General features: G+C 40.9%; 3 protein-coding genes across 7 annotated transcripts; all 3 read left to right on the forward strand.

Moving 5' to 3' along the window:
* Positions 1-4,422: 4,422 nt before the first annotated feature.
* Positions 4,423-26,157, forward strand: lrig2 (leucine-rich repeats and immunoglobulin-like domains 2). Its single transcript, XM_061041113.1, has 18 exons — positions 4,423-5,095; positions 5,582-5,656; positions 5,925-6,059; positions 6,784-6,927; positions 7,116-7,259; positions 7,863-8,006; positions 9,227-9,370; positions 11,282-11,362; positions 12,192-12,263; positions 12,419-12,487; positions 14,014-14,177; positions 14,793-15,104; positions 16,260-16,541; positions 18,750-19,184; positions 20,313-20,465; positions 21,226-21,357; positions 22,121-22,381; positions 23,072-26,157. The coding sequence occupies exons 1-18, from the start codon at positions 4,908-4,910 to the stop codon at positions 23,302-23,304; spliced, it is 3,168 nt and encodes a 1,055-aa protein (XP_060897096.1). The 5' UTR covers positions 4,423-4,907; the 3' UTR covers positions 23,305-26,157.
* Positions 26,158-29,712: 3,555 nt separating this feature from the next.
* Positions 29,713-206,854, forward strand: LOC132976882 (membrane-associated guanylate kinase, WW and PDZ domain-containing protein 3). 2 transcript variants are annotated; one of them, XM_061041112.1, is made up of 22 exons: positions 29,713-30,760; positions 140,974-141,090; positions 151,402-151,521; positions 161,211-161,417; positions 166,108-166,276; positions 170,249-170,328; positions 173,987-174,044; positions 176,386-176,492; positions 182,181-182,372; positions 184,940-185,581; positions 188,451-188,482; positions 189,633-189,798; positions 190,674-190,768; positions 191,003-191,210; positions 191,762-191,944; positions 193,610-193,795; positions 194,886-194,982; positions 196,920-197,025; positions 197,215-197,352; positions 199,420-199,558; positions 200,782-200,872; positions 202,414-202,552. In XM_061041112.1, the coding sequence occupies exons 1-21, from the start codon at positions 30,454-30,456 to the stop codon at positions 200,829-200,831; spliced, it is 3,399 nt and encodes a 1,132-aa protein (XP_060897095.1). In that variant the 5' UTR covers positions 29,713-30,453; the 3' UTR covers positions 200,832-200,872; positions 202,414-202,552. The 2 variants fall into 2 exon arrangements, with proteins under 2 accessions (XP_060897095.1, XP_060897093.1); XM_061041110.1 differs by lacking the exon at positions 200,782-200,872 and having other exon boundaries at positions 29,719-30,760; positions 202,414-206,854.
* Positions 206,855-213,006: 6,152 nt separating this feature from the next.
* Positions 213,007-225,487, forward strand: im:7151449 (complement factor H). Of its 4 annotated transcripts, XM_061041127.1 has the most exons (13): positions 213,007-213,214; positions 214,887-215,072; positions 215,190-215,289; positions 217,541-217,611; positions 217,922-218,104; positions 219,596-219,661; positions 219,776-219,874; positions 220,684-220,755; positions 222,805-222,843; positions 222,931-222,972; positions 223,063-223,114; positions 224,674-224,749; positions 224,977-225,487. In XM_061041127.1, the coding sequence occupies exons 1-12, from the start codon at positions 213,133-213,135 to the stop codon at positions 224,729-224,731; spliced, it is 1,050 nt and encodes a 349-aa protein (XP_060897110.1). In that variant the 5' UTR covers positions 213,007-213,132; the 3' UTR covers positions 224,732-224,749; positions 224,977-225,487. The 4 variants fall into 4 exon arrangements, with proteins under 4 accessions (XP_060897110.1, XP_060897109.1, XP_060897111.1 ...); XM_061041126.1 differs by lacking the exon at positions 224,674-224,749; XM_061041128.1 differs by lacking the exons at positions 219,596-219,661; positions 224,674-224,749.
* The last annotated feature ends 5,495 nt before the right edge of the window (positions 225,488-230,982 follow it).

Below are 230,982 nucleotides of genomic sequence, written 5' to 3' on the forward strand. Positions count from 1 at the left end.
CGATTACCATATTTAATCATAATTAATTGCTAGATTTACGTATTAAGCGATTAATCACATTTTTAATTGATGTTTGACGTTCCAAATATTTAATTTCAAAACAGTTTTGAATGTTTTTACTGTCTTAAGCTGGACTCGTCAGCTGAGCTGTCAGAGAGTTTTTAAAAGTGAAATGAGACATTCAAAGATCCATCACTAGCAACAGAGAGACACTTAGGATAATTATCTACGGTAGAACTAAAGGGACAATATAGCATGCGATTAATCGTCATTAAAAACAATGAATGCATTAATTTAAGACCATAATTAATCACCGTTAACTAGTTAATGCTGACAGCTTTAAATCTTTCTTTTCTAATATATTTCACTTAAAAAAAATAAAGGTACATATTTAAGGAATATTTATATCAGAAATAGTCAAGATGATACACTTCAACATTAAAAGTGGAGAGGTTGCGTACAGGACCTGGAGAATGTGATATTGCAGCGCAACAGACAGTAGGTGGCGTCAGAGCTACACTTCCTCACCTCCTGCCTAGCAGCCTATATGCAAGATGGCAAATGGCACCCTGAGCTTTCACTGGATTTGTAGCCGGTGATCATTTCATAAAATACATAAAACTTCTCAAACTAATAAGTGTAAAAGAAAATGTGCAACACAAGGGGAGCTTTGTAATGAGCTGAACAACTGAACATAGAGGATCAACTCAACATTGATACAGTTTGCTTGTCCCAACTATTCATCTATTATTCCTATTCTATATAATTAATCTACATATTTTAAGTGCAAGTCAAATGATCATCCGTATATGTTTATGTTGAGCACATCACTGCAATGTCTGTAGATTTACTTGCTATTAAAGCAAAAAGCCCCAAATCGTCCACCATATTCCAGGAAGTGAATATTTGGCCCACATAATGAAAAATACACCCTGACTGTGGCCATACAGCAGCCCATAAACCGATAAACTAACACACACACGCGCGCGCGCGCGCGCGCACACACACACACACACACACACACACACACACACACGCACACACACACACACACTACACTCACCGACTGGAATACTGCCAATAGAAACAATGCACACCCACTGTCCACACATAGGCTGCACACACAGACACACACAAAAACACACGATCCAACACATACACACGACAATATTTCTCAGTATTTCTCAGTAAGAGTAAATGTTACAAGTTTTCTTCAGGTAACAGCTTTGTTGTTGGTTTTCTTATTTTATATATCCAAATATCACTTGATGCTTTGGCCACAACATGTCTGTTAAATTTACTGTATGACATTAAAGCATAGTGAATAGATAGATAGATAATACTTTATTGTCAGACGTAGTCTGAAATTTGCCTTGCGTCACCGCGGCTCCGTTTGCAGCACAACAATTACAGTAAGACAGGAAACAAAGATACAAACACAACACTCAAGATATAAACATTTGAAACAACACTCAAACACAACACAACACTCAAGATATAAACATTTGAAACAACACTCAAACACAACACAACACTCAAGATATAAACATTTGAAACAACACTCAAACACAACACAACACTCAAGATATAAACATTTGAAACAACACTCAAACGCCAAACAAATGCCCAGAGGCCCTAAGCGTGCTTTGGTCGAGGATTCAGCTCCACATTAAATTTTAGGATTGATTGGTGAACAAAAGAGTGTTTCAGTCTGACATTATTAAAACATGGGACCCTGTATCTCCGGTTTGATGGTAACAGTTCATACTCTTGTGTTCATACTCTGTGTTCAGGGCGTCAGAAGAAGAAGGGTCAGAAGCGATGCAGTTAGCCAGTCTTAAAATGCTTTTGTTGTAGTCCGATTCATAGAGTCTTTGCATGGGTTGGCCTACAATCTTAAAGCAGATGTTCAACTGCTGGAGCAGTGTAGACTTCAGAGTGGCGGACAGACACATACAGTGGGTACGGAAAGTATTCAGACCCCTTTACATTTTTCACTCTTTGTTTCATTGCAGCCATTTGCTAAAATCAAAAAAGTTCATTTTATTTCTCATTAATGTAGACTCAGCACCCCATCTTGACAGAAAAAAAACAGAAATGTAGAAATTTTTGCAAATTTATTAAAAAAGAAAAACTGAAATATCACATGGTATACCATGAGGTGTTACAATACTGTAGGACACTTAGAATCACAGAGGTAACGAACAAAATAACCATGAGCATTATTCTGCTGTTATAATTGACCTTATGCATGCATAAGAGGAAAGACGGGGTACCAGTAGGCTAAATAAAGGTAAATATCTAAACAGAGAACTCTTCCCCTCCTCAACATCATATTTAACATAATTTTACCTGTTCAGGGTTGCCTTCAAACAGGTGCCAACGACATGGAGAACAGTCTGGGTAGACTCTGTATCCAGACGAAATGTTTGCTGATATTCTGGGGTCGCTTTCCTTGTCTTGAGTAAGACTCCATTGCTGTGGATAAGTTCTTGAGACATGGCTGGTTTGCAGGTGCTTTGCCCTCGGACTTTTGAAAGACTTTTGGATCAGTGAAGCCAAATATACCAGAACACGTTTGTTATTTGAATAAGGCGTGGCAATCCCTTCAGCATGTAATTGAGTTTATTTGGCAGCAAAATAAACCACGGTAATCTTAGATATTCCCAACCCTCTGTGAAGGGTGCGACAGCAGGTTGATTATTGAACAGGTAAGGCTTCTCTTCTGCATAGGACTAGGAAGGATAACAATAATAATATGAATAACTTTATTTGTATAGCACTTTTAAAAACAAACATTTACAGAGTTGTTGACATGTGCAGAAGCAAACATAACAACAAAGCATAAGCTCACAAATAAAAAACAAAGGAAAACCACAACAAGCAAAACGCAACACGGAAGACACACCCAACCAAGAACAACAACAACAACAACAACAACAACAGTAAAATAATTAATGACTCATAACTCTATATATCAAGAAAATATCAAGAAAAACTACAATGTGAGGTAAAATGAAAAGACAGATTATTTATTTTTCATATACACTTTCTCTTTTCTCTCACTTGATTGCAAGTCGTTTGTAGCTGTGTTTTTCTGTGTCCTTTAAAGGGAAGCATTTCTAATTTTGTTATACAATTAAAGACAATAAATACTTTCTATTTTTCTATTTTGCTTTGTTTACCTGCTTTTATCTTATAATTGTGCTGTTAACGCTTTTTGTTTTGAAAGGTGTTGTACACTTGTAAAATGTAAAAAAAAAAAAATTCACTGACACTTCTTCCCTTAAAGATTTAAAGTCAGTAACGTTGCCATTCAGCACGTACAATGAACTTAATTGAGAAATCTACTCTTCTCCTTAGGGCGCGGTCTCACTGGCCATCCGTACCGTGCTGTACCCAAGCACGATTGCCCCCCCCCCCGCAGCGCCAATCCCCCGCTGGCCGGTCACACTACACAGGACTATCCGTGCCTAAGCACGATTACCTCTTGTACATAACGTCGTAATACAACACATGCACGCTTTATGTTATTATGAAGCGTGCTCAGTTTACAAACAGGCGGACGAGAGAGCGAGAAAGAGACGTGCAGTCGAGTCCGGGTCTGCACATCAGAGAAAAACACAGAACATGACAGCTACTTTTCTGACTTTACAGCTTATTTTAAGCCATTTTAATCAGACACAGCAACAAATAAATTAAAAAATAAAATAGACGCGCGGCCGAGTCCGCAGCCCACATCGCAGAACAACACAGAGCATGACAGCTACTTTACTGACTTTACAGTTTATTTTAAGCCATTTTAATCAGACACAGCAATACATTAATTAATTGTTCAACAACACAGAGCATGACAGCTACTTTGTGTCTTATATTGTGTCATTTTAGTCAGATACAGCGATGAAACTCTGGATTTCTCCATAATGAAGGCTGTCAGCGTTGTGTACCCGCGTGCTTGTGCTCGTGCATGAAGTGTACCGTGCTGAAGCACACCTCTCCGAAGTGTGCCAAAGCCAAGGAAGTGTACCGTGCCTGAGCACGATACGGAGCGGTCACACTGGTCAAACGAACTGGACTTTAGCGTTGAAGCGTGCTTGGGCGCGGTACAGATGGCCAGTGTGACCGTGCCCTTACTCTGTAAAATTAAGTTAGCATCACATATTTTTTTAAACTTTTAAAAGTTTCAAAAGTATACAGACTTAACTAATCTTAAAATCTGTTTGACATTTCTATCATTAACCACAAGGCTTATTTTTATACAAGAGTAGTTCATAAAAAGTTTTCTGTTATGTACACAAGAGGAAAACCCCAAAAACATATTAAACTGATATCCAATCACATCGCTGCAAATATTTGACAGGCGTACGCGCGGACCAATAGAATAACTGTAAGTGTGCTGGAAAGGGGCGGGATGTAAGATATCCTATGTCATCAACTCAAGACGCTTTGTTGTTCTTTCGGGGGGAGAAAACGGATGAAAAATATAGCCAGAAAAGCCGAACTAGGCTAGGATAATTCTTTTTTTGGTTCAATATAGACAAAATCTAACCCTGTGTGGAGTCAAGCCGATGTCGTCTGCTGAAAAGTGCAGTATTTGTAGGACCAAATCAACTCAGCGGTGAGCTAGCATTAGCCTATCCAGGAGGGTGTCCAGACAGGAGCGGAAGGAGTTCCAGGCTACTGGGAAGAAGGGAAGAAATCTCTGCTGGGATGCCTCTCGCAAGTTGGGAGAAAACTGTATTTTACAGTCCCGACTTGAATCACGGCATATTACAACTAAAGTATGCATTCATATGACTTATATCAAACTAAAGGAAAAACCTTAAGTGCTATTTTGTTACTGTTAACGTGAGAGTTTAGCGAGTTAGCCACGTAGCTACGTAGCCTTCAGTAGGAAGTCTTTTAAAATGGCGGAAGGTTGGCCCACTCCTTCGGCCCTTGTCTTCATGCTGCTGAGTTTAAGTGCCTGGGCTGTTGGGTCTTGTCCTTCTCCATGCGCCTGCTACAAAGGACAGGATGAAGTCCATGTTCTGGACTGCAATAGGAAAAGGCTGTCAACGCCCCCCATGGACCCACCTGATGGGATAACACAGGTGTAAGTACACAACTGGATAAAGCGCAAATGAGATTAAGTTTGTCCCACGGTGAATCCTTAGCACTGATTTGTTGCTCCACCAAGGTGTGTAGTGCACCAAAACAAAACAAAGAACCACATGTTAATGCAGATTAGCCACTTGATCTTTAAAAAAAAAAGGACCACGTATGTTTTCTCTTTGATTTGTTTTTTTTATATTCTTTCTTTAATTATTTAAACAAGAGTGGAAAAGTGAGGAGGAAAGGTCCACACATGTCAAAACTTCTTCATGATGGTAAATCACTGCCTGGTTATTAAATGTAAATATCCTGTTTTTTAAGTTGAATGTATCAAACCTGATTAAAGCCGATTTAATTTAACTCCAAATGTGTTGTATATCTGGAAAGTAAAAACCTTATTCTTGACTATTCAATGTTACCAATCCTAATTCCATAGCACATTGTTTTTGTGTGTGTCTTTAATTGTTTTCCTCGTATTTCATTTCAGCACCATGAACCACAATGAGCTGACTGTTGTTCCCTTTCTTGGAGACATTTCCCAAAATATCACCTCGCTGTCATTGTAAGTGTTAAGAATTTAACATGTTCATGCTTGTGATTTATTTTATTATTGGCTTTCAATTATGTCCAATTTACAGTTTTATACAGTATTAGTTAACTCTGGTGCATTTACATTTAATTGTGCACCGCCCCTTTAAAAATAAACAATAAAATAAGTACAACGGTCTTGTTCAGATTCTGTTATAGTTTGTTAATGTTTTATATCAACGGCTATGAGTCTTTCCTGATGGTGATCATAAATTAACACCGTAATGATGTTTTTGATTCAGAGTGCACAATCGAATCTCGGAGCTGTCCATGCATCATCTGCTGCCGTACGTTTCCTTGGAGACACTGGACCTGACATCCAACTCTATATCGGAGCTCAAAGTTGGATCCTTCCCCTTTATGCAGCTAAAATACTTGTAAGAGAAAACTCCTTATTTAAATCCTCTTCATTTGTTTTTTATTCAAGGATGAATATGAAAGAAACGTGTTGAAATGAAACCTTTATGTGATGTAGAATAAAATCAGAGAATACAAAGAGGGTGCACCAAGGCTGTGTAGTGTGTATAAAGACGGGGGAAATATTTTATATTCAGGATATAGATTAAAAACAATGACTCGCTTACTGTTTGATACCTCAGTAAGATGAAAAGAGGTGGTTCAATGCACATCATGTAGGTGCAGGTCAGTTAAAAAAAACAGCAGCAGGTGAGAGAAGATACGCCCACACACTCTGTTGAATCACAGCGTTTCAACCAGAGGTCTTGTTCAGGTGATTATTGTTTTTGTTATTTGTGTGTGTCTCTTATCTGAAGAAGACCTCTGGTTCATGGCGCAATCTGCAAGCTTTTATAAATATCAAAGATGTTTGAAATAAACCGGGGAGTCCCCGACGATTGCAGAGCAGATTGGGGACGTTAAAATTGTTTCTTATAAGCAATCGCAATACAAGATAATCTGGGCAGATAATGTATTCCTAGCAGCCTTGTGAGTGAGACTATACAAAACGATAATCTAAATTGTTGTAAAAAGAACTGTTCTCATCATTACGTGGATAACCACCCACACGCATTGTAACTACAGAGCAAACAATGATTCTTCTTCCTGATTTTGTACTAATGCGTCTCCTGTTTTCTGTCTCAGGAATTTAAGTAATAACAAGATCAGTGTCCTTGAGCCTGGTTGCTTTGAGAACATCTCCAGCTCCCTGCTGGTGCTGAAGCTCAACAGGAACAGATTAGTGATGCTGCCGTCCAAAGTCTTCAAACTTCCACAGCTTCAGTTTCTGTAAGTACGATGTGAAGAATGTCTGATGCAAAGCGGAGATTAGTTAACCGAGAAATCTGAGTTTTTCCTTGTTGACAGACACATTGACTTGACTTTGTAAATATTTGTGGCTCTGTTGTGAGTTTGTTTCTGCTGTCTTTACTTATACAAACCTTCTTGGGTGTAACTGATGTGTACCGTCATTGCAGTGAAATGAAGCGGAACAAGATCAAGATCGTTGACAGCCTGACATTCAAAGGGATGGATTATCTGAAATCGCTGAAGATGCAGAGGAACGGAATCACCAAGCTCATGGACGGAGCCTTTTTCGGACTCAACAACATCGAAGAACTGTGAGCAAACTAAATGGCTTGATAGAAGTTCTAGAAACATCATATTGGGTCATTTTTGCTTCTGTTTTTTCATTTTTAAAATCACAAACAAATTCCTGCACACTGTCTCAGTTTCACAAATACCATGCCGATGTTACAGTACGTGCTCTCTCTCTCTTTTACTGTCTGCGGCTTTTGGTAACAGTGTGTTTTAAAGCTTCAGTACTTTTTGATACTATCGATCATTGAAATAATGGAGATTGTGTTGTTTTAAAGCAGATGGTATCAAAGTACTAACTTAGAGCAAACTGTTACGACATTTATTCAGATATGGTGGACGGGAAAAGCAGAAAAAATCCTCACTTTTAACATCTCATCCTGGTACAACTCCCTCTCCACAAAACCAAACTCTCTTGCATAGTTAATAGACCAGAAATATGACCGGTTCATCCCAACCTACCCTCTCTGAACTGTAAAAACCTCCACATCTTATTTTGTGTTGATATTCCTTTATACTGCTCTTACCTTTGACCGCTTGAGCAGGCTTTAAAAAAGAAGAAACAATTTGTGTAATGGGATTTGTTTGTTCTTGACGCTCTTTTGTCTGTCCCATCTGTGTCTCAGAGAACTGGAGCACAACAACTTAACCGAGGTCGCTAAAGGTTGGCTGTATGGCCTGCGCATGCTGCGAGTGCTGCGGGTCAGCCAGAATGCTGTCGGCATCATCCGACCCGACGCCTGGGAGTTTTGCCAGAAGCTTGAAGAATTGTGAGTAGTTTTTGCTTCATTTTGCTAAAAATCCCAACACAGCTGAGAGTCCCCGCTTTCTTTCATCAGCCCCGGGCTGTGAAATTCAAAGTGTGTGCTCAGAGATGTTTCAATTATCTTGCTACAGTTCTTTTGGCTCTCTGGAGCAGATTCACTGCTGCGTTGCCTCAGGTTAAAGTACATGATGTGTTTTTAACAATTTTCTTACAATTCTCTCCCTTTTTTGAGTTTCATTCTTGAATGCAGAGTTACAGGGACATACTAGATGCTAGGGCGGCACAATACATGGCACTGATATATCGTTACCACAATATGAGAATTTACAATAAACACAGACTGAAAAAATTGCACTGAAACAGAAGAATTCAAATATTTAAAGTAGCAAATAATTCTCACTCAGCTTGTGTAAATTAACCTTTTGGAAGGAGACATGGCTACAATAAAAATACTTTCACTCCATTTTGCTTTAGCCAGATGAAGCTCAAGCTAGCTGTCAGCCCCCTCAGATTAATGCCAATGTAGTTGTAAAAAGAAAAAAAAAAAGAAGGTTTTGGGGTTCGTTTGGCTTAAAGGATGACATGTTGCAAACACAGGACTGTGTAAAAGATTCCCGCAGAGAGGAACAGAAGTAGCAGCTAACATGCTCACTTTAATATTTATATACTGCACTTATTGTACTGTTTTTAAACATTTTATCTAGTTTGATTTCCTGTATTTATTTCAGTTTGCAATATATATATTGCAGAAAGGAAAGATACAGAAATGACAGCCCTACTAGATGGCTCTTCCTGTGATAATTGTTTGAATACATTTTTAATCATTAAGGGCCGACCAAAGATTTCTGTCTGTCCTGAGATCCAGGTCCAAGCATTATGGGGACAGGGCCTTTTTTGATCTGTGCCCCAAAACTTTGGACGTCTCTTCCCCCCTTTCATTCGATTCTCCCCCACTTTTGACATTTTTAAGAGTAATCTCAAAACACACTCCTTAACTTTCAACTGTCCATAACCAAACCAGCACATCTTTCTCTTCTGAAGTCTTTATTATAATCACTATAAGTGTTTTAACCAATATTGAAATACACATTTTCTCTTCTCTTCTATTTCTGTTTGTTTTGTTCTTGTTTTCTTGTTAAGCACTTTGGATCCACTGTGTTGTGTGTAAAGTGCTCCATAAATAAAGTTGATTTGCTTGAAGATGTTTGTGGTTGTGTTTTGCAGAGACTTGTCCTTCAATCATCTTACCAGACTAGAGGAAACAGCGTTTATTGGATTAGGTCTCCTTGAGAACCTGAACCTGGGAGAAAATGCCATCAGCCATTTGGGAGAGGGAGTGTTCGGTGGCCTGGCGAACGTTCGCACACTGTAAGTACTTTCCCAACAAACTAAACAAATCTATCCCATGATATTTCTCAACGGTTTGATATGATAAAGATGTGCGATGAAGCTCAGTGAGAAAAGTAACCAAGTCCTGACTTGTTCTTGGCTCTGTGCATCCTCATGAAGGCTGCTAACGACAGTAGGTCCTTTTCTTTCACTCTTCATGTGTAGCTCTCGTCCTGTCTTAAATATGTTTTCCCAAGTAATCCATAATAGTTTAGATAAATAGAAAGTAGTATTTCAAGTCTGAATCCTCTAATGCAGTCTTTGTCGCTCCTAATCCTGCTCGTCCTTAGTCATCTGTTTAGTCTTAGATCTAACCACCCAAATGTGCCATTTCCCTAAAATCCTTTTCTCTTGGTTTGCATCCACTGAAACGGCCAGACTTTGCAGGAAATGCAACTTTTGGAACGCTTCAAAATCACTGTTGAGGGCACAGTGCTTTTAGTGAAGACACTTTGGCTGCATCAGGTTTCTGTTTGTGAATAAAGGGAGGCTGAAGCATGCAGGGAGACAGGACTGAAGTGCTGCACTGTGTTGGATAATGAGAGACCAGCATGATTCATCTCTTCTTCATTATTTTCATTTTTATACTTTGGTTATCGAACTTCAAATCATTTATTTAGTTGTTGTTGTTGAGTTTAGACTTTGATTAACTGGGTCGTTTTTTCACTGCTTGATGAGTGTAGTATATGAGGACAGGGAGGGAAGATTGGCAGGTCCGGTGAAGGTGAATGGATTTTTCCCATGTTGAGCAGGAAGGATTGGACAAAGAAATCAAAACAGGCATGCCACTGATCTTTGATTGTAAGCAGAAAAAATGTTAAAATAAGAAATTATATTTTGCCTGAGCAATGCACTTTAATCCTGCCTATGATCCACTCTCCCTGCACCACAGTGGCTAGTTCGATTTTTTTTAATTTTTTTTACTGGTTGACAGTAATTCATTACCATCCATATTTTTCTTTTATTAAGTCATTTATTTATTGTTTTGGTAGGCACTTTGAAGTTGAATGTGATGGGGTTTATTCCACCCCTCCAATTGATTTTTTTTTTTTAATCCATTGCTACAAAATAAACGGCAAGCGTGCAGCGCCCGGTGCAGGACAGATGCTTAGTGGCTCGCAAGACACTCATATTTGTAGCTGTGGGTAAAGACTCGACACTCTGACTGTAAGGAAATGATACATTTGCCGACCTCAGAGATTATGTGCAAACACAGCGTGAGTACTGTGTTCTTGCTTTTTAAATAGGATATTTTTCAAAGGCGATTTATCGGTACTGTTAAAGCTAAATCTGTTCACAGACTGTGTGTGCTTGCAGAATACAAGATGACCGTTCTGAACCATATTAATGCCACTACAATAGTTGTGAAAATACTGTGCAGCTGTGCCTTAGGAAATCATCCTCAATGTGTCTGTTTACGGCTCATTATTTGCTGCACTGAGCTCTGCCTGAATCTCCGAGCCGCAGGAAGAAAGGGGTCATGTTTTGGAGCTTGGACATCCTGGGAGTTTTCATGGGACGGGGGGAATCCGAGAGTGCCTGAGCTCTTTCAGAGGTGGCCAGGCATGAGGAAAGAGAAACAAAAGAGCCCATGACCCATCCTGTAAACACAAGGCCCCTGTGGGTTTCCAGCAGACCCATGAACTGTCCCAGTACTAAACAGAGCCAATTAATTTTCCCTCATCAGAGCAGCGGGGGCAGCGAACTGTGACACACTGTGGAAGTACGGCGTCTCAGATAGTTAGTCTCTGAACTGAGAGCCACTGCCACAGCGGAGATAAATGTGTCTTTAGTGAAGTTTGTTTTAAATAAACTTCCACGATGAATCATTACACCTTCAGTCTCTGTGGAGAGTGTCAAATGGCTAAAATGTTTCTCCTTGTTTTTCAGAGATATACGTAATAATGAAATCTCCTGGGCCATTGAGGACTCCATCGGTCTGTTTGATGGGATGAAGAAGCTGAACACACTGTGAGGACACACACACACGCACACACATTTTGTTTTCATAGCCCTGTAAATCAGTATTGCACAATTTCCACATACGCTGTGTGCACTGCGTTCTGTCAGCGATATGGTTTTTCTCCGTTGAACGGCTCGTGCCCCGCTCCACTGGAACAGGAACATTTACTAGAGTGGCAGCGAACAGCGCCGACTTACCACGTAGCGCACGTATTATATGGAAATTGGCACTTAATACAGAAAAGGAAACCTCATCTTAAAATTTGTATTGGAGTTGAAAAGGTTTGGCTGTCTTCTAAGGGTGGGGTACCGGTCCTCAATCACTCAGTGTAAAGAGCATTTTAATTTTATATATTATAATTAGAGACCTTTATTTTCACTTCTATGTCCCTATGTGACAGGACACAGTGATTTAACATATTTCTATGAATATCTGAACTAGGGATGTGCACTGTTAGTCAACTAAACGATTAAACATCATCACCCCCGTTTGAAATCATGATGCAGAAGTTGAAGTTTAATCCTTATTTCTTTCTGGATTTAAAAATAATGCAAGTGTACAAAGTTTCTGGCACTGCCGAATGAAATGACTAACAGTTCACATTCACCCTATGTACTTTTTATTAACAGGACAAATGCCTCTTTTTAATGCATGTATTCTATCCAGTAACAGTTGGTGTGTTTGTACTTTCGCATGTTTTAGTTTATTCTTAGTTGCATTACAGGCTCACCTGGTCTTAATGAAGCCTAAATAAAAGCTGCTCAACAGGGTGAAACAAACTGTTGCCTAGTAGCACGTTTTGTGGCATCACTCCTAACAGATATTTTTATTTTCCAGAATCCTCCAGAGAAACAAAATCAAATCGATCACTAAGAAAGCGTTTGAGGGGCTTGACGAGCTGGAGCACCTGTGAGTACACACAAAGACACACTCATAAGGGATCTGCTGCTGAGCAGAACGATTAAAAGATATCACTGTGAGCTTGTCTTATGCTTGTTAAACTGGATGCCCTTTTCATCAAACCACATTTAAGGGGTGTCTTTCTATTTCTCTCCTCTCTGCAGGGATCTCAGCAATAACGGCATAATGTCGATCCACCCCGAGGCGTTGTCCCACATGAAACTCAAAGTGTTGTGAGTAAACCCAAAAGGCAATCTAACAACTTTCATGAGCACATTGTGTGCTTTTTTTTTTTTTTTCTAGGACTGATTAATCATCACTGCAATCATTGAAAAATAATTATAATGGTAAAGTAAACTCTGCAATTAAAAGATATGATCAGGACTATAAATCATTATAGCAGTGTGAGTTTCCTTTGAGAAAGGTCTGGCTTGTTTTTTTGTGATGCTGCTTAAGAATATTTATTTCTGAGTCATTAGATGATTATTTTTTTTCAAAAGTGTACATTTTTGCCCAAGCAGAGATTCATAATTCTGCTTTTAAGTGATAGGATCAACATCTGCCTTCAGGCAACTTTCTCTACAGCCTGTGAGAAAAAAGTCTCTTGCCTTTTTGTGGTTTTCATCAGCCCTCGTTTTGGAGCCTGTCTCAAGCAGCAGCCCATGAAATACCTCAGCTGCTGTCAAATGTTTAAAATGTGTAACACAGCGGTCATATCCTGTTATTAATTAGTCTGCTGCTGTCATGGAACAGAGCACTAGTGGCACGGCTGACGAATGGATAATGTGGCTTTGCATTCTTACTTAGCAAGAGGGATAAAATGACAACAACCTTATAATTAAGATTTATTTCAGTCCAAAGTCTATTCAAAACATGCCTCTGGAGTCAGCGAATCAATTTTCCTGTCTTGATTAAGATCGTTTAAAGTCTTAATTCAGCGTGCATGCTCAGTTGACTTCTCCTGCTGGTTTGCAAATGCTGTGCAGAACTGAGATGCTAGACATGCTGTAAAGATAATAAATGACCCCCTGTTGATTAATTGAATATTATTACTTACACCATTTAGTTATATGGTGCTTAAGCATGATTGCCCCCCATCCGCTGGGCTGCACTCACACTGCTCCAGGACTAACCGGGCCTGAACAAGGTTACCTCTTAGCAGCCTACATAACGGTGCAGTAATACACATGCATGGCTATACGTGATCATCGATCGTGTTTAGTTTACAACACAGGCGGACTCAACAAAGAGACACGCGGTCACGCCTGCACATCAGAGAAAAACACATATGACAGCTACTTTACTGACCTTGTGGCCTTTTTTGGGTCATTTTAGTCAGATACAGCCATAACACTGCAGGGTTTCTCAATAATGGCAGGCTGTCCATGTTACCTGTGCTAGTGCTCGTGCATTATCTGTACACGGATTGGAGCACTCACATTGGACTTTAGGGCTGAAGCGTGCTTGTTCACGGTACGGATTGCATAGTGTGAGTTCGCCCTTACTCTTGCTAGGAGGCTAACTGTTTCTCAAGCTGCTGGACTTTAGCTACCATTATTCTGTCAAAGTATTTCATAAAAGTAAACAATTTTCTAAAAGAGAAACTTGTAAATCCCTGCCTATTTTTAAACAAACTCTGTGGAAACCAACATAATTTGTCAAGAATATAAATGTCATCCTTTTTCTCTCTGCTCTAGTTTGATGATTTAATGTAACACTGAGTAATCTCACACCTCTTTGATCACCTGTCTGTTCTCAGCGTGCTGAACACGAGCAGCCTGCTGTGTGACTGCCACATGCAGTGGCTGGGGCCTTGGCTCACTGACAGCCCATTCCTGCAGTCTGTCTCCGCTATCTGTGCTCATCCTGCCAGCCTCCTCGATCGCAGCGTCCTGTCCATCAGCCCGGAAGAGTTTGTTTGTGGTCAGTCCAAATCTGTTTTTTCTTTTTGTTTGTTTGTTTTGACTGTTGTAAGTCTGATCCGGTGTGGCTACTGTGCTGTGAGCTCTGGGAAATGTTTGAACAAAGGTATTATTCTATGGGTTAGTAAAAAACAACTTTTGGGATATATTGTTGTTTTGTCCTATTATGTAACACTTCCTAAAAGCATATGTCACTGTGTATAAAGGTCTGCTGTAAATATATAGACCTTTTCTAACTAAAAAAAAGTCACAGAGTATAGATAGGGCGGCAAGCTTTTTGTGCCTTTTAATGGAGAGATAGGACAGTGGATAGAGTTGGAAATCAGGGAGAGAGAGAGTGGGGAATGACATGCGGGAGAGGAGCCACAGGTGGGATTCGAACCTGGGCCGCCCGCTTGGAAGACCACAGCCTCCATACATGGGGTGAGCGCATTAACTACTGCGCCCCCAGTGCCCAAGGGCTGCAAGGTTAAAGGAACTTCCTTTGTCTTCTTTTGAGCATGGACACTGAAAATATCGCTCATTCACTTCACCGCTGATATATCTGTTTGTTTTGCCTGTGCCTTTTAAAACAAACATGTTGACTTTCAAACTATCTTTCTTATCTCCTCTTCAGATGATTTCCCCAAACCCCACATCACGACTCACCCGGAGACGTCCGTGGCGCTGCGAGGGAACAACGTGACTCTGAGCTGCATCGCGTCCAGCAGCAGCGATTCTCCGATGACCACGGCTTGGCGGAAAGACGGGGAGGTTCTGTACGACGCAGAAGTACAAAACTACGCCCAGTACCAGGAGGGCGAGCTGATCTATACCACTGTGCTCCACCTCCTCAACGTCAACTTCACTGACGAAGGGCGGTACCAGTGCGTGGTCTCTAATCACTTCGGCTCCAACTATTCCAACAGAGCCAGGCTGACGGTCAACGGTGAGGTTTGCTTTTTGTCAAAGAATGTTTCTCTTCTAACTCTTACGTCATGAAGCTTATTTTGAAGACATCAGCGATGCAATATTTTTGGTTAATTTATGATTTCAAATTTGGTAATCCTTCATTTGGATCCACATAGGTCTGAATGATTAATTGTTGTGACATTGTGATTGTGATGTGCGCATGTGCAAGAACTTTGCAGGATGTGCGATGCCAATCTGAGACCTGAGGCACTTGCGCTGCAAACGAAAACCGCCAGTTTTCCTGTTTTTTTTCCTGACTAATTTACAATAAAAGTCTGACATCATCTTTAACGATCACAGAACAGAGGGTAATGCATGCAGAGTCTGTGTGTCCCTGCATGTAAGATGTAGACATACACGAGACGCTGCTACCGTCATATTCACCCACATGACACTCGAGGCCAATGCTCAGCCGATTTTTAAATGAGAAAGAATTAAAACGAGCGTATTCCCACACCAGACACCGGCTCGTTAATGCCGTGGTCACATTTACAGACCGTTAATGGTTGTGCCGCTGATATTTGACTTTTAGCGGCCACACCTGCAGTGCACACGGTGAAGTGTTGTGAGTCACAGGCAGGCGGTGAGCTTTCTTTTAATCAGAAGTGACCATAACTGACCTCGTCATGCAAATGATACATGTCTTTGAACAATGTTAGTAATAGTTGATGACATACAAGTAACACACTAACAAGCCACAAGTTTACTTTTAGAGTAATAAGGAAATGAATCGCTCCAGCTGTTCTGTCTCTACCTTTCCTCCTCCTAGTCTGTGTCAGAGGGCTGCACCCATGGTGTGATCAAAGTATGCGGGGGTTTAGATCTGAACTCAGAAGATAACTTTAAGACCCAGATAATAAAAGGAACGATTGTCAGATTGAAGTTTTAAAATCTCTATCCACTGTCCTGTCTCTGAAATAAAGGCGTTAACCCGATGAAAAACAGTTTCATGTACATGTCAAATTATTTTATTGACTTATCGAAACCTGTTTTAAAGTGATACTGTTCCCACGATTTCAATGCCAGTAAATCATTTCAGTCATATAATTAAGCCAAAAGCTGCCTGCTGATAGAGACAATGTATTCTCTACTTTCAGGCCCACCCCTGACGTTCTGTCCTCTTATCTTTCAGAGCTGCCCTCCTTTCTAAAGACTCCCATGGACTTGACAATCCGGGCTGGGACGATGGCCAGGCTGGAGTGTGCTGCTGAGGGTCATCCATCACCCCAGATTGCCTGGCAGAAAGATGGAGGCACTGACTTCCCCGCTGCCCGAGAGCGCAGGATGCACGTAATGCCAGACGACGACATCTTCTTCATCGCCAACGTGAAGACAGAAGACATGGGAGTGTACAGCTGCACAGCTCAGAACACAGCTGGCAGCCTGTCTGCGAACGCTACTCTCACCGTCCTGGGTGAGTCACACACCTGATTAACAGAGTGTTGTACTTATGTTTCACTACTGGTTCATCTCAGCTGACTCACTCTGCTAAAATTGGCTGCTTTTTTATGTGACACACCACTGGTATTATTAACTCAAAGGTTAATGCAAATTCTCTTTCACCATGTACCTAAATATCTAAAGCTGCTGGAAATCCCAATCAACAGTAATGTCTCAATTATGCTATTTATTACATACAGTATGTCCATAATACTTAATAATACATTTATATTTATACTTAACATCTTAAAGTATAAGAAATAAGCGTTAAACGTACAATTTTTAGAATTTTAAGACAATGTTTACATGTTGTTGGTGCATATGCTCCATTTGTGTGGGCTGAGGTCCTCTGGGCGAGCAGCCCGGGTTCAGGTCCGACCTGTGGCTCCTTTCCCGCATTTCGTTCCCAGCTCTCTGTCCCTGGTTTCTGACTCTATCCACTGTCCTGTGTCTACAATGAAGACACAAAAAGCCCAAAAGTTAAAACAAATAAATAAATCTTAATAAAATATTAAGTACCGTAAAATCCGGTGTATAAGACGCACTTTTAATACCTATTTTTTCATCTTAAAAGTTGGCTGCGTCTTACGCCGGTCGCATACACCGGTGCGACCAATACACCAGTATAAAATACTGAAACACGCGCCGTCATTATCGCTGGTGCAGCAGCCACTAACTGCGACCTGACGTCATTAAAAACCCATCTCCATTCATTGTGTATTGAAAGCTGAGTGCACGCTGTGCTGGGAAAGACGGCGACACAGACCAGTCTGGCTATGTGACTTTTTTCACATCTTGTCTCCCTCACGAGGTCATAATCATGCATTTACAGAAACAGTGGTATATTGTTCCGTAAATAAACCTTGTGGAGTTCTCTTTTGATTGAAAGAGTCCTATATTAAAGTTAAAAAGTGACCAGCAAAGTCAGGCAGCGCGACTCGCAAGCTAGGAGTCTGTGCCTCACAACTTTCCCTGCAGGCTGAGAGCTCAACTACCGTACTGTAGCTAGTAGGAGCACAAACTCCCGAAAGTGAAAACAGACGGAACTAAAGAACGACACAGCTGCACAGAAACTGCACGTTGTAGACATCACTGAACACAATATAAATCGTCACGCAGGAAAACAGTTTAAAGTTTTTTTTCTCTCAAAGAGACCTTAAAAACAGGGTGCGTCTTATACACCGGATTTTACGGTAACCCTAATGTAGTAGCAGAGGGAACTCCCATGATTCCCCGCTATCCTCCATGTCATCTTTTGTTTTTTTTAGTGTTGATTGGGAGCCCCCTGGTGGCGGAATCTACATATTGTATCTTTAACCAAAACTCTGAATATTGACTGATAAGTTTATTTAAATTTTTCTCATCTAAGTTTTATCTTGGCAGCCTATGCTTTGATATTTATGAGGAAAATTATGCAATTGATTCAGCAAACTATTGCAGCGATAGGCACATTGGAGCTTCTTGCAAGTTTACTTCCAGAATGCACGGCATCTGATGGCACAATATTGACCAAGGCAGTGGTTGTTGAGTTGTTGTTTTTTTTTGATTGATGATGTCATTTCGGCAGAGACTTTTAAGATTTACCAGAGAGAGTTTTGTTTTAATAAAGCACAAGCTAGCCCTATCATTTAGCACTGCATTCATAGCTTTAATAACAAATTAGCACATCTGAGGTAACTTTCTGTGTAAGCTAGCTGCAAGCTATGATACTGATAGTTAATAATCTAGTAACGCACCATTTAGTGACCAGTTGAACAGGAGGAAGGTGTCAATCAAACGAATCCGCCCACACAGTCTTCAGAGATGGTCTCAACAGCATCGTTTTGATCTTGGTTTTCTTGGTTATTGACAGATTTTAGTTGATTTTTTAACGAGAATCTTTACTTTGGTATCACATGTTTCTACTTCAAGCTGAATACCTAACGGCTTTAAATCTGGATGGATGGAGCGTCTCTCACAGCTGCTGGATCAGATTTCTGAGCAGTTGACATTGTATTTAAGCCACAAGCTTTTATTTAATCAATGATTCATTTAAAGTTTGTGATCAAGGCTTAAACGTTACAAGCAAAGAAGAGGTCATGCTAGAAATAACAAACCTGACCTCTAACATATACTAATAGCTTGGCGCTGATGCAACGGGGATAATCCTGTGAGATTAATCAATCATTACCTCCTCCTCCAGAAACTCCATCCTTCATGAGGCCGCTGGAGGACCGAACAGTGGCCCGGGGTGAGACTGCCGTGCTTCAGTGTATAGCCGGAGGCAGTCCAGCTCCTCGTCTCAACTGGACCAAAGATGATGGGCCTCTGGTGCTCACCGAACGCCACTTCTTCGCTGCAGCCAACCAGCTCCTCATCATAGTCGACGCTGGTCCAGCTGATGCCGGGAAATACACCTGCATCATGTCGAACACTCTGGGAACCGAGCGCGGTCACATCTACCTGAGCGTGTCCCCGCCCTGTGACACCAGCACGGGACTTGACCAGGACGGCTGGGCCCCCGTGGGCATCGTGGTGATCGTGGTGGTGTGTTGTGTGGTGGGAACCTCGCTGGTCTGGGTCATTGTCATATATCACATGCGCAGGAAGAGTGAGGACTACAGTATCAGCAACACAGGTCAGCAGATTACACATATCTGGGATGTAAATAACTGTATTAAAAGCCTTTTCATAAAAAGCTCCAATGAGAAGACCTCTGTCTAAATAAATACAGATAGAACAGCTGATGTAAAAATGTCTTGCGACATGGTGCAAAAGGCGTAGACCAACATTAGATATGTTGTTTTAATAATGTTATTTTAACTTATTATGCCACTCCTTCTGAAATAACACCTGATTGAGAACAGTTTCTTAGTTTTCAGCATGACAACCATCCAAAAGCCACACTTGAATCATATTTGGAAAGAAAAACTAACAGTCATGGACAGGCCTACAAAGCGTCTACAATATTTAAGAGGCAGTATGGGATCACCTAAATTTAGAGAAGAACTTGAGGTGCTAAAAGAAGACTTAAAGTCAGTCACCCCAGAAGAGTTCAGGATGTGCTAAGTGTCACACTTAATACTGACGTTTGCCTGTAGAAGCTTTTTTTTTCTTCTGAATATTGTGTTTTTAATTTGTGTTAATTTGTTTAAATTGCTCCTGATGTCCGAGCCAACTCCAGGTGCCATCCCAAAATCTAGATCTATGATTGGATATTTGCCTAATCAATTAAGTTGAAATGAACTATTCGGGCTGTTTTCAACATGCTGTTGGAAGAACATTTAGTTGTAAAAAAATACTTACTCTGTCTAACTTGCAATGGACTTACCTGCCAATAAATGTAAGTTAGACAGCGTAGAAGAGTTTGCATCCTTTTTTCTAAGTACTTGAAATTGTGATGTTACATAGAAATATAGCTTTGTTTTTGAGTCCCTGAAGAATGAAGCTAGGAAGATTCATATGTTTCCAAATTGTGTTACTTACATAGCATTAGTGGGGATAGAAAAAAAAATGAATTTGAGTTTGTCTGCCCACAAACATCAGGTCCCCCCTCCCCCCCACACATAAGTCAGAGCCCCAGGTGGGCCACCCCTGTTAAAAAAAAGTCTGGACACGCCCCTGCTTAAGACAAACATGATTTATTTCTAATGAAAGTCCTTTAATGAATCTCACCCCAATAGAGATTCTCTTTTTCTCTGTTTATTAAACAAATAATTCAGAGAACATAATACTGTGTAACAAACTCTGTCTCCTTCTGTTACAGATGAGATGAATCTGCCCGCAGACATCCCCAGCTACCTCTCGTCTCAGGGAACTCTGTCGGAGCCTCAGGAAGGCTACAGCAATTCTGAGGCCGGCAGCCACCAGCAGCTCATGCCTCCTCTCTCCAACGGATATGTGCACAAAGGAACAGATGGTGAGTAACCCTGGTGATTCCACCGTATTTACTCTGTTAAACAAACCCTTTTTTTTCTAATTGCCATGGATACTGTTATTTTTTTCAGCTGGTTTCTTTGTGATCAGGGATATTGTTTCTGTAATGTATATGTAGCAGGGTTTGTTTTAGCCCTATGATATGATAAGTGTCATCATACTATAACAGGTTTGGTTTTCTCACATGACATAAGCACACATGAGACTTCCAGTCACTATGACTTCACAGAAAAGATCATGTCCGATGTAATTATTGCACAAACTTTATTTTTTTTATCAGAAGATAAAGACATGTTTAATCTGTTAGATAAGGTTGTAAAGAATAGACAATTGTTATTTGTTATCTTTCCGTTTAGTGCATAAACACTAAGAATATTTTCTTGTCCAATGGTAGAGGGGTTTTCTGAGGTGGTCAATGATTTATTAGTTTGCAATGTTTTGGCTTTAATTAGACAAAGCTCATGGTTCTAAAAGTCTGCTGGTTATAGATGATTCATCCTATGAGTTTGTATCTCATGGTTTAGGTGATGTCAGCTTTGTAAACACACGTTTGTTATGTCAACAAGCCCATAAAGAATAGTTGTTAATGTGGACTACAGGGAATCAAGATTTTTGTGTGAGAACAAGAAATAAAACAAATACTTTACAACATGTTCTGCCATCTTTAAGGGATTGTTTCAAACATCAAATCTGTTTGACAGAGAAATGACGGTAGTTCTTGTTTTTATTTATGTGTTTGTCAGGTGTGTGCTACGGAGACACAGGCAGCGAGGTGGAAACCGAGGGAAACGGCCCGCTGCACTGCCGGGTCGGCTCTCTGTTCACCGGACGAAGCAGCTTCCACCCCGGAGACAACCGAGACGGACTACACACAGGTCGGTGTCATCATCATAGACGTGTTCATGTGCTTTATATTTATCTTTATTGTTTTTTTGTTTTTTTTATTCTTAGTGTTTACTTATTGTCCTGAAACTGTTATGCCTCTCTGCTGGATATTGAAACTGCTATATGTCATAAGAGTGCCACCAGTGGCGGTCAGCTGCGCCTCTGTAGTTTAACCATCTTTTTAATTCTGGTGCCGACTGGCGAGGGTGTTGATGGTTCATGTTCAGTCAGTTTATCCAAACATCCCAAGTAAGCACCAAAACTGTCCCCCACAAAATGAACCTCCAAATTATGTAAAGATGTTTCTTTAAGATCTTTATTGCCACTGGTTCAAAATAACAGGTAATTAACAGTTACCAAGGAAACAGTGTCACCTTGAGGTTGGGCTTCATATGACACAGATGTTGGTATAAAAGAAACAGCCCTGCACAGGAGGGAGAACACACACTTACCAGCTTTACATTAGTACCTCCAGATATTTTAATTCACACACACACACACACATACATATATATATATATATATACATATATATATATATGCTTTAATTCATATTTTCCCTTGTAGATTTAATTATACATACACATATATCTGCAAAAAACATACACACACATACATTGACGTATGCGTACCTACCTGTGTGTGTTCATAAAGGACCTTTTCACAGCCACACTCGCAGATTCTAAAAAAAGCCTTTGGACAAACAAACATGTGGAAAGAATCACTTATCAAATCGTCCTTCTCTCCTTCCAGGTGGAGCAGGACCGCTGGTCATCTGCTCCGACTGCTACGACAACGCCAACATCTACTCTCGCACGCGTGAATACTGCCCCTACGCCTACCTGGGGGAGGACGACCCGCTGGACAAGACTGTGAAGGAGAGCTTCGGCGGGCACACTCAGCACCAGGACACGACCCTCGAGAGCCTCATTAGCAACCAGGACTCCTCCGTCTTCCTCACCTCTCACGAAAAAAGGCTGAGCAGCCACACTCCCCCGGAGCACTACGCTAATGGTGAGACCCGGAGACATGATTTCTAATTTTAGATTTAGAGATGGATGATTACACCATCCTTTGTCTGGGAGCAAGCTGTCATGTCCTACCTGCCCTGTTTTATGGGGCTTAGTCATCTGCAAACATTTAGCTTTTCTTCTTGTTTTTGGATCGAATCGAGCTCCTGCCTTGGTACGCTTACTCACTGTTTGCCTCTGAAGTGTTTACAGTGAGGTCATGTATTCACTCAAGTCAATTTGTAACAGATGAGAGATTTCCCCATTGAACAGTTCATCTAAAACAGCTGCTTATGTTTGAGGTATTGATCCTCAAGTAAACGATATGACTCTGTTGAGATAATATGAGAAACAGCTGTGATTAAACCAGCTCCAATAACTTAATAGAAACAAACTAAATACCTGCATGTAGTGATAAACAATCTAAATGATTCATATCTCACATGAGATGCTTATGATGTTATGCTCTGCCTCACCAAGACGCTATACTGTGTGACTACTAGATGTAATTTAAGGGGGTGCAGAATAAAAAAAAAGCACAGGCCTTTCAAGAATCATGCATGTCTAAAATATGAATGATACAAACATTGTTTTATTTATTGAACATCTTATTATAAGGTGTATGAAAAGTATGCTCACTTTTTTTTGTGATAAAATGCACTGACATATCCTTACTGTTTGAATTGTTTTGCAGATGCTCTCAGCAGGTCCTTCTGGGGAGAAGGTGAAGATCGGTCCTCCAAACTCCACCCAGGAGGCTCCCAGCACCCAGTGACTGTCCACAGGACATCTCCTCTGACCTCCACAGCTGACGGAGCAGAGGAGCAGAGAGAAGCAGAGCTGGACTGTTTACCAAGCCGTCACACACGGGAGCACAGAAGTGCCTCTAATAGGACTAACCCTCAGGAGCATCCAGCGCCCACATAGGTCCTTAACACTTCACCCACGCTCTGCCTCTGACTCCTCTTAGCTGCACCCCCCCTAAAAACCCCCACCCACTACCTCCAAAGAGACTCCTCACACTCTGCCAAAGATGCTGTCTTGTATGTTTACATTCCCCTCTCACTCAAGAGGACATATAAACGGTCTCCACTGTGGAAAGGCTGCTGTGTCTGGCAGGGGAAATGGATCTGTAATTAAAGTGACCTCCTCCTTAACTCCTCCACCTCTGCAGGACGCCTTTTCTCCTCCGCTCCTCTCTGTTCTCTTAGAGGAGGAGGCGATGAATGTATCCTTTTAAAGAGCTGCGTCGGATGCTGCCTTGAGAAAATGCCAAGGCATGATTGAGTCTTTGCAAGCTCCTCATTCCTCGGTGCTGCTGTGGGGATGATATTTTGTCTCTGCGTTCTTGGTACAAACACTCACGTGTCTGGGCTGCCTACAGAACCTAGCTTGTCCTCAAATCAGGAGAAATAGGTTATAAAGGGGACGGTTGTTCCCTGAGGTTACGTGGGAACATTGAAAATGTACGTCCAACATTCCTGCGGCGAGCCCGACTGACTCTGAACTATGCTATCTGCTATCCTGTTATGCAAATCCCAGAGACACTGACACCAAACTGTGGTGTATATTATGAATATATATATATATATATATATATATGAATATATCCTATATCATCTTTATCTGGTCCTTTTTGTCGTATGTGAAGCGCAATAGTTAAAACTTATTTTGTTCTTGTTGTTATGATGAGCAGTTATGGGAGGAAGTGTCCAACTTTTTTTGCACATTTGACAATCTCGGACTATTTTCTATCGGTTGTCCATCTGATGGCCTTTATTCTCAGCAAGCATTCTCAGTAACCTCTGTCTGGTGGTCGTACGGTTGATATATTTACAGGATGCACTGATTTGTTTTCCTTTGATCACATCTTACAGGCACTTAATTGAATGGTGGCAAAACCTTCTTTTATTTAGTCTGCATGCTGTTAAACGCTGTCTCTAAAAGCTCCTGATCCTTTTGTAGATAATGATTAAGCCTTATAGTTTTCACTCGGGACTGTGAAAAAATGAGAATGTAATGTATTGTTTTCTATATGTATGTTTGTGTGTGTACATAATGTGAGGTATCTATGAATTATCATGTCCTTCATGAGTCTTCTTGCAGAAAGGTTCGACACACTCTGCAGTCATTTTACATCTATTCATTTCATGTCTGTGCTCTCTGTTCCAGAGTTATTCACAAGTTTTACCTGTTGATTCAGGTAACAAGATGAACACATTTAGTCTGGAAACGGATGCTTTTATATCTCCAGAAAAAAACAGCTGCTATCTTCAGTTGGTCTGATCAGCTTTGAAGTGACTCGGCGGAATCGAAAAAAGAAGCCTTTCTTGTCGAGAGGTTTAGTGTTTCTTCATTGTATTTGAGGTCACAAGTTGTTTTTTGCTTATTTTATGATTCCAAAAACCTCAACATTTGCTCACTCAATTGCCACTTTATGAGGTGCACCAATTTAAATCTAATGCAGTCTAATACCACAGTCCTTTGATCAATTCTACCTTCAAGAAGTTCATAATTGAGTTTTTGTTTTTGCTGTTTTTTCAGAGTTTGAATCGACTTCATGTTCAGTTTAAGGCGACAAGTTTGGATGCTTCTGAACTGAGTATTTTATGTTCTCTACATAGTCATCTAAATGAGTGTAGGGTTGATTACAGTGCTGTACTTGCATCACTCTGCATTAGTGCTAGTTTGGTATAGCTCTTAATTAAATGGCATGTGAGTGTATCATCCCTTTTTTGTAAAGATGTCAACATTTGTGAGTGTTTTATTTTTTATTATTTTCCTTTGTTATATTTACAGTCAGCACTGCTACATTCTGCTCTTTCTATTTTTGATGATCATTCCTCCATGTGTAGTGAGCGGTACTCTGAGTGTTTAATGGTACTGAGTTCAGACACTACGAATCAATCATGCTGAAAAGTGTTTCTACACTAAGCTTGAAATTGTATGTTTTCTGTAATGACACAAAGTCCATGAAAATTATGTTTCTTCATCAACATTAACGTGTGCAGCGGTTATCAGCACACCTCTTCTCTTTTTATCTGCTCAGTGGTACGTGCACTTCTTTGCATTCTTTAAGTTTTAACTTGTCAATCATTCTTTCCTTTAAATTACCAGATGTGCACATTCCAATCCCACCCCTCTAGCATTACATTGGGGTGCCAGTAGCCTAACAGGTAGCGAGAGCGCTCCATGTACAGAAGCCCAAGTCCTCAAGAGCGTGCAGCCTGGGTTCAAATCCCACCTGTGGCCACCCTCCTGCATTCTCTCTCCCCCATCTCTGACTCTATCCACTGTCATATCTCTGAAATAAAGGCACAAAAAGCTCCAAAATAAATCTTTAAATCTGAATCTAGCATTACTTGTAAAGCTTTATAATGAACCACCAGTGTAGTTTTGCAAGCCAAGACTAAATCACATATGACCTATTTGAGTTCTCCTGTATTCAAAGCATTAATCAGTCATTCTAAAAGGGCTGCATGTCGGCCGCACACATCGATTAAATGTTCAACTTTTTCCTCCATCACAGCAAAACAAAAATGTGCATTAATATTGTGTTATTCTCTGAACGTCCTTTATGACTTTATACCAAAGTTTAGCAGTAACTGCTCTGGCAATATTCCAATGCTGCTTTTTTTCTATTGTTGTATCTTTGCATTTTGTTTTCTTGAGTCTTATGTTGGACCTTGTTTACTGTACATTCTGTAAAGCATGTGTAAAGAGCCTTTTTTTTTGTTACGTAGCAATTATTCAAACATTAAAGATGAATTCTGAAAATGAGATTTGGATTGTGAGTCACTTAAACCTTTTTTTAATGCTGATAAATGATTATTTCACTGTGTTATAGGTAGGCAAATTCTTTTTTGGAGTGTTTGTGAAATGTGTCAATGGATCCTTCTTAACTATAGAGACAGTTTATAAGAAATCTCATCCTAAAACACATTACAAAAGGAGTAGGCCAAGACCTAACATGAAGCCACCGTAAGCAATTTGAAGTTTTTTTTGAAGTGTCTTGCCCAAGGATACATCGGACATGTAGCTGCAGGCACTGGGGATTGAACCATGGATTGAACCCATGACCCTCTGGTTAAGAGACGACCGAGGACTGATCCACAGTCGCCCACTTTAAATGCATACAGATAGATGGAGGTAGGGACAGGAGTTCAGTGTGCCAGGTCCCCCAGCAGTCTAAGCCTATAGCAGCATTACTAGGAGCTACTAGGATTTTACATGATGATTTCAGTGTTTACAGACAGTGAGGAGGACTTAGGAAAAATAAAATAAATGTTCTAGCAGGATTGGACTTCTACTGGATGCATGTACTGTAATTCCAGGCACAGTGTTCTTAACCGCAACAGATTTGTAGGCACACCACAGGGACGATTTAAAAGGCCAAACCATCTGTAATCTGGATTTAGTCATGTCAAGCCAGCACAAATCCAGCTAATATCGGCCTTGAAAATACTGTTAGTCCATCATCAGTCTTGATGTTAAAAAAAGACCTCATTTTTTTAAAGGCCTCTTCAATATAAATCCAATAGAATCACAGAAAACACTGGATACCAACAGAATCTGACTGCTTCTGCTGTTTGTTGCTTTTAGGTTGTTTGGATTCTTACTGTGCTCCCTGCTCCTCATCAAACACATGATAGCGTTGTTAATCTCTCTCTACAAGGCGATAAATTATTCAGCTCCATGTCCAGGGGTGATACTCTGTATTTATACACAGACTTCTACATCTCGCACCCAGAGAAAACACAAACTGCTGCAGCTGCTGCTTCATAAATACTACAGAAGGCGTGTTCCTCACCTCCGGTTATAGAGTTAATCAACTCGACCACATGTTTGCTGACATGTGACTGCTCCTGTGAGTCAACAAGCCCCAAATTGTCAGAATCCATCACGCTGTATCAGAGAGGTTTTGGGGAAAAAAAGCAAAGTGTGCATCATTCATCACATGCTGCACAACACGTCGGCCACTAATCTCCAGAGATGAGGTGACATTTATAGAGTTTAATTAACTTCCAAAGCTTCACTTGAACACCTCTTCAGTCCTGCGATGAATTTTTCATCAAGCGTCAGTGAGAAACCAAGGCCAAGTTGTTCCAAAGTCATCTGATCAGAATACTGGTATAGGCTTGGATCAGATATTGAGAATGGTTGATCAATATTCGAGTAAATCACGTCATCCATTTTTTGTATGTGTTGTTCTTAGTCTTTAAAATCTCTGATACAACTCTGATCAGAGCAGGAAGGTGGATTCAGGCAGGATTAGAGGAATAAAATGTTACAGAACTTTGTATATATTTCAAAAAAAGTGATGTTTTTATCATGTACAGCAGTGGTTCTCAACTGGGACCCAAAGGTGGGTCATGGAGCCATTTTCAGTGGGTCATGAATGTGTGACTGGAAAAAAAGTTGAGTAAACAAACTGCACCAATTTTCAGTAAATAATTTTGATTGGGTTGAAAAATATCAGAAATTTGGGTCACCATTTTTCCCTGAGGAGTTTTTGGGTGGGTCCTGAGGCTAGGTGAGTTGAGAACCACTGATGTAGTGTACCCTGTAGACACTGTTAACACTATTTGAACTTTAATTGCTTTACTGTTACTTTAACATAGTTCATCAATTTCAGCTTAGCAAGGGAGCACTACGGCCATTTCTTCATAACTGAATGTGGCTCACAGTGATCAGGATGTTTGTTTTTAACTGTTTTCTGTCCATGGTGATGATGATGATGATGATGTAACATTCCTGTTTTCTTCCAATCTGGGATCATCTATATGTTTTAACCATGATCAATATCTTATCTGCCTCTCACTTTTGTTATAAATACATTTGCCAAGGCTTTTCCCTTTAGGAAAATCAATCACAACAAACTATAAAAAAGTATCACACACAACTGGCTTAAGTGAAGAGTGGGAGTACATTCAGTAAATTCAGAGGGCAGGCATCAGATCAAAACTCAAACTCCAGTATGTGATTTAATCCAATTGAAGAATTCCTTTTTCTTTCTTTTTTTTTATCCCATTTTTAAGATTGAAATCTCAATTAGACCCGATGACTCTTGTTAACCGATCCCTGCATGAAAAGACAACAGAGCAGCTCATTTGCATAGTAACAATTTAACACAGAGATGTGTATGAAAATGTATGAGCTTATGTAAAAAGCTGTGTGCTCTGAGGCCATGAAGTGTGATGCTTTTGCATGTAGGTGGGAGCACAGTTTCTCCCATTTGGATTAAAGGTCAGATATTCAGCTGCAGACCTACTTGCATGCTTGCTGATTTATGCATGAACACAGCACCGAGGCTACTGCATGTGCATATTCTACATAAACAATGAGAAAACAAAGCTGTGGATAACAGTCAGTCAGTGACAATTAACCATTAAAATCAGCTCAGGCATGGTCTTCGCAGGTCATGCATGGATGGATGCGGTTAGATGCAGTCAGGCGTGATGGTTGCTGTGTAGGTATGCGAGTGCAACTCAAACACCTCAGGGAGGGATGAACTGGAGCAGCAAATTGTTTGATTTTTTCTCACTGTGTCAGCAGGGGGCGCTGTGGAGACACTGCATGTGCTCCCCTAAGAGTACTCACCTCACTGTATGCAAATGAGGAGTCTTAATTAGGTGTAATTTGCTCAGCATGCTTCAAATTAGGATTACATGCTTAGTGTATTTTTAGTTAGTCACTTATTCTGCCTTTTATTCAAGACACAGAAACCCAAATCTGAGTAAGTGCCATTAATTTTTCTGTATTTTTTCCTTTATATATTGTCTTTTCTTATGCTAAATCCAAATTGTGGTAAAACTTCAAATGAAAATGTATTACAGAAAAAGACAAGTCTCACAGTGAGGTTAATTTTGCATTTATATTATGCAATAAAATTATAATGTTTTTGTAAATTCTGGTGTTTGGTTTGAAAATGTAAACTTTTGTTCTTGATTAAAAATAGTTCTTGTTCGCCTACTTGTTGTTGAGCAGAAAGGTGTGGGCGGGGCCTACTTTGTCAGTTGTAAGGCATGTTTCTATTGGCCGGTCTCAAAAACGAAATGACACCATGGCAACGTTTGGGATTTAAAGGACAGGAAAATTATTTGAATTTGACATCAAAACTTTTAGATTCCACTGGAAATTTACTTTAAATTAAACATTTTACTGCAATGTGAGAAGTCTTCTTTGAACGTTTTTTTTTATTTTATTTTATTTGGTTGCGTCATAAAGTAGGATAAAAAGCAACCTCATAGTTACATGTTCATAACAATGTAGGCTATATGCATATTTAGCACTTCAACATTTCAAATAGAGATACAATGACAGTAGCTGATTAAAGTTTTTATTTTATACATTTAGTACCACATAACACCGCAGGATGGAGCCAGCAACACTGCCGCCTGCTGAGCGTAAAAAGGGGCGTTCCGGAGCCTGGCAACATCTCTGTTGGCGGTGCCAGGTGTGCTCAAACCTGTAGCAGACAAACGCTCGCAGATGTCTGTCCGCTCAGTCATCATGGGTTGGATCATAACTGCATAAACCGCCTCCTGGAGATCGCTGCCGCCCGTCTATTTTCAGCCTACTCACAGGTATGAAGGATTTCTCTCTGACGCACCACATTTCAGCGACAGACACTCCACAATCGACCGCCGAGTGACTAAAATACGCTCTGTTTACATTTTGTTTGGACTGCTTGACGTCGGGAGGTTCCTTCAGAGACTAGGAAAAGCGCGGGTAGGACCCCTCAGAGCAGACAACGTGAAGTGTTCGCCTTTTAATCCCACCTCGCCGCTTTCAACTCTCCTGTTTTACGCACAAGGAGCGCTTGGATTTATCGCAGCCAAGGCAACTGGGCGCACACCGGAGGAGCATATGCCCGTGGGATGACAGCTCTCAGCGGCAGATTCGCGCGTGAAAAGCAGCCTCTTACATGTCAGGAAGATGAAATCCTTAGCAGGTCGGGAGAAGAACTCGGGAGGGTTTATTAGGCCGCGTCACTCCGCGTTTATCTAACCACAGCAAAACCAAGGCGACTGTAACCGGTGAGATTGTGTAGCTGTTCAAAAAAAGGGAGTAACCATGTCCAGAACACTGAAGAAGAAGAAACACTGGTCCACTAAAGTGGTGGAGTGCGCGGTGTCATGGGGGAACCTGGGGGATTTTGGCTCGGTGGTGGAGGTCCTAGGGGGAGCAGAGCTGGGTCAGTTCCCCTACCTGGGCCAGATGAAGCTGGACGTGCTGGTGTGTCACGTCGGAAAGCTGCCCTACTACGGGGACGTTTTGCTGGAGGTGAACGGGACCCCCGTGAGTGGACTTACAAACCGAGACACCCTGGCTGTCATTCGCCACTTTCGGGAGCCGATTCGCTTGAAGACGGTGAAACCAGGTGCGTGCCAAGCTGTTCCCACACCACACTGCTGCTGCTGCTGTGACACCTGAGCTCTGTTTGTTTGTGAGATAAGCATTTCGATATGAATTAACCCTCATGATTATACACACAGTCATGTAGGCGTCCACAGAAACATAGGCAACTAGACACACAGCCTGAATTAACATTCAGTGGCATCAATTTATTGATTAAACCTCACAAACTCTCCTCAATACAACCCACAATGGCCCCGTAGTCTCCTTGAGGAATAACCTACAAATGTATGAAAAAGAACACATTTTTACAAGGATTCTTTTGGTAGATTATGTTCAGTGCAAAATGAATTAGTTGTTGTTTGCTTCAAACAATTGAAGATATATCAGCTTTGCAGTTTGTTTACTGACCACAAAAATCAGAAAATCTTGAATTATTGTGATATGTATTCACAAGGGATGACTTTATGTGTTCAGTAAGGAGAAAAGTTGTGTCTTTGTGACATTTTCTAACTTTTGTGTGACTTCAAAATACAACGCTGTGTCATGGATGGATTAGGGTGTGCAGCTCGCAGAAGAAACCCCAGACTTCACATCCAACGGTTCACTTCTCTCCCCACTTTCTCAGGGAGATCAAATAGTGATAATGGTAATGATGGCTTGTAGCCCGGTTAGATCTTTCTAGACTAAGTGCACTTACATGCATAAAAATAAGGCCTAATTACATCCTCCATTATTCAGTCTACTTTGCTGCACATTGACCACAGAAGCTGGAGTGGTTCGCCGTGTTTTATCCGGCTGTTTGTCCCATCATTCTGCATCCAGCTCTCCAAGGGAAGCTGGCTGCACCATCCGAAAGCTTTGATAATGAGGCTTAATGGCTGTGAAGGCTTTGTTGATGCTCTCGGTTAGGGGCCGACTGATTATCGGTCGTGCCGATTATCGGGGCCGATATTCAGCCGACTATCTGAAACTGCATTTTATCTTACCGATCGCAGATTCAATTAATTAATTCAAAAGAGTGCTACTTTGGCTCAGCTACAGGTGTGCTTTACCCTCTCGTTCTGTTTTCACTCTCCACTCTGTCTCACTTAATGTCCCGCCCACAACACTGTCTGATTTGCTAGACGTCCCATGAGTAATAGTCAACGCTGAAGTCTAGGTGGCACAGACTGTGATGAGAGCAGCCTGGAGCAAGAGCAGAGTCTCTGTGTGAGCATTTAAACAAAGTCTTGTGTTTGAGTTTCAAATTCAAAATTTGGACAGAAAGATTTGAATTTTTACTCATGAACGTGTAATAATCGATATCGGTCGACCCCTACTTTCACTGTATGCTGTACTGATTCTGACCCGAGCTGAGGTCCCAAGGTGAAGAGTTTTAGTGGTATGTGTGTGTTTGTGTCTCAGGGATTGTCTTTACTATGCTTGTTGAAAGTTCTTCTGATATGACTGAAAATGTCATTAATGAGTAAAGGTAAAGCAGAGGCCCATGTAGAGGCTATAGTCTTCGTTGCTCCGGTCGCAGGTTCAACTCTCGATCTTGACGTTTGGTGCATGTCATCCTCCACTCTCTTTTCCCACATTTCTTGTCACTCTTCAACTGTCCTGTCAAATAAAGCTAAAAAAAATCATTAAAAAGAGTATAAAATGTCTTTGACGCTACCTAAAATGTTTTATAAGGTACATATGACAACATGACAACCAGTATTTCTGCCCCCCCCCCCCCCCCCAAAAAAACCTTCTTGTTTCTTTAGTCAAGCTAGCTACATGTTAGCTACACACATGCTACAATTGTTTGACTCTCATACTGTAGCTTTACAACTCTTTAGAGTGTAAAATAAAGCATTTAGTTAAAAAAAAAAATCCTGGCTACTCCTACGGTCCTCAAACACAGTACATCATGAGAAGCTGCTAATGTTAGCTTAGCTTTTTCAAGATTGTTTTTAGACCTTGATTCCTTCGCTGACTGACATTGTTCATAAAGTAAAGATGACTGAACAGGTACACAGAACAGTTTTATGGGAAAAACTTCCATCTGTGTTTCTGTACACTTGAATGGACACAGGATGCTGCTAACATCAGCGTAGCTTGTTTCTAGATGCTCTGCTTTTTAAGCAATTTTTAGACGGAGTGTACTGATCCAGGTCATAAAGTAAAGATAATTAAATCCTTTATAAACACTCTATAACATAGAGTCTATGTAAAAAATCAAAAAAAAAATCAAGGTTGCCATCTTTAGTGGATACAGGACGTCAGGAGAGGCTGCGAGGTTAGCTGCTGCTTAGGTTAGCTCACTTTGTTTCTAGGTGCTCGGCTTGTTTTTAGGTCAAGGATTCCCTGCTGGGCCATAAAACAACAATCACATCTTGTCACATAAATTCAGGGTTAGTAGTGTATGACTGTTTTATGTCCTATTGGAGGGCTATAATAGGCCTACTCAAGTTACGGTCTCAGAATTGGTTTCTGGAATAAAATAATGGTAGGCCTATGTGCACTTCTCTTGCTTGAGCTGGATCTGTAATGTCTAAACAGCAACTGAGACTGTACAAAAGGTTACATCAGCATCAGCAGCAGCAGCAGCTGAGTCCCAGGTCCTCAGGCCAGGATCCCTGAAGATCAGCTGTATGCGTGCATTACCTACTAATGGTGTGTGCGCGACCATTTCTAAGGGGTTTCCTCCATTTTTTTGGCAAACAATATTTTATTGATTTTTGGATTTCTTTTGCAAACAAGTGCGCTTTATAAATATATAAATAAATATTTGCCAAGATTTATGAGTTTAGGTGCCCATTAGTGTGCAGGCACATGAAGTTGTATGCAAGTGTGTGTGTGTGTATGTGTGTGAATGCGTGTGTTTCATGGCTCTACACTCCCAAGAGCTCCAAACACCAAGCTCTCTGCCCCACTAACCAAGGATGATTAATAAAGGGCAGAGAGGAACGGGAGACTAAGGGGGAGAGCGAGGGACACAAAGAAACACAGGGGAGAGAGAGAGAGAGAGAGAGAGGGAGGGAGAGAGCCAGGGGAGAGAAAATAAAGAGAGATAGGGGAGAAAATCGGCTCTGCCTTATGCTGCAGGCTTAACTCCCACGCAAGGCTGTTTTTGCTCTTTAAAGCTCACAGGGAAGTAATAGGTGGCAGAGATGGCAAAATTCCTCAGCACCTTTTTCGTCACTGTCATCCTCACCAGTCTGGCCTAGATGTCTCCTTTTTAGTCATGTCGAAGCTTGCAACAAGAGTTGTTCTGAGAAAGATTTCGCTATCAGGAATTGCGCAAAATATCCTTAAATGTGTGATACGATATCCTACAGTACACTGGTCAGTTCACTAATTTTAGACCATCATTTTTAGCGAGCTCCCAACCGAGCCCACAAAAATTAACATAGCTATAGCCTACGCAGCAATAAAAAAAATATATGCCTGCAATTTGCATCTAATGTTTTACAGAAAACACATTGGATTCACACACAGATTGTATTTGAAGATGGACATAGCAATAGCCACCTGGGAGTAAAACCACCTGCTGACTGGCTGCAGTATAGGTCATGAACCCTGCCTCCGGGGGTACAAGCCGGGCTGCTGCCAGTGAATTACTTTAGCTTGTGTCTTCAGAGTAGTGATCCAGGCTAAACAACCATCACATCCATACATGGTTGTTAGCATAGAGCTGTAAGAAATGAGTAATAATGTGTTTTATTTATGCATTGGTTTCAGAGAGATACTCAGTCAATAGCCAGGTCTATATGTACTGGTACATGGAAGGTGAAAAGGCATAAGAACATCACAAGCTGCATGTTGTGTTGGCAAAAAATCCTCACAAAGTCCTTCCAGGCATCAGCATACAGATAGGATTGTGATAATGTATGATTACATATTGTGCATGTGTGCACGTCTGCACAGTGTGTATACATCCCTGTGTGGTAGCCTCATGTATAATTCACACCTCTTGCATAATTGACTTAGCAAGTGAATTTTCTCCACTCTGATGGATGCTGTAGGCCTGGAGGATCAGCTGTTAAGCAGGAAGCTGTGGTGGCATGACGGCGGCCAGCAGCGACGGATGGGCTCTCTGGGTCAACCCCCAGATCGTCTCCCGTGCTTTTTTCCCATGATCCCCTCGTGCTCTGGCTGCCTTTCCCTCTGGAGCTGGTGGGCTTCCTGTGCTGCTGCTCCTTCTGACAGCCTGGGCTGAGAAAGGAGGGAAAACTTAGGCTGCATCCCAATTCCCTCACTTGGCACTTCAACTGAACCCTACCCCTCCGTGCATCGGCTCTAAGAGGATAGGAAATCCTTTTCCTCATGGAGATCCAGGGTTAGTGGTTCTCCAGCCTTCAAAGGGACTCTTTTCAGATGCAGATCACAGAGTGCATATGAAAAAGGGCAAGGTGTCTTGGTTACAAAGGTCGTGGCTTTGTTATATTGCCTTAAATTGGCATGATTTCTGGTGGCCAATAGGGGAGACTCCACTAATTAGAAAGAGTAGTGTCATTGTGTGGAACCAGACGAGAAAATTAGCCTATATCTCAGTACAATTTTTCCCCCTTCCCTAATGAGTTTATGGTCTTAGTCGCTATCGTTTCAAGTCTTCTTCATTATAGCATTATGCTAATTTTTTAATTATGGTATGGTGATATATGCATTAGGATTTGGCGACCATATTGCCAACAGGGAGACCAAGACAGAGACGTGTCCACCCTGTTGTCTAAAGAAGGACTCTTCTGGTTTGAAATGACCGAAATGGTGACGGTCATAAATGCAAAAAGTACAAGCCTCAAACCAATGGTTGACATCATGGTCGCTAAATCCACTTCTATTATACAGTCTGTAGCCCTATTCAGACTGTTCATGGTGTGATATTTACACACCTGGGGCGTCTCACCTTCACTTCGATGAATGTCACCGACATGTAATGGGGGGAAGAAGTGATCCAACATTTGCACCGCCAACAGATAGTAGCAGAGCAGCGTTTCAGGAGCGAGACGGGATCGGAGGAGCAAGTGGGGAAGAAGAGTACTGTGTGTGTGTGTGTGTGTGTGTGTGTGTGTGTGTGTGTGTGTGTGTGTGTGTGTGTGTGTGTGTGTGTGTGTGTGTGTGTGTGTGTGTGTGTGTGTGTGTGTGTGTGTGTGTGTGTGGTGTGTGTGGTGTGTGTGGTGTGTGTGTGTGTGTGTGTGTGTGTGTGTGTGTGTGTGTGTGTGTGTGTGTGGCTCCTGTTGTTTCTCTACACATCGTGCTTTCTCAGCGCCATAACACACGAAGAATTCCCAGACTGGGACACCAATATTGTGCCGAATGATGCTACAGTGCTGATGTGGAATCGCAATCTGAAAGGGGGTTTGTGTCTTAATTTCAATGAATGCTCTGCAAAGAGAGGTACCTGGAAAACAGACATCTGTGTGGAGAGAGAAGCCAATATCTTTGCAAAAACCACTGTAATGTTTAAGTTCAGCGTAGATGCAAAAGAGCGTCTAATCTGTTTGTACTTGGAATTTCAGAAAAGTCGGTCTGCACGCTGTTAACAGAACACTGTGTAAATGATGAGCTGTTTCACATCTATGAAGCTTGCATAAAATAGAGTTAGTAGTGGTATCCCTTTGTCCATGTAAAGATTTCAACCGTATCCCCCCCGTGGCTTCATTTTTAAAGTTAAGGCGACTACTAAGTTCTAAGTGGACTCCAACACTCGGGGTAAGTCCAAGGGGTTTGGAAGAGGATTGGGTCAAAGAGAGTTAAGATGCAAACAGCAGAAATTGGGATTTGAGGCAAAGGGTGAAGCATAGAGACAGAGAGAGAGACAGAATGCAAGATGCAAGTCTCCATGGAGGCTATTATCTATCTCAGCCATTGATCGGGAGAAATGTGAGCTGAAAGAGTCGCGCACAGCACTTCACTTACTTTCCTACCGCTGCTTCTGGTGCATCATATGTTCTCCAGGGACTGCCGAGAGTATTCTCTCACATGCAGACATCCTCACTCACACACTCACACACACACACACACACACACACGCATGCTTTGAAATGAAGTTCACACTGAACCTAAGCCAAGCCTTCACGACACACCGCAAGCTAGCTGTGCTCATTTCTCGGCATCTTTGATTAAGAGGAGATGCCTCTATTAAAAGATGCGTGCTCGGTACACCAATCTATTTCTGCCGGTTACCCCCAGCTAAGTAACGGAAAGGATGCCTGATGAAAAGACTCATGACTGGCATCCCAGAATTCCTCCTTCATCCGCTTGCTGCTCTGTTATTCTCTGCTTTGCCTATGTGTATGTTTGCAACTTCAATCACTCTGCAATCAAAACATACACCCTGTTGCCATTTATATGCAGTTGAATAGATGAAGACTCTGACTCAAAATGAACTCCTCAGTGCGGTACACATCACACCTTCTGCAGAAATCTCTCTTTTGCCTTTTAAATGATTGGTATTGGCTGTGTGAGTCTTTTGATGCACTCTTGCTGCTTTGTGCCTCGCTCAGAAAGATGGGTTTGTTTTTCTATTAAATGTAACAGATCGCTTGTATGTTTGAATTAAATGCTAATTAATCGAGATACACAAACACCTTTGGGGTGTGTGGATTACAACATTTATACTGGCAGATTATTGATTTAAATAGTTGTTAATTGCAGATGTTAGAATGAGAACATGTCAAGTCTGCAGAAAGGCATTTTCACCTGTGTCTGTAAGCTACTCGCTTTCAGGATCTAATTTTCCTCTTAATCACCTTTGAAATTTGAAGCCAAATTGTGTAATTGAGTTTGCATAAACAGACTTCTAAAGCTACTCCAGATTACATTCTGAGTCGCTGGCTCCTGCTCACGCACACATTAGCGTATTTTCCATTACCTGCTGATCGTGCCAATAGAGAAGAATACAGAGTGACATGAGCCCCTAAGCCCCTGTATCAAACGGCAATAGTGAGTGTGGGTTAATCACATTAATGCACCTCTCATATCAGGAAGTGCCTCTCAATGGATTCATCCTCTTGACAGGCGATGCTTTGTCACTGCGAAGAGATTTGCAGTCGGCTGCAAAAATGAAAAAAAAAAAAAAAAAGACGAAAAAAAAAATATGCGGATTGAGAGTGAGAGTGGGAATACAGCAGCCCAGAGAGTCCGGTCAAATAAATAGAGACATCTGTTCTCGCATTCGAGATGTTCCCGACAATCAGCAGAGAGGAGCAGGAGAGCCTTCACGTACACCGCTTCTCTGGCAGAATACTCATAACAAAGTAATTTAAGGACTCTTTCTGGTGTTTTTATGCAGATTCAATAAGGTTTCAGCCATTTTTTTTCCCCCTCTGCTAAAATCTCTTTAGGCCTGGGCACCCATCCAGCTGTTCAGCAATTGGATTATCGACTTCTGGGTGCTCATGTAGCTACTTTGTGATTTTAATTGCGCCGTTGTGTATTTTGCATGCTATCATATGTTGTCTACAATTGTCTTAATTCTGCTTTCTAGGCCAGGAGTCCCTTGGAAAAAAAAAATACAATCTTAATCTCATTTGTGCCAACTGGCTGGGTAAAGGCTGAAAGAACAAATAAACACGAGGATAAAATGATGACTGTACACACAATGAACTGTAGGTGGGACTGAATTCTCGTATGCCTCATTAATAATTTAAGATGTTGGCAACTCAGAAAATAAAAATAAAAATTGGCAGACCTCTAGAGGAAACATAAGCAGAGTGTTGCATCAGACACTTCTCTGCTGCTGTGTTTATGAAACAGCTCTGATGTGCTTCTACAAGAGCGTAAAGTACCACACCAGGGTTTTTCATGTTTCAGCCCATTAACTGCAAATATGTACGCACTGTATTACTGCTGACCGTTTTCTAAAGCATGCTGTAGAGGTTTAGAAAGCACAATGGCTTTTCTGTCCTTTCAGGCTATCATTGTTTGGACTTCATTTCACTACAATACAAAAATCAAGCTGCAGAAATCTTCAATTGGGAAATCTATCACAGTGGACACCATGTCTGCTTTTATTGTGGTCATCATTGTGTAGCACTAAAGCACAGATTTTGGGCTTACTGCTGCACTTCCACCCAGTCAAATGAAACTTTGACAATATTGCAGATGGGTAGTGGAGTTGATGTGACAAAAACATCAAATCAAAAAGTGGCTGCAGGATGAGGCCATGATGTAACAAACATTTCCACCATGTGCTGCTGTGATTTTAAGTCCATGAAAAGTTTTTAGCAAGTGAGCAGAGAAGTTTTTTAGGGTTTGCTCAAGATTGTATACAATTACCAATTGGAGCAGTAGAAGCTTGACATTGGAGCTTTTACATTTAAACTTAACCAAGTCATCTAAAAACATAGTGTGTATAAACATGGACGTAGTTCCAGTGACATCACACACTGGTTTCTGAAGGAACATTTTAAAGCCCATTGTTGCCGGTCATCATATTGGAAATGCTACCTCAATTTAAGTTTCAAACATCTAACTGCCTTTTAGTCAACTCAGCCTGCCCTTAATTATGCATATATATGTAAACATAACTAATAAGCTAATAATTAATATAAAACAATTCACCCCCCATACAGTTTCTGCTGCCAAATAAATGATCAGTCTAGACCAAAACAGGTTTGTATCAGGCTCTAAGCATCATTTATCCATTAAAAATGGGCCTTTTAAAATGGGCCCTAAAGATCGTCCTGGGCTTTTGGAACCAGCCTCAAGTGGACACTTGTTGAACTGCAGTTTTTTGCACTTCCACATTGCCTTCATTCTCGACACTGGACGTTGAGACTTGGAAGAAACAACAGATGTTGATTATTTTATCAATAAATCTTGTATAAAAACAAATTCTAATACTTTTGACTCTGATTCTGCACATAGGCAAAGTGGAAATCTGCACTAAATGCTAATATCAGGATGCTTACATTTGTTCAATTATAGTGCTCACATGCTGACTTGAAAGCAGGCATAATGTCAACTTCTAGCATGCAGTTACCAAAAAAACATCTTCCAGCTGAAGGTGTTTATGTCATTGGGTCATAAAGCACTATGCCATTAGAAAAAACAAATGTTGAAATATTTGAAGTCCAAATTTTGACATGTTGGTGGTGAAGAATTAGAAGTGAGAAAACGATGGCTTCAGAAATTGACATGATAGAAAAATTGGTCGGACTATACTGCCAATAAAAACTCTAGAGCTAAACTTTAACCAGCAAAAATTTAAATGACATTCCCTATTCTGTAATGATGAATACGAGATAACATTGACTTATGTGCATGAAACACTTTGAAGTCAAACCTCAATCTTGGATTCAATAAAGGTGCACAGAGCTTATCTTATGGAGCTCTGGAGGTGCATCAAACAGAAAAGTAATGAGAGCCAACACTTTAAAGCTCATTCCAAGCAGGTGCTGATGATGTGACGGTAGTGATACTTAACCCCCACCTGTGTTTGAGATGAGAGGCACAGCAAACTCTTAACCACCAGGCCATCGACGTGTCGACACACTTATTACCCAGCCTGGGTTTGTGCATGCTGAACAGGGACAGTTGAGCGAGAAGTCAGTGTGTTTAATGCACGATGGGTACCAAAGCATCAGAACATGACGATTAGCGGGAGTGATATATTCTTCACCTTCTGACCTCACCTCATTAACAGCAAACTAACTTTCATTGCTGTCTTTTTCCACGCTCCCTCTCCATTGAATTCTAAATCACAAAAATATAATGTGACAAGGGTAATTTATGTTTGCATTAAATGGTTGTCAATTCCATGACTATGATTCCTTTTGACAACCTTTCCATTATTCCAAGGATTTTCTATTTTTGTCTTCTACTTCCTCTTTCTTTCAATTTATTTCTCCGTGAGCACTCCATGCCTTTATTCTTATCTCTTTGGCCTTCCACTATATCATCCTGCAAAGCATTTTGTTGATATGCAGCATGTTTGTCCTCTGTGACTCTCATCAAGCATCTCCCATATGTGCCGGAGGCAGCTGTCAGACTTGTAGTGAAGTGCTTTACGCCCCCCATCCCCATCCCCACACCACACACACACACACACACACACAAACACAAACACAGTCAGGCATACACACATAAAGGAAGAACCGACTCTGATGTATGGATTCCCAGGAAATTTGGGGACAAAAAAATAGATACCACCAGTGTTGTCACGATATTAGAATCTTAAACTTCGATGAGTTGGTAAAAATCAGAAGACATTGATTTCTATTTGTAAACCACAGCAAGAAAAACAGAAGTCCTATAGGCACCTTATTGTGTGTAAAGTCTTGTTTTTAATTAGCTAAGATTGCAAGCAAGCTCCTGCACACTGCACTGTTTGAATTGCACAGAAACATTGGCAACGCTTCTGCAATTATGGCAGTTTCTTCAGTTGTCCCCACTAATAGGGTATGGAACCATTTTAAAATATTACATCTATGTTATCACTGAAAATTGATTAGAAATCACCTGTGAATTTTAATGGACCATATCTGCTCTTTCTCTTCCAGTCCCGGCAACATTGGGTTAAAAAAATGACTGAAGATTTGTACCATTGATCTTTTAATTAATGGAGATAATGTCGTTTTAAAACGTGTGATATCAAAAAGCTTCAAAGTATTAATCATTTTGACAATCTTAGTTTCCAGCATTAACAATGTTGAAGGAGCATGTTGATCTGCATTAGGGGCCAGTGCATCTCTTACTTTTTTCCCCCCGGAAAAGTAAGATATCAACAGACTGTGCAAGAATTACATATTTGTTGTAAGGTGTATTTCTGCCATGCAACATTGCACCAGTTTCCCTATAAAGCAACACAAAAGTGAAGCTGCCATCATACCATAGTATCCTAGTTGGGAGCCCCCTCCCTCAGGCCTTGCAGTGTGTGTTTGCGGGTGCAGACGAGGGAGAGGGAGAGAGTCAGTGGGAGGGGGGGGGGGGGGGGAGTCAGTGGGAGGAGGCATAACTACAACTACAAAACAAACAAGCGTAAAGTTGCTCCCAACCCTACTCCAGGTCCTCAATAATTCATCCACACACGAGCCGGCTACTCCTCTGATGTGTGTGTGTGTGCCTGATAACTGGTGATATTAGAGTGAAGCGGTCGGCTACAGTCAAAAAGCATAGCATGACTCCCAGTCCCCAGCATGCTCTCATTATTCCTACTTTAATCAAATTGGTGCTGCTCTTCTCTCACACTCCAGGAGCACCTGTAGTGATTACAACCTAAACAGCGTGTTTGATGAGGTGGTTTGGAGCCGGATCTGTACATTTAAAATTGATGATGAGTGCTATCACGATGATTGGCTTGTAGTATGAAATGTATAGACAGTTTCTTCCGCCTTGGAGGTTCTGTTAGGTTCACATCCAGTCACTTAGAGTTTGGTAGACAAGCTGGAAAATCCTGATTTCTAGTTCTTTTTACCACTTTCAAAAAAACACCACAAAAATCAGTTTTTAGTATTTTTTCAGTTCTATCGTACATGGAGATAACAGGGATAGTAAGGATTGAGGTATCATAATAAGTATCCACCCTCTTATCTACATTTTGTGGTTCAAAAAAAATGGTGGCGTTAAAATGCTGAACTTGACGCTTCAAAATGGGGGGGGGGGGGGGGGGGCACACACCACACACCACACACCACACACCACTGCCAGTCTCACAGGCTCCATCCACTTATACTTTATGGGGAAGATAAAAAGGTTGTGTTTTCCAATGTTAATGCATTTATCCACCACTTTCTCATTTATTTTTGCTCAACTTGAAGGAAATACTTCATGCCATCAGTCTGAAGGTCATGGAACTAGAAGTGCTTTTAGCGTAATAAAAAAGGAAAAAGGAAATCATGGCTCTTTAACAGCACGGTGACTGACTGGAGGCTGAATTGTAGACCTCGATTTTTTTTGTCCTCACATCATAAATTATTTTATCAAGTGAAGGCGTCGGGTCAAGACCAGGGGCAAATTACTGTGTGAGCACGTATCAAGGGATCTGAGGGTGGTGGGCAGAGGTCATGGTGGCTGTGTGTGATGAGTAATGGCTGTATGTTTAGGGGATCGAGGGTCATACCAGAAAAAGCAAACACCACGATCTCACCGACGCAAATCTATGCTACATTTGGAAAAAGCCTCTCTATAATAGATTTAACCTTCTAATTGCATTGTCAACAGTGGCTTACATATCAGTGGTCTCAAGCTGCAGAGCCTTCAGACAGTATTTGGCCGTTAACAGTATGATGAATCTCCTCTGGTACTTTTATTATCAATGGGGGAGATTCTGAGGGATTTCAGTTCCTCAATGCCTTCAGTCCTTGTTCCAATTAAAGACCACTTTGTCGTCTTAAATGGCTGTTAGCGCTCATACTGTGCTATAATGACTAGTTCTAATCCTAGCCCAGTATATTTATATTTATTAGGGCTTTGAAAATCATTTGTTACAATTGACTTGTATAGGGCTGCAACAGTGGAAGCCAATTTGCAGTTAAGAGACGGCTTCACTGCTGACTGAACAGATGAGGAGTAATGGGTATGAGAGTGGTTATTTTTGTTTTGATCTGCATCCTGTTTGCCCTCATTACCCAGTGTTCATTCTGCCTGCTTTGTGGAGAGCTCTGCTTTTCTCTGCTCCCATCTGCCCCTCGCTGCAGCTGGGAGATCTCAGCTGTATATTCTCTTAAGCCTTGCTCAGACTACATGGGCCAATTGCACCAACTGGTCTTAACTAAAGACTGGTCTTAACTTAAGAAAGGATTCTCAGTCAGTTGCACAAACAGAACTTAAGCCTGTAGGCCTAACTTAGTCTTAGCGATGTGCGTTCATGTGAACGGCCACTTATGGCCATCGACTAGCAGCGTGCGTCGCTTGAATCGTCAAACATGTTTGAGATAAATCGGGCCCCAATGCTCTCCGAGCAGATCGGGGAGGTTAAGATTGGAAACTTGTAGTCTGAGTCAGGCTTTAAAGTGACAAACACTTTGAATTCATCTCTCTTTTCCTAAACATACTTCATATTTAGTAGACTCGGAGGTATAGTATGCCAATCAATGAGCCAATCCAATACCATAACTCAAAAGCCCCTCAAAAAACAATGTTGTTGAGGTAGTGGTGATGTTCTCTTGTGGCCAAAATATATCAACAAACACTTTGAAACATTACCATAAATGACAAAGCCTAAGGACAAAACAAGCGCAACATAGCATCAGTAATTATTGAATCTTGATTATCTTATTGTTATGATTGTGAGAAGCTAAAATCGTAATTGAAACTCGATTAATTGCCCAAGCCTAACACCACTGTAAGTGTTTGTTTAAAAAAATATATATTTTGTTTGGCAGTGCATCCACCTGATACTTCAGAAACCCCTAAATATTTAATCGTCAAAATAGTATCTGAACAGGATTCCAGAAATCTCTGAAAGATGTTTCTGTGTGATACAGCTCTGAAACACTGTTCATCACCCAGTGTGAGTCTTATTTGCTTTATTTGTTGTCTTGCGCCTCAGAGTGCAAAAGTTCCTGTATATGTGGATCTAAACTGGGGAGGGCATCACCACTGTCAGCATCTGGGAGCAGATTGGAGGGGACGCCTGGTGAGGAGTTTCTCCTCAGTCAGAACGCCGTGTTTGTTTTACCAGAGGCACGACAGACATACGGCAGCTGACTGACCCCGCGCTGTCATGAAGGACGTTATCTTTATGCAACACTGATTGCTACACAGCATCATCCCTCCGCCCCCCTTTCAGCTGCGTTCAGTGATTGCACACTTCAATTGACTGGCATATCACAAGCCACTTTCCTATTATCCAGATGTGCATTATCCTCCAACTGGTGTTTATCACTGGGAGATAGGGGCTCAGGTCACCTCTAGACAGCTCACAGGTAATGGGCCCTGACATCTGAATTAGTCGGCTCTTTCAAAGGGTGATTAGCAAGCAGCTTAGGATTCTGTGGGGATGATGATAGGCACACATAAACAGGCAGGGGCGATGGGCCGCTGGGGCTCTGCCTCTCTGTGGTTCATGATGGGAGGCTTGCCAGTAATACGGCTCATCATGAAGCGGTCACGCTGTGGTTTTGCAGATGACAGAGGGTGGGATGGAGGGGGTGTCTGGGGCCGGTGCAATTATGTGTTTGCACTGATGATTGAGCCACTTTAAGAAACTCTTATTTTCATGAGCTCACACCACAGTGTGAACAGCCGACCAAGCTGCTGCCGTCATAAACTTAACGAATAGAAGAAGCTTTTACATTTTACACCAAAATCTTTTCCCCATCTCTGTTTCTTGGCTGTGCGAGTGGCGGCTCCAGCTGTTAGCCTCATCCTTTCTCCGGCTCCTTTATTATTCCTTAGCTGTGCGATTCGCTGTGTGCTTGTGGCGGCAGGGGAACGGCTGGCTTTGTAGAATCCTAATAGCGGCGGGCGAGCGCCAAGCTTCTCCCTTTGCCGCTTGCAGCAGGCGTGTGACTGAATGCCAATGAGAAATTAGGGTTGAGGCAGGGTGGATCAGGCCAGGCGGTGGCAGGCGGGATCTGAGGGTCTGTAGAGCCCTTTACCGGGTGAGGAGCGCACATGTCTGCTCGTAGAGGAGCTGCACAGCAAGAGGTGCTCTGCGGCTCATGGTTATCTCAGCACACCTAATCAGCGGGATGCGCCCTCTCCTGTGCATCCCTGTCAAGAGGGAGATAATCTAAGAGCATCCTGTTCGACTTTGACATTCGCACTGCTTCCTCTGTAACATACTGCCCCAGAAAGTGAGGCTGCGAGATTAGACCTGCTTCAAATCTGCTTCAAGGAGGACACAATGACAAATGACACTGGAGGTGAAAAAAAAGGACACAGTGTAAAGGACTCTGGACTTTTTCAATGGAGGTATGGTCACATACTTCCCTCTACAGCCCGACCGATATGTCATTTGGCCGATATTATTGAGCCGATGTTGAACTATCTCACAAATCAATATCGTGTTTTATATCTTCTGATATGTGCAGATATACATTTTATGGAATTTTGCAAACAAAATATTTAGATTACTTAGATAAGGTGTCATCATGTGGTTTGGCAAGAAGAGAGTTAAATCAGTAAAAACTTTTGTGTTAAATATTCATAAAGTTATTTGTGGCTGAGTATGGTGGTTAGTCATGTTGTTTTTATACCGGAGCATGTTCGCCATAGATCAGGTCTATTTTCACTTCAGCTGAAAACTGAATCAGCCGCTAATCTTACCATCTCAAATCTCTGCCATTTTGGTCTTGCAACACATTTCAGTCGGGGCTCTTCCTCCCTCCTCTTCTCTCTTTCCTCTCCGTGATTATGTAATCTGCACTCTTCCCTCAGGGTCATACTGGGTGAAAGAATATGATGATGTTTTTCTTAATTTCCAGTGTATAGCAGCATCTGATGCTTCTTCTCTTTTCTCCCCCCCCCCCTTTTCTGTTGCAAATGCATAAATGTGATGTCTTATTCAAGCCTCCATTGTAATGATTTATTTATGCAGCGACTACTGCAGCTTTTATTTCAAATCGGATCCTCTCTCAGTCATGACAACAAAACATCAGTGAAGACGATATAAAAACCCAATTAACAATGAAGCCGAGGTTCAGGCTACAACAGAGAAGGCATGTGTAATAAAAATCAATTCAAAGAGGAGGGGCAAATGAAGAGAACATGGCTCAAACAAGCAAAATGTAATATTTTAAGTAATGGTTCATGAATTTAAAACAAGACCTGTAAAATACTTAATATTACAATTAAAAAGATCGTTTTTCATTTTGTCTTTGCTGCTTGGTTTTCTGCTGCAGTACATATACGCTGTATCACGTGCATCAGGTAAAAAAAGACAGAAGTGTATCTGTTTGTGTGTGTGCATGTGTGTTATGTCACATCGTTAACATGGAGTCTCTTTAATTCTGAAGGTGACATCGACAACACGGGCTGTTAACACCAACACAGGACCTGCTAGTGTGATATAAATGCAGAGCTGTGATACTCACAGCCTCTTGTGCAAAGCAAACACTTACACTTACAGACATGCACACACAGACAACAGCACGTTAATCTGTCTCTTTCGCAGCATGCACATGGTTCTCCACATGACGCAGATGTTGCTAACAGTGGGATGGAGTGATGGGTGGATGCAGTAAACCCCAGTCGCCCAGTATCTGCCTAATCTGATTACAGACGGCTTCACACGGTCATCCCGGCTGCTAGAGAGAGAGAGAGAGAGAGAGAGAGAGAGAGAGAGAGAGAGACTGGACAGATGGACGAGCCACGGCTGTCAACAGCTGTGGTTAACTCTGTTGTGTAATATGTAGATGTGGCGTTCAGGAAGAGAAAGGCATGTGATGGCGTTCGACTGCATTATATATATAAGATTATCCATTTCAATATGATTCATGACAAACCACACCAGTTGTATGATATAGATTAGAGTTCCTAAAGCACAAGTGGAAGTGGCCTGGTTTATATTTAAAGCTAAAACTGATAACTGAGTAACTGTTTCCAGCGTACAGACAAAGATTGTAACACCTTATTCATAGTTTCAACTTAAAGTCCCTTGTATTTTCTCTTTTTACTTGGCTGGGAAGAGACCTTGGCAGCACTTACAGCTTCAGCACCAACACAGAAGAGATGTTTGTTGCCAGATTTTGCATGAGAAGCGAAATCTATGATGCCAGATCTCGCAAGAGTGAGTTCCTGAATAAGAGACGGAGAAAAACAGTTAATTTGTTTTAATGTGTCTATTAAAAAAAAAAGAAGAGGCAGTTATAAGGTCAGAACTGAAAGATATGTGGGATGAAAAATAAAAAAGGTCAACCTTTTTTAAGACCATGGATAGAATATTTGGTTTTAATCTGTGTTTAAATTTCTGTCTCTCCCATTTTCATAAATTGTGTCAACTGTCAGTATGACGTATATTTGGTTTGATGCCTCAGGCGTAGATGTGGTTGCCATCTTGTTCTTTTGGACATAGAAGCGACTATTTTTGGATGACAGGCTGGCGTTGTAGCGCCTCAAAACATATCCTACTTCATCATCTATTTCACTTTAAACTGGACTTCTGAAATATTTACAAAATGGTTATCATGTAATGAAGAAGATGTGATTGAGACCGTAAAATGTTTACAGAGGTAATGAATAAACGTATCATACACTGGAATCTCCCCCTGCTGGCCATAAAAAACGATTTCACATTCACTTCATAAACACAGTCTTTGGTTTGGACAATAGACTGTAAATATTGTTGTTGGAAGCCAGAGTGATGTCACCCATCTGTTACTGCAGGGGGCTCCATGCTGGAAATCCTGTCTCAACTTAACTTTCAGTCAACCTAACGACAGGCTGAGAGCTGGAGCTGAGGCGGGTTTTAAGCCTCTTGACAAATCGTTACACCGCACTCGCCTGTCAATCAGGTCAGCTATGCACTGTATTGTGAACAACCCTTATCCTTCATGACATCTAAACGGTAAAGTTATCAAAAAATTCATCCCCTCTGTATAGTGTGTGCCGATCGAGACATTAGCTAATCAGACCAATTTGTTCTTTTGAATCAGGCTTATGATTTTATTTTCTGCTGTAAAAACTTGCTTTTTTGAATGGGTGTGTATGTGACCTTTGGGGCTTCTGCAGCCAGCCTCAAGCGTACACTCGACGTACTGGAGAATCTTGTAATAATGCATTAGCTTTATTTATTTAGGTTCAAGCTTGGTTAGGACATCCTTTTTCCAACTCTTTTTTTCTGAACTCGCTCACCTGGTCAGCAAAGCTGTAGCCTGTAGTGTAGCAGCTTTTAAAGACTTACGACAAACAAATCATGTAAAAGTTTATTATTGTTGACATCGTCCCTCAAACTGTGAGAGTGAAGTAGAAAGTGGAGGTTTTTTTATTTCAGATTGCATATAGCACATTTCACCACTGATGACTCAAACTAAACAAAATCAAGACGCTGAGTGGCCCTGATGATTAAATCACACTCATTATGTTCTTTTTCTTAGCATCCCCAGCCTCCCCCCACCCAAAATTAGATCAAAATTACACTTCACAGCAGTTTGTGAGCGTAGCAACCGGAGCTGAGTGCTGGCAGCTGGTGCTGGAGGAGCTCAGGGGACCAACGTACAGAAAAATGTGCTCTTAGGTGTAAGTGTAAAGTAGATATTCAGGAAATTATAAAGTAATTACCGCAGCACACTGATTGAGATTTCTAATCAACTAATAAACACATTTTAACCCTGTCAAAATTGATTGTGGGAAGCTAAATGTTGTTGTAATGTTTCTGTACTGCTGGTTTTCAAATCTTAAAATGGAAATTATCTGACATTATTTTCATTTAACCACTTCATGTTTTATCCACAAATGTTAACATTGAACCGTATTAAAAGGAACAACATCACATTTAATAACTCTTTAGCGATCCACAGCTTAGTCCTCAGCTAATGTTGGTAGTCAATGAAATCCTAGCTTACATAGCTGTTAACTATAGCTGTTAACTAAGAGCTAACATAGCCATTACTGCCCTTGTGCCCCTTAATTGCGCATTTTTGCCATGGGGTGCAAGACCATAGGGTGTCCCTATTCTCTAGTGTTGTTCTCCAGGCGTGTTCTCTTGCACCCTTAATGCACCCTATATAAGTGGTCAGAAGTGACGCGATAAGGGATGTGTACAGAGCTGTCTTAATTCTGCTCTTAACAGCTTCAGCCCCTTGCTCACTTACTGCGCTTTCATCAAACGCGCACTTTGAGTAAGTCCTTTTAGGCCTGCTTGCTAGCTAGGTAGTTCTTGAATGCTAAAACTAGCTGCTTATAACATAACAAGTTTCCAAATATGTTGACCTGGAACATGGCTTCTTTGTTTTTGCCTGTCATTTATGTTTTCAGATGTTGATTAATCAAAAAACTGTGAAAAGATCAAGAGATTCTCTCACATAACTAGCAATCTGAAACAGAGCAGAATGACATTTTCCTTTTGACAACATTGTAGCGTTCCACCCTGAGCCTTCATGGAGGAAAATATCCACCTCGTAAATTTGTTGAAAAGCCAATTTGAATCTTTAATTTTATGCTTATCGTACCGCAAAATATACCCAATGGCTCTCATTTTTTTTTTGCAATCTATTTCAAAGCTAATCATGTTTTGCAGACTGTGATCTGCTCACTTGCTGATGTAATATTACAGCACCTGCAGATGCTCCTGTTTCATGAGCGACTCACCCACCAACAGTTTGATCGTATCTTCAGGATTTTCTTTTTTTGGGGTAAATAAACATGTTTAGACCTAAAACTAATCAGTGTGCAGGTTTTTTTTCTTCAGTCCTGCTGTTGGCAGCTCGGCACCGCTGCGTCTCTCCCAGAGGCCTCATTCTCCTGAGGGTGCAGATGCCGAGAATTACAGCTACACTTCATCAAATTAAAAAGATATGCTACGTGCGCTAATATGCATAATGTGAGTGGATGTCTTGGCTTTGTTCAGGCAGTGTTTGTGCGCTTGGCAGTATCAGTCAGTTAATGTAACAAGGTTGATATGAGGATGTTTTATTCCTCTCTCTCAGATGATTTGGACCATGTCATTGCTGTCTGTTAATTTCCGGTCTTACGCTGCAGTTAGCGATGTGCAATTAATTTGCATCAATATTAATTCTGATTTAATTTCTTGTAGTGGATTATCTTATTTGTCTGTTGTTATGTAATGTGCATTATCATGCTTTCGTGCCGTTAAATTAGGTCGGTGATGAAATAGAAATGAGTGAGTGTTACGAGTGTTAAGGAGCTGAACTGATTTCAAGACATATTTTTACATGGATGTTTTTCTTGTTTTGAGATTTTGAGCTTTTGTCGGATTGAGAAAACCACCAGTATTACCCTCGTAAAAGAGTGAACTTATACAACCCTGCTGGGATGAAACAGAGTTCCTCCTCTCTGACGGCAGCTTTTAAGGTTGAGGTCAAATCCCTGCAGTCTATTTAAAATGCAATGTTAAACTGCGAATTCATTTCTTATGTATAAAGCATTCATTCTTTATTAGTTCATTAAGATGACGAGCTTTATTTAAGCAGAGTTTTTGCCCAGTTTGGTGATATAAAAGAAATAGGACTTATTAGCTGGTGGCAGCATATAAAAATGTTGAACAAGTTGCAACATATAGAAAGTAATGAGTGCATTTAATGGTCAGAGAGAGAGTTACAGATGTGATATAAGTGCTTTAATAGCAAACAACCCACTCAGTCAGTTCCTCCAGTTGGGGATCATAAAAGCTTTCTTACCATGTTTAAGGTTTAAAGACAGTCTGCAACAATAAAATCTGAGTCTCTGGCTATCTTCAGCTCCACATTTCTTACTAATTCAGACTCATAAATATGAGGGAAGCTCTCCCAAAGTGGCCTGTATAAATAATGATATTGCAGTGACTAAGCCTCCGCATGTCGAGAGAAGCAGGACCAGCCATAGCATGTGAGGTACGACGATGAGTCAGGTATTTGTCGTTTTTTAAAATTGTCTCTCAAAGCACCAAAATCAACAAAGGCTCACATCGTCTACGCTGCTGCAAACCAATTCCCATAATGAAGGAAAGCAGGGTTGTTTTTTTTTTTTTAAAGCCGCGGTATTTATTTGTTCCTCGACTCTACCTTAAAGTAAAGAAACACAAAAGTTTGTCTCTGGAGGTAAAAAACCTCACAATAAGCCTTTTGAAAAAGTTTTCGTAGTGTGGATTAAAAGAGAGGCAGTCTTCAGTTAAAATCCAGTCTGACAGCAGGCTGCAGCCGCTTCCCTTTTGTGTGCTCACAATCTGTGAGCGCTTTGAAGATTTGTTTCTCACACTGGATACAACTTCTGATTCATCTGCATTTTTAAGCCAACATCAGAAAGGTGCAATAGCTCTAAATATAAAAATGTTGCATGTATGCATTGGGTGTAGGCGGAGACACATCAGCATCACCAGCCTCTGAATGAAAACATGTCTGTGTGCTCATAAAGGTCTGTGTTGCTGACAGGCTTTCATCCTGTCTGAGCTGCAAAGTGGCCAGTTAAATTTAACAATCCAGCGCTCTCGTCTGCCGACCATTTCTCCCATTGTTCAAGGACTTGCTGCTCTCTGCTTTGCATGCACTTTGGTCGGTGTCTGCAATTTCCTCCATGACTCCAGTGATGCGTTCACAAATGGTGGTTTTACCTCTGAAATTTTGATACAGATGTTTTTCTTCTGTCTGAGTTTCTGTGCTTCATTTCTTCTGTCTGACTTCATGTCTGCTGTGCAAGCCGAGGAGTTAAATGAATGAAGTGAGGACTTAAAATGCTGTGCATAGCTTGTATGTTTAGTTGGATATTATTTGGCATATTTTTAAGACTATACAAAGACTCTTATGATATAAATTGTATGCCAGTGTATGACAGAGCGTCAGGATCCTGAAAGTAAGGCTTTTCAGGGCTGCAGCAGCCAACTGTTAGAGAAGCTGCAGCTTTTTGCGCTTTAGCATTGGCTTCATTTATCAACACCGGAGGTTGCAGCTTGATTTATACCCATACAGTCAGCTTAATAACCTCAATTGTTGTGTTGATTTTTAGTTTAGTTTATTTGCTTATGGTTTCATGGACAGTCCCCTTTAGTTAACCGTTCAGTAAAATTAGCAGCTTTAGCCTTTGCGGCTAATTTCCAGCTGTAGTCCCTGGCCAATTGTCAGAAGGAGGCAACCTAAAATGCATTAGTTAAAATGTTGGCGCCCCCTCTGGACAAAAGCAGAACGCTGTATGATGTTAAGATCCTAAACGGTCTGGCACACGGGTGTGTTTTGGATGCGAGATGCGAAAAAGAGATAAAATATCTTTCCCGTAAATAAAGAAATTTTTGGAAGGTGACGTGGTTATGCAGCTGTTTAAAGATTAGTACTTGTAATTCGACTACAGTAAACTTTATTAGTAGCTGTACTGTTCAAACATCCTGTAGTGCACTGATAAATGATTTGGCTGCTCTAACTTTGTTAAAGCTGAAGTTAATATTCCTAAATGTTTTCTATCTCCGTCATGTCTGCCTTGCTTTAAGACGTTTCTGCAGTAATATCCACCGTGACCTATATATTACTGTACACAGGCATGTGTCAGAGTGTTAAAATAGAAATATTACTCACCTGTCTGAGAGGAAGAGGGATGAAACAGAAATCCAGAGTATCAGAGCATCCATTTCTTTCATCAGTTCTCATCTTTTGATCTTCTTGCTGATCCTTCCCTGTATGTGAGGAGGCTGAATTCTCGAAGAAAAAAAAAAAAACTCCTCCTGTTTCCTTATCACTTCCTAACGAGTCACTCACTGTGAAACTTTTCCACAAGAATCTCAATGAAGGCTCTCTGTCAGGATCAAGCCTGATGACGGCAGCAAAATTTTAAAAAGACTTCATATAAATAGTCAGTCTTTGGATGATGGGTCTGGTTTTCTTTTTCAGGTCACACAGAGGCTTCATATTAAATTAAAACTCTCTCATAACCAGAACTCCTCCTACGCTTCACAGCAAGTTAAAGTTTTTGCTCAAATTCTTTTACAAGGTACCAAATCTCAACACACATTTATGTTGTGTCCGGTGAACGCTGTAATTTCTGAAACCTGGAACACAGTTATCTAGCATCTCCACAGATTTGTTAGTTGTCATGCCAGGTGTTGGAGGCCTCTGCTCCGGCGCTTCAGGCCAGATGATGCAGTGTGGCATCATGATCCCTCTCCTCTGATTCATTACAGCCAGTTTGTATTTTGACGAGGCTGACTCTGACCCCTGAAGCCCCCGCCTGTCTGCATGGCTGTTTTTATACCTGGCCGAGCAGCTCTGCCATTGGCATTCAACCCACACATGAGCATGCCTCCAAACAAATCCAAAAAGACTCACAAATAAGAGCACACAGATGCACGCACATGGAGCTGCCGGGGCTGGACCAGGTGAAGGTGGAAGTCAGAAGAAGGCTTGTCCGTCACGCTGAGGTTTATTTGTGTGGGATGATGAGATGAAATACGCATCAAAATCTGACATTAGCAGTATTAATTTTACGCGACTGTAGCGCGCTGCAGGTTTGACATTTGAACAGTTAATAAAACAGAAACGGCTTTCAATGCGTGGATCAACACGGAGGCCGGCTTCTGAAAGTTAATTTGAAACTATGCAATGAAGAGAGGATGGAAATGCCATTTTTAACTCCGTCTGCATATTCACCACCACATTTTCCTATGTTTAGTCCTGTCACTTTCAATAATGCATGGAATCACTTATGAGGACACATTTTTGCACATAATTAAATTAAGGGGGAATTGCATCTTGCATGCCAGCAAATTAAAAACTCTCCTCCTTATTGTGTTTTACACTTCACATGATATCCAATTAACAAAAAGAAAGAGCGAGTTGGAACGCCTGTATTGTTTCACAGCAGCAGGCTTACTTGAGGAATCCCGCTGTCTGTTGTCTCACTGCGATGTTCTTATGAACGTACTTAAAATTACATCATTGTCGGCTGCGACTCTGCAGACAAAATTAATTATAAAAAACCTCAAACTCACTCAAAACACAATCTCTCTGTTGGAAGTGTCAGCCGTGCGAATATCTCCTCAGAATGAGATTATTTCTCAAGCACATTTTTCATTTATTTTTCATTTTTTTAAACCCACTCCACAAAACAAAACATTTTACTTGCAGAGATTTGTGAGGTTGGAGGGAGTGGGGGGGAATCCAATTTTGTATTGATAAAAATCCCATTTGTGGTCCGGCTCTACAGATATATAACTCTGTGTGTTTGTGAGTCAGATGCCCTTGAAAGACCTCAGCAGTTTGATTTTTTTGGGTTTGTATTAAAGGTAAAAAGGATGCCAAAATTGAAAGGACAATGCATCTGCAGAACAGTCAGTCTGTAAACTCTTTCAGACAATATCCCAGACTCAAAGCTACAAACCAAACCAATTTTGTTTCTCTGCACAGAGAAACATAAAAATTGATCTGTGTAAATATGCTGGATTCTGTTGCACTGGAGGGGAATACAGACAAATATATCCACTTGCCCATCCAGCCATCCATCCAGGCAGACATGGGTTTCCCTGACAGGGATGTTTCTCTCTGTGGCAGGCTTATTGACAGGCCGGAGAGGAGCGCAGGATTATGGGACTTGAGGACAACATGAGTGGTTGTCAGGCTAAGGCTTACAGTCCGTCAATAGGCTGCTCACACCTCTGTGGCATTCATGGAATCCATGCGGCTGCTCCTCGACACACACTTTCTTAAACCAGTCGGACCAGTGGTGTATTTGGACATGCACAGTCTCTAGTATTTATCAGTCTCGCTCGGGACAGGAGTAGATGTATGTGCGGTGGTTTAATTGCGTTGCTGACCTTTCAAAAGGGGAAAGAGAAAAAAAAACACGATTTCATTAATTCATTTCATGGTTGAGCTGGTAAGCCAGTGAGGAAATAAAACTGTACAGGAAGCGCCTGTTGTAATTTAAACTACAAAGTGTTTCAGGTACAGCTCTGCTTTAAATAGCACAAAAAGTGTTGAGTTCTCCATTGAGGTTGTAGTTTTTAATACTCAGTGGGAGAAATCTACTTTTTTATCGTTCTGCCTGGAGGAGTGGGCATGAAAACCATTTAATATGGGATTTGGTCTTAATCTTTTATAGTCTTGCTCTCAATGCAGGGCTTTGTGTTGACGCCATGTCAGGAGGTGCTCTTGAATACAACATGCAGCAGGGGTGTGCTTTTTCTCCCCACCCATGTAAATTGGAATGATTTTGAGATGTACCTCGCCTGTCACTCAAGGTTTTGTAAATTCCTTTTAAAGTCTGTCGGATTTGACAAACATACCCTCTTATGCATTCAGACGTTTTCTGCATGATGTTGACCAGGACATGGATGAGTGATCACATTACCTTTCATCTCCCCTGCAGGGCCCGGATCCAACCTGACACTATGTATGACTTGCAACATTGTGGACATGATCCCGGGGTTGTTTGTCAATTCTAATGTTGTATTTGCGAGAGGACACTTCTGCATATATGTAGGTTGCAGCTAACACAAATAACTGTCGCCTACACTGTCAGTGTTTTCACTGGATTTACACCTTAATTCATGTCTCTAATTGGTGTCATTCTTGAGTAAGCACGTTGTTAAACGGGCTATATGGAGACGCAGGTGTGTATCAACAGACTGGATTTGTTTTCTGTCCGTTTATCCTGAAAGTCGAATTCCTCGACATGCCTGAACCACAGGTGTGGCGAGGAACGCTCTGCAGCTACAAAGCTCCGCCTGCCTTTGTCGACAGAATGAGTTGAATCATACTGTTTTGTAAAGCCTGTGATTAAGCCATTGGTATTCAGATCCACCCAGACACATCAATGATGTTCCCAAGCTTCATATTTGAACTGCGCCCGCCTCATACAACAGATTTAAATCCCTGCAGAATCATCCTCCTCGCAAACATGTTAAAAGCCCCCCAAACAATATAGCATCCAAAAAGAACATCATTTTAATACATTTGGGGGCCATTCAGCAGGAGGTGAATTTGTAAAGCTAATACCAAAGTCATATTGTGCTGGTGGATTTCACACTGTGAGGCTTCCAGTTTATGTCTGTGAAGCAATTGTAGCGCGATAGAGCTGGATTTCATTTTCCAGCGGCAGCCGTTGCCCCTCTTATCGCTCCTTTCACTTTGACGCCTGTTATAATAGCTTTACACAGACACGGGAAGAATCCTAGCAGCCTGTTACCCCTACCTGCAGTCGACTTACGTCAGCTCATCCCAGCATTCTCCACTGGCACGATCTCTTTTTTCTATATTTAAGCATTAAAAAGGGGAAAGAGGGGAAAATCCAACAAATCAGGCAGAGGGGTCAAAACACATGTGAATAATTCCTTTATGGACTCTATCAGGACACACTGTAATGAATTATAAATTGTGCACATGACATTTTTTTTTAGGAACGAAAATGAAACATTTTGATATCAAAAGTGAAAGTATACTACTTTAAAGTATAAAGTATGATGCAATAGGAAGAATAAAAAGCCTTGCTGCTTGCAGTACTTTTGCATTTTGACATTTTTCAGGGACACCATAACTGTTTAATCCATTGGTTAAAATGTCAGTTCTCTAAACGTATTCTTCTTTTTTCTTTTTGCTGGAGATGACGAGAGGCTGACCAAACCTTATTGCTTAAACATCCTCTTCAGAGTGAACACTTAAAACACTATAAAGCAAAAATATTATCAGATATTTATTACAGTATATAAAAGTAGAGCTCGACCGATTAATCAATACAAGAAATGCGTACATTTATATCTGTCTATCTCAACAGTATCGGCCCAAAAATCATATCGGTCGTGCCTCATGTACGTATAAGACTACTGTATTTACTGTGGATACTTAGTTTACTAATGTCATGCTGAAAGATGTGCAGCAATGTGATGATAAAGACGTTGTAGAAGAAGACTTGTGAACAAGGTGCACATGTTTAAAAGTCGGCTAAGCAAATGTTTTATGAGGGAGGAAGCATGTTTGCTTGACCTTAAGGATACCCACAATGCACTTTGGTTCAGTAACACTGACTGACTGACTTTACATAAAAGTTTAGTTTATTTACAACCCGACTCCACAGGGCAACGTTTAACAGCAGAGCTATCTACTGCACAACAGATTAAAAAAACATTAACAATTTAAATGTGATAATCAGGCTTTCTGCCTAATTATACACGCTGCAGCTGCATTATGTAGGACTTTATTTTTCAGTCTGCACTCTGCACTGTAGTCAGAGATGGATGTTTATATCAAACTTATAGAAAGTGTTTTAGGGGGGTAAACTTTGTTTGTACAGCCTGGGAAATAAATCAGAGTTCTCTGTTTGCCTGACACACATGTAATCACTGCAGCATTCTAGTGTCTGGAGTGAAAAGTGCAGGATGGGCAGGATGTTGTGTATTCATGACAAAGGCCAAATACAAATATTTGTAATGTGAAGTAGTATTGGACTGCACATGTAACAACACCTTGTGCTACAATAAAAAACAAGCAGCAGTACAAGTCAATGAAAAGAAAAATCCATCCTTGTATTTGTTTGTAACCAGCAGAGACCAGCCGAGGTGAAGATTTTAAGGTTCGAGAATGCGCCTTGGTTCAAAGCAAGGTTGAAGAAGAAAGATGAGCAGCGAGACAAAAACAGTGTGCAAATATTGTCAGAGACTGATGAGCTCCACAGATAACCCAACCAACATGATGCAGCGTGTAAGACGGACGGCTACATCGAGAAGCTCGAGATACCATAAACATGTTAATAACACCAGTCCCTTTATACGTACGGATCGTGAGCAGGATAAGATAGAGTCAGTACATGATACATGATATTGTGAGATACTCGGCATGACATGACGTGTTTTGTAGTCCTCAGGCTGTTTGGCTGTAGAGGGGTCATTTGGGGCGCCAGTTTAGGTCAGCCATTAGAGCAGAAGCCTCACATACTGAGGCTACAGTCCTCAACATATCGGCCACGGGTTCGACTCCCATCCTCGACCCTTTGTAGCACTTGTACCCCACTCCTCCCCATGTTCCTTGTCTCTTTTCAGCTCTCCTGTCAATATTGGCAAAACGGCCCAAATTAGTCATTTAAAAGAGGTTTTAACTTATGTGACTCCAGACCCTGTTGACCCCCACGTTCTTAAAATGACAATATCTCTAAACATCGGTCAATTATAACAAAAGGTTTTCCTGTCATTTTTGACAATAAAAACACGCAGCATGGTCTCGAGTCTCCTCTCGAAGTTCTTGGAACATCAAGAGTCATCTTGCTAATGTGGCCTTGTCAACATCTCTCACGTCAGATGTCTTCATCTTGGACAACACTTTGTTTACCACCCTCGGCAGACGCACAAGCGACACTTTTATAGAAACAAAGCAGAAAAGAAAGAAAAAGAAACCAGGTAAATAAGTAAAATTAGCTCTTGTTAATAATGAGTCTGGACTCAAGGTAGAGGTTTCCATGGTAACAGCAGCACCGAGGCGTGCTCGGTGAAACCAAAGAGTGAGATGAATCAAACTTCACACGGGTTTCTACTCAGCGCTCCGTGCTTTTGCGTCAGTCCGCCGAGACGGTTAGCTCCCCGTCGAGACAGCTGACCCCTGGCTAAACCTCCTCGCCATACTTACGCATCAGCTGGCACAGGAGCCCCCCCCCCCCCCTTTCATCCGGACGTTTATGCCCAAGCATTTCTATTATTGGGCTCTCCTGCTTTCATCTGTCAGCGGATGCTCTGTGATATGAGGTGGCAGGCTGCAGAGGCACTGAAGCTTTTCCGCTCCAAGTGCCCTCTCTCCCCATTTCCCCTCTTCTTCTTCTTCTTCTTCTTCTTCTTCTTCTTCTTTGTCTTCTCTTCTCCTGCCTTTCCTGTTCTGCTTTGTTTTTGTTCTCTTTTTCCCCATCTGCCCCCTCCTGCATACAGGCACACGTACTGCACACACATGTATCTAACTATTTGTCTAACACACACACACACACACACACACACACACACACACACACACACACACACACACACACACACACACACACACACACACACACACACTTTTATTTCCATGGGGAGCTCTGTTAAGGTTTCTTTCTGTGTAGAACCACTTGCCCTGCAGTCAAGAAGCGGATCACTCAAGCATTGCCCGTAAAGAGGAAAACACTATTTCCTTTTTTACTCTCAGCTCTTAATGCATGCTTACATTGTGCTTACAAAGATGGAATCAAGAGCTGCGTGGGTGCGTGTACGTGTGTGTGTGTGTGTGTGTGTGTGTCTGTCTGTATTTGTGTGTGTAGGTGGGTGAATGAACATGCCCACGTGTCCCGGGAGCTGACAGGAAGAGAGGGTTAGAGATAAATAGTCCATTGTCTGTGGCCGAGCTGGACCGGAGTGCCCTGCTCTTGTTGAAGGAGCAGAAAGCAGAGGTGGATAACTGCATAAGCCTGACATGCTGTTGATTTAAAGGGAGGCTGAAGGAGACACCTCGGGCTACTTTCTGCTCCTCCTTGAGTCCGGTATTTCCAGATTCAAGGCGTGCCGTTAACAGTTCATGTGAGCAACCATGTGTGTTCTTGTATTGGTGTACTTGCGAGATCAGATACTTTGATCAAAGAGAAGATGTTTGTGTTCCCCTCAGTGTAAAGTGCTTGGTTTTGATGATTCAGAATCTGAAGTATGTAAAGATATAGATCATTGTCGATAAAAAAATAACATTACATATTAGCAGACTCAGATCAAAGTTTTCAAGTTTTAAATGTTGATGACAATATGATAATCCCTACAGATCCAAGATAGATGTGACAAAGATATCGGCCATCTATCGGCATCACATTTGATCTGTCCCTACTATCGATCAGTATCAGCCCTTAACAGTCCCATATCTGTTGGGCCCTAGTTTTTATATAGAGTATGTTCTGTGCAGTTTATTTTATTTGTACTCTGGAGTTTAAGACATTTTTAAGAATCTTAAAAGTGCATTGTGTAGTTTTGGTAGAGAAATGTGAAAGTTGGAGAAGTGTACAGATTATATGGTATATGTTCATAAATCTATACACAAACTGTCCTCAGAGGAAAATTTGGTCCCTGGAACACTGTTTGAAGATAAAATGCAAGACGAGCCATTATGGTGGGGGGCCCGCAACAGTGAAAGCGTAACTCTCCTGGTAGATTTTAAGCTCTAAACAGTGTTCCAGGAACCCATTTGAATTGTTTCAATTCTCCAAATCAAATTTCCCCACCCAATATACAAAGTGCACCTTATTAAGCCTAATTAAGCTTAGTCATTTTTAACTCCACTCTTTTAACCTCTCACTACAATTATTCATGACCTATGTATTTTTGTGTTTTTATATGTCTCATGCTCTTTTACACAATTGAAGTTCCTAACGGATAAATAAAGTTATTTGAAGTTGAAATACAGTGAAATATGATATTTTTGTGCATTATAGCACAATGTAAAAAAGAAAGAAGTATTTAATAAATGTGGAAATTCCTCGATGACTTCCAGTCAGGTGTTATGACAGATATATATCAGAACGAGGACGCTCTCTTGTGGTCTGCTTTTCTTCCAGCTGTGTGTTGCTTTCAGGTTTGAGGTCAAAAATAGAATCGGGTTACAAACAGTGTTAATCTTCACACCATTTTCTAATTTAGTCATAGTCATAGTCTCCTGACGAAAATGTCCTTTAAATTTAGTCAGATATTAGTCATTTGTTATTGATTTAATTTAGTCAATTAGTCACTGACTAAAATTGCACATCATTTTGTCATTTATTTCGTTGACAAGATTAACACTGGTTACAGTGAGGGTTCTTGAGTGAACATACTGAATATAGTGAGTTATATAATGCTGTGTGTGTGTGTGTGTATGTGTGTGTATATATACATTAGAGACGTGTGTGTTGCTGCCGCTGGCAGGTTGAGATCTGAAAGCTTTATGTTGATGTTTGACAGAGATGGATGTGAATCCTTGGCGTTCATGTTCAGGTCAACCGTCCAGAGTATTACTGTGTAGCTACTCTGAGCTTTACATAAAAAAAATCAAACACAGCTCAGGTTACGTAACATCGAGGGATGTGTGTGTTTTGTCGGTTAAACAGTTTAACATCATCATCTTCAGTAGTCGGCACCAGAATTACTAGCCCGTTAAACAAAAGATATATCTTTATATATGTTGGCTCGTAAAATGTTATGCTCAAACTGCAATGCAGCCACCAGCCACTAGCCGCTCTGGTTAATGGTCCTGCTCTCCCTGCTGCTCTACTGCTCAGATGTAAACAAGCACATTGAACGGTTAGCATCTTGTAGGAGTGGTGCGTCTGGAAATATGTTGATTACAAAAATGGAGATTTAATGTATGTTAGCTGTCAGTTTAAACTGGTATATTGACCAGAGCAATGACCAAGAAGGATTGGCAAAACCCACCTTGTATGTCAAAAAGTTGGGTTACATTTTATGCAGATGACTCACTGTTAAATGTTCAATTTAGGGATCTGCTTGACTAGACAGCAACTAGTCCATTTCACCATCTAATAATGTAGTTGTTAAGGCATTTCGTATACATATCTACTCTACTTTTATTTTTTAAATAAAGTAAAGAACTTCTGGTAGATTTGAAGGTTACAATTTTAACTCATGCACGGAAAAGGGAACTTGTTACGGATCACAGACTAAATTAAAGCAGCCCAAAGGAACGGTAAAAAAGTGAAATGTTTGTCATAAGGTGGGTATTACTTTGAACTCGTCAGCTGAGCTGTTCAAAGAGTTTGTTAAAGTGAAGTGAGACATTAAGAAGATGCAGATGTGTTGTTATTTTCCATCACTGTGACTACAGGGAGACACTACAGAGGCTTATCTACGGTGCTCTTAAGGGACATTGCATCAGTTTCAGACCTTAATTAATCACGATTAACTAGTTAATGCTGACAGCCCTTGAAGAAATAAAACATTTTATAGATAATTTTGTTAACTTCAAAGTGGATCTTAAATTGAACCCATCATTTCATCCTCATCCTGAAGTCTCGTTACCTTGCAGGAATTCACAGAGGCTGTTGGCTTGATGCCTCTTTTAAAATGAAAGTTGTTGTATTTTAAGGTAATAGCATCCCTCCTGTAGGCTACTCCAGAGAAATCAGCTTAGAAACGTGAACTATACAACGTTATCAAATGCAACCTCATATGGCAGCCTCGGCAGAGTTTCTTCTCAGTTAGATCTCCCTCACAAAGTTGGAGTGTTATCAGATATATCCCTCAATGATGAAAAATCTCATTTCCATCTGCTCCGTCAGGCTGCTAAGATCCCGCTGCAGATTCCCCGTCACGTACAATCAGCACGCTTTGAGCCACCGGCTCACATTCACTCTTTGAAGTCGTCTGCTTCTCACTCTTCCCTGGTCCTGTCTCCCATGCCAATACTCCACCTCCCCCAAAGCTGCCTTCCCATCAGCCCCTTGCTCAGAACTGGGCCACGGCTGCAATTGTTGTGCAGCATTTTCCTACAGAGGAGCGCTGAGTTTCCTTATAAATGCATACATCAGGGTTTCCTCTGCACGCAGTCTATGCTCTTTATGGTGTTTACAGTGTCTGTGTAGACATGCAGATCACTCAAACACACCGTTTACTGCTGCGGATACGTGAAATGTCGATTTGAATAACTTTGCTCTGTGTGAGACAGACTCTCAGGGAACATGTGAGATGGATCCTGGTTTTTGGTTTGGCCCTTCAGAGGGGTTTCTCTCTGTGAAGTGCTAAAGCGAAGAATTGATCTGTTTACTTGGCCCTCCAACATAGAACGGGTTCAATCGGAGCTGGAGCTGACGGCTGATCCAGGTGTCAATCGCAACCGAACTGAAAATCACTAACCTGTTACGTCTCACTCTCCTCGAGTGATTTCCTTCGACAACTTTTAATATCACATAATTTAGCCACCAGATTACTTAGAATGATATCTCATTTATTTGTGATATTTTAAAAGCAGGAGAGCTCCTGCATGAAACAAATCAAATCAAACAGTTTTATCAATCCCACCAGGGACTCGTTGGGTTTCAGCAGCTTGGATTTTAAAAAAAAGAAATCCAAAACACTTCATTGTACCAACAACAAATAAATGATACAAAAGAGAATAAACATGGAAAAATGGTAAATGAGCTTGAGCTTGTATCGTGCTTTTCTAGTCTTCTGACTACTCAAAGTGCTTTTTTTACACCTACACATTCACACACTGACGATACAGGTTGTTTTGTAGTGTGACCATAAGAAGTGACTTAATCCCATTCATATGAACTCATACGCCACTGACAAAGCAGCGGGAGAAATTTGGGGTTAAGTGTCTTGCCCAAGGACACATCGTACCTGTGTACCATATGGCTGCAGGAGCTGGGGAATCAAACTCTTGACCTTCCGGTGGAGAGACTATGACACTACAAACTGAACCACAGCCAAAAATATGTTCAAAAACACTGTAAAAGTGGATTTTTCATAATATAAAGGTACACTTAGTGTCTATATCAGCAACAAACAGAGAGAGAGAGAGAGAACATGTTACATGCTGATGAACCAAAAAGCCTTCATTCTATTGATCAGGTCAGCCATGGGTCTAAATTCATTTTGAAATAATGATATCGACTCAGCTCGGTCACACACAGGAGTCCAGCTTTAATCAGAGCAGATTTAACAATTTCCCGCTGTGCTTTAAATCACAGCCGGCCTGTTAGCGCCGCTCATCAGTCCTGCTGGACTCTCGGCTTATTGACTCGTGAGGCTCGGAACATGACTGGCATTGCATACGTGTCTAATAGATTTGCAGGGGATCATTTCCGGCTCCGGCTGAAATAATTAAGTTGACATTCTCTCCCCAATGCAATTAACAATGAGCGCTGTCCAATCTGTGACCTGCTGGATGTTTGATTTCATGGACTGCGTGAGAAACATTACAGACCGGGGTGGCGGTGCGCTCGCTGACAGGAAGCAGCATGTGAGAGTCATCGGGGGGGGGAAACGTGGCGTTGAGAGGACGCTGCCTGTGAGGCCAGACTGCTTCACTGAGTACATTTTCTCGAGGTGTTGTGAGCGGTGTTTGCTTGTGTACAAATGAACGTCAGGTTGTTGTGTGGCTGGCGTAAATTAGCAGGATTGTGCGTTTGACTTGGCGCATGAACTGTTTTTATTCATGCCTGTAATTTACTGAAAATGTACGAGTGTGCTCTCTTTGTTGCTTTGATTTAATGCATCTGTGATTATTCCGTGTGCGCGTGTGTATGATTTACCTTGATGTACAGTAGATCAAGCAGCCCATCACATCACATGGAGCGGCAGAGAGCAGGATGCTGTGAAATTCAGATGCACCATGTGCTGGAAGTGAGGCAGCCTCTGATGTATTTTTAGACGGGCTAAATAATGAATGCCTGAAAAGACTGTGAGGACCCCAGCTGCCAAACCTCCACCCCCCCCCCCCCCCCCCCCCCCCCCACCTCCTCAGAGCTCACCTGTACTTCTTGTGCGCGACTTGAGAAGAAGAAGGAGGGCGTCTCCACCTCCACCACCGAAGTAACCTGCTGCCTCTGTCGGCGGCTGTAACAAAAAAGAAAAAGATCACTTACACGTCTCATCTGGATTCAGTGGCAGATTTTTTAAGTCCCACCACAGCCAGGCTTTCTAACTGGATGTCGTTTAATGTTCTTTCTGAAACACTGATTACCATGGCAACCAGATTTCTGATTCTATAGCATGAAGTCAGTGTAACGTTAATTAAGGTTGATGATAAATAATGGAACTAAAAGACTACTTATTATTTGTCTTTATTTAGGACAGGAGTCTATAAGAGACGGGCTTTTAGTTATTTTTGTGTTCAAATAAACTCACATAGCAAAGATCGGAAAACAAGGGTTAGCTTTCATATAACTTAACAGTGACAAATCTTTAATTGTATCTCGACCTGCTGCACTGAGATAGAATGAGAGAGAGACCACTGTCACTGGTAGGGATCCTGACCCAGTGCTGTGCAGACATTTGGCTGATGGAGCTTTCTAAACATATCAATGTGTTTTAAGCAAGTGGAAACCTCGGGTGTTGAAAAATGAGTTAATGTGGAGGTGCAAAATCCTGCAGTTTGTCAAGTGTCTGCTTGAGGCTGGCTACAGAAGCACCAGAAGTCACACACATGCCCCATTAAAAAAGTCAGTTATTACACCAGAATTTAACATGTTAACAGCCTGGTTCAAAAATCCAAATAGGTCTGATTAGCTCATTACTCGATGGGCACACACTATACGGGGGATAAATTCTTTGTTAACTCTCAAATAACCTTGTTCCCTACTGGAGTGTCCTAACACCCAACGAGCGATGGATCTCAAGGCAGCTTGATGCAGCGTGCCCTTTTTACTCTGACGCCTCTTTTCTGTTTTCTCTTCTGTCGCTCGAGGAGACACGGAGGAGGAATGAGAGAGCTGGACAAGGCGCTGGGAGTGTCCCAAAAGAACATTTACACGAATTCCTCGTCTTTTCTCACTCAACAGAGTCAAGTCATATTTATTGATAAAGCACATTGCTGTACAATTCACTAAAGAAACAAGATACAGGAGTTCAAAACACCCACAGAGCTCGTTAGCTTGTTTTGTAAAGTTGAGACGGCGGTGCATTAATAATATCCACATCCCTGACTGAAATGTTGTGCTTTTGACTCGTGTCATCATTGAGGCAAAACTTAATTCGGCTCATTTCAGTCAAAGGCGTGCGAGTTGAAGACACACACTTGTCTGTTTCTCCACCTTCAAAATAAAAGCACCAGATGTTAAAGTGTTTGCAAGGAGAAACTGAAAGTCACAGAGCAGAGAAGTAAATATTTAACAGATGCAGTGTGGACGGCGAGCGTCTGATGTGAAGTGATATCTAACGCTCGCTTTCTGTTAGGCTGTGGTGTAAGTTGCAAATGTGTTTCCCTTATGCATTGTGAAATGCTCAATAAACACTATTACAGATGTTTTCTGCCACCCTCCACTTCCCTCACACACCAACAGCCCCGGGAGAGAGAAAACGATTATTTACAGACTAAATTAGATGTGTGTTTTTTTTTCCCCTACCTGGAAGGATATCAGCATTTTGTCTTTATCAACAGAGCTATTTTTAAATAAAAAAAGGTGTCAAGTAATTCCAATCAATCAAACCTAAACGGCCGGCTCGCCCTCAGAGCAGCCAGAGTGATGGAGGATCAGATTGTAAAGATGCTGTACGCCTGTGGGCTCAGAGAGGGAAGATCCAGGAAGAGAGATGATTAAGGAACAATGGTTTGGAAGAATGAGAGATACAGTAGAGTCTATGAGTGTGTGTGTGTGTGTGTGTGTGTGTGTGTGTGTGTGTGTGAGTGAATGTGTGTGTGTGTCGGCTTGGAAAAACGGTGCCCACAGAGGAGGAGCCCGCTGAGCTTCTTCACAATCTAAATGTCTTAAATTCCTCTCTATTAAAGCTGTAGTGCAGATTAAAGTGACGATAACACAGGCAGCAGAGCTCTCATTAAAATACTCCACAGATAACAATAGCACTGTCACTATCTATGTCACAAATGCTGGATCTCCCCCTCCATTTACAGAAATAGTAAGTGTGAACATGTTGGCTTGCTAAACGTATTCTTCATACATTAAACTTTTTCTGATGACATCACTAGAAAATGTACGTTCTCTTCTTCCTCTTCTTCTTCTTCCTTCTTCCCTTTTTGGCTTCCTCAGGATGTAAAATTTGGATCTGATCTCTCGAGCTGAGATTGGGTAAATCTCTCATCATGAGCTTGTTAGTCAGAGCTGGAAAAGACGGTCAGAGATGGTACCGGTTCTCAGGGAACACGAGTTGTGTGTGTGTTTTTGGGTGGATGGTGCTCCGGTATCAACAACTTTTCCTGTGGTATGTTCTTGGTTATGATTTTGTCTCCAGCTTCCTTTCAAAGTGTACGTTTTGGGGTTTAATGGATTTGTCACATTCGGCACAAGTGACCTAATGAGGTCAGTGAGGCAGGTTGAACACCTTCATCCTCTACCTGGACTGTTTGCTGCACCTGACAAACTTATTCCATACAAATGACTTCCTAGAAGTTGCTTTTTCAAGTTGTTTTTAATGCAGCGCTAGAATTTGCTAGAATTGTCATCAGCTATCGATTAGTATTACTTTGCACCTGAGGGATAGTCGCTTTTATAAATATGTCCTTTTCCAGTCTTTTTCTTTGCTAAATTCCCCGTCAACACTCGCTTGTATTTCTACTACATTACTTTGAAAACGCCATTATAGGAATGTTACAGTAGAAGATACTCGAGTACACAGATGGCCGAGCAAGCCTCACACTTCCTCTCTGAATCAATAAGTGAAGCCATGATCTTGTTTTCCCTCGTCAGCTCTTCTAGCAAAAGAAATAATCAGCTGCTGTTTCCTCGTTTCACTTTTATCAACATGACTCTTTTGATCTTTGTTGTTTTTTTTGTTTTTTTTTGGAAGCGTATCCCCGAGGTCAGCGTTTCTTCCTTATTATCTCTGTGTCAGCACTTCTCTGGATGTATTCAAGGAGGCCGTGTTCGTGTGCGTGTCCTGAGGGCTCTGTCCAACTTTGGAGCCTCACTAGTCGGAGCTAAACACCTGTCACTTCCACACTCCACTTCCGCCTCCGTGTCACCCACAGCACACGGGGCTCTCTGATGGGCCTTGTCCCAGCTGCTTAAGATCAAAGCATATGAAGCAGAAAATACTCTTCCTCTTCCTGTTCCCTTTCATGAGAGAACACACAATAAAGAGAGCGATCTGGGATTTTTTTTTTCTAACTGTGTGGAGGACCAAGGACCCTCTAGAACGAATGCACACCTGTGTTAGCAGGCTAATGTTAGCAAACTTCAGTTAACTCCTAGCTTCACATTGCACATAAATTGACACACAATGGCCGTGATCTAAAGACACCTGACATCCAAATAAGCTGTAAGTATGTTCTTCTTCTTTTCTCTAGTGTTTGACTAAAACAGCTTTATATTCAAGGCCGTCCCGTCCATGTAAACATGATGTAAACTGTCATTGTAGACAGTCATGACTCTGACATTTACAGAGGATATACTTGATTACTGCTATTTCTGTGTAAAATGTTGCACATTCTTCCTTTAAACACATAAACATATCCACAAAAAAAAAGAAGATTTATTTTTGGGCTTTTTATGCCTTTTAATGGATAGATAGGACAGAGTCGGAAATCAGGGAGAGAGAGAGTGGGGAATGACATGCGGGAAGGAGGCCACAGGTGGGAGGTGAACCCGGGCCGCCCGCTTGAGACGACAGCCTCCATACATGGGGCGCGCGCACTAACCACTGCGCCACCAGCGCCCCCACAAAAAAAACAGAAACATCTCATAATTGTTACTAAAGTGAGCAGGAATAATTCCTGAACACCTGTGCTGCAGTGAGTTGTGTGAAGCCTCCAACAGCTGTGAGAAATGACATCATGGAAATAAACCACCTTGTGCACTGCATGCTTTAATGCACACTAGGATATTTGGGGCTTTAATCTGCTTATCCCATGATAACATCCCATAGTAGCTGGCTGCTAAGTTAACTTCTTAATACCATAAGAGGCGATTTGCTTGGCTTGGTTACAGCCACCAGCTTTGAGCTCCAAAACCTCTTTACTCTGGCTGCGGTATCTAAGGAGCGAGGAGGGAACACATTTTTTGTTTGTGCTAAATATTCCAGCGTGTGTCCCGAGTATTTGACCTGCTGCCAAAATATTTTACTTTGAGTGAAAACCAAACAACAGAAGCATGAAATTGGAAATCATGCGAGACAGAATAATTAATATCCAACAGCAAGCGCATGTTTTGTAAACAAACAACAGAATGCACTCAAGAATGAAGAAAGAGTGTCAGAATTTTATGTCATGATAACACATGTCATCACACCGCGGGAATGAGGGACAGGCATGTGCAATTGTCTCTTATTATTCAGGGCTCAAATTGTGTCATTAAATTGAGCCAATAAAAGCTGTCTCCTTGTCCTTGCTGCAGTTGCCATAGTTACCAAACGTGCCCTAAAGGACGGAGAAGTTACAAGCTGATATGTTGAGACAGCAGACTGGTTCCACAGAACATTAACCAAAGCAGTGTTGAAGGATGGAGAGGCTCTTGAACATGCCTCACATCACATTTCATTGATTTGATAAAATAAATCCAGAGCAGCAAAAAACTAAGCAAGTCTTCAATTCTGATGTTATGAGGCAATAATAAGACAGAGCGGCAACTTCTGGTGTCAAAAAGTTCAGTCAATGCGGAAGTGCAAAAAACTTCAGTTCCACTTGAGGCTGGCTCCAAAAGACCCATTCCTACTAAAGAATCAGATACACATATGAGTGCTGAAACAGTGTTATATTTTGTTACTGCAGGCTGGGCTAGTGTTTGTTTTCTAGCAGGTCGTCCCCTTTTGAGTTGTGTCCACAAAAGAGCGACAGAGAAGTGATAAACCCAGGTTTTTAAGCTTTAAAACAGCTTAATTTGTACCCTTTTCTTTTCTTAATTATAAATAAAAAATAACAGTGTGTTAAAATGTGTAATGGAAAACTCTGATAGCTACATCTTTCTACCTTTGCCTAATGTTACACACTTATCCAGAAGAGCAGCAATAGAAGAGTGTCTGAGAAGATTATTTACCATTACACAGTTTCATTTTTCAGTTTTAAGTTCTTTATTTAAAAAAAACTATAAAATAAAATAGAAATCTGCCTTAAAGTTTGTGCTAGAAGAACCCTGATAGCTGACTCACTGCTAGCGCTGCCTAATGTTACACCCTTAGCTAGCAGCGCATGACGGTAGCTAGCCTGCGTGACATGACAAGTTACATAAGCAGTTCTTTGCTACTGTAAAACAGTAGTTGCTAGTTCTAGCAACAGTGTGCATCATTGCTGCATGTGCTAATGTTTTGATGAAGTACAATTTTGCGTGGGTAAATAATGATAAAATCGACGACTTGACTGCAGACTCACTGCAAGCTCTGATTGCATTTAAGGCTGTACATGAGGCATTTCAGATACTGCTAGTAAAAACAGCACTATTTTACCCTCTGAGTCTCTGAGTGGGAAGGCGGGAGACAATGTTTGATTGACAGCTGAGCTTGTACGCTTATCAGGACCCAAAACAAAGTCACTGCTAATATTTACAGCTCACAATCTGAGATAAGAAAGAGTTCTGTCTGGCACTAAAGAAACTAATTGACAGTTCTTAATCAAAACCTAAATATGGTGATTACATATGCAAGTGTCTGTTTTTTAGGTATTGCAAACAAAATAGGTACAAATTGAACAAACATATGTTTGTCTCTCAGGTTAGGAACGTCCTCTTTGTATTCTCACTCCGGCTCCTCTGCTGCTGTTTGCAGCGTTTACCTCATTAGTTAAATGAGATCCTACAACAAACATTTGTTATTTACAGTTTGAGATGTTGTGTTTGAGCATGCATGATTAGGTAAAGGAAAGAAAAGGCAGCGTTTTAACTTGTGAACAAACACATTGTGATGTTTGCTAATTTTTAAGCTGTTTAAAGTGCCGACATTTTCATATGCTATCTGGCCTGCTAGTGTACACCTTTAATCACAGATGATTCCCTGGTGGATGATTGTGTTGTAGCTCATCAGCTGTGGTGCAGGATGGGACATGATTCTTTATAGGAAGGGGACCGGGAGAGAGTGTCTGTAAATGTCAGTGTTACCCTAAAAACACGTCACTGTAAACTGTGTGAACTATGTTCAGGTAAATACCTGTGTCAGCTAATCCTAAAACACTAAAGATGTTTAATAGACATAACGAATAATTAGGAATCAAATTGAAAGTGGTTAATTCATTAATTTTCACTAAAACGGCTTTTAACCCACCATTTTTGTAGAGAAAATTAATCCCGTTGATATCTCTCATAGTTTTCTATCACTACAAACATCCGAATGTAGGGGCGCTGGTGGCGCAGTGGTTAGTGTGGGAGCCACAAGTATGAAGGCTATGGTCCTCCAAGCGGGCGGCCCAGGTTCAAATCCCACCTATGGCTCCTTTCTTGCATGTCATTCCCTACTCTCTCTCCCTGATTTCCGACTCTATCCATTGTTCTTTCTCTCCATTAAAGGCACAAAAAGCCCAAAAATAAATCTTTAAAACAAACATCCGAACGTAAATAAGTCATGATGGGATACGTAGTGTAGGAGGAAATGTGTTCTACAAATGTAATTTGTTAAAGACATTTACCCTAACTGCCTTCTAAAACCTCAGTAAAACTGAATGATCTGACAGGTAAAGAAATGAAATTAGAAGACATCAGACATGTAGACGCAGTGTTGTGTATTAAAACAAAACTTGAGTGGTATACAGAGAACTTTATTTGTCATTATATATGTCAGTCTCACTTTCTGTCAGTCTGGGATATATTCAGCAGACGATGACTTTATTCATAACTCCAGCCGCTCTCTCCTGGTGGACGTCACAGGGGCAGCAGCAGTAGCAGCGACGGCGTTGTTGTGTCAGGCTATCTGTCTCTTCCAGACGGACTAGCCATGCATGTGGCTCAGAATAGAGCAGCTGGGCAGCCGGCTCTTAGACTGAGGCGGTGAGTGCTGTCTGTGGTCAAAGAAGAGCAGGCAGAGATATGGCCTGTTAAGCTGAAGGCAGACACGGCCCTGCTGAGAGCCCGTATCAGCTATTCAGCCAAGCCAGCTCCTGTGAGCAGAGGAGAGGCAGCGGAGGAATACGAGACGGATAGAGACAGCTACCAGATAGACAAACTGGATGAAGGAAAGAACTGACACCCATATATGGATGCATCCTGGTAGTTTTGATTCTCTTATAGGGTTTTCACACTTGCAGAACAAACTCATAAAAATCTCCAGGAGGAGCTGTAAGTGTGAACGCCAACAGCCAAATATTTTCACTCTGACTATACCCGGAGTTTCTCCTGCCAGCTCCCTAGTATTTGTTTCGCATTAAGTCGGAGTGAGCTGATGTGAGAACGCAGCAGGATATCATCCGGAGAATAACCTCGAGCCGGTTGGAGGGGGTGGGTGGTTTATATCCTGTGACTGGAGTCAGTGCGAAGACTGTATGCAGAATAGGGCCCGACTGATATGGGACTTTTGGGGCCGATACTGATATTGGGAAGACAAAAAATCTGATGTTGGTCGATACCTTTCTTTGATATTCTATCTGTAGAGATAGATATAGATGGACAGATTTATTGAATTGATCCCTCAAATGCAGCTTTCAAACACTTAAGCATGAAAAAGATATATAATGAAGAAAAGATGGTCACTCAACTGGAAAGCAACTCTGCTGTCTACAGCCAGAAAGACAACTGCTAGTGTAATACACTGAAACTCAAATGAAATGTTTTTTCACTGGTGAATAAATCCAGTAATATCTGCGATAAAATTAGCCGATACCGATAGTCACTGGATATGCTAATATCGGCCGATATTATCGGCTTGTGAATTGAATCGGTAGTGTGTGTGATCTTACACGTACATATGAGTTGTGTGGAGTTAAACTCTGAAATATTAAAAGTATTCAAAGTTTCATATCGAACAGCCAGTTATGATTCAGCTGAGTCGGGTGCAGCTCTAATAAACATTCTCACCACATACTTGGAAGCATCAAAAATACATGTTCTCTTCAGCCAACACACTCATTCAGCACCCCATGTGCCTCTGAGATTCAGCATCCACGCAGACTTTCTTTCAGGAGCCACAGGTTTGAGTTTGAATCTCTGCTGGAGCCTGGACAAGCTTTGAGCACCGAGTGCCGGGCCACAGGTGTCCTCACAACCACACAGGCTGATCGATCAATTAGGAGAATAAATAATCCTCCGCATGTTCTGTTCAACATGTTCACTCTGTGATTGATTCTCCACATGCTACCAATACCTCCAAGCTGCTTATTTGTAAGTAAAGGAGAAACAAACTTGTGTTCAACAAATCTTCTCAAAGCCAGCTCCTTATCTAAAATAACACAGAGGAGAACTGGGGTTATTGATCACTCGGCTGTAATTCAGTTTAACAGAGTTAATAAAGGCTAGTTGAGTTATGATTGAGCTGCCTATAAACGCAGGAGTCGGCCACCAATAATGTGTTTCAGCCCGGCTCTCAGATCTGGAGGTCTCCTTCTCTTCTCTCCTTCACACACACACACACACACACACACACACACACTGTCACATCTGTCTCTGTTTTATAGTGAACCCCAACATACTTGGAATTCAAAAGGCTTTGAGATATTTCTCTAAAAACATTTAAGCTTATCTCTGTAAAAAGAGCCCCGAGAATCCGTCTTCATCCCAGAGAAGGAGACAGAGGACTTTGAAAACTTTTTCAATTACAGAATTGATTTGTGCCACTTATTGGATTCAAAAGCTCAATGATTCGCTAATTGCCTCCAAACTGATTTGGCTTTGTTTGTCCAATCTTTATGTATGAGGCACTGTTCTGGACAAAAGTCGAGCCAAATTATTCAGGAGAGAGATGTGAAGAGGGGGGGCAGCATTCGTTGCGATGAAATGCGTATTGAAATAGCTTCTGAAAACAAATTAAGGAATCTATTTTGTGCCGCATCTGTGCAAAGTTGTGCACGCGTGAGTCGATGTTTTTTTGGTACTGGTTGATAGGGACAATGTGAGGCTGTATTACTATTAAACCATTAAAGTCTACCTGTACAGTTGAATCCAAACTCCAAAACTAAATACATTTCTATAATCCTTCAGTGCATCATCCAGCAACTACAAAAATGGTCAATGCTGCAGGAAAGATTGTATCTGTCTGACCCAAGAAACAAGACAGAATGGTTATTGGTGTGTGTTGTCAAAAACAATTCCCGGCCCATATTTTCCAAACTTTCTGGGTGTCTTTTGAAATGTATATGATTTTACTAGCTGTGATGATGATACCTCTCCAATGGAAGGACTATTGACCCACTTCCAGAAGCAAGGACAAGATGCCGTTTGCGTAGCTCTGCAGAAAGGTTTATAGCATGGGGATGCAGTAAGCCCGGCTTTGCCAATGGTTAAATGGCAAAGCCAAATGTCAATAGTACCTCTACCCATGAATCAATTGTCTAGTTGCACGTGTCTGTTGCCAGGTTGCACTGGAAGGAGGCTAAGCCAAGTTAGTCTAGATGTCCCAGGAAAGTTATCCAGCTCCTCCTGAGGAGTATCTTGAGGAATTCCCAGCCCAAATCAGATATGCCATCGCTCCTGCTTGTTTTTAATCTACCCTGTGGGAAGTGCGGTGCTAGGATTCCAATTTTGGATGGACCCAGGTAATTTTGGCTGGGCCTGTTAATATCAGGAGTTCAAACAATGCCCCCTTCTTACAGCCTACTATTTTCTAAACTTTTAAAGTACTTGTTCGTGATGTTTCTCTGAAACATTTATGATACAGGGACAGTGCCTTTTGTTCACCTACTTGTATGTCAATTAGACACGGGTAAAACATGCCGGCCTTATTTCCCAATGCTAAAATAACTATCAATCAAAGTAAGAGCCTTATCCTGTTACTTTCTGCTATGTGACCAATACATGCACAAGCCTGCCCTGGGGTCTTCTAACGAATGCTTGAACAGCTTGGAAAACCTATATCACAAAAGATATACCTTCTTTAGCATCCATTAAGTCCATCCATTAACATAGCCCTGATGTTAATTTGTAAATCAGTTATAAGCTTGTCAAAATTTCCGATACTTCAATACTTTCCGATGCCCAATGTTTTAAAGCATCACGTTCTCCATTATTATTTTAATGATTGATAGTATTGAAAAGTAGGGAAGCTTTAAAAAATCTGTAGATTTTAAAATACATTTTTAAAACAAAGCTGCCGCGAGCCAAAGACGGTGATCACTGTCCAAATTTTACAAATACATTGGCAACTCACCGAAATGTTACCTACAGACCAAAGAAAGTCTGCCACTGTCGATTCCTCCTGAGAGGAGTCATTGTATAAAACCTTTCATTACATCAACAGAAACTGCACCCCGCTCTCTCCGGTAACCTTGACCACACTGACCAATCAAATCACAAACAAGCTCTCTGTCCTTTTCCTCAGCATGTTTGTTATTACTTGAGAGGCCGACACACTCGAGTAATAACATCAGAGCTATGGTGATTGTCTCTCTTTGGGGCAGACAGCGGACTAATTGGTCCCATCTCCACTTGAGTAGATGTTCCAGGAGCTGGGCGTAATCTCATTACAGGCAGAGGCGAGCTGCCACCACTGGGCTGTGTTGGGAGTAAAAGGAAGTCCCATCGTCCGTGTTGAGCTGGCTCGAGGCAAAAAAAAAAAAAAAAAAGTCTTCCTATGGAAACTGTGTCAGCGAGGACTTGTCAGGCTGACAGCTCCTTGTGTGTGAATGTAAAACCAGAGCCAGGATGTTATTTCTTTCTTGGCAAATGATTCTCCTTATGAATAGCACAGGTACAGCTCGGGTCCGCTGTTGTGACAGTGGCCAGTATTGCTATCAGCTAAAAGTGTTTCCCTATTCAGTAAAAGTGCAGGTGCCAAGAGGCTGAGTAATGTCTGAGAAATTATTTGTGAATAAGCCATCTAAAGGTTAGGCTCACAGCTTGGCTACATTTCTCTTTCCCATAATTGTACTTGAAAAACAACCTGCTAAAAGGCCTGTTCACTTGGCAATATTTTTAGCTGGATCATTACGTTAGAATTTAAAAGTAGGAGTCGATTTTGGTCAGCAGGTTTAATTAAGGGGAATAGTTTTTCAGAGGGGGATGTTAAAGCAAAAAGTTGAACTTCTGGTCAAAGGAAAATAGATTTGTTTTGGCACTTAGCGCAAACTTCTGAATTAAGTATAAGGCTTTGAAAAATAAGCCACAATATGAATTAAGAAAGATCACAGTCTGTGCTGACAAGCAACAGCAACTTCGGTTGACACAGCTCATTTCTAGTGCATGTTTAACTCATCCTGCAAATCAACAGCAAGTTGAACTTGCATACATTCAGATTTTCTGACTATTTATTCAATGTTTCTATAGTTATCATGTTAGGGTTGATTGTTGTGTATTTTTTTTTTTGTTTTAGACATTGTTTTAGACATTACAGAACTGAATAAACATCATTGGTGGTGCAATACAGCCCATATGTTGTCTGTAGTTGAATTTCAGTTCAGGGTTACAATCTCAATAGTCCAGAGTATAAAGAGAGGCTAGGGATAAAAAAAAGTAAGTCGACCAAGTTATGTATGAAAGTTGGAACTGACTACAAAACTAACAAAGGAGCTAACATCCCAAATACGTCAACCTTTGGTTTTCCATGGGCATCAAACATCAGTCCCTTTCAGTCAAGTGGTTTTATCCATTTGACACTGTTGACCACCACCATCACTCAAGTGTGGACTCTTAATACTACAAATTTGAATAGTACATCAAGTATGTTTGATTGCACACCTAAAGAATAAACAAGAGGATATTGTCTACCGTACATATGATGGTAGAGAGGTACAGCAGCCTCATATTGTGACTTGTTAGACCACTTCCCAAGCTGTAGTATTTGATGTTTGGAATAAGAACTTGCTACCTGTAGTAGCAAATACGATGCACTCGGAAAGAGACGATACTTACATGACTGAATACAGACATTTACAGTGTTGGAGACAGGGAAGCAACTGTTCAGGAACTGCTTTGCACAAATATCTTTCCTTAGTACTATATTTTCCTCTAAAATGCATGATGTCACTGTTGGTTCTACCTCTGTAAACACGCTTTTGGTTTTTCCATCAATTATTAATAAATGTGTTTTGCAGAGAGCATACTCCTCAATTTTCAGCCCCGAGCCCTGTCGCCTCCGATCACTTAGAGATATGGTGTGATTCCCTGTTCTTATTTCCAATATAGCTCCTCTGCATTCCCTACCCTAACAGCGAGAGTTATTGCCATGTCAAGCAGCAAACCATCATCATCACTAATCATTCTCTCGGCCAGCAGGTCTGACTAAGTACTCAGTTGAAGCTATTAAGGTACTTGTCAACAGCACTTTGCAGAGTGTGCTGCCTTTGGCTTTCAATCTAATCAGCCTGGATAAGAGTCTGCCGACAACACGCAGGATGTATCCTCTTCACCTCCAGCTCATCATACGACAACTTTAAACTGTCTGTTTATCCTCACCTATACCTGCGAAATGAGCCATGAATTCAGTGTTCTTCTTCGAGTATTTTTAAAAATTGATTGGGCTCTTAAAGGAGGACGAGAAGGCGTTAATTACCTCGTACCTGTGTCGCTCAGGCGCTGAAGAGCTCCAGATCTTTGGCATCATTATGACAAGTGAAGGACTCCACTAGTAAGATATCTCCCTCATTAGACTTCAGCCCATCTGAGAAAATAAAAAAGATGGACTGCTCTGCTCCATTTTCCAGCTGAGATGAAAAGGCAGCTCGTATCAGATTACAAACACGATTTCCTGCAGTCCTTCTCTTCTGGCCTTCCCTCAGAACTCCTGCCAAAGCGGTGGCACCTTGATGCCTTTTATCAATCTTATAGCAAACGATAGTCAGGTTCACACTCGGGTTACTCTAATGTTACCTCTTTTTACCTCCCTGGATCCTTGAGTCCTTGGCTTTCTTTCAAAGCCTCTAGAGATTTGGTGTGAAATAGTAAAAATGAATTATGATATTAGAGTTGAGTGGCTCAAAAATCTGCAAAAACATTCATTACTTTCAGTAAACCCCAGATGAAAACTGCTCATTTAGCTGTTTACACTGTCAGATGAAGCTTTGCTCGACAGCTGCACGGCTCCGCACACTCAAACATTACATGTGACAATAAGCACCAGGCAACTTTTTACATCATGTGCATCAGCTGCTGACTGAGAATCAGAGAGGAAGCAGAAGCTCCACCATCTGATCATATTTTAATTTCCATTAGTCACTAAATGGATACAAATATGGAAATATTATTGGCGCAGGATTGTTTGCAAATGCGAAAAAATATCAGCAGATTCATGCACAGATGCTCAAAAGTGTGAAAAGATGAGCAAAAGCGTAGACATGTCTGCAAACATGTTGACAGAAATCTTTAGAGCTCCCCCTGCTGCCCGGCTGCTGTATAGGTCGTAAACCCCGCCTCCTCAATCATTTCAGATGGGACATCAAAAGTAAAATGTGTGTGTCACTTTATTTAGAAAACTTGCATCAATCAACAGCTGCAGGGAAAATATTTATCATGTACAGCCTGCACCAAATTCTTCATCCAAAAAAACAAAAAACTAAGGTGAAAAAAAATCACCTGAATGACACTAATGCTAGATGTAAGAGAAGAAATAACTTCCATGTGACGGTTTGGAAATTCATTTTGTAATCTTTGAAATCTTCACCATGCCAGATTTTACACCCAAAACCAATAAAATTCGGAAACTCAAATGACAATAATTGGACCCTGGATGTAAAATGACTGTAATTAAAGATACTTTTTCGACGCAAACTATCAACAGAAGACCCTTAATTACACAGTTCGAAAGCTATCAGGGTTGGGTTTCCAGTGATTTAATCCTTCCAAACATGGCGTCATAAAGACGTTCAAGCAGCTTTAAAGATTCAAGTAAATATAAATCCCTCGGTGAAGACTTTGGAGTTCCCCTCATCCTTGTGTTAATTTAGAGAAGGAGAAGTAAGATCGTTTATTTCAGTCCTATCGGTTGCTCTCTGTTATTTTCACTGCCAGAAATTCACGTCAGAGCCAATTTGTGAAATATAAATTTTTGTTGACTTAATCTGGCAATTGGTATGGTTGGACATGGATGGATGGGTGCCATTATGTTGAAAAAAAAAGAAAAAGAAAAAGGAAAAAAATCACTTTTTGAGAATATTCATTTAACAGAGCACAGCATAAGACTGTGTTGCCCATGGTTACAGGCACCACTCAGCCTATTAGGACAGCATATTAATATGTCAAAACTTCTTGTTACAGTCCAGAGCTTCGAACAATACATGGACCCCTGCATGCGCCAATGTTCTTGTATTGTATTTTTTATTTTTAAATACACCTTTGACTTATACCAGTGGTACCCAGCCTTTTTCCAACAGGCCCCTTTCACTATGCACATCGACACAAACATATATCGATTTACACTATATACGTTGTCAGTCACGTCTTTTACAAATACATTTCTGTATTTTTAGAATTTATTAACCTTGTCTGCAAAAAGTCCAGAATAGCAACTCAAACGGTGTGTGGTGACAAACTGGGAAAATGAGGAAATAATCAAAAGTGAAACTGCACCAAATGTTTACGATGTAACTGCAGACTTGCTTTTTTAAAAAAAAAAACCTGATCCTCTGAAAGTTAACAACGCCTTGAAAATGAAAAATTCATTGGACTTCCACTTGTAAGGTTTACTCTTCCAGTACTGCGTTAATTGTAATGATGAAATCAACAGGCTGCTTTGCGTCGTATGTGATGTCTCCAAGTGGCTTCCTAACGTGTTCTGCTTCATGCTGTCATACGCTGACACTCTGAGTCCAGACAAACACTGTGGTCTCTCTTCATTATCCGCCGTTGTACAGGTTTAACCAAGGGCGAGATACTCGTCATATTTTCTTGTCTTTGTTTAAGTAGTTGTGACGCCTCGTGTAGATTGATTGTCAGCCTTACCTTCACCTGGAAGTCCTCTCACAAGATTTCTCTTGCTTCACTAGCAGAGTAGAACTGTGTGCATTGTTTTTATTTAGCCTTGTCACCCACTTCAAACCTAATTAATGAAAACAAGTTCAAAAGTTCGGGGCGGCAGTAGCTCAGTCTGTAGGGACTTGGGTTGGGAATCGGAGGCTCGCCGGTTCAAGTCTCGGCACGGACCAAGTCCGGAAATTGGTGTGGTAACTGGAGAGGTGCCAGTCCACCTCTTGAGCACTGCCGAGTTGCCCTTGAGCAAGGCACCGAACCCCAAAGCTGCTCTGGAGCGCTCGCTGTGGGCAACCCCCTCACTCTGAGACTTCTCCATTAATATGCATGTCCATAGGATCATGTTTGTTCATGTTTGTGTATTTCAGCCTATGTTTGTGTAGCATGTTCATTAGACAGAGTGTGAAACTGATTAATAAAGGATAAATTATTATTATTATTATTATTAAAATGAAAAAAAAGCGACTCCTTTCAATCATTTCTGGATTGCACATTACATTTCATGGATAATAAGTGTGTTTGCAATAAATTTACAAGCACATGCATTAACATTTAAAATTAGACTTGATTCAAAACATGACACAAAAGACAGACAGAAAAAAATCCATGTTTCAAATCAAGGTTTTCTAACAGTTGTGGTTACCCTGTCATCTTTTCATATCCCACGTTATCAACACTCATCATCAACACATCCGCTCTGTGAATCCTCTTTATATTTAAGCTGCTCTCCTTGAACCACAGGAGGCATCTCTCATACAGTGCCACGTTCCTCTCTCTCCTTCCTTTTCCACATCCACGAGAGGTGTGTTGTTGCCATGGTAACCGCAGCCTTATCACACTTACATGGGCATAATTTAGGCTGTGATGGTTTATTAGAAAAAAAAGAAGAAGAAGCAGAGTTCGGAGGATTAAGTGTAAGTCAAAGGGAACTTTGTACATTTCTCTACTGTTAATTACATGTCTGCATGACTCAGTCTGATTGGTAATGAGCAGGAATCAATTATGTGTGGCATGCATGATGTCATTTGAACGGTAAAGACGGTAATATTATGAAATGAATTTAAGGCATTTTCAGTTATATGAAATAATTGGAATATTATGTAATTATGGGAATTTCAATTTGCACTGCAGAGATGAAAATGTTATTGGAAAGGAATAATGCTGAGCCTCAAGATTTATGCAAAATGAGGCAATATGCAACATGAACAGATCTGCAGAGGCATGTAGTGTACATACATTGTGTGTAGGCTGAAAGATCCTACACACATTTTAAATAGATTAAAAACCATGTCAGGAATTAGCATTTTTGACATAATCAAATATTAAGTGATAACATACTGAGTGTAGAGAGTATTAACAGAGTGTGTTTAGTCTAACAGATCGTCATTATCAGAACATATGCGCTCTGTAAAAAGGTTTAACTGATGGTGAGACATGTTGATACCATCGTCAAAGAGTGGAAGATTATTAAAGATGACACAGATTCCATAAGGCTGCACAATCCTGCTAAATCTGGGACAGATAAAGTGAAATACTGAGCAGTCTGACAATACTGGTTTAAATAATGCAGTAAAGGTTTGCCTGCATAAGTTATAACACCGTTTTTCTTTTTTTTTTCCAAGGGTTTGCGTGGCACTAAAAAAAACCTTGAAAGCAACTTCTTTGCAGTGGTTGTAAAAACGTCCTTCGATGTTTTATGTGCATGCTTTTGGAGAATTCTGCGATTCAAATGCTCACAGTATTTGAAAGGGAAATCATGAATAATTATAACACATAACTCAACTATGAAATGATTCATCCTGCGAGGTGATTCCTCTGAGACCTTGTATAATAATCAAAATTGTCTCTTCGTGCTGCCGAGCCGAGAGGGATTAATTGTTATGATTTCCTGTCATTGTTAGGATTAATAATCCTAATTATCTTGAGCAAGAACAGGTCTCTTCAAGTTTGGCGATTTAATTTCCTTTGCACGAGTAAACAGTTCAGTTTTGCTGCCTGTGTTTACACCCAATACACGAGACACACTGCAGGACGCTCACTGGGGAATAGCAGAGCTTAACTACACCTGCTAAATCAATAGAAGGCAGAGGTTATGGATTTGAGAGTTAATATGAACTGTTGACAGATTGGCTGAACCCCACCTGGGCAGTGTTGTGTCCAATCACCCAACAATGACTGGAGGATTAATTGCCAATTTAGGCTACAAGTTACTGAAAGCTTTAGTGGCAGAAAAGTTATTGGCAGAAATGGTTTGATGCTTGCACCCAGGAGAGCTTTGTGGTTGGAGTTTGATTTGCAGCCAGAGTGTATAGGGGCCCTAGGCAAAAAAGAAATCACAAGGGGAGCCCCTCCAACCAGTGTTGATCCAAATTATAAGTATCCTAACACAGTGGATGATACTGTTAAAATAGCATGGATAACGACCATGTTTATTTCAGTTACTCCCAGAGAGATTGCTCCTCTTCGGTTTTCTTCAGCAGCTTTCACAGACAAACTAAGGGCCCCCCTTAGGGAGTTTTCCTACTGTCATTGCAAACTTTTCACATTTTGAGCCTCTGCAGTGGTTTAAAGTATTTCAGCCCTTGGGGGCCCCCTACTGGCTTTGTTCACCAAGCAGTTACCGGCCTTGCCTGTTGATAAGCAGCGCCTCTTTTAGCAGCTGGTGATGGCAGCCTTGGTCTTGACAGATTTGTTTGGTAGAGAGATCCTGGCGAGGGCGAGCCAGCTCTTGTGAGTGGAGTCAACTTTTTTTTCCCTTTCTCAACTGAGGACTTTTTGGAAATGACTGGGCCTTGAGTGCTTCAGGTGAGCGTTGCATTTAATCATGTGGACGGAGATGTTCTTAATGGCTGAGTCATCCCCACACCATGTTTGGTTTTTACATCTCATGAAAGGTGGCAGAAATACACACATCCTTTATTCAAGGACGAGAACAGATCGTTGTGTAAAATATAGTGGGTAAAGTAGAAGAAATGAGTCAGCCGTTTTATCGTCATTACAGTTGCTAACGTTAATATTAGACTGACAATTCTATCATCCCAGTTAGCTGTTACTGCTAATATTACACATAACGTTTACCATTATTACTGACATTGTAGCTATACATCTATCTCATTCATTGTTGTTGATGCTCTGTTTGTCTCTACCCTACTTCTTCCTGCATCTCCCTCTATCCCACTTTTCAAGCCCAGCACAGTTTCGGCAGATGGATGTTCATCATGAGTCTGGTTCTGCTCGAGGTTTCTGCCTCTTAAAGGAAGTTTTTTCTTGCCAATGTAACTCCACTAAATGTTGCATAGTGCTCGTGATCGATTAATGTTTGGACTTTGTAGATAATATAACAAAGATTAGATCTTCTACCTGCTCTTTTGTAAAGTTTCTTGAGATAAAATGTGTTATGAATTGGTGCGATACAAATAAAGATTGAGTGATCTTTGCTAGAGTTGGTGGCATGTTTTATTTTATTTGTCCTGAACTATCTATGTATCAAGATATGGGTTTTTTATATTGGGAAAGCAGTGAAATTATGTTAGATTAAAAACAATAACATCAACACTGTGCATAAAATCTAAAGTTAGTACTTTACTTAAGATAAAAGGAGCATAATGTATTTGTGTTATAATATAGGGGTAAGATACCAAATTTGTCAGAATTAAATACACTTAACTTAATACACATAAAGTATTTATACTATGTTATTACCACTCTACATTTGGGAGCACATGTCCTACTTCTCGAGGGACAACATTTAAAACACAGAATGTTTAATTAGCATCACTGAAGTCTCTCAGTAATTCTGAGCAGTTTTTGTGTTTGGGGCCAAACTGCAGCTGATCTCATTGTATTGAACTGTTGTTGCTTGCTCACTGAGGCATCACTCTGTTCTGTAGTTTAAGTCTGGATGCTGTTTTTTTCCTGACTAATTGTTGAGATGCTGCTTTCCTCGCGGCCCGGGCTCTGACTAGCTCATGCCCACGCTCTTGATGCTTGTTAGTGTGATGATCCACGTCAGCTCTGGCCCGCTGTTTGCATTCCACTGAAACACAATTAAAATGATGTTTGAAATTTGGCAACCAGCTGCTTTGTGTGCTCAGCTTGTTGTGAGGTGGTGGGGAAAGCAAATGTGGAGCTGCAGGGGCTACAGGAGCCTGATCAGGTCAAAAAGAAAGAAGGTGAATTGAGTTGTTTGGAGTACTAGCTGATCACAGGCGGAGGTTTGTGCATCAAAAATGGATCCACTCAGTCTGACTGCTGACAGCAGATCAATAGATTGATCAATAATGAACTTAACTGCCAGTTGCAGCAGCAGTTGTGTCTTGTTACTTGTTGTGTTGCTAACTAGATGAGTAGCCTTGGTATTTGATTTATACATTTTAAGAGTAAAAATATATATTTTATTGGCTTAAATTCTCATTATACAATGACAAAAAAACAATGATCAAATGCTTGGACGAAATGAAAGGAAATAATCATGTTATTTGATTTTTTGCAGGCTAGCAATGAGCCGTTTTGGACGCCCCTTGGTTAGAAGAAGAATTAGAAGAAGAATTTAGAAGAATTTATACTTTATTGATCCCGCGAGGGGAAATTCGTTTTTTTTTTTTTTTTTTTTTTTTAGCCAGGCAAACGGCAAACCAACAGGTGTTGCAGAGAAGGAAGCGAGTCAGGCCAACTAGTTCAGATAGAACTGATTGTACCCGACCTAAAAATCCTCTGCATGTTTCTAATAAGCTCCACAACTAGAAACATGTTAAACTAAGATAAATATTGGAGATGCTTTTGATAAATGGAGAGAGGTTAGAACGCAGAAAGGTTTCAAGCATGATGCAGAGCTGGCTAAACACTGAAGCTTCATTGTCCACCACATGGCAACCTGTGTGCACAAGGACTCTAGGGAGGAAGGGGCGGGGGGAGACAGCTCTCTCCAATGTTTTGAATTTGGACTGCAGTACCCATTTTAAACGCTAGGTGTAAGAGTTACATATTGTTCCTTTAAGTTAACTAAGCCAATCCCTCATCACCGTATTCTTTCAGTTCTAAATTTATCTCGCTTTTCTGCATAGCTCCAGCTTTATCTGCGGCTTCCTAAAAATCTATTTTTGGAGTGGACATCTCAGAGTCTGTTCCTTTATGTGCTATCTCTCTTTATATTATCATCAAGATCCTCTGGTCCCCCCTGTTGGGCAGTACGAGCCTCGTCAGGCTTCTGTTTTAGCTGCTTGTTGGACCAATTTGTGGCCGGCATTAGGCTTTCATTACGGGTCTCCCCGTGCACGCACACCTTGTAAGATGGGACTTAATTAAGTTTATGCTTTCCCTGGCAGACCCGGGGGCTGGCTGCCTGTTTCTGCTGCCGATTGTTGATTTATGTCGAGTCCTCAAGGACAATCTGCTCCCTCTTCCACAGAGCAGGGCCTGAAAACAAATTCTAGTTCATTGCCAGCTGTTTGGGGACGGTATCTCCCAAATAAGATCTTTAAATTTCATTCCTCATCTTGTCTTGTTCCTCTTTTGCCCCCGTTTCAAGAGAATTTACAGCATTGATTTAACACTTTGTTCCAGGGACAATGTCTAGCCTTCTTTGCCTTTTTTCTGTCTTTCTTCTGTTTGCTAGTTACTGATGCTAATTCTGTATTCCAGCTAGTTGGTAGTGTGCAAGTGCAATTCAAACATCTAAGTTGATGTTATTGTGAGTTTTGTTACGTGAACCATTCTTACATAAATTGTTTTCAGTTTGTTTTAAAAGCTTGGAGGCCATCAAACTTTGGAGACAAAAAACCCCCCCTGATCTCAGCCTGAGTTTATTTTTCAGAGTATTTCTTTGTTGTCAATATCTGGCAAATATGAAAGCAACGCTCTGAGAAGGTATTTTGATTGACAGGAAGACAACATCAAGTAGTCAAGGTGCAGAAGGTTCGGTTTCTGTGCAGCAGTTTGTTCCTTTTTTTCAACATTTCTTCGAATATTAATTAGTAAAATTGCTTTTAATGAGAGTTTGTTGTTGTCAATGTGCTGCCCTATGACTTTAGAGCTTCCACAAGTGTATCTGCTTCTGGCTCATTATAAAGAAAATAAATTTGTCTGTGCCAGGTTCAGCTTTGATGTGCTCTTCCCACTCTTGTCAGCCACGATAAATGAGATTCATCTGAGAAGCCGAGCTAGACAAATAAATCCAATAAGGTTTTGTCACTCACCGTGTGTCCTTTAGTGACACCGCTTCTCCCGTTCTCCTTCTGCGCTTTTTCTCTCTCTCTTTGTGTCTCAATCTTTCTCCTTCTCATTTTGCTTTATTTCTGGTTCTTTTTCAATAAACTCTTTGCTACTCCCAAGTGAAGCGTATTGTTTACCGTTTCAGATGGAAAACAGGTGCTCAGCTAAATAAATGTAGCCCTCCACCACCCGAGGAGTCCTAAAGAGAGTCTTACTTCTTTGCATTTTTGTCTGTGATGTGATGGTGTTAATGCTTGTGCAGCACAGAGCCCCCCCCGCCCACAAAAAAAAAAAGATTGACAGGGTAGCAGGATAAGGTCTGCCAGATGCCACACGGCTGAAACAACAGCTCATCCATCAGCTGCCTCTCTGACACGTCTGCTGTGCCGAGGTTCCTGCTCTGAAGCCTGGCAGACTCCACGCAGGTTGTTGATGTTGCCTCATGGTGCCGGGCGCGGGGACAAAAAGAAAAAAAAGATTCTGGCTTTAAACGTGTACCTGCATCCGATTTAACTGTGACATTCCTGGGTTCAAACACAACCTTGGCACAGGCTCCAAAGAACAGGACCAAACCTGTAGATTCACCAGGGACAAACAGCAATAAGGAGGAGAGAGTTGGGTCCATGCCCAGAAGAGTCTTTGTTTCAGTCACAGGGTCACTTGAGCAACATGTTCTTACACGCAAAAAAGGAACTGAGAGGGTGGAGGGTGACGAGCAAAAGCAAAAGTTTGCAAACTTTGATCTAACGTTTTGAAGCTGTTGTATTTAATGGGGCTACCCTGACCTGTTAGCTTAAGCCAAGTTGTAAGTTTATACGTTTATTTAATAACCTAACTATATAGAGACTATATCTATTTTTTATTAAATTAAATTTTACATTTTTTATTAATCCCAGAGTGGAAATTCTGGTTTAAACTCTGTTATTGAGAGAGATGCTTCTCACACACATAGGCTTGAATTGCACACATGCACAAAAATGACCTGTGGACATTCATTAATTGAGGGATGTCAGAGTGGTGCCGCTACACAGGGAGCGCATCAGAGCTGTTGGGGGTTCGGTGCCTTGCTCAATGGCACCTCGGTAGTACTCGGTAGGTGCCCTGGCAACTCTCCAGATTCCATATTTTGTTCAACACAAGGACTTGAACCAGCGACCCTCCGATTCCCAACCCAAGTCCCTATAGACTGAGCCGCTGCTGCCAAATATATATATTTAGAGGATTGGAAATACTGGAACCATCTTCAACACCCACACATGTGTTACATGTAAGGGGAAATTATAAGAACAAGATTTCAAATGTAAATTAAACGCGCACATACAGAGCAGCCGCTGTAAAAGCTGAAGCATTAATTACTCTAAATGTGTAGATTGACAAGCGAGTGGTTTGAATATTATGTAAACACCGTTTTAAAATCATCTCTTCAAAGAAATTGAGAAGAAAATAGATTAGTATCCTGATCCATTTGGCTTTTGCCTATAGCTCGTAGCTGCTAGCTAGCAAAAAAAGGTAAAGAAACCTACTGATAAAACGGCATCAAACATACTTTATTTACTCAGTTTAACAAAAATGAATACACAGCCCTATTTTTTACAACATATTTTAACCTGCGCTTATCTGGAAACATTATACTGGCTACTGTATCTTTCCTCATGGAAAACATTCTTGTTTTTTTTTTAGTACGAATCAACAAAAGAGAATTACTACCCTTTACAAATTAAGCCAAGCAAATGAAAATTTGGACAACTAAGACTCTTTTACACAGCTTGTGTTTGGTCGACTATCAGGGGCCAGCAGCTATTATCCACACCATTTGGACTCGCAGATGATAGCACAGCTTTAACTAGACTTGAAGTGGGGGAGCTCATGAGAGGTGAACCCAGAGGAGCCCGTTGAGTCTCACAGTGTATCATCAAACATATCTGTAGGAGTCTGGCTGGCCTTTGTGCTCTCCCAGAAAAATACATTTTAATCGTATTAATTGTCTTTGATGCTCATGCCGAGTGTATGTCTCGGTGTAAGTGCTGCTGTCTGGTTTTAACTTGTTTGTTGTCGTTGTGGCTGGAAGTGGGCCAGAATACAAAGACATTTCACACATTATTGTTCAGAAAAATGCTTGTTTTTCTGGCTCACTCTTCTGCGACTAACTGGTCTCATTTGTGAGTTGGTAATCACAAAGGAAGTATTGCAACATCGGCACATAGTTGCTGCTGAAGTGCTCGATGCTGAAGACCGGTTTGATGGGGTGTAATTAAACATATCACAAATTCTTCCTCACTTTTCACAGTGTGATAGCCAGGCTGTTAAACATCATTTCGCAGCGTTTAAGCCTAAATCATTTTCACACCATTTCTGCACCAGCCGCTAAGTCAACTTGCCAAAAATGTTTTCCACAAAAAATCACGGGCAATACTCCAAACTACTCAAAAAGAAATATTGTGTGTGAGGCATTTAAATGGATAAAAGTGTTGTGTGATCGCTGGGAGCTTAGTAACTTAGTGTAATGAGCCTGAGAAGTTTTTCTTTGAGGTGAAATCACTGCGGGCTGTAATGATATTAGAATAATAAACAATCTCAAGTGGATTTGCAGAAAGTTCTTGAAGCGTGCATGCACAGAAAAACTACATTGATTTTGTGATTAGCTGCGAGTGGAAAATGTGGAATATGCTTCCCTCCGCCTGCTCGTTGGACGGACCAGATGCACATCCCTGCGTATCAGTACACCAGTGGAATCTCTGAACATAACAAGAGACAAGACACCCACAGAATCTGGTTCCATTAATCAGACTGAATGAATATGCAGCAGGGGCGGCTGGTATGCAACCTGCTGTCTGTCTGGCTAACAAGGCTGGCATCCTGCAGCTTCCCTCTGAGAGGAACATGTATCTTTTTCAATGGACTGAGCTCTGAGCAGCAGGCGTGTGTGCTGCCACTCTCTTTTAGCTGTCTTACTCACTTCCTTCTGCCTGCTTCTCTCATTCCTCCTCTTTTATTCAAAGCTGCTGCTCGCTAACTCTCGCTCTCTCATTCGCCGACTCTTTTCCAATGACTGTCAATATAGAACCGTTCTTCGGTGTTAAAAGACAGGGATTATGTTGGTGTTGACATATTGTTTACTGTGGTGGATGAGCACAATGAAAACCCTTGTGTTCGATGAAAAGAGAAAATCACCATACCAGTGGTTTAGCCTGCACACTAGAAATCTAAAACAGTGTACATCCAAGGAACCCATCCAGTTAGTTCAATATTGTGTGAAAGGATTTACTGTTTTTCTGTTTATTTATAGATTGAAAATGTAATCTTACAGCTGGTCAGAAAGAATAAACAGTGTGAAGGCGTCATCTCAGCAAACATTTTTTAGAGTAAACTGAGTGGAATTGACAGATAAATCAGAGATGAAACCTTCCCTGTGTGCTTTTAGCTGCTTGTGTTTGAATGCGCTTAACTGTGGCGGGAAGAAATCATAGCAGTAATAAGATGCTAGCTTGTTTGACAAGTTGTAAACGAAAGGTTTTGACATGTGTGCCTGTTTTAGTTTCTCATTTAAGCTAGAGACTGACATTTCTTAGCAAGTATTTTAGTTCTCTTAGAAGTTGTGCATTATCAGGAAATAAAAGACAACCTAAAGCCAATCAGAAGCAAGTATTCAGGGGCGCTGGTGGCGCAGTGGCGCAGTGGTTAGTGCGCTCGCCCCATGTATGGAGGCTATCGTCCTCCAAGCGGGCGGCCAAGGTTCGAATACCACCTGTGGCTCATTTCCCTCATGTCATTCCCTACTCTCTCTCTCCCTGATTTCCAACTCTATCCACTGTCCTATCTCTCCAATAAAGGCACAAAAAGCCCAAAAATAAATCTTAAAAAAAAAAAAAAGAATCAAATATTCATCACATCATGGTATATCAGGATTAAAGAACACCCTAAATCCAATCAGAATAAATTATTCACCCGTACCATGATATAACAGGAATTAACAGCCTCCCTGTAGCCAATCAGAGGTGAGCATTCACCCACACCATTGTGTACAAATATTTACCGGAAACCCTGTGGCCAATCAGAATCAAGTATTCACCCACACAGGGAGAAAAGTCTTTGTAACACTCTCTCTTCAAGTGAAAAGATGTGACCCACTTCATATGCACTACATCTAACCTCAGCTGGATCAAACAGATCGAAAAGAGCCTCGGTGCAGGAATAGTCAGGCTTCATATACCAGGCTCTGTTGCAGCCCTCCCTTCGGGGTACGTGAGTGCCGATGATGCCTCTGCAGATGTTGATGACCTCTCTGCCCTTAATGTGCGAGATGTCCAGACGGATAACAGTCATTCTACATCAGTTACATCTGTCGTATCACAGAGGGGACATGGGGGGAGGTCCCTGCTGTGTAATAATAAATGTTAGATATGGCTTTAATTGCAGACATCAGTCAAGGCAGTATTAACCTGGTTAGAGGGAACAGTCATAAAACGGATTGTGGGGCTTTTTCCATACACCCGCCAATAAGGACTTGGTCCCCCCGGGGTCGCTCTGAAGAATGCTCTTTTTTCAGCCGCAGGGCTTTTCCGCGTTAAGGACTCCAAAACCCCTGTTATTGAAAAACGCTATCATCCTCCCTCTGCCTCTGGAGCCGGAGTCACATGAAAACACATAAGCCTGGCTTTCCATGTAAATCACTAAGGATTACATCCAAAGTGACACAGAGGGATCATCAATATGCCTCTGTTGCTCTCCTCCCAACTATCTCACAACATGGCTCCTGTAACTTCATCACTTCACATTCGTCAGAAAATAAACTGACCTACTTAAAGTATTCTCCCGCTCGCTCTGTGAGGAGGAAGGGGAGCACTCCTCTCACATGCAGTTGTGTTTCATGTGCAGTCTCACATTTTTAAGTGGCACACTTTTTTTGTGTGTCTGTGCTAGTTCCAGGATGTGTGCATGCCTCCAAATGAGATGAATCATGATTTAACCAGCTGGTACTTTTTATCGCCATATTTCGCCTTCTTACTTTTAGTAAATATCTGCTTATTTACTTCACACAGTCTTTAGATGCAGGTTTAAGATGTTGTCGATTAGCCCTTTCCTACATCCAAGTCCTCATATATGGCAGCTTGATACATGGCCAAACATCTTTAAAATATGATTCACAAGGTAGCCATTTTTTTACAACATCTTCTTCTTCTTCTTGTATTGTCAAATTGAAGTCAGGTTACATTCAATTAAGAATGTGAAAGTCGACTTGAGGTGGTAATCAGGGTTGATGGATGGCTTACACAATCAAGAGAAATTCACTTACAGCGGATGGCTGGGATTTGTTTCCCATACTAATACTCTTGACTTTTTTATTTATTTTTTAATCGACCTCTTTTCACGCTATGTAGCAAACGTGAGTTACGACATTCTGTAACTGAGTTATGTAATATTTTTAGTAGGGCTGGGCACGTTAACGCGTTATTTTTTTTTATGTTTTTATTATTCATTTTCTTATTGTAAAAGTCTGTTGCTCACTGGCTTTTATTTAGTAAAATTCAATCGCGAGCGAGGCCTAGTATGTTGCTTACTGCTGCGGCGCTCACAGGAAAGAGGAAACAGTTAAAAAAGAATTGGCGGATAATCAAGCATGGAGAAGTGTACGGAACTTTTACATGGCCATTTTTATTTTAAAGTTCTTCCAGACGGCGCAGTCGACAGAGCCAAATTTATCTGTAACCACTGCGAAGTTTAATTTTCTTATCACCGGAGTACTTGATAAGTACTCCAAAATATGTTGCAGCCAGAAACTCAGGCGGACGCTGAAAGGTCGTTTCACTTGTCTTCACTTTATTTAAGCGTTTAAGAAAGACCCAGTACCTTCATTCACTCTGCCTACGAGTCTCTTCAGCTGCTGAATAATAACTACAGCTTTCTTGCTAACTCCGGAGCATCGCAACAACAACACTCTTCTTCTCTGAACTCCTGCATGTCACTGTTTCTCACTCACAGATTCCACCTTGTGGTGTAGATTATGCAGCGCATTTAATTAATAACATGTCAACATCACCTGCTTGAATAATGTTGCAGTTCAGAAAAATACATTAACATTAGCAACTTTGAAGATGAATTCAAAAAGATTATAAACTAAAGAATTTCAAAATGACAAGTACAACAAAAATTTGTTTGTGGGGTCCTCGATAACCAAACAATAAACATCAATGTTCTCAATTGACCTGTCACACTCTCCCCCACTTTAAAAATGGCGTCCCGACATTTTCATTATACCTCTTAGCCTAAAACCTTTCTGGGCAGTTTTTTTTTTAATATAACAAACAGGATGACATTATGCCCTTGCAGTGGCAATAAGCTTTAGTTTTGTATTTATTTGCTTTGATGACATTGTTTAAGTTGAGAAGTACATTTACAATAAAAGTGCGCTATACACTACTTTAGAATTCATTATTGGATTTTGCGTATAACAATGCGATTAATTGTGATTAATCACAGGAAATCATGCGATTAACGCAATTAAAACTTTTAATCGTTGCCCAGCCCTAATTTTTAGTTATGTAACTTGCATAGTAACATTAGTTCAATCCAAGCTTCCACATCTGTTGTTGAAAAATGAAGCCAGTGTGGAAGTGTACCAAGCAGCAGTTCATCGATTGCCCACTTGAGGCTGGCTGTAGAGGCTCGCAAGTCACATACACACCCATTCAAAAATGCCTGTTTTGAAAGCAGAAATGAACATGTTTACAGACTGGTTCAAAGCACAAATTTGGTCTGAATAGCTCCGGTCTATAATGGCGCAGACTGTACAGGAGGTGAATTTTGTGATAACTTATTTGTTTTGATTTTATAAAAGATGGGAGTATTAAATAATATGGCATGTAGCTAACCATGAATGACAGTTGGGCGAGGTGTAGCTGTTTGTCAGGAGGCTTAAGGCCGCTTCAGGTCCAGCTCTTTACCTGGCATTTGCTTGACTATTGAGATAGCATTCCCAATATGGCAACCGCCATAGACGGGGGCTTAAGCTGCCTTCAGCAACCAATGGGACATCACTCCGGCTTCATCCATATTTATTTACAGGCCATGATTCAACCCTGAACAATGATCTTTCCCTAAATCATACAAAGTTGTTTTGGTGGCCTAACCTAACCAACATTTTGAGAAAAGTATTATAAAATGTTTGTTTGCAGGCTTTATTTGAAACTGTAATTGAATGTTTAGTTTGTTTGCATTATGTGCCTGCTTTATTTAGAAGGCCTCACTAGATTTTTCAAATGTATTAATGCTAACTTGACTGCAAGGCCTTGCCTACACCAACCTGATGCTATAGAGTAGGTCTAAATGGTTTATTTTGTAGTCCATAGGGGCAGTCTAGTCTAGGGTTTCTGAAAAGTTGGGAGAGAATATCTGTTCCATCCATTATGGTGCTTAAGGTAATTGTACGGAAACAGATTACACTTAAACATTATATAATAAAGATCATAAGGTGGAGTACACATTCAATCCATCAAGTTGTTTAAGATCAAATAGACTGTGATGAAACCTGAACTGTATGCACTGTGTGAAATCCAATCGTCCTCTGGCTGTGATGAATCAGACGATGAAGAATGTGTTCGTCACTTCAGACACAACAGGTTTTAACCCTGCCCGGCATCATAACCACCACAGGGACACTGAGCCATCCATCTGCATTAGATTAGAAACACAGCACATAAATGCCTAAAGCTGCAGGTCCTCTGATGATTGGCTCCAAGAAAAATGACTGCTGTTGTATGCCAGAGTTAACGTCACAGATCTTGGTATTCTTTCTTTGAGGATAATAGCGATTTTAATGTTTAACTTCTAAAAACATGATTTGCCTGTTCATTTTCCTATTTAATTATCAAAATATTAAGAGTTGGTTTAGTATATAAGATGCGTTTTAAAAGCATTTTTGCTTGACTGTTACAGACCCCTAAAGTGTTGCTTCCGCACCCTTCATCTCTAAAATAACGACAGCTTCCACTGGTCCGATTCGACCCACCAGACCTCATATCAGGTTCGGACAGCCTCACAGCCAGGAGACAACATCATTCCACTGCCGTGAAGGTCGAGTCTGGAGCTCATCCCGGGCCTAGTCAACAGGAATGACCTCTTGCCAGATGTCAGCTGACCGTAACTTCTTTCTGCAGCCATATTTTCTCCCTGCGGTGCCGCTGCCAGAACATCAAAAGTGCACAAAGGCCTGCAAGTGTTTGGCTGCAAATTTGTGGATTTGCAGGGTTCATTGCTTGTTAGTTATGAGGTGAGCACAAGAGGTTCTGTTTCAGTTAAGTCAGCCATGACAGTTCTCCTTCCCCCCCCACTTTTCTTTTTTGGCTTAGTGCAAATAGACACCATACATTTGGTTCTTGTCATTTCTCTATTTGAAGGAGACATTCAGCTAAAAAGTAATGGAGTCCCTGTGGAGACAGGCAGCCGATATGGCTCTCCTGTGGGGAGAGTTGTACTGGATGGATAATGTCATGGGCCGCTGCTTGGAGAGAGGAAGGAGGAGGGGGGGCTCTGTGGAGGTGGTGGAGTGAAAGAAAGATAGAGATAGAAGGAAATGAGAGGGTGCAGGAGTGTGGGACTGCAGGTAGCAATCACAAAAAAAAAAAGAAGAGTGCCACATACACACAAGCTCTACATCCATACACACCTCTTCTTTCTCTTTTACCTGTCAAGAGTATCAGGGCTGGAGCAAGAATTAAATTAAGCAGAAATGTCAGAGTCATATGCGGCCACACACACACAGAGTGAGCTTATTAACCTTAATCGCCTCTCAAAATAATTTTCTGTCCAAATCAGTGAGAGGCTGTTTTGCCCACAGACTGAAAAATGTTCTATTAGATTATCGTCGACCCCAAATAAAAGAGCAGCTTCATGGTTGATTCAACAAAGTCCCAAGTCGCCAAATAAAGACTGCTTCGGCTGTTTCTGTACTGGTCAAAACATGAAGATCAAGGCAGCACTTTCGAGCCAATGCAATGTCCTCTTAGAAATGAAACACAGAGCTGTGAAGTTAGCGGTTTTAAGTGTGCAATGTCTGGTTAGACTTTGAACTTTTTCTGGGTTGAATTTCCTGGTTCTCCCCATGGGTGGGTTCTCTACGTGTTCCTCCTGTCTCCTCGTGTGATTAAATTGTGACCAGTCCAGAGAGTACCCCCTCTCTCTCCAAATGACAGCTGGAATTGGCTCCTGCCCCCACCCCCCCCCCCCCCCCCCCATACAGTGCGTGATAAGCAGTAATGGATGTGTCGCACAAATTAACATGGGGTTAGCGTTCCAAATATATCGATTTTTGTTGCATTCATACACCAAAAAGACTGTTGTATTCAGGCATCAAAACCAAGCTTTAAGGTAATATTAGGAAAAAAGGCCATTGTTTGGGTTTAGATCAGAACTGGCATATGTGACTTAACTAGCATACATACATTACATAACTAATAGAAGTTGCATAACTGATGTAATTAACGCTCTGCGCCTACATTAGGAAACTCAAGCACATCCCTTAAAGCCATTATAAGGTATGTGTCCACTTCCACAGCTCCTGGGGACAATCCATCAGTTTAACGGTCTAACGTTTCACTAACAGTGAAACTTCGCTGAGGAAAATATTAACTGAGAATTATTTTTTTTGAGGGGGGTAACTTTGTCAGTATCCAAGCTGAGTAGAGCTAAGACTGACAAGTTCGGTTTAAAGCTCCTGTTTGACTCTCTCAGTCATATAGAGGCAGCTGTGGCTCAGTCGGTAGAGTCGGTCGTCTCTCAGCGGGAAGGTTGGGGGTTCGATCGATCGATTCGTTGGTGTTTATTGACTCATCACCATTGACCTCCTTCAGGCAGACTTAACTCTCTTCATGATAAGATTCCTGACTTCACTGGCACATCAAAACAAAGAGCTACTGAACACCATCCCAAGATGACACAGTAGAGGTAACTACAATATTACGTAACACATTACTAATTTCACATTTCATCATATTTTTACTCATGCACTACATACACACTGCTCTATCGTGTTATCTCTCTGAAATCTGAAGTAAAATACTTCTTTCACTCTGGATTTGAATTATTATTTTCTTCTCAACTCTTCTCTTTATTCTGTTCTCTGTCAGTCACATTGAAGCCCTGACATCATCATAAAGATTGTTAGTGAGTGAAGAAAAACGAGGATGACAGGCAAGCAAGGAAGCTTTGATGACAATATTCTTTGCTCCTTCTTGAACCTTCACGTGTGTGTGTGTGTGTGTGTTGTGGGGGTGTGTCGTTATGTATGTGTGCATGTGTATTAGTCCCAGGAGAGGTCTTATAGCAGCTGCACACCTCCCAGGGAGCTCAGAGAAACGGGGGCGACATGCATGTACTTGTTCTCCCTTTTCACAGATGGGAAAACATCACTCCACAGGTGACGCACACACAACAGCAACGCCGCGCCTTACTGCAAGTTAGGAGTGTAATGCTCTCCGTGTTTGTGTGTGTGTGAGTGTGAAGAAGTAGGTCATGCATCCCAGAGTGAGGAAATAATAGATTTGCATTTTAACTGAAGTCACAGAGAATGAGTCGGGATTCTTTCCCCATTACGAGAAATGTTTTTCAATCACAACATCGAGCGAGCGGCGCGGCTCACTCGACGGGGGCTTCTTTGAGGGCGGATGCTTGCCGCTGTTTGTGTGTCTATATCCATGTAAATGCGGTGATATTGTTTCGGCAAACGAGTCTATCTGCAGACCAGTGGTCAGCTTGTTTTCTGGATTTTCAGGCACAGATTCTCCAGGCGGGGGAGCGAGGGAGGGAGGGAGGGAGGGAGGAGAGGGGATGCAGCTCTGATTTGACAGGCTCCATTTTCACATAAAATGAGACGCTGGAAATCACAGACATGCAGGCCTGAGTAGAGGAGACATCATCGAGCAGGTTTTTACCTTTTACTGCACAGCGGTGATGATGAGGTTCAAAGCATACTGCGATGTCTTCGTGTGTGTTTTTGTGTGTGTGTGTGTGCAAAAGAGAAATAATGCGACAAACAGAAGAAGACAGAAGTATAGAAATAAAACCACATAGATCAATCAGCTTCTATTAATAGATGCAGGTTCAGACTAATAATTGATTTTGCAGCCTGCTATGATCTGGTCTCCTGTAATGTGTTCTATTGATATGCTGGCTCTTCATCCCTGAGTGTTCTCTTGTTATATCATAAGCCAGAAAAGACTCTTTCTTTAAGGACTCTGATCTGCTCTGTGTTCTGTGGCCATGAAGCTCATTTCTGTGTTAATACTATTTGACATTTGTACTCAGTCTGAGAAACTTTAGCGATTTGTTTCATCTCAGTTTCCTCTCATACTTTAAAAACGGCAAAGCTCTCCATAATGCAGTAAATGTCAGCGTCTGTGACAGTTTTTACATTTTTATTTCAACACATTTAATGCAAGAGCCAAAGCTTGAGACAGCTAAAGAAGTTATTTTTGATATAATGGAGTTCAGCTAGCTAGCTAATGGTCACAGTATGTTGCTTACGCTTTGCTGACATGTTGTGGCTAACGTAGCAAATGTGTGTATCCCTGAAAAGAGCTTACTGTTTTTTAAGTTTAACCTAGAATCATTTCATTTGAAGTAGGAGCTGAAGCGATGATGAGAGTTTAATACGCAAGCTGCAGTTAAATAAGGGAGCTTGGCCGGCTAGTGTTTAAAGTTGTTTGGCTAACATGGACACAAGGAAGAAGGAGTAATTGTCCAATAAGGGATTTACATATCAAAATCAACTAGTATCGTAAAGTTCTGAATATAAGTCGCAACTACCTGTTTTGAGAGGGTCAACCAGAGGGGAAAAAAAGTTTAAACCGTCGTCCTGTGTGATGATTTCCTTGGAGTCACATTGGGAACAGTTTTGAGGCTAAGCAATAATCATCCTAAAGTGACGTACAGGTGCCAAATAGATTTGATAAATAAAATACAGGTCTGTTCATTTATAAGTAGGAGTGATTTTGTGACTGTGTGACGATTTAAACTGTGTTTAGCAAAGTCCTCAACATGCAGTTTCTAGCTGTGTAGCTCTTTCTAGCACCATCAGTTTTCACCATGTGGAGTTTGCGATCCTGCTACTGATGTGGTAGTTGAGCTTTGCAGTGAGACTACGATAAAGCTAATCGTTGTGAAGTACGAACCCACACCCTGTGACCAATCAGCCTATAGTCGCTCTGCTCTCCTCCACTGATCGCTTGTTGTCTTTAATGTAGGAGTCTTTTCAATCAGTCCAACTCTTTCTATAAGGTTGATTTACTTAACATTTTACCACAGTTTTTCTTGAAATGCACTAATATGACCTCATGAGTGTTCCACTTATATCCAGCTCACACCATGCTTTACTCAGCCAAGTGGCTGCTTGCAATTTACATGAAGGGGGGGGGGGGGGGGGGGGGGTAAATTTTCAATCACGTCAGGCCGTGTTAGCAGTGTGTAATGGTGGCTGCTGCACTTGGGTTCAGGACAGGGCATGTCTCAGTCTGTCATACTGGTTGCACCGATAAGTCGCAGCCCACTTTCTAGATGGATAAACAACATTATTAAAAGAGCATCTCCAGCTGTCCAAATGTTATGAAAAAAAAACTTTCTTGAGCGCTCATCGATTTTCATCCTTTTGTAATAGTGGACACCTAAACGTCTGCGCACACTGGGCTGAAGTCTCTCTTTCTACCTCACAACACCGGCTATTCACCATACATCTCAGAGTCTGGAGTTTCTCTATAAGAGCAATTTGATCCGTACTGCCCACACTGATCCTCCACAGCACCGTCAAGCTGCTTTAAGAGAGAGAGATATAGACTCCTAAGAGTCTGAAGCTGTGGAGGAGTCTGACAGACCTGATGTTCAGTGATGGGAAGGACGAGCCATCATCTTACTACGAGGCTTAAAATATTGTAAAACTGACAAGAAACAAGTGTGAAAGAACAGGAATCACTGGACTGAGGTCTTCACTTTAGTTTGATGTCCATGGTAAAGATTTTTAAGCTCCCAAGTAGAGAGAAAGCTGTCCCCGCGTCATGCAAGAATAGAGTTTAAAAAGAAGAAATGTCCCCTGTTAAAGGAAGTCAGCTCTAAAAAAAATAGTTATATCTCACCTGGTGACAATCCACGCTTAAATTACTTTTCTCTGTCGTGTATCTGTATGGGATTGTTATTTTCTAACAATTGTAGGCTGCTGAGCATATTCAGTAAAATTGTCTTCAGTTATTTGTTCACCCAGCAGCCATTTCACCGAAAAAAGACCCCGTAATCATTGACACCACTTCTGTTGTAGCAACGTGTCCTCACCTTTTATGAAAATGCAAGAGATGTTACGAGGCTTATTTTTTTTCCAGCAATGGAGAGGGTTTCAATTAAAATGCATGTCATCATTGCATAGCATTAGAGGCAAATCAAAGGACAGAAAAAGAAAGTGTGTGGGAGAGTGTTAAAACATCTCCTATAGTAGGATTCGAAAGCTAGGCTCCCTCAGCGATGCTCCAGGATTGTTAAAAAATAAAAACATTGCAGGAGGGTAAAGTTGAACAGTGGCATTAATAATCCCTCTGCCGCTGCAACTGCTGGCTTATGTTTAGAACATTTTTCTCATATTTTGTCTTTAGAGGAGGTTTTAGGTGCTTTAAAGCAGTTTTTTAAGCTGCAGATTGCATTGCATATTCCAATATTATATCAAAAGCATAAAGTTATTTCTAGCCTGGAGAATGTATAAATCTTTCAAATGAAATTCTGATCATTTGTGAAATTTTGTTATCTCCAAATTATTGACCACATTAGGTTGGATATTTGAGCTGCAACCAAAGATTCTTTCATATTGTATTGCACGATTAAACCAAGAGCCCAAAGCAGGAGAGAAAATGTGTGCTCAAACAGGCCGTTTGGAGATTTTCCCTTTATGACATCACAAAGGGCAGTAACCCCTCCCCCAGGTGGGTGACACTCCCGCAGCTAGGTGTTTGTTCTGCCCTCTGAGTCTGCCTTCCTCACAATTGGAAACTGTTTGAAAAGGAGGATAATATGTGACCTTTAAGACAATACAACCATTATGTAAAACATGATTCTATTGTCTTATGGATGTTGTGACATCACCTTTTTCATATATATCTTTGAAGCCATTGGATGGTGCATGGTCATTGTTCATGTTATCTCAGGCTACCTTTTGATCCACCAAGCAACAGGTGGTGGTGGAGCTAACCTCGTTTTTCTTCACTCACTAACACTAACACTCTTAGCCTAGAATACATTAAAACTGATGAGTAATTTAAAAAAAAAGTCATACCTCATAGTGTATACACATACAGAATGAGCTGCTCAGACCAATACTATTTTTTGCACCATGCAGGTTATAAACATGTTTATATCTGCTGTAGAAATTAGACATTTTAATATTGAACCTCATGAGGTTTCCTTGGCTTTTGCAGCCAGCCTCAAGTGGACACTCAAGGAACTGCAGTTTCTTGCACTTCAGTGCCAGTGGTTTTGTTTTTCAACACCAGTGGTTGCAGCATGGCTAGAACCAGCAAATATCCAATTTTCCAAATAAGTGATTTATATTCCTTTGATTGAATAATAGATTAATTGCTACATTATTGCAGCCTCATTTGTTCTGTAGCTTAGTAAGGATACAACTTAAGTTAGTACAAATGTTTCTGTCTCCATTCTGCAACTTTTTATTGGCTCTATCCTCTGAAAGAAGTTTACTGTCTTCAGGGAGATCAGGGCTGTTATTGAGGATACATCACCAGCATCGCTTTATGTCTCCCGGTGCGCATTTAATTAGACGGAAAATCACAGTGTTATTGCCTCCTTTTGTTAAAGTTTGATTCTCCAGTTATGATAAATGTTGTTTTTAGCGAGTCGATGCCTCTGCTGCGAGGCAGATTGGCTTGTTCTGCTGGAGATGTGTTGTTTTTTTTTTGTTTTTTTTTAGGGTGGGGAGGAAAGATTTTCTCTCGGCTTTTATCTTTTACCGCTCTCAGTGTTCTTCGGCAGACAGGTGGAATTGATCGAGAGCTCTGGGTGCTCGACGGAAACTGCACGTACAGTACTCTGGAGACTTTAAAAGTTTTAGTCACTTCACGCTAACCTGATAAATTGTCTAGACAGACCAGTGTCGTCTTCTACTTCTTAAGCACCATAACATCACACCCGTTCAAAACACTTGTTTTGGCAGATTACCAAAAAAAAACCACACAGATAACTTTCTTTGTCCTGGTTTGAACAACTTCAATTTCATCCAGTTGGACCCACACTATTGAATCCGGTTGACACCTTTGTTGGACTTAAAGGTCACCTCCCTAACAAATCTCCTCATACATATTCATCCCTGCTCCTCTTTGCTGAGCGAGAGCTTAAGCATTTATTTTATCCCTTCTTTCCTTCCTCTTAACTGGAGGAAACCAGCCTGTAGTTCACATGCTCCGTCTACAGCCCCCTCCTGCTCTCGCTCCTCAGCCAGCAGACTCCTCTGAGCGAGGCTGAGTTAGCACCCTTGGATAGTAAAATGTCTATTTGGCCTTCAGGAAGAGTGCAGTGAGGAAGAGCGGGGCTGGAAGTGCGCTGCTGAGCTAGCTGGCAAGACCCTTAAGTCGTCTCTCTCTGCCCTCAACATTTCTTTAGCACCATGAAAACCAGCCCCTAATTAGCAAGTAATCTATTATGGATGAACATCTAATGCATCTGTAGAAATAACTACAGAGCTGTCCGTGCCTCTGTGAGTGTTTGTGTGCATATTCTCCATCATGCTGTATCAACCATGCATGCTTTGCTCACATCCAATGTCCGTGTGTGTTATCATGTTAGCGCGCATGTGGTTACAAGCTTGCTGGAAATCGCTGCCAGTGTTGGTATCTGTTGCTGCCCGGCTCATTAAAAGCACCCTGCACTCAAACTACAGGCGAGAAAACAGAACAGTAGTGAATAATCTCATGAAAAATGTAGGGAAGCAGCAGCCGTATCTCTCGGGCCCTGCGCTGGGCTGGTTTGTGTGCAGCTCCAGCCCTTTGATGTAGTCCATTGATCTCCCCTCGCTGACATGTTCTCCCAGGCCCGTGGCTGCAGCAGCCGGAGGGGTGATTAGCCTTATTAGTGTAATGGAGGGGAGTAAAGGGCTTTAGAGGTGGAAAGGATGGAGAGGAGTGAAGGAGGAGGGGGCGGAGGAAAAGAGAGAAGGAGGGATGTTTGGCTGTTGTAGAAGATGACGATCAGGCTTTAGATCATAACTTTCTCTGCCTGTGATTTCTGTAACCCTGATAAATAAGGATAAATAATCAGCGGAGTGATAAGGTGATGTTTTCCAGCAACAACTGTAATCATATATGATTTAACAAACATCAAGTATCACACATCAATACATGTACAGGAATGTAAAAAGCATTGTCAAAATGATCCATACTTTGACACTTTTCAATATCACATGTTTGAAAACTCTGATTATTTAATGAAGGACAGTATTGAAAAGTACTATCCATCATTGAATTGAGTTCATCACCGACTTTTTTTTTCACGATTACAGACCATGGATTAAGTTTGATTGCGAGGCAGGGAGAGGGAGGTCGGCTGCAGCAGCGCAAGCGTGTTAGCCGTGTCGGGTTAAAGTGCAGCACTGCAGTCTTTTGTTGTGCTGCATGCTTCTCCCCGCCGTGATTTATCGTCCGTCTCAGAGGATGAGCGCTACTGTAGAATGCAAAATTGGTTTTGACTTTCAATGAGGGGTCGAAAGGATTTGGCTACAATTATGCTGAAATGTATGATAAACACTGGAGCACTGTAGGCTTTTTTGGCTTAGCTGCCAGATGCTGCTGCTGTCGCCGGCCGTTGCCGCTGAGGGTAGCGTGCTACAGCAGACATCATTTAATATGAGAAGATAGGTCAGCAGCAGGAAACCATGATGAGTGACAGCGAAACACCATGGGGGTTTGCTGGTGGACTCGTGGTGACGTCAGGGTTGCGTGGGCGAGCTGAGGTCTGTTGAGGATTTTGGAGAGGAGTAAATGTCAGAGTACTCTTTACACCAGACCTGTCTGACCTTTTTAATTGCTGCAAAAAAAAAAATTAAAATAAAAAAACAGAAAAAAACATGGATTCTAATTAGAGACATACCTCCTCCCCTCATGTGTATGATAGAGCGAATATTAGTTTATTGATAAGTACTCGGGGATGGTAATTCTAGCGTAACTCATGATATACGTTAAAATACAATAATGTTAAATGACAATATGATACGATACAATATGACACATATGACGATACTAATATGTGGCTCGAGATAAAAATCATATATCAGCATACAGTGATTCTGTGATAATGGTCTTAATATAACAATTATAATATCAAATCTTCTGATTGACTTATGAATCAAAAATGCTCAGAGAAAGTTTTTGGTGTTTTTCTTTTATCCTGAGGTCACCTTCTTTTTTGGCCAATTAACCTCCACTAACCTCATTAAGACCCTAAGTGCCACCGTGAGGGGTCAAGAAGTAGTTGCAGGAAAGTGTTTTATTAAAAAATGATATGTGGTATAATTGTATCACACCAGTCACAACAGACAACAGTATCTATATTTTGTCACACCGCGTGAGTGCGTTGTTAATTATAAGTACAAATATCGATCAATGATACCATACGTCTCTGAATAAATGTATATTACCAATTAGTGCTTTCAATTCATGAATAATACAACTGTATTTGTATTAAGGCTGTTCAGCCCGATTATTAGTATTTATTTTATTAAAGGTGTAATATGTAGATTAATTCAAAATGGACTTAACCTATGTTACGTATATTTTCTTTGTTGAGTACTTACATTACGTCTAATATTTACAACAGATGTCAAAGCCAGAGACACGACATGTTTATCGTTGCCATGGAAACACCGCAGATGTTATGTCAAAGACCGCTACATAAGAAAGCGGAAACTGCTACTGAAAGCTGCTGTACTGTTGCTGTATGTGCTGCTGTGATGATCTCATCGGTAAACACATAACACACACAACACTGTGCGTTTAAGCGATCACATTTTTTATTGATAGACATTTATTTCCTATTTTATTTAAAAGCTTCACCTCAGGCTGTCGGGATAAAGGAGAGTCAAACTGTATGAAAAAGACGTTTTGGGCAATTTTGTTTATTACAACAACAACAACAACAACAACAACCTTTTCTCTTTATTTGGAACTTCTAAACTAAATGTGATTTTTTTTTTTGCCCCTCAGCACTTTTTAAAAATCAAATCTGGCCCTTCTATAAAAGATACGGAATAGTCCTATTTCACACTGTTGCATGGCACTTGGTAACAGCGTTTCATATTTCAGAGATGAGCGATAAACTGCCAATTTAAGAAGATGATTTCCGATAAAAGACAGTGACTGTGTCCTTTCCTCTCTCCAGTAAGGGCTCAGTTTGAACCTGATCATTTTCCTCCGGGCCATGACAGGCTGACCACTCCTTCCCTATGACTTTCCCATCATTTACTGCACAAGTACACCGGCAGTGAATGTGATTTACTGCCATGCATTACACCGGCAATCCAGCCAGAGTAGCTGGGCTTATAGAGAATTCCATTAAAAGCGCTTTGGTTACAGCGAGGAAGCCGGGCGGTTCAATATCTCCGCTTTCAGGAAGATGCTCTATCACATGGAGACGCAGTGAAAGTTTACATCTGCAGAGCTGTGGAGGAGGAGGCGGCTTTAGAGACAAGGTCACGGTGGAGGGGCGGAGCCGAAGCTTTAAGGGAAGGAGGGGAGGAGGCTGTTTGTGTGTTTGTGGTTGTTGTGAGAGTAAACAGCCTGGAGAAGGAGAGGATGAGGAAGTTTGACTGCATGGCTTTAGAAATAAGGTTCAGTTACAGACCACGGCTATTTGTTCTGCGTTAAAGCGAGTTGACAAAGTTGAATGTTAACACAGGGTCAGATATCATGAGCTCACCCCTATATGCCACCCAATCTATAATCCAGACCCCCCAGTGTCCCCCTGTGTGTTTCCTTGTATTATAACAAAATAATATCTGCAACAATTTTTCACATTTTCTATTCCTGGTCTGCTACCGTTTCATGATTGTACATTTTCTGCTCCATCTTATACAAATATACAGTAGATATACAATAGAGGTGGGGTAAAAAAAAAAATCGAGATTCTTATCTTCTGAGATTTAAAATCGATTCAAAACTTCCAAAAATCTTTGTTTTTTCTTGGGAGGGGGGGGCTAAACTGTCACTTCCATTTTCAATGGAAAATAGATTCTGAATCGTGACCCCAAGAGTCAAAATCGAATCGAATTCTGAGACACCCAAAGATTCCCAGCTCTCATTGGATTCTATAAGGTGATTTCAAAACAGCTTTTTATAATTGATTTAAAACTCTGTCCCCAAACAGCAGTATTGTGATAATGTTTCTCTCACAACACGTATTCAAAGCTGCCTCCAGGTGTTGATGTTAGCAGTAGTGAAAGCTTTATTCACACTGGTGCATTGATTCAAATGTTTGGACAGAGGTGCCAGGTTTGTGCCGGGCAGGACGGTCAGGTCGATGGAGCCTGAGGGTGAGGTTGGTGAGGAAGCTGAAGGTGTGAGCGACAGGAAGCTTCACTCTTACAGACATGAGCCCCACCAACTCCCCCTCCCCATCCCCCTCGTTTTCTGCTCTGTGGCTCCATCATGTATGTTCACTGGACATGGTACAAACAAGAGCCTCTAGCCCCAAGCTGTTATCAAAAAAACATGGCGTGAAATAAGGGGAGCCACGACAAAAATAAGTCAAATATGGACGGTACGAGTCGGGCCAATCTAAGTAACAACTTCAAGCAAAGACAGGTGAGAGCCTGGGATGCTCAGAAGTTCAAACAAATGGTTATGAAGATGCTCTTTAGTGGGGAACACAAATTCCCCATTTTGGGGAATAGCCTACCAAATAAAGGATTTTTACTTTTTCTTTTCCACAGAGGAGTGTTTTGGTTGTTCTTTCTTTTTGAGTTTAAGTAGCGGCCAGCCAATGATATCGGCCGATATATCCAGTGACTATCGGTATCGGCTAATTTTATCTCAGATATGTGCTGATATTTGTAGATTTATTCACCAGTCAAACAGCATTTCAATTAAGTATCATTGTATGACACTAGCAGTTCTCTTTCACCAGCAGAGAGCGCAATATGGATTACAACAAGCATTTTCACTCTGCAGTGTCAAGCGGTAAAGCTTGTTCATGTTACTTTTCAGTTGAAGGACCATCTTGTCTGCGTTATTCTGTATATCGTTTCCACAAGTGTTTGATAACTGCATTTGATGCAATAAATGTGTACATTTATCTTTCTATCTCTACAGAGTTCATAGATCTAAGAAAGATATCAGCCGATATATCAGGTTTTTTTTCTCCTTCATATTGATATCGGTATCTGCCCCAAAGTCTCATATCGGTTGGGCCGTTTGACCGCCTTCAATAGAAAGGCACTAGCCTATATATGGGCCTACACCTCTGGCAACCTGTGTAAAACAGTAGTAGGCATACTGTTTGCAAGGGGAAACTGAAATTCACAGAGCAAAGAATTATATATTTAATGATAGCCAACATGCTATCCAACGCTCGCGTGCTGTTAAAGCAAAAATCTGTATTTCAGGTATTTCAAGTTAAACTACAAACAATTACACCATTATTACTTTTTAAATCATGGTCATCTAGTGCTTATTGCGTAAATAAAGTAAACATGGTCAACTTTCTGACACTTCTCTAAAACTTTCCCACATCAAAGAAAATCAGATTTGGGTTGTTATCGAGCTGTTTGGCTATTTTTAATCCTTTACAAGGTGGGCTAAGGTCCCAGGGATGATTTGGTTTAATTAGAGGACGTGGGGATCTTGGTTCTCAACAGAGAATTTCAGAATTTACTCTGGCATCTCAACTCATTTTACGGCCATTAAAAAACGACTCCCAGGCTCAATTAATCTGTGAAACAAGAGAGAGAGCTGTAAGAGAACATCTGCTGTCGTTTGGTCATTAACTGCAATATGATCACCAGCTTCTCCAAACCAAATGTCTCTTAAAAAAACACTTATTTAGTTGAAAACACTTCTCGTCAACCCCTTCATGATTAAAGTCTCTTTTTTGTGCTGTCAGCCTCTTTCACGCAGCCACACATTCCCAGATGACGCCACAGTGTGAGAATAAACAAGTCTTCCACTCTCGGCTGTTTTTCGCTCGTCTCCTCTGCCCCGTCATGCCCCTCACACACGCTACACAGTCACAAAATCACACACTCATCCTGCTGCCCATGTTGCTTCATCACCAATAGACCGTGAAGAGAGACCTTTTTTTTTTTTTTTTTTAATGAACACAGTAAACACTAACGGGACGTCAATCTGTCTCGGCTGGGGACCTTTTCTTTCTCCAGCAGGCTGTCTGCCCTCTCGTCGTATCACACTTCAGTAATCTCAGGTCAATTGCTTTGACCAAAGCACCTGCTAGCTGCAGGATTGTCTGCTATCATTTTAATGGATCGCCATGCTAGATACACTTTAATTATGCCTCAGTCTTGACATATTGTCCGGAATGTCAGTCATTCTAAATGCTGAAGGTGAAAGTTAAAGGAGGGAAAAGGGCCTCTTTCTTCTTGCTCGTCTTTTTAATGTGCGTCTGACCGATAGCGCGGGAAGCACATATTTAGCAAGCCATGACATCTTGTTTCTCCTCCCGCAGCTGTTTTCTCAGAGCGGCCGGCCTCTTGCTGTGACAAGATGACAAGCTATGTCACGGCCCTGTAGCGGGACATGATTTACACACACAGTCATGAGGACGTGCAAAGGCCACATGATCAAAAGCCATACACAGACACACACACAGACATACTCTACAGGAAAACACAGTTGCGATAATAGAAAGAAAATGCAGACTGAAACATACACATGAGTACTGACCCAAATCTCCCCCAAGCTGCAGACCAGCAGCCTTACCAGCTTCCAATACCAAACACTCACAAGTGTGGGTTGACACACGTCGGGCACCGTGGTAACCTACTCTTGTCTGCCAGCATCAGCACCACAGTGAGCGAAACGCTGGTGGTCTTGAGATCTGAGGTCTCATCTTACCCCCCTGTTGTCCCCGCTGCAGGAGACGCTTCAGTCCAACAGAGACGACACTGTCTCCTCTCGGGAGCACTGACTCATTTGGTTCCTTGTAGGGATGTAAACATATGATATGCATGTATGTATATTCATCATGTTAGTTTCAGGTTTTCTTATTTTTTTATGAAGAAATGACTATAAATAGGATGTTTCTTTTATTCCTAGCGATGCAGCCTGGTGCAGAAGATAATGTGTTTACAATAAACAGTAGAACAATAATGATATATGTCCAATGTTTACATGAAAAATACACAAAAGGTACGGAAAAAAACATCAGATTTTTCAAATTCAGACAATGCATTATCTCAGGTGACACCCAGCAGGCAGCCAGCCGGAGTGAGCCACATCTCACTTAAAGCAGCTCCACAGCTGATTAGATGTAACTCTTACTTTTGATGTTATACAACAGGTGACCAGAACCTTTATGATCTAGCAGGGTGTCGATGTGTTTTTTTTATCTGCTGTAGAATTAGACTCTTTATCATGGGCCTCTAAAGGGATTGGTTTGCTCTCGGAGACAACCTCAAGTGGCCACAGGTTGAACTGCAGTTTTTGTCACATCAGTGTCGTCTTCATTTCTCAGCCCTGGAAGATGCTGTTTGGATTAAGTGCCAATAATCTGTTTTTATATGTGACCCCAACAGACACAGAGAGGGTCTTTTAAATGGGCTTCTGTTGTGCTCAATATTTACGGCCACTTTCTCTTTTTATTTTACGTTTATAAGCAGGTTTACTGGATGTTTTTAAAAGCTGCACCATCAATGCTAAGTCAACTGTAAAAAAAAAAAAAAAAAAAAAGACAGAGGTCGGGTTTATGAGACGTGTTGTCTAATGAATCCTGAAGCCATTAACATGCTGTCAGGTGGCAGAGAAGAAGAGCTGCCGAGGGTCTCAGAGGAAATTTACTGGTATAACACGGAGGACAAACACTGGAGGAGCAGGAGGACTTGATAAGAGCAGATCATCACTTCACACTCAGCCCAGCCGCAGACTTATGTCCATGTATGTTGGAATAAAGACTGAATCACGCTGAATGCTCCTTGTGCAGAGAGGAATGGGGGACATTTGAAGAATCTGCGTTGTGGTGATTTGCTCTCATGACGTATTCTGCCTCTGTCATCCGAGACAGATCAGGACGACTAATTCAAAAGGCTTAACAGCATTCTGCTTGGTTTTAGCAGTTTATTTACACACAGAGCATAAAACTCCTATTTTTAGACGGCCTTCAGATTTTAACTGAGAGATGTTTTTAACTCAAGAGTAAATGTTTTCCTTGTGTTTTTTAGATTGCTTTCATAACTTTTAAAGGAGATCTATAATACTCACTTTTATCATTATTACTGTCAGTATGGGGCATGTATTGACTTGTATTGCGAGGTGTGTAGCTCAAAAAACCCTCTTTATTTATCTTATACTAGCGTCAGTAAAAACCTTTGTCTTATCCTCTGCCTGAAACGGTTCATTTCAGCTACTGTCTCTTTAAGGCGCCTCCCCACAAGCCCAATTTCCTCCTATTGGCCAGCTCTGTTTGCCGATGCAAGGATATTTGAGTGAGCTTCCGGGTGGTCGTATCCTTGAAAGAGCTGCCGGGGTAGGCATGTGCTACAACTCTGCTCCATGCTTTGCTCCAATACGTCGGCAGAACATGACGTCAGGTTCTCGCAAAGTCTCACAAAAGTTCACTTAACCTCCCGAGCCTACTTGCGAGGATTACGCCAACAACTGTGTATCTTGTGTTTCAAAAAACTTTGCGTGAGGTTTAGCATGTACATCTAACAACGTAAAATCATAATGTATGTAATGTATGTATTTAAATATATATCAACATAATAGATCTTCTTAAACAAAATATTAGATTGAGAAAGGGTTCTTAGATTTTAAAGACTTTTCCGTCTCACTTGATGAACCTCAGAAGTGCAGTTTCTGTTCTGTATCCTTGTTCCCTCTTCCTATTTCTGTGTAAATCTGTCTCTGAATATCTGAGCATGTTAACGTGCAATAGAAACATTCTGACATGCTGCAAGTTGCATTTTTTTGCAGTATATATGCATACACATATTGATAATTGACCAGTAATAAAGACAGTAGAGTCTCTCTGATGCCATTTATTTCTGACACTGAGGCACGTTTCCCACAGTCAGTCTCAGACAAAATAAAAGAAATACAAAATAAAAGCACAGCCAAAACTGTTTCAAAATGCAAAATGATTGAATTTCAAACATGATTAAAAATGGGGTGAATTGCAACTAACTATAATTGAAATAAAGCGTTTAATCACGATTGAAAAAATGTATAATTTGATAACCCTTTTGTATTTATTCCCAGTCTTAACAACAAGCAGTGAAGTAGAAAAGTCACCTAATTGTAGTTATTTGTTGTGTTATTTATTATTCCTTTAGAGAACGGGAGGATGCAGCCCAAGCAGTAAACTTCTTCCCTCCTGTCATTTGATTTATGCCGATGTGTTTCAGGAAAGCACTCATGGATGAAATTGCAGAGAGCAGTTTGAATCCTGCAAGAATGTAAACTTTGTGAAGAAAGTGCCCGTCAGTGACACGTACATTTTGTGTTTCTTTACATAGATGATGACATCTCAACCACCCCCCCCCCCCCCCCCCCCATCAACATTATTGTTCCCTGCAGAATATTGTCGATAGCAGCTATAGAAGTGCACCAAAGCTGTAGAGTTGAACATTATTGCAAACTCAAGCAAATGAAGAGCATACTGAGCAGCATTTTACCTTTTTTTGGCTTTTTTTTTTAACACAACATGCAGCCTCCTCACAATCTCAACGAGATGCAAATCACACACTCCTCCAACCTCTGGGTGCCAGATCTGTGTGCGCAGCGCTCCATAAGTTTAAAGAAATCAGCAGAAAAGAATAGTGTTCTGCTTTACTTTTTAACTCCAGCCTATACTTCGGTATTCAGCAGAGGCTACAAGCAAACCTGGAGATGACTTTAGCGGTGGAGTGAGCCCTGACTGCGTGGAGTTCTGCCTAGCGTTGCCGTCCTCCCTCGTCTGCACTCTGATAAGTGTTCACATAAATTAACCAGCTAAATTTAACAGCAGATATTAAAGTTTGATTAGTCATATCAGTAGTGGAAAATGTTGTTTTCCTGCAGCCCACACACCAAAAAAACACCAACATGAAGGCTGAATTTGACACACACATGAGAACTCTTCTTCCTGACTCTGTAACCTTGAATATTTTTAGCCATCCCAGTGTGTTTGATTAATCCTGAAGGTGTGAATTGGACTTTTAAAGAGACGCTACACCAGGGAGTGCTTAATGGACGTGTATGACATGCAACACCCAGGGACGATCACATTTTTAATTGCAGAGAGAAAAGTTGTGTAAAAACTAGAGCTTTGTTGATTTCCCAAATTGAAGGAAGTGATCATGTTACACAGATCTTTATCTATGTGTATCAGACTTAACTACAAAAAGCTTTATGTTTAGTAGCCCCCCACATCTGATTAGCCACACCTGGTGAGCCCCCAAAGTCCTCAACTATGAAACTCTTCACCAGTTAAGAGGCGGATTTATGTAAAAGGAACTATTTTGGCTGTGTTTCTAACAGGCTGCCTGCGGCTTTCTTTACAGTGAAGTGTGATACATTTCCTTTTGATTGTACTTAAAATTTGACCTGGACATACATCTTGTTTTTTAATCCTTAAAGAATTAAGGAGAGAAGATATGGGGACACGGAAGAGTAACAGAAAATGTTGGGAGAAGAGCGTGGGGGATGACATGCAGCAAATATAACTGCGAGGATTGTAGCCTCTGTATGTGCTGTAGGGCGCTGACACAAAGCACAGTTCAGTTTAAAATGTTAATCTTAGGGCGTTTTCACACCTGTAGTTGAATCATGGATCATTTTACCTTGTAGCACATTTACCTCATGTTTGGTCTGTGATCACACAGGGACATTTACAGGCAGACCAACTTGTGTGATGCACGAGGAAAACGACCTCTAAAAGAGGAGTTGACCCCTGCCTTGCCGTGGCTGCGCCAAAGACACTTTCTAATTTCAAAATGGACAGAAACCTTTTGAAAATGAGGGCACTGTGGCTCGAAAATAATATATTGATGAACTGGAGTCACCAAATGTATTGAATAGATATTATTTATCTCTCTATAGATCCTGTTGTAAGACTTAAATATGTATAAATTACATGTTTTCTTTCTGCAGTGAAAATGTATTATTATTTGTTTAGGGTCAAAGGACCTACATACCGGAGTTCTTAAATACCAGAGTTTGCTCCATGCCACATTTAAAAAGTTTGCCACAAGTCCCACTATCCCGTATCTCCGAAAACTGTTAAAATCAAAAGTAGAAAAAGAGTTAATTAAATTAAAACCTGCCCCATGCATTACTGTCCTTGCTTCAGGTGGCTCGATAACTCAAATAAAAATCTAAAATCCTGGGCGTAATCTCCTCCTAAGCTGTATTCACTCCTCTGCGACCCTTGTTGACTTTCTAATTCTTTGCACAGCGATGTCCTCCACTTGTCATTTCCCTTGAAAAGAAGCTGTGCTGGCGCTCTGCAGGATGGAGAGACGGAGAGCTGCTACAAGGGGAGGGGTTGTGGCCGGAGAGCGAGCGCTCGGGCATAGCAGGACGAAGATTTGGCATCATCGTCGTTGAGCCGCATCCCTCTGATCCCCTCTCTCTAATTCTGTCCTCCCTCGTCAGAAAGCGCCCAGCCCCTCTCTCCCATCCATTATGCATGGATGAGCTTTATTGCATTATGTTTTTTTAGGCTAACACACTTAGCAAGCTTGTAGCATGCACAACCCCTCTCTACCAACGCTGTGAATAATTCAAGGCCGGGGCATTAGGCTCTGAATAGAGGAGCTTAATCAAAGGCTACAGCTTTCAGCGCGGCTCAGCGACGCCCCATTGGCAGCTGTAACCTCCAGCTCGGCACTGCATAGACTTTAAACAGGGAGTCGTATTTTCAGGGCCAGAGGCGGCCTTCTGAGAGCTGTGTGAGATCTGAGGGACTCTTGAGATCGCTGTGCGATTCAGAAGTCTTGCATTCAGCCTTCATGGTGAACAGTAAGGACACCTCATGCCTCACGAGTGGCTGCTGGAGCCGTTGCAGAAACTTCTTAGCTTAGCTCCAACCTCTTTCTTTCAACTCTCATCCACTAATTTATTCTGCATGTTCTGTAGGTTTTCTTTTTGTGAGGATCATTTTGCCTATGAGCAGTCTCTGGGAATATTTGCCGACTTTGTAGATTTCTAAATGTTATTTAATAATATGGCTTCATTTAATCTCTTCTCGCACAGCTTCTGGGCCTTGCAACATAATGTTGCTGAGAAATGAAGAACACAAGTTTTCAAAATGTCAGCTGTTCAGGAATTTTAAAAAGAACTGCTTCGAACAAAGAATGCTGAACTTCTTTTTTAAATTCAGTAAGCATTTTTTTAAAAATAGTTTGAACAAGCTGTACAAGCTGGGGACATAAAAATGGACACATTGAGAACTTACAGATCAAGATATATTAACACTTAAACCTGCAGTCAGACAGCGGCCTTATAAGCCCTTCCTGTCTGCTGTGTGTCTGACCCTGTTTGACCCACCAGCTGACCTTTTCCTGCACAGAGAATCTCAGTTGGTCCAGAGAAGGCTGAAGTTACATTTAGGAGGAAATAGTGGAACTTTTCCACCAAACAGTAATGACCTCAATCTGACACCAAAACTTTTAAAGTCAATAGAAAGCAAAATCCACAACAGCCTCCCAACGTTGTCAATTTTAGCCACAAAAGTAGGAATCGACAAAATAATGTCATTTACATTTCTTAAAAATATTACTGATATCCAATGTGGGGGTGTTTTTATGCTCGGGTGTCTTTTGATAAAATTACAGTATTTTACCGTGAAACAATTCTTGGGAAAATTACACAGCAGCAATGAAGTTATGGCTGCGGCGGTCAAGTGGCAACTGCAGCTGTTAACGTGTGACTTATCGTATCATATCATACGATCGTATCCTATAATATCTTAACGTACTGCATTGAATTGTATTGTTACGTATCGTATTGAGCGTATCCTATTGTATTGTATTGTATATTGTGAGTTACCCTGTGATTCCAACCTCTAATGTTAGCTTCTCATACGTATAGCATTAGAGGAGCATGTTTTCACTCACCATTTTCTGACAAGTGACATAAATAATTCTACATACTGTATGGTAATGGTCCTGTTTCCTCTTCTGGGTGGATTGTGACATCCATTGTTTGTGTATTCAGAGATAATAATAAAAACAAAGACATGACAATCAAGTTTTGTCTACCAGCAACTATATATTATCTACACAGCACGGTTAGTGTTTTTGAACAAGGTTTACTAGTTATTTTTTACACTCACTACATATTTTAGTAAATGCTTAATGAGACTCAACTTTGATATCATGTCTACTTTCTTACAATTTCAAATCTAATTTGTAGATGCTTCAGTGCCTATAAGGAATTCTTGTTTTCTGTCAGTGTCCATCCATCCCTCCTCCTCTCCCCCTTTCATCTCCTTCACTTAAACTCTCCTCTGATCTTTTATAAGATTGATATTTATATGTTTTGATTTATTCTCCAACCACGTCTTTCTCTCCCCCTCTCTCTCTGTCTCTTATCTCTCACCCTCTCCCTCTCTTCTGGCCCCGTCTTCTTCTTATTCATCTCTTTATCTTGCAGTCTTTTATCTGTCTCTTCTGTCTGCTTTATTTCCCCTGTTTATATCTCTTGCTCTCTCTCTCTCTCTCTCTCTCTCTCTCTCCCCCTCTCTCTCTCCCACTCTCTCCTCTCTCCCTCTTTCTCTCCCCTGGAAAACACATCCAGGCTTCCCTCGGGGGCTAATCCTGTTGGAAACGTTTCAGGGAAAAGCGGATTATCTGTCGGAGCGGCATGATTTTTGGAGAAAGTTCACTCACACTTGATTAAATTAATCATTGTCCTCCAAAACCTCCTTATGGTCTTTCCTTGTGGATATTGGTAGAGATAAATAGCCGCGTTTAAACAGAGACATTCAGCTGTAATTGATTACGGGTGGTGTGCATCTTTAGGCTGCAGGAGTGGTGATTCTGGAGCACATGGAGTGGGTGGCAGAGCTGTCTGGAGACTTAATGTTAGAGCTTTTGTAGGCTCTGAGACCGTTTTAAATCTGGCAGGTTGCGGGTCGATGCAGAAATCTTTGACAGCTTGATTTATCCTCGCTTTTTAATTCACCATTGGACGGCTTGAAGGTGGCCCCAGCGTGCTTTTGTTAGCGCGAGACAGAGAGTAATGCCTGATTTGGACTCTGCTTTCATAATTTATATCGAGGTGTCAGCATGCGTCACGCTGCCACCGCGGAGATTTGCAGGAGAACACATTACAGAGACGAATTAGTGTGTGAATACAGGTGTGTGTGTGTGTGTGTCAGCAGGTGATTGTTAGCGTGTTGTTTATAGCCCATGAAGAGCAGTGTGGTCAATGAAGCTTCACAGGTGGATGGGATACAACACAACCTTGAAATGGCGATAAACTTTCCACTTCTTTGCCTGCAGCCTTCTCCTCCCACCCTCCCCTGTAATCTCCCTCCCTCCCTCCCTCCCACTCTCTCTTTCACTCTCTCTTTCAAACCAGTAGCACCCTCTCAAAGGAAAGCCCGCCGAGGCTCCATTTAACAAGAATATCCCCTCATTACACAACGGCACAACCTTAAAAGTTACCATCCGCTAAGTGGTTTAATTTAAGGCAATGAAAAATTCCCTTTCAAAGGAAATAATTACAGCTGGTTCTTCAGGGGGGCATGTAGCAACAGTGTTTATGCAGGATAATTACTATGCAGAGCAATTACTCGGCCGCAACAATTGGTAGCTTTACCCCACATGAGCACGAGGATTAGAGCTGTGATCATCCCGGGTGTCAAGCTCTCGTCTGGGTTTGATTATTGGAGAGGTCCAAGGTCTGCAGCGAGGTTACTCTGTCTGCCCTGTGTGTACCACAGCCATGAGGAAGGTGTGTGTTTGTGCCTGTGTGTGTGTGGGGCACATTGTGTGATGGATGGAGCTGTAAATCAACTATTGACTTCTCTAAGCTTGCAAATGTAATAGAATTTCTCAATTATCTTTTATAATCAATATTTGTCTAGTCAAAGTTGTTGAAAATTATTGGATATCAAATTCAAATTTTTTGTTCTATTGGATTTAGTCTGAAGTATTTTTAGATTGATACTTTTTTGCATGTCAAATACTACTACATTTAGGTTTGCAGCAATCCACTTCAGAAAGAAGAGCATACGTGCATATTGGCACACTCATTATATAATCACATAAAAGAAAAAACTAAAATATTTTCTGAAATGCTAAAATGCTAACAGCTCAAAATGTGAAACTTGAAATTGAATGTTATAAAAATGTAATTCATTTCAAACCATTAATTACTCTTGAAAGAACATTATAAGGACGTATTTAATAGTTATAAATAGGATACATATCTGCGATCAAATTAACTGATAGTCAAGGGATAAGCTAATATCGGCCGATACTATCGGCTGGAAGATAAATCGTTCAGGCTCTAGTAATAAGCAATAAATAATGATAAAAGTAGTCGTGCTAATGTATGTGCTGTCAAACATGTTCTTAACCCCACCTAAATGTTTCATCTTGGTCAGTGGCTCTAGTATACGGAATTTGACATCATAGGTTCCTCTCTACAACAACTACAAAGCACCTGCTGAGCTCTGTGGTCAGCTGGTTGCAGTAAACATGCAAAGTCCTGTTAGACCGCTAAAATACAGTCGACAGGTTTGTACAGAGAAAGAAACATTGTGGTTAGATTCTGTAAATAAAGCTTTCCAACAAACAGTTACTTTAGCAGTAATTAACACATTAACCATTAAAAAACGGCAGCAGTTAGATTAAAAAGTACTTTGTAAAGAGTAGCAAAATGTTTTTTTCTTGAAAGAAGTATTGTTTGTTGTGCTGTCACTACTTTTGTTAACTTGCTGCCATGGATGGCGTAAAGCACCCATAACATAGGCTACAAATGTTAAGTAACTTAAAGCTCCTGTGAGGTGTTTTTAGCAGGTTATGAAACAGACTGAAATTTATACTGATGCCTCTATATGACCTACAAGATCATCAGAGCCAGGATGAATAATTTCTATAATATTATTATGACTGCCCTTAAACGCTGCCGCAGGGTAGGTGCCAGACAAAATGATTAACAGCATGCTGCAGAAACAGCCTGAAGAAATATCTTTTACAGCAAAGAGTCTCATTGAGTGATACAGTGGGAGAAAGATTTTTTTCAGAAAGCAAAACTTGCCCGCCTGCAGGACAAATTTAGCAAAGAGATAAAAGGTGTCGGTTTGTCCACAGGGAGGCGCAAAACTTAACATGAACCACAAGTGCCTCAATTATGAGCTTTAAAAAAAGGAGTAAATTCAAAAAATGTAAAATCATTAACTGTGTCATATGGAAATCTATCTCAGGTCTCTAGGCTGACAGTTCTGTTTTTTACCCATCTATGGCCACTGATCGCCACCCAAGGTGCGTACTTTTTGACATTAATCTCATGACTTCAACACCATGTCAAAACAACAAACTAAAAGACAGCATCCACAAATAACTCCAGAGTCAACTTTAGTGTCATATTTAGATGAGTTGGGTCAAAGCAAACTTCTGCATTGAGTCAATTTGGACTTTAAACCGGCTGCTGTCCTATGAAATAATGTGTATGGATCAAGAAATTATATAGCATCTCTTTTAATATTTATCCATGCTGAGAGATTGTTGCCAAGGTAACAACTTGGAATGCAAAGAAACAACAACAACAACAAAAAATTAGTGCAAAAACTGAAGAATACAATTCATGAGAGAAACCCATCCGGGTACTTTGCCCAAACGATGCCGGCCACGCCCCTTTCCGCGTGAAATCATTCCATCTGAATGAATGGCGGTTAATGGTTGGGGTCTTTACCGATTTAAAGTCTGAAAAAATGAAAACCGTACTTTAAAACTGCAAGTATGAGCCTAAATCTGATGACCAGTGATGAAAACATTTAAAATATGACATTTCTGAACAGAGATCGGCATCATAACGGTATAAAATTAACCGTGTACGTGAGTGTCTGTTCAATCTCTCTCCGTCAAACTGCTCAAACGAGTCATCAGAGGAAACTGACTTTAAACACCTGATGAGTAATTATTAACCGTGTTACCCGAGAAGGATCTTTATTTTTAAATAATATTTATTTGTAATAGTTTCTAACAGTGTTCATAGCTGTAATGGAGTGGTTACAGACGTTTATTTTAGAGAAAAGGGGAAATAAACTCTGAGTTATCAGCTGATTTAAAAAAGAATAACATATGTAAAGTCACCTGGATGATATTAAAAAAAAACATTTTCATACATGAGTGTAAATAATGATGAGTGGGGCGAGACGAGGTGTTATATCGAGCTAGCAAACTTTTTATTTTGACATTTATTTTTCAGTAAGAGGATTTGGTGTACTGTTCCTTCGTTTAGAGACATTTTCACCAACATATTTATGTGACGTGACATTTGAAACGTTGTTAATACATTAGTGAATGAATGTGTGAAGGGTTAGGGTTAACAGACTTCTCTTCTGTCATGGAGCGATCGCTGCCTTCAAGCTAGCAGGAACATGACAGCGGTCCCACAATTTACCACTTTAATCCTCTCTAGTTTCAGTCCAAACACACCCTCCTTTGTCCTTTGTAAATGAAAACCTGATACTAAATTGTGTTTTTAAAATAGTTTGAAGTACAAAAAGCTACGCAATCGCGTTTAATCGCACGGCTACCAGTGTTTTCTAATCTAGAAAACACTCTAATCTCTGGGGACTGCCGGAAGTGACGTTCGACTGCTCTTATGAATAGTCAAGAGATGTGAAAAATATTTGTTAATACATTGTTGTGTTATGCACTTCTGCCTGGATTCAACCTACAATGCAAATGAGTGATGACCAACATGGGTTTAGAAAAACATCTTTACTCTGCGTCTCCCTGGAGATTCATCACATTACATCATGATTCACTTGTTCAGCAGACATCCTGTCTGAAACGCCTTTCAGGTTTGACTCCTCGGGACTGAAAACCATCGTCTGTCTGTTGCACAATTTGTCTGCAGGAAAAAAAAATGTGGTCTCTCTTTTTTTCTTTTTTTTTTTTTTCCCTGCCCGCATACCTGCCTGTCTTCCAGAATCAATGTGTCTGTTGCAGATTTCTCTCCGGAGAAAGAATTCAAACTGCAGAGGATTTGCATGCTGTTTGAACTGAGCCATGTGCAAACGGGGAGAAAAAATAGATCCCGGTGTCTTGTTTGCACGGCGGCTGGTTTAGAGAGGTTATGAAAACACATAATTTCTACTTCTCGGAGCGCTGCTGCAAACTGCTTATCTGTATTGCATGGGGAGTTTGACTAAATATGTATGGGCAGATGTTGAAATATGTATATACTGTACCAAAACAGATCATCAGGAGGGAAAGTAATACAGTTTAAAGGACTAGTTGATCATCAGAAAATAATAAAAATGTATCTAGTCAAATGAAACCGACCAACTTTATATGTTGACTGACATTCATACAAACTGGCTGCTTAAAATTATCCACATTTCAAAAGAGGTAAGATGGAAAAATTAATTCTAAGTTATATTTTTGGGCGATTTGCCTTCATTATTGTATTCTATCTCCGTCATTTCATCACAAGTCTTTGTTTTCTTGAGATCGCATGACTAAAATGCAAAGCAGTTAGTTTGTGGTGCATCCGAGTTTACATTTTTGTAACAGTCAAACATCATTCCAAACTTGTCTCGACATGTTTGCTTCATTACTCGTTTGTTTGCATCGGAGCTGTCTCGGCTCATGTAACGCCTCTTTCTCCCTTTACTGTCAACAACCTGTGCGACATTACTGTCAGGTCAGGGCACACACCTGAGCCAGGTTGTCATAGAGACTGTCAACATGCCCGTCCACCTCCAACAGCTCCTCCTCTCTCGCCCCTTCCTCTCTCACGTGTTACCTCCTCTTCCATTCAACTCGGGGCCGTGCTGACTCATCCTCCCCTCTGTCCTGACAGCGTGTGTGTGTGTGTGATGTGTGTGTGTGTGAGAAAGAGAGAGAGCGAGCTAACTTCCCCCTAAGCCTCAAACATGTCAGAGCTTACCCTCCATGCTTGTCTCCATTGACTTCTCGCCCAGTAAGTGTCGACATAACAGGCAGAAATCTCCGGGCCCCTGCTGCAGACTCTCTCCTTCTTTGGCCACTCCAGAGCCTCCGTCCTTCTCCCCTCTTCTCACGTCTCATCCCCTTCCCCAAAGCACGTGACAGATTTCTGCGCTCCTCGCCAGAAACACAAGTTCCTTCCCGGTCTACTGGTTTGGAGTCAGCTGAAGAACCTTTACTGCAGGGAGCATGAGAGGCACATGTTTGTATGCTGCAGGTGAACTGACTTTCTGAGAACTTCAATCTTCTTTTTGTCTTTCTGGTTCTTCTCCTGCTTAGCTTTGCTTATATTGTAATATATGTTCAGGGTATAGTTGAATAAAACAAGTCCTCATTCCATGGACTGTATATAAGTGTGAAGGTTACATTGGTTTTTCAAACTGAAGGCAATGCCTAAACCCTGCATTTAATTCTGACTAGTCAGCTGCACTTGTAACAAATGGAATCCACTTGAATGAAAAATGAGTCGATTCTTAGTTTATTAATAACCTTATACATTCTTCTAACAATTTTCTAGTCTCAGTGAATAGTTTGAGGTACGTACATTGTAATGTTAATTTGGTAAACTCTAGTTCATTTTTGAGTCACTAGCCCTATTCAGACTGTCGTTTAAACCAACGATATTTACGCTTCTGTGACTTTTCGGCTTCAGTCTGAAAGTTGCGGAGGCGTAATGGAGCGGTGACGTGATCCCCCCTCTGTACCGTCTTCAGAGGTAGTAACAGAGGTGTTACAAAGGTGAGACCGTTTCAGCTGAGCCAGTGGGGGAGCGCAGCGCTGTGTGTGTGCATGTCTGACCGTGTGTGTATGTGGAGCTCCCACTCTGCCTAGCTTCAGTAATCACGTAAAAAATGCTATGTGAATTCACAGAGTGGATACCAATATTACGCTTTCATGGATTCAGTATAAATGATAAAAGATGTGATGACGGCTGAGCTGAGTTACGGCACTTTTGTGAAAAAAAGCAGCGTGAAAAGGGCTACCAAAAAGAGCAGGACATACTTAAGGGCGTGGCCGTCAGCGAGAGACAAGTTGACACCATGATAGAGACGTGACAATGCATATTCCATCCTGACGTCCATATACGGTCATTTCTGGTTTCATAAAACAGTGCAGGTCGGAGCTGGCAGTGAAGGCGAGACTGGAAATCTTACAGCTTAAATAGACAGCTAATTGGAAGAAGGTGTTGTCAGGTGATTGTTGAGAATGACGCATGTAAAGTGTGAAATCGGTGCAGCTCGAGTTGACTGCTTGAAGTAGCTCGTCTCATTAATTCACAATAATCAGCTAGTATACTTTTTACACTTTCTACACCTTGGGAAATATAAAGAATTTAGTTGAATAAAATCGTTTTTCATCGAACGTTCTCAAAGTTGAACACAAGCAGTCGTACCAGAACTTTAAGAGCAGTAATGGAGACCAGTTTGAGCAGATACAAGAAGCATCTTGTGGTACCTTCCAGTTGTATAACGTCAGATCTGTAAACACATTTTGATCAGTACTAACAAAATACGGAGTTTTGATGTGTAACCTTGCCTTCACCTTTCTAAGATCCGTCTTGAACAAAGACTGAACTGATGCAAAGACTGCAAACAAAAGGGAATGCAAATAAACTGTGTTCCTGGCTGAATGCATCCATAAATACATAAATTATATAAAAGCAACTTCACTGGCTGTCCCAGCTGTGCTTCTGAGTTTTACACAAACTGTTTTTCAGAGAGCCTCACACAAAGCTTCTCTCCCTCAGCACCAATCCCTCACACTCGCTCAGCCTTTTGCCAATTAAGAGCGCCGCACATTGGGTTTTCCCGACCGTTTCCCTGCAGACTTCCTGTGCTGTAAACGGTAGTTATAGCCAATATGGCCTCATGATTGAGGTGAGCAGAGCAGGTAATCCACTTCTGCAGATTACTGAACACAACTCCACAGAATAACAGCCCCTCATTTCACTTTGCTTTCCAAAAAAAAAAAGATGCTTTCCACCTTATTCTCACATTGCAAATGTATCTTTGTGGATGGAACGAACGACTTTGACATAAAGTTTTTCCTGAGTATTTAATACTAATTTATCTGGGGGGCGCTGGTGGCCTAGTGGTTATAGTAATGGTAAATGGACTTGAGCTTGTCTAGCGCATTTCTAGTCTTCTGACTACTCAAAGCGCTTTAGCACCGCAGGTCACACCTACACATTCATACACTGATGGTAGAGGCTGCTATGTTAAGTGTCTTGCCCAAGTACACATGGGACATGTGGCTGCAGGAGCCCCCGACCTGTTGGTTGAGAGACGACCGACTCTACCAACTGAGACACAGCTGCCCTATTTATGTCACACGCCCCATGTGCAGAGGCTATGGTACTCATCAAAGCGGCCATGGGTTCAAATCCGACCTCTGCCCTTTGCTGCATGTCATCCCCCACTCTCTCCTCCCAACATTTCCTGTCTCTCTTCAGCTGTCCTATCTAATAAAGGCAAAATTGTATTTGGGAAATACTTTCTTTTAGTCTTAAGATGTTTGATACATTTCTTTTTTTCAGATTTTAAAGTGAGACAGCAGTCTGAGATTGGCTTTAGTCAACAGTTAGTTTATCTAAATAAAATATATTGCTCACTATTCTGATCATTCATTGTTTCAGTCATTCTTGAAGCAGACATGTACATGTCTTGTATTTTGTGGTTGCTGGCTTTCATATCAGGATTTGTAGCTGTTCTTTGTTCAAATTTGAGTCTTTCGATTTCTCAAAAGAAGCAATTTTAAGGATGTCACTTTGAACAGTCAGATCTTTTTTGAGCTTCTTTTAGTTTTCCTTTTGTTTGTGGACATTTTATAGACGAACAGATGGATACAGTAAAGGTGAATATAGCGTGCAGGTTAATTTATTATGAAATGATCGGTAGTTGCTGCCTTTGTCGCGGTGCACATAAATAATAGAGAAAGGGGGAATTAATTCAGAGACTCAAAGGTGACTTCAAACATAAAGCATCATAACTTGGCACATAGCAGATTTGCATTTGCGTTATTCTTCCCGTGTCGGTGCTGATGTAATCCAAGACTCCTGTCATGAACAGCGTTTGGATGTATTCTGTGCTGTCCTCTTTATTACTTGCATTGTTATAAACGGCTCTGTGGGTCCTCTCAGTCAGCAGGATTAGAGCTCAGGATTAAGATTCTGCACGGTGGACGAGTGGGTGTGCAGCGAGCCGGGCCAGTTATTGGAATTGCCATCATTATCCTTTGGATATCTCATCATGAACTACTCACCTCAGTGCTCCTTAAGCTGCACTATTCACCGCTTCTGCTGAATGCAGACATCTGCACGGCATTAAATGTACAGATGTTCCAGGAGATCCACTTTTCACTGCATGTTCCCTGAAGTGTTGCAAAACTTTTTTCTTTTTTTTTTCTTTTTTGCTAACGCCTCCTCTTCTGTTGATCTACAGTATAATGTTTATTCAAGTAAACTCTTACTTATCAGTATAGCAACATCTTATATGGAAGGTTCTCTGCCGCGGGACCAAACAAATCATTAAGACAATATTTAGCTGTTCTGGCAGATGCATCTTCTCACCCACCTAGTCACACAGATTTCCATCTGACCCAATCAGGCCAGTTGGAACCCTTAATTCTATAAAGCCAAGCTGCTGCCTGTGATGTGAAAAGTTTGAATCCTCACTAAAGGGCTGACCAAGGTCCAGATCTGGACCCAGATGCCACCTGTGATAAAATTTGCTGAGCATTTCTATTTTAAACATCAAAGCTTCCAATGCCTTTAAGGTAGTCTTATTTAAACTGTGCAGCTTCTCTCGACTTTACAGAAACAATTAAAGTGGACCCTGAACGTCCATTACATTTGTCCAAAATGGTCACATGTGATGGGACAGCCAATCAAATCTCTTATTCAGATCATATGAGTGAATGTGTGAGAATACAGTGAGATACTTAAAGAGGACATACTATCCCCCTTCTCCACCTTTTCAAACAGTCCCCTGTGGTCTAAATGAAACATCTGTGCTGAGCTTTGTTCAAAATATAACATGAATCAAGCACCAGAGGAGGTTTGTGACCCTGTATAAACCAGCTCTCTCAGAACGCTCCGTTTTGGTGTGTGTGTCTCTTTAAATGCAATGAGCCACCCCTGAGTTTTCCCGGTAGACATCACTCCTTCGCTAGCGAGAATATAAAAGGCGGACCTGCTCTAGGCTGGGGGTGGAGTCCATGGGTGGAGATACCATTTCACATTTTGTGGGTCGGTAGACACTCAGGTTACCCAAATATATGTTCAAAAACACTGTAAAATTTGATTTTTCATAATATGTCCCCTTTAAGAGTTAGCTGACCAACCGCCATACTTGGGTGAAAAAAGAAGCCACTGCAGGAGTGCAAAACTGTGTGTTATCATACCATTAATAAAATGTTGCTTATTTTAAAAGAGATGAAAGGCCAAAGAGCCGATTTCATATTTGTACAGCAAATGTCTGAGTGTGTGTTCTAACGGAAATCATCCCTGTTGGGTAACTGGAGCTTGTACTTGGATGTGAGTGTGTGTGTAGTTTGGTGTGAGTGTGTGTGTGCGTAAGTTGCTGAAACGTATGCGTGCATGGCGCTCTCTTAGCACAAAGCACTCTTATGAGATGTCCTATTGCCCTCAGGATGCTCTCTGCTCACTCAACAATAAAACGCATGGTATTGGATGCAATGGACTGCCAATTCATGCGGAAGGAAAATGACAACCTTCGCCTTCCACGAGAAGCCTCGCTGATAAAAAGAGAAAGTGGAAGAGGAGTGTTTAGCCTGCAGAGTAGGATTAGGCGCCGGGCTGCACCTTTTGTTCCCCGCTGACTCTGTGTGACGACAAACACGCCCCACAACCACTTGTCCTTCTGACCAGACCTTGGGAAGTTACTTTTAATGATGGTGGACTGTAATGATCCACATAATAGAGGAGTAGAGAGTGCTGCTGAGTGAAACACACATATTCTCCCTCAATCACACACACACACACACACACACACACACACACACACACACACCGCACATCGTCTTGCTCTCTCTATTCCTCTGCAAAACCTGGCAAGGCTGCTGCTGTCTGAAAACAACAAGGCTCGCACATCTCATCACCACAGCAACAATTACTCTTCCATTTCAAGCTTATCTTTGCTTAGGTGTGTGTGTGTGTGTGTGTGTGTGTGTGTGGTGTGTGTGTTTTGTTGAATTAATATGATCCTGCTTTGTCAATCTCAGTCACTAAAACGCCTCACACACAGAGAGAGATGGAGAAACTGATAGTGAAAGATTCCCCTCATTCTCGTCCTCTGGCCCTGCCTTAACAAGCACTTTGTAGTTTGACTCCTATCTGCCGCCATTAAGGACGATGACTGCGATAGCCCCAATTTCTCTCATCCTTCCCTCATGTCTGGCAGGATTAATGGCAAAGCTGTACCCTACGTCACTTGGGTAAGCCATGAATCAGCCCTTTTTTCTTCCCGCCCGTTGTAGACTCATTAAACATGAAAAGGAATGCTAAATGAGCTCAGGAGTGGAAATAATGTGCAGAATTTGTTACACGGTAAACAGCATTTAAAGAGGTCCTCTGTGGAGCCTCGTTTCATGTCTCGCTGCTGCATTTTCAAACTTAACAGTGTATTTCCCTGCGCTCACTGTGAGATGCTTGTGTTTACAGTGCCTTGGTGTGACATTTTAAAAAGGAAAACAGAGTGTACCATTAAGTCTAAGGTAGATGTAAGTGGTGGTGGAGGATCAGAAACAAGGCTTTGGTCCTGTGTTCCCGACAGCCTGAACAACGTTCGCTTTCTTCCCCCTCATTTTGGTGGCTAATACGTTCTCTTACTGTTTTCTCCAGCTCTCAATAATTGAATACATCTGGCCGACTTCTTGCTGCACAGAAAAAAAGAAAAAAAAAACATGACTTCACTTTTATGGGGACATGATTTGACAACAAGCTTGGGATTAGACGGACCCTCCCACTAATGGAGAACTACACAGCTCAGTTGAGTCACACTTGTGTTTTTAGATATTACTGCAGGATTGGTTCATTCTCTCAGCTGAAACAATGTTTGCCTGCATTTGTCCCAGGCATGGTTTTGCATGTGAAACAGGTGAGAGTGAAAAGAGGGGGCGAATAAGAAATGCACGTCAGTTTTATCAGAAGTTTGCAGAGAGGAAAGCAGGGAGGCTCTGCATGGCGTTTGATTTTTGATTTTTTTTCGTTTTTGTTTTTAGCAGTAACCTACATTAAATAGTACAATATAAAAAACATGTTTTTTTCCTTTACCCTCCCCATCTCATGTACTCAGAGGCAGAACAAATTAAGGAAGGAGTATTTTTGTTGGTATTTTGAATTGGAACTTCAGACATATATCTTCTTATTGGCTAAAATGATTTATTGTTGCCCCTCTGCTGTGTAACTTTATGAATCCAAAAATGAAACCATGTCATATTTTAGATAATTCACAATACGAGACGTCAGCATGTCGGGCTTTGCTTACATGCTGTAAAACAGGAAGGGACTTTCCGCGACTTTCAGAGAAAATCACGGTTTTACTCTCCATGATTTGTGTCTAACAAAGTTCAGTGTTTTCAACACAATCTCAACACATTGTAATGCACAGCCTGTCTGACGCCGTTCATCATATAACCTTGAGAACTATTTGAAAAGGAGTGCTGTCTGACTGTAACGTGCAGCACACTGAATGCTCAATAAATCAGTGGATTCATTCTGATGAGAGTGCTGGGTCTACGAGGGGTCAACGAGGGGTGGGCTCGAGGTAAATTGACATGCTGCCAACCCAATACCAAGCTGTTAAACCACACCGGCATTCTGGAAACATATTTCTCATGAGCTGAAGAGGACAGTGAAATACACAGAAGATTTTTATGATCTGCTGAAATAAAGTACACATAACATAAATTAAATAAATCAATTATTTGTTTTTGTTGCATTGGGGTGGCAGCCCACCACCCCAAATGAATGGTAGTGGAAACACTGTGTACCTATCAATTTTTATACGAGCCATTGGTTTCTGTACTACTCTTACAAAGCCTTGGGTTTGGTTTTTTTGGAGCAGAGTGACAACATTTGCACACACATTTTGAGACCCATTGCTGCGTCTTAATTTCATGTTGCAGTGTTAGCAACTTGTAAAAAAAGAAAATCAGGAGCATTATTTAATCTGCCTTCATACAACCAGACTTTTATTTTTGTAACATGTGGAGTTACCCCCTGCATGCCATTGTAAGGATTGCAAGTGTACCGTATTTGCATTGGCTTCACTTTTTAACCAAGGGGTTTCATACTGTTTTTGGAAACAGGTTTTGATTTTAAGCAGATGATATCTGCCTTCTCCTTTAGTTCAACGATCAGGTCAACAATTACCTTTGTCACCAAATTCTGGCTGAATTGATGACAATCCCATTAGCCACAATCTAGCTTTGCTAGCACACACATCTATTGTGATTTTAAAAATCTGCTAATAGACATATATACTAGATATTTTTCTTCTTCTCTTGTTTAGTTCTATTAGTGTGTACTGTTTATTTCACACACAAACACAGTGAGCTAGAGCAAAGTTTATATTTTTACTATCAATGTGGTGCACATTCTGATTGGACAGATACATGCTTTCTAAATATGACTTTATGCTGATATGTTGTCTGAGCCAGATGCTAAGTGGGAACCCACAGGAGATGTAAAATGTGCGTGTGTGTGTGCGCGCGCGTCTTTGTCTGCAGCTGTCCCATTCTGCACAGACCACATTAATGATAGAACAGAGGCTTGGGCCAAAGACTGCTCATTATAGAGAGAAGAAGAAGGAAAGTGAAATGAAGAAGAGTCAGACGTTGGAGGGGGAATGAGATGGCATAAAAAGAGAGAACTGGAGATTTGAGAGGCAAAAAATAAAAGTGAAGGTGCTAAAAACCAGCATAAAATAGAGCAACATCATGACTCAGCACCTGCAGGGCAACACGCCTCCTTCCTCTCCAACACCTCTTCTTGCCCTTTCCCCCCCCCCCCCCTCCCCCTCTTCCTTGTCTCGCTCCGTCTCCCTGGGATGGGGACGTCTTCTTTCCCTCTAACATTATCGCAACAGCTTTGGCACTCCTGCTGTTGACGCTGCTACTAATTCGCACAACCCCGACTCACCCCGACCGCCCCTGCATTTCCGCTGAGTTGGGCTGATGTTGCTTTACCTTCCAGGAGGAAGGTCATCCCTCCATCTCGTGGGCAGTGACAGACAGAGAGTAGGGGGCGGAGGAAAGAAGGAAGAGAACAGGAGGTGGAGAGCCTATGGTTAGTTAACTTTAATGCAGAGGCAGATGTCTTTCATGTACTTATGAGATCAGTGGGCTGGAAACATGTCATGCTATGATCATATGAGGGAAAATGTGTAGGGTTTATTGTAAGGGGGTTGGTGTTCTGACCTGTGCACATGTGGCCTACGGTGTTGGTGGAAAGGCATGTTTGCTTCCTTTGCAGGATGAAAAGCTGTTTTAAATGTTTTAAAATATTTATACAGTATATATGGCAGGGGGAGTAAATCTGTGTAGATTTACTACAGTTTTCTTTACTGTCTTTTGACGATGTTTTTATAGAATTGGATGTAAATGCATTTTACTTCAAATGTAAAGTTGTAAGGCAAAAAACAGAGAGGTTGTCTTAGGAAAGAAACAGGATTTTTTGGTATTTTTAAATAGAAATACACTTTCAGACCAATACAGATCCAAGACCATTTAGCAACTGAATAATCCTTTTAAACCTATAAAAACCAAGTGGCAACCTTTGTGGTGAGAAATATAAAGCCAATGCAGACGGTCCAAAAACTGCAGTTCCTGGTGTGTCCACTGGAGGCTGGCTGTTAAAGCCAAGGAAGGCTCTTGTTTATAATTTCCCACTTTTACAGCATCAACAAAAATGTTGACTGCCTGGTTCAAAATAAATGTACTGTAGAATAACGTGCTCATTTCTTTATCCAAAGTTGTTTGATTTTATATAGCCTTACAGCAGCTCTCGGCTCCGCCTATTTGCTTGTTGCTAGATTGTTTGAAAGTTAGTTAGATAAAGCATTTTCTAAATTGTGACCACCATCATTGGCCATGGGTTACATTATGAGATAGCATTTCCTTGTTTATACTGTCTCTGATAAAAACCCATGTTATTTGTTTTAAATATAACAATCATTGTTTTATGATTATTCTTTTTTTTAGTGGTTCACTGTTTTTATTTATGGAACAGAAACAGTGTAAAATATTACAGTGGATTTCTGTAAAGAGTATTTATTTCTTACAGTGTAATTTTGCATTTTATTATGATAAAAGAGAATAATGACTACTTGCATACCGGTAGTATAAATTATAGAGAAGATGCACAATGCAATTCATTTCAGGTTCTTTTCACTCCAACATGTTGGAGGATTGCAAAAGCAATTTGCAGTCTGGAGTAATACTGTAATTAAAGCTGCAACAGTAAAACACACAATCTCTACACACACAATAATTGAAATAACTGCCCTGGAATACTTTAATTTGCCAAAACGTTGCAAACATCAAAACCACAATTAAATCAATATTTTGTCTTGTTGTGCTTTTCAGCATCCTTTTTTTAGCTTTTCCATTTAAGCTGCTTATGTCAGACCTCTGGCTAAAATAAGGTGAAGAGGTTCTGGCGTGTGAGCTCAGTGCCTGTTTAACTTTAGCATTACTCTGCAGCCAGCCAGCCAAGCAGACAGACTGGAAAACACATCTACACAGAGGCCAATAAGGCGAGCAGCTCTGCTTCTCTAATGCAGCATCCTCCAGCTGTATAGTAACACTCCACATGCTAGTTATATAAATTAATAGAATTCATGTGACGCTACTGCATGAGGTGTGAGATTACAAACCAGGCTCACACTCCTGGCTTCCATCAGCAGAGTTGGTGAGATGCCCATTCCATCATATTTACGGCTGTAACTTTTCTTTTTTACAGGTTCAAAAGCTGTTATAATGTCATACTCCTGTATTCCAGGTTTGCAGATCGTAGGGATCCAACGATCTCACATCATCTCACTGTGTCTTAATCAATCATCAACTAAAAAGACGACCAAAATTTGGGCTGTAATTCAACTTAAAAGAACTATTTGATCACTAAGCTACTGGAAGCTAAGTCGCAACTATTTGTAACACTAAACACCTAAAATGCTTACTAGATAACAAAACAATTAGTTAGGACTTTATGCCTCTCCATTTGTATCTTGTTGCATTATCAACAATAATGTAAGATAGCAAGTTGTTTAATATTTAGCTGTTGTTGTACCTTGAGAATATGCCCAAATTGTACTGCTCATCTTCTCAGGTTGCTTACTGTAGCCTACATACAGAGAACCAAAGATCCATGTTTCAAGATAAAACAACATATTTCATAAAACACATGATATGATATGACTATAGTCAACCAATTCCCTTGCCTACCACTAGCTATAGCTGGCTCACTTGCATGACCCCTATCATACATTAACTTGAAAAAGCTTGTGTTCTTATAGTGTTTAAAGCTAAAGAATGGAAATGTTGGCTTAAGTGGTTGAGTGCTAACATTAGCTGTTGTCTAATAGTAGCTCACATCAAGCACCGAGAATTCCTTGCTAACATTAGCATTAATTAGCTAGCTAACATTACCTTTATATATTTTACATCATAAACTAGCAGCCAGTGTTAGCTTGAGATAGCTTTTGCTATTCTGTTGTGTAGTCTAAAGGTAAAAAATGCTGATGTTAGTTTGGAAGGGGTTGAATGCTAACATTAGCTGTTGTCCTAGCCTACAAGAGAGAGTTGTCAAATATGTTGTTAAAACCTGCCTGATGTCCGTATGCATTTCAGGGTCTATAATAATTTTCCAATTTAATCTGTTAATATCATTTTCAAAACTGGAATAGAAGCAGATTTTTTAAAAACGATACCAGCTTTTCATCTTCTCATCCTAAGCCTTGAGTCAGTAGAAAAGACCGCAATGCATGCAAATATAGTGAATAATGCATGCTCTAGTACGGCTGTGTGAAGAATTTAGTCAAGGCAGTGCTGTAAACTTGAAAATCACAGGTGCCCCAAGGCAGTTTTGTCCCCTTAAATGGCCACACGAAGCTGCAAGGTTAAGGCAGGATGGAGGAGGTTTTAGGAAGGGTGTGATGATGCTGTCAGGCCAGGGGAGTGATGAGAGGAGCGAAACCTGAGGTCTTGCAGGTGTTGGTGCCTCAGTGGGCTCCGTTTGACTGAGTGCCACAGGGGACGAGGAGAGGCTGATGAAGAGGATGTTGGTGACCTGTCACACACCACATGATGGATGGAGATAGGGGGCAGAGATTGGAGGGTTACAGTAGCATCTGTCTGCTGGCGAGGACAGATGAAGCCGAGCAATAGAGAGAAGGATTTAAGACCAGAAACACCTCAGGGGAAAAAATCTCAAAATACAGAAAATGTAGAAAACCAGAAACTTAGAGAGATGAAACAGTGCTCAGTTTACATTTCAAGGGTTATTACTTATATATAGCAGAGTTTTCTTTATCTTGTATTTTAGATATAAACATTGTTTACAATGAATAGTATTGCTTTAATTATATTAGCTCCTGGCAATTCCTTCCCTTGGCTTCCTCTCTATATTTTTTTATTTAGTTTGTTTTAAGTTATTTTCTCTACTTGTATGTTTTCATGAGCTGTCTCGTCTCCTGGCCTGCCGTAAGCTTGGTTTTGAAACATAAGGGATATACATTTACACATATTCAACCTTTGATGACTGTGCAGGAAATATCATAGACTGTATGAAACATGGACATAGTCTCAGTGACATCATCCATTGGTTTCTGAAGAGGCATTTTGTAACTGGGTGATGGTGGTCACCATATTGGAAATGCTCACTCTTCCTAACTTTTGGTCAATCTAACAGAAATAAAAAATATTATTTCGCCTATAGGAAAAAGTGACAATACGCCCAACTGTCAGTTAAATCAGGCACGCCCAAATTAGGCACATTAATACAAAACTCTTTGAGGATGAGGTATAAAAATAAATTCCCTACCCATGTTCACAGTAACGTTACCAAAAATGTTTTTTTTTGTTATAACGTGTTGATTTTGTTCTTGAAACATTGTAACTGTAGTATGTGTCACGTTAGAAAACACATGTTTTTTTAATGGCAGATAGATTTGATTTTCACTTCATTTAAGGGCTTGTTTACTTGGTTTAAAATAAGTATATGGTGGCATAAAGCTCAACAACAAGTATTAGGTCAGTGAGCTTTGTGGCTTCAGAAGCAGTGATTTAAAAACAAAAAGGCAACTTTACATCTTATTCCTTCTTATCAATTAAACTCTGACAGATCGTTCCCTGTTCTTCTTAAAAAAGACTCACTTGTTACACAGTGAACATCTTTTGATTAAAGCATATTGTGTTTTGTATTCCAGCTAGTGTCTGACAGTCCCGTGTGTATTCATTAGAGAGAGAAAAGAGAAGAGGCTGTCCAGTTTAATAAATGTGTGATATGCAGGCGTTCATGTGAACCCTGTGTCTTTTCAAGTGTCTTTAGGTAAATATGGGATATTTCTGCATTTGTCTTTTTTTTATATTTTTGAGATGATAACCCCGAGCTCTGAGGAAGGTGCCGGGGAACAGCTGCAGCCCTGATGACATATTCTAAGTTCAGACGACTGTTAATTAAGTGACAGTCAGACAACAGAGATAATGACCTCCCAGCGGACGTCTCACATGCCCTATAGGGAGAATGCTGTCGAATGAAATGTCGTCATGGACACCAGGCATTTGTTTGCTTACCTTTCTCTGTTTTTTGAGAGAGAAGAAAATACGCATTAAGAACAAAGAAACATTTTCCAAGCACATCCGTTATGCTCCTCAAAAAAATCCTTTACCATTTTGGGAATGGTGCTTGTTTACTTTGTTTAAGGGTTAGCTAAGAAGCTACCGCACATTTCTATACGGTACAAATAAGTTAGCTTGCATACAGCTAGTTAAGCATAAAAGGACAGTGAGGAGAAGAAGAAAGTCATAGCTCAAGTTCAAGAAATAATCAGGAAGAAGCCATCACCGAACCACAAAATGCATCCATTACACTTTAATATTTGAATGGATTAAATAAGCAAGATGTATTGTGTTTATAGGGGTTTGTTTGAACTTTACAGATGAAGATTGCATTTGATATCTTCTCCTCTGGAGTCATTTCCAAATTGTTGAACTATTAAGTTAGCCTCGTGTTTCTTGATGGTACACACACAAGAATCAAGCTGTGAGTAAGCAATTATTTTATCTTCAGGAAACGTCTCAATTGGAACCCACTGATTGCCTCTGGATTACATAAGTGGTTGAAATGTTCACTTTTGATGTATAAATTTGGATTGATTTGAGCTTTAAATCAAAAGTAATGATAGTATGTTTTAAATTAGTACCACCTGGTTCAAACAGCCTTTTTTTTTTACAAGTTATGGATGAACAGATGGCAGGTTTATTTTTTCCTTTCTTGTATTGCTTACAGTGATCTTAGCACTTCAGTTTAACAGGGACATGATGTGTTATCAGTCACAGATATTACATAATCATTTTCACAGAGGAAATGGGTGCATTTTCTTTTTTTTTATTATTTAATTTTACTTGTTGAATTCTGCAAAATCCCAGATTGATTCTCAGACGCCTAACATGTGCTTGTGTGTTAGAGAGTTATGTATCGAGCTCTGGGTGTTAATCTAATTCTCTGGCTCGTGAGTGAGGTGTTGGTCTAAGTGGCGATGTTAACAGTCTGTCGCTCCACTGGAGGTGCCAGGCGAGGCTTCTGTCACGATGTCTCTCTCAGACTCCAGTTATTTTTTTTTTTTTAGTGGAGTGCTGCTGATGCCGTGGGTGACCTTGGTCTTACCCTGACACATGCTCTGCCTTCAATTCATGCAGAAATGACTGAGAAGCAGAGGAGAGCCAGAGACTAATCTAAAGGGATCCGTCCGTTTGATTAGTCTATTCTTTTCAGGGAGCCCAGGATTGAAGCTCATGATATAACTAACAGGATAAATTAGAAAATTAGAGACAATTTCCTGCCACCACATTGACAGTAGGAGAGAGAGAGCTGAAATGACTGATGAAAATTGTAAAGGTTGAGAGAAAAATCATAGAGTGTATGAAAGAGGTGGACTTATCCATTGTCACAGTGTCTATTTGTTTGTTGACTACTGTTTGGAAGCATCACATTTGCCACTTTGCTGTCGCCATCTCGTTCTTTTTGGAGCCACAAATGTCAGAAGATTCAATGAAATGTATCATCATTTCAAAACATGTTATTTTGCTGATTTTGTGCTTGTATAAAGGAATAAAAAGGAATAAACTATTGATAGATAAATCAACAACAGAAAGAAAATTTAGACTATGAGTCGTGAAACTATAACCTGTGTAAAAGAATGTAGTTTAAATTTTGTATAAAATGGTTGACATTTTTCTTTCTATTTGAATCAATTGTGATTTCAACGGGAAAATACTTAACAAGAGAACATCACGCTCTGTTGAAGACTTTAAACAAGCAATTCAGAGCTTGAATTAATATTGAAGGTAATAAATCAGTTAGAAGTAGGGTCAATATAAGATAGACTTCAATAGAAGCTAGAAGCTACATTCACTTCTGATATAAAATCTATGGGTTCAAGCGGCAACCTACGGTGTTGACATTCAGTCCCTTGAATGTCCACTTGAGGCTGGCTCCAAAAGACCTGGAAGTCCCACACACAACCCATATTAAAGTGTCTGTTTTGATAGCAGAAATGAACACGTTTACAGCCTGTAAATAAAAATAAAAATAAAAAAAAGATTTTGTTTGTATTAGTTAATGTCTTTATTACAGTCGCCTCATGCACAAAACTACAATGAAAACATTTTAAAGGCACTTAATGTTGGCTTTCCTGAAAGCCTAACCAGAGACCAGTTCTTACTCTTATATGAAGTCTATGGAAAAATTGGAACAAGATGATTTGGAAGGAAAGTAATTTAAAAGAAATAAGAAAAAATTGTACTCTTGATCTTTTTAAACCATAGTTATTGTACACTATATTCATCTCCCCAGTGAGCAGTAGAAAAATAACCTACAATCGAGTGGATGGTTGATTGGGCACAATGGAGGCCATTGAATCCCCTTCGCAGAAAAATGAGGTCTGCTACAAAAGCTGTGTTATCTGCAGGGTGGAGGAACGGGGAACTCTGATGTGACAGCCTCACTAACAATCCCTGACAGGACCCAGGATGCCACAAAGAGCGCTCTGTAGCACTGTACTTGTACCGCAATGAACAGATCAGAGCAGTTTGTGTGTGTCTGAGTGTGTGCGTGCGTGCGTGTGTTTTTTTCAGTTATTTATCCACTGGAGTGTGACTGAGTGTGCTTGCTATATTGCCATGCAGTCAGACAAATCAAGACCTGTTAGATCTGCTGTACAGCCGCAAACATATTGCATGCAAAGGACTGTGGGATACTGATTGTAGAGGCGGTATGGGGCCATGAATGTGAGTTACAAAACACACTTGTTTCCATTTGTCTTCATCAAAGTGATAGTTTCATCATAGCAAATGAAATGTTTTTTAGCCATCATTAGGGTTCAATCTAAAGAGCTTCATTTGATGCGATTGGCTCAGGGAGATTTGGAGAAGTAAAGAAAAAGGACAGAAACTTCTCAAGCCAAGTTTATTTGTAAAGCCGATAGTACATTCACAATCTCGATGGGCTTTTCAGGCACACAACATCAATGATTCCTGACCCTGCCAAAGCTCTCAGAGAAGGAAAACAGCTTAAAAGAAAATCTTCGAACTTGAGGGAGAAAAACAAAAAAAAAGAAGACACCTCAGGGAGCAAATTCAAAGAGAAAGATCTAAGACCATGGAGAGGAAAAAGACATTTTGAAAAAATGAAATAATCAAGCCATTCAAAGGACATATAGTTTAAAAACATAATCAGCTAGAGTTGTACTCTTTCTCCCTTCACTTTGTCAAGGCTTAAGATTAGATATTCTCTGAATTTTTCACCACCATGGTAGAGATCTGGAGACGAAAGAGCCGGCCGGTATTCATAAGTCATATCTACAATATGCTGAGGTCTTGTGCTAGCATTGACTAATGTTGCCATAGTCCTATTCACTGTAAATACTTCACCTGAATTCTTTGTGGACATCACTGAAAGTGAACACTACCATCACAAAACCCTCCGATACAGCCTAAAAGGTGGTATCAAGTATCAAATGTTTGACCAGTTAATGCACAGATGCAACACAAACACAATAAGTTATTAGCCCACTAAAAAATTAACTTAGTCTCAAACAGAAACAATGACAGCCCAGAAACACTATTTCAAAGTAAAGGTCTCACAAACAGAAGGTATGTGATGTCAGATTTTGACTCCTCTGATCATGGACTCGTTTGTCCAGTTTGATGGAGAGAGACTGAAGAGGCACTCATGTACACCTTTAAATGTCTTTATTTTATAATGTTAAGATTAGGGCCAGACTGATATGGGATTTTGGGGGCCGATACCGATATCTATATTAGGGAGAAGAAAATCTGATACTGATATATTGGCCGATATCTTTCTTAGATCTATTTTAATCTTTAGAGATAGACAGATAGATATAGATAGACACATGTATTGTGTTGATCCCTCAATTGAAGTTATCAATCACTTGTGGAAAAGATTCGATAATGAAGACAAGATGGTCACTTAACTGGAAGGTAACTGCTCACGTACTCTGGATGGTGATAAAGCTTGGTGTAATCCATATAGCGCCCTCTGCTGGTGACAGCCAGAAAGAGAACTGCTAGTGTAATACAATGAAATGCTATTTGACTTGTGAATAAATCCAGTAATATCTGCACCTATCTGCAATAAAATTAGTCCCCTGATATTATCGGCAGGCCGATTAATCGGTCGGGCTGCAGTTATGATACATATCCCTGTTCAAAACAGTCATCATTTACATGTTTACCTCACTGCTCATTGGATTTGGGCTCCTACTGGCTGTTTTTATTGTGAGACTTAAAATCAGTAAATACCCTGTCTTTTCCATTTACCTCCATTCATTGAGATGGAATGGTTTTCACCTCAAAAGAAGTTTACATAACCAATAGCAGACTGGTTGTGTTAACTAAACTGGTTTATTGTGGGTTTGGTTGCAAAAAGTTAGCATTTTTGTAACTCAATAAAAGCTAACAGTGGAATTGTCTTTTGGATTCTACGTCATTCACCTTTTGAAAGCATATAGCACATATAGTTATTTGCAACTGCTGTGTTATCCTATAACCAGTCCCTTTGATAGCAAATGTTTTTGTTTAGGGTGGTGTTTTCCAATCAGTCTGTTGTGGCTTTGGGACAAGGCTATTTTAGGCTCCTAATTCGAGGCTAACTGTGTTGAATCCTCCATTGGATGCTACGTCATTAGCTTTCAGAAAGCATATGGAGCACATGTAGTTTGTTGGAACGGCCTTGTTTTCCTATTAGGTCCCCCGAGTGTGAGCTGAACTCGAACAAAAAGAATATTCTGGGACAGTTTTGGAGATGAAGGTGCCAGATCGGGCCTTGGTTCCCCACTCAGTCTGTTTGTCTGTTAGACCAGCTGTGATGCAGCCCTCTTTGGAGAGACAGACGGAGAACATGCAACCTTTATTCCAAAAAGCCAGGCCCGCCGGGATGAAGCTTCCTAAAAACAGGCGTCAGATGGCAGCGAGGACTGTGGACATGAGGAGCATTTTGATGCGAGTCAACAACAGCCTCCAACACTCGGAGCAGGAGCGAGTTTAGGATGCAAATACTGGAAGCGCTGTGGCGTCATAATAACTGCCCGTATTGTTTTCTGTCAAAAGCTGAGCAGGAAAGGAGGATTTGAGAGAAAACTTGCTGAATTATTCCCAGAGCTCATCATTATTCTATCAGCCCTCTGTAGTCAAGTACATCTCCCCTCTCTATTAGCGCTTACAGTACGTCTACAGTACATCTCGTCTTTAGTCCTGCTGATTGTTATTCATAGCAATGCGGAGGAATGTCGTGCTGAGAGCAGTTTGGTTGTGCATGAAAGAGAGACGGCGATAGAATAAGAGAGCGAAAAGGGTAAAAAAGTGATTACTTGTCTGTAGTCAAACTGTTTCAAAGCCTGCGTTCCCCTCTCTGTCAGGAGATGAGGCTCACGCTGAAGCTGAGACCAGGCAGACACCGAAGATCTCTTCCTGCGTTCCGAGCTCCTCCTCATGTTCTTTCAGAGAAAAACTTTTTGCGGCTTGTGTATGAAGAGTCTGAAGTCTTCTGCCGCCTCAAACTTTGCATGAACTTCTTTTGTTTCTACAAAGGCTTCTGGGAGTTGAGAGCAAAGGCGAATTTTTTTTTCTGATTCTCTTGTGAACATCTCGGGCGCCGCACTTTTGAGGCTGTGGCATCTTTTGGGGAAAAGGCTCGTGTGAGGTCCTAAAGAGATTTGCGGGTGAATGCAGCGTCTATTATGTGTCACTTAGCAGTTTGGAATTCAGATTTGTTCTCTTCAGATGAAAGAAAACAGAGATGACAATGATTCCAGTTCAGTCCGGTCTGTTCTCAGTATCTCTAACAAGCTGTCTTCAGTCGGCGATCACATTAATCAGAAAAGCAATCTAGTGCAGCTTTGTGCTCTCTTTTCCACACCACACTTCAGAGTATTTCTAGGCCAGGTCCTTGTCTAACCTCTCTTGCACCCTAAATCTCCCTTTACCGCATGATTGAATAAGATTTAACAGAAAAGATCAGAGTTTAGAAATCTGTTTAACCTTCAACCTCTCGGCATCAATCTCCGCTCTGTTATCAAACTGGAATTAAACGGTGAATCAACAAGGATTTAAGCTCTCAGCGAGGCAGAACAGATGGCCAGTTATTCATACAGTCAAATAATATGTGTTTGCCGCTATTTTTAATGATGCTGCCATTTTAAACAGTGTACAACATAATCTAACAACTTTACATTTTGGGATTATCCATGAGAGTCAGAGCCCACCTCCACATTATATGACCCATGACGGGAAAATAGGCAACAGAGTATGCAGCCTAGTCTCTAAAATGCAAACTAAGTTTCTCAAACTAGCTAAAACATATGATATGAGCATGTCAGAGGATTATTTATCTCGCCTGAAGTTTACCGTCTGACTCAATATCGTCGACCTTCGACAGCGCCCCTTCCACTTAGTTTGTTCATTCTTGGAGAAAGGACGTAATGGCTGTAGGTTGAAAACATTGACATTTTCAGTATCCGATTTATCATTTAGTTTGATTTAATCAGAAAAGAAGAAATCATAAAAGTTTAAAGCGAGTGCTGCACTGGGTCAAAAAATATAGAGGGATCAGGTGCTGTTCAGGGATAGGGGACGGAGGTCAAATATCTAATAAATAAATGACTGTCCGGATTTCAGGCAAAGTTCATTGTGAAGAAAAGGCAGTCTTGACTGAAAGTCTGAGGCACTCTGATGCAGTATAAAAATCCTCTGTAAACAGTGATTTGTCTCTGCAAAACATGTGTTTGTTTAAAGATGAAATCAGGGTCTTGTTTGGTTTAGCTTTTGCCACAACAGTTTGTAGGCAGATTACTCGTCAGGATCCCACAGTTTCCTGCTGTTTCATTATTTCCTGTATCCTTCCTTGGCCTTTTAAAGGCTTAAAAACTGAAACATTTGTTATTTCTTCTTCACCTTATTTGTAGTGCATTGCACCACACGTCAAGCTTTGGGGCATTTTCCTTGTGTTTTGCAAGCACACAAAAGAGAACTGAGGGCATCAGAGTACAGGAAGGAGTTGTTTTCCTCTCTCTCTGGTGTGGGCGATATTTCATTCTTTTCTGTTTGATCTCATCCAATCAGGAAGTTGTTTTTTTTTACAATCTGTGTTAGAATCTGAGTTTACAATCTGGGAAAATGGATTTGTATTCAGAGAATTGGAGTTTTGATGGGACAGGTGATGGTTTTAAGGCTATCATTCATTGCCTGACCTCTACTGTAATACAACAAAAACCAAACAATTTCCTCCTACGCACCTGTCTACATGAAATTGAAGGTTTGCATGAGCCTTTAAACTCATCAAAAAAAATATCAGGTGACTTATCATTATTTTTTTCATGTGTCTGTAGTTGTCTAGCTCTATTCAGTATTTTTATGCATAGATTGATCTTTACACTGCCTTTAAAATGCCCTCATATGGGATAGAAAGTTGTACTGCACTGAATTGAACAGAACATCTTTGTTCTTTACCTTACATTGAGTTGAAATCCTCACACAGGGATCTATAATACGAAACCAAGTACTCAATATGTGTGGAAAATACCAGAAAATGAAACGTTCTGGCTATAAAAGGGCAAGTGTTTCTTGAAGTAGAAAACAGTTGGATGTAGTTGTGTGGTATTGATCACTTTCTTAGGGTACACATCGCTCGGATAGATTTCCTCCTCGACTGAAACCCTTCAGAGAGCTCACCACTATGTTTTTATTGACCCTCCATCCTTCTGCCTGTGTTTCTGCAGGTAAAGTATTGAACACGGACCTGCGCCACTACCTCAGTCTGCAGTTTCAGAAGGGCTCGCTGGACCACAAGCTTCAGCAGATCATACGGGACAACCTCTACCTACGTACCATCCCCTGTAAGTACACACAATGCAGGACTGCAAACAGAGGAGGCTGAAGTTCACATATTCTTTATCAAGTAAAAGTACTGAACCTTCTTTTTCACTGAAGCAAAAAGTGAATAAGTACAGGCTCTGCAATGTAAAATGAAAAAGAAGCGCTAACTCAATCTTATTTCATTTTTGGAGACAATGAAACTGAAGCTGTCTTCCATTAAATGTATATAAAATATATACTGTAAATGAGAAACGTTAACTTTGCCTCGAAGTTGTTATCAGTCCAGTAGTGAATTTCTTGTTGTTCTGACCCTGCTCTGACATCAACAACAACTTTTAGTTATAAAGGTTCCCCCTTGTCGACCACAGAAAGTAGCATTAGTTTCTACAGAAGAAAACAACTTGCACCCTATGCTTGGAAAGAAACAAGATATGTTGTCTAAGATGGACTTTCCTCTAAGAACCTGTGGTATTCATATAATGAGACTGCTTAAATCATGTCATTGTTTAAAGCAAGGATCTAATAAACACCATTAACTTTCCTCTCTGTCCTTGAATTACATTTTTTTTTTACAAAAGATTCTCTTGAAAACGTCAAAAGCAGCTTATATTTAGGGTATTAAAGAAGCAGAAGTATATATTAATGTTTCATCAGCATCAAAAAGAAAGTTTGTATCAGTAAGATTGATACATCAATTATTTTTTCTATATTTAAAATGTGATTGGACCCAGTATAAGCCCTTGTGGGACACCTTTTTCTATATCTCAAATAGCTGAAGATAAGACATCAACATTATATGATCTACAATTTGAGACATTTTCAAACCATTTAACATGACAACCTCATGTTAGCCAACCCCTGTCACATTATAGTAAAGAACAATTTCAAAAGGCCTTTAAGACTTACAAGACAACTTCTAAATTAAGCTGTAATCGCTTCAAATGCATGCTAAAGTGGCGAGGCAGTGTTGAAAATCTAAGTTATAGAAAGTTGTCCGAAAAATAACTTCTTAGGTAAAGACATCAGAAAAACGGCACTTGTGTTTCCCGCCTCTGCTGCAAGACGTAACTCGCATTCACTACAAGGCTGAAGAAGCAGCTACCAGGACAAAGCACTCCAGGAATGTACAATATGACCCACTTTTAGTGCATATGTGCTTTTGCCCTTCATATGTGCTTTTATCTGAGGCACTTTATGGGAAGAATGAGGATGTTGCATGTGTGTCACATAGCTGGAAATCAAACCTACAAGTGGTGTTAATGTGTTCCCTTTTCAGGGAGCTAGACAAGGCCGAGCACACTCAAACATATATATATTTACTGCACTAGCACATTGTCACCCTTCCGCAGCTCTCTGTCACACTCTTTGTAAAACGCACACACTTCAATGTCACCATGGCAACCCTGGCCAAGGACATCTCTCTAACCCCCATGTAACTTATTTACTGCTGTAGCATATCATCGCGGTGATCAAAGTCATATTCTTTCCATAAATAACGCCACGTTTTCCCTTGGCTGCTCTGCTTTCCCTCGCTGACATTCTGCTCAGTGGGGCCGTCACCAACTATTATTCTTTGCTGAAATCAGTAATGGAGTGGTAAATAAAGAGGCTGGTACTGTGCTGACTGCCAAGAACCACTGCAAAGAACTGAAGCAGGATACATTTTTCAGGGTAGCAGTAATTCATACTCAATGGAAATGTCTATTGATTGCAGTATTTATGTAATCGATATGAATATTGCAAAACAGCTGTTGATTTAAGGCTCTCTAGAACTGATGCATTAAATTGTTCTTTTTATAATTGCAAAGTGGGGAAATGTTTTAAGATGGCACAAGTACTTGGAGTGGATCAGCACTTTACAGTTTTCATTTTGGATACTGATTAAAAAAAAATGTAAAATGTCAAATAACAGGAGCTCTGGGGAAACATCTCTAGATTTACACCTCTGCCATTTACTTTGTTTTTATGGTGTTAGATATTTTAAAATGTAGGCTTAAATGAATGAATGAATGAATTGCAAATCGCAATCTCTACACTCACTATCCTTTTGTCCACATTCCCCAGATGGCTAAGGGACGTCCCTATGTCTAATTATTGAGTATGTGAGGGCTCTAATGTTCCAAATTACGCACTATCCTTGAGTCTCCATATCTGCAGACTTCAGAGTTCTTTGTAAACTTAGTGACATAAAAGATGTACTTGTGGTGAGATTGTACTGCTTAAAATAATGAAATTAAACAACAACAACAACAACAACAACAACAACAACAACAACTTTGAGTTTGCGCTTCCAGCTACAAGCTAGGAATTCAGATGCAGCTACTCTACTACTGATTTCTTCGAGCAACCGCATCACCAAAGTGAGCAGAGTCCTATTTTGAAGTGTGTGAATCGCCACAGACCTGTGGATGAAACCATAGACTGTATAAATTGTAGTCTCAGTGACATCACCCATTGGTGACTTCAGAAGTGTTTTAAAATGCCATATGAGGATATTTTAAAATTGCAACTAAAGATTGTGTTAATTGTGATTGCCTACTGAAATGCAGCGAGTAAATAAAATGTCCAAAATTAATTGTTTGACAGCACTAATTTTAATTTAGTTATGCATCTCTTTTTTGGCAACTTGTGATGTCATGATAATGTGGCTCATTGCTCATTTTTATACCATCTCAACCCCTGCCCGCCTGTTCTTAAAGAAGTCCTTAAGGGTTCAGTGCATGGCCATGGAGCAGGGATTTGGATATTATGCAGAGGTGAAATTGCAGGAGACACAACTATAGACCCAGTATATATGTATGAAACTGCAAAGATGTCTGCAGAGATATTTCGGGCTAAACATTTCCCACGTCTTGTTTTTGCCGAGTGACTCTGCTCAGAGGAGCGCCATAATTGAGTGTAGTGAAGGTTTTAGTCACATGCAGAGCGACTTCTCCTGAGGCGATGACAGACTCTGAGGCACTGCACTGTCACAAACAAGCAGCGTCTCAGATCCCCGAACCCCCCCCCCCCCCCCCCCCACGGGCCTGGAAGTTGCTCTGTCTCGTTCAGAGGCGACTTGCATGCACAAGTGTGACATATTTTCAGGAAGTAAGCTTCTTACCTTTCATGTATGTTTAATTTTGTTGTAGGTTTTTTGTTGTTTTTGGTGTCATCTTGAAGAGTGGACTATCTTTCTTCAAGCCCTCGCTCCGCTGCTTCTTTTTCTGTGTGTGTTTTGCTGTGCCTGTCTGTCATCCCTTTATCCATTCCCTTTTTCTTTCATATACCTGTCAGTCATTGCTTAGACTCTGTTTCCTGGACAGTTAGGTTCAGTTTGAATTCTTATTGATTTTTTTTTTTCCTTCACGAACCTCAGTTGCACTCATGCCAGTTGAAGGGGATTGACAGAAAATGATTATAGAGGTTTAAAAAAACACCAATCAGTGATGTCTTTCACAAGGACACACCAACCTTTCATTCTCCCTTGCTTTTTCCTCCTAACACACACTTTTACACACACATTACTATCACCTATTAACCTGTGCACACACCTCAATCTTCACTACTGCTTCAAACATGGCTGTCTTTTTCTGTCCACGTACAGCAGTGGCAGTCGTTGAGGTTTTACGACCCCGTAACCACCATTCATCATCAGCAGCCAGTGGGCTCGGTCCTCTCCGCCCAAGCCTGACTCCCTAATCCCCAGCTTGAATTACTGTCTTAATGAGCAAGAGACCAGAACTCGCATGGTGACGGCACCTCCATCATTCACTCGCACGCTTTCAGCCTCCCATCCTTCACCCTCTCTGTTACACTTTCACTCTTTCTTTGTTTCAATTACCCAGCCTGCCTTGTTCTATAAAACTCGGATTTATTCTGTTTTCTGCTCTGTTAAAAGCTTTTTATATTAATTGGAGGTCAAACAATGAGCAAGAAAATATTAGAATGCACAATATGTTGGCGTAATGGATTGACCAGTAATAAGCTCCATGCATCTAAAAGATTTATAACATTTGACCACAGAGACATAGTATTTAAGTATTCACACTGTAGAGTTGTCGGGAAAAAAAAATGTTTTTACTTGCCCTGATTGCTATTCAGTGAGCTGCATACAGAATCATTTTTCTCATACCAGCCAAGCTGAAACCTCGGGTTGCAAAAGAGCAAAAACTGCAGTTCCTCAAGTGTCCACTTGGGGCTGGCTCCAAAAGCCAAGTAATCCCCTTTAGAGCCCATGTTAAAATAATATTATATATTATATATAATAGATATAAACATGTTTACAGCCTGGTAAGACATTTTCTTTTTTTGGGGGGGGGGGGGGGTAAACTAATTTCTCTACTTGTTGAAACTGTACCTCCACACTTTATATGAAACACATGTTTCTACAGACAAAAGACGTTTTAGGCTTATACTGCAGTGTCTTCACTCCAGCAACCTCATGCCGTACATGTTTGACTTCTCTTCTTTTCGGCACAGAGAAGTTATTTTCTCATTCCAGTAAATCAATACTTTAGGATAGAAGAAAGTGAGTAATAGGGAGTACTTTTGTACGCCGCAAAACTACAGATTACAACACACAAACTTTTTCCTGAATGTGTCCAAATCACAAATGTATGATAAATTAGCATTTTTTAAGGTGAATTGCTGTCCTGTTTGTGTGTCAACCCTATGGTGTCAACCAACAATCCTGTGGAAGTCAATACCACAGGATTTGGGCCTATAATGAATGTATCAATTTGAACTTTTGGACCAGTTTTCAAATATAGAGAGGAATTTTCAAGATAGAAATAAAGAAATATGGGAAGAAAAAAGAATAAGATGGCAGTGAGTGGTTTCTGAATTTGAAGGAAAGGATAAAAAGTGAGGAGCAGAGAGACAGAGAGAGTGAGTCTTCAGTGTCTGTGTGTGGTAAATCCCCGGGTCCTTTTCCCTGGGTCTTGGGACGGCTCCATCACATTTGGACTCTAAAGAAAACGCTGGAGGAGGCTCTCAAGCGGTCTGGAGAGGACAAAGAGGGGAGGATTTTTCCAAGAGGACAGAGAGCTCAGGGTCACATGCAGTCCTTCCACTCCCTGTGGAGATCAGCGATGGCCAGAAAAGATTTTGATCCCACACAAACTCACATTTCCATCCGTGCACACACTCAAACACACACTGCGCTGGTGTAGACACGCATGCACAGTAAGGCATGTACAAATGGGTACATGTTGTGGACACATACAGCTGTACTCCGTGACCTTTCTGCTTTTGCTTTTCATTTCAAGAACAGATCGCTTCTCTGCCTGCTCCTTTTCCTTCCTTTTGTCTTAAAGAGAAAGCTGTTTTATTTACAGATTAATGAATAATGGTAGCCTGTGGTTTGGATTTTATTATTTTTTCTGGTTAAATGTGTGTAGCTGTGTTTTTATGGTAGTCAAGATAATGAAAGCATATAGTGCATTCAATGCAGGATAATGAGTATCAGCAAGAAGCCTACAGTGGTGATTTCTGTTGGGGCCCCAGGCAAAAATCAATTGAGGGGCCCTCCAACCATCATGTCTACCAGTGTCCTGACGCTTACTCCTCTTCCTCTTTTTTCCTCTTTTGATGTTCATTTACAAACTTTGGTTTCCACAGCATTAACGTATGTGATGCTTAGCAAGGCAAAGAGAGTGAGTGCTGTCAGATGGGACCCCCTACTGGTCTGGGGCCCCAAGCAGTTGCCTGCCTTGCCTGTTTAAAAAAATCTAACAGGTGTTAAAAACAACATGTACCATGTTTTATTTTATTTGTCATTATAATTTTTTTCAATAAAATAGTTGTCTTGTATAAACACAACATTTGCTATCAGTATTATAATCGGGGTCGTCTTACTCGGGTCAATCCAGTATTTACCAACTTATTAAACCAAGACAGAGCTTGTCTCAATGCCCCAAAGCCAACACTTCACAAAAAGACAAAAAAAATATTGGCTTTATAATGATCTTTTTGATCTTTATAATATATCTTTTTTTTTCTTTTTCACTTTTTCAATCTAGTTATTTCAAAAGCAAAGCCCTAAGCCATCTTTTTTTTTTGATGTCCTAACTTAACACTAAGCGCACCAAATCAGCATGTAAAATTTATGGCCTGCCATTTCTGACTGACTGCCTTTTGATGGTCCCGTCGTGACATCCTCTCAGTCCAGACGGTTTAGAAAAATCATGTCTCAGCAGAGCACAGGCCGTGCAAGACTTAAGTGACAATTTGCTTCAGTCCAGGATAGAAATACACACACTGGCACATGTTAACATAGCGCTTTTAACAATATTACCATTTTGGAAAAATTATTTTATTTTTTCAGTTTGAGAAGAATTTGCTGGGGAGATCCCAATTTTTGAGACAGACTTGATTTAGCATGTTTTTAAAAGAACATGTTTTTCTTTTTATTGTCTCAAAGGTTAACAACCTGCTAAGCTCCTGATGGATTGTGCTATTATGTGTGAATTAATGCAATGGAAAATAATATCCATGGGAAGGAGTTGAGTTGTACAGCGTCCTCTGTGATCTTCCAGGCCTTTTCAAGTCAAGGAAACATTGAATAAAAAAGCTCACCCAAAAACTTGACACCACATGTGTGTCGTATCAAACCCATGAAATAAAAAACTATAGCCAGTTAGCTTTGCATTAAGACTGGACACAGGGAGCCCACTATTATCAATGTTACCTCAATTATTGTGTGATTATTTATTTTTCGCTCTGAAGTTTTTTTTATTTTTTGCCTTATTTGGACAAACTACATTCAGTGTACTGAGGTTTAATTGTGCTTTAATTCACTTTTGTCTTTATTTCGAGTGGTTAGACTAAGTCGAGCTAACCAGCTGCTGGCGGAAGCTTCATCTTTACACTTTACCTATGATTGGTATCGATTCTGTTTTCCAACTAATAATGAAAAATGCTCTCCTCTCACAGAAATGCACTTTTCTTATACATCCCCTGCTGTATTTATAACTTTGTATCCTGACACAAAATCTTTGCTGTCTTTAATAAGGCCTCTCTTTGACACCACTTCTCTCTTGTCTGCTCTAATTATCCGCAGTGTATCGACTGCTCAGTGAGCAATTTTTTTTTCTTTCTTTTTTAAAGACCAACCTCAGAAAGTTTATTTGAAGATATATCGAGGGTGTCTACGATTGTATTTAAGGGGAATGTACGACAGGATGATACAAAGTTGTGCTCTTAAAGGTTTGCTGCTTTCGCTCGGTTGTACGCTCAAAGCTCAGCAAGCCCCTCATTATACTGCCGACAACTGATCCACAATAGGAGGCTCATGGCATATTTCGCTGTGACATCCGGGATGACGGCTCCGGGAGATGCTTGGCAGGTACATAACAGTGGCTCAAGTAATTGGGCTACAGGGGACATTTTGAAATGACCAAAGCCGGTAAACTCAGGCAGACGAGTTGGTAATGAGAAGCAGCATGAGCTGGCATTTTCACACACGATGCAATGTCAATACTGTGTGTATCACAAACTATGGTACCAAGGAGGCGGCTCTGATTGTGTTTTCTTTTTCAAATTGCTTTTCTTCTCCGTGCAAGAGACACTGTCTCAGTCCAATTAAGAAAGGAAATATAAGACTGGATAAACAAAAAAGGGAATGGCAACATAGAGTTACTTAATGGGCCATTGGGCCACCACGATCTGCACTGCTGCTTCACTGCTAATTGGTGCAGACTCTACAAATGTCAAGAAAGATGCAACAACATGTTTCAGTGTGATCCACTTCATAGTGTTACAGGAATATCCTATAAAAGGTTAAATCAATGCAACATATGTATGCTGTCACAGAAAAGGTTAGCAAAGTGTGTCACATGTAGGTAATTAGAATCACTGCTGCGGGGGTTTGTTGCTACTACTGTGTGCTGCATCTGCAGATACAACAAGGAGCCCCTTTTATTTAACAGCGTTTTTAACTTCCACTAGACATTATCGAGATGGCATATTAGGCTATAACTGAGACATGTCCTGGTATGTTGGAGTTGTTATCGGACTGTCTCTACTTTCTTTCTTCTATTTGCTGCTATTTGTGTCTTGTGTTCTGATTTCCAACTACATTAGATTCATGCTGATTTTATATGATAAACTGCCTTTAACATGTCTGTAAATGATTTTTAATCACTGGAGGTCTGGCTCGGTGTTTCTCAGCCTTTGTCTTCTTCCCTGTTCGCCCAACCATCCTGAAAAATGGCCGAGATCTGAACAATGAATCTGTTCTCCAACCATGAGTGAATCTACATTTAGGCGACAGTGGAATGCAGTGCTGATGATTGGTCCATGCTGTGTGTGCTTTGTCCAGCCGGCCATGCACTAAATAACTGCTGTCCTGCCTCCCGTTCAGCGGAGGTTATTTCTATGGCGTTTTAAAAGTACGGTGACACGCCACTTAATTAGCCCTGAGTGCAACATCGGCACAGTCTTCTTTATTTATTCATGGAATATGGTTTACATAATCCTAATGCTAATGCAATCATTTGGTGTCCATTTATGCCTTGTGGATATTCATCCAGGAAGCAAAACAAAAAACTATCCTGTCAGTATTGAGATCGACCGTGGCTTCTCGGGGAGCAGAATCTGCTCTCAGATTGGCTTTCATTTACATCGACGCTGCCCTTGGTGGGACCGACTGAACCTAAATCACACCAGGACACATTTTTCACGCTGAAGTACATCATGCACCGCACAATAATTACTTGCTATCTTAGGCTTCAGTTACGTAGAGGATTGAATGAATCAGAGATCTACAGTTCTTCTTGGCTTATCCATCTTTCACAGAATGGCACCAAGAGGAACTATGTTTTCTTCTTTCTGAACTGAAATATCTACCATGTAACTCAGGATTTTAAAACACATAGTTACAGACTTGATGATTAGCATCAGCCAGACTCATAAAAGCCAGACTCATTATTTGTTAGACAGTATATAAATGGTTTATGAAGCCAACATGAAGTAACCTTTTGGTTTTTGGACCACCATTTTGAAATCCCTATTGGTTTTATTAGAGCCAGAACTAGCAGTGATTGACCGACAAAGGATTCCCTTAAATATAAGAAAAGCACTGAAAGAGCTAACAAGCAACGTTAGGTAGGTTTTTGCTAATAAGTGCTAACATATAAATACTAATAGGCCCCTAACAAAAAAAACCTGGAGTACAGACTCCTCAGACGATCTTTAGACACAAATAACTCCACAGCAGACAATTCTTTCCTATATTTTATTTTCCAATTCAGACTTCTACGGCCCAGCCGCTCATGTCACCAGGTGGAGGTCTTTTAAGTGGTACCCAGAGTTGGATCAAAGTCTGATGATGGAGACTTGTGTTACTGCGGTCCTTCTCTGTAGGGCAAACTGCCTGTTGATCCGACATCCATCACGACTGTCTCTCTTTCTATTCTCTGAAGCCAATGCTCTGTGCATGTGTGTATTTGTGTTTGCCAGTTTGTTGGTTGTTTTAATATATTTTGCTATCGTTTTCTTTATGCCCTTTTTTTTGTGTCTGAGTGCTATGTGGTGTGTTTGATGTCGACTGGATTATTGTTTTAATGATCTGATGTCTGTGCCTTATTCCTGGTCTTTTATTCTTGTATTCTGTGCATTTACCCTCAATATAACACACTTAGCTTACCTTCTGAGGAAATGTGCTCTATCAATTACGTTTTCCCCCCATAATATACAAAGAACGCAAACACAGCTTTGATGTCAAGAAGAGTAGCTCATAGCAGAGGTCACATCCAAACAGCTAGCTTTTAAACAAAGTGACCACAACCCAGATAGATAGATAGATAGATAGATACTTTATTGATCCCGAGGGAAATTCAAAGCATCCAGTTGCAGGTTACAAAGACGTACATGACATGAAACATTTGTTACAAGTTAACCCATAAAAACTGAGAAAAACTGGGAAATTAGCCAAAGAAACAGCTTTTTGTAACAGACTGTAAATATGTTTAATTCTGCTGTAAAGTTGGGCAAATAGTGTGGGACCTTATATGAATTGACTCGCTGTTGGAGCCACCCTCTAGTGGCCAGATGTAGAACTGTAGTTTTGGGCTCTTTTTAAATGTATTTGCAGTTTGAACAAGAAAAATGTGTTAAATGAACAGCTAGAGATGAATGGTTTTATTTTTCTTACCTTTTCTATGTTAACCCAATGAAAGTGTTTGTATTTTGCTTGTCACATTCAATAAATAACTTCTGAACAGAGAAAAGGCCTTCAAAAGATTTAAATGATGCAGCATTATACCTGTAACCAACAGCCGTTTCCTTAGATTCTAAAAAGCTATCTTTACAAAAGAAACCTTTTATTCACTCCTTTTGTTATTACACAGGCACCACAAGGCTTCCTCGAGATGGGGAGGTTCCCGGAGTGGACTACAACTTTATCAATGTCGGAGATTTCAGGATCCTGGAGGAGAGTGGACTTCTACTGGAGAGTGGCACCTACGATGGTAGGCATGACAACAGTATTAAATACATAAGACACCTGCATATGTGTGTGTGTGTGTGTGCCTGCATGCATTTATGCACACGATTCACACTGACAGCTCTCTGTAATGGTGTGACTGGAAGCTCGATATTCACAGTCATTATGACTTACAGCCGGCCTTAGTGAAATGTGACAAGCGAGACAAAATGTATTGATCAGTGAAACATGATTAAAGACTTGTTGGAAGTGACAGTCAGATTAGCAGCAATACTCACAGTCCTTCAGATGAACTCGACTATTCAGTCTCTCCACACTGTGTGTAAAATGAGAAATTTAGAGATAAAGTATGCAGACGCTATATTTATGTGGAAATGGAAATTCTGTAAAAAAAAAAACAGGACAGGGCTTTTCAATTTTTTGGCAGCAGGGATTAAAATAAACCGTACATTTACCAAAACGTCGATGTCCTACCTGCCAGCTTAGTAGAACCAGAAATAACCAGCACAAAATGGAAGATGTCTTCTCAAATGCTGATTCTTATTTTGTGCAACATTTAAAGACTTTGTTGGGGGGGGAACGACTGTTTCAAGGCTTCTTATGCTTGGTATGTTTGGTGTGTCAAATGCAAAAGTACAACCAACAACATTAGTGCTGCAACGCTAACATTAATTACACAGAGATGATCAATTGTTGTGAACATATTTCAAGAATGTTACACCGTTGTTACACCGTTTGAAACATTTGCAAGTTGAAATTTCTCACAAGAACAGATTTGCTGCATTTTGTCATTTTGTAAATGAGAAGCCTTTGGGTTTTGAAGTGTTGGGTTGACAAAAGAATACATTTTTCACGTTCCATTGGGCCTTGGGTAATTGTGATTAGCATTTTCACAACTTTCTGACATTTGAAGCTCAGGGATGAGGCAGCTTTCTCACCTGCAGCTCTGGAGCGCTCTGCCTCTATGAGTTCAGCTGTCTCCAACTCTGCTTGTTACTAAATCAAACCTCAGAATACACTTCTCTGTTCCTTGACATTTGGCTCGGCATGAGAGTCCCTACAGACTGAGCTGCTGTCACCATCAAAAACACTCCGTCACACGCACAACCCCAGTCTGCATCAAACAAACAAAAGTTAATTAAGCTAAATCACAATAAATAGTCCCTGGAAGCTGGAGGTCTGCTGCTTTCTTCCTGCCCACATTTCTCTTGTTCATATATTTTGCAATAAAAAGGCAAGCCTGCTCTCTGCCAGTTTGCTCTGGCGCAATCAGGAGAAAAGCCCTGAAGTTGTGAATAAGCTAGCGGCTCTGCTCTCACTTTGTGAGTGGATGTACTCGTACAACTTACGTTTCAGACAAACTAGAAATTCATCTGACCAGTCGGGAGAAGCAGATATAATCAGGCTTGGAACTCGTGCCCACTTACACATTTCAGGGCAAACATTGGACTTTAAACGTGCGACTGGGTTCAGAATCGGCCTGAAATCACATAGTGTATTCCTCTGATTAAGTTCTAGTACTTAACTTTGTCTTAATGCATGGAAAATAAATTAAAGAGTAGACTCATTTTGTTGCCAAATCCATTTAATTATAGAGTTAGCAATTCCAACATGTATTTCCATTTCTACATCTTTATTTGGATTAAATCTTAGGCAGCAGGACAAACTACAGCTTTCTAAAGTCCTCACCTTATATGCCATTGATGTTTTTTAAGCGCATATGTGTGTCTGTCACACAAACAGATGTTCTTTAATTTTTCAGTGCAGACGATGTACCTCCCTGTTTGTGTTTATGCGTCTGTTCCAGCCTGTTCCAATGTACAGTAGATATTTAAACAAGGGCAGTGTTAGCATGCAAGCAGCTGTAGCACCTGATGGTGACCTTATGTAAACCAGTCAACCTGCTGCTCCCACCGGCTGGCTGCACAGTCACACATCAGGAGGTCCCACTTGTGTTCTTACTCTCAAGTCATGCTTTATTCATGGGATGAACCAGCCTCGTCCTTTTCCTCCCTCTCTTTTCTCACAGACTCAGCCGCTAAGCTCCGGCTTGTGCAAAAGTTGAACTTGAACTTTTAGAATGATTTAAAGTACCTCTAGTGTTTGTTTGACAGAACCTTTCCGTGGTGAACACATCAGTGGTGGATGATATTTTCTTACAACAAGCACCGGCATGTTCTTTCCAATAAGGAGTTTACACAAGCAGGGATTTCTTTTTAGCTGAATGGCTAAGCATTTACCATTCATAATAACACCTTGCTCTACAATAGAGAATAATCACTTGCCCCGTATTGAGAGGTCTCGGAAAGTCAGACGGTCGCTGTGTATTTGTGTCATGAGGGGATTGGAGCGGAGGATTTTTCTCACATTGCGCAATGATTATGGCAATAACATGATAATCTTCCCGCTCTCTTTAAGCTCATTCTTTCTCGCTGCAAATCCCGGCTGCTGTGAAATGGGAGAGGATTTTTCTAAATGCTTAAGGGACAACCTCTGGTCACGTGAGTGGACCTTCTCAGCGCCATCCTCTCATTCAGCGGCAATGCCGTGCCTCCACTACGAGGGAGAATTAAAAGATAAAGTCAAATCCTCATCCAAAGAGAAAGGGAAAGTGCCTTATGGCTCGGTGTAGCTTTTTGTGGATGTGCACGGGTGCATTTGTTGGAGTTTGTGTGTCCATTTATGGATGTTGATGTGAATACTGTAACATGCAGTAGGCCTGTGGTAGCAGGGTTTTTTTTGCAGCTGCCTCTGATCCTTGTGACACTGTGATCCTTCAGCATCACCCCTTTTTATGGAGCATGGTGGAAGAAATACATTAGGCATACTAGCATGCAGGTGTACATACTGCAGGAGCACACACTTTCATGTCAGCGCACACAAAACGAATGCTGTCTCTTGTTGCGTTTCCTGTAGATCATCTCACTCGAAGATCAGCTTTCGGGAGCTGCCAAATCGCCCACGAGTTGTCCTTCGTCTCTGAGCTGATTCCAGGAGGGATTTACACCTTTATAGAGGGTGACCGTGGGAAGAGAGGGAGATGGAGAGTGAACTGAGGAGGAGCGTAGAATAGAGAAAGAGAGAGTTGATGTAGAGGCGTGCTGAGCTCTTCAGCTCCCAGCGGAGACACCCTTTGCCACGGAAAGGCATGACTGCATTGGCTGTGCACAGATGTGCGGATTAGCTTCTGAAAAGTAGGAAGTTCCAGGAAGCGATCCCTGAGAGAGAGCTGAACACTCTGATAGTGCCCCCCCCCCCCCCCTCACCCTGTTTTTTCTTCTTCTCTGTCTCTTAAACCCAGTCAGCACAAGCACTGCATGGCCACTATGACAGAGTGCTGATCTCTCAGCAGCACACTGAACTCAAAAAAAGGAGCTGCACGTAATTGGATGGAGGAATGGGATTTACCACATTTGTTTGTGCTTGAACTGCTCTTTTTTTATTTCTATGGGGAAAATATAAACAAGGTCAGGGGCTCTCTTAGACAGGTTAAATTCCTCCTTTGAAGAGCTCATGAATTACCTTCAGTTTAAAAGGGTTCAGTTAGTGAGTAGTGCTCAAGGTAGCGAGCTAATGGGATTCTTAGCTAATCATAATGGTCTTGCTAATAGTCCCAAATGACATGGCAGAATGCTCATTATGTTAATGGTTCATGTAAAACAATTTTTCCTCCACCTATAAAGTACATTATAGGAGTCATTTAATGCATGGTACGCTTAATTTCCTCTTAAATTCCCTCTCTTAGAGTCTTACATCACTCTTTCTACCATCCATTGAAGGCAGCCATTTTCCACTCGAGTCACACTCACGGTGGAAAGCTTCAATGCTGTCATAATTCTGTACTGCTTTTTTCAAGGTTGCTAACCATTTACTAGCTTGACTGGAAAACAGCAAGGAATTTAGTTTGTCATTCACTAAGGAGACAACCTCATCATTTAAAATTATCTCCAAAATTTTCATTACAAGTGATGTAAGAGCAACAAGTCTGTATTCATTTAGTTCTTTGGAGCAGTACTTTAGTTGATTTTTTAAAATTTTGGAATGGAAATTATAGTTGAAGTCTCCTTAGTTAAAGGAAGCTGCCAAAGATCAGCACACCTCACTGAGCTGGTCGGCACAGAATCTCAGAGTGCGCCCACGGACAGAATTGGGGTGGCAGCAGTCTTCCTTATATCTTTTTTTTTTAATAAGGCTGTAACCTGATTTTGGGATATCACCATCCTCAAGTCCCTCAACCTTGAAACATCTTGAGTAAAATAACACCTTTCAAAACAAGAGAAAAACTAATTAAAAGTGTGTGACAGCGTGGACCACCCCATTAATGCTGATACGTTTCTTGACCTCACTTGTGTAATGGTTAATGGAGGCAATTGATATCATATTGGTCGTCTGTGGCTCAGTTAGTAGAGTCGGTCGTCTCTCAACCGGAAGGTCGAGGATTGGATACTCAGCTTCTGCAGCCACGTTTCCGATGTGTCCTTGGCCAAGACACTTAACCCCAAGTTGCTTCTGCTGCTTTGTTGATGCATATGAATGTACATGAATGGGGGGAGTTAATACTGTTGGGCACTTTGCATAGCATTCTCTGCCATCAGTATGTGAATGGGTAAGTGTGACCTGCGGTGTAAATGCACTTTAAGTATTCAGCAGATTAGAAAAGCACTATACAAGCTCAGGGCTATTTACCATTCCTCTCCAGGGCGCTGTAATATTTCCAGCGCTGAATTACATTTCCATTTTAGTCTTATAATTTGCTTTGGCCTTGGCTATCTCACTCGTCACTTCTGAGGGTCATCTGTGTAGAAAGTCATTTTCTTTTCGTTGATAATAGTTTTTATCTCTTTAGTTTTTTTATTTGGACAGATAACATTTTTGTTGGGATAACAGAGTCCACAAAAAAAAGAGGTGTATGCTAAACGCTAAAATGCAGAAACAAATAATTTAGCTAACTGTTAATGGTTAGCAAGCTACACCAAGGAGATCAATAGTGAAGCTACACATTTAGCTAGCAAAGCATAACAACGTGGTGAGCATTAACAAATCAATATCTTCAGAGAAGTGTTTGATATTAAATTCGGAGATATGGTTAAACTAGTTAAAAATCAACTTAGCGAAGGAACATCATAATGCAGACTGGTGACGTACACAGGCTGCACCGCCGCATGAATCAGAATCAGAATCAGAAATACTTTATTAATCCCAGGGAGTAATTTGTTAAAGAAGGGCTCATGTTTCACTTGAAGGAACTCTCACAGGGCAAACTCAAAAGAATAAGTTATAAACTGTATCTACACAATTAAAGTATTAAAATAAGGGAAAATTAAGGAAAGTAGTGGCAAAAGATGGCAAGTGGGATCATTAACACCGCTATGATCGAAAACAACATGTTAGCTAGGTAGAAGCTACAGTTTGATACTGAATACAACAGGAAAAACAGAGATGTAGCTAATAAAGTGTTAGCTAAATGCTAGCTTTACCTGTTGGGTGGTAGCTAGTAGGAAAATCAATTGTGTGGCTTTAGTTTTAAATATTTCCCAGATGTCTTTTCAGGTGTTTACTGTAATAATCAGCGGGCAGTGAAAAGATCACAATTGTCAGATTCCTCTCATTCATACATCTTAATATAGGAAAAAGGAGTACAACATTTTGACAGCATTTTGAGCACACTGAGCACGAGGTCGGAGAAAACCTCTTTGAAGACAGACTGATCAGAGGTCAGAACAGGACACAACACTTGCCCGGTAGCCAGGTTCAAACTGTCTCTGTGGGTTCAGACTGCTCTTTATCTTGTACACCCTTGCTGCTCCATGATGGGTCCGGAGGGTCCCAGGTCGCCTGCCAAGCAGACACATGAGCCATCTGTGCCAGGCGCTGCGAGCGAGTCTTTCTGGATTTTTGGTCCCCATTCAGTCTCGGCGTCTCCGAGGTTCAGGTTGGGTCACTCTTTGAGAGCAGAACAGAGCAGACGGACAAGAACTAAATGGTCTGGTGCAGTGAAGTGCGAGACTGGAGGGACGGATGCCAGGAAACTAAAATTCAGCACATAGAGAGCTTTTCCTTTTTGCCAATGACTAATCTGCTGCAGAGGAAAGCCAAAAAACTAGATCCACTTTTAAATCGTGGGTTTTGGGATTCTCATTGTGATAATGATCTGGATTTTAACAAAGAGGGGAAACAGACTGGGAGGTTAAATTGGATGTGAATGCAGAATGTGTGCATTAACAGCAATGTGTTGATGTACTGGGTGGTTTTTCAGTTTGTTGTCTTTGTCACCATGTTCGTGATGTTGGGATGATAAAAGTGTGACCTTGCTTGTGCACATCGCCCTTGACAACAGGAGTCCTTTCATTATCAGAGGCTGATTCCCACCACCATGAAATTGCCTGCACGCACTTTGCAACAGGAGACTCACTCTTCTTGCCTCATCAACTCTGTGACACACGGATCACAAGTAACGCCAGACAAGCCCCCCTGCTCATCAGCTTACGGAGGCTTCCCTCCATTTATTAAGGCAAATGGTGCCACAAATCTTCACTGACGCGCCGCTTTCACGCACCTTCATATCTGCGACACACATTTATCAGGGGCCAAGAGACATGTTTGTACGTAATTAATCACAGAGGTAGCGCCTGGCTGATGAATGTCAGCGTGTGGCAGGAGACAGGCGGGGATTAGCCGACAGACCCAATCTCTCCTTGCTATCGTGGTGCCACCCCTGTTAATGAAGCCATCTCTGACAAATGCGGATGAGTGTCGCTTAGTAAACAGAGAGTGGAGCGACAAGGTGGAGGAGGGGCAGGCTTTCATCACGCCTCCTTCTCCTCCTCATCACTCTCGCTGGTTTGTGGAAGACGGGCAGAGCTGCATTAACCCAGTTTGCTGAGTATTGTCGTTAGCAGGCCTGAGGAGATGAGGCCAGCGCTGGAGTGGAAATGGGCTCTAAAGAGCTCTTTTGGTGGTACAGTATCGTGCTGTAAAGCTGCTGGAGTGACTGTGATGTGTTCCTCAGAGCCCTCTGTTCTTTCTGGCATGCATGCTGTTGTCAGCTCCCCCCCCCCCCCCCCCCCCCACCTTTGTTGCGAGCTATAAAAAGATCTTGCGCTGATAAGTGCTGCTCTTACAGAATGGCATTTGTGATGTCTGCATGTTCACGCTTAAGTACATCAAAGGTTTATAACTCCATGGTCCCATGTGCTGCTGGGTCCACATGAAAATAAGATCAAGTTTATGGAGGCTAATTAAATTGCTGAAATCCCCTTTTCCCAGCGGTATCTCTCTCTATTCTTTAATTAATCTAATTATAAATCATGTTTCAGCTGAGAAGGCTCAATCTCATAATAACGTTTTGTTAGAAGCAAGTAAATGTTTGACCTGACAAATGGATTGCCAAAGAAATTGATTCGATATTATTGCCTAGACACATCCGAGGGAGCAGCATTTAGCAAACAAATACCCATAATGAATGGTCGGGGTGGAAATTAGCATGCACATTATTTATAATCCTAATAGAGTTTGAATAATTGCATTCTTTTACGCCTAAATTCAGTTCCACATACTGCTCAGCAGTCGTACATAGATAGATCACACAGTAGGCTAAATGAGGAAATCATTTAACAAAGTTTTGCACTCTATCCCCCTCTCTTCACAGAGCGCCGTTATCCCTCGGAATATTTATAATCGTGAGGTTTTTCTTCATTAGGGAAAAAGCAGGCTGAGAGGTGGATAATTGCTGTATTCAATGATCAGTGTAATTAGTTGCTGGCAAATACCGAGTGAAGTGATTTTAATGCTACATGAGTCATGACAGCCCTGCGGTGCAGTTATCGAGGGAAAACAAAGCAGGGGGTGAAGAGACGTGAAAACCATGCAGAGGAAGAAGTCCCCTGAAACTTGTAAGGAAGTCAATCTTGACTGCCGGTGCGTGACATTTAGAGATTTAATTCTTGATTTAAATGAGGTGAATGTAAGACACGGTGGTTGATCTCTCCCACTGCGTCTCAAATACAACACATCGACTGTAGTCAGAGCCCGAAATGAGTTTCCTAAAATGGGGGTAAATTCCCCACGTAAATGCTTCACACAAGGGAGGCAGAATTAATTTATGATCTTACCAACAGGTAAGTCCTGTCCTGAAGTATCCTCTGATTGCAGTTCTTGCTCTAATAAACATGAAAGATTCTCTGAACCATAATGTTATCTTTGTTGTTTCTTAGCCAGTCAGATGTTGTTTCCTTTGACAGTTATAATGTTATTAATGTTAGCAGTCTATTTCACATTACTGGCATCATTTTCTGTAGCAGAATAATTATTTATATATTGCATAATCCATAACACTTATCCTTGAAGGATTGCGATGGGCAGGGGTCTGGAGTTGAGCCCAACTGTCATTGGCCGAGAAGCGGCTACACCCTGGACATGTCGCCAGTCAATCCCAGGGCGAAAACATAGAGATGGGACATCCACTCACTCTCATACCTATGGGACATTTTAGAGTGACCAATTGGTTCGGTTGCATGTCTTTGCACTGTTGAAGAAGCTGTAGTTCCCAGAAAGACCCGCTATTCCTCCCTCAGGGGGAACCAACAAACTCCACATAGAGAGGCACCTGTTCTAACCAAGAACCTACTTGTTGCAAGGCAACTGTGCTGACAAATGCATAGAGGTGGGGGGGGGGGGTTATGTACAAATCGAGATTCTTATCTTTTTAAATTTTAAATAGATTCATAACTTCCAAAAATCTGTTGTTTTTATTTTTTTGGGGGGAGGGCTGATCAGTCACTCCATGCTAAGTGCTAAGGCTAGCACTTTAACTGAGTAGAATGCCAAATGGAGCAGCAAGAAATTCAGCCAGTCTCACTTTGACTGGATTAGATGTACTAGTTCATAAATAGACTTTGAATCCATGGATCCATAAATCCAGAATTGGTTTGAATCGAAAATAGATTTGTAATCGAATTGTGACCCCAAGAATCGAAATAGAATTGATTCGTGAGACACCCAAAGATTCCCAGCCCTATGCACCACATCACCATTCTCTATTATATTCTATTCAATTCTATTCTATTATTGCACATTCTATTCTATTCTTTTCTATTATGCCACATTCTGTTTGATTCTGTTCTATTCTAACGTATTATAAAATACAGTAGATGTCTTTCTGTATTGTTGACCTACAGTGACATTACATTAAATATGTTTACTTACTGAATCAGCACCATGAAAGATGTTTGTGCACAGTGAAGTTTGTCGAGGAGTTAATTTTCCTTTTTTTTTTTTACTTCCAACAGGTTCAAATTAACAAAGAAAAAAATTGAATAAATGTTTGACGAGAGGGAGCTTGAGTAGAGTTCAGACTTCAGGTCATAGCAGCTCCTTCCTGTTCCACCTCTGCCCGATCAATGCTCTACACGATTATACAAACATACACTGAGTGTCTTACTGAAGTATTATGAAACATAACTATACATTTGTGAAGGAATCTCCCTCCTTATGAGTGAAAGACTATTAGTAAATAAACATGTTTTGCTCTATACCTGCAATCCTGCGCTTAAACTCTGGGACTGTGTAGACATTGAAAAGTTAATGGCGCAATCCTACTTTCCTTTTCTGGTCTTTTCTTGAAACTCCTTTTGTTTTGCTTCTTATTATTAACATTTGAAATCTCCCATTCCTCTTCCCCTCTCTCTCTGCATCTGCCAACCTTTACTTTCTAAGGTAACTACTACGGGACCCCGAAGCCTCCGGCGGAGCCCAACCTCGTGCAGCCCGACCTGGTGGATCAGGTTCTGTTTGATGAAGACTACGGTGGCGAGATTCCCAGGAAACGCACCACCTCGGTCAGTAAGATGGACAGGAAGGACAGCGCGGTCCCTGAGGAGGAAGACGATGATGAGAGGCCACCGCTGGTCAATGGATTGCCTGGTCAGTAAATGTCAGAGCTTAGGATGTCATGTTAAATAATGGAGATTCTGCTGTACTGTGTTTGTCCTTTGGTTGCGGGATTGCCACGTTAGGTCAATGTCACTGTCGCGCATGACATGAAGACTTTGGCTTGTCGCAGATTGTATGGACTTTGATGGGCCCAATGGGGGTTTGGTGACAAAACAATACCATGCTGATCCAAACCCATCACATTAAACAGCAGTGAAATGATTGTTTTACTGCATCTTCCTTTGGTTATTTCTCTTGAGCTCCCAACCAATCGGAATAATTTATTAACCATTCCAGGATGGATAGCTAATAGTATTCATTTGTTCTTTTGATTTAAGAACAAACATGAAACTGAAATAATTGTACCTGAGAGAATGAATCGCTCACACTGCAAAACATGTAAATGAAACTTTCAAGTGATCTCTGGCATTTCAAGCAGATTTTGTTCAACTAATCCAGGATAACTATCTGCCTGCCTCTGTCACCCCATTACAGTGTAGGTGTGTAGGATTTTGTTTGTGGTGCCATCAGTAGAAAGGATTTAACATTTTGGACTTGTTCTGAAAGGAAATCAGGAAAAAAAAAACTACCAGAGGCGTATTTGCTTTCATTAGTTTTCCCAAAAACTAGTCCTGAGTACCATCAGAGTTAATCCAAAAGATGATTGGATTCAGTCCAGCTTTAACCAAACAGATCCAAGTCTTATACAATTCTAGTTGTTTAGATATTTGTTCCATACATTTTCATCTTGACACAAAGACCCGTAGCATATATCTCTAAACCCACTAGATTATTTTATTCATTTTATATACTTTATTAATCCCTGCAGACAGCTTTTGAAAAAGTAAAACAAATGAATGACAGCAGCAGCAGAAACAGGGCCTCCTTTTATTCTGAAGTACAGCTGAGAGGATTTGTTGTCTCTACTGGTTGACTGACAGAAAATTAATGTTCAAAAATATTGAGTAAATAGTCAGTCTATCTTTTTTAGCCCATTTGTTCTTGTTAATCTCTTTTGAGTTTTGACTGTTAGGCAGTTCTCAGAATACAGGACTTTTTGGACCAATTCATAACCCATCCCTTCCTCCATGATAAAAGTAGAAATGTGGTCTGGGACCAGTCTCCATAAAAGTCCCAGGTTATCCAGCAGTGCTTAGCAGACCCAGTGGTGAACTTCCAAAAGACCTCGCAGACACATGGAGCTGCTGCACTGATATTAGACATGCTTGATAATTCTCATTTAAATCTACATTATTTCATCTGTACTTTCCTAAGGAATCATTAGCCAATGAGAGAGAGAGCGAGAGAGAGAGAGAGAGAATTTAAAATAAGATGAGGCAGCTGACATGGTTACCAAGCAACAGTAAACATATTAGCCCTTGAGGCTGGCATTAGCTAGCATAAGACAGCTGATAGATATTTACACTGACAGTTAAAATCACACTTCAACTTTTTGCTGAAGAACAGAGTCGACTGCGTCTGCCCAAACATTTCCCCGTGAAGACTTGTTGCGCCTTCTGCAGAGGGTTGTTGTCAGTCTCAGTTTAGTTTACACCTTCTACCCCCGCGAGATCTCGTGCGATCAAATGAGACCATGTGAGATGATGTGTTGCTCCCTCTGGCTCACACAGTGATATTTATTGTGTCCTTTAGTGAATATTACACTTGTATTCTAACATCCTGCAGTGTGTGCATGAGATATCGGAGAAGAATATTTGTAATTTTTTCTTCTTTACATGATGCAACTACATTCTTATTATGGGTGAAAACCAGGCAGCAACCTCTAATGTTGGAAAATGAAGCCAGTGCTGAAGCGCAAGAAACTGCAGTTCCTCCTGTGTCCACTTGAGGCTGGCTACAAACAGCCAAGGAATCCCCATATTAACATGCCAATTTTAACATGTTTACAGACTGGTTAAAAAAAAGTTTCAAGTTTTTGAGTTTCATCCCTTTCTTGGATAGACAGCACAATGGATAGAGTCAGATGGGGAAAGAGAGACAGTGGAGAATTACATGCAGGAAAATAGCCATAAGTCGGATTCGAACCTGGACCGCCTGCTTTGACGACTACAGCTATTCAATTCAATTCAGAAAAACTTTATTCATCCCCGGGGGGCAATTAAAGCTATGTAAACCCTCAGCCATCGGCACGCCAGAAATGTTGACTTTTTACACAACCATACATTCAAAGTTTGCAGTTAACCCTGTTGATAAAAATCCACTGTAATGCCTCTTCAGTTATTTTCTATATTAAACTGTGCCACAGGTCACCTTGACAAAGACCCATCCAGAGAGAAGAACGCTGTGTGTGATCAATCAGGACTCCTCGGCTCTCTGAGGAAATAATCTGTCCTTAATGCTCACAAGGACAACAGGCCCCGCACAGAAATAGGTTACATACTGTGCACCATACCAGGCTAATAAGAGAACTGAAGTGAATGCTGAGCCAAGTCCAAGCTGAGGATGTTTCCTTTTCTCTTTTTATAGAGTGAAACACTGTTTTGACAGGCAAATCTCAAACACTGCTTGCTCAGCTGTACAAAGGATTCACAGAAATCCAAAGTCTGTTTACCCAACCGCCCTGTCATATTGAAATCAAACACAAACTGATGCCCACACATCCAGGAGTTCTTTTTATGGAGAGGAACCAGTCACAAATGACTGCTCCGCTTCAGCCAGCAGCTGAGGAGAGGAAGTCTCAGAGCGGCCATAGATGGGCAGAATTATGCTCGGATGAGAAAAGAGGTTAATGGAAAATATGAGCTCTGAGTCTCTACACTCTTCACTGCAGATTTCCCCAATCTTTGCTCAGACTACCCTTATCATCCTCACCTCACTCCCCCCCACAGTCACTCTATAACCCATCTGGGTTGTATGGTCTAGGAGGCTCTCACCCTGCTGTGAACTTAATGACCTCAGCTCTCCTTCAGACTCTGCCTGCAGGCTGCTTGCTCCTCCAAGTTTTTACATGCGGGAGCACATGTGACATCTACCAGGGCATGTTCATTTTCTGTGATAGTTAGTGCTTGTAAATGTGAAGGACATTACAGTTCAAGAAGAAGAAAGTGTTTAAAGTGCTGCTGATATATAACAAGTTGATGCTGCTCTGTGGTTGGATTTTCCACACACACACACACACACACACAACTGAAATGTAACGTTACTGTGGTCACACCCATTTGCTTGACACACCTCTGGAAGCATATACATAGTACTGGATGTTTTAGCAATCTACACTGGCATTAAGATAGGAAGCTATAGTTTACTTTACACGGAGATAGGTCACTCAGTGTGTATAATAAATTGCTCAATGCAAAGCTAAAATATTCCTGGTGTTACCAAAATAACCCTGCACTGTAGAGCCACCACTTGTTTTCTCTGCTGCAATCTGGAAGACGTCTCAGGAGCCTTAAGACAAAACTATCAAGGTTCAAAAACAGTTTCTACCCCAGAGCCATCACTGAACTGAACTCGACAGGAACACTGCCCCAAACACAACCCCCCCCCCCCCCCCCCCCCACCCCCCCTCCTCCTCCACAACAACTCTGAACATTGGCAGGACTTATGTTTGACACTGAGAATAGTGCATAACATTTATGTGCAAGATTTTATTCAAATTTTAATATACAATAATATTCAGCTTTGATGGGATGCATTTTTTATGGTGTAATAAGAATGTTTAAAATAACCATGCTGCATAGTATTTAATATGCACTATTGTATTTTTCTCTCCTTTTCTTCAGCACCACCCAAGTGGTGAACATTTATTTTCTTCAAATAGGATTAAAGAAAAGTTTCCGTTCCTTATTGTTGTAATTGTAGGTTAGCTTATGGACAAACTGCATGTATTTTAAACAGCCTTTCATTGACTCTTTTCAAATATTCATACAAAACCAGCATTGTTTAGTAACGGTGAAAAGCCAGGTTCACTGGAATACTTCAAAGTTGTCCATTGTCAGGAATAAATTGATACCCTGTAGCCAATCAGTATCGAGTATACCCTCAGAGCACGGTATAACACAGGTGGAATTATCTTTAGGAAATACATCATCCAGAAATGCTTTTATGTTGTGTGAGTAACATCCTCTGGCATCATCCTCTGTTGCTCCACATAAAACAGAGACGGATGAAAAGCACTTGTGTTTCATTCCTTTTTAACATCCTCTGAGGGAAGGCATGACGTTCTGAGTGAATTAGGAGAGCCTTTGTTGTTTGTTTCATAGTCATTGTAGAGCGATTTCAAATAAAAGGGGAGAATGTACAAATGCAGCAGAACTTATGTGAAGAGCAGCAGTAAAATATTAGTCATACAAAAACCGCCTTGGGGCTCAAATGGCCCTTTCTAGTGTGAATCCCTGCCTCTATCATTGCAACCCACAGGGAAGGTACGCACACACAGAGGCAAAAGCACTAACGCTGTGTGCACATGCAAATGCAAAACAGCCCTTTGGCGAGCACACACACACACACACACACACACACACACACACACACACACACACTCACACCATCGCTCACATGCAAATCCAATGAGTGACATCGGCTCTGCCTCCTCTCTCCTGCAACAGATAAAAAAAAAACAGGAGGGCAGAGGTGTTCCTGCAGGCTAACTTTCTGCTCCGTCCAACCTGTTTTTTTTCTCCCCATAATCCACCATTCCTCTCTCTCTCTCTCTTTCCAGAGCACAAAGAGGGGGCAGACTGGAGGAAAGCTGTGCCCAGCTACACCCAGTCCAGCAGCACCATGGACTTCCGCACGTGGAGCTCTCTGCCCCGCGATGACAGCCTGGAGCCCCTGCCCCTCAACTGGGAGATGGCTTACACTGAGACCGGCATGGTCTACTTCATAGAGTAAGTGGGAGACTCAAACATCACGGTTCATGTGACCATTCAGGGCTGCAACAATAAGTCAACCGGCTAATTGATGAGCATCAACTGAAAGTAATGCATTTAAAGGCCTTAATCAGATAGATATGTAAGGCGTTTATTGGTCCTATAGGGTGGACGTTTTGGAGCTATACCTTTTTCTGTGTTTTATCTTATTGTAGAACTAATCTACCTTAGTTTTGCAAAAAAAAATGTATGAGCCTTGGAATACAAAAATAATAAACAAATGATGAGCAGATAACTATGCATACATTTTGAATTTGTATTGCACCTGTTCTAGCTCAAAAAAACTTTTCATCCTACATTTTGGACATTTTTATCTCATTGTAGAAAACTTTAATATTCTTCCATCTATGCTGAATTTGTGGAACTTCAACTGCTGGCTGATAAAAAGTCAAATTCTTCTGACAGGGAAGCACAGGTGAAATAAAACCCTGGCACTCATTTACAAGCTATTAAGCACACCTCACGGAAACTAGTAAAGTCCTGAAATAGTCTCCTTCCTTTGTAAAAGTCAGAACGGTCCATTTTTATGAATTTACTCATTTAAAGCTAAATGAAAACTGGTGCCTCTACGACAGAAGCAAACAAGACCATGGAGATACAAATTGTCTAGCCTAAAACTTACATTTCTAATCTAGGCTTTTATTTATTTATTTCAGATTCATTTTAGGGCTTTTTGCCTTTATTAAGACAGGACAGTGGATGGAGTAGGAGACCGGGGAGAGATCGGGTAATGACATGCAGGAAAGGAGCCAGAGGCCGGACTCAAAGCCCGAGCTGCACCCTTGCAGGACTATAGCCGCTGTGCGTGGGGCGCGACCTAACCACTGGCTATCTGCACCCCAGCAGCACAGGCTTTTATTAACCTCAGTCTTTGAGATGACCCTGCCTTTATTTAGGACATGGTTCATGTGATACGGGCCTTTAATCATTTTCAAAGAAAACTTGTGCACAGCAAAGATGAGAAAGACTATGAAACAGTTCATTGACACCAGAAAGAAGACTTAACTGTGTACAAGATGAGGATATCGATCAACCAATTAAAACAAAAAAATGTCAGCCTTTCGATCTTTCTTTGTGAGACATCCCATCTTTGCGAACCTGTGGGGGGAGATGGATAGACTTCTGTTAATATTATCAGCATCTAAATGTCTTTAGTTGCTGTAAGCAGATGTTTTAGTGTTAAAGTTTTTTCATATTAGAGGTGGGAAAACTTTTTTTGGGGTCTTATTTTCAACAATGATTTCCGTCTCTTACGCCAGAACGAGCAGCAGAGTCCTCCTGGGCGCTCCTGTCACACTCTGAGGTTGAAATGTCTTTAGTCTTTATCCAGATCGTCCTGCAGGACACTCTGAGAGGCAGCGCTTGCTTTGTGTGGATGCACAAACACACATGAATCTTCAGACTCCTTGACCAACTGCTCACTGTGGTCATTAGAAATTAAGTGGGAAAGTAATTTTCTGGTTGACTGAAATGCAGTTGGATCGCTTCTCCAAGTGGAGTTGCCCCCTGACGGCTGTTTGTCAAAACAAATTCAGGATTAAGACACATCAACATTGGCTCCACTATTGTAACCACGACTCTGCCACCACTCCCAGTATCAAGAAGACTAGGGTTAGGCTGCATCAGCAGGGGCGTGTCCAGACTTTTTGGACTGGGGTGGCCCAACTGGGGTACTGACTAATGCAGGAGTGGCCTGAAGTTTGTGTGCACACAGCTGAATGAAGAGCATTTATTTACCCCGTCTATCTGCACTAATCACATTGACTATTAAGTGACACAAGATAATAACATATACATCTACAATCGTATTCTTTAAGGACTCAAAGTCACAAGTTAAAAGTAGAAAAGCAAACAATCTGCAGAATGAAAACGTTGAGCTGTCTGTTTCAAAAAGGCCTGAGTAATGGATTTTTACACAATACTTCTGGCAAGGCAAAAAGCCAATCATAGTCAAAGATTTTAGTTTGGCATCTCAGGTGGCCAATAACATTTCAAAGGGGGGGCCCATGCCACCCCTGGACACCCTTCTAGACACGCCCCTGTGCATCAGGTTTACCTTGGTCTGCTCAGTGGATAGATAGACACTTTATGGATCCCGAGGGACATTCAAAGCATCAAGTAGCATCTTACAAAAACATGAATGAGGGTCGCTGGTTGCGCAGTGGTTAGTGCGCATGCCACAGGTATGGAGGCTGAAGTCCTCCAAGCGGGCGGCCCAGGTTTGAATCCAACCTGTGGCTCCTTTCCCGTATGTCATTCCCTACTCTCGCTCTCTCCCTGATTTCCACCTCTTTCCACTGTTCTAGCCATACAATGTAGTCCTAGTAAAAACAATAAAGCTAACAAGAACACATACTCAATAAAGTGTAAAAGAAAGCAAAACAAGAAAGAGACAAATTAAAGAAGAGGGGGAAAAGGAAAATAAGGCAGAGAATGATTATGATGGTGCATTGGACCTGTACACATTAGAGTAGACAATAAACCATACACTGAGGCTGAACTGATTTACACACTGGGCTATATTGTTTTACGCCATCAAAAAAAACCATCAACAAATTATTGTTTCTACTCAGAAGAACTCCTTCATTGGCCAAAGCCCGGCACCCTGTTGTCAAAACGTGTTTACATCAAACGGGTGAGCCACACCATTGGGTGAAAGGTTCCCTCGTTATTACCATGGCGACAGTCCTAATCAGCTGGCCCGCTACCGTGAACACATATTAGTGCAACAATTGTGTTTGTATTTGGAAGAGTCCCCAACAACACATGCACATGACTCCTGTTTGAGTGAATATTTTTTTGATTTTTTTCAGGAAATTGCTTTTATTTGTATGAATCAAAATGGTTTATTTTGAGAGATTTAGGTGGTAAGTAGAAAACAGTTCACTTAGATGGTATTTGGAGAATAAACGGACACACATAGAATAACAGAAGCTGTATCAGTAAGATGAGGCGTCAGGAAAATACAATGTTTTTTTAATCATGTGTCGTATATATTTTATAACTTGGAAGATGAAAGTTGAAATTTAGGGCAATCATCATCTGGGGAATAGTTCCTTGTGTTAATTATGTCATCTTACAGCTGCAGTGGGAGGTGTGTGTAAGATGATAAAAATAAAAGAGTGGGCTGTGTATCTGATGTGATGCAGCATGATGTTTACTCCTCTCTTCTTCTTCTTCTTTATGCATAATGTAACTCGTATAAAGGCTTCTGTCAGTGTCTAATCAGCACAGCGGAGTGGTGAGGTGTGATTCTGTGTGTCTAATGATGTGATCTGCAAAGTGCATCATTTCTCATCACCGGATGATTAGAAAAACGGCGGCTCGACAACGACAACACAAGGAAAATAAGAATGAATTGGATCATTTGTACACATACTGCTCCTTCTATGATAATAAACTTGACTGATGAGGGTTCAGATGATTCCAGATTGCACACTCATTGTGTTAAAAAAGCTTCAGGAAGTTATAAATACTCCGATTTATTCCCACTGCTGCTTTATAGTAAGACATGTTTAGCTCTTTAACTAGAAAAATCAATATTTTGATTGCAGCTTGATCCAGTAAACAAACCTGTGTTTTTGTGTGTGTGTGTGGGGGGGGGGGGGGGGATATCAGAGGACCATTGTGATTTTCCTCCTGATTACACACCCCAGTTGAGGATGAGGGAGTTTGTCGTGTTTCACGTTCTGAAGCCTTTTTTTTCCCCTCTGAAAGGCGACAAATCCATGAACGTGAAAAAGTGACAGCTGAACGTAAAGCGATGGATCAGATGTTCACCCATGGATCCACTAACCCTTTGTGCATGAGAGCGAATTACACACAGGATAATGTCGTTTCATTGTCGTGGCACATCCTTTTGTCGGTGTCGCTGCTTGCACAGGTTTTTTTCATTCTTGGTATTTACCTGCTTCTCTTCTCGCTTCACAGTCATAACACCAAGACGACCACGTGGTTGGACCCCCGCCTGGCCAAGAAAGCGAAGCCCCCCGAGAAGTGTGAGGATGGAGGTATGATACTGCACTACTCAGCAGGTGGACAAAGTATGGCTACACACTTTCTTCACTCATGTAGAAAAAAAACAGACAGTTGTGTAAAGAAGACTGGTTCGTCTTCTACTGCAATGCACTCTCAGTCTAAAACTCCAAAAGTAGACCTCAAAGAAGGACATTTCTACTGTTCCACAGACTGTTTCTGTGCAAAGATGAGTGAATATCACATTTTTATGTGTGAGTGAGAGAGTGAGTGAGTGAGTGGGTGGGTGGGTGAGTGAGTGAGTGAGTGAGTGAGTGAGTGAGTGAGTGAGTGAGTGAGTGAGTAAGTGGGTGGGTGAGTGAATGAGTGAGTGAGTGAGTGGGTGGGTGAGTGAGAGAGTGAGCGAGTGGGTGGGTGAGAGAGTGAGTCAGTGAGAGAGTGAGTGAGTGAGTGGGTGAGAGAGTGAGTGAGTGAGTGAGTGAGTAGGTGGGTGGGTGAGTGAGAGAGTGAGTGAGCGAGTGAGTGAGTGAGTGAGTGAGTGGGTGAGAGAGTGAGTGAGTGAGTGAGTGAGTGAGTGAGTGAGTAAGTGGATGAGTGAGTGAGTGAGTGAGTGAGTGAGTGAGTGAGTGAGCGAGTGAGCGAGTGGGTGAGAGAGTGAGTGAGTGAGAGAGTGAGTGAGTGGGTGGGTGAGTGAGTGAGAGAGTGAGAGTGAGTGAGAGAGTGAGAGAGTGAGCAAGTGGGTGAGCGAGTGAGAGAGCGAGTGAGTGAGTGAGAGAGTGAGTGGGTGGGTGAGTGAGAGAGTGAGTGAGTGAGTGAGTGAGTGAGAGAGTGAGCGAGTGGGTGAGCGAGTGAGAGAGCGAGTGGGTGAGTGAGTGAGTGAGAGAGTGAGTGGGTGGGTGGGTGAGTGAGAGAGTGAGTGAGTGAGTGAGTGAGAGAGTGAGAGAGTGAGTGAGTGAGTGAGTGAGTGAGAGAGTGAGTGGGTGGGTGGGTGAGTGAGTGAGTGAGTGAGTGAGTGAGTGAGTAAGTGGGTGGGTGAGTGAATGAGTGAGTGAGTGAGTGGGTGGGTGAGTGAGAGAGTGAGCGAGTGGGTGAGAGAGTGAGTCAGTGAGAGAGTGAGTGAGTGAGTGGGTGAGAGAGTGAGTGAGTGAGTGGGTGGGTGGGTGAGTGAGAGAGTGAGTGAGCGAGTGAGTGAGTGGGTGAGTGGGTGAGAGAGTGAGTGAGTGAGTGAGTGAGTAAGTGGATGAGTGAGTGAGTGAGTGAGTGAGTGAGTGAGTGAGCGAGTGGGTGAGAGAGTGAGTGAGAGAGTGAGTGAGTGAGAGAGTGAGTGAGTGGGTGAGTGAGTGAGTGAGAGAGTGAGAGAGTGAGAGAGTGAGCGAGTGGGTGAGCGAGTGAGAGAGCAAGTGGGTGAGTGAGTGAGTGAGTGAGAGAGTGAGTGGGTGGGTGGGTGAGTGAGAGAGTGAGTGAGTGAGTGAGTGAGTGAGTGAGTGAGTGGGTGGGTGGGTGAGTGAGTGAGTGAGTGAGTGAGTGGGTGGGTGGGTGAGTGGGTGGGTGAGTGAGTGAGTGAGTGAGTGAGTGAGTGAGCGAGCGAGGAAGGGAAAAAAGTGAATGACTGAACTAAAAGTTGGCATCATTTTTCAGTCATCGTATTCCTGAAATGCGTTTTGAAGCGCTGTAAACAGCTCTGTCGGTGGACACAGGCATCGTTAGCAGAAAGGTTATGAAGGTGTTTATGTTTAGTTAGATGTGATGATACATCCTCACAGGACTTCTGGATCATTTGGCCCGTGGACGTGTTGCAGGCTGCCAGCTCTCAGCAGAAGCTCCATGGCTAACGATGTTTCGCTGTCTGTTTCCAAAAGCCTGCAAAATGTTTTAATTGATTTCGCTTGCTTATTTCTGGGCTACTTATCTCCATCCATGAGCCAAGTCCTACATCTACAGTGTCATACATACAGAGCGCCCCAAACATTTTCAGGTAATTTACCTTTGCTGCATATGCATCACTATGTCAGTTGGTGAGTGGAGCCAAAGAATGCAAATCAAGAACATAATTTATTAAAAGAGTTCAGAGGATTTGCTGTTGTTATCGTTTGATTTTCAAGAAATAAAAAAGAACAGGCCAAATAAAATGTCCACACAGTGGGTACAGGATTATGGCTGCTGTTGCATATACCTAGCATTACATGATCCATCACGTCTCCCAATGTTGGCACGTTTAGTAAAATACACCAAACAGGGTAAAACATGACTGTGTATCTTCTTTCTGGAATGACGTGTAACCTAAGAGTCACCCCAGGCATAGCAGTCATTTGGCCTAATTTTTGGGAGATCTCGAGTTGTGGTTGAGGATTTCCAGACGTGCCTTTTTATCCCCCAGATGCTAATGTTGGCTTAAGTGCTGGCAGAGACAGAGAGCAGCCTCCGCTGAAAGACTTGGACCCTTCCAGCCGGATTTTAATGGATTTTTACAGGCGGACAGAAAGCGAGTTGGTGTGATGCTTCTGAAAAGCAAATCCAAAGCTCTCTCTTGCGTGAACAACTCTTCTCTCGCTCTCTCTCTGTCTCTCCTCTCTGCCTTCTCTCCCTCCGTCTGATATGTTCATCAGGGCATGACGTACATCAGGCCTGCCAGCCGGCCTGCTTGTTGAAACCTGGGAAATGTTCACTAAATGATTGTTGGTTATTTTCATGGTGCTTAACATCTCAGTGAGGGGAAAATATAACTGCCAACTATTTCTGTACCTCACCACATAAATGGGTTAAATCTGAAGGCTGATTGTGTTACACCCTAAACAATGGGGAGAAATAATCCTAAAGGGTGATGTTTCATCAGCAACATATCACATGTTGCATGGCAACCGGGTTGAGCATCGACTTGAGGAAGGAGGGGGCGAGGGGAGAAAATCGGAAGAAATTGGCAGAAATATCCACAGAGTGCAAGAATGGACCCACTAAAAGCGAACTGACATAAGAGGTTATTTGCCTTCATTGTGTATTGCAATCAATGGCTGCTCATCACAATCCTCAGATACCATAGCAACCCCCTTTTAACAACTTTAAATATTTTTAAATATATTGCTTATTTGAAACTGGTTTGATTGAAAGCCTTGTTGATTCACACCAACGAGTAATTAATGACATCTGTAAATCAAATTAGATGCAATTTTGAAATTAATGAGGTGTTTTCAGATCCAACCCTCTCATGAAATAGGTGTGAAGCACATCAAATATTGAAAAGAAAAAATCTATGTATTGAAAAAAAGTCCCATGTTCTGTTGTGATTTTTCTAAAAATCGGTGATGCTTAGCAAGAGTAGTGTGCAGGATTTTTTTTCTTTTCAATGTAATTGTTGAAATTAAATACTAAAGAATGAATAAAACAATGAAAAAAGGAACACCTTGTTGCATTTTAAACATGTTTAAGCATGTAAAATTTAAACACTTTCATAAACCATGCTGTTGTTTTGATCAATCCTAGTGAATAAATAATCTTTTTAACCCCTATCACAGATTTAATCAAAGAGGGTATAATGCTGTTGTACTTCAGACTATGAGTGTGTTAACTTTAACTTGTCACACCTTCTCTACACTACGTTTACACGATGATTCTTCTTTCTCCTGCTCTGTTATCTCTGTGTTCTCCTGATTTGCATCATTACACAAAACAATTCCACACTATTTTTTCTCTTTGCAGAGTTACCTTATGGCTGGGAGGAAATTGACGATCCACAGTACGGCACATACTACGTCGAGTAAGTTTTTATTGGTTTATTGATATCTGTAATTTCCAATCACTCCAACTGCCATCATCAGTGCAGATTGTTTTATCTAACTGTTTCCTCCTCGCTGCTCATAACATACAAATGCATTTCTCTGGATGGATCGCAGCATGAGTGCAGATCACACTGCTTAGTGTACATTAGCAGTGGACCGGCATGAACCATTGTTGTCTAAAAATAAACAAATGGATGTAGCACACGGCTCATTGTGTTTGTGAGGAGAGAAGTTGAGAGTTCTTGTCAGGATTGTCCAATTGCTTACCAGTGGGTGGCAAAATGAAGCTCTGTGGGTAACATTGCAGTGACCTGTGTGTGAACACAACGCTGATTGTGTTCTTGCTATCTCTTGCAGTGATTGTTTGCCAAGTATGTGTATAGAATTGTCTCTGCATACTCTTTATATGCATAGATTTGTCTATGTGCAAGGTGTGATTTAGTGCTTTTTGTCCAAGCAGAAAATCAGTGAAACGGTCAGAGGGAAATTGGGGAGATTTTCATATACAATGCATGGAGGGGAGAGTGTGGGGAGTAAAAGGGAGGTAGCAATCTGTTGTTCTGAAAGGAAAATGGAAATTCATGTCTTTTTTGATTGTTTACACTGCCAGCAGAATCAGCCAGCTTGGACAAAAGGAGTCAACACACCATATTTACATTGTAGCCATTTATCTGTGTCGTTGCCCTCGAGGGAAGCCTGTTGTGATAAAGTTCGACTGCTGTATTCTCAGTCATGAGTCCTCAACAGTCATTATTCTGCTTCTCCATTGATTAGCTGCTGAAAAGAGAATGAATAGTTAAAATCCAAGGAGGCATGGGGTCATCTTTCAAGATTTGATAACACCAAACATACAGCTAGCAGGGCAGCAGTGGCTCGGAGATAGAGCGGATTGTCATCCAGATAAAAAAAATCAGCACTTCAATCCTGTGCTTGTCCTGCATGTGGGAGTATGCCTGGGTAAGATACTGAACCTGTGTAAGAATGTGTGCATTTTTGGTTGATAAATTGCCTTTCATCCAAGCGCTTTGAGTGGTAGAAGTAAGTGCAGTCGATTCAGTTATTTATTTCGACCACTTCCTTGCTAACATTACCATTAGCTATCAATTTAAACCTTTCCATGGTATGGTGTTATACTAACCAATGATGACAGCATTAGTCCACTTAACAGTTAAGTGGCTGAACGCAAACATCCTAAGTTAATGTTAGCATTTCGCCCCTTCAGTTGCTGGAAATACATAGCCTACTAGTAAGTGACTGTATGCTAACACTATCAGTTAATGTAATCATTTAGCCATTCCCTATAGCTAACAGTAAATTAGAAAAAAATAAGTAAGTGGCTGAATGCTAAAACAGTTAAAAAGTAAAGACTTAGCAACTGTCGTGCAAACTAGGAAGTAGCTGAATGCTAACGCTATCAGTAAATATTATCATTCATCTATCCCCAAGCAAATGGTAATAAAAAATAGGGACCTATTATCAGCTAATGTTAGCTTTTTTTGTTGTTTTTTTACGCATTGCTCAATAATATTGGGCAGCTGTGGCTCTGTTGGTAGAGTCTGTTGACTCTCAACCGAAAGGTCAAGGTTCGATCCCGAACTCCTGAAGCCCCACATCCGATGTGTCCTTGGGCAAGACACATAGCCCCAAGTTGCTCCTGCTTCATCTGCGTCATATGATTGTGTGTGAATGGATCAGTTAAAACTGATGGACACTTCACAAAGCAGCCTCTGCCATCAGTCTGTGAATGGGTATGAATGGGTAGGTGTGACCTGAAGACTATAAAAGCGCTATGCAAGCTCAAGTTCATTTACCATTTATTTATCCACCCCCTCATGGTTGACTATTAGGACCCAGGAAGAAGCCGACCTACATGATAAGCTTATGCTAGTATTCAGTCACTATAGGTTAGAGTTTTGTAAGCAGGGGAATGTCGGTTAGTTACCTTGAAATGAGCTCTATGGAAAACAATGGCTGTTTTATGCCGGGGGGACAACAGGTTGTTTACATACTGTAGAGGAACAGGATGTTGCTGGCAATCAGAGGTTCATTTCCTACAATATTAGATGGCTCAAAGTCATATTAGCTTCCCCACATAAAGAGGAGAACCGGCCTATACTGTTTGTGTGGTGTGTTTATGAATGTATTTGTAATGAAGCCACTATACCTTCCCTCGATCAGAAAATCATTTATAGGGAAGGTGCATACATAATTAATTGAGAAAAATGGTGCAGTGAGCTCAATAAGTCAGAGATGTGTGTGTGTGTTTGTGTACGTGTATGTGAGTCACTTCTTTTCAATCTTGGCCTGTTTTTGTTTCAGCCACATCAACCAGAAAACCCAGTTTGAGAACCCGGTCCTGGAGGCAAAGAAGAAGCTGAGCCAGGAGACGGCTGCGATCCAACAAGCTGCAGCGGCACCTACCCAGGGTAAAAACACAGAACATGTCTCCCTCTTCAACTTCCTCTCTAGTTGGGAAAAAAAAAACTTCAGGATTTTGTAACTGCAGAGGGGTTAACTAAAGGACATTGGGAATTATTCTTTGAACATATGAGAACCTAGAAGTGTGATATTTCTGCTCTAACAAATGGGACAGTGGTCTTTAAAGAGATACAGGTATATAGCATATCTGCCTTGCTTATTTAAACCCCTGTTATAAGTGTTTTAGTCAAGACTACACCAACCGAGACCAAGACATACCTGAGACGTTAAGGGATCGAGACCGAGTCAAGACCAAGACCAAAGCAGGAAGAGGCCGAGACAAGAACAAAACCATAAATATCAATGGAAAATCATCATCTTGTGTGCATTGGGCGTGTCACTCACTTAGACCTTAACACTGGGAAATTTGCGGCCGCAAATGGGGGAACAAAATGAAACTACAAATGAATGGAAGTTATTCGTTCTTTTAGAAAGAGGCGTTTTCCTTCTAATCACAGAAATGGAAAAAACAGTGGTGGTCTGAACTTGTCTTGATTTAAAATCCAGAGTCCGACCAGTCCAAGACCGACACAAGACCGAGTAAAACTGATTTAGATTCTAAGACAAGGCCGTGACCTTTAAAAGGTGGTCTTGGGACCAGTCTTGAGACCAAGACCGATTGCGGGTTCTACAACTACAACACTACCTGTGTACATGCCTTTAAGATTCTGATGTCGTGCTCATATTTCTCTTTATAATATTTAAAAACAACATCAAAATTGTCAGCTTTTCTGAAGATTATTTTATTTCCTTTCTCATTGTTTTGCACTCTGGAAATGAGCTTCAGCTAACTGTCGAACAGTACAAGTGTAATTTCATTACTTTAGATCACAATCTGTATACAAAACACAAACCACCCTCTCTCCTGAGTCAGTGTGATGTGATAGATAAGATTACCCTGGAATAGAGAGCAGTGTGAACATCATTATTTAACGCAAGGTCAGCTGAACATGTCAACCTTCAAGTAGCCTCGGACAATAATAGATGCTCAAAATGAGCCTCCACTTCCCTGGTTCACTCTTACAAAACAAGTTTTTTTTAGCTCTTCTGTAACCCGTTATTTAGGTTGGAAAGCTATTTTTCTCCTGCAGTAAACATTATGAAGTAAGTATGTTTTCATTACAATAGATATATAATAGATTACAGTGCTGCAGATGTGGAGATATAAAGGCTTGTACACCTCCGAAGGGTGTCGGGGAAAGAGAGGGGGAAAGCTGAGGAAGAGGAAGGCTTTTAGCGTCGCACATGGAAAGAGCTTGTGGAACAGAGCGCCAGAGAGGCCATGTAATCAGACATTTCTTTGCTGAGGTGTGTGGGGACTGAGGAAGGCACCATCTCGCCCCTGATTACCGATTACACACCCAGTGAGCTGTCAGACTATCACTGTGATGAAACCGGAGTATCATCAGCGTAGATGGTTACACCTCAGGCTAGAATTGAGATTTTTATAGTTTCCCTGATACGAGTTTCTCGGGGAGTTTTATTGCATGGAAATTGCTTCTGTTAAAACATGGATACCCATGTAAATGAACCTTATTGTGGTCCACTACTTCCTACTCCTACTTCCTTATCCTGCTAGTGTACTAACTGTATTAAGTTTAAAACGTTGGAAATTCATAATAAATCAATCGTGTTGCAACTTTACACATTTTAAGCGTAAATGAATCAGGATCATTCTTATGCTTTTTGTTAAAGGGAATTATGGAGTCCATCACTCTGTCTTCTCAAATCTGCAATCCTAAGAGCATATTCATTTGTCGGTTTGTAACATTGAAGGGACAAATTGTTATTAAAAATCAAATAAAGTTAAGTGAATTTTGCCTGAATATTCGACTTCAGTATGAAATCAACCTTTTCTATTATTTGACAGTTTTTTCTTAATGCCTGTTGATTGCAAAGGTCAAACCACCTTCTGCTTTTATGTCGCTATGTTTAGCTTAACTTGGGCAGGACATGCCAGTGGTGGCTAAAATTTTTAGTTTACCACCTGGAGGATACAGAATGAGCATCTAATACCTACTAAGAAATTATTCTAGTGAATTAAAGATATGTTATAATTTCTCAGTATGCCAAGTGCAAACTTTCCTCCACAGAGAAGCAATAATATTTTATATTTTCTCCCTGCATGGATTTTTACTGTTGAACCAAAGTCAACTGTATCTATAAAGCAACTTATATACAAATATGTTGCTGAAATAGCTTCACAGGGGCAGATTTGATCGTCTTCTAAACGGGAGGTCAGGGGTTTGATCCCCAGTTCCTGCAGCAACAAGTCTGATGTGTCCTTGGGCAAGACACTCAACCCCAAGTTGCTCCTGCCGCTTCGTCAGTGGTGTACGAATGGGATTAGTTACTTCTGAGGGTCTCTCTACATAGCAACCTCTACCATCAGTGTAAATGTGTAGGTGTGACCTGCAGTGTAAAAGCGCTTTGAGTAGTCTGAAGACTAGAAAAGCACTTTACAAGCTCAAGTCCATTTACCATTTACATAGAAACAAAAAAGACAGGAAATACGAACAAAAAGTGACCAAAATGTGTACAATTTGAAGAACTCAAACTTACAATAAAAAAACAGTAAATACACCAATAATGACAAAAACAACAACAAACAGAGATCAGAACAAATACAGTGATAAAAATATGGCCTGTCTATAAGCTATGTTGGCAATGTTGAGGTTCATGTTATATGATGTGTTGCTGCAGATCAAACCAGACTGTGTGTTTTGTCAGTTAGCCAAAAAAGCAGGCTCTGTGCCCACATGTCTTCATTGTCTGTTTTCACTCTGATAGGCTGTCCACATCAAACACGAAGAACTTCCTCTGTTTGTCAAACTCTTGGCCTTGTTGATTTAAAAATTCTGCTGCACAGGATGCATTCGTAGAAAACAGCTGCTTCTGCTGCTCGCTTGATGTACCGAGGAACATGTCTTCCCAATTATGCTGAGTAATGTCACTGCGAGATTTACAAAGCAACTGAGTCACACAGGAGAAATCAAAAAGCCCGGCTGTCTGATGCTCCGGATCAGACGGTTCTGTCTGCTGCTGGCTTTCAAAGTCTGCCCACAATCATTGGCACAGAGACCTTCTTCGGCCTCTCCCACACAAGTCAAAACTCACAAATCATTTTCTCCATTACAGCTGTCTGTTTCTTCACACACAAACAGGCAGTCAAATGGTTATTTCAGGCGTCAGCGGGGGGTAGATAAAAGAACATTCAGGGCTGAGTTTATCAAGTAATTTGAATGTGATTATGTAAATGAGCTTTGCTCGATCCATGCGGCACTGTGGACATCTGCAGTCCACACTGACTGTGATAAGTTGCACTCGCTCACACCCGTTCATGTCTGCAGTGAATGTTTATGGCTGCTCATCCATGTGCTGCATTTAAATTCCTCACAAACGCCTCCTGAGAGTTATAGAGTGTTTTTAAAATCTAAAGAATGAGAGGGAAAATATGCATCAGTTGCTGATCTTAAATCTTTGATATGAAGAAGGTCACATCGTGATCACTGTCCATTCACAATATTCGACAGAGAGAGATAAAGAGGTCAAGCTTTAGAGGAGGTGTTTTTTAGGTGAATTGTACACACACACACACATTGATGCAGTCCGCAAAAATCCAATTTGAAGTGTCATCAAAGTGGCAAGTGTAAATTTGACCAAAGGGCACCTGTTCTGCTCTGATTTATAACCTTTGACATGTGTCACATGCTTTCAGATTTTTACTCCATGATGATCCACTTAGCTTACAGCATGCAGCTGCTGTGGTTCTATGATTTACTGAATGTGGACAAATATCATTAAAAGACCATATCCAATATTAAATGGATCCTTAGAGCAAGTTCTGACTGTGGAGCCAAATCCTTTTTTTTTCAATTATCCTTTGTGGGAGAGAGCGCCATTGTTTGACAAAAACACATCAGTAAGCCACATTGTTGCACTCATTGACATGTTTGTTCATAACAGTAAACCCTCGTTTTTTTTTTTGTCCATCCCACGTACTCAATCCTGCTGGCTCAAGTACTCACTATAGTGGAACAGTTGTTGTTGAAAATATTCCCCAGAAATGCACTAAAATAATGTTTTAAGCATAATTTTTGGTCCAGGAAAAGAACTGGCCCAGCTGAATAAGAAATGTTTGATCTCATTTTGTAAATAAAACTGTAACACTTACAGATTGAAGTCGTCAGTTGTAATAAAAAAGTTTGTGAAGACAGACTTATACATTACAGTCAGAATGTCGCCAATCTTATTCCTTACATTTTGTGGAACTTTACAACTGAAAGAGTAATCCAGTTAAACCTGTAAGCAGCATGTGACCAGTACACTTTCGTTCAAGTGATTAAGTTTCTTAAGATTAAGTCAAACAGCAGCAACATTGGAACTTCTGCTAGCTAGCAGCTGCCTACCAGGTGCCTACTTGTATCTGCTAACGTAAAGTTAGCATTAGCCTATTTAAGGAGGAGCTCACCACACTACTACTCCCTTCCTACCATTGGAAAACACTACTTTTTAATTTAAACTCAAAGTGAATGTTCTGAAGTAATGAGTAACACTCATGATTGAAAAGCTCATTCATTGTTTATGATAGAGAGTTAAAAAGCATGACTTTGTTCTCAGTATGTTTGCTACTGCATTTCTGTCTCCCAAAAGGGTAGCTGCAGTTTACTCTCCTTTAAATACACTGAAACTGGAAACTTTAAAAAAAAAAAAAAAAAAAACGGTGACAGACCATTTTCTAAATGTACAATGACATTTCTGGCATCCCGGAGACAAGAAGCCACATCACACTCTCTTTATATTCACCACACTTGCTGTAATGTGCATCATTTCTCACCAGCTGGCTTCACTTTCACTGTTTCTTGAGTCACAGCTTTAACGCAGCGCGGGCCAGAAACCATCAGACAGGGAGGGGGGAAAAAAACGGTGTGTCCATGATCTAAAGTGCTGATACGGTGTAATGCCAGATAGGGAGGCTGCACGGTGTAATGCGGTGTGACCCTGACAGTCGGTTATCTCGTGTATTGCATATGCCAGAGCCAAGCTGCTGGTCCATATTGATGTTGCCACTGACCTTAAGTTGTTCCTTACTCAAGTTATAAAAAGTCGACTGTGACAGAACTCTTTTTCTGTGAGTCACTGGCTGCAGTGTGTAGGGGATAAGAGAGGACACTGAGCTAAATTGGACTCTGTCAGAGGTGTTTTATCTCTGCACTGCTCTATGGTTTTGTAATAGGATCAGGCACTTAACAGTTTACAAGTTAATTAGCATCTAAAGTGAATATTTTAACAGATTTTATCCATCTGTTTGTGCTCCTTTCTCAGCAGGGTTCTAGGAAAAGGTCTCTGTTGATGGGTTTATCTAGTTCAGGCATGATCATCATGCCTGTTAATTAGAAACGATTAATTACAATGTTGATCCTCTGCACATAATGCGTGTAATTATCACTCAATGCAGACAGGGATGGATGTTTCTGTCTTTCAAGAGGGATGTGAATTTATGTATTCATTAGAGTTACTGTGTGACCCCTGAGAAGTTTTAACTTGTGTGTTTGATGTATACAGTATATTCATTAACTCTCAACGCTCTTTAACACTATATAACACATATGACTGCATTCACACTGTGTTTGCAGGTAAAGGAGGTGCGTCTGGCTTCACTGCAGACCCCAGCCAGCTGAAGGGTGAGATGTACCACACAGCGCTGAAGAAGAGCCCGCAGGGGTTTGGATTCACCATCATTGGAGGCGACCGCACAGACGAGTTCCTGCAGGTGAAAAATGTGCTGAGCGACGGCCCTGCTGCCCACGACAACAAGATGGCGTCCGGTGAGTTTATCCTCTATAAAAAATACTGTACATAGATTATTGAATCAAATCTTTCTGAATGGGACCCCTCATGTCTCACTTGGGCTTTATGATATTGATCATTTTTCATTATTAGAAAATGATTGTTTTCTATTTCTGTTTTATCTATCTCATCATCGATCATGTTTGCCATGGGTCATCTCCAGAGGCGTGTCCAGAGGGGTGGCCAGGGGTGGCATGGGTTGCCCTAGATACAGTTGCAAGAAAAAGTATGTGAACCCTTTGGAATTTCTTGGTTTTCTGATTAAATTGGTCATAAAATGTGTTCTGATCTTCATCTAAGTCTCAACAATAGACAAACACAGTCTGCTTAAACTAATACCACACAAACAATTATATGTTTTCATGTTTTTGTTGAACACAACATGTAAACATTCACAGTGCAGGGTGGAAAAAGTATGTGAACCCCTAGGCAAATGACTTCTCCAAGAGCTAATTGGACTCAGCCAACCTGGAGTCCAATCAATGAGACGAGATTGGAGGTGTTGGTTAAAGCTGTCCTGCCCTATAAAAAACACACTTCAGTTTTGAGTTTGCAACTCTCAAGAAGCATTGCCTGATGTGAACCATGCCTCGCACAAAAGAGCGCTCAGAAGACCTACGATTAAGAATTGTTGACTTGCATAAAGCTGGAAAGGGGTACAAAAGAATCTCTAAAAGCCTTGATTTTCATCAGTCCACGGTAAGACAAATTGTCTATAAATGGAGAAAGTTCAGCACTGTTGCTACTCTCCCTAGAAGTGGCCGTCCTGTAAAGATGACTGCAAGAGCACAGTGCAGAATGCTCAATGAGGTGAAGAAGAATCCTAGAGTGTCAGCTAAAGACTTACACAAATCTCTGGCACATGCTAACATCTCTGTTGACGAATCTACGATACGTAAAACACTAAACAAGAATGGAGTTCATGGGAGGACACCATGGAGAAAGCCACTGCTGTCTAAAAACAACATTGCTGCACGTTTGAAGTTTGCAAAAAAGCACTACTGGCAAAACATCCTGTGGACAGATGAAACCAAAGTTGAGTTGTTTGGAAGGAACACACAACACTGTGTGTGGAGAAAGAAAGGCACAGCACACCAACATCAAAACCTCAACCCAACTATGAAGTATGGTGGAGGGGTCATCATGGTTTGGGGCTTCTTTGCTGCATCAGGGCCTGGACAGATTGCTATCATCGACGGAAAAATGAATTCCCAAGTTTATCAAGACATTTTGCAGGAAAACTTAAGGCCATCTGTCCACCAATTGAAGCTCAACAGAAGATGGGTGATGCAACAGGACAACGACCCAAAGCACAGAAGTAAATCAACAACAGAATGGCTTCAACAGAAGAAAATACGCCTTCTGGAGTGGCCCAGTCAGAGTCCTGACCTCAACCCGATAGAGATGCTGTGGCATGACCTCAAGAGAGCAATTCACACCAGACATCCCAAGAATATTGCTGAACTGAAAAAGTTTTGTAAAGAGGAATGGTCCAAAATTCCTCCTGACCGTTGTGCAGGTCTGATCTGCAACTACAGGAAACGTTTGGTTGAGGTTATTGCTGCCAAAGGAGGGTCAACCAGTTATTCAATCCAAGGGTTCACATACTTTTTCCACCCTGCACTGTGAATGTTTACATGTTGTGTTCAACAAAAACATGAAAACATATAATTGTTTGTGTGGTATTAGTTTAAGCAGACTGTGTTTGTCTATTGTTGAGACTTAGATGAAGATCAGAACACATTTTATGACCAATTTATGCAGAAAACTAGGAAATTCCAAAGGGTTCACATACTTTTTCTTGCAACTGTATGTGATTGGCCAACCTAAGTGCCACCCCAAAAAGCCTAAACTGTGAACTGCAAAGGCTGCTCATAGTTTTTTTCAAATATCAATGTAGAATATTTTCTTTTGTTTTTACTTTAAATTGTAAATAAAAGCTTTGTACACCTATTGAATGTGATTAGTAACTTCTGATGGACACTTTACATAGCAGCCTCTGCCATCAGTGTATGAATGTGTAGGTGTGACATGTGGTGTAGTCAGAAGACTAGAAAAGCTCTATACAAGCTCAAGTCCATTTACCATTTTATCAGACTGGCTGATTATGATAGATGTGAAGCCATCTTTGTTGTGTAGTTTATGATTTTTCCACGGCCTCATGGCTGTCTACCCAAACCGTCAGTTGTCAGTATGTGATGGATACAATCATTGATATTGACAGAACTCTACGCCTGTTCTCACCTTCATGTAGCTTTTGCACAGAGTGCTGTTCAAGTCTTTTTAACAATGGAGCAAGTGGAGGAGGTACAGGGATACAACAGGACTGAGATAAGAGGAGAGAGAGAGGAGGGACAGGGAGCTGCCAAAATGAGAAATATGGGCGAGCAGTGAAGAGGAAAGGGACATTTTGGAGGAAGGATTCATCTGACAAAGGAAAGGAATAAGTGCTTTCCACAGGAATAGAGGAGTGATGTCTAGATTAAATATCAGGAGACGAACTCCCCCTCTCACTTTCTTTTTTCCTCACTTCACTTTTTTTAAGGTGATGTGATTGTTGAGATAAACGGGTTGTCCGTGCTCGGGAAGACCCATCCAGAGGTGGTGCAGATGTTCCAGTCCATTCCCATCAACCAGTATGTGGACATGGTGCTCTGCCGTGGTTACCAGCTTCCTCCAGATGTGGATCTAAACAGCGATGACCCTCTTCCACCTCCTCCGCCCCCGCCTGCCTCTCAGCCCCCGCAGGCCCTGCACGGCGGAGAGGTGGTCACCGCTGTGCCGCTGATCAACGGACAGCCGCTGCTCGTGAAAGGCGATGTCCTCCACGGCTCCTCGCAGGAGCTCCACTACGTCACAACAGACGCCAGCGGCCGACCTGTGGTGGCCGCCATGCCCAACGGCAGACAGGGCGGGGAGTTGGCCTCAGGGCTGCTTCAGCCCGACCTGGTGAGCGTTCCGCTGATGAAAGGGCCCGGAGGATTCGGGTTCGCCATCGCTGACTGTCCACTGGGTCAGAAGGTGAAGATGATCCTGGACGCTCAGTGGTGCCGCGGTCTGCAGAAAGGCGACGTCATCAAGGAGATCAACATGCAGAACGTCCAAACGCTGAGCCACGCCCAGGTGGTGGACATCCTCAAGGACTTACCTGTGGGCAGCGAGGTCAACGTGCTCGTGCTGAGAGGAGGTGAGAGACTCAAAGTACTACGTTTGTCGATGTAACAAAGTCTGTTTTGGCAGCGTGTACACAATTGGGATCTCAGACACCTGTCAACATCATCAAGAATAGCTATTTAAAAAATGATAACTTTCTTCAGGGTCTTGTTTGCTTCATAGGTTACATAGTACAGTTTAAAGAAGACCTTAAGACAAAAAGCAGGGATGCATCAGAAGATTTATTGGAGCCAGAGGGGAACAGAGGGATCAGACAGATAACGTTGCACCAAGCTTCAGAGAGCTTTGGAGTCAATGAATAATATTTTGTAATCTAAAAGCCACAGGTAGCCGGTGTAAACCAATCAGGTGCACACTATTCTCCAGAGCATATGTGAAGCATATGAAAAGTGAGCCACCAACACGTGAACTGAGATTTATTAGACATACCAAAAACCAACATAAGAGTGGATTTAAAAAGCAATGGACTAGAAAGGGAATGGACTGATTAAAGTATAAATACTTAACTAAACTGCCAGTTAGCATGAGTTACTTTACTCCAAAAGCTAATTAAGATACAAGCCACATCTTAATATTTCAGCAGAAACTAATTGTGGGCCTCTTAAAAGATGCTAAGAAATGAAATATACCCTTTTATTGTACTGTTCCCCCCTCTCCTAACATTATCGTGGCAGTCTGCAGTGACTGATATCTTTACCAGCGTTGTTTCAAAAGAAAACCCCTCTCATAAAAAAGAGAAGACAAACACTAAAAGCATCAAGATCTTCTATTTTCTTCTCTAGGGCTTCAAAATAATATCATATAAAATGACTTGACTGTGTATTTTTACATTTATCTGACAGTCTGAACGGCTGTATGTGTGTGTGGCGGTATCATTCCCTCCATCTTTCATTCACATACTTCATGCCCTCTCTTGACATAACTTGCTATTGCTGTCGATACACGTTCAACAGTTCCCCTGGGAGGTGAGGTCAGCATGCTGATACTGACAGGAGGTGAGAGGGTGCTGTGGCTGGTTGGAGGGGGGGGGGGGGGGGGGGGGGAATCACTGACCACACACTGTTGTTCTGCAGAAGCCTGGGTGATGCCACTGTGTCTGTGGTCTATTGAAGGTCACAACATCCGAGCCTGCTGCCTGTTTTTTAAAAATGAAAAGAAGACACCTGCACCCCTCTAGCTGCAGCATTCAAACATCAGATGCGTTCAGATTAAGCCTGAAACACACGTTCTCACTTCCTGCTCGTCAATGATGGCAGCCTATCCTGTGGTCCAAAGCTTCAAAATATGATCCAGGGCCCACTTCAGTAACAATTTTCTATGTCGTGGTCGAGGCTGCAACAATAAGCCTACATCAGCAGAAGTTAGTCTCAAGCTATGATGTGAGGTTGTCAAAATGCTTTGATACTTTCTGATACCACATGTTTCAAAGCGATTTAATGCCTGTTATTTAAAATGGAGCGGTGCCTTCAGCATGATATTTTGAAGAGTTGGGCCACTGACCACTGGCTAATGCTGCATTTAATGAGCAACATTTACATCTTGAGCATTTTCGGATGCATTTCCTCTGTCTACACTCACTCTGTTTACGCCTCGCTCTGAGGCGTAACGCGGTCTGTTACAAGACTGAGAGCAGAAATTACATAAGTGTGGGGATGTGCCTGATTCTGACGGAGAGAGAGAGAGAAAGGGGGAAGAGGGAGGGGGGTATGCACCCTTCAAATGTCTCCTACATCAGCTCCAGCTGGCCCCCGGGGGGGATGCACTGTGTGAGTGGACAAACTCCGGATTGGCTTTGATCATCAGCACAGCGCCGGCGATTTCTTCTCCGACTCTCCATCCACGACGCCCTTAAAGAGCCGTGGCTAAACGACTATAGAGGAAATGTCCCCCGAGGGTTCGCCGCCCTGTAGCCGCACCCAAACCCTTTTCTCTCTGCTCGCTTAGTACTCACCCTCACTGCTGTGCCACCACCACCATGTCTTACTCCACTGCATGAGCGCACAGTCCGAGCAGAGCTGGACTTAGCCTGCCCAGTGGAAGAGCTAATGCCAGCTTTAACCCTCATTAGACAGCAGCCTATGGCTTAGAAGGGTATCCCTGAGTGAGTGTGTCTGTGTGTGTGTGTGTATTTGGTTGTGTTTGAGCTTCAGACATCCACAGATAAAGGTGAAGCAGTGCTAAGAGAAAGGATGGAGGGATATTAGATTTCTTTAAGGTGCGTCTGTAGCCAGCTTTTCTGTTTTTTTCCAGGCCTGTGACGACAGTGATGTTGAAGCTTGGATTTTTGCAGTGGAGCAGAAAAACACCACTGCGTCTTCCCTTTTACATCAGGCTCCATTAACCCCTCATCAAGCCAAGTGTCAGCCGGGGCCCCACAGGGCTGCGGGCTCCAGAAGAGTGTTTGTTAATCCAGTTTACATAGGGAGTGTAGGGCAGAAGAGGGGATGAGGAGGAGGGAGTAAGAGATGATCTGTAGGGAACAATCTTAGCGCCTGAGATGGAGCGTGTGGGTGTACTGTACGGCAAACAGAAAGGAAAAAACAAGAGAATTATTGGTTATTAAATGATATGCATGAGTCTGTAATGCATTCACAAGCTTCCTGGGCTTTCACCATATCGTCAGCACTCCAGCATATGGACTCCCCTTTAAATTCCCTATGTATCTTTCATTGCACATGGATGTAAATTCCCTAATGGAGCATTCTATAGTGAGTACACCTCTTGAGTTTAAAGCAGCTCACTGGTCTATTTTTATGCCTCCTGCTGCTGATTCTCAGTCAGAGACGCAGTGCCACCTAGTGGAGGAAGATCTAGGGAATATTTGTCCAAACTCTCTTTGCATTTCTCACCATGTTCTTGTTGTGTATCGTTTCTCTTCATAGGTCAAACATCCCCCGTGAAGAGTCTAAAGCCTGTGAGTAAAACACATATCTTTTTCCGACTTTCCTCTCCGTCGTTTCCCCCTCAGAGACTTATCCTTCAATTTAATTTCCAAGCTTTTGTGTCCTTCAGCTTAACCAGGAAGCCTCCATGTTGCATGGAATTAAGTGATAGCAATAAATTTGAATATTGATTATACTTCTTGGCGCCTCCTTTTGTTTGCTCTGAAAAACGCTCTTAATTACTTCCTTTCAGTATTCGTATTCTCAGGGCTATTGTCAGGGGATTGCAGTGGTAATGAAGCATGGATGAGCCTCTTCGGATATGCTGGTATCATTAATACAACAGTTTCACAAAGAGGAGTTGCCCTTTCTGGTTGAATGGGTCCTTCACAGCCACGGGGAAATCTCCTGTTTTTGGCGGTGGATTTATTTTTTTATTTCAATCCAAATCTCATTGTTTAGTGTTAAAAACAAGTGGAGGCATGGAAATTAAAATCAGTCTGCGCCCTAAAAGAAGAGAGCGAGAAGAGTGACCTTTATGGCTTTTGGTAATCTATCACCATTAGATGCACAGCCACTCGTCTTGTATAATGAGCGGTACAGACTATCAATAACAAGTGTCCTTCATGGGTGAATACCAAAGAATATGAGAGCTAATGACATTTAAATTGTAATAATATTGTAAATGATGATACTTAAAGTCCCAATGAAAGGGAACCTCGAGAGTATCTAACTGCCGCATCGTAAATCCAGCTGAAGCCGGATAGAGCCAATCACAAGATAGGAGGCGGGACATAACGTTGGGTTGGCTGCGACAAGGCTTTTTAAGTCCAAAAATTGGTAAACACCAAATGGCAACCTCAGGTCTTGAAAAGTGAAGCCAATGCGGAAGTGCAAAATCCTGCAGTTCATCGAGTAGTCACATACACACAACAGGCGAAAAAGTTGTTTTTACATCAAAAACTAACATGTTTACAGCCATGGTATACGCCTCTGAGTGCCGGATGAGTCCTCAGACACTTGAAATGTTTTACAGGAAGAGAAAAAAGATCTATTCTATTTTGGTCTAAACATACTAAGATAATGGTTTATTAAAAAATACTTACTACCGCAGGGAAAATGTATTTTTAATTTAACTTTAAAGGTATATGAGGTGTTGATGGTACATTTATTTCTTCACAGAGACAGGAAATGACAGCCAGCACAGAGACTCTGGATGGCATCATGGACTCCGCCCCCCAGGCGCTGCCTTACCACTCCAACACGAGCACCCTGCGCTCCGTGGAATCCCCCAAACGAGACGCCACCGAGTTGTACCTGAAGTCCAAAGCTCTACTGGACAGCAGACGTATGTGAACACACCATTAGTTGTCTGGTTGAAGCCATAATCCCTGACTCAACCGCCAATCTATAAATCAATAACAAACATTTATATAGCGCCAATCATAAGAAAAGTTATATCAGGCATTTTAAAAATAGAGCAGGGCTATAATGAACCTCTTTGTAATGTTATTTAGAGAGACCCATCTTTAATCAACATGTTTGAACCAGACTCAATAGTGAGCAGCCATCACCGATGACAGAGTTTATACTGTAAGTTTGTCGTTGGCCGTCGTGAGTAGTAAAATATTCAAGTAAAAAAAAAACCTTATTATGATAATGTGTAGTGTTTACCTAAAGACTTAGAGACGATGTCTTTTCTACACAATGCAAACGATGAGCTGAGATCCGCTTCTGGAGCGACGCTCTTGCTTGAAGTTAGGGGGCGTGGCTTTTGAGGGAACACAGAGGGGAGGTGAAGGGGTTTAGACGGACAACTGAGGGAATGCTACTTTCCAAATCAAGCTAGTTTTTTCAAGAATTACCAACCCTGCGTTTAAGTAGCAATGACAGAGTGTTTGGCTGTTTCTGGACTTGAGGTTGAATTTCTCTGTTATGTTTGTATCTGCTGTCAAAAATAATATATCCCCCTCTGCATTCACGACACGATGTTCTCTTTCTCTTGACAGAACGACCCTTTACAGTGTCATTCATTTCTTGTGTTATCTTTTCTATTGATTTATCAATATGAAAGTTGGCTCTTCTACCATTTTCAGCTATTTTATACTATTACTATTTATTTGCTGTCTGTATGTAAATGTGTCTTTCTGTTTTTTTATGAACACATTACATCCAGAGTTGAATGAATGAAATTGATTGATTGATTTGTTTATTGATCCACAGAGCCGCACACCAAAGACATCGATGTTTTCCTAAAGAGAGACATTGAAACAGGTTTTGGTTTCCGTGTTCTGGGAGGAGAAGGTCCCCAGCAGCCAGTAAGTCTACTATATTCATCATTTGTTTGCATGTTTAAATCTATAATAATATTATGTTTCCTACAAAATAAAGAGAGGATTAACAGTTCTGTTAAAATCAAGGAAAAGTCAAGGAAAGTGAAAGCATAAAATACAGCCTGATCAAAAAACTAGACACATTTAATAACTCAGTAAGAAAATGTGCTGTAATGACTTTATGTAAGACCGTTCTTCAGTGAATTAACCCTCTATCAGAATGTCTTCCCGCAGGTGTACATTGGGGCCATCGTGCCCAACGGAGCGGCTGAGAAGGACGGGCGCCTGAGAGCCGGAGACGAACTCATCGGCATCGACGGCGTGATGGTTAAAGGTCGTTCGCACAAGCAGGTGCTCGACCTGATGACCAACGCCGCCAGAAATGGTCAAGTGATGCTGACTGTTCGCAGGAAGGTCATCTACAGAGGTGAGGAATGAGCAGAACAGCGACAGACTTCTTTTTTTTTTTTTTTTTTTTTTCATGAAGTTAGGCCAAAAGTACACTCAATGCTTTTTGAAAGATGTCATGGTGGAACGTCGGCTCACACTGCACGACTGAATCATTGATGACGTACAACCAAAGCTCATAATTAATGTGCTCACACTTTACAGTCCTGCGTTTGGTCTCCACCTGAGGACTCACATTGTACAAATGTAATCACGACAGAGCCTTGACAGGTGTCAAAGGTTTCCTTTAAAAACTCTTGATCGGTCATGGATTCAGAGAATAATGGCTTTGCATTGACGTCGTTTTCTCTCCATTAACGGTAGCCACCGGCAACCTCTTCACCATCCACATTAAGTAGCTCCTGCTGCACACTCACTTTGTTCATTGGCTTACAACACTCCTCTGTATTACTCTGATTTGCATCTCTTCCCGCTTGTAAAAATACAGAACATCCACACTGTTCAGTAAAAACCCTCAGGATACACACACACACGCACACACACATTATCACCTGTATCCTCTTGTTTCAGACGCCACCGATGAAGAGGTTCTGGAAATGGCTCCAGTGCTGGTGAACGGGTCCCCCAAGCTACCTCGCATACCCATGCCCAGCGCTCTAGACCACGAGTCGTTTGACATCACGCTCCACCGCAAAGACAACGAGGGCTTCGGCTTCGTCATCCTCACCTCCAAGAGTAAACCCCCGCTGGGAGGTAAGAGTGACTTCTGGAAGGAACCTGTTAGTGATGACGTCAGTATTTACATTTTAAGTCACACCGTCGTCATGTTGAGCTGGAGATCTGAGAAGAAAAAACACCTTTTGTTCAGTATTCATGGTCACGAGGAGATAAGAATGAAGGGATAAGAAACAGTTGTTTTTTTATTATTGTCTCTTCACTGTTTTTGTATTTTTCATTATTGTAAGTCAAATTAAATAGAAAAAGAATCATTCTGAATATAAAGAGGAAAACATGTTTAGCGTTGCAGGATAGAACCTGCAGAAAATAATGTAGGTTTCATGTTGATTTTCTTAGTTTGATATGATAACTCATGTACATGCATATATAATATATGACTTATAAAGAATATGATTATGTCATAATGTGACGTCCCGCCCTTTCTGCCTGCACGTGTTTGGTTGGTTTGGTTTAACTTCCTGGCTCAGTGGCCAATAGGCAGAGTCGGGAAGGACAGCTGGAAAGCGTGTACATCTGAGTTCTCTGGCCCCAACCTTGATGTCTACCCTCACACACTCACTGACTTTTATGCGCGTTCCCGTTAAGTCTGTGACGGCTCATGGCTGTCCCACTGTCAAATCGCGAGGGATCAAATCGTGCGCGGGGGATCTCTCGCTGACTTCTTGAGCTCTCTATGCACCCTGTCCGTAAGTGAGGCAATTACCCAGAGTTCATAGCATTGTGACGTGAAACATAAGGTTCCCAGGGTAAGCCCGCAAGAAATGAAAGGCAAACAAACGACATAAAACGGGGAAAAAAGGGAGGAACTGTAAATAAGCAGGAAGGTGAAACCACTCTCTATTATTCAGAACTCTACTGCAAGTCTTTTAACAAAAACAAGCGAGACAGAGAGCATATTAGTCCCGTTATATATATAAGAGAAACCTTTATTTATCCACCAACGGAGAAATACACATAGCCTATATATTAAGTAGAACTTTTTACAAGGGCAATGGCTGTCAGTGAGTAAAGTAAAAAATGGAAAATAAAAATAGGCTACCTAATGCCACATGACATTGTGCTGTCATGGTTACAGAGATTTTGCAAAATGATGTCCCATTCCTATTTAACCATTTCAAGCTCGTGTACTCGATCACTTTCTAGGTGACGTCAGTTAGAAGTCCATAAGGGCTCAGGTCTCAGGGTTTAGGGAGGACATCGAGATTCAGCCTCTCTTCCTCTCTTCCTCCCTTCCTTTAAACCTTGTTTCATGTGTGATAACCCCTTCTTTGTCACTTACTTTGAGCCAGTTTGTGACACATCCATAGTTAATAAATGTGCACAATTCTTCAACAGTTTGCTTAAAGTGTAAAAACCAGTATATGTGTATTGATAACATTTATGTAGAAGTCACACAAATTCTAAGAAAAAACCAGCACAACATAAACATCCAAAGTATTCTGGAGGACAAAAACATCATAATCAGAGTTTTTGTCTGTTATAATAAAAAGATAAATATACTGCAGCTTGTAGCCGGGGAGATTTCTGTCCGTTGCTTTGTATTTGAACCCAGTCACAGCCGTCATTCGTCTCCACAGAGTCTATCATCACAATGGCTTTCAAAACACATGAAGGTTTTCATGAAGGTCACTCTATTTAACTCTCTTCGTCTCCTCTTCTCTTCATATCTGCCCCTTTCAGTGATTCCACACAAGATCGGTCGAATCATTGAAGGCAGTCCCACGGACCGCTGCGGCCTGCTGCACGTCGGGGATCGCATCTCGGCAGTCAACGGGCGCTCCATCATCGAGCTCTCTCACAACGACATCGTCCAGCTCATCAAGGAGGCCGGAAGCGTCGTCACCCTCACTGTGGTTCCAGAGGACGGTCAGTGTCTCTGTGTGTGCACAGACGTATGGAGGGATTATCCTTATATAGAACTTTTGTGATCAATCAGCTTTTATACTTGATTGCATTCACGGGGACAAGAAGTCGGCCGCATGTTCAAACTGTCTGAATGTTTTAAAATCAGAGATGATCCAGGACCTAGTTTGACATTTTCCAAACTTGATGAAGAGAACACCTGTAAATGTTTACAATCCTTTAATTAAGTATGCAAAGTCTTCGGCGATTAGACACCTCCGTCATGATGACATCATGCTCTCAGAGGGGCAGAGAGGCCGACATTAAGATAGGATCCCACAGGTGTTGGTGGTGATAGTACAGTGCAGGATGTGATGAGGAATGGGTTTCTGAGGCTGTATCTGGACTCTGCTGAGCTGGACTGGAGGTTACTGGGGCGGAGGAGGGTCACAGCGATCGCACTGAAATGACAAACTGACTGTGGAAGAGAGAGAACAGATTTTAAAATGTGACAGCAGCAGGATGATTGGTTGAGAGAGGTTGGGGCAGAATCTGGTTGGTTTATTACTTATAGAGTAAACGCCCACAATCAGCTGATCACCAGAGCAGGGAGACGGAGGGAGTGGTGGAGAGGGAGTGTCCAAGTTGAATGAATGTGTGAGAGAATATTCTTTCTACGCTGAGCTCTATTTAATTATTGAAACTTAAACAATGACGTCAGGATTTGATTTTAAGGTCATTGCATTAAGTTGGACATCTCTAATGATACTTATTATAACGGTTCAGGCTACATTTCCCCAGGTTTGTGAAGGAGCATGTTTATGATTGGTTGCCTTGAAAAGTCGACAACGAGAAAACATTTTAAAAAAGTGAAAATGAAGGCAGAGTTCAGGGTCTCTGCAGATCGAGATCATGTCACACTCTTTTGGTCCAGCGTAACTGATGATTGAGAGTGTTCTTTAAGAAGATCTTTCTCACCATGCCTCCTAAATGAAGTTAAGGATTTACTTTTATTTTGCTCAGAGAGAATTTGAATCATTTTGTAGAAGGATTTTTGAAGAAAATTTGCTTTGATGTCTTTAATATCCTACTCTTTTTTTTTTTTTTTTTTCAGAATACAAGGGCCCTCCATCTGGAGCGAGCTCGGCTAAACAGAGTCCAGCTCTCCAGCACAGAGCCATGGGGCAAAGATCAGCTCTGCAGGATGAACGGTAAGAATTGACTCTTACTTATATTTTACCCTCGAGGGGAAATTACTTAAACACTCTGTTGTTGAGACATGCTACACACACAGGCTGAAATACACACACATGCACAAACAGGATCCTATGGACATGCACTCATGGAGAGATGTGAGGGACTGCCAAAGCTGTTGGGGGTTTGGCGCCTTTGCACAAGGGGCACCTCGGCAATGACTTGGTAACCAGAACATCTTCCATACTAGTCCGCACCGGGACTTGAACCGGTGACCCCCCCCGGTTCCCGACTCAAGTCCCAACAGACTGAGCTACTGCCACCCTCAATGTTGATACTAAACGAACACAAAGAAATGCTTTCACTTTTACATCTTAGTAGATTTTACCCTAACTCTGCTTCATCATATAATGCTGAGAATTGTTTGTGTTTACTAAATGATGTAATACATCCAGTGCCTATGCACAACAATTCAATATCTATGCCAGCAAAAGAAAGAATGTTGCTGTGTAAAAAATGGCTTGTTTTGTTGCGCTGCTTCATCTTGCATAGCTGCGGGCTTTTAGGGCACTAGTACAGGAAATAGAATCAGGATAGAATCAGGCTGATTTTGTCGCTGATGCTGGTTCATGTCGCAGGCTGTTAGGACATGCAAAAGGCGGAGGGATACACAGTGTGAAAAGTCCCTGTGATGTTGTCCTCTATATCAGCACTCATAGAAGGCCTCTCGTCCAATCAGAACACTCGATATGAACTATCTGTAATCTACTCTACATAATGTCATTTGCATTGAATATAAATTGTTTGTACTGTATTTGACCCTGCAGAAAGAATAAAAATGCAGTATAGTCAAGATTGCTTATAAATATTTACTAAATAAGAGAGCCTTTCTGATGGTCAGAGTTCAATATTACAAAAACTTTGTTAACATGAATGATACATGCATGCACATTGCAACAGCGTGTGCAAAGCTCTGTTTTTGTCTTTGTTTATTTGCAGCATACTGAGAACTGAAATATTCAGTTTGAAAAACGCACATATTGTTCATTATTTAGACTTTAGACTTTAATGTCCCCATAGAAGAAATTCCTTTACACAGTACCGTCTCTGTCCACCAAAGAACAGTACATACACAAAACTCAGTGTACAGAACAAACAATGTTCAACAACAAGAGTTCCCACTCTGGTCTGATCAGTGAGGCCATTTGTTCAGAGCAGCTATAACAGCAGGGATCTGGCTCTTCTGAAGGCGAGCCCTTCTGCACCTCAGTGCTCTGTACCTCCATCCTGATGGAAGTGGGGTGAGGTGGACGTTTTTTTGCAGAGACCGCTCAACATCACTGACTACCAGGACTCGACTTTATAGACATTAATAAAGGTTTTTTTTAGCTCGTCAGATTTCCAACTCACACCAAGCACACCGAGCAAACTGTGTGCTATGGCACCAAACATGAACCCTGAAAAAACATTTCACTGGAGGCAACACAGAGAAATAATTTCTTTGCCATTTTAATGGCCAACTCCTTCTTCACTCTTAGTGCTCAGACGGACCCTCTGCCTCCCACCCCATCTTTTGGCCTGAGGACAATATGCACAGAAGTGTTAAAGGAAATGCACCAAGAAAAGATTCTAAAATTGAAAAAAAAAAAAAAAAAAGATTATGGTGCTAATAATCCAATAATGTCTGTACTCGCCTCTGAAATAAACATGACATAATAAACATTTCCACATCAGAGCAAAGAGTAAGAGAAACACATCAAAGTGTGTGAGTGATAATATGGAACATTAAGAGAAAAATACAACATCAAAGTGTAAGAAAGAAGCTCCCTCCTATTTAATATCCAGCATTTTATTGGGTTTTATTGTTTGCATAATTGCATTGTTGTGTCTATGGCCTGCAGCGTGCTGTTTACAGCGTGTTACTGATGAAACAAGCCTCTCCTGCTCGTTGCAGTTTTAACCTGGACATGGAGGAGAAGAGAGAGGCCGTCAGCTGGTCCGACCACAAAAGTCTCTCCCTGAGTGAGCAGGGGACGCTGTGTGTGACAGGACCCAACCAGGTCAGAGTAATCCTCTTATTTCATCCACTGTGTGTTTTCATTGTGGAGGTTTATACCTAAGGGGAATTTAAACTCCAATCTTTATGACTGCATATAGAAGTAAAAGTCTATTTTTTTTCTGTATTTATTTGTGCAAAATATGTCTGCGTATGCTCGTATTAATGACTGTTTTATATTCCTGTTGTGCAGGGTTGTCTGACGGTGGAGTTGGAGCGGAGTCCCAGAGGCTTCGGCTTCAGTCTGCGAGGGGGGACAGAGTACAACATGGGTCTGTACATCCTGAGACTGGCTGAGGACGGACCTGCTCAGCTGGACGGGAGGATCCATGTGGGTGCTCCTTTTAATCGACAAACAAACATGTATATTTTAACATCAAAATGTCCAAAGAGAGACTCTTAACATCAGAAGGGTGTATTACTGTACTTCCTGTTGGAATGAGCCACTGAGGTAGGATGCAAAGTGATGCTACCACGGGACGATAAAGAAAATGGATCAGTATGAGGTCATAATGTGAATATTTGCTGTCAACTTTTTCTTTGGCCAATTAACTTCCACTCACATGACCCCCACTCATGTCATAAGCACCACCGTGAAGTGGGGACGTGGTGAGTCAAATTTGGCAGGAAAATCTTTTTAGAGCGTCGTGTTTCTTTAAAAAGAAAATCCACATTAAGCACCAACAAAAGTCGTATCACAGGAGTCAGGACAAAAAAAATATGACTGAATCTACAACATATACTGTCCCAGCATTACTCTGAAACTCTGTAGAGTTTGAGCTTCTCTTATGCCAAGTTGACACTGTCTCACAATACACAACTAGTCCCGCCTGAAACAACCACATGCTGCTAGTTTTCCTCTTATTAGAAGTATAACAGAGATGGGGCTAAAAGTGAAAGGTTTGCCTCAGGGTGGTGCTAAAGAAAAGTCACAGCTCATTAATATCTGAGGTCGTTATCTGATGGGGTAAATGTATTTGCTGAGAGTGTTTCAATAGAATCACTTTAGGAGATATTTCTCTGTGCATAGACAAGTTAAAGTAGAGCTTATTATGGAACTTCTACATAATGAAACTAGTTCTCTATACCTAGATACTTTTCAAAACTTTTTTTTTTAAAAGATGCTCCATTACCTTCATGATTGATATTATTAATGTAAAAGCTAAAAAGACACGACATCCCTCAGTGGGTGCTGGATCCAAAAACACGACTAAGAAAAGCAAAGATCCACACACCACGAAGCTCCCACTCCGGCTACACCAGAACTGTTAAGATTCGTTCTCTCTGGATCGTATCATCTGCTCGATATGTCAGGGACATTTAGCCCGTAATGTTGACATGCTTCTCTCCAGACTAAAGTCAAATGACAAACTTCAACCCCCGCAGGACCTCAGGCATAAGAAATATTGAGTAAAAACAATCCATTAAAAAGAGTCAATGCATTGTGGGAAAGCTGATTTGGCCTCACTCAGTATTGTTAGATGCTATCCAGTGTGCTATTAAACATTTTATTACATTGCTGAAATTAAATGTAACAGTTTTTATATAGGAGAGAGGTAGATCAGAGGCTCGGTTTTTATTGCTGTGTGTTGAATTCAGCAGAGATGAAACTAATGAATTGTGTATCAACAGCTGAAAGTTAAAGTGTTGAGGGTTTAAAGCTGTTTGTTTTTTTATCTGCTGTGTGTTTAGAGTTTATTCGTTTTCATTTAGCAAAGTAATTTCAAGCTCCCTTCACAGCAAACACAAAGAGTGAAGAGCTAGTCTCTTGTCTCAGGTTGGATTAGATGTATTGTGTTTTTATTTATTATTCAAACACTGTTATTACCTTCCGTACATCCTTAGGTTTCCATCCATCTATTGACATCAGCAAGCATGCGTCCTTCTTTTGTCCTGCAGTATGAGACACTGGCCACTTCCAGTAAGGTCACACTGTAACAGATTCTGCACTTTTTCCTCAGAGGAGCTTTTGGGAGAATCAGAATCCCCCCACAGGGAAGAAATTAACACAGTATCATTGTTATTATTATCAGGGTGAGAGCGGAGCTGAACAGAAGCCCGGAGCGAGAATCAATCTAAGACTTTCCAGATGAGGATCTGTGGGCATGACTTTGCCTATGGAGGGAGGAGATAAATGTCAACACAGATTAGATCCAGATAGACTGACATGTTTACACATTTTATCCTGAGTTATGTTGTCATCTCCAATAATAGAGGGACCCTTCAGGGTGTTACAAGGCTCTGTGTGTGTGTGTGGAAAGAAATGTATACTATTTGATAATGCCTGTTTGTGTGGAGGCATATTGCTTCTGTGTGTTTGAGTGACAGAGCGTGCTTGCAAAGCGTCGATACGTGGGTTTCTGTTTTAAAAGAAAAACATTTTCTGCATTGCTAACAGGTTGGAGATGAGATCGTGGAGATAAACGGGGAGCCTGCACGGGGAATCTCTCACACACGGGCTATTGACCTGATCCAGGCCGGAGGAAACAAAGTGGTTCTGCTGCTGAGGCCTGGAGCCGGCCTGGCTCAAGATGGCAGTAAGTTCTGTATGATTTAGTTCATTCTGTGATCGTTTTAACACAAAGAGAAAAGACCATTTTATATTTTCCTCTAAAGTTAACTCTTTGATATGGACTGCCTTTGGGCCTAGAAAGCCAAGGCTTATGTTTCATTATAAATGACTTTTGGTGTAATGCTAAGGATCGCTGCTTGTAGTTTAGATATGTTATTAATGAATGACATTTAAAGATTGAGTCATCAGGACCCAGTTGTTCAAAAGTACCCAGTTGTTGCTGGAATTCAAACAATCAGATTGGATCAAATCTTAAAATTTGGTTGTTTAAAAGAAGAAAAGTTTTCCAAAATCAGATAAAATCAGATAATCCAGTCAGGTTTGGATCTTGAAAAAAAAGTGTTGTTCAAAACTTTGCAGTCGGATTGGAATAACGTTCCAGCAGAGAGCAGGATTCAGACTGGATTATATATATATATATATATATATATTTTATTTTATTTTTTTATTTTTTTTTCTCCAGTTCACGTTTAGTTAACGACAAAAAAAAATCTCATTCTGCTTTCATTAAACGATCAAAAATATCCCTCATTGAGAATCTTGGACGTGAAAATATATAAAGGCTGTTCAGCGGCTTGCAGCTTAGCACTTCATCTGATACCTACAGCAGCAGTTTTAGGCATTAAAGATTACTATAATGAAATAACCTATCTTGTGGTCGATGGTCTCTTTTGCTTTTGGAGGCCATAAAGATACATCAGTATGAACTTCAGTCTGTTTCATAACCAATTAAAAACTCCACATAGTAGCTTTAATACAGTCGAGATATGAAAGTGGTTTCCGTCTTTTCATGTATTTATTTGCTTAATTTACCACACAAAATATCAAACTACTCTTTTATAATTATAGCTTAATAAATATGATTGACAGTCGGGTTTTACCCACAAAGTGTTTGATGTGTTTTGCAGTAAAACTTGAGTTAGCAACAAGAGTGTATTTATCTCCTCAATGTGTTTGCTGGTTTACGAGGCGGGAGCAGTAGTTAAACACATGTTTAATCCACTACTCCACAGCTAATGTTTTGCTAATGATAATGACTCCATTTGCTTGTAAACTGATGAAGCCTGTTTTGGAATTCGGCCCGTGTTGATTTGGATGCACTGTTTTCTTTATTGGGTGTTTTATTTATTCATTAAATCTCTAACCATCTGCTTCCTTGTGACTCTTCTTCTCTTTCCCCTGATGCAGGTAGTACATCTTCTTCTACTGTGTGCTACTACACTGAGCACCAACACTAACATCTTCACTGCTCTTTAGTGGCCTCTTCTCTTTTACCTTGGTAATTCTCTGCTTTCTAACATACCTTACTTCTGTTGACCTCGAAGTGTAATCTATATTTCCCTTCCTTACTTCTCTATATTTAAAGCCTCTGGAAACACAACAATACCCGCTGAGCTGTAAATTACAATAAATGTATATAAGCATCAAAAAACTATTAGAAAGTAGCTTCAGCCAAAACACAAATATTGTTGTTTAACTTTCTGTAAACTTAACCAGTGTTGGTTTAGTGGCTATATGTCTCATAACATAATCAGATGGCCATTGGTGCACCATGAGGATTTGAAGTACGCAGGCAAACGAAGTCCATTGTCCATCAAAAAGATCTTCATTTCAGATGGTTTATTTAGTAAAAAGCTAGCAAGCAAACAAAAGAACTAAGAAAACCATGGCTCCTGCTGCACTCTTCATAGGCCCATCCCAGTGCATGCTGGTCCTCTACCTGGAGAATTTCAGGAGGACTGCCCCCTGAAATCCTCCTGTTCTGGTTGTTCACACATGCACCTCACAGTGAGACTATACCTGTTGTACAGGGGCGAGGGGAGGGGGATTAAAATGAGAATATTTGCCTTTATTTCAATGACATGTGTAGCTACACAGAATCACAATATCCACAAAATAAATGGAGAACAACATACTGGCAAACAGAAAACATAATGCAGCTGTTTAATGACATGCATGGAGATCACAGTGTTGGCGTACAGACAGTCTATGGTCGTGCTCTGTTCGAAGGGAACAAACATAACCACCCCCTCCCAGTCGCTCGAGGTGAATTCTTCTGCTGCCTTCTCCCATCAGCTAACTCTGTCTTTATTTGGAAAAATACCAGTTAGCTGGTAGGAGAAACTTTTGCCTTGATTTGTACAGTAGGACAGATGAATAGAAACGGTAGTGATTGGAGGGTGAGAGTGTGGGATGACATACAGCAAAGGGTCAAGGGTCATAGTCCAACCAGGGGCCATTGCATTGAGGACTGTAGCCTCTGTATGTGGGTCTCATGCTTTAACGGATGAGCTTAACCGATGCCCCTACACTAAGATTTTCAATATGTGAAAGTTGATTTTCTCTAAGATTGGAATGGATGCTTAATATGACTTTCACACCACATTTCCAGAGGTTTTAAGTTGTGTGTGTGTGTGTGTGTGTGTGTGTGTGTGTGTGTGTGTGTGTGTGTGTGTGTGTGTGTGTGTGTGTGTGTGTGTGTGTGTGTGTGTGTGTGTGTGTGTGTGTGTGTGTGTGTGTGTGTGTGTGTGTGTGTGTGTGTGTGTGTGTGTGTGTGTGTGTGTGTGTGTGTGTGTGTGTGTGTGTGTGTGTGTGTGTGTGTGTGTGTGTGTGTGTGTGTGTGTGTGTGTGTGTGTGTGTGTGTGTGTGTGTGTGTGTGTGTGTGTGTGTGTGTGTGTGTGTGTGTGTGTGTGTGTGTGTGTGTGTGTGTGTGTGTGTGTGTGTGTGTGTGTGTGTGTGTGTGTGTGTGTGTGTGCGCAACATTTATTTATTCACATGTCAATATTGTGTGCCCATCTGAAATCTGTGCTTCTCTCACAGGTCAACATGATCAAAAACTCATTTCACCCACAAGCTATTCCGGAGAGGTGTTTTTCTCTGACACGTCATCCCCGTCCTCTTCATATCCAACCGGGGCTTCCATGTTTGTTTCTCCTCCCTCCTCCAGCAAACTGAAACATTCCCGCAGCTGGAGCGCCATATCCCCACAGAGTCTCAATTCCCGCAGCAGCAGGGGCTTGAGCTCAGTGGAGGAGATTGGCGAGTGGGCAGACAAGGAGGTAGAGAGGCCTTCTCATGCCTCCCTTGAGCATTTGAACTTCTACAAGAGGACCAGGCCCATAAAAGACTCCAGAGAGCTAAGCAGCCCAAAGAAAACCGGGGAGACATTTCCTAAAGCCAAAGAGCAACATCACAGTCCCAAAAAGACTGAGAGTCAGGCACAGGACGAAGCACTGAGCAGGAGAAGGACGTCACAGAAGCAGGCGAAAACACGATCCACGAGCCCTAGGAAGTCTCTGCAAGCTGGACAGCAAGTGGCTTCAACCGTGCAGCGCACAGAGCAACAACAAGGACCTCAGAGGAGATTAAAAGACTCTTCCAGCAGAGAGAGCTTGAATCATGAAAAGAGAAACGGCAAAGGGGGGACTCTCGAGATCAGACGGTACTCTCAAGGAAAGGAGATGGAAGGAAGAGGAGATAGAACAAGGTCTGGCCGTGAGCAAGAAAGTGTTCAAAGAAGAGTGGTGGAAGATTCTCAGCACCACAGGGTGTCTCCTAATACAGGGAGACAAGCAGAGAAGGGTACAGGTAAAGACTCAAGGCAGAGAGATGCTATTGGGAGGAGCAAATCTACAAAAGAAAGGAGTACAAGTAAAGAGGCGATCATCAAGAGGGAATCACAGTTTTCATTTAAAGATGTGCTGAGTAGGAAAGGTTCTGTTGTTTCACCAAAAGGAGCTGAAGACACATATACGTTCTCCAAAGAAGTCCGTGGTAGGGAGGACTTTGTGGCCTCTACAAACAGTTTCCCAGGGACCCCGCAGAGTACTAAAGGACCTCTAAGTCCTGGACCTTGGAAAGTGCCCAGCTCAGCCAAAATCCTCTCGGCGGCAGAAGTCTTTCGTGACCCTTTGTGATAGAATATTGAATCAACAAGACTAGCGCTGTGCCATGGAATATTTAACAGCACCCTCTGTGGATTGTTTTTCTGAGTTCATCCATAAAACAGAAAAGTGCAACCCTGTGCCACTTTTATTACCTTTGGACCAGATTTGTCTTTTTTGACAAGGTCTTTTTTTGGGAGTCCTGTGACATCACCTGTGGCATGTAGCAGCTCCCCCTCTCCGCCTTGTCCGCTGCTTCAGCAATCTTTGATGTGGGGTTTTAGCATGTGCGGCATGCTCGGGGCCTTGCCAGAAAAGATTTTTTTTTTTTTTAAATGTGAATATGTGCCAATCCTGGGAGCCTCCTGTGGAACTACGACTACCAACAGCGCTTCACCCATTACAATGCAATGACCCATATGCAAAGAAAGGCCTCTAGCCTGTAGTATACACCACTTACGACTGTCACCTGGGGTTTCATTTTGCTCTCGAACTCATTGTGGAATACTTTGACTTGTCTTTTTCTTAAAAAGTTTGCTCAACTGCATGCAGTAGATCCTTCAGTTTGTTTTTTCTGCACGTGTTCTGCACATCACTGAGGATGATCCTGTTTCTTGTTTCTAATTCTCATTCTCGACACCAAGCAGATTTCTAATACAACCCAGCAAGCGCTCACTTTACCAGGGACTCTAGACTGTTCTATGGTTATAGTCACGCCTCTCCTCCGTATAAAAAGTATCATTTAAAAGACCAGAAACTTGTGGTTTGAGATCTTGTTTACCATGTGTATGATAACCAACCCGTGTGTAATTTATTGAGATAATAGATTGATATGTGTATATGTAGCTGTACCAAGCCATTCCACATTTTGATATAGACTTCAAAGATTTGTCCCATGTTATTTGAGCTCTCACTTTCCTTCCAATGTTCTTCGGTGGTAGGACTTACCATGGATCTTGTAGTACATGAACTGTATAGGTAATGTGCAAACTACTGTACCAAATGTTTGCAATCGCTCAAAACGTGTCTCATTGTGAAATATAATATAATATATATATTTGAATGTGTCATGTTTTGCAGATTCTAACTTTTAAAATATCTATTGAATTCCATTGCACTGCATCTGCCCTTGTAGCAAAACAGAATGACCATGAGTCGTATTTAATTTGTGATGTTGACTTTCTACCATGCATTGCCATTTATTATTTTTTATTTTTATTTTATAAAGATAAATGAGGGTTTTTAATGTAAGTTTTTTTTGTCAATCCTGCTGTGTGATTATGTGCCAGGGTATAGCCTGAAGGATAAAGGAGCTTTGAGAGTTATGTGGAGGTTTAGAAAGATATAAAGCATGCTGCTGATGTAAGACAGGTTTACAGGGATCCAATCTTCCAACACACTTTAAGGGTAGTTTAGCTGTAGGCTTTAAAATACACAACAACAAGCATCGGGTCAGTGAAAGTGAGACATAAGCTGTGTTTCCACCAAATGAAGCTGGAACTTTAGTCCCAGGAGCAAATTGTCAAGGGATTAACATTTTTGGTAAAACAAGTCTATTCTGTTCAAGAACTAATCATCTGTGTTCTGTCAGTAAAAATGTTCAGCACTGCAAGTCCCACCTGCAGAGTCCCAGTATAAAAAAAGACCTCCCCCTGGCAGGAAAAAGTACTTTGGACTCTATTTAAAAAGCATGGAAAACCTTGGAAAGTCCATAAGTCTCTCATGCAGGGTTCTCAGGAGGCAAGGCATAATGTAAAAGAATGCTGAAAATGTTTTGCCTTTATATCAATCCTACATGAAATTGGACATATTTACAATATCATAATATGATATACTAATTGCCACCCCTTCCAACTCACCACTTTTCTGACTTTTACCTGCTGTGTTAAAAAAAAAATACCAGAAAGCTGGCAGGGAAAAGTCAGAGTAGTCAGGGTAAAGTCAGGAGGAGGAAAGTGGCAGTCTGCGTTCATCCACAAATTACTGAGCTCTGTGTACACCATTAGTCTGTTGTTATGTGAGTCCTCTGAATAATGTGAGAACTCAATGAATCTTCAAGTCATCCCTCCAAAGTCACAGTACTTTCAGAAGGTACTAACTCACTTGCAGGAACCTGTTGGGTTGTAAAAAGAAAGTCCCAGACTATTTTGAGGTGGAAACGCACTGAGAACCTTAAGTCCAAAGATCACGGGGAAAGTTCTGGCAGTGGACACAGCTATAGTCTTGTTTACTCTTAGCTTGGTTTCCAACAAAATTGCACAGAACTTTTAATGCCAGAGGCTATTTTCAAATAATGAAAAGGTAGTGGTCTGTATTTCCCCATTGGTCTTATGACCCATGAGCATGAGCAAATGTGCTGATGTGTAAAAAGTTCTTGAATGATGCAAGTACTCAACCATGTTCAGCTCTGGAAGTTCCGTCCCTAAAGTCCCAGTACTTTCAGACTTTCAGTACTACTCCCCGAGCAGGAACTTTTGGGATGTAGAATAAAGTCAAAGGGACATAAAGTCAAAGGGAAATTTTGTTTTCTAGGACTTTATCCAACCCCTGATTCCCATTGTGAAATATGAATACCTCCTAAGATCGAAGTCCATGGGGAGAGTTCCAGCAGTGGAAACGCAGCTTTAGTCTAATTTCACTGTTTCTTTAATTCATTTTTGATGCTATTGCTGTGGAATCTGAAAAAGTAAACAAACTAAACATACCCGCTGATACAACTCAAGAGATTAAGATTTATATTCAGATGAGCTCAGGGAACACAGCATAGTAGCAAAGGTGCATCACTGTGCGTCAAGTCAATATCAATGAAAGTCAACGGGTGCTTATGTTCTGTGAAAGGCAGTGATGTGGGCCTGTGATTGTAAACGGGTGTTTTCAGGTTAAAAATCACTTGAGGATGTGCCATGAGCCCATCTGTGGTAGGTGTTTGTGCAATAGTTGGGTTGGTAAAATAAGTTGATCCAACCTTGAGTGTCAGGTACAGGCAGTTCACTCTGGTTTAACAGATAATGCCCTTTTTTTCTATGTCCCTTTATGTCACTTTTGTTCTACTTCTGCTTTTATTTTCACCGTTTTCTATCTCATTTTGGTGTCATACTGTGGCCTTGCATCGCTTCATTAGAAAAACAATCCTTGTGGTTTCTTCTACATTCTGTAGGGACGGTAGATGTAAATGTTTGTACATTGTACAGCACCTTTATAAATACTTGCTGAGTGCTCTTTCTGCGGGGGAAAAAAATAGAGGTATATTAAAATCGCTCCATTATTTTTTTATGTAAAAAAAGAGGAAATATTTAAAAATGGATTGAAAAGGATAGACTATGACCTTGACATGGTGTTCCGTTCATGCACTGAAAAATAAAGTTTTACTGAAAATACTATCTTGATCTCTGTGTCTGTTTCTGAACATTATGTTTTTGGAACTGCTGAAGATGTGAAAGGGTGAATGGGATTGTGCAAAAGCACTTTGAGTAGTCAGAGGACTAGAAAGGGGCTATACAAATCCAAGGTTTGTAATGTTGCAGTTCTGATTGAATGTTTAAAATAGTATACACATTCTTGATCCAACAAATTTATAGTACTGTGCTTTTTTTCTGAGGCGGGAGTCTTTCTATGCCTTCATTTAGAGATATGTTTAAAATAGTATACACATTCTTTCTATGCCTTCATTTAGAGATAGGACAGTGGATAGTGTCCGCACTCGGGGAGAGTGAGAGTGGGGAGTAACATGCTGGAAAGCAGCCACAGGTAGGATTCAGGCCACCCCCTATAGGACTCAAGCCCTCCGTACATGGGCGTGCGCAGTAACCACTAGGCTATCAGCATCCCCCAACAGTAGAGTTTTGAAGTTATCCTAGGAGTCAAAAAGATTCAGTTGGGTTTGTACTTGCTAGTGTGTTCAAGCTAATCAGCAGATTAATGATCGCTTTCCTTTTGTTGTGGATAAGAAACAGAAACTGGATGATGTGTAGGTTATATGAAACAGACTGCTTTCTCCAGTGTTTCGGTTTAAAGGCTTAATATGCAATTTTTTGATCCAGCAGATGTCACCCTTGAGCACCAGCATGAAACCAAAACAACTTGCGCTGCATTGTTGTGTTAGCATGCTAATGCTAGCGATCTTTATTATGCTCGTATCTTCACACTGTATGTAAATTTACCCGAAATGACCGTGATCTAAAAATGCTTACGTGACATTCAATTAAGCAGTGAGTACAGTATGTTATTCTTCTTTTCTCTAGTCCCTCAATTAAACAACTTTTATACACGAGGGGATGAGCTGGCCGGCCGTCATGGCGATGTAAACAAACTGAAGCTATGGCTAGGAATGCTCGGAAAACATCACAGACAGCGGGACTCAGGTGTTACACCCATTGTAGACAGTCATGACTCACAGAGTTATTTTCAGAGGATATATTATGTATTATTATTATATATACGATAAAATGAGAATAATGAGGAGGAGGAGGTTATAAATAGAAAATAGACTTCTAAATAGAAGTTAATAGCTGTTTTTCGGGCTAACGTTAGCAACAGCAGGAAGGTCGCTACTAGCTAAAAGGAATCGTGAATTAAGGTAAGATGAGTTTGCTTTTTCTTGAAGCATTTAATTTAAGGAAGTTTTCCTGTGAGATAGCAAGATAGATAAAATTGTATTTATTTATTACATTTTTATTTTGTAAATGTACAATGCTAGCATTCGCTACATTCTGGTACAATATTGTACCAGAGTTAGCGTGAAGCTTATTTAATTCTTTAGTCCCTTAGCAGGTTAATCAATGATCCTTTTTGGTTTCTATTAAGGGTTTTTGATGGTGTATGTGTACTTTCCATGTGCATTAGATTTTTTTATTCTTAACAGGTGGTATTTACAGTTCTTGTGTTGTACCTCACATTTTCAGATCTTTACCCAGGGTAGCGAATCTCTTGTTATATTACATTTTTATTGTTTGATTTGTCAAAAATCATTAGCACCTACTTTAAACAACCTAGAGGTCAAACAAGGTGTCTGATTCTACCTCAGGGATCTCAAGCTGATCTCTGACCCGCTCTTTTCAAACAGTTAAGGGCATCTTAACTGGAATATTTGTATCGACACAGTTGTTAATTTGATCTGTGAACGGCTGCCATTAGCCCTGCTACAAATGGTATCATTCAGAGTTACAGTCGTAAAAGGGCAGGTGTAATGACTACAGAATGGCTGGTAATTGCATGTGGTGTGATAATGGACTAAATTACTTTAAAATGGCTTCAATATGATACGTACTTTTTTTCTATTTCAGGCACAGACGTATAATAAAGTCTGGAAGAACCTACGATTACACAGCAGAGGTATGTTCTTCTGTGAATGATTGTTTTGACCTTCATTTGAAACTCCTCAGAAGAAAGTCTAAATGTTAAGCTTCACCTTAAAGTGTTTCTTTTGTCTGTCTTTAAAGATAAATATTCTATCTTCTGTTTACCTTAAGAGCAGATAAGAGACAGACAGAATCAAACTTTCTTTATTCCAGTCTGTGCTAAAGTAACACCGGTTACGATTTTTTAATTTTGATACGATTCAAGTAAAAATCCAATGAAATAGAAACTTCTTACAATACCACAGCAACAATAATAGAAGTCCTATAGACCCATTATTTGGTCTTTTCTGGTTTTTAATCACCACAAACTCGTGCACACTTTCTAAATTCGATGACGATGATATGAGATTTGTAGGGTTTCTTTTTTTTTGCCTTCTGTACTTTTCAATATTATCGATCTTAAAGCTTTAAAGAGATTGTTTTCATTTAAAACACGTGGAATGAAAAAGTCAGTATCAAAAATGTTGACAACTTTAGTATGTATGAATAAATAGCTGCTTTAATTTTTTGGGCTTCTTGTGCCTTTAATGGAGGGACAGGATAGAGTAGGAAATCTGGGAGAGGAAGTAGGGAATGACATGCGCATGAAATGAGCCACAGGTGGGATTTGAACCTTGGCCCCCCACTTGGAGGACTATAGCCTCCATTCATGGGGCGCGCGCACTAACCAATGCACCACCAGCGCCCCAATAGCTGCTTTTATTGAAGTCTGTGCCATAACAACACCATCCTCTCCTTCCATTTCTTCACAACAACAACAAAAACACATCCAGACCATATTTCCTTTCTAAGCGTCAAACTTATGCTGTGTGCTCGTGCTTATTGTAAAACAAACAATCCTCTAAATGTCAGGATGTGTGTGTGTGTTTGTTTGTATTGTTTTAGGGACCAGAGTTGACATGATGAGTACTGTGTGTTACATTTCTGCTCCGTGCATTAATGAGAAAGAAGTGATTTTTCTTTATTACACATTATTTTACCATTCAGGAGTATTTGAGCTGCTGTTCACCATTTACACCACTAGATGTCACCAATTTACAGTGAATGGCTACGTATACATAGATGAAAATGTCTGAGTGAAGGGAGCTGGGTTTATTCTTTGCTGGGGTTAGAAACTGTTCTAAGAAGAGAGCATCATAAGGAGTAAAAGATTTTAACATGTTTGTGGAAAATGCATGTTTCTGGTTGGCAGGAAATATGTATCAATTTATTATATTAATGAAATTGTTGAGGGTATAGGGATGGGCAATATGGACCAAAAATGATATCTCAATATTTTTTTTAGCTGAATAGTAATACACTACTTTCTAATTGTCAAACAGGCAAGCTGCACAATGTCAACATGTACATGAAAAGATGATGATGACTACCCATTAGTTAAAGAAATAAAACAAGAAAAATCTCTTTAATACAAATTAAAAATGTTTGTTTCCTGAATTACAAAATACATACAGCTGCCTATTCTTTTTTTTATGAAGGTGGATTTTGAGTTTTGCTCAGAGAGGGAGGGAGAGCAGGGAGAAGAGGGACAGACATCGAGAGGAGAAAAAGGTGAACTGGTGGATCTACAGAAGGAACATATAATGTTATTTTAACGCGCCATGAAATATAGTGATATAAACAATATTGTCTTACCCTATATGTAATTTGAAAATATATCAATGTATCTTAAAAACTCAACATATTGCCCAGCTCTCATTAAGGGTCGTATTAAGGGATTCACAGATCAAGATCCTTCGCTGACATTGTTTGAAAATATAACAAATAATACTTTTGCGAAATGAGTGGTTTCCTTTGCTTCTGAAAAGAGAACTGACATGTCTTATCAAGGCTTTTGACCCTGCAGCTTCTGTGAAATCTGGATAAATGAGATAAGAGACCGTTTCTATGAAGAAGAAGTTAAAAGATGTCCTTTGTTCGGTAGCATCTTTAGTATCAGACACATGTTTAAAGTGTAAAGTGAGACCTGCTACTCCAGGCATCACATCCTCAGAGCATGAGAGAGGTGAACTGTGCAGCAGCAGACAGACATGTTGCTGTTGGAGCCCCTTTCCTCCATTACCAGACGTGAGGAGAAGCAGCTGCATTCTTCTTGGCTCGTTTTTGAGACGGGAGGTGTCGTAATCTTCCATTCTGGCAGGGTGTCTGCGGAGATAAGAAAAGCAGGTCATGCCACGTCTCTCAGACTTCTAAAAAAGTGGGAAGTTACCAGCTGAACGCCATAAAAGGACATGAGGGGCAACACACAGTTTTTTTTTTTTACAGGTGGATTGTGCTGGCCGGGGCATTTTCCAACCACATACCAGTTAAATCTCCAGTAGCTTTTACTCTTAAGTGAAGAACACTGAGTCTCCCCCATACTGGTGTTTCTTCAATACTTCAGAAAGAGAATACAGCGTGCGATGGCCTGTGTTGGCAGGTTTCTGTGTAATCCGTCTGTGCGTCTCCGTGGAAACCCTGGGTGGAGGAATGAGAAGGCCCCTGTCAACAAACTTATGAGGTTTAAAAAATGGGCGGTGGTGCAAACTCCTTGGAATTTACCCCAGTTTATGTGTGTGTGTGTGTTTATGTGTTTGTGTGTGTGTGTGTGTGTGTGTGTGTGTGAGGCTCAGCCCTGTTGTTGGAGAAAACTATGAAATGTATCCAAGACAATAACACAAATGTCAGAAAGTGACTCAGACTCTTAATGACGCATGAAAGACAACTAAAGAAAAAACAACTGAATCCTAAAAATCATGACTCAGAATCACTTCTCCTGAGGTTTATTTCCCCCAAAAAATATGATCAGCACTATTGTTATTTTTCTTATATTAGATTTACTGTGTCTACATGTCTTAAATTTGGATTATCATGAGATTGATCACGGGTTCTTGTTGTCACTACAAACAACGGAACAGTAACAGAAGAAAAAAGGGAAGGTTCCCCCTCTCTCGAAGAGGGATACCCCTTGTTTCCAGGACACACCCATCATATTAATGTTTCCCTTTTTTTTTCTACTGTTGCAACACACAAGGAGACATCTCCGCTTCGCACTGGAGACTGGGCTGCTCTGACATGGTGGTCAAACTGGGAGTATGTGTTTATTCAGTGCTCATTCAAAGAACACTCACATCTTTAATCACATTTGTGTCCACATCTTTTTCATTCACAAGTCTTTGTTCACGCTGGGGAGGGAGTGTTGTGTTGTGTGTGTCTGTTGTCTACTCCGGCGCCGGGACATATCAAGTTAACTGCTTTAGACGGAACATTTCCTGTCTGGCCTTTCAGAATAAGACTTTAATATCCCAGGTGGTCTTTGAATTGGAACCATCCTAAATTTTATCAGCATCTGGAGCCAGACAACTACTGTAGAAGGACAGACAGCTATTGGTTTGTTTATGTTTTTTTGTTTTTTGTTTTTTTTTAGTTAAAGGGCTCAATGACAAGTAGGCCTAAAATATTTCTACACTAAATAAGCAGCAAAACGACCCAAAAAGTAAAGAAAGATAATAAATAAACATGAAGAAAACACCCAAATCTTAATTGTATATAAAATCTAACAATGCATCCTTAGGTTCAAGATAGAAAGCAGATATAAGTGTATAATGGAGGTCAATATTATGATTTATCATACACACAATATTCTATGTAGAAAAGTTTAATAATATTTCTTAAAGTAGGGCCAACAGTGATTTGCAATTTCATCTTTCTTGCATTAGCATTTGCATTAAATATATATATATATTTATTTTTTAATCTAAAAAGCTTCCTAAGTTTGACCTGTTGGATGGAAACCAGTCATGCTTTTACATCATTTTTAAGTTGGTAGCAATTAAGTGGTTAAAATAAATTATTTCTGAATTCAAAAGAAACATTTTGCAAGCTGCGTATTGTGTAAAAACGTGAAAAACAGCATATTAAGATTCAATCTGTGAGTAAACCTTAAGTGCTCTTTGATTTGTGTTTATTTATCACACTTCATATCAATATTTCAGTATTGACCAATGATATCTCACATCTCAGATTTTTCTCCTAAATGTGCATGCCTGGTCAAAAGCAGGGCTAATTACAATGAAAAGTTGTTGAGAAAATATTCTTTTACTGTGAAGGCGGTCTTCAAAGTTCCTGTCCTCGTGGCTTTTAGAGGAGTGAACTTGATAAGCCGGATAGTAGCCTAGTATTGTGGTGGTGCGTTCAGTGTGGGATCAGTGTTGACCAGCCGGCTGAGGAGAAAGTCGCGTGTCGTCATCGTCTCTCAGGATAATTTGTGTCCGGATTTAAATCCGAAACTGGATCTTAATCTCCTCCTGCAGACCGACATGGACGTGTTACTGAACACCTGTGGACGGAAAAGAGTCCAAACTGTGCTCTTTGTATTCCTCCTCGTCGTAAACGCAGCAGGTCAGTATATAAATTATGATGAAGCATCAGCCACGCTGTCTGGTTAATGAGATCATATTTATCAACGGAACGAGTCTCATGACAGCTTCTGTTTTAAAAAGTATTGCTGTTAGGACTTTATACCTCAGATCAGAAATCACTGGAAAGCCTATATTACAACTTTTTTTAAAAAATAAGCGATTTAAAAGAGTCTAAACAATAACATACTAACTGAATGTAAATTAAATATATGAGTTAACTTTGTTTTTTGATACATGAAAATTGTTCTTTGTAAAGTTTTAACTCTGGGGGCTTAAGTTTTTTTTGTAGTCTGTTTAATTTTAGCACTGAGGTCATAGTCAGTGATAGTATTTTTTCTATAGCCTACTGCTTTATATCATTTATATATATTTTTTTTATGTTTATAAATGTGAACGACAGAAATCATCAATACAACATCGTCAGACTCAGACGTTGACCTCAAATACATTTTATCGGCATCAAGGTGTAGCTGATGAAGAGGCTCTGAAGTGGGAAGAGGTTTTTTCTTTTTAAAGTTTTTAAATTCCAGGAATATTTTATTCACCAAGACAACATGAAGCTTCACTCCCTGGGAAGATGCCAATAAAAAGCAGACTTTATTCTTTTTGGAAGACATCTGATTTTTTCCCCCAACAGGCTTTCTCTTTCTAATGAGAGAACTTTTACAAAAGCTTCAAAACTTCTAAGTTAAAAAGACATTCTCAGGCTGCGATCTTAAAGATTACAAATCCTTTCTGATGGCTTTTTAACATCCATGAATACTTAACAGACTGGTTCCCAACCCTTTATCCCTCTGAGCTGAAAAAAGCTGAGAAAAAAGTGAAACATTGATAAAAGAAGATTAACATCAATTAGAAAAGTTGTTATTGATAAAAATCAGAAAATGCAGACACACTGTGTTGTTCTACCACAATACATTTATAGACATTTCCCAGTAATGTTTTAAAATATTTTATTTATGTGCAAATCTAATTTTGACATACTCAGAGCAGCCTAACTTGTCTACATTTCTAGCACCATGTTGAATGGTATAAAAACACAATTTATTCATTTTGACATTTTACAATTGTATCTGAAGATGAATAGATTTAAAACCCTTATGACTTATATAAGTTTATAAGTGCTGCCTTAATATTTTTACCTCCCTTTAAAACAACATACTTTATAAACAAAAAAAACTTTTGAATGTTGTGAAAATATTTAACCTGCAGGTCTGATGACCTGTTGAGGAACCTGAGAGTATTACTGACAGTGATAACTGCATTATGACCCAATAGAAACACAGCCATTTATATTGAAAGCTCATAAAGATAAATCATTTATTTATGTTCTAAATTACATTTACCACATTAATAATACAGTTGTTAACACTTTATAAATGGCTGCCTCACCACAAAGACAAACCTTTCATGATATGCAAAAACTGAAGGTTTTGCACAAAGGGAAACCAAGACTTGACTTTTCCCTCACTTGCTTTGTGTCATCTCTAAAAAATAATGATATTAAGTCTTTTATTAGTTTTCCTTTATGGTTATTTCATCACAAACAGTCATTCAGGTAACCGGTCTTATTGACAAGACCTCGATCATCTGGCCTGATTCTGAAACTAAAAGCGCCCATGCTGATTTAGTCTATTTTATTTTCTCCACAGCTGAGTGTCCGAAGCCTGAAGGAAAAGAAAGTATCATTTTAAGCGAAGCAGCCCTTTTGATGAATGACTTTCCCGAGGGCTCTGATGTCACGTTAGAGTGTGGTAATGGATTTGAGCTAGATAGTGGCTCTGGAGTTATAACCTGCATCGACGGGAAGTGGACTGAACCAGATCTCATCTGCAAAAGTGAGTCCTGTTTTCGTAATGCAACTTTTATCAAACTATCTAACATTGCTGACAGTGAATGTCAATGAATGCCCTTTAATTCAAGTCAGATTTTAATACTCTGTTTTTATTTTGCAGAGAGAGACTGTGGTCCCCCTACACCTATGCCCAATATGTCCTTTCGTTTGAGTGAAGGGACCCTGTTCAGAGCTGTAGCAATAGTCATTTGTGATAAAGGGTGAGTTTAAAATATCCCAAATCTAATTACTATCTCATTGACATGCATCTAAAAATGACCTTAGTAGGTTCTTCTTAACTCATAGACTGTGTAAGAACTGGACTCGGCCTTTTGATTTTCAAAGTGAAGCAAATGCAGAAGTGCCTTGAACTTGCATTCTTTCTGTTAGCCAGCAGGGGGCGACTTCACTGGTTATAGTCTGTAGACTGAAAACATATGGAAAATACACCTTAACCTCCTCCTGATGTATAATGATAAAGCTAAAAATACCCATGTGAGGGCTGCTGGTGTATTGTTTAATTGGAGCCAGAGTATGTGCTGTAAGAGCTGCAGGTTTTAGGTCACGCCCCTTCCGCTAAAAAAACCCCAACACATTTAACTTAACAAAAAATTGTCAAAGGTCCTTCAGGTCAGTACAGCCCACAGCAGAACAGATTCATATGTCATTTTGAAACAGCCAGATACTTACAGCTAGTGAAAGTTTAACGACTTGTGCTAGTGTTCATTAAGTTCCCTCTCGCAGTTTCTCCTCTTCTCTGCTAATCCAGTGGACAAAGCGCCTCAACAGAGACGCCAATCACGGCGTTTTATAACTGTTTGTATCATCTAATTAATTTAAAGAAAGACACTTTTTGGAAAAAAAGTTGACTTTAACACAAACTAGCATGACAGTAACTATCATGATGAAACTGGGTTTAGTTTAACCCACGTCCCATGCATTAACATGGAAGTCGCAGGTTGTACAACCTATACCGCAGCCAGTCAGTAGGGGGAGCTCTAAATCTTTTGGCTTCACTTGAGGTGTGGTTTTGCACTCTCCATTCGGTATAAAGTCTATGGGACAAACATAAGTTAAATTGTGTATAATCGCATTTTTTTAAAGGCGTGTATATCTGTGATTGACACGTTGCTACCTCAGCAATCTGGAAAGACAGGAAACTATGTGGTTCCCATCTTCCAAATATGAGCACTCCAATTCCAAGAAAAAAGCAACCAACAACCATAGGCTGTCTGAAACATTAACAGTTAAGTCACCCATTGAATTTTGAAGCCAATCGATGGCAGTCGCCATATTGAAAATGCTATCTCAATCCTATTTCCGTCAACCTACCAGCAAAGAAGTGTGGTTAAGGCGGGTCGTCAGGCTCATAGAAAGCGGCCTTTATATCAGTCACATTTTGTATGTAATTAGTTGTTTGTAATTATTTATAACACATCAAAATGGCCAAGTTATAAAAAAAAAAATCCAGCCCCATACAGTGTGTCCAGATAAAGACATAAACTATTCAGACCCCAATATTTTTCTGTACCAGGTTGTAAACATGTTAATTTCTGCTTTCAAAATAAGCTTAGTAGAATGGGTGTGTATGTGACTGCCAGGACTTTTGGAGCCAGCCTCAAGTGGACACTTAAGGAACTGATTACAACAGCCAAAAATACCAAACGCAAGCTTCAAAACACTGGTCTCAAAAACACATTCGTCTTGCCCACTTATATATACAGTCTACATCTTAAAGTGGCAATGAGCAAAATAAATATTCTAATAGAATAAATCTTCAGCCTGTCCATCTGCTTCCTTGTATCACTCCACTTAGTCCCTCCCACCAAATGACTCAACAAACATGCATGCCAACAGGTGTCACTGCTAACTGTATGGTTCACTCTGACAGCCAATCAGGATGATGATTTCCTGATGCGCTTTTAAAAATAAATAAATACAAAGACAGACGATCAGACATCGATCAGACGCACAATCATTCAAAGAACATTTCAATATAATTTAGTCAGTGACGTGTAATGTTCAAAATGAGTTATTTTTAGCTGCATTTCTAATAAAATAATGCTAGTGAAGCTTTAAACTAGGGAAGCAGGTGTTGGCATGGAGACATCACACATCCTGTTTATTTAGATAATAACTACAAAGTTCCTCTATTTGCTATAGCACCAACAGACGTCTCCTGGCAATCAGGACTGGTGTATTGAACTCCAGGTGTTTGCCTGATGAAACACGTCTCTAAGGAAAACAAAAAGTCTTGAAAGACAAACATGGCTGTGGCAAGAGAGCATTACATCATAGATTCACTGATTAGAAAAAACGGATCTCCTTTCACCGACAGCGAGCAATGTTGATACGTAGTTCATGACTAAACTAGAATTTAGGTTTCATTTACCTTCTTATTGCAGTGAAAATCCTGGATTCATAGTGTCAAATAAACATTCCTGCTTGTTTTCTTGCTTTTTTTTCAAACAGCTACAGGGTCATCGGATCCAGTTACAAACAGTGCTTCGCGCTAGGGTGGAGTGGAAGAGCAAAATGTGAAAGTAAATCTCTCTCACTTTTTTATCTTTTGGAATACAGAACTAGAATCTGCAGAACATTTATAAAGTATAGTGCTGTAAAAAAAAGATTCCAATATAAAAGCTGGGTGTCCATCCTCTTTTAATGTAGCAATTACAGAGTTGGCTTTGTCTCTTTAGCTTGTGTGACGTTGTTCCTGCCTTGGTCTCCGAACTGTTTTGTGTCTTCTCTGTTTCAGTCGGAAAGGGGCAAAGTTTACATCATAACAATATGGATCATTTGTTTTTATTGTGAATTATTTTGCAGTCCAACGTGTGTTTCCTTGATCCTCAGTTATAACCTGTAGTAAACCTGGTGGAGTGACCAATGGCAGGAGCTCCTGGGATTCTCAGGATGAACCAAAATACGGAGAGACTGTACAGTACGTCTGTGATCAAGGATTCAGTCTCACTGGGAATGACAGCATCATGTGCACTGAAACGGGTGAATACGATGCCGAGCCTCCTAAATGTGAAGGTAAGCACACTTTCTACTTTGTGTTTGACGTTTGCTGATGAGAGGCAGACTGAGGAGGGCAAAGCTGAATGTATTTCAATCATTGTTTAAGTTATTGAGGGGCCTCACAAGTTTACTTTTGTATGTTTCAACCCATCATTTACAATCCACTTTACATTTTTCAAACTGTGACTCACATTTGTAGATTTCCAGTCTTCTACACAGCCGCTGCTTTATATTCATTTCGCTGCAATGTGAAAAATCAGCTCGCAGAAACTTACATAAGATTCAAACATGCACTGCGAACATCCTGCTTTTCAAGCTGGTGCGTTCAAGTACATTCAGACATCAGTGAGATGCATTCACAGGCAATTGAATTAAACATAGAGAAGACTGAAAGTGAGACTAAACCTTTTTGGATTTTTTTTTTAAGAGCAGTATGCTAGCTAACGTTAGCCATATGTTGTTTCTGGAAATATTATCATTCCTGGAAAGTACTGACAATGTCGGGCAAACCTGGATGAATCTGCAAGACATTCCAGAGGTTTAAGACTGAATCTTTAACCCCCTTGCATTACGACATAAAGGGTGAAAAAAAGCAGTGCTGACCAAGGTCAAACAGGATTTAAAATAGACCATAACTCCTGTAAATCTGCGCCCTGCCCGAGGATCAGTCTGTGCCAGGAATCTAACTGGTGAATCTTCAGTTTCTACTTGGCTTCTTCCTCCTGAAGGCCGCACAGAACTCGCTAACAAATCTCAGATATGAGAGTGTTGCAACTAAGACAAGTGTTTAGCAAGTAGCAAAGTTCAGGTGAAAATCGATTTTCATGCTGTTGAGAAATCAATTTAAAACAGTGGCTGCCTGGAGTATCATACACCAGAAACACCTGCCATGCTTTGAAATGTTGTCATGTTATGTGTGCATGATGTAACAGTTACTGTGCTAAAACATGCAGGCGTGGTCCTACAATCACATTCACACGCCGCATGATCAGCTGTGAGTGTGCAATGCACCTTCACGCATCGGTAAATACTGCACTAAATTAAATAAAGAGCACTCATGTAGCTGTTACTAAGGACACTGAGCATTTCTCACAGCTGGCAGGTTTAAACATAATCACTTAAAGCCCTCTCACAAACTCCTCTGCAGACTCAGAGCACTACTCTCCATCCATGTGTGTACTCACTGCACGTTTGTTTGTGTACTAACTGCTACACTTATCCTCCCAAGAGCTTAACCGTGTATTAAATCAGGAGCAACCTTTAGAAAAGAGTTGGTCTAGATTGACCTCACCAAAGTAATTGATTCATTAATTAATCCCATTTCATTTCTTTCTGTGACCCAACATTTAGTACAAAGAGAAGCATGGCACTGATGCAAAATTTTTATTTGCAGTTCAAACACTTCCTGCATGTTAAAATAAGACTACGTGCATGCTCCTCTGACATTTTTTTTTTTTAAACTGCTGATGTTCTTTATGTAAAGGTCAGAAGTGTTTTTATTTGTAGGTGTGTCAACAGGTGATAGAATAACAATGACAATGTTTACACCAACACCTGCAACAACAGAACAAGGTATACAGTACAAATATTTCACAAGCAGAAATTGATGATGTATGAAAATGCTTAACATTTTAAACTCAGATTTAAAGATCAAATGATGTATCTTGGGACAACTTCTCTTTGTAGGTGGAGATATTTTGACGACACTTTCACCTATCAAAGACACAACTCAGAGAGATACAACTGTTACAAGCAGTGCAACAAATCCTCCACCTTCACTACAAGGTACAGAAACCTGTCTGAAAGCAAGTCAACCAGCATGCTATTACGTTTAAAGAACCTCTAAAGGAAGAATGTGCAACTTTTTGAATCCGGTAGATGGGCGACCTTGAGCGTCGGCATTAAACCAAAACAAACTGCGGTTTGGCCACACCTCCGCTATTCTGAAGGCCTCCGCTCTCCTCCAGCGACACACCTCCAACCCCCCCCCCCCCCCCCCCCACTCGCATTCGGACGAAGGACTTATCAGTTAGAACGCACCATGATTAAGCACCATTAAGCGCAGGCCGCAGACAAAATGTTCCTTTGCTCGAGCTGCAGCTGCCTGTGGCCTGCATTGTTGTGTTAGCATGCTAATGGTAGCGCTCTTTAGTTAGCTCATATAGCTTCATATTGCACATAAATTGACACAGAATGGCCGTGATCTAAAGACACTTATGTGACAGCCAAATAAGCAGTGAGTATGTTACTCTTCTTTTCTCTAGTCCTTGACTGAAACAGCTTTATACACAAGGCCGTCCAGTCCATGTAAATGCGATGTAAACACGGCTCCGACAACAGTACAGCCGACGGGACTCACGCGTCTCACTCAGAGAAGTCCTGACTCAGAGAGACATTTACAGAGGATATACAGTACTTTATTTCTGCTGTATTTATGTGTAAAATGTTGCACATTCTTCCTTTAAGACACAGTATTTGACAGCATGAATGGATTATGTGCATGTTGCATGAAGTACTGAAGTTCATCAGTTTCAATAGACTTTTTTCATGATCAACACTTGGACTCTTTATCATTCTGATCGTTCTGTTCAAAGGTGGCAGAGGCATTGTGACAGGTGAGGATAAAGATACTCCAACTGCTGTAGCATCAACAACTTCATCACAAGGTACTGAACGACTCAATGGAAAAGCAGTGAAGTTTTAAATCGTCTTTCCATTTGGAGGTTTTAACGATTACAAGCTTAGGTTTAATAACAGGCTCCTGCTTGTGGAAATGTTACTGTACATCCAACGAGCAGATACTTTTCCAATCAGGACTTCACGTTGTACCTTTAAACTTCAGACAGCTGCAGACTTCTAAACTTAGTGTGTGTCATTTCTTCTTGGTCTGAGATGTGTGCTTTCAAACCCGGTGATTTTTATTGGAACATGTGTTCTTTATGGGAAAGAAATGACCACTAGTGGAAAGTATAAACAGCACATAAGTGAAAAGTAATGACCTCTGTTCTAAGCTTCCAAACGGTTTACAAGAGAAATAAATCATCAGTGTAGACAGCGAGAAATTGCTCCATTGATGTTCTTAAAGCTGCTTGGTTTGTGTCGATTTGACCCCAAAATGTACCTTTAATCTCTTATCTTAGCTTGCCCCTTGCATTATTAAGTAGTGACTTATTGTAAATTATCTTATCACACTTCCTTTTAACTGTCAAACAAATGTCTTATCTTGAAATTTTGCAGTTTCTGCGTTTGCCTGATCTGACACCTACCCGGTGGCGGCACCGGCAATATATAAAATAATCAATCTTGCCGATGGTATGTTGGCATTTATAGATCATATAGAGACAGTAGTATAAATTTGTGTCTGCTTCACAACCAGCTTAAAACTCCTCACGTGAAATTTAAAGTACAAACACGAACACATTAAATGTACAGATAGAGTGACATTCTGGGAAATACACTTTCTGTATTTGAAGTGTTGGAAGGAACAACATTTACAGTTTTGTGTGTTAAATGAGTTGAGGCTGCTTCTTGGCTCTTAGCAGTTGCTAGGCAACAGGTCAGAGAATCCAGGAAGCTTCTTCTCACAGCCGTGATGTAATCTTGCAAATAACCCTTTGTAAATGTTTTTTTTGTTTTGTTAAAGATTAGACAGACAACGATTAGACAGAGATGACATGTTATGTTGGGAGTTTTTCTGGCTGGTTGATTTTGTCTTCCTAGATGTTTCCCTTTTTCCCGGTCTTTGAGCTAAGATAAAAGAATCACGTGCTGGATATTGTTCAGTAACAGACACATATGATAGTGGGGATCAACCCACTTCTTTTTACTCTACTAGCTAACTTTATGTAACAAAGTGTATTTCCCAAACGGTCACACTGTCTCTTTAACACTCTAAGACGGCCTTTCTAATTTGTTGTTTGCAAAGCACAGGACAATCCTTTTAATTCACTGACTGGAGAGAACTGTCATTTAATATTATCAGACATGCTTCACTCACTCTCCCTGTTAATATACTAATTAATATTGTGAATATAATTGTGGTTTGTTTTACCCCTCACTGACGTGACATGAAGACACTGAGTCTCTAATCAGCTGTAAACAAAGTTGACTTAAATGATAATACGAGATGTTCAGTTTGTACTTGTGTTGTAGTACTCGAAATCGGTCTTGGTCTCGAGACCACTTTCTGATGGTCTCTGTCTCGTTTCGGAATCAAACGCATATTTACTCGGTTTTGTCTCAGTGTCAGACTGGGCAGACTCTGGATTTGATATGAAGACCAGTCAAGGCCACCACTGATGAGCTTCTTTGTCATGTCATCACTGCGATTAGAAGAAAAACAGTTCTTTCTAAAAGAACAAATAACTTGATTTTTATCCCCCGGTTACAGCCGCAACCTTCCCGGCCCCCCTCTAAGTGAGTGACATGCATGTTGCACACCAGATGATGATTTTTCAGCGATATTTATGGTCTTAGTCTTGTCTTGGTCTCGCCCTGCCTTGGTCTTGGTCCTGATTGGTCTCGATATCTAAATGTCTCAGAGCATTCTGGTCTCGGGTCTGTCTTGGTCTCCGTTCATGTGGTCTTGACTACAACACTTGTTTGTACAGATCTTTTTTAACAGAGGTTGATGTTGATTTTAATGCAGCCGGGCTCAGTCCTGTAATTACGGTTCAACAAGCTGACATATTAATGATACACTTTTATACTTGCAGACATGCATGGTGCAACTGATGAAATCAGCCAGGATAACGGTGAGTTCCTGAGCTCCATTCGTACCAAGATGTCAGTATGAGGGGTTATTAATGCCTTTAAAATAACCATGCATGTGTCTCTTTCAGGACATTTACCTGTTATAATCAGTGTGATATGCACTGCAACAGGTAATGTAAAAGTCTTTGGTCCAATAATTATTACTTTTTCTCCATTTACAACACAGAACGTAATTAAATATTTGACTTTTTTCTCTGCAGCGGTGTTTTTAGTTCTTATCTTTATAAACAAGTATATCATGAGGAGAAAAGGGTGAGTTTAATATTTTACTTTTTAAATATTTACTGAATGACTCGTATCCGATTCTGCTTTCTATCCTTGCACGTTCTCTCCAATGCACACAGTAACAGGTCAATGTGGGCACCATATTTCTGTGAGCAAATACAGCATGGGTAACTTACTGTAGCTAACTCTGCAGCTGGTTCAGATTCCTCACTGTTTGAGGAAATCTAGACGTCTGTTTTTCCGGACTTATGCTGAGGAGGATGAGAGAAGTCAACAGGAAATCCTTTAGCTAAACCTGTTGTGACATGGAAAACTGTGTCAGGGGGAAAATCCCTTCTGGTTAGATATTATCCATGTGTCTTTAATGAGTTAAATACATGTGCATGATGTTTGTAAGTCTTTCTGTCTACACAGAAAGAGGCAGACTTACAATGCTTCTTACATGACATTATTTATGCATGACCTAAATGTTGACTAAAAATCAAAAGATAAAAGGTCACTTAAAGTCTGTGTAAATCGATAAAAATGTTTATTTTTTAAAGGTCCCAAATTCACCATGTGTTTCTAACAATAATATGTGTCCGCAGTCTTTCTCCAAACCCCCCAATTATGAGACCAAGTCCGTCCTCTCCGTCTTTTGCCTGCTCCACTGTTCAGAAAATGTGTGCTCAAACAGGCCGTTTGTAGATTATCACTTGGGGGAGGGGTTACTGCCCTTTGTGATATCACAAGGGGAAAAATCTCCAAACGGTCTGTTTGAGCGCACATTTTCTGGAAAGTGGAGCAGGTAAAAGACGGAGAGGATGGGCTTTTCTCATAATTTGGGAGTTGTTAACAGGCTAGGGACACATATTAGTGTTTGAAAAACATGGTAAGGTGTTTTTTTCTTAATATGTGACCTTTAAGTTTCAAAATCAGCTGCTCTGGGATGCTATGGGCGTGGCTGTTAAAAATGGCCAAAAGCACGCCCACTCATTAGAAAGACACTCCTTCTAAATGTTCAGACGTGCAGTTCAAATTCTTTATATTTTGTCAGCCGGAGAAGATGCACTTGCAGAATGAAGGCATAGCTAACATGACTGCAGACTGTAACTTACAGTTCAAGATGCTAAAGTGCTCAATGGATTTATATCATTGAAGCGCTATGTAGGCGGGATTAACCAGAGGAAATCCCAGTGCATCATTGAGCCCCCCTAATTGGCCCCCAAAAACCAAAACCTTACAGTGATGAAAAACATTCTTGTGGGCAAAATCCCAAAATTCAGTCAGATGAAGTTTACAGTCTTTTCAGATGTTTCCAGCCATTTTTCCCCTTCATATTTATCGTGTTTAGAGACCAATTTCTGATTTTGCTTTACACTGACTTTAACACTTGAGAGGTTTCCTTGGCGCATGAAACTCCCATTAACTCTAAAACCAAAGCTTTGCATATTGTAAAAAAACGTACAAAAAAAATCCAGATTCTCTCGAAGGTGCCGTCACTAATCTATCTCTGTGGAATGCTTATTAAAACTAATAAGATTTCATCATACGAATAACAGAACTGAGTAATTCTGACACGCATTCCTTATTTGATGACACTTTAGCTCATATGACACCAGGGAGGACCTGAAGCCGGAGTTATTACAGTTCCAAAATCTTTAGATTGCCCGCCTCACTAAGGTACCGGTCAACTTCTGTGTATTTACTGTAATTAAAATCCTATACCACCACAGTACCCTTTGAAAAGCTTTGTATAAGATACTTCCCAAATGTTGTACCCTCAGTTTTAATGAGGAGCTAGAAATACATTATAAATGCTAAACAAAGAGTTTCAGTTCTCTTTCTGCTCTGCTGTGTGAACGACGCTCACCTTAAACCCTTCTCTCTTCATTTCTTGTCGACTGCAGCTTCATAAATGGAACGCTGCCTATCTGTTCAAGAGCATCTGTGACCCCGGACAGACGTGCCGACAGATTATAGCGGCTCCTCTCGGGGTAGAAGAAGGGGAAAACTCACTTTACTGTCAATGCACTTCAAAACAGCAGATAACCCAAACTGCTGCGTTCGAGGCTCATAATTTAAATCAACTACCGATGATCAGAAAAACACTTTTTGTAATGATTTATTTTTTTATGACCACTTTATTCTAAGTATTGTAAATAGATTGTGCCACTTTAGTTTCACTATTTTGTATTATTGACTTATTTATGTTGTAAACTGGAATTAACACTCTGGTCGTTGTATTATGATATTTCTAAAGCTATTTAAACTTTTAAGTTCAGAGTTTTTAAGTGTTTTTGTGTTATTAATGTTGCTGTTTTTGTTCATACACATTTGTGTAAAAGGGATACAAGCAGCGAACGCTGTGGTCAGTTCAGTTTGCAGACTGTAAGAGCGGCTGATAAAGATATCATCAGCTGCATTCTTCGCCTCCTGACTTTCTTTTCATCATTGTCTATTGTGTTGGAGCTCTTTCTGCAAGCTGTGCAAAAATAATGCAACCCTTTCTATCAAGAAGAAATATACATTACTGCCCAACAATGAACAGCGTCTACCATGTTTATGCATGCGTTCAGGGAAATTCTAAAGGAGTTTTGCTAAATCTTTTTAAATGGGTTAAACAAGACACTACTGGAAGATTAGGTTTTAATATGTTCAAACTTTTGCGACAAGTCAGAAATCAGGGAGAGAGAGAGAGAGAGAGAGAGGGGAATGACGTGCGGGAAAGGAGCCACAGGTCGAATTCGAACCTGAGCTGCCCACTTGAAGGACTATTGCCTCTATGTAAATCTGTCCTTTTTGTTCTGCATTTCATGGGACTATATATTCTGTAAAAAGAACAAAAGCCTCGATTCAAGAGACGACCTTGAAGCTAACTGTTAAACATTTTTCCCTTTTAACAAAGCAGCAGTTTTTAACCCTCAAAGGAGGAACTCAATGGTAGCATTGATAGTCATGGCAGCAGAGAAAGGCCAGGCAGTAATCCTGGCAGGGGCGTGGACGAGTACAGAGGAAATCCCCTTAATAAAAGTGACTCCACTGTTTCATTGTACCCGGGTCTGCCAGAGGCCTGAACTGTGCCCTCAAAGGATCAAAGAAAACGTGACGCTAAGTCATATATTACAGTTTGTGACTTTGACAATAAATGAGCTTCAGAGGGATTAAAGGGAGGCTGTGACTAACTTGTGAAATCCTCTGTAAGAGGAAAACATGGTCATAAAGAAGATATGTACTCATCATGGCAGTAATTCATCTTAGTTAGTTGGACAGACGGTATTATCAGAAAGGGGGGAGGGGGGTTAGCATTTTTCCCAGAGAGAGAGATCTGGACAACATAAGTGGTAGTCATCAGCTATCCTCCACAACCAGCTCCTCCTGAAAAAAAAAATATATATATGAGGTAGCTGGGGCGCTGGATAGCCTAGCAGTTGAGCCCCATGCACAAAGGCGTGTCCTCATGGCAGCGGGTCAAGGTTTTGAATCCAACCTCGGCCCTTTGCTGCATGTCACCCCCCTCTCTCTCTCCTCCCAACGTTTCCTGTCTCTCTTCAGCTGTCCTATCCAATAAGGACAAAATGGCTGCAAAAAGATATTTAAAAAAAAAAATACAAAAAACCAGGGAGCCACATTTCTGAACCACATTTTTTTCTTTCATTACAATGACCCCAGACACTCTTGTATGGATTTATAAATGAACTGAATAAACTCTGAATGCTGAAATAAATGCTGAATGCCAAGACGAATGTTTCCAATTTATTTGATACATACTCTCCACTTTGCCAGGGGATTTGCCAAAAACTACATTTCCCAGTAGTTTGAGGACATAATGCAGCATTTATAAAGGTGAAAGTTCAAATCTGTGATAGCTTTTGACGTTACAATGTCTTGAAATGACTGAAAGTATTGAGAACAAACAGTTGGGAAAACAAGAGGCTCTGGAGACAGACGGTTAAAGAATGAGGAGAATTCAGATTCCGATTCAGTTTTATGATTTGCTTACGTTAGACAAAGCAGTTCACAAATTGAACAGATTTTAAAATGTTTTATTATATACTTCTAAGTGTGTATATTTATCGTTTTGATTCAGCTTCCCACCCTAAGCGTGACGTCAGAGCAAAAATGGCTGCCTTGAAAAAACAATAGGATACGATCGTAGTTGGATGGCTGTCAGGACAAAAATACTCCAACTCAGAGAAAAGTCCAAATCATGAGGGTGTAACATGACAATTTAAAAAGGATGAGGTCGAACAATCCCTCATCCTCTTAGGACCTTGAATGTCCACATACAGTGTAATCACAGTTTATTAGATTAATCACCAGGCCTATAGTGCAAAGTGGAGGACCACCCGACTGATGTCATATTATTTCAGCATCTCTATACTCCAAGAAAAACATCATAGATCATACCAAAACCAAGTGAGCACTCTTCAAGGGTGCACTTGAGGGACGAGCCATGTGAAGCTCACGTTACAGGGCAACCTTTCTAAGTGCTTAGTCACCCTACAGTTAACACAGCGGCTTGACCTCAAAATAAATCTGCCTCTGGCTCAAGGATCCACGTTTAATCCAGTAAGGGACTATTTGAGTGTCATAATGACATGAAAACCTTCTTTACTGGTTCACTTCTGTATCTTCAATGGTCTTAGAACAGGCTGGGAATTGACAAATCACTTGAGTGACAGCAGGAAGCATTGCCTGGTGTCCTCCCTGTCTCAACAAGTTTTCCATTTGCTACAACCACAACCACTGATTCATCTTTCTTCTCTTTCTAAACTTGTTTCTTTTCCCACTGTACTAGTTAAGAACCAACATTCCCAGTCTGGCTTGTATCAGCACTGGCGGAACACCTTTGAATTTTTATTTTGATTCCAAAATATGAGATCATGGAGAACTTGTTTGAACAGCTGAGCACCATTCAGACATTTTAACACGTTTCCAGGTGTCTGTAAAGCCTGGAGACTTTGTAGAGATGTATTTTATGTTTCACACACATCAAAATGAAAACATGACATTTCCATATCCCTCTTGGGTTCCACATGACAACAGTAGGATTTCCACTGGTCTGTATCCTGTTAGTGAAGGACAGGAACATGGTGATGATAAACGTGTCCATCCTCTTTCAGCCAATCCTTTCACAGGAATTCCTTTTGTACACTTCCACTTTAACTGAACTAAATACAGACTATTTTAAAGATGATGAGGACATTGATGTTTAACTTTTAGCTATAAAAACACTTATTTTAAATGTATGGACACGCTGCGAGTGGTTTACAGTAAAATAGTTAAAAATACCATCATGTTGTTTTAAATACAGTCTTTAAAAGATTTTCAAACATATATCTTTATAACATGTTTTAAATGTTACATTTCATGTGCTCATGGGAATCTTTGAGGGAATCATTCACACATTTAGAGACACAACTTATCTAAAACATAAACATTTCTAAATATAAAAAAAGAAGCCATTAAAAATACGACAATGTGCTTTTTTCCCCTGCCTTTTATTTCAGAGATTGGATTGATTTAGAACTCAGGATGAGAGAGAAGGGAAGGATATGAGGGACAGGAGCTAACCCGGGTCACCCGTTTGGACTACAACCTCTTTACATGGGGCGTGCACACTATTCACTCGACTACCAACGCCCAATGATTTCATTTTATAAGCTCAGTGTTTTTTCAATGTATATTTAACGTTGATTCACACATTTATAGAGACAACGCCCCCTTTTGTGACACTTGACCAGATCAGAGCTCATTTTTCAAGACCAAGACTGAGAAGCATTTTAGTGGTCACGACTTTATTATCATTCAATTAGAAGCCACAGAAAAACAAAGGATCAACTGTGCACACTTGCTATAAACTGTGTCCTCTCAGTTAGATGAGTATATCTGTGGATATCATAAATATGTGCTTAAATCTAAATTTAAGAGAGTTTATTAGCAGAACAGACACATTTAAAGATTATTTGTGACGTTCTTCATGTGTCACAGAGATCATTCTCTTTCAGGCTGTTTCAAATCGGATACAATGCAGCCAGATTTGAACCTGGCCCAGTGATATGATCTTTTCAATACGATTAGTTTGTTATAGAGTCGGGTCACAAAGAGGAGGAAATCACCCCGTCAGGCCTGCGTGAGACTCTCCTCTTTATCTTGTTCCAGACATGTGTTCAAGCATGACTGGAGGGAAATCTCGCCAGAGGAAGTGATGCAATTTACACGTGAAGTAAACAAGGAACAGAATAGCACCCAGCACATGCTCATGCTGACACGTTCCTGGGGCAACATACTGTAGAATAAACATGGCAACCCAACTGACGTGCATAGCAGAATCATTTACATGGTGACACATAATGTGGTGAATGTGGTTAGAGGGGTTATGGCGCAGCAGAGTTTTGTTGTGTGTGTGTGTGTGGGGGGGGGGGGAATAAACCCACTTGTTGACAAAAGGCTTCTCTTTAAAGATGTTCTCATGATTTGAGCAGATGGACATCTTTAGAATGGAGACAAACAAGACATAAACCGTTCCCACTGTGGCCTCTGCAGTCAAACAGAAACAGATGTTAAGCGAGAATACCCACCATCAGTGTGGCAGTTATCTCAAAGTAAACATTTACATTCTTTAATAGAGTAACTCTGTGTTATTATTACCTTTAACAAAATGGATTATCAGTTTTATATAGAGAGCCACCCCCATTCTAACTTCTCTAAAACATCTTTAAGGCATTACACATCAGGTGAAGTAAATCACTGAGGGCCACAGGTGTTAAAAATCAGCAAAAAGCTACAGAAAAATAAAGGAGTAAAATGTAAGATATCCACTGAATTCAATCACAAAATGACCTCACTATGTCATCTGACATTAAGGGACATTAATGCTGTGTAGAAATACTGGCTTCTCTGACAACAATGCAGCAGACAGTATGTTCTCCTAAGTTTCGATTCCGGTTCGTACTGTAATGGTCTCTATTTGTTTTGACCAGAGAAGGTCGCGGACAATTAAGCTTCAGTGTTTAGCCAGCTCTTGAAACCTTTCCCTTCAGATATGAGACCAGTTATCACAGCACACCAACAGGTGTCGCAGCTATGATTCAGATATAACTCTCATTAGCTCCATGAGCAGAATCGTGGTAAAACTAGGATAAATATTGGAGATGCTTTTAAAAAATTGAGAGAGGTTAGAACGCAGAAAGGTTTCAAGAGCTGGCTAAACACTGAAGCTTCATTGTCCGCGACATGGCAACCGAGAGCATCGACTCTAGGGAGGAGGGGGAGGGGGGAGACAGCTCTCTCCAATTTGAAATGCTACTTGTCAGAGTTACATATTGCTCCTTTAATATAATGCATCTGGCGCTTGTGCCGAATTGTATGCAGCAGTTTGAAAGCTGTTGCTTTGTCCATGATTCTTTATGTCCGATGACTACTGACACCCTTTTAACCCCCTCTACAAGTATCAGTAATCTGTGGTTCTACTTGTTGCTGTGAGTTATTTCCCTGCCATGACGGATGATGGCTGTCGGCTGTAGTCTTTGCTGTGTGTTCAAGGGCAACTTTTTATCCAAGACTAAAGGCGTCAGTCTTCGTCGCCACTAGTTCTCTGGCGTCTGCTTGGTGTGTCAGGGCCTTAAACCTTTATCATATCCCGCCCTTATTATGACAGCTTGGTTTTACACTTTGCTTTTGAGTTCAGCATTTGAATCAAAAGTGAACCGCTCGTCCTTTTGTTTTTGGGACAACGTGTCCCATAGGATGGTTTTTATTTCATTTTAAATGGATCTAACCTTAGGGGACGCTCGAGGCCTAAAAGAGAGCAAGTTATTGTATTCTAACATTAGCTAATACAAATTCTTAAAACAACTGGTCATAACAGACCTATCAAGCTTCCAGACACAAGTGGAGACATTTGGATGTAA

This window comes from Labrus mixtus, chromosome 7, assembly GCF_963584025.1.
Source record: "Labrus mixtus chromosome 7, fLabMix1.1, whole genome shotgun sequence".
NCBI classification, from domain to species: domain Eukaryota; kingdom Metazoa; phylum Chordata; class Actinopteri; order Labriformes; family Labridae; genus Labrus; species Labrus mixtus.

Bases quoted from the DNA above. Each gene is read 5' to 3' on its own strand.
- im:7151449 (XM_061041126.1), top strand. From the start codon at position 213,133: ATGGACGTGTTACTGAACACCTGTGGACGGAAAAGAGTCCAAACTGTG. The intron at 215,290-217,540 runs GTGAGTTTAAAA...TTTTTCAAACAG, and splicing joins ATAGTCATTTGTGATAAAGG to CTACAGGGTCATCGGATCCA. The intron at 219,875-220,683 runs GTACAGAAACCT...TTCTGTTCAAAG, and splicing joins TCCTCCACCTTCACTACAAG to GTGGCAGAGGCATTGTGACA.
- LOC132976882 (XM_061041110.1), top strand. From the start codon at position 30,454: ATGTCCAGAACACTGAAGAAGAAGAAACACTGGTCCACTAAAGTGGTG. The intron at 182,373-184,939 runs GTGAGTTTATCC...ACTTTTTTTAAG, and splicing joins CGACAACAAGATGGCGTCCG to GTGATGTGATTGTTGAGATA. The intron at 197,353-199,419 runs GTGGGTGCTCCT...CATTGCTAACAG, and splicing joins AGCTGGACGGGAGGATCCAT to GTTGGAGATGAGATCGTGGA.
- lrig2 (XM_061041113.1), top strand. From the start codon at position 4,908: ATGGCGGAAGGTTGGCCCACTCCTTCGGCCCTTGTCTTCATGCTGCTG. The intron at 15,105-16,259 runs GTGAGGTTTGCT...CTTATCTTTCAG, and splicing joins AGCCAGGCTGACGGTCAACG to AGCTGCCCTCCTTTCTAAAG. The intron at 21,358-22,120 runs GTCGGTGTCATC...CTCTCCTTCCAG, and splicing joins CCGAGACGGACTACACACAG to GTGGAGCAGGACCGCTGGTC.